This window comes from Schistocerca americana, chromosome 3 (genome assembly GCF_021461395.2).
Source record: "Schistocerca americana isolate TAMUIC-IGC-003095 chromosome 3, iqSchAmer2.1, whole genome shotgun sequence".
NCBI lineage: Eukaryota > Metazoa > Arthropoda > Insecta > Orthoptera > Acrididae > Schistocerca > Schistocerca americana.
In genome coordinates, this window is record NC_060121.1 from 630,054,101 (window position 1) to 630,342,458 (window position 288,358).

Sequence of the window (288,358 nt, forward strand, 5' to 3'; positions counted from 1 at the left end):
TGTGCACGCTGCTGAACAGTGGCTCCAACAGGTTGGTCCAGAATTTTACCATGCAGGTATACAGGTGCTGGTTCCAAGATGGCGTAGGGCAGTTGAGAGGGATGGAAATTATGTGGATAAATGAAAATATTGTTCCTAAAGGATTGTTCCTAAAGGATGTATCTACACACTGTTAAACTTTCAAACATGTAGAATAAAAGAGGGAGTTTAAAAAGATAGTGTGCATTTCTTTTGGAGTGACCCTCGTAGATATACTAAAAACCTTGGTGATCACAACTCCCCTACGTTCACAACTTAAATATATAAAAATCTGTACAATACTGCAATAGAAAAGTTGGAATGTGTTGGCCACACCCCAAAGAGGTTTGGTGATAGCCTTCATCGCTTGCTGAAGGAGAAGTAAGGTGAAGTGCTTGAGGATGGAAAACCACTAGGAGGAAAAAGCAGGCTTACTCTGAAAGAAATTGATTCTCTTCAGCTTTTATGGGAGAGCTGGCAGGAAGAACACAGACAATTTAGAGGCGTGCTGTGTGGGTAGTTTATTTCCATAAACTATCCACTGACCAAAAACCAATGTATAATCTGTGCCTGAAAGACGATTGGTGTAAGAACAACAGAAGAAATGAGATGGACTCATATAAACACTCATTACCAGAACCTGTTATGAATGCAGTTAAGCCCACATTAAAGTTTCTTGCAACATATTTAAGTGATTAACTGTGCAGTTAAAGTAAGTGCGAGAAAAACAATTTCAGATGTGAAATTCTGGTACGTTAATAACCGATGTAACCGCCAGAATTCTAAACGAAAGATTGCAAACGTGCGTGCGTTGTGTCGTACAGGTGCCGAATGCCAGTTTGTAGCATGGATTTCCATGCCTGCTGCACTTGATTAGTCAATACAGGAACGATTGTTGCTGAATGTGGACAACGCTGGAGTTGTCGTACGATGATGACCCATATGTGCTCGGTTGGAGACAGCTCTGGTCATTAAGCAGGCTAAGGAAACATGTCGACACTCTGTAGAGCATGTTATGTTACAACAACGGCATGTTGGCGAGCGAACACCTCCTGGAATGTTGTTCATGAACGGTAGCACAACAGGTCGTATCACCAGATTGACGCACAATTTTGCTGCCAGGGTTCGTGGGATAACCACAAGAGTGCTCCCGCTGTCATACGAAACCACATTCAGACCATGACTCTAGGTGTAGTTCCAGTGTGATTAGCACACAGACAGGTTGGTTGCAGGTCCTCAACAGGCCTCCTCCTAACCAACACTGGCACCGAGGCATAACCAGCTTCCATCAGAAAACACAACAGACCTCCACTCTGCCCTCCAATCAGCTCTCGTTTGACACCACTGAAGTCTCAAACGGCGATGGTTTGGAGTCAGTGGAATGGACACTATAGGGCATTTGGCTCGGAGCTGTCCTTGAAGTTACCAATTTGTGGCAGTTCGTTTTGTTTCTGTGGTGCCAACTTCTACTCGAATTGCTGCTGCAGATGCAGTATGATGCACCATAACCATACACCAAACACGACTGTTTTCCCCCTCGGTAGTGCACATGGCCGTCTGGAGCACGGGCTTCTTGCGACAGTACCTTCCCCTGACTACAGTCGTCAGGGCTACGGTGGCTACACTCCTGCCAAGTCTTTCTGCAATATTTCAGAAGGAACGTCCAGCTTCTCGTAACCTCATTACACGACCTCTTGCAAACTCAACGAGCTGTTGATAATGGCGCCTTCGTTGCTTTAAAGGTGTTCTTGGCTAATATCAACTCAATAAGTCCAGTATCAAAGCTAACTGATGCTCGCGACCGTTACAGCGCGTTTTTAAAGCAAACCTGATTTGCATCTTCATGGTGGCGCTACTAGCGCCACTCTCACGTGATTGGGGCGAAATTTGAGTAGACATCGTCTTTCAGATGCAGATACACCCCTACCAACTTTCGTTTATCCTCTTCTTCGTGATTGAAATTTTTCCCCTTCAGTATACTTGTGTGGACAGCTGTTAGAATAAGTGAAGAAGTTCTAAGTGTGCTTGTTGAAGGACTGTGTTCTGCCAAGTGCATAATGACTTCTGCGTCATTCACCATCTGCTCATTTCCACGTTCAGATGGGATACGACCACTGAACACTGCACCAGCCTCACACGGTTCAGTGAAGACACGAGCAAACACTCTTGACTCTGTTACTCTACGGTTAGGAAATCGGCTACCGTATTCTCTGCAAGAAGCAGCATTTTCATTAGATAGTCCGTATAACATATCGGCCTACCCAGCATTTATAAACATGTGCAGCATGGTTTAAACACTACTATGGAGTTAGGTAACGGATCACAACCATAGTTGAAAAATTCAACTGCGTAAACTCAAGAACAACTTCACGACCAAAACTTCAGAATAAAAGTAAGTCTGTTATTAAACCCACAGCAAATGCATCCCGTCCAATACAAATTCCAAACTTGTCGCACATTACTTACGTAGCACCCCCTGTTCACCACACTCCTCGCAGCCTCACGCCGATTCCCCAAGAGATCCGGAGAGAGAGTGCATCCGCATTGAAATGATCTTACTATACAAACATATATGCCTTCATGGCTATCAAGACCATTTCCGTGTAGATGCACTCCCTCTCTTGAACTCTTGCGGGAATCAGCATGAGGCTGCAAGCAATGAGTATGGTGGACAGGGGCCACTACGTAAGTAGAGTGCGACAAGTTGGAAATTTGAGTTGGACAGCTAGCATGCTCTGATACCTGAAGCAGTTAAGGTGACCGCTCGCCTAATGCGGGAAATCTGTGTTCGAGTACAGGCCCTGCACAAATTTTCACTTGTTGCAGTCGAATTCATTTCAATACCCGATTGCGACAGATGTCAGAATTTCTATTTCATTTCATCATTCTAAAATATTTGCTATTCCTCCTCAAACAATAAAGAAGGTGTCAACATATAGGGGCTGATGTCTCCACTTTCACTGCACTCTCTCCAGCCTCGCGTTAACTGGATCCAATACCGCACTAAGCTGCTGGATGTCATCCGTTAATTTTGTTTCAACGCCTTCTTTGATTATAAAATCTTAAAAACAGTTATGTGAACCATGACAGAGGTGTCGTTAAATTTGATCCAATGTTCGTTTAACAAAGCTCAGCTATAAAAGATTTTTCAGTATACCTTAGGCGAATACACCTCTCATGCTCCTTGCTGCTTCTTTCCACAGCGCACACTGTTCGTGTGACGTAAGACTATCTGCATTGTCAGACCTGTCGCATCTGTAGCCGGTGTCGCTAGTTGGAGGCTCGTGCAGCTGTAGCGGGCGCAGCGAACATGGGGAGCAACATGTGGTGATACGTTGAGCAGCAGTGACGTTACAGCCGGCAACGTGATAATACAAGGGCGTCCAGCAGCCCAACAGCAGTCCTTCCACTTGACAACGGCCAAGATGTACTTATAAGAAATCTCGTGGGGCTTTAGCAACCTGACGCCTCTGGAAGTTGAGAATATTTTATCGAATTTTACCGCCGCGAGACTTCCCATTCCTACGCACAGGACACTGTATAAAAACTAAACTTCGACCCTTTACCCATATGACACAATACACTCTGAGACAAAAAAGAAAAGAAAAACACGCACCACAAAGAAATATTCCGAATGGGATTGAAATGAGTGGATGTGATGTACATGTACGAACAAACAAATGATTAAAATCTCAGAAAAATGTGGATGATTTATTGAAGAGAAGAGCTTCACAAATTGAGCAAGTCAATAACGTGTTGTTCCACCTCTTGCCCTTATGCAAGCAGTTATTTGGCGTGGAGCTGACAGAGTGGTCCTTGTAGTCTTCCTGAGAGATATCGTGCCAAATTCTGTCCAATTGTCGGGCTAGATCGTTAAAATCCCGAGGTGGCTGGTGGGCAGTGCCCATTATGTTTCAAACGTTCTCAATTGGGGAGAGATCTAGCAATCCTGCTGGCCCAGGATAGCTTGCTATGAAGGGCAGCAAAATGGGGTGTAAAATATCGTCGACGTACTGTTGTGCTGTAAGGGTGCAGCGGATGGCAACCAAAGCGGTCCTGCTATAAAATGAAATGGCACGAGAGACCATCACTCCTGTTTGTCAGGCTGTACGGCGGCCGACAGTTAGATTGGTATCCCAGCGCTGTCTGGGGCGTCTCCAGAAATGTCTTCGCTGGTCATCGGGGCTCAATTGGAAGAGGGAGTCATCACTGAAGACAATCCTACTCCAGTCAGTGAGACTCCCGGGCCGAAGACGCGAATGGAGACGTGAGGGAAAGCAGTGGGGTATCAACCTGACTGCCGCGCGCCATATGGCCCGAAAACCAGGAGTGATGTTGGTCCGGAGTGCTATTTCTTTTCGTAGCAGGACTCCTTTGATCGGTCATCCGTGATGCCCTTACGGCACAGCGGTATTTCACCGACACTCTACGCCTCGTTCTGTTGTTCTTCATGGCCAATCCTCGTTGGCTTGTATTTAGCAAGATAATACACGTCTGCATACCACGAGAGCTTCTACTGCTTGCCTTTTTGCGTGTCAAATCCTGCCTTGGCCAGCAATGACACCGGATCTCTCCCCAACTGAAAACTTTTGAGCGTTATGGGCAGAGACCTCCGACCTGCTCGGAAGTTTGACGGTCTAACGCAACCAATGGACAGAATTTGGCACGATATTCCTCAGGAGGACATCGAACAACTCTGTCAATTAATGCCAAGCCAAATAATTGCTTGCATAAGAGCCAGAGATGGACCAACATGTTACTGACTTGTTCAATTTGTGAACCTCTTTCTCTTCTATAAATCATCCAATTTCTCTGAAACTGCGATCATTTACTTGTCCCGACATGTACATCATATCTACCGACTTCCGTCCCATTCGGATTATTTTTTCATGGTGCGCGGTTTTTTGTCTTGGAGTGTACAAACGAGTCCAAATAGAATTTCCAAGTAATACTATATCTGATGAATGAAAATCATTCGTTTGGTCCAGTACTCTACAATTACAATTACGGGATTTCTCTGCTCTCTTCTCTCTCTCTCTCTCTCTCTCTCTCTCTCTCTCTCTCTCTCTCTCTACCCCCTGAAGATTCCTTTGCGGTAATTCTCCTAAACATAGTATCAGCACAACTCTCACTGTTCCATATTTTTACTTCTTTCTGGGAAGGCGAATAGCAGAAGCAGCTGCATATTTTCCCCCTTAACGATTTTTCGTACTGGAGTGTACATTTTATTCTAGGAAAAACTGTTTCATGGTGCTTTTTAATATGCTTCTTACTAATGTGTTGCTTAACTAATTCGAATCCACCTGCAAAAATTTCTTCATTTGACGAACTACTGTAAGCTACACGGCTGCTACTACAATTAAAATGAGATGCCTTTCATTTCCTCGCAAGATAATCTTATCAGCTGCTCGATTGCAAATGACCACATGCAGATTCATTTACGTCAGTTTCGCAACCTGGAGTACTTACATCGAGTGAGAACACACCTCGTTTTCCATTGTCTCTGATAACAGTGGTTCCCACGCGTGCTCAGACGTCGAGACTCGCACGTATATTTGCATTGTCTGATTTTAAATAAGATGACATTTCTCAAGGAAATCGCTATCTTGTTCGATAGGACTGTTTTGATAACACGTGCCCTTCACGTCGTGTTCTATCGGTCACCAATTGCTTAACAGGTCAGATCTAGATCAATCAAGGTTTTCCTTTTCGACTGCAAGGAGATTCTTGGCATAAAGTCATTAATTGTCTACCAAGGACAGCAAAAATTAGTCTCAACGAGAATATTCTCTACCTTTTCCTAGTTTGAATTAGTATTCCAGTTAACACCGCTCTTACAGAAGATGCGACTTTCACCTTTTTCTTCTAATAGTCATTTATTTTGCAAAATATCTGTAAATATCTACTACAGAAACGAAAATCTGCTGTGAAAGGCATAATGTTTCAATGAAAGGCTGATTTAGAAGACCACCAAGTTATTGTTTTTAATAGTATTTCAGCGAGCTAAAGTGGTACTGAAGGTGTTTTACGAGTCTGTTGAACCCCCCTACCAGCGGCCAGCAGTCGAGCGACTACACAGCCGACTAAGGTGATGAGGACTGCAATCAAGTCACTTCATTTTCTGTTTTCTCTACATTTTCAGCGAAGAGACCTGTCGTTACAACGAATCGTATATCTTCGGAATGGAAAACCAACAACAACCACCACCACAACCACCATTGGTGACGTGTAAAACGTAATCATGATGAAACGAAAATTTAAATTGACTGCAAAAAGAAATCGCAACACCAAAAACTAATTGATGTAGAGTAATAAAATTACCAGAATACATTTGTTCAGGTAACATATTTAAAAGATTAACTTTTCAAGATCACAAGTTAATGTAAGCGAATCATAAGTCATTGCAAATGTGAAATGCTGATACATTAATAACAGGTGTAACAGCCAGAGAGTTGAATGCAAGCATGCAGACATGCATGCATTGTGTTGTACAGGTGCTGGGTGTCAGTTTCTTGGATGGAGTTCCTTGTCTGTTCCACTTCGTCGGTTAATGCTGTTTCTGGATGACGCTGGAGTTGTCGTCCGTTGATGTCCCATAGATGCTCGATTGGAGACAGATCTGGTGATCGAGCAGGTCAAGGGAACGTGTCGACACTCTGTGGAGCACGCTGGGTTACAACTGCTCCTAGAATGCTGTTCATGAGTGGCAGCACAACAGGTAGCATCACAGGACTGACGTACAGATCTGCAGTCAGGGAGTGCGGGATAACCACGAGAGTGATACGAAACCGCATTCCAGGACATAATTCCTGGTTTTTGTCCAGTGTGTCTAGCACGCAGACCCTCAACTGGTCTCCTTCTATCCAACAGATAGCCATCACTGGAACCGAAGCAGACTCAGCTTTCATCAGAAAACACAACTGACCTCCACCCTGCCCTCCAATGAGCTCTCGCTTGACACCACTGAAGTCGCAAATGGCGGAGGTTTGGGATCAGTGGAATGCACTCTACAGGGCGTCTGGCTCGGAGCTGTCGTTGAAGTAACTGATCTGTAACAGTTAGTTGGGTCACTGTGATATACTAGAATAAGGAACGAGGAACTCGCTTACAGCTAAGATATCAGCTTATGAACAGCAAGCCCACATGGCTGAGAGACAAACAAGAAGAGGCCATACATCGTGATAACGAGATGCGCCACGATGGAACATCCACCTGCAACAATCTTCTGGAAGCAGTGATGAGACGAGTCTCGGGGAGGACCAAGAAGCATTTCCTGAGATCCTGACAGCGACCTCCCAATCTCTACATCTTGTATGACACAGCAGCACAGCCCCTGATGAATCTTGAGCTGCACCTCAGTGCACTGGGGGCTAACCATCCAGACAAATGAAAAATCCAACTTGTTTCTAATACCAAATACAGTAGTGCAATGTAGTGTGTGTATTGTAGTGCAGTGTAGGGTAATGTTGTAGTAGTGTAGTCCAGAATTATAAATTACATAATATTGATCTACCAATGCTGCATATATAATACACCAGTAACGTGTGCCTTCTGGATTCCGGATAAACAGATATCTGTGCTCCAGATGGCCAAACAGTAATATGTTTTTTTTTTTTAGTTATTATAATCATTACTCTCCCCGATGTTATTCAATCTGTATATTGAGCAGTCAGTGAAGGAAACAAGAGAAAAATGCGGAGTAGGTGTTAAAATCTATGGAGAAGAAATAAAAACATTGAGGTTCGCCGATGACATTGTAATTCAGTCAGAGACAGCAAAGGACTTGGAAGAGCAGTTGAACGGAATGGATAGTGTCTTGAAAGGAGGATGTAAGATGAACATCAACAAAAGCAAAACGAAGACAATGGAATGTAGTGAAATTAAGTCGGGTGATGCTGAGGGAATTAGATTAGGAAATGAGACACTTAAAGTAGTAAACGAGTTTTGCTATTTGGGGAGCAAAATAACTGATGATGCTCGAAGTAGAGAGGATATAAAATTTAGACTGGCAATAGCAAGGAACGCGTTTTTGAAGGAGAGAAATTTGTTAACATCGAGTATAGATTTAAGTGTCAGGAAGTCGTTTCTGAAAGTATTTGTATGGAGTGTAGCCATGTATGGAAGTGAAACATGGACGATAACTAGTTTGGACAAGAAGAGAATAGAAGCTTTCGAAATGTGGTGCTACAGAAGAATGCTGAAGATTAGATGGGTAGATCATATAACTAATGAGGAGGTATTGAATAGGATTGGGGAGAAGAGAAGTTTTTGGCACAACTTGACTAGAAGAAGGGATCGTTTGGTAGAACATGTTCTGAGGCATCAAGGGATCACCAATTTAGTATTAGAGGGCAGCGTGGAGGGTAAAAATCGTAGAGGGAGACCAAGTGATACAGAAGGATGTAGGTTTCAGTAGATACTGGGAGATGAAGGAGCTTGCACAGCATAGAGTAGCATGGAGAGCTGCATCAAACCAGTCTCAGGACTGAAGACCACAACAACAATTATTGCTATTATTGTTATTATTGATGTTGTTTTAATTAGTCGTTCTATGTACACTTTTCCCCTCTTAAATAGCACAGTTATTAGTTATTACTAACACATTTGAAATTATCTTAAAATATTATGTGCTTTATTCATACCAATTCATGTCCATCATTCGGTCTGTTCTTTTATATGATGACAGACTAAAAGAAAATATCAAGTAAATAACTAAATAAATGCCACTGTGGAGCCAGCTTCTGCTCAGATTGCTACTGCAGATGCAGTACGATGCCCCACAGCCCGCATCTCGTGGTCATGCGGTAGCGTTCTCGCTTCCCACGCCCGGGTTCCCGGGTTCGATTCCCGGCGGGGTCAGGGATTTTCTCTGCCTCGTGATGGCTGGGTGTTGTGTGCTGTCCTTAGGTTAGTTAGGTTTAAGTAGTTCTAAGTTCTAGGGGACTGATGACCATAGATGTTAAGTCCCATAGTGCTCAGAGCCATCTGAACCATCTGATGCGCCACAGCCATACGCCGACAACGATGGTCTTCCCTGTCGGTAGTGCCACGTGGCCATCCAGAGCCCACTCTTCTTGCGACCTTAGGTTCTCGTGACCACTGCTGCCAGCAATCATGGACAGTCGCTACATTCTTGCCAAGTCTTCTTTCAGTATCGCTGAAGGAACAGCCTGCTTTTCGTGGCTCTATTACGTGACTTTGTTCACACTCAGTAGGTATTGATAATGGCGTCTTTGTTACCTTAAACGCATTCTTGACTAACATCAACTCACCACGTCCAGTCTCAAAGGTAGCTAACGCTCACAACTGTTATTTCGTGTGTTTAAAGTAAGCCTGATATGCATCCCCACAGTGGCGCTATAAGCTCCATTCTCATGCGACTGGTGGGAAATTTTCATAAACATCATTGAGCCGAGCGTGGCTCGAGTTCGTCCCGTTTATTGTTTGTCATCTTCTCTTACGGTACTGCCACCTCGTTTTCTTTTTCCGTTTACTGGCGTCACTAACTTCCTGCTTTACCTGCCCGCGAGTGGTAGCAGCAGCGCTTATCGGTAAGTGCACTCTCGTACCATCTCTGGAGCAACTGATAGTATTTCCGGGTCGTGGTGTGCCGGGAAGGGAGAGAATCACGCACCAGTTCAGTCGGGACGCAGCAGCAATGAAGTCGGGGATGGAGCACCAGGGGACTGATGTCCTCAGATATTAAGTCCCATAGAGCTCAGTGCCATTTCATGGAGCACCGGTGAGGCATGGACAGCCAGTACTCGCCCGACCGCTGGCGACACACATGCATTGTCTGACGGAAGGAGATTTAAGCGGGGACGACCGTTGGTTCGTGGTTCAGTCGGTCGTTTCATCGGGCGACGTATAACTGGTTCTCTGACCGTTTCTGGGCCCCTTCTATTGGTCATCCCCCCGGACGTGGATCGGTTCCTTGCCTGTGCAGAGATGTCGGAGTGTTCCCTCTGCGTGGTTGGGTCTGTGCCAGTGTCCCGGGTCGTCGTGTGTCCGAGTTGCGGACGGACCAGCAGTGGAGTCAGACGGAGACGGACCAGCAGTGCAGTCGGTCGGTTGGCGCAGAGCAGCGAGGAGGTTCCCGGGGCGCGGGATCGGGCTGGAGCTGCTGGCAGTGTGCACGGGCGGTTGGAGTTGTGAGGCGCTTCTTGAGACGGTTACGGAGTTCGTCGCCCACGGATCTTGGACTCTAATGTTGAGTGCTCACTTAGCCTACTATCAAACCTCAACTGCTATCATTTCTCTTCGTTTAAACCTGGTTGTTGCTTTCTGTGAGATTCCCACGAGCAACAACGTGTGTACATTGAAGTCGGCTAGAATTGCAGCCATTTTCTTGGATGGGGTTAACTTGCTTTAATTCACTCCTTTCTTAGTGAAGTGCAGCAGCGGTATCTTTTGCCTTGTGGCCGTTAATGTTCCGGTTACCTGCCCTGAGCGTTGACGTAGTTTTTGGCGGTGTATTTTCCTCGTCGTGTTGTTGCTGTCCAGCACGGCGTGTAGTTCGACAGCTGAGGTGTGTTGGTAATTTTGGGCGTTTATTCTGACTTGGCTGGGTTGGGCACCAGTATCCAGAACGTTGAAACATTTACGTCTTGTTGTCGTTTTCCTCGTCAGGTGGAGCAGAACTCATTTGGTTGGTTGGTTTGCTGGCTGGCCTTCGGTTGGGTTGCCTTCCGATTAAGAGGTTGTCGGTCTGGCTGACTTTCTCACCTGAACGTGCGTTAATGTTACCTTCCCAGGCCGAACCTTGGAATCTTCTGAGCCCCGCTCCTTGTGTTTTACATAGTAATTTCCTTTTAGTCTTAAGTACTCTGTGTGACCTTCAGCCGAGTTTTAGCTTATTAAAATTGTAAGTTTTTTTTATCTTTAGGCCTTAAGCCGTGAAATTGTTTTCTCCGTGATGTGTGGACTTCAGCCGAGTTTTAAACTCTCTTAAACTGAAAATTTAAAATTTTGGTCTTTCCTTATGTCATAACATTGTTATTTTGTGGGTATGAGGCCTTCAGCCAAGTTTGTATGAATTGTTTTAAGCTAAGGCCCTCAGCTCTTCTTCTTAGGACTGAAGCTGTAAAATTATTTTGAGATGGTGTGTGGCTTTCAGCCGAGTTTTAATCTCTTTTAAATTAAAATTTCAAAATTTTGGTCTTGCCCTTAGGTCATGAGATTCGTATTCTTTAATATGTGGCCTTCAACCGAGTTTAATCTCTCTGAAATTGATAATTCAAAATTTTGTTTGCCCCTGGGTCATAGGATTGATATTCTTTAGTATATGGCCTTCAGCCGAGTTTTAATCTCTCTTAAATGAAAAATTTATTCTTTAGTATGATGCCTTCAGCCGAGCTTGCATGAAATGTTTTAAGCTAAGGTCCTCAGCCTGTTAAATTGAAAGCCCTTCTTCCTAGGCTTTAAGCAGTTAAATTGTTTGGTTGATAAGCAGCCTTCAACTGGGTTTCAGTCTATTTAGAATTAACACTGAAAATCTTTGTTTTGGCCTTAAGCCGTAACACTGTTCTTGCTTAATGTGTGGCCTTCAGCCTACTTTTATTGAAGTAAAAAGAATTTTTTGCAAGTTGTGAAACTTCCAGAAGAACTGCTGGACCTCAAATCCTTTCTTAGGCCTTGGGCCCTGGATTATCATATGTGGTTTTCAGCCGATTTAAATCAAATCAAAGGAGCTCTATTGTTAAAACCTTGAGAGTTTTTGATTCTTACTTATGTTATTATGTGTTTTAACTAATAAAATTTATATGTTGAGTGTAAGTAACAGCAACTTATTTTGGCCCCTTTTCTGGCGTTAGGAAATTTGCTTATTAATAATAGTGATGCTGTAACTGTTGGTTGGTAATATTTACTGACAAAATGCAACCTAACGCTAGATTGCGTACTTAGGCTATCCTGTGTGGCCGTTTTTTAGTACGACTTTAAAAGAGAGAGAGATTATTAATTGATCACCGATGCGTCGGTTCTCGATTGTGTTCAGGAGACGTACGGATTGATTACGCGAATAATTGACCTTTTGACCCGGATTGCCTTCGCGCAATCAGAATCTTCCATGAAAATACCTAAGGGACCTATTTGAATATAAAAATTAAAATGAAAGCAAATTAGTGGAATTTCGTAAGAAAAAGATTAACAGATCGGAAGTTGAACACGTTAGTGATCTCCCAAATACAATCGAGACACCGCGATAAAGAGCGACCTGTAACAAAGCTCATATACAATTTGAACATCATTTTTGGTTAGTGAAAGGAAAGAGTGAAAAGAAATTTACTGCATCCTAAAATATTAATATATTTTGAACAAATTGGCTTTAAACTTCTACACATTGACAAATACACAATAAATGCATGACTTACATCTGATATTTCTTTTATAAATGGGGCAGTCCAATAATCGCTGCTTTGTCAGTCCGTACCTTCTTAAAATTAAATGTCCTTGCGTGTGCGTAAGTACATTGTATCCACATCCGAGTTACCGAAATGTTTATTCGTCGTTTCACATAGTTTTTACACAAAATAAAAATACAACTTGTAGCATTGCTATGTAGTACGTCTTAACATGTCGGCGACCAAAAGTAAAAGGAATATTTCTTAACAAAAGATAGATTGTTCTTTCTTCTGTTTCGCAGCTTCTTGCTATCAAGCGCTGCGGCAATGATTTTAAATATCTGCGCCGAGCGGGTCATAGTGTTTATTTAGAGTATTTAAACGCTGGACGCGCGTTTTGGAATAGGCGCACATTAATAAAATATATATTTCATCTCTTTACTCTCGCGCTGTGATGCTTAGCATCTTTACGAACTACAGCTCGTTGGCTGTCCTTTTCTTTAATGACAAAGATCTCACATACAAAGTATCTGAAATCCAATAATATTACATTACTTCCCGCGTGAGAAGTGATGATTCCGCGAGGATCATCGCGACTCACGAGTAGTCGTAATATTATTGCTTTCTTGAATCAAGTTAGTATTACTTGCTCAAATTCTTTACAATAGATTTCATATATGACATCAGACAAAAGGGTTGACGTAAAGAATAAGAGGTAAATATATTCGTACGCCTAAAATTGATGGTAACTTGTTCCTAGGGTAATTACATGACAATTGAGCCGTACTTGTACTAATGCATTATACAAGGTAATAGAAGTTCAAATTTACGGTAAGAGACAATGAAATCAGGATAAAGATACACATACATAGATACATTATACATGGCATAATACATAATAAAAATAACGAAGAAATAAATTATTTGACTTCGCAGGAAGTCTGGGTGCAGTGTGCACTCTTGGAAAAATATATTACAAAGAATTAACATTCTTGTTTTACAAAGACATATTACAGGAAAATGTTTTGACCTTGGTTTCGACGAAGATTTCTTGTAGTAATAAATGGTAGCACTGCACTTGAGTGAGGGAAATTGATTGCACTTTCACTGTGGAGGTTGAAGTGGTTGTTTGGATGTGACGGTGCGTTGGAAATACGTCGTGGATCAGGAACTGGAAGACTGGTTCTGCAATGTGTTGAGCCGTTTAGTGGGGGTCTCTATTTCACTTGACATATGTTCGAGCTTCCGTTCATGTTCTCGTACATGAAAAATACAGAGAAAATCTGTATTAGAATGTGCTTACTTACTAATAACTTAGTCTAAAAGAATATTGGTAAGGATAACAATTGTTTGTGTACATAAGGTTTCATTCTCTTAGGAGAACTTAGTTCTCGTATTTATTTATTTTTCTGGTTTTATTTGGGTCGACACGTTTGCGTCATTACTTGGCCTGGTCTATAAATTCGGTAGCAATTTTCAAAGTCGAGTTTAAGACTTTTCAGATTAGTGTATTGGTGATTTTATAAGGTATATACGTGCTTGACTCATGGGTTTATCAGATTTTATATTGAAAGTGTTTCAAACACATTTGGCGCCCGCGCTCGTTGTGCAAAGGAATGTGGATTGTTGAGCGCGCAGCGTACTCTGTGTTACGTCCGTTTGTCCTTGTCACGTGATAGTAACTTGACGGCTTCACAACGCTAGCGGCAGTGTTCTTCTACGAGAGGCAGAACGTTTGGTATCTACTAGCCGTGTTGTGAGTTTTTACATTTTTTCATCGACTCGGAATTACGGAAGTAGCCAGACGTGGCGACTCCCGCAGTTGTGTCGAAGAATGTGTCAGTGGAAAGGCGCACAGTACCGGTTGCGATAAGTACAACACTTATGCACTTGCACAATTCGGCTTTCTACATAGTGGTTTCGTGGTACAAGTACTTATAACATTACTTCACACGCGGAAGTTCACACGTGTCCATAAAGTTATCACCCTTTCAGTTCACACGTTATTATTATTTCGTGTCCAAATGTATTTGGTTGTCATGTTAAAGTTCACACGCACCACTTTCATACGTGGCCGTTTATTGCTTGTCTATGGTCGGTTAACACGCAGCATATACGTGTCCATAAATTGATGACTGCATTATTACTACAAAGTACAATTGACTTAGGTATGCATAGTATGTCTAAAAATTATTTACAAAGGAATATTAGTCTGTGATTACAAGGCCTGACGAAAAAGCGTGTCTCTTATTCATAGTTTGTGCTTCCAAGGAATTTTGGTTTACACCTTGTTCGAAATCTTGTTATTCTTTTCATTTTACAATAATTACTCTTTTCTCAAGTTCAGCTTATTTTCTCTCTGTTTATTACGTCGTTAATTTGAAGACATAGTGAATGTGGCTTCGTTTACGTGATGAACAGTTCATGTTCAAGTTTCCATTAGGGAAATTGGGAAGCTTGGTGCTCTCTATCGTGGAATTGCACACAACAAATCTTAATTGAATTCACAGTGCGCGGAAAATAAGCATAGCCTGTCAACAACCAATCTGTCACGACCATCCACACGTACAGTCTATACGTATCTACATCTACATCTACATCCATACTCCGCAAGCCACCTGACGGTGTGTGGCGGAGGGTACCTTGAGTACCTCTATCGGTTCTCCCTTCTATTCCAGTCTCGTATTGTTCGTGGAAAGAAGGATTGTCGGTACGCCTCTGTGTTGGCTCTAATCTCTCTGATTTTATCCTCATGGTCTCTTCGCGAGATATACGTAGGAGGGAGCAATATACTGCTTGACTCCTGGGTGAAGGTATGTTCTCGAAACTTCAACAAAAGCCTGTACCGAGCTACTGAGCGTCTCTCCTGCAGAGTCTTCCACTGGAGTTTATCTGTCATCTCCGTAACGCTTTCGCGATGACTAAATGATCCTGTAACGAAGCGCGCTGCTCTCCGTTGGATCTTCTCTATCTCTTCTATCAACCCTATCTGGTACGGATCCCACACTGCTGAGCATTATTCAAGCAGTGGGCGAACAAGCGTACTGTAACCTACTTCCTTTGTTTTCGGATTGCATTTCCTTAGGATTCTTCCAATGAATCTCTGTCTGGCATCTGCTTTACCGACGATCAACTTTATATGATCATTCCATTTTAAATCACTCCTAATGCGTACTCCCAGATAATTTATGGAATTAACTGCTTCCAGTTGCTGACCTGCTATATTGTAGCTAAATGAGATGGGATCTTTCTTTCTATGTATTCGCAGCACATTACACTTGTCTACATTGAGATTCAAATGCCATTCCGTGCACCATGCGTCAATTCGCTGCAGATCCTCCTGCATTTCAGTACAATTTTCCATTGTTACAACCTCACGATATACCACAGCATCATCCGCAAATAGCCTCAGTGGACTTCCAATGTCATCCACAAGGTCATTTATGTATATTGTGAATAGCAACGGTCCTACGACACTCTTCTGCGGCACACCTGAAATCACTCTTACTTCGGAAGGCTTCTCTCCATTGAGAATGACATGCTGCGTTCTGTTATCTAGGAACTCTTCAATCCAATCACACAGTTGGTCTGATAGTCCATATGCTCTTACTTTGTTCATTAAACGACTGTGGGGAACTCTATCAAACGCCTGGCGGAAGTCAAGAAACACGGCATCTACCTGGGAACCTGTGTCTATGGCGCTCTGAGTCTCGTGGGCGAATAGCGCGAGCTGGGTTTCACACGATCGTCTTTTTCGAAACTCATGCTGATTCCTACAGAGTAGATTTCTAGTTTCCAGAAAAGTCATTATACTCGAATGTAATACGTGTTCCAAAATTCTACAACTGATCGACGTTAGAGATATAGGCCTATAGTTCTGCACATCTGTTCGACGTCCCTTCTTGAAAACGGGGATGACCTGTGCCCTTTTCCAATCCTTTGGAACTCTACGCTCTTCTAGAGGCCTACGGTACACCGCTGCAAGAAGGGGGCAAGTTCCTTCGCGTACTCTGAGTAAAATCGAACTGGTATCCCATCAGGTCCAGCGGCCTTTCCTCTTTTGAACGATTTTAATTGTTTCTCTATCCCTCTGTCGTCTATTTCGATATCTACCATTTTGTCATCTGTGCGACAATCTAGAGAAGGAACTACAGTGCAGTCTTCCTCTGCGAAACAGCTTTGGAAAAAAGACATTTAGTATTTCGGCCTTTAGTCTGTCATTCTCTGTTTCAGTACCATTTTGGTCACAGAGTGTCTGGACATTTTGTTTTGATCCACCTACCGCTTTGACATAAGACCAAAATTTCTTAGGATTTTCTGCCAAGTCAGTACATAGAACTTTACTTTCGAATTCATTGAACGCCTCTCGCATGGCCCTCCTCACATTACATTTCGCTTCGCGTAATTTTTGTTTGTCTGCAAGGCGTTGGCTATGTTTATGTTTGCTGTGAAGTTCCCCTTGCTTCCGCAGCAGTTATCTAACTCGGTTGTTGTACCACGGTGGCTCTTTCCCATCTCTTACGATCTTGCTTGGCACATACTCATCTAACGCATATTGTACGATGGTTTTGAACTTTGTCCACTGATCCTCAACACTATCTCCTTAAAACAAAACTTTTGCGTTGAGCCGTCAGGTACTCTGAAATCTCCTTTTTATCACTTTTGCGAAACAGAACAATCTTCCTACCTTTTTTAATATTTCTATTTACTGAAATCATCGATCCAGTAACCGCTTTATGATCGCTGATTCCCTGTTCTGCGTTAACTGTTTCAAATAGTTCGGGTCTTTTTGTCACCAGAAGGTCTAATATGTTATCGTCACGAGCCGGTTCTCTGTTTAACTGCTCAAGGTAGTTTTCAGACAAAGCACTTTAAAAAATTTCACTGGATTCTTTGTCCCTGCCACCCGTTATGAACGTTTGAGACTCCCAGTCTATATCCGGCAAATTAAAATCTCCACCCAGAACTATAACATGGTGGGGAAATCTAATCGAAATATTTTCCAAATTATCGCTCAGATGCTCAGCCACAGCAGCTGCTGAGCCAGGGGGCCTATAGAGACATCCAATTACCATGTTTGAGCCTGCTTTAACCGTGACCTCCACCCAAATTATTTCACATTTCGGATCTCCGTCGATTTCCTTCGATACCATTGCACTTCTTATCTCTATAAACACGCCTCCCCCTTCACTGTCCAGCCTGTCTCTGCGGTATACATTCCAATCTGAGTTTAGAATTTCATTACTGTTTACATCTTGTTTCAGCCAACTTTCTGTCCCTAGTACTATGTGGGCATTGTGACCGTTTATTAATGAGAGCAGTTCTGGGACCTTTCTATAGACGCTCCTGCACATTAATATTGTTATTCCCTGTTGCATTTTGCCTACTCCTACCTTGCCGCGTCTCAAGAGGCGTCTTGTCGGGCCTAGGGAGGGAATTCTCTAACCTAAAAAACCCACATATGCACTCCACACGAACTTCGCTACCCTTGTAGCCGCTTCCTTCGTGTAGTGCACGCCTGGCCTATTCAGGGGGACCCTACATTTCTCCACCCGATAGCGGAGATCGAGAAATTTGCACCCCAGATCTGATTGCAGAATCGTCTGAGCCTCTGGTTTAAGCCTTCCACTCGGCTCCAAACCAGAGGACCGCGATCGGTTCTGGGAACGATACTACAAATAGTTAGCTCAGATTCCACCCCGCGAGCGAGGCTTTCCGCCTTCACCAACTCCGCCAACCGCCTGTACGCACTGAGGATACCTCTGAACCCAGACGGCAGGAGTCATTGGTGCCGACATGAGCAACAATTTGCAGTCGGGTGCACCCAGTGCTCTCTATCGCCGCCGGCAGGGCCTCCTCCACATCTCGGATGAGACCCCCCGGCAAGCAGACAGAGTGAACACTGGCCTTCTTCCCCGACCTTTCCGCTATTTCCCTAAGGGGCTCCATCATCCTCCTAACGTTGGAGCTCCCAATAACTAATAAACCCCTCCCCCCGTGTGCCTGCTCGGACCTTGCTGAAGGAGCGGTCACATGCCCACTCACACGCAGAGCGGGCGATGCCACACGGCCAGCATCCACATTGACCCTCCGCCTCGTGCGCCGCGAACGCTGCTAAACCCGCCACTCCCCTTGGGGACAGGGTGGCCCAACCGCGCCCGGTACCCGCGAAGATGTCTCGACAGCAGGGACAGTGGGTCAAGCATATAACACCTGGGGATGTACCATGCGACGCACCAGACTCCCCACTGCCGCTACACTCCGAGGCAGCAGCCTGAAGACGGCTGACCGCGGCTGTCAACACGTTCAGCTGTTCGCGAACGGTGGCCAGCTCCTCTTGCGTCCGTACACAGCAGTCACACATCCTATCCATCCTAAGAAATCAATTTACTGTAGAGAGTTAATCAACTTTTAACTAGACTGCTAATTCACTAAAGGCGGCTGATTGTTGACTAAACTGTGGTTGCCAGCCACTTCTTGTAGAAAACAATGAAAATAGCACTACCTGTCTCTGGACTGTATTGAAAACGAACACTACCACTACTGGCACTATGGCTGACTAAAGGGACTCTCTCCGACTGTATTCAAAACAAATACGAAATCTGTGGAACACTATTACTAGCACTCGACAATTAAAGCTTCCTAAAAGCAAAAACACACGGAAGAAGAAGTGACAAGTAGGAAAAATATAGTTAATACTTAAATTAACGTAGCTCGCTGCATAGCAGACGTGACGCAGACGGCAGTTACGACGACACTGCATGCAATCAGTCCGTAAAATTCAGTTCTCTACTGGGTAGGGTAGGGAGGTAAGGATACTGATTAGAGAAAAACACAATTGATTAGAAAAAACACAATAGACTTTTATGCAGTAAAGAGATTTGAAGATACAATGTTAATGACATATGAAATGATGAGCCTAACATAAATTGTGCATTATCACCCTAGTTTTTCATGACAAGTAGTTAGCGTAATGAATTGATACAGTAGTATCAGTATAGTCTGATCCAGCTCCCCAAGCATTTCTCTATGCCTATCTAAAATTACTTATACCATGTATTAGCAGTGAACAGAGACTGTTAGCTATCTTCTGTTCTGAAAAGAAAAAAGAAACAATCGTCGTACCTCGAGGACCTGAAATAGCTGCTTCTGGTACTAAATTAGTTTACTTATAAATGATACTTGTAAGTATTTCAGCTGCACTGTGCCGTAAAATTCTTATGAACGCATACGGTTTTCTCCGTACTGTAATAAAAATAGAGTTGCGCACTTCTTTCATGATACCTGGGTCGTTATTGATTTGTTTGATTCTTATATGTTAAGCTGCTGCCTTTGTCTGCTGCTTTTCACAGGTGGTCTCATAAAAATTGTTGTCAAACACTCCTTATACATAACATTACATTTACCCCATAAGAGTAAGCGACCTTAATCAACTTTTATTTACTAGCTATCATTCTGGTCCGAATGATCATTTTAATTTATTTCATTCAAGAGGAGAGAGCTTTGCTATACTTAAAACTAGTGGTAGCAGGTGGCACTTAGCACGTCCCTACTATATTATTTATTTGTCAGCTCTTTGGCTGTGGCCGTTCATGGCTCAATTAACTTAAAACTAACTTACATCTAAGGCAAATCTTGCTCTCCTACAATAAATGTATTTTATTTCAGGTGCTCACACAAATTACTTCTCTTGTGGAGGCAGGTCGACAAGGTGTTAGTCCTGTGCATTATTCTTATGTACACTTATACCTACATATATATTTTTAGCAGCTCAACTTAGCAGATTTCTTCAGTGGTTGACTCGGTATTTCTTTAAGTCTGCGTGATGAAACAATCCTTTTATTCGTCCAGATAGAGATAGATAGCAACCAATGTGCGGTTTTCTTAGTATAACAAATGGTCCTTCATACAAGTGCTGCCACTAACGATTCTGCTGATGAATCAAAGATGGTTTGAAGTGGGTCTTTAATAGCACTCGTTCATTTATACGATACGATAAGACTTTGCTAATGTGTTTGTCATGCGCCTTATTTCTTAGGATGGCAAGAGTGGTTAAAGATATGACAGCTCGTCTTAACTTGGCGTCTAAGGTTACTTCAGGCTGTTGTAATTTCGGAATGGGGTCTACCCATTCATTTCTTTCTACTCGTTTAGAAACTAGTTCTGATGGTGTGAAACCAATTGATGTGTGAGGTAAATTACTAACAATCTCTTCAAAGGGTGCGACGAAATCAATCCACCGTGTCTGCTGGTTTGGAATATAAGTTCGTATAAAACGACTGAACTCTTTGAATACTCTTCTGTGGGATTACTCTGTGGTCGGTACCGGGATATCAAAATTTGTCTGATGTTGTTGGTTGCAAGAAAATTTCTCCACCGTTTCCCTACAAAAGTTGATGCGTTATCAGATAACATGGCTTCAGGTTTGCCAAAGCGAGGAAAATAGTCCTTCTCAATTCGCCTGATGAGTGAAAGTATATTAGATGACTTCGTTGCATAGAGTCTTACATGTTTGGTAAAAAGATCTAACAATACAACCAGATACTTCACACTCCCTCTTCCCTGAGGAAGTGGACCTGCATAATCCAAACTGACGATTTGGTTTGGTCTTTCTGTACGTATCGGGTTCAAAGGCAAGGCATTTGATAGGTTGAAAGAATTCAAATGGTTCTGAGCACTATGGGACTTAACATCTATGGTCATCAGTCCCCTAGAACTTAGAACTACTTAAACCTAACTAACCTAAGGACAGCACACAACACCCAGCCATCACGAGGCAGAGAAAATCCCTGACCCCGCCGGGAATCGAACCCGGGAACCCGGGCGTGGGAAGCGATAACGCTACCGCACGACCACGAGATGCGGGCATAGGTTGAAAGGTTTTGCCTTTTGACAAATGGAACAATATCTTAGTAGTTGGTGAACCTTCTTGTGAAGATTAGGTACATAGCAATATGCTGAAATCTTGCGTTTACATTTCTCTGGGCCGTAGTGACCCCAGGAAAGGCGAGTGTACCAGATGAAGTGTTCAACATAATCTTTCGGGATACAAACACACTACTTCCTTGTCATAAGAGAAGTTCGATGGAACAAAACTCCATTGTGTACTTTATAAAATTTTGACAACGAGTGATTAGGGTTGTTTTGAAGAAGCTGTTCGATTCCTAGCCAATTGCGACCTGTGTCTTGAAGAGTGTTCATTTGACGGCAGAGACGAAGAAAGTAACTTCGATGCAGAGGATCTTTCATAAGAAGTATTTTGTAATTAGAAATCTGTTCTATTTGCTCAACAGGTTCCGGTAATCCTTCCGGCATACGTGACAATGCATCAGCAACAATGTTATTCTTGCCCTTTACGTAAATAATTTCAAAATCGTATTCTTGTAGAAATAGACACCATCGGGTAAGCCGAGGATGATACAGTTTTCTTCAAGAGAGCGAAAAGTTCAGCGCTTGATGATGTGAGAATACTCTGATTTTTTGTCCATAAATATAGTAATTAAAGCGGCGAAAAGCCCACATAACGGCTAACCCTTTTAATTCGGTTACCGAATATGATCTCTCACATTCGGTTAAGACCCGACTGGCAAAACTGATTATTTTGATTTTCTCCTGGCCACCAGTTTTGTCTATTTGAAATAAACACGCACCTAATCCTTGAAACGACGCATCGCAAGAAATGCAGAAATCTATACTCATGTTTGGATGACTAAAATGTTACTCTTTAAAAGAGTCTCTTTGATTTTGTCAAAGGGTTTTTGATATTCAGAAGTCCACATCCAGTGGACGTTTTTCTTGAGCAAATTTAACAATGCTGGATTGTTCATTAATTGATTAGGAATGAAGCGACGGAAGAATGAAGCTAATCCAACGAAACCTTTTGTTGCCTTTTAGTGCAAGGTACAGAGAAATTTTCTATTGCCTTTAACTTGCTGGGATCAGGAGAGATTCCTTCCGAAGAAATTATATGTCCTAAAAACTTGACTTCTTTCTTGGGGAATTTAGATTTTTATAAATTTGCGGTAAGGCCGAAATCAGAGACTCTTTGGAAGATCTTTTGTAGTAGAGTTAAATGTTCTTCCCAATAAGTCGTTGTTATTAGTAAATCATCAACATAGACGATGATTTGGTCGAGTAACTCTGGACCTAGCAAATATCTGCGCCCAGCGGGTCATAGTGTTTATTTAGAGTATTCAAACGCTGGACGCGCGTTTTGGTATAGGCGCACATTAAAAAAAATTAAAAAAAAATTCATCTCTTTACTCTCGCGCTGTGATGCTCAGCATCTTTACGAACTACAGCTCGTTGGCTGTCCTTTTCTTTAATGACGAATATCTCACATTCAAAGTAGCTGAAATCCAATAATATTACACTTTCCACAAATGTAACCCCACTCGCTCTGTCCCGCTAGTACAGGGATTTCAATCCTCTTTCGGGTGTAGAAACACATCAACCAACTTTCGTTTGTGTCGCACAACTCCTTCTTGGTGATGCGATATTTTTTTCCGTCAGCGTATTTATCGATAGATTCATCAGCATATCGGAAATACGGTGAACGTTATTTAAATGAGATTTGGCCTGGTTTGACTTCACTGCGATACGTGAATAAATGATTATTTGACAGCGACTCCTTATTGTAGTCACCGCGGATGTACCACAGTAATTACCATTATTATAACTGTTCCTTTCAAAAGAAACGTGGTTCGTTGTAGCGATACAAGTGCTTGTGGGAGGATTAGGAAAGAAAGTCTCAAACTCATTACCTGGAGATTTCCAGTCTGCCCGCTCAGCCATTTGGTTGCGCTAACGCAGCTGCTCGACTGCTCACCGCCTCTAATGGTGCTCAACTTTCATAAAACTTTGAACTTTGTTTTTTTCGAAAACGCTTGATAAGCACATCGAAATACCGTAGAGCAGCATTCATTATACTCGAGTAAATGCTACATTCTTGAGAGGTGAGGTTCCGTGCTGAGATTCCCCAGTTAGTGGCAGAATAATCTACAATTTAATTAGCAAGCGTTGAATACTATGTTGAATACTATTCTGGCAGTGATAAAACATAAAATTTCCTTGTTCCTTTTGTCAAACTAGGCTTGTCATTTCCTTTTCTTGGCGGCAACAGTGTCTCATGCCGATTGTAAAGTGACTCTCGGCATGTGGTACTGTTAAGATCTCCTCCGTTCGTGTTGACTAGTTTGTGTGTCAGCTGGTCTGAAATACAGTTTTCGTACTCTGTGTTGATATAGTCATTTTAAGTTTTAACGTGTCATACTTCCTCGTACAGGATTTGCTTAAATGAGTACAAGGCTTTGGATGTGAAACCAAGTCGACCGATTAGAGTTTGTGGTCTGTCCAATAATCTTTAACGTTCGTTGAGCCTTGTCGTGAAAACATTAACCTGATCATGCTATCAGCCGATAACAAACAATAATACGTCATTAATCAGTACATGCATCCATGTAGTGCTGTAGATATACACTGAAGGACCAAAGAACCTGGTACACCTGCCTAACATCGTGTAGGGACCCCGCGAGCACACAGAAGTGCCGCAACACGACGTAGCATGAACTCGACTAATGTCTGAAGTAGTGCTGGAGGTAACTGACACCATGAATCCTGCAGAGCTGTCCATAAATCCGTAAGAGTACGAGAGGGTGGAGATCTCCAGTGTTCATGTCTGTGGAGTTTGGAGGCCAGCGGAAGTGTTTAAACTCAGAAGAATGGTCCTGGAGCTACTCTGTAGAAGTTTTGTTCGTGTGCTGTGTCACATTGCCCTGCTGGAATTTTCCAAGTTCGTGGGAATGCACAATGGACATGAGTGCATGCAGGTGATCACACAGGATGCTTACGTACGTGTCACTTGTCAGAGTCGTATCTAGACGTATCAGGAGCCCAATATCACCCCAACTGCACACGCCTCACATCATTACAGAGCCTCCACGAGCTTGAATGGCCCACTGCTGACGTGCGGGGTCAATGGGTTCATGAGGTTGTCTCCATACTCGTATACGTTCGTCCGCTCGATACAATTTGAAACGAGACTGTTCCGACAAAGCAATATGTCTCCAGTCATCTACAGTCCAATGATCGTGTTGACGGGCACGGGCGAGGCGTAAAGGTTTCATCAAGGACACACGAGAGGGCCTTCGGTCCGAAAGCCCATGTCGACGATGTTTCGTTGAATGGTTCCCACGCTGACACTTGTTGATGGCCGAGCACTGAAATCTGCAACAATTTGCGGAAAGGTTGCACTTCTGTCACGTTGAACGATTCTCTTAAGTCGTCGTTGGTTCCGTTCGTACAGGATCTTTTTCCGGCCGCAGCGATGTTGGAGATTTGATCTTTTACTGGATTCCTGATATTCTCGGTACACTCGTGAAATTGTCGTACGGAAAAGGTCCCACTTCACCGCTACCTCGGAAAAGCTGTGTCTCATCACTCGTGCGCCGACTATAACATCACGTACTCACATCTTCATAACCTGCCATTGTAGCTGCATTAACCCATCTGACAACTGCGCCAGAAACTTGTTGTCTTATACAGGCGTTGCCGACCGCAGCGCCGTATTCTGCCTGTTTAAATATCTCTGTATTTGAATACGCATACCTATACCAGTTTCTTTGACACTTCAGTGTAGAAGCGCCGGTAAGAATATTAAGTGCTAAACCGTAATTCTCCCACTGCGTCAGGCTATCTTCAACCTGTTCCGCAACATCCTTCACAGCCTTGAATGGCTGTACCACTGCAATTCACAAAGCTCAGAAAAATTTTAAAATTCTGTAACTGAGAAATTTTCTGGAAGTAGACGCTATCCCTCTCTAAGTCATACAAAATGGAGCAATACTTCCCCAAGACCAGATATTTCTCTCAGTTATTTACGAAAAACCCAAACAGTACTAACTGACACGAAAATGCCACCTTTTCGCTATTTTATTTTATTGTTTTATGCATCGTTGCAGCTCCGGTAACTACCATGCCATCTGTCTGCTTTCCATCACAGGACAGACCGTCACTAGAATTCTGCTTAACATGCATATTTCTAGTATTCTTTCAGTTATAAAAGATGGTGAATACTATTCCTAGTGGTGCTAGGGGGATGGTTTTAAGGCGGTTTGGTTCCCCTGCACTGATCAAAGCGCTTCACGATTGATATGTTATATTTTGTATCAACTGGACGCCTCAGAGAAATTTGTCTTCATAAAAAGGCTTCAATTGGGCTGCGTGTTCAGAGCTGTACCTTTAATCCTCTACCGTTTTCAACGGAACTGTTCCCGGTTTTTCGTTATGTGTCCCTTTCTCCCGATAAAATTTTAACGGGACGATACATGTCTCGTTTTTCCATAGACTCTTGCTTGTCAATAATTTAACATTTTCATTTAGTTCTCTCTAGATTTTTATTTGTTTTATTCGTCAGTTTTGTATCGTACGTTTCTCATACTTTCTTACTGAGATCTATGTGCAACTTGCATGTTGAAGGGCATGCAGTCGCTAACTGTCACGTTCCAAGTATTAAGTTTTCTCAGCCGTTGAGCCCTAACGAGAGCGGAGAGGGAAAGTACACGTTGGCAGTAGAGGTACGGGTGGAAGACTTTCCACTACGTTCCTCCATGCTGGCAACTCTGGCACGAGTTTCGCATTGATGATTTTATATATTTTATGAGGTAGAAATGACGCAAGGAGGTAACAAGGTTTCGCGAAAGCTCGGTATAGGGACGTTAATGCTCAAATGTCGCGCTTGTCTGTTCAAATGGCTCTGAGCACTATGGGATTTAACATCTGACGTCATCAGCCCCCTAGAACTTAGAACTACTTAAACCTAACTAACCTAAGGACATCACACACATCCACGCCCGTCGCTGGATTCGAACCTGCGACCGTAGCGGTCGCGCGGTTCCATTCTGAAGCGCCTAGAACCGCTCGGCCACATCGGCCGGCCGCTTGTCCGTAGTAATGAATATGAATTAGCTACAATACAGTCTAACTTAATAATAATTGTTACCCACGGCGATAGCAGCAGCCAGATCAGTGAATGTGAAACGTAGAAAACTTGTATGGAACGTGATACTTAACGTTATTTATCGCACCACATAAGCCACCACATCTGTAGCGGAAGGAAAAATCACACAGACGTGATGAAAAAAACGTCAAAAGCAGTGATTGTAGAGCACTTGCCCGCGATAGGCAAAGGTCCCGAGTTTGAGTCTCCGTCCGGCACACAGTTTTAATGTGCCAGGAAGTTTAATAAATCAACTGTTTCCTAACACAAAGAAACCAATTCCACAATTGTTGCTGCATGTGACCCACAAACGGCAAGCGTCTTCAACACATTCGAATTTGGAGCAAAAGTAATTACATTTACAAAAATGTTCGGGTATTTGAAAGTTGAGTGAAGTGTAAAAATAGGCGAATCTTTAGAATTGTGGCAACCACCAACTTCGAACATGTGGTTATAAATGTCCAAATGTGTGTGAATTCCTAAAGGATCAAACTGCTGAGGTCATCGCTCCCTAGACTTACACACTACTTGAACTAACGCTAAGGACAACACACACACCCATGCCTGAGGGAGGACTCGAACCTCCGGCGGGAGGGGCAGATTTGGTTACAGATTTTGAGAAGAAGTGCTTTGATTCAGGACTCGATGATCATTGACTGAGTCTGATATGAACGCCCATTGTGTACGCTCACCTGTACCGGTGTATGTTGTTTATAATAATAAAGTACTTCATTTCTAAGTTTAGTTTTGTGTTGGTGATCTCCTCTGCACAACGATTCGCTGTGGGAATAGGAACTGCCACAGACTCTAGGTCTATACAAAATAGTTACATGTCAAGGAAACTGCCTGTCATAATAAGAACAGAAATTACGCTTCTCATGCGTCTGAAAATAGTTTCCACCCCACACTAGCTTAACATTTTCCCTATGCGATCTGTGACCTTATTAATGAACAGAAGAAAAACCTTGCAGTTCGGCGACTGTTGTTCGTCGTTGCTCCTGATTCTCTGTCTAGAGCGAAGTGCTCGATGTATATCCTTGCTAGAATAGCCTTCTTCGCGAAAGTTGACTGTAGATGTTCAGTCTCATCTTTTAAATAAACAAGCTCACAAATTTTGTGCGGCCTGTCTACGAAGGCTTCTATTACACCTCTTTTTTGTCTGGGGTGGTGGTTTGAATCTTTATGCAGATAACGATCAGTACGTGTGGCCTTTCTGTACACCTTATGGCCCAACGTTTCGTCCTGTCTTTTAATCACAGACACATCTAGGAAGTTCAATTGCCAATTACTCTCCGTCCCCATAGTAGATTGGATTTTCGGATTAATCCTGTTTTAATGTGTCAGGAAGACATCCAAACTCTGCTCCGTGTGTCCATACTACGAACGTGTCATCGACATAGCGATACCATCTGGCTGGACTCTTACTGGCAGTTTGCAATGCCTGTTGTACAAAAGTCTCTGTAAACAAGTTAGCCACAACAGGACTAAGATAGTAGTAGGGAGTTGGGGTTATGAGCGCAGTTTTGATATAAAATTGATATGCAAATTAATTAATTGATCAATTAAGATGGATATTTGTCGGAAATGATTGTTTCTAGTGCAAAGAAGTTGGTGTCCTATGTCAAAAGAATAAGCAGCCAAAGAAATTCAATGCCAAAACTGAAAAACCTCTTACAACAGAGGAGAGAAATGAAAATCCAAACCGATCGTGACATGGCAGCGTATTCCGAACTATGTAAGGCAGTGCGAAGAGAAATGAAAACTGACATACAGAAATTCAGTGAAGACACCTTACGAGCAAGCTTAGAGAACAAGACGAGTTTAAAGTCAGCCAAACGCAAACTCACAATCGGTAAAAAGCAGATTATCGCACTTGATGGAAATGACAGTCGGATCACTGAAACGGAGGAGCTTTTGAAGTTCATCAGAGACTTTTATAGCAATTTGTATAACAAACCAAGGTAAAATTTGAGTGTATCTAAATTAAATGACGTACCTAATGTTCCAGATATACTCCCATCGGAAATTAAGTGTGCTCTAGATAGCATGAAGAAGGGGACGGTGCCGGGTGAGGATGAGTTCCGTGTTGACTTCCTGAAACTGGCAGGAGAGGTAACAATAAATCACCTGGCAAAAGTATTTACTTCCTGCCTGCACTATGCACTATGCAAAGGTTATATTGATACACAAGAAAGGAAGTATCCACAATATCAAAAACTATCGTCCTATCAGCTTGCTCTCAATTTTGAACAAAATTTTCGCAAAGATCCTGTTAAATCGAATTAGTTCCACCCTGGACTCAGCCCAACGTGCGCAACAAGCAGGATTCCGAAGCAATTTTGGCACTATTGACCACATTCTAACCGCTAGTGAAGTGATAAGCAGAGCAAATGAATACCAACTGCCTCTCTGCATTGACTTTGTTGATTTTGAAAAGGCGTTTGCCTCCGTTAGCCATATAGCTGTCCTACAAGCTTTGAGTGAGCAAGGAGTGGGAGCAGCGTACTTTGAAGTGCTCAGCAATATCTATGAAACTTCTTCACCTTATGTTAATATCGGTGAATCAACTCAAGAATTCCGCATCATGAGGGGTGTCAAGCAAGGCGACCCCATCTCTCCAAACCTGTTCTCGGCTGTACTGGAAATGGCTATCTCAAAGCTTAGCTGGGAAGGTAAGGGAATTAGAATTAATGGAAGAAGGCTTACCAACTTGAGATTTGCTGATGATAATGCCTTACTGGCCAACGCCTTCGCAGAGCTCCAAAACTTACATACCTTGTATCGGAATGTCAGTTGGTTGGCTTGAACGTGAACCTTTCTAAAATAAAAGTAATAGCCAACAAATGGGTCACAGCTGGAGATGTGAAAGTCAAGGAGAGTCCATTAGAAGAGGTCAGTGATTATATCTACCTGGGCCAGATTATAAATATGAAGGGAGATGTAACATCAGAAATCTATCGGCGAATCAAGCTTGGCTGGGAGGCATTTGGGAGGAATTCAACAGTATTCAGATCAAAAATGCCAGTAAATCTGAAGAAACCAGTATTTGATCAATACTTACTTCCTGTGATCCTGTGATATGTATGGTTGCGAGACATGGTCACTGAACTCATTTACAAAAGGGAAACTTAGGACAGCACAGAGAACCATGGAAAGATCAATGCTGGGCTATACAAGAAAGGATAGGAAAGGGGCAGATGACATCCGGTCTGTGACGAAGGTTAAGGACATCTTAGTAGGCTCCTTGAAATGGCAGTGGGCTGGCCACGTCGCGAGAAGAAAAGACGGCAGATGGACGAGTGGAGTGGAGTCCGAGAGAGCATCGGAGGCCTAGACGAAGACCACCTAACAGATGGGACAAAGTTATCAGGAAGATCGCTGGTAGCACCTGGCAGAGAACTCTCCAAAACCGTTCCACTTGGAGACGACTGCTGAAAGCCTACCTGAATCCACGACTCGAAGAGGCCACATCATTTAATAATTGAACTGGCTTATGATGATGATGATGATGATGTGGAGAACAGAGGCCACATCATTTAATGATTGAATTGGCTTATGATGATGATGATGATGATGATGATGATGATGATGTGGAGAATAGTGTTGTAGGCGGAGAAAAATAAGTTTCTCCTGCTTTAACATAAACACTTCTGCGTAATACTTATATTGTCATTGTTGGAGTCAAAGATAAGAACCTCAAAGTATTTTACAGCTAGATAATTAAAACTGTATGCAGACAGAGCGTAACTTACAAACTATCCTCGGTCTTGAGAGCCTGCAGACTTACTTGCACACCAGTCAATTTTCGGGTGTTCTTATTACCCCAGTAGACAAATTGCGGAACGTTGTTAAAGACCACACAGCAACTGTTCTGTAAATTATTAGTCAGCTGACACCACATGGACGCAATTGACACAGAGTAAAAGTGGAGCACATTATAAATACTGTTAGTTGGTGGCTAATCACTTAAACAGCTTTGCACTGGGTCGAACACACGATCCATTCTGTAGTTGTATATTGTAGCCTCCAGCCTGATAATTCCACGCTCCTTAGCCAAAGAAGACGTAAAAGTTTCCCGTAGTTGCGTGTCTGGACACTTCGTAAAATCTATAAGATGGTTACCGATAACTTTGTTTACACCTGTACTTGTGATTTGACATATAAATTTGTTGTATACCTTTACTGTACAATTGGAGCTCATCCACGTTAACAGTCTATTCCAGTTGTCTTATCGTTGTCTACAATCAAATTGCTGCTTCCCTGAGGGTCTCCTTCCATGCAGAAGTCGCGGGTTGATCTCCATTTTTTTAAAAAAATTCCGACATAGTCTTGCGTCTGTGTCTAAATCCGAAAGGTAATAATCTTCTACAAGTAGCTGCTGCAATATTTCAGGCAACTCTTCCATTAGGACATCCAATTTAACATCGGCTAATTGTACTTTACATGGTATAGCCACGTGATTTTTATATTTCTTCGAAATGGTTTCCATTGCTTCCTTGCCGATTTTATCCAGTATTCCTCTTGCTGTCACACTGTCGCTTCCATGTTGGAAGAATGGTAGCTTCGCCTTGACACCATGTCTTGCAGTAACGAACTTGGAGAATTTACTACGTAGACAGTAGTTAAATGAACCACACGTCTCCTTGTTTAACATTACAGATCGTCCCTTCTCTAACTGCTTCTGACAGTCCCCTTGATCACAGATTTTAACTACTATAAAATAGTTCTGTAATAGGAATAAGCACATTTAAATTTTTCTTGCTAGGGGGCGTACCATTTTCGGTTTAATTTTTGTTTCCAATGTCAGAAACAAGATTGTCCAGGTTCTCCTGTAGTAACCATAAACCAAAGCGTTCGCCGGTTTGTCTCGTCCTCCTCCCTAATAGCTGAGGCGTGTTAAGCACTTTGGATGAATCCATGTTGACACTTTCAACTGCCGCAGAAGATTGATAGGTTGCGGCAGTCATGCCTCCTTTTATACGCTAAATATCTACCATGGTCACTCGGTCTTCCGGTCATACATTCTACGTTTGATTTGACGGTCAATCCAACTGTAAACTCCTAGCTGGATTGCGTTATTTTGTGTGCAAGGTATCAGTGGGAAGGAGAGAGACTGCCCCACGCGACTCTCAAGACCGAGGAAAGCTTATAAGTTACGCTCTGTCTGCATACAGTTTTAATTATCTAGCTGTAAAAATACTTGTAAGTTCTTAACTTTGACTCCAGCAAAGACAATAGACGTATTACGCAGAAGTGTTGTGTTAAGGCAGGAGAAACTTAGGTTTCTCAGCCTAGAACACTGTTCTCTACAATACCGTCCGATATAGATATTGCCAAATTGGGACTGGTTCCTACGAATAATATTATACCCCAAGTCCTAAGAAAAAGGGCCAATGTATCAAACAGACTTAAACCATTTCCCATTAAAGAACGTACTCCTTTAAACGCATTACTTTATTAAGTGTACGGAAAAGAAAACTGGAAATGGAGGACATCGAAGTGAAGAAAAGGGAACTGTAGTAGATGGAGAAGACAACTGCCATAAAGGAAGAATATAAGCTGCAATTGGAAAAGGAAGAAGCTATTCAAGATGTGCAGGCCAGCTTTACACACGGATTTAAACACACCGTATGGAAAAATCTGGCTACGAAGGGGGAATACAAAATATTGGCATTTACAGTAAACAGCAATGGAAACTGGTCACCTGTTGGAGCACTGGCCGAAATCAGTGGAATTGAGAAAGTTTACTATACACGAAGTATGTGTTTGTTAAGGTCAATTCTCATTTGGATCTTTTTCAAAAGGATGATTATATTCTATCTAAGTGTGGTGAGCTGGATGTTGTCCACCTGCCTACAGAACAGCCATTTACCGAGATTAAAACTGATGGAGTAACTACATTTAATGGACACTCGTTTGCAAAAGTTGTAAACTTGAAGTTCTGTACAGAAATCCCGCAAAACTGTGGAGCAGGAGAGTGGCCGACATACACACAGAAAGACGTGGAACGCTTTAACAGTAGCGTCATGGAAGAGATACAAGGAAAAATTAAAATCCCCGAATGTTCTCGCCTAGAAGAATTGCAGGAAGGAACTGAGCTAATAGTTAAAGCCATAAAGCAAGTACTTTACAGGAAGGAAATTAGATATGTATTAAAATTCGTAATTATACCTTCTCTGTATTTGTCACATTACTGGTCGGAGAAAGAAATAGAGGATTCAGATATGGATTTAAGTTATAAGTTAAAATTAAATTGGACATTATTAAAACTACACCTAACAAAAATAACGAAAGAGTTGCTTTCTGTGTGTGTATATATACATGAAAAAGTTAATAAATACTTTGTACGAGAATATTTACCTTTCTTATTCGCTTACCTACCAAAAATCGTAAGACATTTCCTGAGTACAACGATCTATGTGCCTGTATTTCAGATGTGGAAGTGGGTGGTTGGATGACCTTGAAAAGTAGTTAAAACTAGGTAGTTGAAAGCGTAGCCACCCCCGTTTCTTACCTTAGACTCACTTACCGATTTTACAGATGGCCTGAATTTTCTTGGCCCCCTGCCAGATCTTTTGCTGAGGTGTGACGGTGGCCGTTATGTGCTTCGCGCATTAATATTTTGCTAGCCATCTAATGGCTTATGAGACCTCGATTCGATCTATTAAACGTGCTTGATTCGATCATTCTTTTCCCTACAGCTTACAGACAGCAGATACCAATCAAATTATACATCATCCTCGATTTTCATTTATGTCGACGATATTTGATTCCTAAATATACAGCTTAAATGTGATAATGTTTAGTGCTCCTTGCAGTTATAAGTACGGATAACTACAAGCGAGGTTCATCACGAAAAGGATATTGTCTGACTCGAAATGACGAGGTACATATGACAGGGTCTGCTAATACACAGAAAATTCGTGGAGGATTTCGGTGCATAACTGATGCTGTGTCTATGTGATGCATAGAACTAATTTAATTCTATTTTCATGTTATTTATTTATTTACTTATTGTTTTTTGTTTCAGAAGCTATACCGGACAGCCCAGCTTCACTGTCACCGCCGCTGTCACCGCAGAACCCACCACCACCACCACCACCACCCAGGTAGTACTTACTCCCTGAGGAGTATGAAAAAGCACGTGATGATGGTGATGATGATGACGGTGTAGTACTGCTGTATGAAGTAATGAATATCGAGTAAAAGGACTATATTTTTATATACGAGGGTTGGAACTTTAATAGTGACAGCTATTTATTTACAGCTCGTACAAAATAGATATGCGTTTCAAAGTTTTACTGACCTTCTAAGTAGTCACCAGCATTGTGTATAACCTGTTACCAGCGATGTGGAAGTCGCAGGATACTCTCAGCAGTGCCAGTTGTGTTGAAAGTTCCAGTGGAATGGTCTTTTTGCCCAACGAAATTGTAACAGTTCTGAAGCGAATGCTGTGAAGTGTTTCCTTCAGTTTAGAAATCGAGTTGAACTCACGAGGGCTTAAGTCAGGGGAGTGCAGTAGATGGTATAGCGCTTAGCAAGTCCATCAGTCAAATAAATCAGTAACAATCCTTAGGCTGAGTAAATTCGTTGCTCCTATTTCAGTAGGAGTACAGTGTTATGTTGATGTAATGAATTGTGTCAATCTGGTATAGTACATGAGCATGCTGGTTCCAGTCGAAGTTAGTATACGACGCTTTAGCGCTTTTCAATACATTTTAGATATCCATCAACCCACACACATTGATCATTAACCATGTAATTGACTTTTGTTTGATGAACACCCCTTAACCATCGAATTCGTCTGATCTGAATGCCATTTATACTGTTCTGGTTTGGAGCTACTGTCTGTGTGATGGTAGTTACAGCACTTGACTGACAATATGTTGCACGTTGTGTTCGGTGTCCATATCACGTCATGTCCAGACACTTGTGTTTAACAACATTCGTTTGAGGGGGCCTTGGTGTAACACCAGACAGCACTACCCCATCGCTGTGGAAGATGAGATTAACTGAATAGGTCATCACTTTCAGATGGCTATTGGAACCGCTGCGATGTCATCCACATTTTTGTGAAAGAGAAACATTGCCTTTGTGTTTTATTTCTACCACCCTGTGTTGCGGTAGCTGCATAGTTTATGCCATGAAATGTTCAGCTTTCTGGGAGAGCCAGAGGATCGAAACGTGTTATGTTGGTTTAGCAGCAGCTGACAAGGATCCGTTTTCAGTACAGGTGATGAAACCTTACATCAGTCTGTGGAGGCAACTTCGATCACGAACCACCTGCTCCAATAAACCAATACCTGCATATTTAATTGGATCGCCATGTATAGGCGATGCCCGAAAGCAACTGTATTTGTTTCATGATTCCAAATCACAAAACGGTTCAAATGGGTCTGAGCACTATGGGACTTGACGTCTGAGGTCATCAGTCCCCTAGAACTTACAACAACTTAAACCTAACTAACCTAAGCGGACATCACACACATCCATGCCTGATGCAGGATTCGAACCTGCGACCGTAGAGTTCGCGCGGTTCCAGACTGAAGCGCCTAGAACCGCTCGGCCACAGCGGCCGGCTCCAAATCACAGACTCATTTCTACCCGAAAGCGTAACGCTATCAGCGACTCGTGAGCGTGCCTGTAAACTCAAGACCGCATTTTTGTATGCAGGGTGACGGTAACAAACCCGCTACGATCGTGTTTCTAATAGTGCAGTCCTTACACGAAATGTACGGTGTGGGCTGTAGAATCCCTCTGCAGTCAGCTTCCAATGTCAGTTCTCAATAGCGTTCCCATTTGACCTACCTGATGAGTGTAATCCAACTACTGAAAAAAAGAAAAATTTACTCACCATGCAATATGACTCTCATGATCAGTTTAATTGATTAACCTATCAAACTGATATCATTGGCGTGCCGCCTGGTGGGCAGAGGAGATGGCTAGGGTACCACGGAATGATTCTTGGCATTTCTTTTTCTTTTACTTTTTTTTTAGTTGCGGCGATACCTTTTATTTCAAATTACAAACTCCCACCTACACAGGGCGAGACAGGCTCTCTCGATTTGTTTCGTAAACGCTAGTATGATATAGCATTGCATTGGTAAAAGGGGACCCATCATAGTGTACAAAACAGCAACGTTCTCTTGAATTATAGACTGTTGTTGTGAAACGTAAAATGAATGTGTTTTCTTTCCGAAATGTGAGCCATTAGCGTGAAAGATTGTCTGAAATGTTTGTAATACACACGTGCATGACAGTTTATTTACAAATACTGAAAGCGAGAGACGCTCTCAGGTCGTGTAATTTGTTCAACAAACTGGAAGAAATTGCTTAATATAGATTTTATTTCTTTGGAGTTTAAATTCTCGCTTTTTCTTTACTCCGGTGACTATTTCGAGATAACGAGGACATTCTGCGGTGATCGATAATTTTCGCAGCAAAGTAGTTGAAGTTTTTTTTTTTGTCTCCTGATTTTACACATGGTGGTGGACATGTCACTGCTGATCATTTGTGATCGATGGCGGTGGACTTCATTGGACGTCACAAAAAATGATATGTGACTGTAGTTGGATGCGAAAACTATACCAATTTTGTTCATAAAACTAAAATAAAATGGACTTTGCCTGTTTTCATGGAAAGAGGACATTTATTATTGGCGCGATTCTGTTTCACAAGCAGCTGACTTTTGAAATAGCCATCTGGAGCATTCTCTGGATGGGTGGGGTTATGCTACTTAATTTCCCTTTTGTGTTGTCTAGGACCGCCACCCCAAGGCATGCCGGGCATCACGAGTGGTGCAACGGGGACGGCAGCAGGGGTGCTTCTGCTGTGAGTGGTCGCCGGACACAGCCACTCTCTGTCGAGGGGGCTGTGTGTGGGGGCTCTGTAGCTATATTTTAGATGAACAAGTTGCACTCTATTGTGTTGGCGTCCCTGGAATTTCGTGTTTGTTCCAGAGGGCTCTGGCCTTTCAGAGAAACACTTTCAACAGATTGGAAGAAAGAGATGTTGACATTAAATAAAAGTGTTTACCATCCTGGAACGAGAGGCCTATAGAAGGCCTTGGGGGCCTGTCTAGTCTATGTCAGGTCACCTCCACAGGTGTAACCTGCACATCGAGGAGATGCACATTCAAATACCGGTCCCTCTGCAGTCTTTTAGAACGACGATTTTCCCCAGTACATGTGTTGCATTATGACCCGTTCACTACGAGTGCTGGTTTTTTTCACGACAATTTCGAAGTGTTATTAGAACTGTGACGCATTTTTTCCATCAGTTGTGGTAGTGTGTAAGTAGTGGGACAAAGTATGTATGGCCCCACTCTCCATTGTTGCCAAACTTATTCAAGATGGCGGCTATGATGTCATCCAAGATGGCGGCCTGTAGACCCGGCAACAGTGCATGATGTCATCCAAGATCAAGGCCATGATTCCAGCTGATGACGTGAGTGTAGTTATCCAAGCTGGCGTCTTTTGGCAGAAAAGTGCTGCAGCCCCCTGCCAAGTCCTGGCGGGAAGTTCAAATTCCATCAGGACAATGCACAATGCAACATACCACAGCTACTTCCACTAACCTAAGAAAATGGTGGGGAAAAAAGGGCACTTGGGCTACCTCCACTAACGTAAGTCACCCGACCGCCACCTCTTCCTAGTAATTGGCAGGAAAAGGACTCAGCCTGTGCTGGATAGGATGGACGTAAGTCTTTATTTTGGATGCATTCTTTTTTTAACAATTAGAGACAGTACCTCCATCCAGTGTGTTCGCCACGAGGTCCAGAGTCCAACTGGCCTAGTACACAGTACTGCCAGCAGAGCGCACCGTTGCCCCTCCTGTGATGTAATCCAAGATGGCGGTCTGGAGGGAGAAAAACGGTGGGAAAAGGACTTGGCCCGTTGTGGGTTGCTGGAGAGAGGAAGGAGTGTACTTTATTTATTTTTGGAACAATTTATTTAGGTACCGGTTTGACATAGTATATTTATTACACTGATACAAAACACTCGATATGATGTGCTTGGGGTCACAATATACAGTGTGCAGACCTGCAAACTATTCGTAAATAATGCAATACACTGATGTGCTGACACATAAACGACACCTAAATTATCAAAATAATGCATGTAAAATGCTTGGCAGACACGCTCAGTACTCGTTGACTGTCCAAATAACGCATACCACAGCCTACAGACCTGCTCACAAAATAATGCAACAGGCAAGCAAACAACTCATAAAAGAAAGGCTCCAATGCATGCACACACCGCCCGCCACCCCCTGTCCACTGGACCTCACAGGATGCTACTGCACATGTTCCCAGAAGTCAGGATGCACCAGCAGCCCCTGCGAAGTGATAACACAACTGCCAAGCCATGCACAGGTGCACGTTTGGGTCCCGCAAGCACGAGGTGGCAGCATCCCTTTCATACTTGACAAGTCAGAAAGTCCTGTCGAAATACATGTTCACCTAGGCGCCATTGCTGACACGATGAAGCATAGCTGTGGTGGGGGTCCAGCGCCAAGAGAGATGTTTGCACAGCAGCTAAAAGATTTACAGTGTTATGCTGATGTCATGGGTCGCGCTATAGAGATATGTTTGACTGCAATCATAACGAGACAGCCTATTCGTCACTGAATTTACCCACCAAACTGCTGCTGGTGTGGGAGCACCATCCGCCGTTGTTTTCTGGAGACAAGGCTTTCAGTGCCAAAAAACTATTTTACACAGATCACCATATTGCACCAACAATTAAACCCTGCAAAGTGCCCCTGTATATCATAAAATACGGAAAGACTATTACTCAATTACACTGCTCTCCCACTGAGGAGAGGAGCTCGAATATTAGAATGTGCAACCAGTCTCCAACCCAGCAATATGTCACCACGTACCGTGTCGATGTAGTAAACATAGAATTTGTATCCTGCGTCATACAAAATCGCCCCTTTTACATCATTCGAATATATACTGTGAATACAGACAGCACCATATGTACTCCTTGCAGCAGTAGATATTTCCTGCGAGGTCTGGTAGTCATCCACTCCCAACGAATGACCAGAGCACCCTCAATGGATGGAAGTCACTCTCAGAACTGTTGTGCAAAAATGAGCTCATTTCCCTTCGGCACAAATGCTTTACCGTTTCTGGACATGACCTGCTTGCTTCCTTGCTTTTCTATGCACATCTTCAGACTCTGGGATTACAAGAACACATTATATTTCCACATGGTTTGCCATAAAATTATACAATTTACGCGATACATCTCGATATCAAGCGCACAGCAGTATCCTACCAATTGATCACGCAACACCCCTCTGAAGAAATAGAATGGAAATTATTTCTCTAGAAACCTGAAACTTTAGAGAGGTGGGGCGTGCTGTAAACCACTGAGTAACTAGGAACTTATCTCGTCTGCGAAGACCTTTACGTGAGAACTCGAAAAAAATAGAGGAAACTGATATTTCCACCTGCGAATACCTATTATTTACAAAGTCAGCTAAGGTGTTTCTTATGTCTAGAGAACCAGCAAATGCGTCTTCCACCCATCTTTCACCTGCTAGATGCTAAACGAAAGCGCGAAATGTGCAGAAGCAGTCAACCAAACAATTTACATGGGAGGAAATAACGGTCCAGTGCAAACACATGTCCATATTGAATCTTGTCAGATTTCCACTCGATCACAAAAACCATCCAACACATACTAAGTATTAGTTCGCTATTCGCCCATCTAGAGAACAACACGGTTATGTCAGCTACATTCCTACACTCCAGCAGGCTTCTCCATTTGGACGACTCCTACCGCTAATGGGAAACGTGAATCATTCCCGCCACAGGTCACTGGTGCTGCACGCCAAGTACACATACGAAAGAACACTGACCAAAAATCAACGATGGGTGGACATGTCTTGTAAGTTTTTCTTGAGAGTGCTACTACCATGTCTTAGAAAGAAAGGCATAATCGTCTTACAAACCGCTATATGTTAAAAAAAAGACAACCATATTACCATCAAAAGTGGTCTTGGTTCTACAGGTGTACACAAGTATCCATGTTAAAAGCTATACCGGGGCATTACCTACAAATGATGTTGTTTTTCCAGACAAATATCGTGACGATGATTATAGTTGGTGATTGCGGGAGTGTATATTTTCAGACCAGCAGTGTGGTTACACGTCACCGCCGGTGCACCCTCGTAATAAAATTACCGAATTTTGAAAGTGATTCGGCTATGGAGCGTGGTATGAAACCAGTATTTGCAACTCCCTCATGCCGCCGCCGCTAGATATTTCTCCAGTCTTTGTAATGTGTTCTGTCTCGATGCGATGTCAGAGGTTCTGCGATATATCCACTAAGTTATAGACGACGATTGATTGAGAAGGATCACAACAAGTAGTAGATGTTGTGTTGACTGAGGTCGTAAGCAAAATACACTAGCTTTTCAGCTCTCTAGTGCTACGCTTTCTGTAGAAATGATGTCTATGATTAGGAATCAAGTCTTTCCATTCAACCACGTACCTGCTTTGGACCCTACGGAGAAGTCCTTTAATGCTTACAGCCACTAGTGAATCATATTTCTGGCACTCTCATATCTCGAAACGAGCCAACTTTTTCGAACCTATCAGCTACAATAAAATTTCAACAAGGTTTTAGGTAGCCCCTATGCATCTTGCAACTACCCCTCGACTCTGCGCTACCGTCCCTGCAGCTTTGCACATGTTATCGTTCCAATGTAAGTCGGAACTGAGTAGAAGTTGGAGAAAACTATATCTACCACCTTTTGCAATCTGTGTAGAAACAGGCAAAGCTGAGTTACTGGACAGTACTGTGTTTTGACCATTCGACAGAAACGAAGCCTGCTCCTGCAACACTAGGTAGTATAAAAGACAGTACGGGAACGGGGGGAAGGACGTGGATTTTCCTATTGCATTGTGGTGCTTCTCAAAACTACAAAAATTTACTACAGATCCACATTCCTCAGGCCCCATTCATGTCTATCGCCCCAAAACTCTATCATCATTATTCTGTACCACCCACCTGAGAAAAATTACGAAATATAAAAGTTCCACTAACTTCATCCAATAGAGAACTTGATAAGATTTTTACCACATCTCTCTGCTCCTATATATTGAAAACAAATACCGCTTGCGTGCCAGCATCGAGTACATGTGACAGTCCTATTAAATACACAGGTACTGATCCACTACACAGACCAGTTTAAAGTTTCACCACCTGTACTGTAGGAAGATGACCGTATCTCACAGACTATACTGTAAATCGCAAGAGACGCTCTCTGTAATCTTGTGTCGTTGTTTGAAACATTGTTTTTTTCTGCTGTAACACACTTTGTACACTGCCATACATTTTCTTTTTCTGCTTCGACTTCGAGGTCTGTGTCAGGTTCTAATCCATTGCCTCTTGCAGGAAACTAGACGCCGCACATTGTAAATCATGTTGTTACTGCGGGTACCATAACACGCCACACACCGGATGATTTTAAATAAAAGACAGTTAAACATAAAGAACTCTCTAGAATGCATCATCAGTCTACCATTAAATCGTACCTAGTTACAACTCGATCTCAACCGACCAATCCATCCACTCTATATCATCCCTTAACGCAGAAGCAAGTACGTTTAGAGGCAGATGGTTCTCTGTCTTCCTAAAAAGCATCAAACATAGTAGTCAACTCGTGTGTATCACTGTTATCTCAATAGACATTCAGTATAATGCTGCCTCAACGGAAAAAGGTGACTGTTTCCCTTGCTCCCTTCACTTCCATGTCGATGTTTTCTCGGATTCCTCTTGCTGTCACATGCTTGTTCCCATGTACCAATTGTTCTGCGCCAAGCAGAAGACACGCAAGTACTTCCTCAATTTTCCCACATTTTGGTGCATATTCCAATATATACGTTATTTTCCGCAATTCTATATTTTTTTATGTCTGTTCTACCTATGCAATCATGACATAACCCCTTGTTCTTATGCATAAAGAATGAAGAAGAGCAGACAGAAGAGGTGGACAGTCTTAAATTCCTGGGATTGCAACTTGATAATAAATTCAGTTGGGAGGAGCACACCACAGAACTGTAGAAACGCCTTAACAAATCTGTATTTGCAATTAGAGTTTTAGCAGACATAGGCGACATAAAAATGAAAAAGCTTGCATACTTTGTCTACTTTCATTCCATAATGTCATATGGTATAATATTTTGGGGTTAACTCTTCAAGTCAAACAAAAGTTTTCAAAGTCCAAAAGCGTGTAATACGTATTATTTGTGGAGTAAATTCACGGACGTCCTGTAGAAACCTCTTCAAAGAACTGGGTATACTAACTACTGCCTCTCAGTATATTTACTCCTTAATGAAATTTGTCCTAAATAATATATCTCTTTTTCCAACAAAGAGCTCAGTTCATACATACAATACCAGGAACAAAAATGTTCTGCACAAGGACTTAAAAGCGCTTACTTTAATTCAAAAAGGGGTCCACTACTCAGGAACACTCATCTTCAATAATTTGCCAGCAAACATAAAAAATTTAACGAAACTTCCTGGCAGATTAAAACTGTGTGCCCGACCGAGACTCGAACTCGGGACCTTTGCCTTTCGCGGGCAAGTGCTCTACCATCTTAGCTACCGAAGCACGACTCACGCCCGGTCCTCACAGCTTTACTTCTGCCAGTATCTCGTCTCCTACCTTCCAAACTTTACAGAAGCTCTCCTGCGAACCATACAGAACTAGCACTCCTGAAAGAAAGGATACTGCGGAGACATGGCTTAGCCACAGCCTGGGAGATGTTTTCATAATGAGATTTTCACTCTGCAATGGAGTGTGCGCTGATATGAAACTTCCTGGCAGATTAAAACTGTGTGCCTGACCGAGACTCGAACTCGCGAAAGGCAAAGGTCCCGAGTTCGAGTCTTGGTCGGGCACACAGTTTTAATCTGCCAGGAAGTTTCATATCAGCGCACACTCCGCTGCAGAGTGAAAATCTAATTCTGGTATAAAAAATTTAGTTACAAATAAAGATCAGCTTAAAAGGAGCCTGAAAGACTTACTAGTGGCCAACTCCTTCTACTCCATTGACGAATTTTTAAATAGAATCAAATGATGTGTTGTATATATATTCATACTATTAGTACTGTTATATCAGCTTTTTATAATAAAAAAAAGAAAGACTGACATGTTCCACATCCACGAGGATCTCCTCAGCAGGGATCTATGGAACGAAAAACTATCTAATCTAATCTAACCTGAATGAGCACCTGTGGGTGGCTTGGAAGCTGATGGCCATGTCATCACTTCGCAGGGGCTGCTGGTGCATCCCGAATTCTGGGAGCATGCGTGGTAGCATCTTGTGTGGTCCAGTGGACAGGGGCAGTGGGCGGTGCGTGCACGCATTGGAGCCCTTTTTTTTACGAGTTGTTTGCTTGTGTGTTGCATTATTTTGCGAGCAGATCTGTAGGCTGCGCTATGCATTATTTAGACAGTCTACAAATAGTGAGCGTGTCTGCAGAGCGTTTTACATGCGTTATTTTGATAATTTAGGAGTTGTATATGTGTCTGCATGTCAGTGCACTGCATTATTCGGTTCTTTATGAGTGGTTTACAGCTCTGTATGCTGTGTGCTGCGTTATTTCGGTAATTTACGAGTTGTTTTCGCGTCTGCACATCAGTGTATTGCATTATTTACGAGTAGTTTGCAGGTCTGCAGACTTTATATTGTGACCCCAAGCACATCAGAACGAGTGTTTTGCATCAGTGTAATAAATATACCATGTCAAATCCGCCCCTAAAATAAATAAAGTACACTCCTTCCTCATTCCAGCAACCCAGAACAGGCTGACTCCTTTTCCCGCCTTTTTCTCCCTGAAGACCGCCATCTTGGATTACATCACAGGAGGGGCTATGGCGCTTCTGGTGGCAGTACTGTGTACTAAGTCAGTTGGACTCTGGACCTCACGGCGACCACGTTGGATGGAGGTGCTGCCTCAAATTCTTTAAATAAAGACATATGTCCAGGCTGAGTCCTTGTCCCGACAATTCCTAGAAAGAGGTTGTGGTCGGGTGACTTGGGTTAGTGGAGGTAGCCCAAGTGCCCTTTCTACCCACCATTTTCTTAGGTTAGTGGATGTAGCCATGGTATGTTGCATTGTACTGATGGAATTTGAACATCCAGCCAGGGGAGCATGGCACTTTTCCGCCAAAACACGCCTTCTTGGATAACAGTACTCACGTCATCAGCTGATGTCCCAGCCTTCATCTTGGATGATGTAATGCGCTGTTGCCGAGTCTACAGGCTGCCATCTTGGTTTACGTCATCATCGTCATCTTGAATAAATTTGGCAACAATGGAGAGTGGGGCCATACGTACTTTTTCCCACTACTTCGCTTGTATTGTCTTCGAGTACCTGGGGTGCAGAGTGGTTTTTGAGCAGACATCGGTAGTGAACTCTGATGCCAAACAATTATAAATACTGGCCTCAGCTGTATGCTTACAGGTAATTCACTTATTAAACTCCTCTCTGTCTAACACCCAGAAATTTTGAGTATTCTGCCTTAGCAACAGACATCCGTTCATAGTCTATATTTATCAATGTTATTATAACATTTACTGCACAGAATTGAATAAACTGTGTTTTCTCAAAATTTAGTGAGAGTTATTAAACTCCTCTCTGTCTAACACCCAGAAATTTTGAGTATTCTGCCTTAGCAACAGACATCCGTTCATAGTCTATATTTATCAATGTTATTATAACATTTACTGCACAGAATTGAATAAACTGTGTTTTCTCAAAATTTAGTGAGAGTCCAACAGTCAGTATGGCACATCGGTTGTCACTGCAAGCATAGTAAATGCTATGGTAATTATGGAAGCTGAAAGATGTTTTTTTCGTTGAGAATGTTGTATGACCAGAAAGAACCTGTCACAAGACTCTGATAGTTTTCTTAACCAAACGTTATGAATGTTCATAAATTCAGCCGGGCACAGACATGAAATATCAATTATGGTGTACAACAGTGAATGCACATATTCCGCCACTTTGGAAGTGCAAAGATACCATGATGAAAGTATTCAATTCATCGTGTGTGTAGCCAGTTGTGCACTGCAGTTTTCACCTGTTCGTCACTTCTGAAATGCCTGCCTTCCATTGCTTCTTTGAGTGCACTGAACAGGTGAAAGTCACTAGGAGTGAGGTCTGGTGAATAAGGAAGATGTACCAAACATTCAAATTTAATTCCCTGAATAGTGTTAACTGTCTTGTGAGCTGTATGTCGTCAGGCATTGTCATGCTGTAGCATAACTCGTGAAGTTAGAATCCTCACAGTTTATTCCTGATTGGAGGGCAAAGTTGATTTTTCAGCATGTCTGAATAAGAAGTACTGGCTACCATCACTCCCCTATCCATGTAATGCTTAAAGCAGAAGAGAATGAGCATGAATCTTCCAGCAGATGGTTGAGTGTGGAATTTTTCTGGTTTCAGTGATGAGCTATGGTGCCATTTCTTTTTAACTTTCCGTTACTATTTGGTGATAGTGGACCCAAGTCTCAGTGTCTGTAACAGTTTTTCTGAGAAATGCTTCACTTTCGACCCAAAATTGGTGCAAAAATTTTTCATAGGCATCAATGTGATGGTCATTCAGTTCAGCAGGCAACTGACATGGCACCCATCTTGCAGACACCTTATTCAAGTGCAGTACATGGTGAACAATATTCTGCACTGAACCAATACTAATCTTCAAACTTGTGGCTCTTTCATTCAGAATTACATGTCTGTTCTCCTTTACATGCTCCATCACTAACGCAGTGTTCTTGTCCATCACTATGGATGAGCTCCACTGGTCTTGAGGCATCCTCCACAGAAGTTATATCACTTATAAACTTCCTACACCACTCATACACTTGCTGCAATGACAAACACGAATCACTGCACTCTGCTGTATTCTGCGATGAATTTCAATAGGCTTGACACGTTCGCTTCACAAATAATGCATCACAGTTCACTTCTCAATGGTGTTGCATGTTGACAGTAGTGGAACCATCTTCTTGTGGATGCTGTTACATTCTGCTGCATCACAGCATCACTATGCCACCCGTTGGTCACTTCTGAACCTCAAGGATCACTAATGCCACCTACAACTTCATCACACAACTTTTCAAAATTTTATGAAAATTTTAAGGTTTTCATTAGAATCGCCTTCATATGAACAGAATATTAATTAGAACAAACCACAGAAAAGCTTATACAAACTCACTAAATAGTTGTGTCTAGCTGTACTCTGAACATGAACTGAATCGAGGGCACATGCAATTGCTACAGAAGTAAACTGGATCATCGAAGTTTGAACTGTAACTAACTGAAGTTCTACATCAACAGTCATAGAGTGTACACAGCACCAGAGAGAGAATAATCACAGCACTCCTGATGGCCAGTGCTTGAACTTGTTTGGCAGCTGCAACAAACAAATCAGCTTATGAATAACTTCTCGGAATTCAGCCGGGTAACACTTTTAGTGACTGCCGATATTTCAGTGGGAGAACACTCCACCATTTTCAAGGCAAACTGCAACAGACAGGCGACGTAAAAGCAATTTGCATGTACATAACCTGTCCGTTGCAGTTTGCCTTGAAAATGGTGGGGTGTTCTCCTGTCAAAATATCGGCTGTCGCTGAAAGTGTTACCTGGCTGAATTCCCGGAAGTTGATTGGTTTGTGGGATTGAAGGGACCAGACTGCTAGATTCCTGGAAGTTTTGAAAGTTGTATACGCCAGGAGAAACTCAGGTCTCAAATAAATCAGCTTATGACTTGTCAACAATGTGCGGCAATGTATGCTACTATACCAGAACCCTCAGGGAAAGCAGAGCATCATCCAAGAATCATGCCAGAAAGCATGCAAGTTGTCCAAAACATTTTTAGCATTCTGGTTCATTTTATGCTTCCAGTGGAGATTGCTGTAGTTGAGGTGCAGGCTGCAGCTGGTTATGTTGTGCATGCATTTGTAGTAATTCAGGTAACATGAAGACTGGCTTAACGCTGTTCGTTGAGACAGTACTGTGTTTACCATTAACCCTCGAGTGGGCGCGCCCGTGTATAAAATGCGCCAACCAAAAATAAAATGATTTTGTGCGGTACCATTTTTGTTTCATAATTGCCAACTTATACCTATTGCTTCAGGTAACACAGCGATAAATTGTGTTGTTGTACATCCAAGTTAGCAGCAGTAATATAAAATACAAAGTGAGATAGGCAAGAAAAAATTTATGATCAGTTCAAAAAAATGACCCCAGTTACGAACTAGCATCATAATCCCACATTGAGGCAGTTGCCTATGAGATAATTAGTGATTGAATAAGCATTTGACCGAGATCTGATGCAACTGCACTGCTTAATGCTTTGAATGCATCATTACTGTCTCTTTAACACCTCTCCTTGGCAAAAGAAAATTATAGTGAATATTTATTTCATTATTGTTTAATAAAACAGTAGTTTAGCCCGTATTATGTAAGTTTATTTTCTCCTTGTCTAATAAACTAAGATTAAACTGTGATTTTCATCATACTTACCTTGGCAACATAAGGAAACCTATTCTTTTCATGTGTACAAAGTGTGCCGCGTGCCCACTCGTGTGGTGAAAAATGGCATGCCAGCTCCAGGGTTAAACAAAATTTCTCTCATTCTTTCACCTCTGCCACTGACATGATGAAGGTCATGCAGGAAGGTGTCAGTGCCTGTTTCACTCTATTTGTGCACATCATAACGTGTGCATGACTGTAACTCACAGTTCATGTAGGTATGTGATGCTTTGATGTTCAGTGAGGCTGGATTTGAGTTGAAAATTTCCTCAGGCGAGAAATGAAATCTGCTTGAAATGTTTCATCCACCTTGGCTGCACTTGGATCAGTACACTCGCCAATGAGTCTCAGCGGTTCACAATAAATGAACTCGGCTGGTGAAGAGTCCAGGTTAGGTTTGTAAGTGCTTCACAGACCAAGCAAGTTCAATGGTAAAGCTGTTGTCCAATGTAAATTGTGATACCCGAGTGCAGCTTTTAAGGAATGGTGGCAATGTTCTAACATGCCATTATTTAATGGGTGATAGCTTGTGATCTTGTTATGCACAGAACCGCAGAATTTGCTCAGCTGGACAAACAGCTCAGACTCAAATTGTTGGCTGTGGTCTGTTGTGATACACAGCAGACAATTGAAGCATCAGATCCAGTTTGAAACGAAGGCAGAGGCTAATGTTTCTACTGAAATCCTGTTGACTGGTGTGACTTCAGGTCAGTGGGTAAAGCAGTCAATTGCTGTTAACAGGTACCATTGAGAATTCGATGAAGGCAGTAGTCCTGCTCCACTGATGTGGACATGTACAACTCTTGTTGTTGTGTCAGGGAAATTTCCCACAGGCACATGTACATTGCGAGATACCTTACTATGCTGACGTTGAACATACAGACACGAGTCTGCACTCGACAGCCCTCCTGCATGCCGGGCCATATGAAACCATTAGTAACTGTAGATCTGACAGCAGGGTGGCATAAGTTGTGAAGGCTCTCAAAGTGTGTTTCTATAATGAGGAAGATAGGCACAAATCAGATCTCCCATTCAAGACTTTGTAATAAAGCTTTACATTTCTTTCGGGAATATTGATCAGTTTCAGCTGAAAGCTGGGGGATGCATCTTTCAGAGGATCCTGAAGATCCTGATCTGACTCTTGTGCTTTAGTGAGTTCAGGAAAATCTATTGCATTTGTTACACTGTTTTTGCAGGATAGGCAGTTGGCTACTACGTTATATGTGGTGTACATTAGTGCTGAATTGAGCAATAAATTCCGACTTAGTGTACTGTTGTGGTGAGCATTTGTTATGATTATGTTAAAAGGCACAGACAAATGGTCTGTGTCTGTGCCATCTAATTGTACTGTTGTGGTGAGCATGTATCATTATTCTGTCAGCAGGCATAGATGAGTGGTTTGTAGCCAGTGACCATTGTAAATTCTCTTGCCTGTTTGCAGAAGTATTTAATAGCTTCATACACAGCAAAAGTTTGTGATCATACACATTCTATTGTTGTTGTAACAGAGACAGCTTGTGCAAATAAAATGCAAGTGGTTGCCATGTGATACCTGTATGCTTTTGCAGTGCTGCATCGATTGTGGTTTGGCTTGCTTCCACTACCAGTACAGGAGGTGCTTCTAATGTGGGGGTGTGCCTCTACATCTACATGACTACTCTGCAATTCACATTTAAGTCCTTGGCAGAGGGTTCATCGAACCACAATCATACTATCTCTCTACCATTCCACTCCCGAACAGGGCGCGGGAAAAACAAATGGGTACCTCTTTCACTATGCTTTGTTTAGCTGCCTTAAAAGCAGAGCTCGTATCATCCATCCATTTGATTGATGTTTTATGCTTGCTATTAACACCAGACAATCCTGCAGTAAATGGTTTTTGTAGCTCAGCTGAATTCGGTAGATGACACGGGTAAAAATTCAGTATGCCTAGAAAGTGGTGCAGTTCTTTTGCAATTTCTGACCGTGAAATCCTCATAATTGCTTCTGCCTTTCCAGGGAGTGGTAATGACCCTGCTGGTGATATCAGATGGCCTAAAATATCTTCTCAGGTTGCTAGCATTTAATACAACATTGTATTGGTTCAGGTGTTTAAAGATTTTTTGACCAAGTTTTGTTGGTGTTGCTCTACTGTGGCTGAAAAGACAAGGATGTCATCAAGCTATACATTCCAAAATGAAAAACCTTGTAGCATCAAGTCTACAAATCTCTGTCAAGTCTGTTCAGCATATTGTAAAACAGATCTCATGAAAAGACTCTCAGAGAGGCCAAATGGTGTAATTATAGCCTTCTTCACGTGTCCTTATCAGACACAGGAATATCTGCGTAGACCTTGGCACAGTCTAACTTGCTAAATACGACGTGAAGAAAAAATGCTCCACTTGGAGATTGTCATCCTATTCCTCATCCATATTAGAGGCAAAAGTTTATGTAGAAAAATAAAATTGGTTGCATTTTGAAAACACATACATGAAAATGAGGAGCTTGCAACACTGTCACATTGTGCAGTGCATTAGAACATACAGAGGAATGAGTATCACCTCGCACTACTGTATCGGCAGTTGAGCCCACTAAGTAGACTGCTGGGACATCAAACCCAAATCCACCATGGAGCTATGGCTGGTATTACACTATCAAATCTCTTTGTCAAATATCTTTGTCCAATATCTTTGTCAAAGATATTTGATGGTGTAATAGGTAACTTTGTCAAATGTCGTCCAATATTTGATCAAATCTAGGGCCTCGCTGTAGATTTGATCAAAGAAGTCGTTTGTCTTCTGTTCACTGCAATGTGACATGTTACCACATGGAGCGCTAGCATCGCTGCATTCTGTCATCTGTAGTGTTTTTATAAACATTGCCGGTAAATACAATTGGTGTGTGCCGACAACTACAAAATTAATAGAGATGTATGAAGCTGATGAAGCGCTTTACAACGTGAGGCATGCCGAATACAAAAATAGATTACGAAGATTGAAGACCTGACCCGACCTGACCTGACCTAGTAGATAGGGACAATTTTTTTTTTTTTTTTTTTTTTTCCCAAATTTGTGAAACCTCTCTTGTATCAAGGAATCGGAGTGTTATAGTGACCCTGTCTTCTGCAGATGTAGCAGTTCGTAAGTGAATATTGTGCTTTGTGATATGAGGATACACTTCATTGAGCACATACAGAAATGTATGCTCATCCATTCTTAAGTAATTGGTGTACAACTTGATGTCCTCCACTATAAGCTCACTTAACAAGTTTTGTTGAATGCTTTTATCGTGTCGTTGTAAAACCCACGGTTTCACCCAGGTATGTTTCCTTTTTCTCCCCCGCTTTTCTTCCGCATGTGCACACAGTGCAATTGTGGTACATGCAACTGCTGTGGTTAATAACAAGTTGTTGTTGTCAGCCATCTTGAACTTTGACGAAAAATATGATGACAGTGTAATACCCCTTCTAGCACTACGTCAAAGATCTTTGTCAAATATATTTGATGTAATATTTGATCACATCTTTGATCAAATCTTTGACAAAGAAATTTGATACTGTAATACCGGCCTATGGTTCGAATCGTCAGGTTCCTTTTTTGTTTTCTAGGTTTCTGTTCCCTAGTTCTCATCGTTTATAAGCAAGACATCATTTCATCACATGACAGTAGCTCATCACATGGGAGTGGGATCCATTAAACTACACGCATGTGCCTAACTGACTGCTGCACAACCATAACTGGTCCTGTCAAGTTCATTTAGGGCAGCTTCCCAATGAGCACACAAATGATGAATATGTGCTTTTGGTGCTTGGTGCATCTGATAAACAAATTGCTGCATGGTACTCTCATAGTTGCCATCTTAATAAGAATGTTTTTCACCACCTGGAGCAATGCCTTCAGGAAACCAGTAATCATAATCCACAAATAATGGAAAGAGGTTGTGCAAGGACTACACGTACTTCCACAAACAAAAGACATGATTCTTGAAACCGTTCACCAATCTCCTCAGCAAAGTACCCCTGATATTGTAAGGGAGTTCCAGTTGTTTCAAAGATTGATTGGTGAGGTCTTGCATGATGATGAACACCATTTATATTGTTACACGTTAACACAACACCAGTGGCCAGAAGACCATATTCGATGAGTACAGTTTTGAGAATGGCCTTTGCTCCAAGTGGAAGATCATGAGCATTATATGGGCTTATGAATCTTGCTTCACTCATGAATGTATTTTCAACCTCCGCAACAGTCGTTATTGGTCGGAACACAACCCAACTGTCATCTATGAATGTGTTTTTCAGGCACACTTCAGCATAAACTTGTGGGCTGGAATTGTGTGAGGAGTGATTTTGGGCCCTTACATATTGCTGGACAAGCTGAATGCGCCCTTGTATAGTATGTTTCTTTGCAATACTTTGCTGACACACTAAAAAACATTCCATTTGATGTTTGGTGATATTTATGGTTTCAGCATGATGGTGCACTGACACACTTTGAAATAAATCTGCTCAACTGTTTAAATGAAGTGTCTCTAGGGAAATGAATTGGTCATGGAGGTCCAATGCTCTGGCCTCCACATTCCCTGAACCTGAATTCATTAGATTTTTATTTGTGAGGACATTTAAAGGATCATGATTATATTACTGAATCCATGAATGTACAAGACCTAATAGCTCACTTGCATGCCGCACATCAACAATGGATGCAGGTGTGTTGCATGAGCAAAGTATGATCCAGAGAGTGAAGAAGTGTTTCTAATTGCAGGTGGTTACTTCGAACATCTTCTCTGAAGTGCACATTTCTCGTACATGAATGTACACACTCTTTGAAGATAAGCGTGGACATCAAATGTACATAATGGAATTAGGAATTATTATGCACAGCGTAATGTGCAATCTAGTGTAGCCTACCTATTTTGTTTCTTTTACCTCTCTGGATACAGATGTCACTGTATCCTCTATTATTCTCCACTGGCTTTATTTGGATGAAATTAAGCAGTCGGCTACCTCTGTAAGAAGTTCATGTTATGTCTTAATGTGTAAATAAATATAACAGTAATGGAAAGATATACACAAGATGCCATATTGTGCAAGTGTTAATTGGATACAATTTGATGCTTTTACTGAAAAAAAAAAAGGTTGTCGTGAACATGACTCCAACATTGGTAACGCCACATATCCATTACTCAAGGCATTGCCTAGTCTCACTGAAATAATGGGACAGCTCCAGCACGGCGCAGAGATATGCTACCTGTTATTGGCCATGTTGCATACAGTTACAGCATAGCCAGAGCCTCATTTTTTAAATCGCATTTCTATTAAACCTATTGACAGGACTAGGTTTTGCTAAATGTGAAATTGCATGTCAACCATCAAGTGCGGTATTTTTTTCTTCACACTGTATAGTTGCAATATGTAAAGCATAATTTAATCATTGGCCTATACCTCCTAACTGAAGATTCAAGTAGCATCACCCAGGCAATGTCTCTGGTGAGTTGGGAGAGCAATATGAGGGCCCACGTGGCACCAACAGGAGGGGCAAGTGTATATCACACCAAAAGAATGGTTTGCAGAGATGCTTGTCTACACGATTGTTTCACAGATAAGGTGTTGAACCAGGTGCCTTTGTGGAACTTGATGTCATTCTTGATGAGTTGCCTCCATCTGTTATGTTCTTCGGCAAGCTCCTCCCATTCGTCACAGTCAATATTAAATGTGTTCATATCACACTTGACGCAATTTTTAAAGAACAAAGCGCATCTTCCAGGGGTCTATTGGCATGGGCTGTATCACTAAGCCACATGCATGGGGGATGAGTGGTCCAGACAATGCAAGTGTCCTAGCCTACTCAGGCGACATTCCTTGAGAGAAGCGGTGGTACTCGGTAGATTCCCAGCATTCAGGGCCATCTCATTTGTCACACAGTCCCTCCATGTTATGCCTAGAATGTTCCTTAAGCACAGCGGATGAGAGGCGTTGAGCTTATGTTCTTGTTTGGCATATGAATCCAGATCTCTGCACCATACAAGAGAGTGCTCAGCATGCATGCTTGATAGATGAGCTTCCCAAAAGTGTTCACCACTTTGTCAATTATTCCGTTTGCTTTGTTGTCTAGAGGAGGGTCTTCTGACACTAATGAACCAAGATAGCAGAATTCGTCAACTGCATTCAACAACAAGCCATCTAATTATATGGCAGTTATAGCTATTGATCCTTGTGCCTTTTCCATGTTGACAGGCATGAAGAATCAAATTTGTACACAAGCCTCCGAAAGTTGTCTCGGGTATATGTTGTGAATGCTGCATCATCAGTGAATAAAAGGTTACTTACAAATAAGTCCTCATGATAGCAATTGGATCTGAGTAATGAAATGATGTAAAGTTTCCCATCAGCTGTGGTATGTAGATTGATTTCCAGGTTTGCTTCAACGAAAGCAATTTCAAGAGGTAATGAGAAGAATGTAACCAACAAAATAAGGGCCAGTACATAGTGTTGATGAACTGATCTCTGCACAAGAAAAGGATTTGATGTGCTTCCTCCAAATATCACAGTAACCTCCAGTATCATCGTGAAAAGCCATGATCATCTTCGAGAGTTTTGGAAGACACCTTATCTTAACTAGTAAAGTATACAGTCCCTCCTTGCTGACTATGTCAAATGCCTTTCTTAGGACAATATAAACAATGAACAAAGGGGTCTTAAAATGCTAAATTCTTTTACATAAAACCAGTACAAATTCCTTCTTAACTTTGAATGTCACGGCCAGTAGCCTTGCACCATTGTGCTTACCGATAAATAAATAAAGAACAAAAGTAACTATTATGCACTAAACTTTACAACAAATATTCTTACCTAATGATTCAATAAGGTGGCATGCTGTCATCATTCAAATGAAGGAAATGATGATCTGATGCTTAACTGAAAATACTGATAATTTTAATTTACTATATCTTTTAGACAATTAAAGTTACAGAGTTGATATTTACAACTTTTGTCATTTTAATGATGATGATTGTTAAGATCAACCAAAGTGTTCAGATTTTAGCATTCAGGTCTTTGTTACAAAACTTGTTAATTTCACTTAAACAGTAAATCGTAAACTATTATAGATATGATCAATATTCAAGTTTTATTGGGATCACCATGAAAATTTATGAAGGATGGTAGATTAAAATTACTGTGGCTTCATTCCCTGAATTACTAAGAAATTAAATAATTTTTATAAATGTTTCCCTTTATGAACACTGCTGCATCTCCTTGGCCAGAAACAGCCTCTACTGGGTTTCCCTGTGACATAGGTTCTCGTCTGTCTGACTCACACAGTACAGTGCTTAGGCCTCATTCAGCACAACAGACAGTTTCCCCATCTCATGGTGAACCTGCACTCTTTGTGGCACACAGTCCTGGACAACAGGGTTCGTTTCACAATCCCTGAAGGCTGACTCTTTCGGCCATATATTTAAATGAGAGCAAAATGCTCGTTAACTCACACACTACACCAAAGGGAGAATAATCACAGTGCTCCTTGTGGCAGCATGTGAATTGGTTTCCCGTCTGTGACAAACAAATCTGCTGATGGCTCACTGATGATGTGTTTGCTGCTAAAAACCTTTTAACATGTCAAATTCTGAAAGGTGGTTTTTTCTGGAGCCTGCATCATAACACCTGTAATGATGCTTGTGACCCCACAGCCATTACTGTGATCATGCATAATTTATGATACCCTGATCTCTCATCAGTTCTGAAACACTACCAGACTTGCATTATAATGTACCTTTTAGGAAGAAAATGTGAGAACTATTCACAATGTAACTGGTATCTCTATACTTGAGTTGCATGGGAAGGAACAGAGTGTAATACATAGTGGAACAGTGTCATAATGCATAATTGCTATCTTTTGGTTTTGTTTGTGGACTTTTGCATTTTGATGCCCTGTGAATTGTAGGCCTAACATTTTCCATTTTCCCACAGCTTAGTGGAACGTCTTTTTTTTTTAATTAATTGCTTCTTCCTTTCACCAGTTTTTGTAGTTGATTGGTCAATAATACCTGCAGCTCATTATCAAATACTAAAAATTATATTCCCAGATTATCAGTTTTTAACATGCCTGACTGCTGAACTGAGAAGAGTTATTTTTGGTAATGCAACCCTTGCACAGACAATCCTGTACAACAAAAATTTTTCATGATCTTGTTGATCTGTGCTGAATTGCCTTGTTACCTTATTGATTATCCACATTTCTTAGTGTCACAAGTACACTGAGTGTCAGTATTACAATTTGGTAATGGTGAGATTTCTCTAGTGTTCAGAGTTTATCATTAATGATGGTTGGTTGTACATGTACATCTTTTACTTAATGATGAAGGAGGTAATTATGAACACACAACTGTATCTCAAAGTCATGTTCATATAAAAAGTAATTTAATAAATATGTTCATGAATCATTAAATATGCAAATTAATATAAAAAACAAATACACAGAAACACACAAACTACAAAGACTTTTTATCCATATTGAACAGTTCTTTTCCAGTTACTGGGAATATGTCACATCGCTACAGCAGTGACAGAGCTCATTCGACATTCTGCACATATGCCAAATTATCCATCCCTTGTGCAGTAAGATCATTTGTGCTGTCATCCTCTGGATCGCTGATACAGAAACCAATTGTGAAGTAAATCAAGAGCCCTGGAAAATTACAAAATCACTATCAATAACTAACATTAACAGTTGCTGCACAAAGTATTCAGCTGGAGATTAATTAATTTGCTTGAGGTACAGTGTGTTATAAAAAGTGTCATATACTTTGCAAGGTAGGAGTACTCATTGAAACATAAAAAATAAGTCCAGTAAACATGTGTCAGGAAATGCATACTTTCAAGATAAGTCCAATAAACATGGGACTGGAAATGCAAACTTTCTGTGATAAACATGTTTACAGGAGGTGTTCAATGTGGCATCCATTCATGAAAATGTAGTCCTCTACCATTCAGTGTATGAAATGATGCACACTTTGAACTATACCCAGTTGTTGTTGTACCTGCTGGCACACATTGAAGACATGACCCTGTAATGTCTGCACATCGTTGATTGGCATGGCATAGACAAATTCTTTCAAGTGTCCCTTTAACTAGAAGTCTATGGGATCAAGGTCTGTGGAATGAGCAGATCAAGGTGTGCCCCTTCCCCCCTGACCAATCCAGCAGTCCTGAAATGTCTGCATCAGATGTTCACGCACATTGTGATGAAAGTGTACTGGTGCACCATCATGCATGAATCACATTTTTGTATTCATTGCTGCAATGGCACAGCCTCCAGCAAGATAGGCAGTACATCAATGAGAAACTCCAGATAATGCACCACAGTTATATAGCCCTAGTAATCTATCGTCAAATATGATTGAGAATTGGTGTTGGTGCCCTCTTTTTCTGAATTACTTTGGGATTTACATCTATCCATACATGCTGGTTGTGGAAATTCACAACACCATCTCTTATGAACCCTGCCTCATCGGTAAATAAAATTTTGGATGTGAACAGTGGATCTGCGGCACATTTCTGCAACAGCCATTTACAGAACTGCCTTCTGCCATGATAATTCTGTGACCTTAGGGCCTGAATGCGCTGTAGATGATATGGGTACAGCAATTGTTAATGAAGTACCCCCACAGATAAGAGAGTGAGACACGCCTTCTGATGCTGCTAATCATCGCACACTGGTCCCACAGGTTTCTTCCACTGAACGTAGCACACACTCCTCCATGTCAGCCACATGGATAGTGCAGGGCCTTCTGCTACCCGTTTTCCAAGGTGCAAGGCTACCTGTGTCCCTCACATGCTTGAAAAGTCTGCTGAACAGCTTATCAGAGGGCACTCTGTGCTGTTGATATTTTTCAGCGTATAGGGCACAGGTTTGCAGGCTACATTCATTTGCTAAACCATAGCAGAACATCATATCCACCACTTCACTTGTCGAGTAGTAGACTTCCATTGCTAACAAGTGGTGGAAGAGAGAAAATATAAATATACTGCACCATTTTTATGTACAAATAGCATAATAACCATAAACATGTAAGTGAATCCGCATTGGGAATATGGTAAAACACCATGATATGTACTCAGGGTTGACAGTACAATACAATAAGGCACACAAACATGAGTGAAACTAATGGAGCCTACAACACAACTTGAACTAAACAACTGACTGCAGAGTACTGTGAGTAAGACATCATCATACTCTGCCGACACATTTGATGGAGTGCCAATGCAATGACTGTGCTAATATCTGAAACCAAGCATCGTGCAGCCCTTCCTATACACACTTGTTTATCTTGGACTTATTTTTCTTGTTTTGATGAGTACTACCACCTATCAAAGTATTTGATACTTTTTTCAACACCTTGTGTATTACTGTTAGAAAAAGTTAATTGAGCACACACAGGCAGATAAACTTTCTCTTGCTGTTTACATCTCCATTCTATCTTTATATTTTATTATTGTTATTTAAACAATTGATTGTAGAGATTCTTTGTGATGGTAAAAAAGCAATGCTTAAACTTGTAACTAAAAATAGAGCTAATAACTTGTACCTGAACAAAAAAATGGGTCTGAGCACTATGTGACTTAACTTCTGAGGTCATCAGTCGCTTAGAACTTAGAACTAATTAAACCTAAGGACATCACACACATCCACGCCCAAGGCAGGATTCGAACCTGCAACCATAGCGTACCTGAACACTTAGGCAGGTAATCAGTTAAAACAAACCTGGTGTCTTGCCTGCTATGAATGGACAAGGAACAGTAGGGCACTAGCCTGTTCACATGCGAGTTTTAGTTTAGCCTGGAGAATGATTCTGATTGACTGTTCATCGGGCTTGCCCCTGGGGCAAGTCACAACCCTACCAATATTGTAGCCTCTGGCTGCTGAGGCCTCAGGGTCCATAGAATGTAGTCTTGTGTAGGTGAGTTACATTTGTGTAAGTGTGTATGTTGTCTAATTGTGATGAAGGTCTTTTTGGCCAAAAGCTTATTTATTTGACAGGTTTTTTTGTTGTGCATAGCTGCAATTCAGAATCTCTGTTATATGGTAAGTGCCAATGTATCATTTTCACACTACTGTCATTATTCCATCTTGGATTTTCCATTGTTAGATGTATTAGAAGAACATTTACCACTCATGAACTTTGGAAGGATTGGTAGTTCAGAGCAACTCTCACACATCATGATTCAGAAAACAGCTCTTGAAATCATCTTTTGTAATAAGCAGCACAAACTGCAGCTGACTGGCCACTCAGTGGTGGGAATTCATAAGTGATTGGTTATTACTCTCACACAGACCGAGCGAGGTGGAGCAGTGGTTAGCACACTGGGCTCGCATTCAGGAGGACGATGGTTCAATCCCACGTCCGGCCATCCTGATTTAGGTTTTCTGTGATTTCCCTAAAATTGCTCCAGGCAAATGCCGGGATTGTTCCTCTGTAAGGACACGGCCAACTTCCTTCCCCATCCTTCCCTAATCCGATGAGACCGACGACCTTGCTGTTTGGTCTCTTCCCCCAAAAAACCCACCTCCCCCACTCTCACACAGACTGCTATACACTGGTCGCTGGAGGCCTTTTATATGATTTAGCTACTTTCCTGAATTTCACCACCTATGATGGGTTAGTGGATTTAGAATGAGCAATACATCCAATCCTAGTAGCTATGTCCAAAAGTTACATATAAACAAGAAAAGAGAACATGATTAATGGTAAGGATTAGAAGGGTTACAAACCAAAGCAAAGATCAGTCACATTATTTATGATATACTAGATTATCCAAAATATATTACTGAAAAGAAAAGATTCCAAATAACGTCTACATCCACATGTATTCTCCACAAGCCCCCTTAAGGTGTGTGTCAGATGCTACTTGTGGTGTCACTATCTTTTTCACCTTTCCTTATTCCATCCATAAAAGATATGTGGGAAGAATGACTGTCGATAAACCTCTTTATGTTCTCCAGTTCCTCTAATTTTCTTGTCATCACCATTTTATGAGATGCATATGTGAGGAAGTATATGTGCTCATCTCTTCTTGGTATGTATGCAACAAAATTTCAACTGCAAACCTCACTATGATGCACAAAGCTTCTCTTTGTAGTGTCTGCCACTGAAGCTTGTTGAGCACCTCTGTAATGTTCTTGCATCAAGAAAATGATCTCATGACAAAACATGCCAATTTTCATTGAGTCTTCTCTATCTCTTCTATTAATCCAACTTGGTAAGGGTTCCAGTCAAATTAACAACAGTCAAGAATTGGTTGTACGCTGCTTCTTTCATGATTGAATCTAATTTCCTTCAGATTCTCTCAATGAATATCCGCCTATTATATACTTTTTCTATTTGCTTTATGTCATCATTCCACTTTAGATCCCTTTGAATGGCTATTGATAGCTGTAGTATGGTAGTTACTATATCTAGGAATGTACCATAACAACATAATCAAACAGTACTGAAACTGCTCCCTGTATGCGCACAATATGTCAAACAATGAACACTCCAAGTATGAATATCAACAATGTAGGAAAAGATAGATTGCTACTTATCATAAAGATAACATGCTAAGTTGCAGACTGGCACAACTGGAGCTCTCATTTCTTCTAATTAGAAAATTAAGGGTTTTATCATGCTTGCTTAAGACACATCTCTTGTTACTTTCATTTCCATAGTAAAATTGACACCTAGTATATTAGATATATGTTTCTTTTAATCAATCAAAAATTCACTGCACAAATTACTGATCTGTGAAGATACTCCATATGATGGTTCTCAGTTGACAATTTGGAAGTGTTGAATGACTCCGTCTCTGTCTACTATTTGCAGGATAAAGCATGTGAATAAAGCATACTATTTTTCGTCTTGAAGAGAAGTTTATTTTCCTCCAGAAACAATGTAATGCTTGAGATCAAAGAATGCTCTAGGATCCTGCAAAAGATGGATGTTGATCTGTGATCATGTAAATCCATTATGTTACCAACTTTGTGAACAGGAGTGACCTACACTCTGCTCCGGTGATGTTTGGCTATTTACCACAGAAACAGTTCTTAATAAATAAGAGCTCTATAAATGGCTAACTGCACAGTTCATTCAATGCAAAATCCAACTGAAATTCTATCTGAACATAGTGCATTGTTTGTTTTCAGTAGTCTTTATCATTACAATACCTCTTGATATTGTCAGTGTGCAGTGGTCAACCATTGATATGATAGTATCTTCAAATGGCTCTGAGCACTATGGGACTTAACTACTGTGGTCATCAGTCCCCTAGAACTTAGAACTACTTAGACCTAACTAACCTAAGGACATCACACACATCCATGCCCGAGGAAGGATTCGAACCTGCGACCGTAGCGGTCACGCGGTTCCAGACTGTAGCGCCTATAACCGCACGGTCACATAGTATCTTCATGCATGAGAATTTTTCAATATGAATTTTCTTGTCATCTTTCTCTGTGATGGCCTCATATTCAGGATCATAATGATCTGCAAGAGACTGGATGGTAGGTCTGGACTTAGTCATTGACTTTACATTTCACCAGAACTTCCTAGGATTTGGTGATAGGTATTCTGCAAAGATCTAACTGTAAATGCAATTTTCTGCTAATAGTTCCAAGGTCCATGTTTGCTCTTTGCTATTACTTTGCTTTGTAATATTTATTGAGAGAGTGACTTACGTTATCTTTGACCTGTAGTCTTAGTTGTTCTCCATTTGTAAGATTTGAATGAAATTTCAACATTTTATCCTGTAAGTAGGTTGCTAATAATTGTCTGTCAGTTTGAAAAAAATTTTTACTCACTTTCCTGATGTGACTTTCTGGGATAGGTGTGAGTCAGACGGACAATTATGTTGTGTGTATCACTGGACTGTTTTTTTATGCAGTTACGGTGAGGTGACAGCCGTGTTGTGCAGTGTTAATCTTTTGCTCTACTGGTCTACAACAACTGTTTCTTGTGTCTAGAACTGTTGTCACAACATTAAAGTGGCACTTTGTGATCCATTCAATGCTACTGAGACTTCTGTCATTATCTAAGATCCTTCATTGTACTTGGAGAGTCTACACTACAAAGCAGGGTCCAAGTCACCTCTTTGTGGCATCACTTCATAAATTTCACCAAACATATACTATACACCAACAGCAAAAGTGCAGACATTACTAGAAAATTATAGTGCTAGTGTTCTGATTTTCTTTATCTTCAAATTACATGCCTGCTCAAAGAGGCAATGGTCTTCAGTTATACAGATAGTTCAATTAGTTCCTGGGGAAATGTTGATCGTCAATAACAGTGAGTGCCTACCTTACCTTTTTACATCTCCCTTTCCTCTGCTTATGTTTAATTTTTTATTGGGCATATGAAAGAAATCTACATTTGTAGCACTCACAAGAGTTTGATCAAAGGGGGTTTGATGTTGGAAGTGTGAGTGGTGAATGGATGACCCAGAATATTGGTGAGTGGCAAAACATTACTTTTGGTTGCATAGGAAAAATCTTTGGGAGGGACTCTTTATTTTAGACCATGATGAAAGGTAGTTGAATCCGGGAAAAGAATATTGCTGGAATGTTCAAGTGCTGGCTGGTATTGTGCAATGATGGTGTACAGTGAAACAGAAAGTATTACGGGATTATGGAGAGATATGACATGAGAGATTTGTTGTGAACCACATGGCCCTGTCATGATGGACTCGGCAAGGTTGTTAGCATACTCTGATAAAAGCTTTCTCTTGTTGTATGCTTAGCATCCATCATATCCCTGATGCAGGGTAATGCCTTTTGAATGAGGAAAGTGTGGCTACAGTCAGAGATGAGTGGTGTTGGTGGTTTCTGACATAGACAGAGGGTCTTATAAAGCCATCTGTAAGGAGATGGCTAATGCTGAGAAGAGAAATCTTCTTTTGATGAATGCAGAGTTCCCAGGATCAATAAACAATACAAGGGAGTTGAACTTATTAGTTTTAGGAAGCATTTAAAATATAAACATGTGGTGAATGATGTGGGGGTGGGAAGAGGAAGTGATGGATTCAGGTATAAGGTGTTGGAAGTGATTTAACAGTTTACATGCATGCAGATAAAGCAGGATGTTTGTTAGACAACTACTATGGTAAGATTTGCAAGTACAGTAATCTAGCATTTTTCAAATACTCTCCGTCAGATAATCCCCATTGTGTACCATTGCAGTAATGAACCTAATTAATTGGCACAATGGTTATCACATACACGTATTTGGGAAGAGCAGGGTTCAAATCCCCATAGGACCATCAAGATGTAAATTTCTGCTTTTTTCCCTCACTGATTAAGACAAATGCTGGGATGGTTCCTCATAAAAGAATACGGAAGTTTTTATTCCCCATCCTTTTCCCATTGAAACTTGTGTTCCGTTTATAAAGGTCTCTCATTATCAATAGGATGTTGAACTCACTTCTTTCTTCACAGTACAGAGCATTTTCCACACGAACAATTATTAGTTTGAGAATGGTTTTAACCCTTGAGCAGGCTCACTGTTTTTCATAACATGAGCGGACACATGGCGCACATCGTACATGTGGAGAATGGCTGTCTTTATGTTACCAAATGAGCAAAATCATGGTTTAATCTTAGTTCAATTAAATAATGATACAATAAACTGACATAATATGAGTTGAAGTACTGTTTAATTAAACAATAATGAAATAAACTTTCATTATTTCATTCCATTCTGACAGACATGTTACATCACTGTAATGACCCTCTCAAACCATTAAACAGCACAGTTGCATCAGATCCCAGCCAGCCACTTATTTGATTACTAATTATCTCATAGTATCATTGTGGGATTGTGCTGCTACCTTGTAATCTGAGTTATTTTCCTTGCATGGATCATAATTTTTTCTCTCCTAGCTCACTGTTTATTTTATATTACTGTTGCTCACTTGGATAAATGACAACCCAATTTATTACTGTGTTAGCTGAAGCAATAATGAAGGAATAGGTATGGGCTCACAATCGTGAAACAACAATGGAATGGTGCAAAACAATTTTATTTGTGGTTTGCATACTTTATATGCAGTCATGCCCACTCAAGGATTAAGGCTTTACATGAAAGATATTGAAGCAGATTTGCTGTTGCTGTGGAGGGATTTTGGAAATGACAGAGAGGCAAGATTGGAGTTATCAAACTCTTGGCATGTATACCTGTTGGTGGTGGAATGGGAGTCGCAGAAGGTCACATTTGGGTGATGAGCATTTATTGTCTAACTTTTGTGTGCACTCAGAAGTGTGTATTAGGATAATTTGGAACTGGGGATGGTAAGTTGTGGGATTTGTGGTAAAGGGGGTTATAAGTTACAAAGAAAAGTTTTCCACTGGAAGTAGTGACTGATGCACAACAGATACTTGACAAGTCAACTCTCTCTCTCTCTCTCTCTCTCTCTCTCTCTCTCTCTCTCTCTCTCTAGCGGAAAGACTTACCTTAGGGGGAAAAAAGGACAGGTATACACTCGCACACACGCACATATCGGGAATGGGATTACCTTGCACTTAAATGTGACTGCGTCAGCTTTCAGACAACACCACATACAAAGTTTGCCAAGGTAACCCCATTCCCGATGTCCAGGCGGAGCTTCAAGGAATCCTCAGAAACTTAGGCCCCCTGCAAAACCTTTCACCTGACTCCATCAACCTCCTGACCCCACTGACACCCCGCACCCCTACCTTCTACCTTCTTCCTAAAATCCACAAACCCAATCATCCCGGCCGCCCCATTGTAGCTGGTTACCAAGCCCCCACAGAGCGTATCTCTGCCTACGTAGATCAACACCTTCAACCCATTACATGCAGTCTCCCATCCTTCATCAAGGACACCAACCACTTCCTTGAACGCCTGGAATCCTTACCCAATCTGTTACCCCCGGAAACCATCCTTGTAACCATTGATGCCACGTCCTTATACACAAATATTCCGCACGTCCAGGGCCTCGCTGCGATGGAGCATTTCCTTTCACGCCGATCACCTGCCACCCTACCTAAAACCTCTTTCCTCATCACCTTAGCCAGCTTCATCCTGACCCACAACTTCTTCACTTTTGAGGGCCAGACATACCAACAATTAAAGGGAACAGCCATGGGCACCAGGATGGCCCCCTCGTACGCCAACCTATTCATGGGTCGCTTAGAGGAAGCCTTCTTGGTTACCCAAGTCTGCCAACCCAAAGTTTGGTACAGATTTATTGATGACATCTTCATGATCTGGACTCACAGTGAAGAAGAACTCCAGAATTTCCTCTCCAACCTCAACTCCTTTGGTTCCATCAGTTTCACCTGGTCCTACTTCAAATCCCATGCTACTTTCCTTGACGTTGACCTCCACCTGTCCAATGGCCAACTTCACACGTCCGTCCACATCAAATCCACCAACAAGCAACAGTACCTCCATTATGACAGCTGCCACCCATTCCACATCAAACGGTCCCTTCCCTACAGCCTAGGTCTTCGTGGCAAACGAATCTGCTCCAGTCCGGAATCCCTGAATCATTACACCAACAACCTGAAAACAGCTTTCGCATCCCGCAACTACCCTCCCGACCTGGTACAAAACCAAATAACCAGAGCCACTTCCTCGTCCCCTCAAACCCAGAATCCCCCACAGAAGAACCACAAAAGTGCCCCACTTGTGACAGGATACTTTCCAGGACTGGACCAGACTCTGAATGTGGCTCTCCAGCAGGGATACGACTTCCTCAAATCCTGCCCTGAAATGAGATCCATCCTTCATGAAATCCTCCCCACTCCGCCAAGAGTGTCTTTCCGCCGTCCACCTAACCTTCGTAACCTGTTAGTTCATCCCTACGAAATCCCCAAACCACCTTCCCTACCCTCTGGCTCCTATCCTTGTAACCGCCCCCGATGCAAAACCTGTCCCATGCACCCTCCCACCACCACCTACTCCAGTCCTGTAACCCGGAAGGTGTACACGATCAGAGGCAGAGCCACGTGTGAAAGCACCCACGTGATTTACCAACTGACCTGCCTACACTGTGATGCATTCTATGTGGGAATGACCAGCAACAAACTGTCCATTCGCATGAATGGACACAGGCAGACAGTGTTTGTTGGTAATGAGGATCACCCTGTGGCTAAACATGCCTTGGTGCACAGCCAGCACATCTTGGCACAGTGTTACACCGTCCGGGTTATCTGGATACTTCCCACCAACACCAACCTATCCGAACTCCGGAGATGGGAACTTGCTCTTCAGTATATCCTCTCTTCTCGTCATCCACCAGGCCTCAATCTCCGCTAATTTCAAGTTGCCGCCACTCATACCTCACCTGTCTTTCAACAACTTCTTTGCCTCTACACTTCTACCTCGACTGACATCTCTGCCCAAACTCTTTGTCTTTAAATATGTCTGCTTGTGTCTGTATGTGTGGATGGATATGTGCGTGTGTGCGAGTGTATACCTGTCCTTTTTTCCCCCTAAGGTAAGTCTTTCCGCTCCCGGGATTGGAATGACTCCTTACCCTCTCCCTTAAAACCCACATCCTTTCGTCTTTCCCTCTCCTTCCCTCTTTCCTGATGAGGCAACAGTTTGTTGCGAAAGCTTGAATTTTGTGTGTATGTTTGTGTTTGTTTGTGTGTCTATCGACCTGCCAGCGCTTTTGTTCGGTAAGTCACCTCATCTTATATATATATATATATATATATATATATATATATATATATATATATATCATTCTTTCAGTCATATAATTAAATGTTTCCCAGAGACATTTTAAGTCAAAGCAGAAGAAATGAATTAAAATTTGTACTGGAGCCAGGACTCAAACCCAGGTCTTTCTGCATGTTACGCAGAAATGCTAACAATTACACCACCACAGCACAATGGTCAACATTGCTGCACAAACTACCCAAGTTGAGTGCCCTCCCCAACACAAACTTCAATTCATTATCTTCTGCTTATTTTCCCTTACATTGTCACTACTGCCATGGCTCTCCAACATTGGAATAGCACCCCAGCATTGAATGTAATGGGAAACTCCTGTACCATAGGTGTTCTTATAGATTTTATAATTAAATGTTTCCCTGATACATTTAAGCCTCTTCATTATCTACAATAATGGTCAAAGCAGAAGAAATGAATTACACTACTGGCCATTAAAATTGCTACACCAAGAAGAAATGCAGATGATAAACGGGTATTTATTGGACAAATATATTTTACGAGAACTGACATGTGATTATATTTTCATGTAATTTGGGTGCCTAGATCCTGAGAAATCAGTACCCAGAACCAACAACTCAAGGCGTAATAATGGCCTTGATACCCCTGGGTATTGAGTCAAACAGAGCATGGATGGTGTGTACAGGTACAGCTGTCCATCCAGCTTCAACAGGATACCACAGTTCATCAAGAGTAGTGACTGGCGTATTGTGATGAGCCAGTTGCTCGGCCACCGTTGACCAGGTGTTTTCAGTTGGTAAGAGATCTGGAGAATGTGCTGGCCAGGGCAGTAGTTGAACATTTTCTATATCCAGAAAGGCCCGTAGAGGACCTGCAAAATTTGGTCATGCATTATCCTGCTGAAATGTATGGTTTTGCAGGGAACGAATGAAGGGTAGAGTCACGGGTCGTAACACATCTGAAATGTAACGTCCATTGTTCAAAGTGCCGTCAATGTGAACAAGAGGTGACCAAGACGTGTAACCAATGGCACCCCATACCATCATGCCGGGTGATATGCCAGTATACATATACATGCTTCCAATGTACGTTCACCATGATGTCACCAAACACGGATGCAACCATCATGATACTGTAAACAGAATCTGGATTCATTTGAAAAAATGACGTTTTGCCATTAGTGCACCCAGGTTCGTCGTTGAGTACACCACTGCAGGCGCTCCTGTCTGTGTTGCACCGTCATGGTTAACCGCAGCCATGGTCTCCGAGCTGATAGTCCATGCTGCTGCAAACATCGTCGAACTGTTCGTGCACATGGTTGTTGTCTTGCAAACGTCCCCATCTGTTGACTCAGGAATTGAGACGTGGCTGCACGATCCGTTACAGCCATGTGGATAAGATGCCTGTCATCTCGACTGCTAGTGATACGAGACCGTTGGGATCCAGCACAGTGTTCTGTATTACCCTCCTGAACCCACCGATTCCATATTCTGCTAACAGTCATTGGATCTTGACCAATGCGAGCAGCAATTCTGTGATACGATAAACCACAATCGCGATAGGCTTCAATCCGACCTTTATCAAAGTAGGAAATGTGATGGTACGCATTTCTCCTCCTTGCACGAGGCATCACAACAACGTTTCACCAGGCAACGCCGGTCAACTGCTGTTTGTGTATGAGAAATCGGTTGAAAACTTTTCTCATGTCAGCATGTTGTAGGTGATGCCACCGGCGCCAACCCTGTGTGAATTCTCTGAAAAGCTAATCATTTTCATATCACAGCATCTTCTTCCTGTGGGTTAAATTTCGTGTCTGTAGCTCGTCGTCTTCTTGGTGTAGCAATTTTAATGGCCAGTAGTGTAAAATTTGTGCTGCAGCTGGGACTCGAACCCGGGTCTTCTTGCTTGCTAGTTCAGTCTCTGAACATCCCTCCCATACTCATATCATACTTTCATGTTTCTCATTATGCGTATCTACAACCTCTCATTTTCACTCTCTTACCCTTCTTGCTTTCACTCTTTTGTCCCTCCTGCTCCTACCAATATATTGTGATTGTTTTTTGATGTCTTCCCACTTGACTTCTCTTTCCACAATCCCCCTGCTCCTCATCCATTTTCCATTTCCTACCGCTCCTCACCCTATCCCACCCATATCTGGCATCCACTCATTCCCTTTCTCTGATTCCTCCGCCATTTCCTACCTTCTCCTTCATTCTCCTGTTCATCTACATCTACATCTACATGACTACTGTGCAATTCACATTTAAGTGCTTGGCAGAGGGTTCATCGAACCACAATCATACTATCTCTCTACCATTCCCCTTCCGAACAGCGCGCGGGGAAAAACGAACACCTAAACCTTTCTGTTCGAGCTCTGATTTCTCTTATTTTATTTTGAAGATCATTCCTACCTATGTAGGTTGGGCTCAACAAAATATTTTCGCATTCGGAAGAGAAAGTTGGTGACTGAAATTTCGTAAATAGATCTCGCCGCGACGAAAAATGTCTTTGCTGTAATGACATCCATCCCAATTCGCGTATTATATCTGCCACACTCTCTGCCCTATTACTTGATAATACAAAACGAGCTGCCCTTTTTTGCACCCTTTCGATGTCCTCTGTCAATCCCACCTGGTAAGGATCCCACACCGCGCAGCAATATTCTAACAGAGGACGAACGAGTGTAGTGTAAGCTGTCTCTTTAGTGGACTTGTTGCATCTTCTAAGTGTCCTGCCAATGAAACGCAACCTTTGGCTCACCTTCCCCACAATATTATCTATGTGGTCTTTCCAACTGAAGTTGTTTGTAATTTTAACACCCAGGTACTTAGTTGAATTGACAGCCTTGAGAATTGTACTATTTATCGAGTAATCGAATTCCAACGGATTTCTTTTGGAACTCATGTGGATCACCTCACACTTTTCGTTATTTAGCGTCAACTGCCACCTGCCACACCATACAGCAATCTTTTCTAAATCGGTTTGCAACTGATACTGGTCTTCGGATGACCTTACTAGACGGTAAATTACATCATCATCTGCGAACAACCTAAGAGAACTGCTCAGATTGTCGCCCAGGTCATTTATATAGATCAGGAACAGCAGAGGTCCCAGGACACTTCCCTGGGAAACACCTGATATCACTTCAGTTTTACTCGATGATTTGCCGTCTATTACTACGAACTGCGACCTTCCTGACAGGAAATCAGGAATCCAGTCGCACAACTGAGACGTTACCCCATAGGCCCGCAGCTTGTTTAGAAGTCGCTTGTGAGGAACAGTGTCAAAAGCTTTCTGGAAATCTAGAAATATGGAATCAACTTGAGATCCCCTGTCGATAGCGGCCATTACTTCATGTGAATAAAGAGCTAGCTGTGTTGCACAAGAACGACTTTTTCTGAAACCATGCTGATTACGTATCAATAGATCGTTCCCTTCGAGGTGATTCATAATGTTGGAATACAGTATATGCTCCAAAACCGTACTGCAAACCGACGTCAATGATATAGGTCTGTAGTTAGATGGATTACTCCTACTAACCTTCTTAAACACTGGTGTGACCTGCGGAATTTTCCAATCTGTAGGTACAGATCTATCGGCGAGCGAGCGGTTGTATTTGATTGCTAGGTAGGGAGCTATTGTATCAGCGTAATCTGAAAGGAACCTAATCGGTATACAATCTGGACCTGAAGACTTGCCCGTATCAAGCGATTTGAGTTGCTTCGCAACCCCTAACGTATCTACTTCTAAGAAACTCATGCTACCAGCTGTTCATGTTTCAAATTCTGGAATATTCCATTCGTCTTCCCTGGTGAAGGAATTTCAGAAAACTGCGTTCAATAACTCCGCTTTAGCGGCACAGTCGTCGGTAACAGTACCATCGGCACTGCGCAGCGAAGGTATTGACTGCGTCTTGCCACTTGTGTACTTTACATACGACCAGAATTTCTTCAGATTTACTACCAAATTTTGAGGCAATGTTTCGTTGTGGAACCTATTAAAGGCATCTTGCATTGAAGTTCGTGCCAAATTTCGCGCATCTGTAAATTTTAGCCGGTCTTTGGAATTTTGCATTCTTCTGAACTTCGCATGCTTTTTCTGTTGCCTCTGCAACAGCGTTCGGACCTGTTTTGTGTACCTTGGGGGATCAGTTCCATCTCTTACCAATTTATGAGGTATGAATCTCTCAATTGCTGTTGCTACTGTATCTTTGAATTTGAGCCACATCTCGTCTACATTTGCATAGTCAGTTCGGAAGGAATGGAGATTGTCTCTTAGGAAGGCTTCTAGTGACACTTTATCCGCTTTTTTAAATAAAATTATTTTGCGTTTGTTTCTGGTGGATTTGGAAGAAATGGTATTGAGCCTAGCTACAATGACCTTGTGATCACTAATCCCTGTATCAGTCATGATGCTCTCTATCAGCTCTGGATTGTTTGTGGCTAAGAGGTCAAGTGTGTTTTTGCAACCATTTACAGTTCACGTGGGTTCGTGTACTAACTGCTCGAAATAATTTTCGGAGAAAGCATTTAGGACAATCTCGGAAGATGTTTTCTGCCTACCACTGGTTTTGAACAAGTATTTTTGCCAACATATCGAGGGGAGGTTGAAGTCACCACCAACTATAACCATATGAGTGGGGTATTTATTTCGTACGAGACTCAAATTTTCTCTAAACTGTTCAGCAGCTATATCATCAGAGTCTGGGGGTTGGTAGAAGGAGCCAATTATTAACTTAGTTTGGCTGTTAAGTATAACCTCCACCCATACCAATTCGCACGGAGTATCTACTTCGACTTCACTACAAGATAAACCACTACTGACAGACACAAACACTCCACCACCAATTCTGCCTAATCTATCTTTCCTGAACACCGTCTGAGACTTCGTAAAAATTTCTGCAGAACTTATTTCAGGCTTTAGCCAGCTTTCTGTACTTATAACGATTTCAGTTTCTGTGCTTTCTATTAGCACTTGAAGCTTAGGGACTTTCCCAGCACAACTACAACAATTTACAACTACAATTCCAACTGTTCCTTGATCCAAGCACGTCCTCTATTTGCCATGCACCCTTTGAGGTTGCAGCCCACCCCGTACTTTCCCGAGGCCTTCTAACCTAAAAAACCGCCCAGTCCACGCCACACAGCCTCCGCTACCTGTGTAGCCACCAGCTGAGTGTAGTGAACTCCTGACCTATTCAGCGGAACCCGAAACCCCACCACCCTATGGCGCAAGTCAAGGAATCTGCAGCCAACATGGTCGCAAAACCGTCTGAGCCTCTGATTCAGACCCTCCACCCAGCTCTGCACCAAAGGTCCGCAGTCAGTTCTGTCAACGATGCTGCAGATGGTGAGCTCTGCCTTCATCTCGTAAGCAAGACTGGCAGCCTTCACCAAATCAGATAGCCGCTGGAATCCAGAGAGAATTTCCTCAGATCCAAACAGACACACGTCATTAGTGCCGACATGTGCCACCACCTGCAGCTGGCAGCACCCTGTGCTCTTCATGGCATCCAGAAGGATCCTTTCCACATCAGGAATGACTCCATCTGGAATGCATACGGTGTGCACACTGGATTTCTTCCCCTCCTTAGCCGCCATATCCCTAAGGGACCCCATTACGCGCCTAACATTGGAGCTCCCAACTACCAATAAGCCCACCCTCTGTGATTGCCCGGACCTTGAAGGCTGAGAATCATCCTCTGAAACAGAGCAGGCAGCTACATCTGGCTCAGCCAGAGACAGTGCCTGAAACCTGTTTGCCAGACGCACCGGGGAGGCTTTCTGATCAGTCTCCGGGGACGTCTTTCGCTGCCTGCCACGCCTTCGAACGACCTCCCAATCAACCACAGGGGAGGGGTCAGCCCCACTGCGGGCAGCAACGGGGGCAACCACAGCGGTAGACCAATCTGGGGACAGACGGGACGAGGTTGACATCCCCGTGATACCCAAGTCCGGCTCCCCACAGTGGTGCCCATTGGCAACAGCCTCAAGCTGCGTGACCGAAGTCAGCGCCGCTTGTATCTGTGAGCGAAGGGATGCCAACTCAGCCCTCATCTGAACACAGCAATCACAGTCCCTGTCCATTCTAATCGATGTTGAACAACAGTTACTGAAACACGAGTCCGTGCCTAGATAATGCAAGGGAAACACGCAAAGAATGTATTAACTAACCTGTACAAATGCCTAACGACTGCGCTACAATCTGCCTGAATTTATGATTAAGTAGCTAAAACTCGAAATTACACCTGTTATACGAAACTCACATGCAATTTAAGTAAGAATCTACGAAGTAAACACTAAAGCGTGATGCTACAACTCTCAAATACTATAATACGCCCTACCATCCTTCACCATTCTCCAACATTTTCTCATGTTTTATGTATCCCCTTTCTATATTGTATTGCTCTTGTATGTATGGAAGTGAAACATGGACGATAAATAGTTTAGACAGGAAGAGAATAGAAGCTTTCGCAATGTGGTGCTATAGAAGAATGCTGGTCAGATGGGTAGACCACATAACTAATGAGGAGGTGTTGAATAGAATTGGGGAGAAGAGAAATTTGTGGCACGACTTGGCTAGAAGAAGGGATTGGTTGGCAAAGGCATGTTCTGAGGCACCAAGGGATCACCAATTTAGTATTGGAGGGCAGTGTGGAGGGTAAAAATCGTAGAGGGAGACCAAGAGATGAATACACTAAGCAGATTCAGAAGGATGTAGGTTGCAGTAGGTACTGGGAGATGAAGAAGCTTGCACAGGATAGAGTAGGATGGAGAGCTGCATCAAATCAGTCTCTAGACAGAAAACGACGACAACAACAACAACAACAACAACACTGTTATTGTATTTTTCTCACCCTTCCAGATTGTTTTTAATGAGTATAATATTTGCATTTTCTGCCATATCATTCTTAAAATTGCTCTTCCTCTGAAAAACTCTTTTCAGCTTTTAGATCACCTGTACACCAATTGTCCTATCATTTATCTTGATTTGCACCCACAATTGGTGAGTAATTATTTTTGTTGATGATAATGGAACACTACCATGCACTGGAATTTTGTGTTATCAGCAAAGAAGCTTACTTGTATAATGACTGATTCCTGTGAAGTACTAAATGACACTAAAAAGGTGAAAATTCTATTTGGAAAACAACAACATTCACAGGCAAGAGTTACTGACACAAATTTATTTTAATTATATTAGAATCCATATATATCCTATTGTGACCAGCAATTGTCCCACATAGACCATGGAGAAAATAACAGCAATTGATTATGGAATCCATTATTTTATTACAGCAGACATGATTTTTTAAAAAATCAAAAAATGTACTTGACAATAAGTCCAGAAGTAACAGTTAAACCATAGAAAACAAATCACCCTGTCAATAACAATAACTACAGGAAAGTGTGTAATTTATTTCGCAGGAGATCCATTTATAATTCCACACAATAGCACAGAGTGTGACTTCTCTGGGCATAACGTAAAATCATGCATTGCAAAAATATATTGGCGCCATCTCTGGGCTTATAGTATAACCATGTGGAATAAACCACCACTGATTTGGTAGGTACTGTTTTCACCCACTTAAGGGCTACCATACTTCACTACACAATAGATTTACATTGTCTGAAACTTTCACTCTATTTATTATACTTTGCTACACAATATATTTAACATTGATTGAAACTGTCACACTGTTGATTTATAAGCCAAAAGATCTATTCCATTGCTTAATATATTAATGACATTTGTGTTATTGCCACAGTGTGGTGCACATCAGTAATATATATTGTGTCCATGAGTTGTTTGGCTTTTCATGCTGCTACAGTACACCTTTTATGGATGCTCTTTTAACTTATTATACTACTTTCATATTTTTAATTGTTTCTAAGGACTTAGTGTCAAAAAATTATACTAAGTGCAGTTATGTCATTCCTTAGCTTGGTTTGTGACTTATATTAGCCCAATGAGGGCACACAATTCGATATAATCACGTCCTTACTTAAACCCAGTAGAACATATTTTCATCTTTTTTTTTCTGTCTTTCCTTTAGCTGCTTTAAATTCTTGGAGGTATGTACTGCCTATGCAACCAATTGAAGGCAGTTTGTTTGTTGCCATATGTGTTTTGCTTCATTTATTTGGGAAGTACCATCAGTCACCTGTAATACATGTTTCCTTTTTTGCATACAATGAACTTATTATGTGATAGATATAATATGCTGTTATATTACATTTTTCCATGTCTTTCTCACGTTTCTTTAGGTTAAAATCGACTTTTGTAGCACAAAGTTTGTAATGTGAACTTATTATTCGGTGTTACTTATAATTTCCAGTGCTGTTAACTTGTCTGTGGTCCTGGAGATGTATTCATTATTTTCCATACTCCAGCTGGCCGATTTCTGGCATTCTTTCACCCACACTTGTCACATCGCTTATATCACTTGCACTTTCCATTTTGTGATCAACATATGTGTGTTTTTGGTGTGCCAACTGTTGTGTGTTTGTCTTTCTTTTGTTTGTATTGCGGTTTGATTTTTTTCCCATTTGTTGTTGTTGTTGTTGTTGGTGTGTGTGTGTGTGTGTGTGTGTGTGTGTGTGTGTGTGTGTGCGTGTGCCACATAATACATTTATTGTATGTAAAAAAGGAAACATGTATTACAGGCCGTGTGTGTGTGTGTGTGTGTGTGTGTGTGTGTGTGTGTGTGTGTGTGTGTGTGTGTGTGCGTGTGCCACATAATACATTTATTGTATGTAAAAAAGGAAACATGTATTACAGGCCACTGAAGATGCTTCCCAAATAAATCAAGTGAAACGCGCATGGCAACAAACAAACTGCCTTCAAACTGCCTTCAATTGGTTAACCGGTTGCATAGATGGTACATGCCTCCAAGAATTAACGTATTTTGTTTCTCATAACTCTAATATATTCCTTTATTTTACTTATTTGTTAATTTTTTATGCACCACTGACTAGTGCAATACCATTCGACACTGTAATGCTGTTTTATTCCACATGATTTTACTATACAGCCAGAGGTGGCAGCAATGTATTTTTATAATGTATGATTTCAGGTTATGCCCAAGAGGGAGACCATGTTTTATTGTACTATTTTGATTTCTTTATTTTACTTATTCATTCATTTTTTATGTGCCAGTGACTAGCTTCATACCTTTTGACATTTTAGACCCTTGTACACTCTACATAAACCAATAATGCTTACTAAGTGACACTTTAGACTAATGTCACCTATTGTTACATAGCATGTAACTATATAGTGCTTATGTCTGAACTCTCAATATATTGTTAAAAATATCTTACTTTTGTTCCTGATTCTCTTGTTTTGTAATTCTTTGCACCAAAGAAAACTATGTAATAGTTGAAATCTAAATCTGCTATAATGAAACAACAGATTTAGTGATTCACTGCTATTCTTTTCTCCTTTGTTGTACTGTTTTGGTCCACAGATTATCATCAGGTATTCTGTACACCAATGGTATACAGAATAGAAAACTATACCTTGGGTAAAACTAGTGGGTGAGACAAGTTCGTAAGCTCAGAGAGGGACATCAAATGATACTGCATGTGACCCCCAGCTCCCGCCCCCTTGGGTGGGGCAGGGGGCAACTTTTAAATCTTAAGTGGAAACACCCATTTTTTATTGCAGATTCGGATTCTCCATAAAAAAAGTAATCAAGTTTTGTCTGAAACATTTTTAAACCATTGACAGGTGGCACTGAAATTGAGAAAAATTAAAATTGGGGAAGAACTTCGATTTATGTAGAACGATCTGAGAAGGACGTATCAAATCAATACAAAATGCACACCAATTCTTTCATTACGCCAAATTAAGCAATTTTTTTACAAAATGTATCCTACCCTCCACAGTTTTTAATGGAGGGAGGCATTACTCACCCGACTGTGGCACTACCGTGGCCAAACTGCGAACTACGGCTCAGTATAAAGGTCAGTGTAATGCGATCAGACGTCACGTCACTTTCAGATTGTGAACCGTAAACATCAAATGACAAAAGTAAATTATTCTTTAGTGAAACATGGCTCACTAACCTCCTACAGAAATTGTTAATATGATGTTAATTTCAGGTGAGTGCCATAACAATTACACTGCAGCCGCACAATTGTATGTGGATCGTTTCCCTAACAGATGATGTCCAAGCAAAAACATTATTCGAAATTGCACTCAACGAGCTCGAAATGGATACATGCACTGTCCACCTCATCATTGCAAATACAATGAAAATGATGCTCATGCCCTTACCATTCTCACCTGTGTTCAACTGGATCCCAAAATTATTAGTCATGCAATTCAGAGAGAAATTGGAATACCGAAATCAACTGTTTTGAGGATTTTGAAGGCACATAAATATCATGCGTATCATATCACACTGACTCAGGCATTAACGATGAAAGATATGCAAATACGCATGCATTTCTGCCAATGGGTCTTGGAAATGATAAGAGGTGACAATGATTTTTTTTAGATGTGTTATGTTCACCAATGAGGTCACATTCAAAAACATTGTCATGATTGTCATTATTGGTCCCCTGTCAATCCACACTGGCACAGACCTGTTGACAATCAACACAAATGGTCGTTAATAGTCTGGTGTGGAATTTTAAACGGTTACTTGATAGGACCATATTTTTTGACCGAAATGTTACTGGGGAATCTTATTTACAACTTCTCCATGATGATTTGTTGGAGATAATGGAAGTTACTGATTTAGAAACTAGGCAACAAATGTGGTTCCAACAGGATGGAGCAGCTCCCCATTATGCTAAAAATGTGCGGAACATTTTAAATTTGCAGTACCCTGGTCGGTGGATAGGACACAGCGGACCAATTCAGTGGCCTCCACATTCGCCAGACCTAACATCTCCTAATTTTTTCTTGTGGGGTTACTTAAAAAATATTGTTTATGAAAGACAGCCCACAACCAGAAACAATATGGAGCAACACATTCAAAGAGCATTTGCAGCCATACCACGGGATGTGCTGCTCAAAACTGTGGACAACTTTTGCAGATGATTGACTTTATGCATTGAAGCAAATGGGGATAATTTTGAACAATTTCTTCGTGGATAATGTCATTAATTAAGCACCCCATATTGTGAGAGGCAAGGGGACTCACATTAATGAAGCACTCCAACATGTGAGAGGCAAGAGGACTCCCACTAATGAAGCACACCATGGGAACATCATTCTACTACGTCCATGTCGTTGGTCCTGAGTGATGCCAAAAGTAGGATACAGTACAATTTGTACAAAAATAGCTTAATTTGCTGTAACGAAAGAATTGGTGCACATTTTTTATTGCTTTGATGCGGCTTTCTCGGATAATTCTAAATAAATCAGAGTTCTTCCCCAATTTTACTTTTTTCTCAAATTCAGCACCATCTGTCAATGGTTTAAAAAAATGTTTCAGACAAAACTTGATTACTTTTTTATGGAGAATCCGAATGTGCAATAAAAAAAAATGGGTGTTTCCATTTAAGAAGGGGGTGGGGGCTGGAGGTCACGTGTAGTATCATTTGATGTCCCCCTTTGAGCTTACGAACTTGTCTTACCCACTATTTTTACCTGATGTATAGTTTTCAAAATAATCTCATCCAAAACTTCAGATGGACCACCATGTACATGAGCCTTATTATGATCTATGGACTGAAACTCATATACAACAAAGAAATTTTTATCAGCAGCTCTTTGCAGTCTATTATGACATATTCAAATATTTGTGAGCTATAGAGCACTACCTTCTTAAAACAAATTGTATATTTACCTATGATGATCCACACACCAAATCGGATCCACGTGAACACATCCAACATCATCATTAAATAAGTGTTGACAAAAATACATGTTGCAGGCAGAATGGGTATAAATGGTACCTGAAATAAAAATTTCTGTGTTACTCTTCCTAGAGTTATCATCAAGATACTCTACACATGCGTGCATCAAGTTTACACCATAAGCAATGAAAGTATACTGAAATTTTAATATTAGTTTGTTTATATGTATCCTGTAGTCATTTTCAATAAAATAGGGAGTGGGGGATGGGGCAGTCTGGAAGAGTGTGTTGTTAAGACAAATATATTTTACTCAGTAAATATTAGGAGTAATAAAAAATAACATATACGCATCTTGTGCTGTGATGGACACATCACTGTTTTGCGGCTGCCAGCTGCACAACTTTCATTTTTGCAGTGCCCGCCCCAAGCACAAGCATCACACGGCATGCAACTGCTGTACACTGCGGAGCAGCAAGGTACTTGTTGGCAGAAAGACTTTTGGTGCTGATCTGATACAGGCAAATGCAAGTGTAATGATTGCTGCTGACATAAGGAATGGTTCAAGCTCCATTAAAACCTGGTAGTTTTACTGGGTATGTCAGGGTCCTTCTACACGGCGTGTCAACAGGGATCTGAGGCAACTGACAGCAATTCAACAGGAATTTGGAGAAGACTACCTTTCCTTGAGAACCAGGTGCTGGAACAACCTCCATGTTTCTAAATGTAATTATTTAAATTCACATTGTCAAAAATTTTTAATAATTGGGAGAGAATCCCTTGTGTTGCTGTGCTTGTTCTATTGGTAATGGCGCCTGGGCAGTTAAATTTAAATTTATTCTTGTAAATGAACTTAAACTAAACTTTTTTCGTTTAAGGCACTGCAACTGAGAATTAATGTGTGTTTTTTTGGTTTTAATAAAAGTTGTTAGAAACAACCCACATAATAAACCAACCATTCCACTCTCCCTATCCTCTGGTACACACTGGTAGCAGAGTATGGTTATGTCTGTTTGTGTGGCTTACCGTTAATTAGTAAATTATTCTCAGTAGATGATTTAGAACATATCAACTGGTCGAGATTTGCTCATTCCAGAATGGGTGACATAAAGGTGCCTGGAATCAGTGACTTGAGGAATTAAGAATCTCAATTTGAAATTAGAATTAGGGGGCGTGAGCCCCTTGGGAGTGTAGCTGACCGAGTGGGGATGTTGGAGGAAGTATTGCAACACCCTTTTCTCATAGCTCTGATGCATCCTAATGTGTAGAGTGAGGCCGTAGCCATCATCAAATCAATTTAGATGAAACGCATTAGTTGTATCTTGTTTTGAAGTAGAGGAATCCTCCTGTGCACAAGTACAGTGCCTGAAGGCTCAAATAACAAATTATTTGATTAGATTGCATGATCTGGATTGCATCAAAGGGATTGAAAAGGTGTGTAAATGGATAGATAAGTGATAGGAACAAGCCTCTGTCCTCTTGGAACATACTGAGGAAATGTCTGCTCTGAATCTTGATGAGAAATTGAAGTGAAGTGTTTGGAAACTACTGGAGGGGGAACTGAACACAGAACTGAGACTGGTAGGGGACTTGTTGACAGCCAAGGGGACATACTGGATTGAGACTGCATTGATTTTTTCGCTAATTTACCTAATCCTTTACTTGGATTGTTACAATAGAGTAGAAAACTGTCAGTTGATACTTCAATGTAGAGTAAGTACCTGTTGTGGTTCCTAGTGGTTTTAAGCACAAGGTGAAAATTGTGACTTGAAAGGAAAACAGTTTTATATGTTGCTATATCCAAAGTGTACAGGTTGGTAGGTTGGTTGGTTGGTAGGTTGGTAGGTTGGTTGGTTCATTGGTTGGTTGGTTGGTTGGCTTAAAAGAGGGGGGAAGGGAGGAAACTGCTAGGTAATTGGTCCCTTGTTCTGAATAAAACAATGCCACAAGGGTGGGAATAAAAAAAGCACAACTGACAACACGAAACGGAGAGAAAGGAAAAACCACAAGGATGATGGAAGGGCAACAAACACTTAAACGAACAAAATGGGACAAGAAAACCATAGAAAAGCAAGAAACGGGTAGAAGAGATTAAAATGACAAAACAGATTACCATGGCTGGCTGACCATGAGAGAATAAAAGGGAGTCACCAGCCAATCTGCAACACATTAAAACCTCCACCCTAAAAGCAATAGGCTAGAGGACACAGAGGGATGAAGGACATGCACTAAAACTTAGATTGAATGACAAAACCCACACTCACAAATAAAACGTAAAACTGAAAAAGCCGATGAGGTGTTGTCAGATAAAATTAGCAGCAACAAGTCTGGTAACCGAAGATTTCATCAGTGGGTAGTCAAAGTGGGACAGTGCATCAGAATACGGACCACTGACAACCGGGTACTGCATCAACACTGAGGCGGGTCTCCACAGCGCAGGAGGTAGCCTCAGGTTGCTCAAATGTGACCAATGCAGAGCCAGCAGAGAACCACAGAGCCCCTGCGAGATGCTCGCATGGTGGACTGCCACACATTCATAGTTTTCTTAATGGCACACAGTTTGTTGTGCGTACTGAGACTATGCCATTCCATCTCCCAAAGCCGAAAAACCTGGTGGCATTAAAATGAACGCAGTTCAGTTATTGGAATGCCTATCTCCATAAGCAGTTTCTGTGGGTCCTGTTTGGCTAGCCTGTCAGCAAGTTCATTGCCTGGGATTCCGACATGTCCTGGGGTTCCCATTGAATGACTGGACCATTCCAAGGCATAGATGGACTCCTGGATGGTCACTACCAAAGGATGACGAGGGTAGCACTGGTCGATAGCTTGTAGACTGCTCAAGGAGTCAGTACACAGAAGAAATGACTCCACAGGGCATGAATGGATGTGCTCAAGAGCACAAGATATAGCCACCAGCTCTGCAGTGAAAAAACTGCAGCCGTTAGGCAAGGAGTGCTGTTCAATATGTCCTCCATGGACATACGTGAAGCTGACATGACCATCAGCCATCGAGCCATCAGTGTAAACCACTTCATGGCCTGGGTACATGTCAAGAGTGTAAACCACTTCATGGCCTCGGTACAGGTCAAGAATTGAGAGGAAGTGACAGTGGAGAGCCGCGGGATGAACTGAGTCCTTTGGGCCATGTGAAAAGTCCAGGCGAAGCCGTGGCCTAGGTGTACGCCATATAGGTGTATGTGAGTCGACCTCGAGTGTAGGTGATAAAGGCAAGGACTCCATTTCAGATAGAAGGGATCAGACACAAACTGCAATTGAAAGCCCTGACCTGGGCCGCCAATGTGGGAGATGAACCACAGTGGGCAGGAAAAGGAGACTGTAATTCAGATGTGCAGGAGAACTATGAACATGTGCAACGTAACTGGCAAGAAGTTGCACATGCCTGACCTGCAATGGAGGGACTCCAGCCTCTGCCAGGACGCTGGTCACCGGACTCGTCCTAAAAGCTCCCGTCGCTAGGTGAATGCACTGGGTCAAGAAAACGCAATGCTGAGGGCGCCACCAAACCATAAACCAGACTCCCATAGTCAAGGCAGGGTTGAACAGGCCTATGTAGAACTGCAGCAGCGTAGAGCGATTTGCACCCCAATTGGTGTTGCTCAGGCAGCGGAGGGCATTGAGGTGCTGCCAGCACTTCCACTTAACCTGAAGAAGGTGAGGAAGCCAAGTCAATTTGGCATAGAAAACCAGTCGTAAGAATCGATATGTCTTCACTACAGTGAGGGGATCATCAGTAAGGTAAAGTTCTGGTTCCGGATGAAGTGCATAACACATGACTTTGTGGCCAAAAGCTGTGGCCTAGAGCCCATGACTGCACCTTGTGGTTGTCTCCCTATAGGCACTCATCAACACCAGTACTGGTGGAGTAGTACGAAACACAGAAGTCATCTGCATACAGAGAGTGTGAGACAGACAGCCCTACAGGTGCTGCTAGACTGTTAATGGCCAATGGCAACTGAAAATAGATATACACTCAATACAGAGCCCTGTGGAACTCCATTCTCCTGAATGTGTGTGTGTGTGTTGGGGGGGGGGGGGGGGAATTTTGGCAGGCACCAACGTGAACATGGAAAGTACGAAGTGACAGGAAATTCTGGATAAAAATCATCCTCCAGTGGAATTGCAGAGGTTTTTTCCATCACCTGGCTGAGCTAATCCAACTGTTAAGCTTTACACCTGTCCTCTGCATTGCCCTCCAGTAAACCTGGTTACCGGCAATGCGAACCCCTGCCCTCCATGGCTATAGGGGATGTTACAAGAAATGCAGAAAGCTGGTGTAAAGCTTAACAGTTGGCATAGCTCAGCCAGGTGGTGGAAAAAACCTCTGCAATTCCACTGGAGGATGACATTACCGTGAGGCTGGGAAGGCATGAAGTGTGCAAGGAGGCAGGTTATGCCTCAGGGTCACCTGCTGCCACCGATTGAGTATTTGTAGCCATTTCTATGGTGGATGAGGCATCAGTGAGATCCAGTCCCGCAGGGGATGTTAAGATATCCACCACTTCCTGAGATGAATAATGCTCAGGATTGGGCAGAAGATGCTGTCTGAATTAAGACTCTTCCGTTTCACATCTTTGACAGTTCTGTCACTTCTCCAAACTTATCCTCAAAGTGTTCAATGAAAAACTGAGGCTTCAGAGGTAGAAAGGAGTCCCCATCAGTTCTGCTACAGACTAAAAACCGAGGCAAATGTGGTTCTATACATTCTGTAGCCCTATGTTCCTCCCATGGTGTAGCAGGGGATGGAAACAATTTAGGGTCATACCTGTCAACGTTGTATTCGATCTTGCCCTTCTTAGAGACTGCTGGTGCCGTACGGTCACCAGCAAGAGATGACTTAGTCTGCTTCATTGTGGGTCATCCACCCTGATGCCACCCATTCTGATCAGGGGCTCTCCCCACAGGTGCCACCCAGCCAGAGGAAAGGCCAACTGTCATGATGGCCATTGCCGGGAGTCCTTATGTCTCAGGAAGACAGGCATCTACTCCTTCGCATACATGGGGAGTTTACAGCTCAGGCAGCAGCAGTGCGATCCCTGTGCCGTCAGGGGGCTACCACCAAATGGGTACATGACGGCCTCACCACAACAGACTGACTATTGTGCTGGATATTGGGTGCAGAAAAATCCAATATTGTCATGGGGGCAAAAGAGGACAGGAGACAATGGAAGAAGATGACATACCCTGGAAAGTGTCCTCGCTCAAATAGTTGAATAGCAGATGGAGATGCAAAGCCATGACAAAAGATTCAGGCGATCGAATTTGAGGGCACTATGGGTAACTCATGCACCACGTAAGGCATCTTTCCCCATATGGCCCACACTTCTGTAGAATTTTGAAAGTGGCTGGTCAAACCATAGAATTGGACCTGAACTCATAGGGCTGAAAAGTGTGAGATTCCTTTTAGTAGCCTCTTACGGCAGGCAGGAATACCTCGGGCCTATTCTGACCCCCAGACCTGCAGGGGAGAAGTGTACAGGGCATTTAATGGATTATGTTAATAAACTAGGGTTGTGCATTATAGTCTTAGTGGATTACAAGAGTATTGGTGTATGCAATTGATATCCCCGCAGGCACTACAGGAATTAGTGCAAAGGCACTAATGGCAGATACAACAAATTGGAGAGCCCTTAGCTTGACTGTGTGGCATATCAGGCACACAGCAAAGGCAATCAATGGTACTGGTGTAAGTATAAGTTTGGAGGATAGGTCTAGCTTGCTGTGTGTAACAAGACCACAATCATTCATAGTTTTATGAGTTGTCTCTTGGCTGGTGCACAGTGTATATTATGCAGATATGAAGCAAGCAACAGACACCAAGATACAGGATTCAAAGGTGTATAACAAAGGCACAAAAGGACACCTCACAGATTATAGGATGCTATATATGTGTTTTCGATGTGGATGTCCTGACCATTTTAAACAAGATTGTCAGGGGATCCAGTAAAAGAACAATGAGAATACTGACTGACTAGAGATTAAGAATAGGGGCAAGGTTAGGCTGAATAGTGTGTAATAGAATAGTGGCTTCACCTGTTGCTCCTGTTCTGCTTATTTACATTAGTAAGAATGGAGAACTGGTTTGTGCCCTACTTGATTAGTGAGGAGTGGTATCACTAGTGCCAAGCACTGTGCCAGTTCCCCCACTGGGTACTGAAGTTTTTAACTGTAGGATGGCCCTGGTAAACTGAAATTCAGCATTTAGGTGAGGATCTATGGTTTCATTTGGAAATTTAAGGTGAAGGTAGTTCGTCAATTAACTGTACCTATCATTCTTTGTTCTAACTTTATCTAACACATGGCTTTATTGTTAATTGGAAAGAATGAGGATTTTCATTATATTTTACTAGGGACTGAATCTATAAATTTTATGACAATCCTTGTGAAGCACTGGCACAGGTTGACATGGCCAGAGAAGCACAGGAACAAGAGATGGATGATTTTAATCATCTACCTTCCAAGTAGGATGCACTGCTGCAGTGTGTACATGTGGAATATCCAAATGTGCTCACCAATGTTCTGGGAATTGCTAAATTCAGCAAGTGAAAGATTAAACTTCCTGACAATATTCCTGTCAGGCACCCACTATACACGATTTCTGCACTAAGGATGAATGAGCTCAGGTCGGCTACAGATGAACCACTTAAGGATGGAATCAATAGACCTTCCTGCTCTCCATATTTCATACCCATATTTTTTGTTCCTAAAAGAGATGGGGGAATTTGGCCTGTCATAGATTACTATGCCTTGACCAAAAAGATAATTTTGCTGTCCATTTCACTGCCCAATCTACATTCATGTTTCTCCTGATTTTATAAGGCTAAATTCTTCACTCCACTGGATCTCAACCTAGCCCATTATCAGATTCCATTGTCTCAAGACTCCAAGCCAGTCATAGCCTTCACCGTGATTGGAATCTCTATAAGAGTAACTGTGTTCCATTTAGGCTTTCGAATGGAGCAGCACGGCTGACCATCTCCTTGATGGTATCTTTTCAGGTATTAAATTTAATCTTTTTTATTTGCTGGTATGGGGGGGGGGGGGGGGCATAAAGTTAAGCCTTCTAAGATAAAAACTGCTTAATCATAGATGTCATTTTTGGCACATGTGGTTTCTCCCCAGGATATGATCAGAGCTGCAGTGAGGCTATTCGCAATTGTCCACTATCTAAGAGTCCCAAAGGGATGGCAAGATGCATCAGCATTGTTAATCTTTTTTGAAAGTTCACACTGAACTTCATCCACGTGGCAGGTGTGTTGAACGAATTAAGAAAGAAAGCAAATCTGAATGAGGTTCTTTGCAACAAGCTGCCTTGATGATGTTAGCAACAGCTCCCATGTTGGCTGCTCCAGATCTTTCCAAGAAATTTGTAGTTCAGTTGTATGCTATTCAACTTACAAACTGGTAACCAGTCTCTTAACTGGGGGCTGGGAAGGCCAAGGCCACTAAATGGGCAATTCAACTATCTGCCTTCAAGTATCATATACACATATGCACACATGTTGTTGCTGACAGCCTTAGTCATATTTTGTGGAAGTGGGTAGTGATCTATCTAGTGAGTGTACCTTGCAAGGAATCAGTTAGTGGGCTGCGGAGTTCATCGGCATCTCTTAGAGTTGTTTAGGGACATTATGGAATGCAAGGCATCTAACATCAGGTTAAAGGAAATTGAGGAAAAGATAAAGGGAGGAGAAAGGAAGCCCTATCATTTAAATGAAAATATTTTGTGCTGTCCCGCAGGGACAAAATAGTTTTACCCCTTAAGCTAGTACCCTTAGTATATAAAAATTACCACAAGTGTTTTACCCCCTGAATTAGTACCCTTATTATGTAAATATTACCACGAGTTGCCAGTTGGTGGCCATTTAGGAAAATTTCAAACCTGGATGAAGATTCACAAAAATTTAATTTGTCAGATCATGGACAAAGAAATTAATGAGTGGGTAGAGTCCTGCGTGGTCTGTGCAATGGGCAAGCCGACGATGAGTGCAAGGCAGGGACTGTTACCTTCTGGAATGATGACATCATCTATGGAAGGGCTATACGTAGATCATTGAGAACAGGTTCATACTGGTCTGTGTCAACACTTTCACTCACTTTTGCTAGTTATTTCTGACCTGTGATATGTACACATAAGGCATTGTTAACAGTTTACAGACCTTGTTCGGTTCCTTCAGACAATGTCAATATTTAGTCTCTGATAATACCATAGCATTCACACTGAGAATATTTCCACATTTCTGTTTCAGAAGGGGGATTGCACATACCATTACAGTGCTATACTATCCTTAACCTTTCATTTTCAATATTGGTCATCTGCAATTTGTGTTCCACTCTCATAGTGAACCACTATCAAGATCATTCTAGGGGTGACATGTTGCTTCATTGGTTGGTTTTTTCCTTCAGTACAGCAGTACATGAATCCCACAGACAGATCCCCTCTAGTCATAATGTTTGCATATAAGCCCAATTCACTACCAATAAATGTGTCATCAGATAACTGTTACCTACAAAAATTGATGTAGAACAGGTCTGAGACAATTGGAAGAGTGTGAGAGCTAATCTGTAGCATAGTCATGACAGAAAAGCCTGGATGTAGAACCAGGGAGATGTCCTACTCACCTCAAGGCGGATGGCAGGATTTGGGTACAGAACTTCCAGGCAGTCAGTAAAGTGAAACATAAAATAATGGAGAAATTGTTACCCAGGTTTACAGGGCTGGCACAAATCCTCCCGGTTGTGATTCCAGTCCCTTGCTAGACAAAAACCCACAAAGTAAAAGAATATTCCATGTTTACTTATCCCAAATTAAATACTTTATTAATGGTAGAAGACTCCAACAAGTAATTTGCATTCATTTAAGCACATATATAAAAAAGGGAATTTTTTATAAGCTATTTTTAAAATTAGGGTGCCCAATTGAACTAGTGTAGTTACAGAAAAGTATGATTGGCTCCACATGTATATTATTTATGTATCCTGCTTCGAAAACTAGGAGCAGCCAGCCATATCACTTGAGAAGAAAACCCCACAACACCTAACAAAATTGCTTTGCACATTGTTAAAACATCCAAAGGGGGTAAACCACAGAGAGGCAACAATATGGATTAAATGTGAACTTAGAAAAGCTAAAAGCAACCGCCAGTGTTGACACCAAATATTCATGCAACATCAGCCCCGCAGAGATCTCAGTGGCAATAAAGGACACAAAACCAGGTAAAGCCCCTGGCTCAGATGACATCCTCCCAGAGTTTCTTATCAAGTCTGGCAAATATTCAAAAATATGGCTAGCAAAGTTCTTCACATCACTAATGCAGACAGGAAACATACCCCAAGAACTTAAACGTGCCAAGATAATCACCCCCTAAAGCCAGGCAAACTGGGAAATCTTCTGAAAAACTATCAGCCCATAGTACTGCTTAGCATGGTGTACAAACTTCTGGAACAATTACTACATAACAGGATCAGTCAGACAATACTCACAGCCATCCCAGCAGAACAGGCCAGCTTTCGTCCCAACCGAAGCTGTGCAGACCAAGTCCTGGCCCTTATAACACATGTGAAGTGGGATTCCAAAAGAAATTAAAAACATCTGTGGCCTTCATTGACTTTTCAGCAGCCTATGATACCGTCTGGAGACAAGGCCTACCCTATAAACTGCTGAAAATAATTCACTGTCAAAAAGTGACAAACCTTATTGGTAACAGAGGATTCCAGGTCATCATGGGAAACAAAGTCAGCAGCCCGATATTCCTTCAAATTGGCTTACCTCAAGGCTCGGTATCAGACCCATTGCTTTTCAGCCTATACATTGCTGACATGCCGGAAACAGCTTGTAGGAAATTTGGCTACACTGATGACAGGGCCATTGCAACAAGGCACAACAATTTTGATTCAATGGAAGAAACCCTGACATCTGATCTGTCTGTCCTGGCAGCATACTTCCATAAATGGAAGCTTAGGCCTAATGCCATGAAGACAGAAGTAACTTGCTTCCATCTCAATAACAGACAAGCCGACAGAGCTCTGGAAGTATACTTTGACAACACATGCCTCAACCACAACAAGGAGCCAAAGTACCTAAGGGTCACGTTAGACAGAACCTTGTCATTTAAATCACACCTTATAAAAGCAGGTGCCAAGGTGAGAACAAGAAACAGCCTCATCCATAAACTCTGCGGAACCACCTGGAGATCAATGGCAACTACTTTGAGGACGTCTGTGCTGAGCCTGGAATACTCTGTGGTGGAGTACTGTGCACCAGTGTGGCTAAACAGTAGCCATGTGAACAAAATCGATGTTGAACTTAACAACACCATGCGCATTATTTCAGGAGCCATTAGGTCTACACCTAACATATGGCTACCTGTCCTGAGTCATATACCACCCCCAAAAATATGACGAGGAGCAGCCTTGGTCATTGAATACGAGATCAAGAAAAACCCTGAACTACCAGTACACATCAATATACGTGATCTGAGTATCAAGAGGCTTCATTCAAGACATCCTTCTCTTGCTCTCAAGAGCCTCACTGGGGCTGACATCAACTCTTGGAGAAGAGAATGGCTCCAAAATGCTCTAAAAACTTGCCACCTAATGCCTTGCACTACTAAGGCAGTTCCTGGGTTGGATCAGCCCCACAAGATCTGGTCAACTCTGAACCGACTAAGAACTGGGCAAGGAAGATGTGCTGACTCACTCTTCAAATGGGGACTGCTGTCTTCACCAGTGTGTGACTGCGGTGTGCCTAAGCAGACCATCCAACACATCAGAACTGAATGCAGTGCCACAGTGTGCAGTGGGGAGTGGGGACATTGAAGAATTCCTCATGGCATCCCAAAAACCCATTGAACTTATACAAGGACTAGATGTTTGTCTGTGAATATATGTAATGTATAATAATGTGATCCAATACTGAAATGTACTTAAATGCCATATGCTAAATAAATAAATATGTATATTGAAGAAAAGGTCTGTATTATTTTCAGTATGTCTACAAGCACTATTGTGGCAAGTGCAATAGTCAATGACCAGTACCCGATACTGAATGAGTTGTTTTCACAAGCAGTTTAGAAGGTGCCTCTGTGTTCAGCGTCATAGACTGTGCTAAGGCTTTTGCACAAATTACAACGGCAGAGGCAGACAAGTACAAAACCACTATCATGACACCTTCCAGGATATTTGAACACAATGTTGAGCCTTTTATGTGATGATGATGATGTTTGGTTTGTAGGGCGCTCAACGGCGCGGTTATCAGCGCCCGTACAATTTCCCAACCTTTGCTCAGCCCAATTTCGCCACTTTCCTGGATGATGATGAAATGATGAGGACAACACAAACACCCAGTCATCTCGAGGCAGGTGAAAATTCCTGACCCCGCCGGGAATCGAACCCGGGACCCCGTGCTCGGGAAGCGAGAACGCAACCGCGAGACCACGAGCGGCGGACTTGAGCCTTTTAGTCTTCATAATACTGCTCAGAGGTGGCAGCATTTTATGGATGAGATTATACATGGTTCAACTCACATTTTTTGCTATGTTAGTTTTTCTGATAATATGAGTGACCACAATTCCCATTCGAAAGCAGTTTTCTCTTGTCTTGATGCAAATGGCATCAAAATTAACAAGGACAAATGTGTATCTGCAGAGGACAAAGTACAATTCTTGGGTTACCTTATATTAAGAGATGATATTTCTCCTACTCCTCAGAGGGTCTCAGACATTTTGCAGGTGCCTCTTCCCATCACATTCAGAGAGTTACACAGGTTTGTAGGTACGGTCAATTACAACCACCGACACATACTAAAGTTTGCAGAAATTATAGAACCTATCAATTACCTGCTAAGGGCAAATACACTTTCGGTGTCAGAAAAATCCCCTGGATGGGTTCAGCCAAGGAGGATTTCAAGTCCATGAAACTGTCTTTAGGGAAGGCTGTCTTATTGGTCCACTCCATTTCTAGTGCACAGATGGCTCTTTTTGTTGATGCCAGCCAGCAGGCCATGGGGGCAGTACTCTAGCAATTAGTATCAGGAATGTGGCAGCCAATGACTTTCTTTCCAAAAGATCTGTCTACACAGCAAAATAACTGGAGTGCATATGACAGAGAGCTCCTTGCTATATATCTCTCTATCAAACTTTTCCAACAATACCAGGAAGGTATGGAGTTCAAAATTTACACAGACCACAAACCCTTAACTTCACTTTTTCAGCGAGTGTCTGAATTGAACTCCCAACATCAAATCTGTTATGCAGAATTTATTGCTCAGTACTCTACTCATGTCAACCACATCTCTGGGACCAACAACAATATCATGGATTGCTTATTACACAATTGTGCATCTTTGACATGTATTGATTGGACAGCTATCATAAAAGATCAAGATTCTGATGCATTTTTACAACAGTGTCTGCCCAATTCTGCATCGACTAGTCTGAAACTTGAATGGATGCCAGTAAAGGGTTCCCAATTCCATCCATCGTGTGGCACTTCTCAGAATGTTTTGCACCCGTTTTTACGTTACGTTGGTGATGCACCATCTTTGATATTTGTACGCCTTGCCACATTCTGCCATCAATGCTTCTGTTAAGTTTGTGGCCTCAAAAGATGTGCATCCAGGAATGTGGAAATATTGTCAGTTTTCGGCACATAATTGCATGCCATGTAGAAAAACAAAATTAGTCACCTCACAACCTCTCCTGTGGTCGTATTCCTGACCACTACAGGTCATTTGGCCCACATTCATGTTGACGTGGTAGGACCCCTTCCTTGCACAGAGGAGTTTTGTTATGCTGTCACTTTAATTGACAGGCTTACAAGGTGACTGGAGGCATGCCCAGTGTCTTACATTTCCGCTTGCACCACTGCCCAAGCTATCATCTCCACATGGTTTGCTTGGTTCAGTATTTCTACATCAATTACATGTGACAGAGGGTGTCCATTTGATTTCCAATTATTTAATGAATTGCTATGAATGACAGGTTTCAACCTCCTGCAAACTATGAGCTACCATCCCTGTAGGAATGGGATGGTAGAACCTATGCACTATACTCTGAAGGGTGCCTTCGCATAGCACAGTGGGACATGGACAGACGCCTTGCCTATGGTTTTTTTGGGACTAAATAGCATGTTAAAGGCGGATATCAGGTGTTCTTCAATGCAAGTAGTCTATGGCAAAGCAGTGAAGGTGCCCAGTGAATTTTTTGCTTCATCCCCCTTGCGTGACTGGGGGACAGGCGAGTGTGGCCAATTTATGTGTCAGCTGCAGATTTCAATGCTCTTACTATGCACTCCTCCCCCATTGCAGGTCAGTTCTCAACCATCCTTTTTCCCCAAAGACCTCTTCACTTTCCCTCAGGTATGGATTATGAACAACACCATCAGGCCCCCATTGGCTCCTATTTATTTAAGACCATTCACTGAGATTTTCTGAACACCAAGACCTTCATAGCTGATAAAAATGGAACACATTTCACAGTCTCAGTTGACCATCTGAAACCAGCATTTACCAATTTACCACAGTCCCCTCCCCCTCCCCCCCCCCCCCCCATGCCTCCTTCCCACCCAGTGTATGGATGCTCCAGCCAATCCTCCTCAGCCTCTTGTGCTGGATATCCCTTCCTCTTCAGCCCCTCACACCTGTTCTGGCAAGATATATCAAATGCATCTATTGTGAGGTCGGGGGCACTCCAGGTTTCCAAAGTAACAGTGTCTTGTTTGCATGAGCATAGTTCTCCAAAATGGGGGGGGGGGGGGGGGGGGGCCTAACATGACGAGTGCAATAGTCAGTAACTAAGAAGTCAAACATTATATTGTGTGTTATATCTTTTGTTTGGTTGTCTTTTGTCTCTTCATGGTACCACTGTCTAGCTGTGAAAATATGCCTGTGTTGTGTTCTTTTGTTGGGAAGTAAATTGTGGTAAATAAAGAAGGATTCATTAAAGTGCATACTGTGTACACTTGTCCCCTATACTACCATTCAGTTTAATTTTTAATTGGAGACAAAGATATGTTAAAAGAAAGGAGGACTTCCATCAGGTTGTTTTAACTGTAGTTCCTCATGAAGCAGCAGCACTCATAGTGTCTCTTTGAGTTCCCTAACCAGGAAGCTCCTATCGCTTGAAGACAATTTGGGGCATCAGTGTAGCAGATCATTACCAGGCCATGCCCGAGTGCCAGTGGCTGTTGTGAGTGACAGTGACAGTTTTCCAGTGTCCATGGAACCACAACTATTATCTGGTTTGGAGATAGAGGGTGGGCTTCTCTTAATCTGGCAAACAGGTGCCAGTCTGGCCTGGGTAGGTGGCCTGCCAAGGCGATAGTGTCTCCCACAGAATCACTGGCATTTCCTGGAAGCTTTTTAGAACAAACTTCTGAAAGTGTCAGCATGCAACAGGACTTTACAGTTGTACTCTGAGTGTTAGCAAGAAATGGCCAATTGCAGTGTCTACTTTCTGCTCTGAAGGCTGATTGGCCGCAATGTTGGCATGTGAAAATAATGTTGTGGAAATGTGGGCAATCCCAAAATTGATTAGTTGGTCTGTAACAGTGATAGAGTGCAGGAAGGGAGTTGAGCCCTCTGGTGGAGGTGTAGTTTGGAACTTCATTGACAAGAAGCAGTAAGGTTGCTTCTCTAGATGTGGAAAGTTCAGAAGTGCATTCCTTTTGTGCATAAAGGAAATGTCTCAATCTATTGCTGTTTTTCAAGGTGAGTGTACATGGACTGTTAACTAAATGGCAGCCTAACAGAGCATGGAGCAATGGGCTAGCTGAAGACACTGTCTGTGGACGAAGTGGACTTCGCAAGGGTTATCAGGAGAGAATAAACGGTGTTTCACTTATATCGAAATTTGAAGTGTGGAGTTCTCACATATGCCCTCATCCTCTTTGACTTTAGACTGTGTTCTTATGTTGTTTACAGAGATAGTAGAAACCTGTTGAAGATGGTGAAGAGACTGCCTGCAATGTTTGTTGTCCAACACAGTGGTCGAAATTGGTAGTCTTTTGAGAGTAATAAAATTGCTGCATGGTATGGAGTAGTGGTATAGTGGCAGTGACTAATTTAACCATGAGCTGCAAGTCTAAGTGAGGCTGGCACAACGTATTGGGCTTAATATCATAGGTGTAGCAGGGCCTAGAAATTATCCAGGTCTACCAACAAACATTTGAGGGCAAGTATAAGGAGAAATACATTGTGTAAGTTATCTTGTGCACTGGATAGTCAGAAGAGTTTGTGGACTCTTGCTTCATTTGCAACATGACTTCACCAGACCCTACAGACCTTCTAAGATGATGGATGAAGAGGCATGTTCATCAGGAGGAGGAGGAGTGGGGGAGGGGGGAGGGGAAGGGAGAGAGTGTTGTGCCATGCAGTGATGGATATGGGGTTGTTCCCCGGTTGACAGCTGTACAACTCTAAATTTTGCAGCATATGCACCAAGCACCACCTGGGCATCAGAGAGTGTGTGACCACCACATCCTTTGTAGGACTGACATGCTTACTGACAGAATGACTGTTGATGCCGAGTTGATTATTGCACAGACAAGTGATCACGATTGCTGCTGACAGAAAACAATGGAAGTCTTACCAGCTGTGGTGGAGTCTTTCTACATGGCACATCAACAGAGATCCTTAGGCAACTGTCTGCAATCAATGAGGAGTTTCAGGAAGACTACATTTTCTTGTCAACCAGGTTTGTACACATAATCATTTAAAATCATGTTGTTAAAATTTTTTAAAAATTGGGGGATAACCCTTCGTGTTATAGTTCTTGTTAAAGTGGCTGTTGTGCCTGGGCACTTTAATTCAATTTAATATTTGTAAACATACTTAAATGAAATTGTTTTTATTTAAGGTACTGTGCCTGAGGATTATTGTGGTTTTTGTTTTAGTAAAAGTTCCTAAGAGCAACCCACACATTAAACCAGCCCTTCCACTCTCCCTGCAATCTGGCACACACTTTAGTGTGGCTTTTTTTTATTATGTATTTTTGCCCAGTGTACAGCTTCAGGATAACATATAATTACTCATACTGGGAATACTGTAATCCTTTTCAAATGAGTGCTGAATGACAGTTTGAAATTTGGCTTGTAGCCTTTCTGAAGCTCTCAGTTAACACCATTGAACATATTAATGGCACTTTCATTATGACTCAGAAAGACCAGTTGCAGTATTCCTTAAACACCTGACTTTAGTCAACATCCATTACTGCAAGTCCCAATGGTGTTGCTGCATTAGTAACACTGGTTCACGTCAGATAACCAAAATTAAGCACTGGCAGGCATGGCTAGCAGTTGGATGGGTCACCGTCCAGGTCTGTTGATCACTGTTTTGCAAGTGGGGTGTACGCAGCCTGGTGAGGCCAACTGAAGAACTAATTGACTGAGGAGCAGTGGTTCCAGTCACAAAAACATGCAGTGGCTGGGACAGCAATGTGCTGATCACATGCCCCTCCATATCCACATCCAATTACACCTATCAGCTGAGGATGAAATGGCGGCCAGTTGGTACATTTTCTCTGTACAACAAAAATACTACAGAAAAGAAGTATCTATCAATCATTGCTTACTCTGTGGTTCATAATGGGGGACCCACTTATCGTCAACTGTCATTTTGTGACAAAGGAAATCTTTTCCTTCCTTATTAGATTGCCTTATATGTTGTTATGATATTTCCAAACTTTTTTTTTAGTCTGTAAGTTGATACTGAGCATGGCTAACATTCTACTCTTGTGTAATATCGCCAATTCTGGTAAGTCATCAAGACTCTTTTTCTCTGATGTCATGATGTTCCTGCAGATTGTTCCGTTCATAAAGTTTACAGTCATTAAGCTAGCTATCATAAAACTGCAGCTGTGTTCTGCAAATATTCTTCACTGCTTTATTCCTTTCAGAGTACAGTAGATGAACCCCCCACATCCTCCTTTCTTTCTGGGGCACTAATATAAAAGGATGTGAAATCACTTCGAATGGAGCTGTTTGCCATTAACTTACAAGAACAACAGCGAGATTAAGGCATGTCATTGCTGAGTCAGTGCTGAGAATGTATGGAGCCTTACTTACAGACATGCCTTAATAGGAATGACTAATTCACTTTGTACAAACTTTTAGTGGTGTATAGGCTTTAAACTTTATAACTCTTATATTTATCTTTCTCTCTGTTAGAGTTAGCCTCCAGGCACTCCTCTCAGCCAGAATCAAGTTTGTTCCTGACACTGATCAACAGACTGATTCTTATGGAAAAAATCCTACCAGGCATACAACACCATGTACACAATTTAGGGGGGTTCAGTGGTTAAAGTGTCAGACAGCAGTTTCAAACTTTATAGCCACTCATAATGTCTCCAGCATTAGCACACAAAATCACAAAATGTTAGGTACAGACATATGCCTTTGACCACAGCAGGTCTAATGCCCGAAAAACAAAATCCACCAAACACAAAAATACCAGTCATGCCTCCATTTTTTGAACAACCAAGATATCAAGCTTATCTACATCTATGTATACATCTATGTGTACATCTATACTCCACAAGCCATGTTACGGTGGATAGTGGAGGGTATTTTGTGTACCACTGTCACTTGCCCCTTTCACTGTTCCAGTGATGAATGGTTTGTAGGAAGAACAATTGTTGATAAGCATCTACATAAGCTCTAATGTTTGTAATACATTTTTGGTCTTTTTTCAAGATATACATATGGGATAGCAATATACTGGTTGACTCTTCTAGGAATGTTCACTCTAAGAACTTTAACAATAAAGCACACCACTACTTCCTACTGGTGGGCACAAAATTTGGGCTAACTACAGTTAATAATCCTAACGGTGTTTGTATATTGTATTAGCAGTGGGAAGTACAGGCCCCTAAATTGTGTACATGGTTTTGTGTGCCTGGAAGGATTTTTTTCCATAGGAATCAGTCTGTTGACCAGTATCAGGAACAAACTTTGTTCTGGCTGAGAGGAGTGCCTGGAGGCTAACTCTAACATGTGGCCATATCATTTATGTCACCATACACTGATTTAATTCAAAATCAGAGTACACAAAAAAATAGCCCACTACATCTACCCATAGGGGAAAAAACCTAATAATTTAGATGGAACAAGTATATATAGGCAGTAACTGAAATTAAATAAATAAGAAATGTTGAAATAACACTGATATTAGAAACTGGAGGCTATTCATTTTAACCCTAAAAGCACATGCAAATGTAAAAATGTTAACTCTCAGAAACGTTACAGGTAATTTGGTATCATATGAGGGCAATTCGTAAAGTAACCTCTATTTATTTAAAAAAAAAAATATGAATGACATTACAGAATTTGATTTACAATACTGTGAAAGTGCACACTCTAAGTTATTTTGCTACATAGTTCCCAGCCACACTGACACATCTGTCAAAGCATTCAACAATATTTGAAATTCAGTAACCATTGAATTCTGTCACCAGGAGGTTTTGTGCAGAAGAGTATGAGTAAGCTGATCCAAGATGGTGAATCTGCATTTCTCTCTACCCTTTCGTTGGCCAAACGAATCAGATCTGCAATCATGTTAGTCGATCAACCAGTTTTCTCTTCATCAAGGACACTGGTTCACCCATTTTTTAACATAAAGCACCACTGTCATACAGCAACTTCACTCATTACATTTGTGCCATAAACTTCACAGTGTTCATGATGGACTTCATGAGCTTTATAGTTTTTGCCACAACCCTTCTGTACAAAGTCTTCAGTCATGGGTGGTAGAGTTGTCTGATTGCAGAATATCAGAGCTTATCAAACACTATGACATATGTCTCAGTATGGCTGGAAACTATATGTAAAAGTAAATTAGTGTATGTACTTTGATAGTATTGTCAAACAAATTCTGTAACTTGTACATTTTTGTCAGTCACTCCACGCAACTCATGATTTTGTATCATTAATAGCCTGCATCATTTTGATGGTAAAAATGATGGAATTTTATATCTTAGTTTTTCTGCTATTTAATGTATCAGCAAAAAAATCAATGAATCACTCAGAAATTTATTTATTTATATACATGAAGATGGTATCTGTCCTTTTGGACATGTCCGAAAGAACAGATACCATTGGTGACCATGCAGTTCATTAGAGTGAAATTACAAAGAAATGAATACCCCTAGCTGCATACAGGTGTTGATATAAGTCAAAGGGGACAGTTGAAAATGTGTGCCCTGACTGGGACTCAAACCCGGGCCTGCTTACATGGCACACGCTTATCCATCTGAGCCACTGAGGACACAGAGGATAGTGCGACTGCAGGGACTTATCTCTGGCGTGCCTCCTATGAGACCCACATTCCCGACTTATTGTCCCACACTATATTCATAGTGCCCCTGCCCATTATACTCATTACTTGCAGCTTTTTGCCAATTCCCATAAGAGTTCGGGCATTGTTTGTGCATCCACACAGAAGAAGATGGGAACATGGTCAAATGGCCAGTGAGCCTTATATAAAATGGCTCAGATGGATAGAGCATCTGCCATGTAAGCAGGAGATCCCGAGTTCGGGTCCCAGTCGGGCACACATTTTCAACTGTCCCCATTGACTCATATCAATGCCTGTATGCAGCTAGGGGTATTCATTTCATTGTAATTTATTTATTTATTGCTATGAAGAAAAGCTGCATAATCTTTTTGGTTGATTAGTACTGTACAAAATGCCTTTCATTACATTTACTTTGTATGTCATGAGATTTAGTAGATATGTCTCATAGTTTACACAGTATTGATGTGGAGGACTGTATGTACTCACTTATGTTTTATACCACTACTTTCCATTAGTACTGCAAATTTGACTTGAGTTGCTGACACATCTAGTAAGTACCAAAATCCTTTTCATTATACAAAATTATATCTTTTCTTGCAAAACTAGAGTTCTCAACCACTACTTTCTCTCACAGTCTTTAAAAGTGAGTTCCTTTAACGGTGTTTACCATTTCATTAATTTTTTTATGTACCTTAAAATTTAATTTCTTCTCCGACACAGGTTGTCGTCCAATGGAAATCAGCATACAGACCATACACAGTAAAACAATAACAAGACCTGATATTGCCAATGGGTCAGCTGCTTCAATAGAAGAACCTGCTTGTATTACAAGTTGTGAAGTCAGGATGCATAAGATGACTGAAAGAGAAAGAAAATGATAACATTTTTAGGAATACTTGTGTCATATTTGTAATCTTAGTAAACACCTTGAATAAATAAGTATGTATCTTACAATACAACACAATTTCATATGCAACAATTTTTGTTGACAGTTTTGTTGGTCTTTTCAATTTGTCAATGTTAAGTATTTGTTTTCCAGTAGCTACAATATTCGATTGTTTATTTCTGGTTTCTTCATCTGAATCTGCGTTTTGTTTCTCACCAGCAACCTCATCCATTTGTAGATGCTCTCCAGTTTCTCCTGTATACCTTAGAACATAAAAAAAAACAGAAAAAATAAGAAATTCTTGAATTTAATGAATCACATATCTACATAGTCATTACACAATACCTTAATGTTGTTGCCATATTATTATGAATTACAATTATTTCTGAAAATTGCTTTGTATCTGACAAGAAATTCCTGCTACATGTATTAGGTAATACAGATGAAATACAAACTGCTATTTAAGCTCTATGATTTTTAATACATTTAAGCAAAAATAATCACTTTTTGAAAATATAATTGGATAGATAACAAATCTACTCACCAAGCAGTGCAGAAGAAAACACAACAGTTAAGGAAATGTACAAGCTTTTGGAGCCTTGGCGCCTTCTCCTGGCAGAACGGTTGAATGGGAAGGAAGAGAAATGAAGTAAAAGGACTGGTAAGGTTTAGGGAATGGGGAGAGTTATGGAAACCCCACTCAGAACCCTGTCTCAAAGGAGACTTACCAGACAGAGGAGGAGCTACTGGCTCAAAAAGCTTGCACATTTCCTCAACTTTTGTTTGTGTTTTCTTCTGTCAATACTATTGTTTAGTTTGTGTGACACGAATTTGATTACATGATTTTATTGGAACAGACTGCCGTAGAAAAGTTGTAATGGAAATTTCTGTTTAAAATGAGTGTGAAATAAATGTAATAGAGAAGTAAGTTTTGTATATCATAAATAGAACAGTTTTCCATAATTTATCTTTTATTATTATTATTATTATTTGACACATATTACCAAAGAATTTTACAGTCATGTAATGTTTTAGCACAGTCTGCAAAGCATTACACTTGTTCAAATTTATATTCCTGTTACCACCTAATTGATGATTTCCATGCGACATTACCTATTAAAACAAACAATGGAAAACCCATGATGCCCCCCCCCCACCCCCCACCCCCCCACGCACACACAAGTGCAACTTGAACACACATCTGCAGTCTCAGAGAGCTGAAACTACACTGAGAGCAGCAGCACCAGCGCATGATGGAAGTGGCGACTTCTCCCCCATTTACTTCACCTGGTCCTACTCAACCCAACAACACACCTATCTAGATGTTGACCACCTCAGAGATGGCTACATCACTACCTCCGTTCATATCAAACCTACTTACCACCAGCAATACCTCCACTTCAATAGCTGCCACCCATTCCATACCAAGAAGTCCCCTCCATACAGCCTAACCACCTGTGGTAGTCACATCTGCAGTGACGAGCAGTCCTCCTCTAAATATACTGAGGGTCTGACTGAAGCCTTCACTGACCATAATTATCCTCCCATCCTTGTACAAAAACAAATCTCCCATGCCTTATCTTTCCAGTCTCCCACCATCTCCCAAAGTCCCACAGTCTGGCCACAGAGGAGCATTCCCCTCGTAACTCAGTGCCATCTGGGACTGGAGCAACTGAATTACTTTCTCCGCCAGGGTTTCAATTACCTCACGTTGTGCCCTGAAATGAGAAATGTCCCACCCACTATCCTTCCCACCCCTCCTACCGTGGTATTCTGCCGTCCATCGAAGCTACACAATATACTCACCCATCCTTACACAACCCCTGCTCCCAATCCCTTACCTCATGGCTCATACCCCTGTAATAGACCTAGATGCAAGACCTGTCCCATACATCCTCCTACCGCCACCTACTCCAGTCACTAACATCACCTATCCCATGAAAGGCAGGGCTACCTGTGAAACCAGCCGTGTGATTTACAAGCTAAGCTGCAAGCACTGTGCTGCATTCTATGTAGGCATGACAACCAACAAGCTGTCTGTCCACATGAACGGCCACCGACAAACTGTGGCCAAAAAACAAGTGGACCACCCTGTAGCTGAACATGCTGCCAAACACGATACCCCTCATCTCAATGACTGCTTCACAGCCTGTGCCATATGGGTCCTTCCCACCAACACCAGCTTTTCTGAATTGCGCAGGTTGGAACTTTCCCTGCAATACATCCTACGTTCCCATAACCCTCCTGGCCTGAACCTTTGTTAGTCACTGTCCTCACCCAACCAGCCCCCTCCCTGTTCCCATTCCAGCATTAGACAGCCGTCATTTCACCACCACACCCAGTCTTTTAATTCATTTTTATTTTTATTTCTCTCCTTTCCGCTACTTACCCCCTCCCCCCTCAGGACCTTCTCTCCTGCACTCTGTCTAAACTGCAACACTTCACTGTCCGCCACTCCCACCATACTATCCCTCCCCCTCCCCGCCCCAGCCTCCTCCTTACCCCCACCCAGTCGCCACTTCCATCATGCACTGGTGCTGCTGCTCGCAGTGTAGTTTCAGCTCTCTGAAACTGCAGACGTGTGTGCAAGTTGCACTTGCGTGAGTGTGTGTGTGCATGTCTACTGCTGACAAAGGTTTTAATTGCCAAAAGCTATGATTGCGTGAATCTTTTTATGGTGCCTATTGTGACTCAGCACCTCTGCTATATGGTGAGTAGCAACTTTCCTTCTCTCGTATTATTACTAATGAAAATGTCTTTTTAAAATAAGAGTGAAACAAATGCACATAAAGAACTACTTTTAAAGGGCAGCAACAGAATCGTTTCCATGAGTTACTCTTAATTTCTCTATTATTGGGTTTTTGATAGTTGAAGGCCACTGAATTTGGAGTCTTGTAAAGAATTACAGTTTTACAAATTTATGTTCTAGTTATCACCTAACTGGTAGTATTGAATAACATTACTTTTTATGATAGTAAAGTTACTGTGGTGCAGGCTTTGATAGTAATGTTTTGTTTGGGAAACACAATCAGTTACTTGTTATTTATTTTGTCTGTGGTTTACTGCTACAACAAATTCACATCTTTTTAAAAGATAAGATGTTGTTCTAGGAATCAAAGCTTCATTTTAACAGTATTCTGGCATGTAACAGCCCAAGACAAAGTCACGAACTCATTTCTGAAAGCATGCCATTTGCTGCGACACGCTGCCCACATAGGAGCCATAGCACACCTGCCTAGTTGATGAACAATGAGGTTATCATAACCAAGGATGCTTTGATGTACAGCACACATAACATCTATGGTGGTCACTCACACCCACTCTAGTGTATATAAATACTGACCGTCTGATCAGGCTAGGTATCAAATCAGTGAGTCATTGAGATAGTGTCTGCAGTAGGGTGGGCTTCAGTCTTGAGGCCACTGCCAGTCAACTGTCATCCTGAACAGACCACCAGCTTCAGAGTTCAGTCACAGTATTGATGGAATGAGGTTGAACTGAAGCCGTCCCAGCCATAAAGTCACTCGACACCCCCACTGTAACATGCTGCTTGTGGCATATCTTGCCTACCTACTTCCACCAGAGAACCTCTGCACTCCAACTAGTGGTGTTAGAAGGACTGGTGAAGACTGCAATGGTGGTCTGACGTCCATATCAATGAAGAGCAACACTGGCAGCAGCAGTTCAGCAGTGGTTTTCTACAGGAGGACAAGTAAATGCCAACTTTAAATTTTTGTATGGGCCTGTGTGGTTATTTATTTCCATCTTGGACGGTTGGAATTGAAAAGGAGGAAAACTCCCTCTGGGTTGTACAATGAGAAATTTAACAGTACAGCTCAATGAAAAGTGGAATCCATGGAAAGTTTTGATAACCAGACTAGGAAGCTGAATATTAATACTTATGAGCTAATAGATGACAACACTATCAACAAGGCTATTCTTAAAGAGGCGCAGCAGAGGGCACTAGATGCATACTTGTGGGGTTGCCAGGTGAAATTTCTCATAAAGATAGAATTTCCAAAGACCTGAAATGAAGCTGTGGTGACTGGATTTCCTTAGCAGAGATAGATGCTGTGATCTACCTAGGGAAAATAAGTTAATCTTTAATGAAGGGATCATATGCTATCAATGTGGTCAACCTGGTCTCATTCAGTAAAATTGTAGAAAAGCTCGGTGTGGTAAGTGAAAGTGAACTGGACACCCATATGGGTTGTTGTTGTTGTTGTTATTGTTGTGGTCTTCAGTACAGAGACTGGTTTGATGCAGCTCTCCATGCTACTCTATCCTGTGCAAGCTTCTTCATCTCCCAGTACCTACTGCAACCTACATCCTTTTGAATCTGCTTAGTGTATTCATCTCTTGGTCTCCCTCTACGATTTTTACTCTCCACACTGCCCTCCAATACTAAACTGGTGATCCCTTGATGCCTCAGAACATGTCCTACCAACCGATCCCTTCTTCTAGTCAAGTTGTGCCACAAACTTCTCTTCTCCCCAATCCTATTCAATACTTCCTCATTAGTTATGTGATCTACCCATCCAATCTTCAGCATTCTTCTGTAGCACCACATTTCAAAAGCTTCTATTCTCTTCTTGTCCAAACTAATTATTGCCCATGTTTCACTTCCATGCATGGCTATACACCATACAAATAGTTTCAGAAACGTCTTCCTGACACTTAAATCTATACTCGATGTTAACAAATTTCTCTTCCTCAGAAATACTTTCCTTGCCATTGCCAGTATACATTTTATATCCTCTCTACTTCAACCATCATCAGTTATTTTGCTCCCCAAATAGCAAAACTCCTTTACTACTTAACGTGCCAGCATCACCCGACTTAATTTGACTACATTCCATTATCCTCGTTCTGCTTTTGTTGATGTTCATCTTATATCCTCCTTTCAAGACCCTGTCCATTCCATTCAACTGCTCTTCCAAGTCCTTTGCTGTCTCTGACAGAATTACAATGTCATCGGCGAACCTCAAAGTTTTTATTTCTTCTCCATGGATTTTAATACCTACTCCAAATTTTTCTTTCGTTTCCTTCACTGCTTGCTCAATATACAGATTGAATAACATCAGGGAGAGGCTACAACCCTGTCTCACTCCCTTCCCAACCACTGCTTTCCTTTCATGCTCCTTGACTCTCATAACTGCCGTCTGGTTTCTGTACAAATTGTAAATAGCTTTTCGCTCCCTGTATTTTACCCCTGCCGCCCCTTGCCTCACATGTTCCGATATTTCTACGGAATCCAAACTGATCTTCCCCGAGGTCGGCTTCTACTAGTTTTTCCATTCGCCTGTAAAGAATTCGCATTAGTATTTTGCAGCCGTGACGTATTAAACTGATAGTTCGGTAATTTTCACATCTGTCAACAACTGCTTTCTTTGGAATTGGAATTATTATATTCTTCTTGAAGTCTGAGGGAATTTCGCCTGTCTCATACATTTTGCTCACCAGGTGGTAGAGTTTTGTCAGGACTGGCTCTCCCAAGGCAGTCAGTAGTTCTAATGGAATGTTATCTACTCCCGGGGCTTTGTTTCGACTCAGGTCTTTCAGTGACCTGTCAAACTCTTCACGCAGTATCATATCTCCCACTTCATCCTCATCTACATCCTCTTCCATTTCCAAAATTTTGTCCTCATGTACATCGCCCTTGTATAGACCCTCTATATACTCCTTCCACCTTTCTGCTTTCCCTTCTTTGCTTAGAACTGGGTTTCCATCTGAGCTCTTGATATTCATACAAGTGACTCTCTTTTCTCCAAAGGTCTCTTCAATTTTCCTGTAGGCAGTATCTATCTTACCCCTAGTGAGATAAGCCTCTACATCCTTACATTTGTCCTCTAGCCATCCCTGCTTAGCCATTTTGCACTTCCTGTCGATCTCATTTTTGAGACCTTTTGTATTCCTTTTTGCCTGCTTCATTTACTGCATTTTTATATTTTCTCCTTTCATCAATTAAATTCAATATTTCTTCTGTTACCCAAGGATTTCTACCAGCCCTCGTCTTTTTACCTACTTGATCCTCTACTGCCTTCACTACTTCATCCCTCAAAGCTACCCATTCTTCTTCTACTGTATTTCTTTCCCCCATTCTTGACAATTGTTCCCTTATGCTCTCCTTGAAACTCTCTACAACCTCTGGTTCTTTCAGTTTATCCAGGTCCCATCTCCTTAAATTCCCACATTTTTGCAGTTTCTTCAGTTTTAATATACAGTTCATAAACAATAGATTGTGGTCAGAGTCTACATCTGCCCCTGAAAATGTCTTACAATTTAAAACCTGGTTCCTAAATATCTGTCTTAGCATTATATAATCTATCTGAAACCTGTCAGTATCTCCAGGCTTCTTCCATGTATAAAGTCTTCTGTTATGATTCTTGAACCAAGTGTTAGCTACGATTAAGTTATGCTCTGTGCAAAACTGTACCAGGCAGCTTCCTCTTTCGTTTCTTACCCCCAATCCATATTCACCTACTACGTTTCCTTCTCTCCCTTTTCCTACTGACAAATTCCAGTCATCCATGGCTATTAAATTTTCGTCTCCCTTCACTGTCTGAATAATTTCTTTTATTTAATCATACATTTCTTCAATATCTTCGTCATCTGTGGAGCTAGTTGGCATATAAACTTCTATTACTGTGGTAGGCGTGGGCTTCATATCTATCTTGGCCACAATAATGCATTCACTACGCTGTTTGTAGTAGCTTACCTGCATTCCTATTTTCCTATTCATTATTAAACCTACTCCTGCATTACCCCTATTTGATTTTGTGTTTATAACCCTGTATTCACCTGACCAGAAGTCTTGTTCCTCCTGCCACTGAACTTCACTAATTACCACTATATCTAACGTTAACCTATCCATTTCCCTTTTTAAATTTTCTAACCTACCTGCCCGATTAAGGGATCTGACATTCCACGCTGTGATCCGTAGAATGTCAGTTTTCTTTCTCCTGATAATGACATCCTCCTGGTTAGTCCCTGCCCAGAGATCCGAATGGGGGACTATTTTACTTCCGGAATATTTTACCCAAGAGGACAGCATCATCATTTAACCCTACAGTAAAGCTGCATGCCCTCGGGAAAAATTACGGGTGTAGTTTGCCCTTGCTTTCAGCCGTTTGCAGTACCAGCACAGCAAGGTCGTTTTGGTTAGTGTTACGAGGCCAGATCAGTCAATCATCCAGACTGTTGCCCCTGCAACTACTGGAAAGGCTGCTGCCCCCCTTCAGGAACCACACGTTTGTCTGGCCTCTCAACAGATACCCCTCCGTTGTGGTTGCACACCTACGGTTCGGCTATCGGTATTGCTGAGGCACGCAAGCCTCCCCACCAACGGCAAGGTCCATGGTTCATGGGGGGGGGGGGTCAGAATGGGTATGTCAGCAAATTTTTCCACAGGCACAAGGAAGACGGTCATAGGTGTTAAAGGAGAAAAGAAACAGTGTGGCCACTGTGCAGCATTCACAATAAATTTGATCTCAGAATACCCATGTACTGAATCACTGGCAGACTAGTATTTGACTGGCTATATAGGAGGAAGGGTGTGTAAATTCTTACTGGATACTGGATCACAGGTATCCATAGCAAACCAGGCTATACTTAGTAAGTAGCATTGGTGGATGTGGTACTCTTTCACTTGGTTTTCCATGGATGAACTACTGAGTAGAAGACTTCCAAGACTTGTGTGGATGGTTTCTGTTGAGGGGGCAATAACTACAATGTCATATTTAGACTGGATTTCCCAAGTAAGCATCTTGCATAAGTTGATCTGGAATGGTGCATAGCAGAGCTGGATGAGACATCATTGTGTTTTAGTTTTATTGCTGTATTAACTGAAATGCCACAAGGCACATGCCTACAACAAGGGATGTCACCTGAACTGTATGCACAGTTACTTAGACTTTACTTGCAGGGTAAAATACCAAAAGGCATAGGGAGGATGGTCTGGGTAGATATAGGAACATATTTTCCAGTTAATACATTGTCTGTGGTTGACCCTTGGCAGAAAACAAGGAACTGGACAGGGCACTGTGTTTTGTGTGTCATAGTTTATCATAAGTACCAGAAGTTGACAGAATTCAGGTATTGCCCATCAACGTAGCTAATTTTGAATCAATGAATGTGGGGCTATGAAGAAGTCCACTGAGAGCCAATCTGGATGTGTTGAAGGAAGAATAGTTAGGTTGTGATTTAAATATAAAATGCTCTAAGTCAGGATAGCGTACCAATTTAGCCTCAGTGTGGGGCAAAGTGTCATATTTGCAAGGAACGAGGAGGAAAAGGAAAAGCTGTCAGTGTAATATGCAGAGATTTTCAACTCTTCCAGAATATTGTCAACTACACTGATAACACAGCAAAGTATTACCACACTGTAAATGAATCATCTGTTTACAGGAAACCATAATGGTTTCCATATTACCTCCATCCACTGATAAATCGACAGTTTGACAGTTTGGGATAACAGAAGAGAGTACCAGCTGAGGGGGAGGGAGCACAAATAGTAATTGTACTGAAAAATAGCTCAGATGGGAGTAAAACCTTTAGATACTGTTATGACTGTTGGTATTTAAATAACTGTACAGGCAAGGATGCAGTACTAATGCCAAACTTCACAAACTCTGAGTAGCCTGGAGCATTTCATTATTTTATGTGATTTTGCAAAGTGTGTACCATCATTTGGAGATACTAGCAAAGGAGATATAAGGCTGCACTTAGGGTTCCATCATCATTACCAGTACTTCTGGAGGCCACTCAGATTGAAGCATGTACTGGTGACATTCGAACACCTGTAAGATGGAATATTATGAGGTCTGAAACAGAAACAGTGTAAGGTGTACTCACATGACATAGTAATTTATAAGGTCATCCTAGACCGCATGGTACATGTACAGCACATTTGTAGCTGACCGTTAGCAGCACAACTGACATTTTGGAAAAGTGTCATTTCATACCGAACAATGTTCACAATTTGTGACACATTATCAGCCAGAATGGTGTGTGAACAGACGCCAGGTTGTACCTGCCATTGGAGCTTTCCTAGTCTTACTAGATTTTTCTGATTATTACAGGAGGTTTGTGTAAGTAGCAAGACTTCTTACACCTGTGTGCAATTAAGAGACCTATTTAACTCTAGTCATGACCTTCCTTTCTTGGATTATCAGAAGCAATTCATACTATCTTGTGATGCCTGCAGTCACACCTTATTATGTTTATTAACCCTTAACTTATGAGGAATGCTCTCTCAGACCGCGAGAAAGTTTTGAACTCAATCTCCCAGGTCATTTGTGGCAGAATGCTTCTATATTGTTTGTACCCTCCTTGAAGTGCCAATCCTATAATGTTTTATTGTCAGTTCCATTATCGCCATCTTTGTCCTTGCTGACACAGGTTATTGGTAGGTGTTAGGGTCTCCTAGACCATGCCTCGTGAAGTATGTACCTGTTTTCTTCAGTGTGGTGCAGTACAAAATGTGTTCACAAGAATGTTTCAGTTTGATGAAATTTTTATTTGGTGGATGAAGGAAGGTGTCAGTAATATAGGTCATGAAATAGACAAAAAAGATAATGATTTTAAAATATCCAGTGATCACAGTCCTACTACCAAACAAGAGCATCATTCAGAGAAAGAACTTCAGGACAATTGTGATGGGGATCTGTCTGTTTCTCCAATTAAATATTTAAAGTGTTCTGAGTGATGATGATAAAAATGTAGATCCCAATACTGAATGTCAATTTTTCAGACTTTCTTTTTGCATCTATTGAGTGGAATTTTTAAGTGCAAATTTAAATGCTGAAATTTAATTTTATGCGGAAATTCAGTTGCTACAGAAGTAGTATAATTTTTCAGAATGCAACATTCAGTTCTCTAATACCAATTTACATGTACTATTAAAAAACTGTCTCAAAAGTATGTGATTTTGTGTCATGAATAATAAAATGCTGCAGACTTCATTTAGTGCAATAAAAGAAACAAGGATAATTTAAACAACAATTAATAATTGTAGAAATGTTATATAGCACAAAATTAAAAAATTGAAATGATTTGTGCCTTAAATCTTGGTTTAAACATAGTGGTCCCAGAGATGCTAACTCTGGTTTCCCTTCAAAATGAATAAATCTTTCACCTTTTACAGCTGTCACTTCCTCATACTAGAAGTTACAGAAACTTCACCTTGTGAGTTGGTTGTTAACGCTCCAGCAGGGGCACATTTTTTTTGTTGCACGAGCAGTCGCATGGTGCATTTTATGTGCCACTATCACTGCTCAGATCTATAGTTATTTTCATATGCTCTCATGCTAGTATTTATATTAATTAGTTTATTGTTTTTAAGGGTAGATATAGTATCCCTAAAAATGATATCAATAATAATGAAATAACAGATTTTACTGTGCAATTAATACAAATAATTTATTATGGGCACAGTGGAAAATACTAAGAAATAATGTTACATATCTAGCCAAGAAATGTCTCTACACTGTTGCTCACATATGGTGGGAATGAATGTTTTGTTATTTATTTGGTTGTTAATTTTTATATACATCTAAACACACAAATTACATAGTTCCAAAAAATCTATATTGTGCTGTGAGCATTGAAAATTAATATTTTTGTAATGAATGCCTACAGAAACCATATTATAACAGCTTACAGACAGGCCATGTTCACTACTTGGCAATTTAAGAGATGTCAAGATTCAAACCACTAGTCATCTGTCTACTGGTGTAACTTGACACTTTTCACATGTGTTACTAACACTCGTATGCTTCCTGCAAACAAAACTATTACAAGAATCACACTTTATTGTTGTGTTAATATTCTTGTTCCTTCCACAGATAACACAGCATCCCTGTTTCTTAGCTGAATGCTTCTTAACTTGCTCAGATGTTGTCTGGTACCTTTCAAGGAACAGCAATATGTCCTTGGGAATGCTCTGAATCTTGGCTATTAGATGTGGTTTCATGAAGTCATAAGCCAGGTTGTTCAGAAATACTCTTCTTGCAACCTTTTGATTTTGTCCATTTTAGTTAAAAAGATCTGGTCGTAGGTACCAGCAATGTCCATCAGAGCGAAAAAGATTTCTAAAGGCCACATTCTTGTTATACGGGCCACAAAATATGTGCCACACATCTGGTTGACTGTATCAACACCACTGTTACTGGCACTGTAATCTAACAGAATCTCCGGCTTTCAACACTCTTCATCGATAGTACTTGAATCGTGCACAGTTAACAACAACAATACTGCCTTGTTCTTCTTTGGTACATATGAAACCAACATCTAACGGTTTTTATGTCCAAAGAGGGATGAACCAGGTACTCAATTTTTCTTGGGCAGGAATTCCAAGGGAATATCTTGTTTATTCTTTCTGACTGTCCCGATACACGTAAGCCTTTTACCTAATAGCAACATAGCCAAGGGGCAACTTGTGGGCCAATTGTCCATAGTTATATTCCTGTTGGATCCCTCTGTATGACTCACGACTCTGTGAACTACTACTGATACTGTATTTGAGACTGCATAAGGTCCTTCAGGCTGCTTTCCACAGTACAACTCAAGGTTGCTTGTAAAAAATGTTTTCCCATCACAAAGTGCAAATATCTCAATGCCATATTTGGCAGGTTTGTTGGGGATATATTGCACAAATCCACAACAACCACAGAAAGCTTGAAGTTTCTCATAAATGGTTATAAACTCACCAATGCTGTACATACTTTTGCAGTTGGTTTCAAACTCAAACTCATCCAGAATAGAACATACTGTAGCCAACTTGTCAGATCTTCTCCTCTCTTCTCTTGTGGTTTTATCATCGTAACAAATACAACGCAACAAGAATAGAAACTGCTTGTAGCTCATCACAGCTCTACCAATTTCGATTCCTGATCCATCAGTATTCCCCAGCAATTACATTCATGTGGTTAGCTTTCTTCATTCTGAAGAGAGAAAGTAACCCAAAGAGTGCTAGTATTTCATTTCTCTTCATTTTTTTTTGTATCTTTCTCTCTGATAATCAGAAAATTCTGGTTTGAGCTGAATATATTTGTTTGTATATTTCACAATAGTATCATAGAGGGAAACATTCCACGTGGGAAAAATATATCTAAAAACAAAGATGATGATACTTACCAAACAAAGGCACTGGCAGGTCGATAGACACACAAACAAACACAAGCATACACACAAAATTCAAGCTTTCGCAACAAATGGTTCCTTCATCAGGAAAGAGGGAAGGAGAGGGAAAGACGAAAGGATGTGGGTTTTAAGGGAGAGGGTAAGGAGTCATTCCAATACCGGGAGTGGAAAGACTTACCTTAGGGGGAAAAAAGGACAGGTATACACTCGCACACACACACATATCCATCCGCACATACACAGACACTTGTTAATTAACTTGAAGAATCCAGAAATCTCAGTTGTTACATCCTTGGCAGTAGCCATGGGTCCAGAAAAAATGTTTACAATGCTTTTCCTTCTTACTTTGCTTGTGGCAGAGCTAGTACTTTTCCATTTAGGAGTTTTGTCTCTTCCCACAAACAAATCACCTATAGAACCTGATTAACAATTATTGTCGTCATTTTCGTCTGACTCATATTCTCATTCACTTTCAGTGCCATGGTCACTACGAGTACTTCCTCATCAGCATCATTGTCTGATATAGTGTCTACATATTTTGTAAAATCTGGATCTTCATTCAAGAGCCATTTGAGTTCCTCATTAGTTAAATGCTTTCTTACCCTAAAATAAAAGTTTATAATGAACACGGGCCATAGGAACATTGTAAGTAAAATGTTATGCTATGTTCACAGATGTAAAAAAAATAAAACAATGGAAAATCCAGGAAGGGATGTAACAGTATTATGAGAAGGAAAGTTGCTACTCATCATATAGTGGAGATGCCCAGTCGCAGATAGGCACAACAAAAAGACTCGCACAATTCCAACAACAACACCCCCCCCCCCCCTTACACACACACACAAGAGACAACTGCTGTCTCAGCAACTGAAATCGGCTGCAGCACATGATGGGAGTGGCGACTGGGTGGGGGTAAGGAGGAGGCAGGGGTGGGGATGGGGAGGGATAGTATGGTGGAGGTGGCAGACAGTGAAGTGCTGCAGGTTAGATGAAGGGCTGCGGAGAGGTGGGGAGGGGGCCAGGATGTGGAGGTGGAATGACAACTATGTAGTTACTGTGCTCACTCATCTAGCCCCTTCCCTGCTCCCATTCCAGCACTACACAGCCATCATTCCACCACCACTCCCAGTCTTCTTATTTCTCTCCTATTATGCTACTCCCCCCCCCACCCCCTCCCCACCTCTCCCCAGCCCTCTGTCTAATCTGCAGCACTTCACTGTTTGCCACCCTCACCATACTCTCTCTCCCACTCCCTACCCCAGCCTCCTCCTTACCCACCCAGTCGCCACTCCCATCATGCACAGGTGCTGCTGCTCGCAGTGTGGCTTCAGTTGCCTGAGACTGCAGTGGTGTACATAAGTTGCCTTTGCGTGTGTGTGTGTGTGTGTGTGTGTGTGTGTGGGGGGTGGGGGGGGGGGGGGGGCTATTGTTGACGAAGGCCTTAATGGCCGTGGCCGAAAGCTTTAATTGCGAGAGTCTTTTTGTTGTGCCTGTCTGTGGGTCAGCATCTCCGCTATATGGTGAGTAGCAACTTTCCTTCTGGTAATATTGATGTAAAAACATACTTACATGACCAGTTGTGCAATGCACTGAGTGTGCCAGAAGTGACAGGGTTACACTAATTCTCCATTTAACAAACTCCTCTGCACCAACAATTACTGCACTGCACATAACAGTTGTCAGAACAATAATGAAGGAATACGTTGAGTTTCAGAGGTCTCCATTGTTGCCAACACATTGGATACACCAGTTATATAAATTTGGCACACACTGCGTGCCGGGGTGCCTGCTTGAGGGTTAAGTCAAGAAACAGACACGCCAGAGCAACCAATAGTCTAAACTTCTAGGAAACTGAGTAAGGCAGAAAAAAACTGTCCACAGAAAAGGAGGTGCTTGGCCTGATTTATAGTATCTCATATTCCCATTGCTGCTTATATGGTAGGCATTTCAAAGTTATAACACACCATGCAGCATTAAAATGGCTTATGGGCCTTAAAGATCCAATAAGCTGCTTGCCCCACTGAACTTCACTTCTTAGTGATTTTGATTTTGAAGTATTAGACTACTGAAGGAAAATGCACAGTAAAGCTGATGGACTGAGACAAAGTATGCATCATAGAACACGTTGGCATTTCTGCAGACAATTGGACTTGCAGTAGGACTTGGAGCAATACATGACAAACAGTGTATCCTGTACAAAAAGAGCTGAGCTTCATCATCAGTGAATTTCATTGCAGATGTGATCAGATGCCAACAAACTGTTCAAAATGACTGGTATGATTATTCTTAGATCTTTTCACAGACATTGGCTGGTTGTGTTTTAACCATAATTGCTCTCTTTCTGTGTAATTTATCAGTAATTGCTATGCCGAATCAGCAAGTGGAGAAGGTAACTAAGGCACTACTTGATTGTGAAGTTTGGGATGTTAGAGACCATGGTAACTGATCAGGGTACTAATTTTATGTCCAAGCTAATGAAACAATTGTATCAACTTTAATGGATTCAGAAGTTGTGAACAAGTGCATTACATTTGCAAGTGTATAGGAGGATATAACAGGTACACAGAACGAAAGGGGAAAACTTTAAGTTATTAGGTAAATAGCCACCATAGTGATTGTGACACAACTATTGTATGTTCTTGCAAAGTTACATTAAAGTACAGACCATCACTGTGTGAGGTTGTTTATGGGCATAAGATGCCTTCCCCTTTCGATTAGTGTAAACCATCCCCTAGAGAGGGTGTTAGCTGTATGTAATTTTGCTAAAAGATAGAGGATTATATGGTGCCAAGCTCGTTATGTTTAGAAAGGGCTTTATCATGCACAGATAATTTTAAGCCAAGGGCAACCACTGTTAAAATACTTACACACATCTTACAGAACTTTCAAGTAGTAAAATCCAGATGTTAAGATGCGTAAACCTGATGAGCATATAGCTGAATAAAAGCTTGTTAATCCACTATAGCTGTATTTATTGAAATCCTTATAGACTTGCACTTCTGATTTCACAACATTTTTAGTTATATCATCTGGTGCATCTATTGCAGTTACATGTAGCACTATGGTTGATGACTGACAATGTGTAATGGTCAATGCCAACCAGCAATATCCTCAGCAGTTATGAAAATTGAAACAAGCATGAAAACCTTTGGTGTGTGTCATATACTGATCGGAATCCCTTAAAACCAACTGTTGAATATCAAATGTGCAGCTGCCCTGTGCAAACAAGAGCAGTACCGTTGTAGCTTGTAAATGTTTCATCCACATCACATGAATGGCCTGACTGCCGACCCTGTTGCAAGATTTAATTACACCTCCATAATTAATGAAAACAGTTGCAATGGCTGTACCAAAATATCAGTAGGCAGATCATGTCAAACTAGTGGCCTCTCATGTGGGCACAGCATTGTATACCAGCCATGAAAACTGAGTGGATTCATCAGATGATTAAAATGATCTCTCTGGTCAATGTAAAGTTATAACTTCCGATTTGTACACTTCTGGTGCACGTGGGCTGCTTCTGCCAATTTAAGGGTACCCCAGAAACCCTTCCTCATTTGCCGGGGCTTTCTTGAAAGAAAAATGGGGGAGGGGGGGGGGGGCAGGAGTGATAGAGCAGAAAGGTATGACCCAGTGGAATAAATGAATTACCACTATGATTATTTCAGTCTAACTACATACCCTAAAATCATGAGGTGGCCCATTATACAAGGGTTGAATGAAAAGTAATGTCTCCACCTTTGTTAATTTGGTTTGGATAAAATGCAGAAAAAATTCTTAGAATGCAATCTTTAATTACCAATATTCACTTTTCCACATAATCACCAGACAGTTGGATACATTTCTGCCAACAATGAACAAGTTTCTTGAAGCCGTCACAGAAGAAGTCAACTATCTGTTTCCACAACCACAGTCTCACAGGTCTCTCAACATTTTCATCAGAAGCATAATGATGTCCCTGCAGATCATCTTTCATTAATGGGAACAGATGGAAGTCAGACTGTGCTAAATCTGGACTGCATGGAAGATTTCATACGGTGGAGAGATTCAGTCTCTGAAGTTCTGCTGTGGTGTCACGTGAAGTGTGTGGTTTGGCATTGTCATGCTGCAGGAAAACATTTCCCTTTTCCTTTTAGACCCTTGTTAGCCATCTTTTCAAAGTTCCCAGCATTGTAATGTAATGCTTTGAATTTATTGTTGTTCCACAATAAAGGAAATCAACATGGATAACACCATCTGCATCCCAGGACACACATCCCAGAACACTGTGGCCATGATTTTTCCAGCTGAGGGCTGCATCTTGAATTTCTTTTTCTGGGTCATGTCTTTGTGTCAATATTCCACAGACTGATGTTTCATCTTTGGGTCGTAATGGTGTACCCACATTTCATCTCCTGTCACAATTGAATGGAGCCTTCATTATCATAATGCAAGAGGTGTTCCTGGCAAATTTCAAGTCTGCGCACTTTCATTTCAAGTGTCAGCATCCAGGGTACCCATCTTGCACAGATCTTCCAGTAGCCAAGCAATACAATAATGTGACCCATACATTCTTGTGAAATGCTGATTGTGCTTGCAGTTTCTCTCTGAGTGATTTGAGGATTGTCCTGAATCAATCTGGCAACATTTTCTTGCGAAACTTGGTCGTTACTGTGACAAGTTGTCCAACTCTTGTTTGTGATGCATGTCAGATATTCCCACTTCAACATCTTTAAACTTATTAGCCCAACAACGTACAGTACTGACATCAAAGCACAGTACTGACATCAACACAATCATCAAAACTGCTTTCATTCTCTGATGAATCTCCTTTGCGGTGCCACCTTCTGCTGTCAAGAATTAAATGACTGCACATTGCTTAAATCACATTGACTGACCCTGGAGCTGTAGAGAAGAGGCTACAGAACAAGCCAGTACCTGCCACATACCAATGCTGCCAACTGTTGAAGAGTTACGAAGGTGGAGGCATTACTTTTCAGTCAACCCTCATAATATAAACAATTATGACAGCAGAAACTTAATGCACATAATGCAGGATGTACATAAAGTCTGGGAACACTTTCAATTATTTATTGCACAAGAACTAAACATTGTAAAGATGTCATACATATTGCAGTTTGAAGAGAAACTCTGAAAGGTGTTTTTCTTTTTTTTTTGACAAACATTCCGTATGCGAACCATGAGTGACCTGGCAGACATCAGTCTTGATGGCTTCTAAACATCTGTTGAACAGCTGTAGCACACTTGTATTGTTTTTATCAAACTCCAACACACAGAAAGCTCGCTCTGCACCTGAACTCACAATGTTTGCAACTAGCTTTGACTATCAGCAAATTACGAAACTGTGCTGTGGCGGTATGCATGAAAAAAACTTTCAGGTTTTCTCTTCAAAATGGCATATGTATGACATCTGTAGAATGTTTGGTTCTTGTGCAATAAATAATTGAAAATGTTCCCAGACTGTATGTACAGCCTCTATTTCTGGTAGGAAGCGGCAGTGTTATGCAGCACAATATATTGATTATCTTGTGTATCTGTTGTAGTAACAGTGGTTTGTGTAGAAGTGGTTTTCAATGGATTGCAGGTTTTTGACAGAATGTTGTAACATTACAATGACATTGATGCTCAGTGGCAGATGACATCATAGAGGCTCTTTGAAAAAGTGCAAAGATACTATTTCCATATGCTGGTTATTTTCGTAGGAAATCATTATGCTTATATAGTGTATCCATGTGCCACATGTCTTACAAGAATTTTCCATAGAATTAAAATACAGTAGTTGTAATTTCTCAATAACAGTGGCATTTAGCCATAGAAAATAGTTTTAGAATGCCAGAATATGGGATAATTGTATAAATCTTGTTATTTTGGACGGATGGACTAGTTTGTGTGTCAGAATCTGGCAGAGGCAGCGCAAGTGTTGCTTGGGGTCTTTACCGTTCGGGCAGTGCTGGAGTCTGGAAGTGACCACTTAACTGTAATAAAGCAATACATTTTGAAACACTGACCTTTTATTTAGCCAATCAGCCGCATTAAGTGAACAAATATCATGTAATGCTAGTATTGGCAAGATGCTAAGTGAAATCATCCCTAGAGAGAGCCAATAAGTTAATAGAAGACGATGATATTTTTCATAGTGAGCAGGACTGTAGAGCATTACAAAGTGGACTGCCACTGAGGCAGTGTGCATGTAGATTAGCTTGCTTGGGCAAAGAAGTGCAACAGACCTCTTGCCAGAGAGCACCTGTTTTGATTTTGAGAAAAGAGTGCTGGAGAGTGTGTAATATCGTTTGTGTAGGATAACCCAGCAGGCAGTGCTGCAGCAATACCTGGTGCACAGAGGGTATGTATCCATGGATACAGTTGAAGGAAGCTTGTGGTGCACAGGAACCTTTGCAATTGCTTGAAATATATATGTTGTCAAACTAGGAGCCATGGAAGTGACAATGTATTGCTGAATAGTAAAGAACCTTGGGTATGTAAAATGGGTCTCTGGATTGTACTTATTCTTTTTGTTACAGCACTTGGAGGCTATGGAATTCTATTTGTTAGTGGATACACAACGGATAGAAACAACTCAGATTTTGCAAAGGGCTATAGTGATATTGACTTAACAATTGTTACTGTATTGAGAGCATATGCAGGTAAAATTATCTTTCATTTAAAGTGCAGAGTTTCAGTGCTATGTAATCCACTCCTATCTAGTAGCATGGGGAGCTATGAAAAAGTTTGTAAAGATGAAGATGCATGACATACTCCTAGTTGCACCTGCCACTAGTTACTTTACACCTCAGAATTGCTATGGTGTTGGGGCAAGTGAGACATAGTATGTCCTACAAAACTGAACTCAACTTGTTCTGCATGAAGAAACCTGTGTTGAGTGTTCTTGGGAAGTGATTAGGAGTAAAATAAAAAACTTGCAGAGGGTAGACTGACATTGGTTATTCTCAGTGGCAGACCTGGTAATTGTCACCCACACATGCTATAACCAGAGACGGTTAACACACAGTGGTTAGAGCTACAAGGACAAGACCTAATAATCAATGGCACTCATTGTGACATATTTTGTCTCACTTTTCAGCAACCTGCCACCATTTCCAGAACTGGAAACTTAAAATATGACCTATTGATTACTCTACCTACCTGACCATCCTTTCAAAATACTTCCTAGAGAAAATGTGTCTTTTGTGAATGCTATCCTGGACTCAGCACTTTTGCCTACCTGAGCGAAATGCTAGACGTCCAGAATGGTTGGATTTTGATGGAACAAACATTTGGGTGTATATGGTAGTACCACAATAGACATCAGCCCACACTTGTTGCACGTGGAACCTCCTCATCAGTCACACTCATAATTTTGTTAATAATAAGCAATATTTCTACCTCGAGCATTGAGATGCAGATCCAATCCCCACCAGCCTTCCACCTACAGACCTATGCAAATAGTGCTGGAAACCATGTAAAAGCAGTGTAGCTGTTGTAGAGCTGTGAATGAAATCCTGCAAATAGAGTGAGCCAAAGACTAGATAAAATGTGATTGAAATGAACAGTGAAAAATCAAAAGTTTTAAGTCCAACTACAGAAATATGCCTTGCTGCCTGCCTAGAGGCCACAAAATTAGAGCCAATCTTGGCACAGCCTCCACAACTTGCTGTTGAGCCAGCACTGTTGGTCGCCGGGTAACGCACATGTTACAAGGTCTCTTAACTGCCTTTCTGAGCCAAACATAGTGATAGCTGGCTATATCAACTCTACACAACATGCACTGTAGTCTGTGGATTATATGTCCACCCCCCCCCCCTCCACACCCCCCACACCATTATGACATGATGACATGGGACAAGTGTACCATTATAAATTGTTAAGATGTAAATAAAGTTTTCACTGTCATCAAATTTCTTGTGATTTACTCTGCCCACCAACCTCCAACAAAGAATTCCCACACCCCACAGGTAATTTCAACATAATGTACTGAGTCAACACTTGTTGTTGTTGTTGTGGTCTTCAGTACAGAGACTGGTTTGATGCAGCTCTCCATGCTACTCTATCCTGTGCAAGCTTCTTCATCTCCCAGTAACTACTGCAACCTTCATCCTTCTGAATCTGTTTAGTGTATTCATCTCTTGGTCTCCCTCTACAATTTTTACCCTCCATGCTGCCCTCCAATACTAAATTGGTGATCCCTTGATGCCTCAGAATATGCCCTACCAACCTATCTCTTCTCCTAGTCAAGTTGTGCCACAAATTTCTCTTTTCTCCAATTCTATTCAATACCTCCTCATTAGTTATGTGATTTACCCATCTAATCTTCAGCATTCTTCTGTAGCACCACATTTTGAAAGCTTCTATTCTCTTCTTGTCTAAACTATTTATCATACATGTTTCACTTCCATACATGGCTACACTCCATACAAATACTTTCAGAAATGACTTCCTGACACTTAAATCTATACTCGATGTTAACAAATTTCTCTTCTTCAAAAACGCTTTCATTGCCATTGCCAGTCTACATTTTATATTCTCTCTACTTCGACCATCATTAGTTATTGTGCTCCCCAAATAGCAAAACTCATTTACTACTTTAAGCATCTCATTTCCTAATCTAATTCACGCAGCAACACCCGATTTAATTCGACTACATTCCATTATCCTCGTTTTGCTTTTGTTGATGTTCATCTTATATCCTCCTTTCAAGACACTGTCCATTCTGTTCAGCTGCTCTTCCATGTCCTTTGCTGTCTCTGACAGAATTACAATGTCATCGGCAAACCTCAAATTTTTTATTTCTTCTCCATGGATTTTAATTCCTACTCCAAATTTTTCCTTTGTTTCCTTTACTGCTTGCTCCATATACAGATTAAATAACATTGGGGATAGGCTACAACCCTGTCTCACTCCCTTCCAAACCACTGCTTCCATTTCATACCCCTCGACTCTTATAACTGCCATCTGGTTTCTGTACAAATTGTAAATAGCCTTTTGCTCCCTCTATTTTACCTCTGCCACCTTCAGAATTTGAAAGAGAGTATTCCAGTCAACATTGACAAAAGCTTTCTCTAAGTCTACAAATGCTAGATATGTAGTTTTGCCTTTCCTTAATCTATTTTCTAAGATAAGTCGTAGGGTCAATACTGCCTCACGTGTTCCAACATTTCTACGGAATCCAAACTGATCATCCCCGAGGTCGGCTTCTATCAGTTTTTCCAATCGCTTGTAAAGAATTCGTGTTAGTATTTTGCAGCCTTGGCTTATTAAACTGATAGTTTGGTAATTTTCACATCTGTCAACACCTGCTTTCTTTGGGATTGGAATTATTATATTCTTCTTGAAGTCTGAATCAACACTTACATACATAAAAATATGTGTATATATATTGTGTATGTTCCACATCTCCTCCTTAGCCCCTGTATTGATTTCAACCGTACTTTGTACTTATATTACTTATATTCTGAAAAAGAAATATTGTGCCTGTAAGCACCACATTTCATTGTGGTGGAGGTGGGAGTGATAACAGGGGGACATAGGAGATGGACAGAGAGAGTGGGAAAGAGTAGATGTACCGATGAGACGAGATGGGGGTGAGGGTCATAACAGGATGGTGGCATAGGAGATGGACAGTGAGAGTAAGAATGTGTGTGTGTGTGTGAGAGAGAGAGAGAGAGTGAGAGAGAGAGAGAGAGAGAGAGAGAGAGAGAGAGAGAGAGAGAGAGAGAGGGGGGGGGGAGATAGGCAGAGAAGGGGGCAGCAGATGATGGACAGGGGGGGAGGAGACATAGGAAGCAGGTAGAAGATAGAGGGGGGGGGGGGGGGGAGTGGGTGGATGGAAAAGGAAGTGAGAGTGAGGAGGGTGGTAAAAGAGGGACAGGGTGTGAGATGGAAGAGGGTGAGGCAGGTGGAAGTGGGGAGGGATGTAGAGAGACAGGTGGAAGTGGGAAGGGATGTAGGGAGACAAGTGGAAGTGGGAAGAGATGTAGGGAGGTAAATAAAATAGGTATAGATTGCGATGAGGCAATATTTTTGTCAATATGTTTTAAGATCAAAGATCATACCAAATAGCTGAATACTACAGATAAATTTAACAATCTCTCTGGAGCTGTACGTGTAAAACAGCAAAGAGTGAAACACATATACATGTGCAGGTAAAAGGCAGTGGTGGAAGGAGATTCTGAGCCAGAATTGGTGAGTAGGGGCAAAAGTAATGCGGCCTTGAAGCCAGGTGGACCTCCTCGTCAGGAGCCAGCTGAAGAATGGCATCAAGGAACATAGAATCAGCATAGGAATCATCATAGGCATCAGTATTTGCAACTAAGGCTGTGGAGTTTGGCCACCCAAGCCTGACAAGGCTGATTGGTCTTTTAATGGCTCTGAGCACTGTGGGACTAAACTTCTGAGGTCATCAGTCCCAGTCTTTTAATGATATCAACAGAACTCACATGAGCCACAGTACCATGCATGTGTTTATGGTGATAATTAGACAACAACTTACACATTTTGTTGAACAAAAGTGACACTGGTTCCTGGAATGGGACTAACTGGCACAGCAACTGGTAAATCCAAAGGGAAATCTAAGAAAGAAACAAAGCTTTACAAATGTTAGCATCAATGACACCAAAAGCAAAGAAGTGTTGCTGATGCTGTTTCACATAACCTTCTCAGTCTTCAGCCACATCATCTAGATGGGTAAGGGTAGCAGGTACGCCACTGGCATGCATAGTCAACATGGCCATCAAATTCATGGTAGCAACTGGAGCCTGTTACTGTTTAAGGAGAGACATGAACACTGCCTCCATTACATGAGAACTGAGCAAACAACCTAATAAAATGAGCACGTGGATGTGAACACCACGGTCATCACCAGTCATGCCATAATGCAAGACACAAGTAATAGTGCAGCCATAAAGAACAAGAGTTGATTAATCCACATGCAAGTACACACACACACACACACACACACACACACACACACACACACACACACACACACACACACACACAGGAACAGTAGAACACATCTGTGGATGAGAGCCTGCTGTGTTATCCTTGTACAAGGAAGAGCTATGGTAGACAGCACAGTGAGTGCTGTGCCATGTGCGAAAGTTGTAGGTAGCTTCTTGGGGCTGGCCTGTGCAGAGGCTGATGGTGGTTTGAATGTAGCATGCTGGTGGACATGTCTGCAGCCCCTTGTTCAAGTATTATGTGCGGTTATAGCATGATCCATTTAGGGGCAACTTACAGTTCTCAGCCCCATAGTGCAATTCCAGGAAGTCACAGCCTAACTTGTCACAGAAGCTTCTAAATCTCTGGGTGGACCTTCACAATCAACTCAGAACCAGGGCGCCATGATCACTTTGATTGGCAATGCTGCAAATCGTGAGATTTGTTGAAATTCTGTGAGCAAGCCTGGTTTTCTAAACCCTCTCTGCCAGTCATTGTAACAACCCAAGTACTACTTCGAGCATAGGTGACAAGCATAACTTGTTCCAAAATGTGCCATAATCTCCAGTTCCCTTGCTCCCATTTCTCTAAGAGATACCATTATATGCTAATTTTCAAAATGCCAATGAATAATAGGCCGTACCCTTTTTCATTTGCCACCTCTTGACACAGGACACAGCAGGTTTAACTGGCTAAGTTTCAGTGGAAGAAGCACCTCAAAGTTATTGGTTGAGTAGAGGGGGGGGGCAGGAGAAAGGGGGGGGGGTTGGTATACCTCCCTGAGTTTGACCCGCTCACTGTCTCCTGCGTACAGGGTCACCAACACACAACTCACAGTCAGGTGGATGAATAGTGATAGATCCCATACTTCTTGTAGAAGAGACAAGATCCACAGTAAAACATAACACTTGAGGTACCTTTGGTGTCTCTTGGGATCTCTTCCAATACATGCTTTGACAGCGTTCCAAGCATATGATATTAGTCAGGGTGATTTCCAGCTGTTTATGAATGCCAGCTAACTAACCCAGTGTTCAAGAACAGCCTTCACAGTGGGGCCCTGTCTGCTAATGAGGCAAATATGTTTCAGTTAAACAAATAATTTAAATAGTTTAAGTATTTACCTTAAAAGAAGCACACATGCAGCGACCATAGAATATGCTGTCAGTGTTCCTATTGACAGCATGCTAACAAGCTGATCCACATTGAAGATGAGCGCCATAACAGCTGAAATAAAATTAGAACATTTTTATATTTAATAAAGAAAATTAGACTGCTAAAGCAAATCAAATATGCTGGCACTAATCTGAGGAAAAAAAACCTTTAGTATCATTTCATGCAACCATCTTCTGATGGGTATTGGGATAGCAGCCATTACATTGTACGCAATAATGATAATACATGCAGATGAAGGTACTGCCATTACTGTATATAAGTGTTCTGGACTCTGTGGGTTCTTCAACAAACTGAAGCCTTTATCTTTCTCAAAGGCCTATAATAAATAATTTGGCCATGTAGGGTAGCCGTGCAGTCAGGGGCACCTTGTCATAGTTCGTGCAGCTCCCTCTGTTGGAGGTTCGAGTCCTCCCTTGGGCTTGGGTGTGTGTGTGTTGTCCTTAGCGTAAGTTAGTTTCAAGTCAGATTAAGTAGTGTGTAAGCCTAGAGACTGATGACCTCAGCAGTTTGGTCCCATAGGAACTTACCACAAACTAAATAATTTGCCTGAGCATTATGATCAAGTAGCAGCAATTAAGCATTCCAGTCAGTCAGATTTTGCCAAGATGGGAAAAGTACAGTTTCATATACTTTTAATTGCTCACATGGGATCAGTATTCAGAAATAATTCACTGGAAAAATAACCTGAAAAACTTTCCTAAGAGTACACTGTAGACAATAAATTTAATTATTTATTTAAAAATACTGTTACAACAAAGAATTTCAGTATTCCTTTGGGACCAGAAACAATTACAGTGAAAGCTGAGAAGGGTGTTAACATCTGGGACTGAGTATCTTTTTTCAGGAAAAGAGAGCTTTATTCAATGCAGAGCGTGGGTTCCAGTCATGACAAATTTGGTGTTCTAGAAACAACATTGTAAAACTCATTTTTTCTGCAAAATGCAATGAAGTGCACTATATACAAAAATTCTATGATCAAATCAAAGGTGGTTTGGAATATTGCACAGTGTGAAATGATGAAACTCTCTAGGGCATGTGATATTCAGCTTGTTGATGGTAACTGCTGCAGTTCTGTCTGGTGAAGCAGAAAACCCTTGTGACTGTCTCAGCAAAAAGACATCACAGGAGGGGTGACACAAGAAACTCAGTAGTGACTGTTCTTGTGCAAAAAGGAGTATTCTACACTAACACTGCAGACATTGCTGCTCAGGTCATCTGAAAGGCGAAGTTGCTACGTCACTATGGCACAGTCAGGGCTGTGAAGTTGCTGACACAATGGAAAAGCTGGGGCAATGATGTCATGGTTGGCCAATGATCATGTCTTTTGCTTTGATCTTGTTATAATGTAGAGGGTACAACTGCTGCCATTTCAAAAACAACAGTGTACCACACTTGTATACACTGAGGTGACAAAAGTCATGGGATAGTGATATGCACATATACAAATGGTGGTAGTATTCTGTACACCAGGTAGAAAAGGTCAGTGTGTTGGTGGAACTTTCATTTGTACTCAGATGCCTGATGTGAAAAGGTTTCCAACACAATTACAGCCACACAGTGGGAATTAGCAGACTTTGAATGAAGAATGGTAGTTGGAGCTAGATGCATGGGACATTCCACTTCAGAAATTGTTAGAAAATTCAATATGCTGAGATCAATTGTGTCAAGAGTGTGGTGGGTAAGCTAAATTTCAGACATCACCACTCACCATGGGCAACACAGTGGCTGAAGGCCTTCGCTTAACAACCGAAAGCAGTAGTGTTTGATAGAGCTTAGAGTTGTCAGTGCAGTGCCAATAGAGAAGCAACACTGCATGAAACAGCCATAGAAATCAATGTGGGATGTCAACAAACATATCCATTAGGATTGTGCATTGAAATTTGGCATTAATGGCCTATGTCAGTAGACAACCAATGAGAGTGCCATTGCTAACAACACTTCATCACCTGCAGCACCTCTCCTAAGCTTGTGACCATATTGGATGGAGACTAGATGATTAGAAAACTGTGTCCTGGTCAGACGAGTCCCAATTTCAGTTGGTAAGGGCTGATGGTAGGGTTCAAGTATGGTGCAAACCCCGCAAAACCATAGATACAAGATGTCAGCAAAGGACTGTGCAAGTTGGTGGTGGCTCCATACTGGTGTAGGCTTTGTATAAATGGTGTGGGCTGAGTACTTAGGTCCAACTGAACCAATCATTGGCTGGAAAGGTTATGGTCAGCTACTTGAAGACCATTTGCAGTCATTCGTGAACTTCAAGTTCCCAAACAACGATGGACATTTTATGGATGACACTGTACCATATCAGCAAGGTGTAATTGTTCACAAATGGTTTGAAGAATATTCTGGACCATTTGAGTGAATGATTTGTCCACCCAACATGAATCCCATCAAACATGTAAGGGACATAATTGAAAGGTCAGTCACACAAAATCCTGCACCAGCAACACTTGTGCAATTATGGATGCCTGCAGATGTAGTATGGCTCAGAATTTCTGCAGAGGACTTCCAACAACCTGTTGAGCCCATGTCATGATGAGCTGCTGCACTACAGTGAGCAAAAGGAGGTCCACATGAAATTAGGAGGTATCTGATGACTTCTGTCAATTCTATGTATATACTGTTAGTTCTAGACAAGCATCATGCAGTCACCACCAGGAGATAGCTATGAGAGGTCTACACTAGTTCATGCTTTGAAATGGTTCAGCAAACAGCTGCCTGAAAATTCTGCCTCCATTAGCTGTGGACCTGCTGTCCATGTTGCTGGATAATTTTGAAAAGCTGTTGGCATCTGGCTCCAGAGATCCAAAGTTCATGTCAGAGCTGTCTAGCTGCTTCTGTCCAACACTGCCCATGTAGACAAATGCTGTACCTGTTCATCATTACTTGTATGGGCACATTCCCCCATTGTGAGCAGGCATGACCACACTGGGGACAGCACTGACCTGTATATTCCTACCAGATGTCTCAGCTGTCTGTGCTGGCTGGCAGAGTCTGCTCTGGCATGGTGTGCTGAGTCAACTCTGGCTTTGGAGTGTTGAGCATTACTCCTCACCAGGCTGACACCCACCATCCTAGTGACTGACAGGAGAGACTGCTTGTTTACCTCAACATGCTTTGCCAACTGAGTTCTGCCTGCAGCTAGGGAGGTATTGTCTACCTTCCATTACGGTGTGACTGTTGCAGTTCGTTATGGAGCAAAAATAATACTTAATATTGATGTCTTGGGTTTTGGGTGTTCTGCTGGATATCAGCATCGTACCTGCACAATATTTTGGTAACATAGCTTGTAACCTTCATCAAGTGTGACCTGAGACTGCTCCTTGATTGGACCTGATCCAGTATTTATGTCTGTGGCCTTCCCCCTCCACCAGCAGTTACTGGGATGCCCTCTGTGGTCCGCACCCACTCACTGTAATCTTCTGGAACATTACCATTCTGTTTTCCATCCACTGTGGTTCTGGGTGTTCCATCTTTGATCTGGTGCATTTGGAATTCTATATGAAGGACTAGGCATTCTCTTTGCACTACACTTCTGCTCGATATGATCTGCTAGAGCATTGCCATTACATTTTTGTTCTGCTGTGGTTCTGCATGTTCCCTCTGTCATCTGCACCCATCGTTTTCCATCTGCTCTGGTTCTGGATGTTCTATCTGTGGTCTTCACCTGTTGGACCTCCTCCTGGATGTTCCATCTTTGGTCTGCTGCACCTGCAACTCTGTCTGGTGATCATTTTCCATATCCATGTCTTCTGTTGTTCTATTTGTGGAGTGCTGCTGCCATCCCCATTACTCCTTTAACAATTCCAGAGCAGGATCCCAGGCTCTACTTAGCTGGTAGCCCATGTCACAGTTCATGAGATTGTGTCACTTTTATCTCAACCGATTCCCTTATAACACTGTCCCAAAATCTGGGTGTCTATGATAGAATCTTGGCTTCCTCATAATTCATGGCATGATCTAGTTCTAGTGTTCAGCAATGTCTGACTTCATCACCTGTCTTAATTGGGTGTGTGTCTGATTTTCTTTGCACCTGATATCCACTGTTCTTGTCGTCTGTCCAATGTAGGACATGCCACATTGATAAGGTATATTATAAATCCCCGGTTTCCGTAACCACAGTTTGTCTTTAACTCTCCCCACCAGTCCCCAAATCTTGCTGGATAAATAGGAAACACACTTGATATTGTGTTTACAGAGTATCCTACTGATTCTGGTAGAAACAGAATCAGCATAGGGCAGATACACCACCTTCTTTGCTTCATCTTGCTCTGCTTCAGGAACCTGTGCTGTTGTGGCTGGTTGGAGTGCCTTCTCAATTTGTTTGGTCATGTATCCATTTTTGAAGAACACAGTTTTAAGATGCCATATTTCTGTTGGTAGACTCTTTTGGTCTGATAGGGCATGGGCTCTGTGGAACAATGTCTTAGGAGCCCCGTTCTTCTGCACAGGATGGTGATAGCTGCTGGCTTGCAGATATAAATCGGTGTGTGTGGGTTTTCGATACACATTGTGGCCAATTGATCCATCTGCTTTCCTTTTTGTTTTTACTAGTACATCCAGAAATGACAGCTGGCCATTCTTCTCCAGTTCTGTGGTGGCCTTGATATTTGGGTGGCACGAGTTAAGATGTTCAAGGAACTCATTGAGCCTGTCCGTTTCATGAGGCCAGATCATGAAGGTGTCATCCACATACCTGAAGATGCATATGGGTTTGTATCTGGCTGTTTCTAATGCCCTCTCTTCAAATCTCTCCATAAACATGTTGCCAACCACAGGAGACAGTGGCTGACCATAGCTACACTTTCAGTTTGCTCATAATATTAGTTCCCATACAGGAAATACATGGATGTCAGTGTATGCCCAAACAGATCCAAAAGAGCATCGTTGAAATTTCTCCACAATCAGTTCTAGTGAATCTTTCAATGGGATCCTAGTGAACAGTGATACATCATCAAAACTAACCAGGATATCTGAGTCTGTGATGTGTAGTTACTTGAGGCATTGCAGGAAGTCGTCTTGGTGAACCCATTTCCCTGCATATGGTGGCAGCAGATTTTTCAAGTATCTGGCTGCTGCATATGTAAGGTGCCCCAATATTACTGACACTTGGGCATAGGGGAATGCCCTCCTTGTGTATTTTAGGTAGACCAAATAGTCTATGTGGCACTGGTGCTTTTGCCTGTAGTTGTCTGATGATCTTATCAGGCATCCCTGTTTCCTTCAGGAGAGCCTGGTCTTCTTGTCCACCTTGTCAGTGAGGTCACACTCCAAAGTTCTGTATGCAGGGTCCCTCAGAAGTAGGCATACTTTCTCACCATAATCCACCCATTGCAAAATGACTGTAGTCTGCTGGCAGTACTACAATACTGTTGTCTTCCTGGGGACTCTTTGAGTGCAAGCCTCTCCTCAGCTGTGATATTCAATTTAGGAGGCCTGGCATCGGTGACCACCTTGCAAGCATCTCGGCAGATTTCCTCTGCCACATTAGGTGGAAGTGAAGCTGCAACTTGCTCTAATGCACTTATGAAACCTGAAATGGGCACATTTCTAGGGATCATTGCAAAGTTGAGACCCTTATGATTTAACTGTGTGCCACTTAGATTTGTCACAGTGTGAGTCTCCTCTGTCTGCTGTGCTTTCTTGCACATGTGGTCAAACATTGCAGATTGGCAAGATGAGGCATTCTTTCTGGCAGTAGTTTCCTGTACGTAGCCAACCTATCATCCACATCATTGACTGCCACTGTTCATATGGTGTCCCTTATTTTTGCCATGGAAGGATGTCCTAAGACCTTCATATCTGATAATAGTAAGCAATTTGTGTTGCAGGTATTTTAAGACTTTTGCATTTGCAATGGTATTCAGCATCTGACTACTACCCTATCTCACCCAGCTTCTAACTCACAGGTGGAGCACTTCATGTGTACATTCAAGCCCCAGATGAATAAGTCACATTGTTGAGTTTTATGGCTACATACCAGGTGATGTTGGTCAACAGGTGCTCTCTAGCAGAACATTTGCATTGGCGCCAGCCATGGAATTTCCTGGACTTGTAGCACTCTGAGTTGCATGCCACAGGGCACTGTTGCCTGCTTTGTTTTCCTAATGGATTTGCTCTTTAGGCCCAATCCTTCATGTGGTGGCTGGGATGGCTGCCAGGTTTTATGGTGGGTCACTAAGGTCAGCAGTTTGGGTGGATGTTGGTATGAGACTCTGACTCACAATGTCAGTCAGTTGTAACCAGGCCCTATTAGTGTGTCATCACTGTGGCCTTCAGAACAGCTGAGTGGCAAGGTTGATCATGACATTGTTCCTCGAGTATGCTACCATTTGAAACAGTGTGCCTCACTGTTGTCATCCTGTCTGTACCCTCCACCATCCTCCCATCACCTGCAGCCTTGGGCCTCAGTGTGTCTTCACCCACCATAGTGTGTGTTGACATGGTTAAGTATAGCATGCACAGCAAAATGACATTATCCAAAACCAGTGCCAAGACATCTGCTGTGAACCAAGGACCACAGATAACAGCTGTGAACAATGGATGTGGAGATGTGTATGAGTGAACAGATGTGCAGCTGTTGAACAACTCACCATACAGATGAATCAAGGGGCTACCAACAATGTCTCCTCAACAACAGTTCAGTGAACGTTGCTGCATACGGGCCTCTGCAGTAGGTGCCTGGTTCATGTACCCATGCTGACTGCTATTCATCAGCATCATAGGCTGGAATTTGCTCACCAGTACCACACCTGGACATCCACTGGGTGGTGACAGGTGGCCTTTTCAGATGACTCACATTTTATGCTCCATTTGACATATGGCCGTTGGTGTGAAAAGCATGAAATGTTTGAAAACAAACACTTTGCAACAATTGTTGGAAGGGTCCAGGCCAGAAGCATTCCCTGGGTGATCTCATCATCCTGGAAGGCACAATGAATGAACACAAGTACGCATCTGTCCTTGTAAACCATGTCCACCTTTACGCATTGTTCACTTTTTCCTCAGCATGACATTATCTACCAGCAGGGGACTGCAACATGTCACACGACTTTTAATGTACATGTGTGGCTTGAAGAGTGTCAGGAAGAGTTTAGCATCCTCCCCTGACCACAAATTCCCCAGATTTATACGCAGTCAATGATCTGTGGGATTGCATCGAATGGGCTGTTTGACCACAGATCATCAACCAAAGAGCCTAATGCAGCTGGAAGTGCCACTGGAGTCATCATGGCTATACATCCATGTCAGTACCTTCCAGGACCTCATTTAGTCTCTTCTTGCCTGTTTCACAGTGGGCCACACTGTAAAAGGTGGCTATTCAGGCTTTTGACACATGACTAGACAGTGTATAAAACTTAGCATATTTTGTTAATAATCTCTCTTCTATAATACTTTTAATCTAATAAAATCAAAGTGATGGCTTAACTTTTCCTAATTAAAAGTTATATTCTACATTGTGAATTGTGGTTTATTTGTCTCACAACATACATAATCTAAATCATTTGACTCAGGTACAGGAGACACATCAAACTGTGGTAAAACTTCACCATAAACAAAGAACAGCTGATATTAACGAACAGCGCCATAATAATAATACAAATTTGTTACATATACCATGCAATAAAATCTATCTAAATACAAAGATGATGTAACTTACCAAACGAAAGTGTTGGTATGTTAATAGAGACACAAACCAACACAAACACACACACAAAATTCAAGCTTTCGCAACCCACGGTTGCTTCATCAGGAAAGAGGGAAGGAGAGGGAAAGACGAAAGGATGTGGGTTTTAAGGGAGAGGGTAAGGAGTCATTCCAATCCCGGGAGCGGAAAGACTTACCTTAGGGGGAAAAAAGGACAGGTATACACTCGCACACACATACACACATAGATATATTTTTCCCATGTGGAATGTTTCCCTCTATTATACAATAAAATCTAATATTTAATTACTCTTTGCTCAAATTATCATTTCATACTGTATAAATTCTTTTATTGAATAGTAACATTTCTGCCACAGAACCTGCTGTAGCCTCGTTTTTAAAATTTCTGGCTTCATATTAAGTATGTGTGTGCCCATTAACACGTTTTATATTGTCATTGCCATATACTGTGGTGTCTGTGCATATAATTTCAACTTGTGTTGGCTAGCATAAAATTATGTTTATTTCTTGTATTAAATGTATGGTTAAAATGATTCTCCTCAAATAATTTTTGCTGCTGTGTAGGAAAACTAATTTCATAAAAGTGTATAGAGGGAACAGTTAGGTTTTGTAGTTTCTGAAATAATGGGTGACAAGTCTCTGTTTGCTGTGCGGTATGTATGTATTGGACAACTTTCTTTTGCAGTTTCAGTATTTGAGACACACTACTTGAATTTCCCCAGAAAATTATTCCATATCTAATGACAGATTCAAAATAACTATGATAAGCAATTTTTCGTGTACTCAAGTCAGTGGAATTTGTTAGTATTTGCATTGCAAATGCAAAACTGCTTAGTTTATTTGATAGGAACTCAATATATGATTCCAGCTTAAGTTCTTGTCCACATTTAGTCCCCAGAGTTTGATCATGTCAATTTCTTTCATAGGTTGATTGCTATGTTCTATTTTAATTTCCACACATTTTGAATGTTTGGTTTTTAAATGTACCATATAGGTTTTTGCAACCAGCCAAATCAGACTACTGGAAGTGGTTGTTTAGTTACTGAAGTTATTTTCAAAGGGCTCAAATGTTCAACTTGCATAGTGAACTACAACTATGCTGCTTGACAAAAATAAAGTGAAGCACCCAGAAGGGGAGGAGGAAACAACTCCATGGGTCGAGAGGGTATGAGATGTTATTGCAGTGTTTATAAAATCGAGTCAAATTAACAAAGAACTTGGCAGTATGAACCCTCTTATCAGTATGATGTGGCACCTCTTCTACTCTCAGTGCATGCTCTGATTCTGTTGAGAAAGATAAGAAAGCCATTGTATCCCCTCCTGAGGCTAGTTAAGCCACAACTGTTGTAACTTGTCACTGATGTCCTGGATACTGGCACTAGCACAGAGATGATGTCCAAACTGGTCCCACAAATGTTCTATCATGTACAGAACTGGGGATCTTGCTGGCCATGTAAGTTCCTCAACATCACACAGACTTCATAGAGACATGTACAATGTGTGGACAAGCACTGTCCTGTTGAAAAATGCCACCACAGTACTGTCAGATGTGAGGTAACTTGTGTGGATGGAGGATGTCCGTGATGTTCTGTTTTGCTCTTAGAGTTCGCTCAATCACAACCAGCCATGATCTTACCTTAAGCCATAACCAGTATTTTTTCACGTCACAATGCCAGGAATACCATCACTGTGTCTCTGCAAAAGATTGAAAGAATTGGACCTCTCCCCAGGTCACCACCATACTCACCAAAGGTGGTCATCTGGGGTAGTACATAACCACAAAACATCACTAAAAACAATGCAATGCCATTTTTCAGCAGTCCATGCTTCCCACATGCAGTCATTTGTGTTGTGTTAACAGCAGCATGTGCATGGAATGGTAGTTCCCTAGTCTCTGACCAAAGGTGCAGGATGACACAGTATATTGCAGGAAATCCATTTCTTGTTCTTGGATGACAAGTGCAGAGGTGAAGGGGTTACAAGACGGTTGGTGCACAAATGTGGTCAACTGGAATCTTAATGACAAGTATGCCTGTCCTCACATTCTCAAGCAGTCCAGTATTGGGTCACTGTCACATTTACATGCCCCAAAAACAGATATCACACAATTCAACCAGCTAGCTAAATAAATGTCGGCCCCACTGATTCCCCTTTCAAGCTGTCATGTCCTGATAATGCTGACTCTGATGATAACACAGCATTTCTGTGTTCTTCATGTTGATCATTCCAATCTGACACTGTTCACAGTCCTCATACACCATACCAGGTGTGATAATGACACTAAACACAAACAACTCTAATGCACCTGGTGACTTTTCCACCCAACACAGAAGACTGCTGTTCTAATCACTTTCATATACACCTATGGTGTGAGTGTGCACAAAGTTACATTGACATCTGATGAAGTTTTCTGGCTGCTCCTCTTGTTTTGTCAGGCACTGAATCTACTTGTAAATATGATACAGTCAACAAGAAAAAAGTTGAATCAGAGTAAAAATTTCAGTTTTCATACCTGTGATAGTGCCAGCACAAATTGTTCCAATGAAAGGAGTTTTAAATCTATGATGCACCTTTCCCAAAAATGGAAAAAGCAAACGATCTGATGACATAGCATAGATTATCCTTGGAAGTGGGAACATTGCCCCAAGGAAGCTGAAACAGAGGTGACCAACCATCAAAATCATTCTCTTAAAATGCAGTAAGAATTTTATTCTGTCTTGTTTACAGTTTTTAGGAATTGAAATCTTTTTAAAGTGGTCATCCAAGTATCACTCTAAGCAAACCACAAATGTCATCCATAAATTTTAGTAGGGAAAAAACAATTAAATAATTTGTCTGTTTACAAGCTTCTCTAGTCTCAAATGAAGTAAAGTGCATGAACTCTGAAAAAGCAGATATGCATTGTAGCACACATACTTGGGATTATTTAAATTTTGTTGGTTCGGATGGTATCTCCAGTTCCAATAAGAAAGTGAGGTGATGGTTACTTTGGTGGTGGTGGTGGTGGTAATGGTAGTGGTAGTGGTGGTGGTGGTAGTGGTGGTGGTGGTGGGTGGGGGGGGGGGGGGGAGAGGTTACACTAATTCTTCCCATTTTTCTCTTTTTCAGCTTTTGCTCGGTTTCTGAGTTCCCACTGTCAATGCAATATGAAACTTCATTATTCCTTTCTTTATTCCAGTGGCCAAAACTTCTTTTAAGAGTTCCCCTGTCTTCAAGATTCTTCCTGTCTCACTCTCTCTCTTTCATTACCATAATTACCTCCTCATGACAACAGTAATTCAGAGCATTTTCAGTTAACATCTCCTACTGAACCTGTACATAGTTATTGCTGTTTCTTTCATTATTAAATCCAGTTTTTTTTTCTTGAAGCGATTGTTGGTGGTTATTTAAAAATTAACACCACACAAAGTCAGATTGTGCTAATACTCACATTATTTGATACTATTAGTAACATTTACAAACCAGCTGGATGCAATGGTTGACAATTATTGAACCATATTAACTATGGTATGCACACAGTTTACTCATCATGTAAACATCACTACAGATATTCAGATTTAGGTTATGCCTGCCATCATTGGTGATGATATGGCACAGACAAATAGTGAAATTCCTGATGACCTGCTGAAGAATCTGAAAACTGATGCTGTCAATGACCTCCTGAATGGCTGTTTTTAGCTCAGCAATGGTTTTGTGTTATTGTTGTACACCTACTCTTTAATACAGCCCCACAAAAAGGAGTTACATGTGTTCAGAACCACAGAATTTAGTGGCCAATCAAGGCCCATGCCAGTTACCTCTGGGTACCCTAGACCCAGAATGCGGTCCCCAAAGTGCTCCTCCAAGACATCAAAAATCTCCTGCTTCAATGTGGTTGAGCTCCACCTTGAATGACTCACACCTTGTCGAAATCATGGTCACTTTGTGTAATGGGGATGAAATAATCTTCCAAAACTTTTCATGTATCATTTGGTAGTCACTGTGCAATCAAGGAATATTGCTCCAATTATTCTGTGACTGGACATTGCACACAACAGTGTCACCCGTTGAGGGTGAAGAGACTTCTTGATCATGAAATGTGGATTCTCAGTCCCCCAAATGCACCAGTTTTGCTTATTGATGAATCCATCCAAATTAAAGTGGGCTTCGTTGTTAAACCAAACCAGATTAAATTAGATTAGATTAGATTAATACTAGTTCCATGGATCATGAATACGATATTTCGTAATGATGTGGAACGAGTCGAATTTTCCAATACATGACATAATTAGGTTAATTTAACAACATACTTAAGTTAATATAACAACTTTATTTTTTTGTGTTTTTTTGTTTTTCTTTATTTTTTATTTTTATTTTTTTATTTTTTTAATATTTTTTTTTTCTTTTTTTTTCTTAATTTATATCTAAAAATTACTCTATGGAGTAGAAGGAGTTGTCATTCAGAAATTCTTTTAATTTCTTCTTAAATACTTGTTGGTTATCTGTCAGACTTTTGATACTATTTGGTAAGTGACCAAAGACTTAAGTGCCAGTATAATTCACCCCTTTCTGTGCCAAAGTTAGATTTAATCTTGAATAGTGAAGATCATCCTTTCTCCTAGTATTGTAGTTATGCACACTGCTATTACTTTCGAATTGGGTTTGGTTGTTAATAACAAATTTCATGAGAGTATATATACTGAGAAGCTACTGTGAATATCCCTAGATCCTTAAATAAATGTCTGCAGGATGATCTTGGGTGGACAAACACAAATGCATGCACATTCTAATTCCCATCATGCCCCACGACCAACCACACAGTTTGAATGTTCTAACACAAACTGTTCAGAAGTTGGCCACCAACAAACCCTTTAGGCTCCTCTTGTACTGAACTTTATTAGTCGTTAAGCTTTTTGTGACGCTGGCAAGCTATTGAAAATGTGTGTTTCTGAATAAAGGATCCCTTTCAGGACCTAAGTGACTTTAAATGTTTCCAAAGATTATTCTTATTCCTAGTGCTGATTCCATGAAGTGAGCTGTTTGTTTGAAAAAAGAGATGATGTTTAAGGACAAGTTTCATTAAGGAATAAATGTACTGGGAATCAGTAATTAATAACCCTAGTTCTGAAAACAGGCCTCTACAGTATGTTCTTGTGCAAATAACAACTGCTTTATCACCAAGTAATGAAATCAGTGACATTTTGTATTTTACTATATCATAAAATCTTTATGGAAATGTATGAGCTGTAACAAGGTTTGAAAAAGTGGTAACTTTTTCATTTAAAACTGAAATAATCTAATTTTAATAACTGCAAAGGTGAAAAAAATGCAATGAAGTTATTTTTTTCATACCTTGCTCCAAGACCAAATATTGCACCTGCACTTATGATCCATCCTGCCCAGTTCCAACCAACCTTTTGAAATGCATACGATAGTGGGGCACTCATATCCTAAAACAGAAAATATTTTATTAAATGCAGAATACTTACTAAAGACTGTAGTAGAGTTATGTTTTATTAGTCATATCGGTAAAACATTAAACACCTTTATATATTTAATGTTTCCCTTACAGTCACATTAAATTGAGTAAAGCTTGATGACAAGTATCAATCATATGTGCTTAAAAATGTAACAATACTCAACTAGTTATACCTGTAGATAGTAGGGAAGCATGAGGGTAAGCACTGTTGAAACTCCGAAGTAGCAACAAAATACAATTAACAGTGAGAATATAATAGACAAAGGAATGTTTCGCTGCGGATTTATAGCTTCCTCTCCTGAAAGAAGGAGATGTTAATGAAACATATAACTGAATTTTGTTTGCAAAACCTTTAGCACAGCTTTTACTGACCTGTTGTGGCTACAGCATCAAAGCCAACAAAAGCATAAAAACAAGTTGCTGCTCCTTTGATAATTCCAGCAATTCCAAATGGCACAAATCCACCTTCACCACCATTATATTGATCAGGTATGTCATTCTTTTCTATCTGCCAGTTACCTACGTCAGCTTTAAAGAGAATGAAATTTTTTAGTGGATTACACTATAACATTAAGAGCATATTTGTTGATATTTTTAAGTATGAGAAAATATTTATCACTTTATATTTGTAAAATATTCTCATAGTGGTGAATAAAAATTAAGATGTAACAGATTTCTAGACATGCCATTTCTAAGTTAGTCACACACAGGAAAGTAAAGGTATCATTGACAGTGATTATAGGTATGGCAAAAGGAAGGACACAAAAAAAAAATCTGCATAATAAAGCAGGCCTAATTTCTTTTAAGGACGTAATTACAAACTGATCATCACTGAAGATCGTGTATGTGCACCTCCTTGTCACTCATGAAGATTTATCATGGACTCACAAACTGGTGATCTCTAAATCAACCAGAATCATCAACTTGAGCGATCAAATTCTGGAACAGCTCAATCCCTTCACTATCATTAGATTCATATTGTCCTCCCCTTAATTCTATGCCTTTTTTTGTTCAATGTTCATACATACACTGATCAGCCAGAAAATTATGACTACCTACCTAACAGCCGGTATGTCCACCTTTGGCACAGATAACAGTGGCAACACATCATGGCATGGAAGAAGTGAGGCCTCGATACGTCGCTGGAGGGAGTTGGAGTCACATCTGTACAACCAAGTCTCCTAATTGCCTTTAATTCCAGGGAGGAGGCTATGAGCTCTGACACCGCATTCAATCACATCCCAGATGTATTCGATTGGGTTCAGGTCTAGTGAACTGGGGCCCCAGCACATCAATTGGAACTCACCACTGTGTTCCTTGAACCACTCCATCACACACTAGGCTTTGTGACATGGCACATTGTATTGTTGAAAAATGCCACTGCTGTCGGGAAACATGATTGTCATGAAGGGATGTATGTGGCCTGCAATGGGTGTAAATGGTTTGCAACCAGTGTACAATACTCCTTGGCTGTCATGGTGCCTTGCATGAGCTCCACTTGACTCATGATGCCCACATGAATGTTTCCCAGAGCATAACATAGCCACCACCAGCTTGTCTCCATGCCACAGACCGTTGTTAAGGAGCAGTTCCCCTGGAAAACAATGGATTGACAGCCCCCCATCAGCATGATGAAGAAGGTACTAGGATTCATCAGACCATTCAACACTCTGCCACTGTGCCAACATCCAGTGCTGATGGTCCAGTGCCTATTTCAATCATACTTGTGATGTTTTGGTGTTAATATTGGCACATGTATGGGTTGTCAGCTGTGGTGTTCCATCTTTAGGAGTGTTTGGTGTATTGTGTGTTCAGGCACACTTTTACCCTTCCTAGAATTAAAGTCTGAAGGAAGTTCCACCACAGTTCATCACCTGTCCTGTTTTACCATCTGCCCAGCCTCCAACGTCCATCTGTTATGAGCGGTGGCCGCCCAACCCCAAGATGACTGTACATGGTTACACTTCGGTTTTGCCACGTGTTGAAGACACTCACCACAACATTCTTCAAACACCTGACAAGCCATGCAGTTCATGAAATGCTCATGCCAAGCCTCCAGGCCATCATAATCTTCCCTCAGTCAAACTCAGATAGATCGTTCACCTTCCCAATTCTGTAGGCGAACAGCACACTCACTGATACTACGTGTACCATGCATGTGTCTGAGTAGCAGTCATTCCTCACTAGTAGTCATTCCTCACCAGGTGACGTTGCTGTCGCCTGGATGAGTTTATATCAATAGTAGGTCAGTGGTCATAATGTTTGGCTTATCAGTGTATATCCCTGACACATAAAACCTTTAATTCAGTTTTAAAAAGCAGCAGTATGTTCAATTTAACTGTTTACAGTCCTCCTGAAAAATTCATTGCCTGTCTTACAACCTTTACCCTCATGGAAATAGGTTTGTCAATGTGTCACCTGTTCTTGTGGTGCTTAGGACCTTGAAAGTAACCTACAGTCCTTGCGAGCAAACAGATCTGTTAGTCTTAGTTAAACAGCCTGGGAAATAATGCATAATCAATGTAGGAAACAGTAATATTGTAAATTCAACAGTGTGTTGCTAAAAGGAAATTATGAAATAATAAATGACTCAAAAGAAGTGAGTGAAAAAATCATACAAAAATTCAGAGCAGTTGGAAAAAATGATAGATATGACTTGGCACCCAATTTTGCATTTCATGTTTAATGTAATAAACAGTGTCTATCTTTTTTCATCCATAGTATAACAGAGACAAACTTCCTAGCAGTCATCTCAAAACTTCAAGCTAAAATGTCTTGCAGCTGGGTTGACATTTGACCTAAGTTGCTGTAGGAATCCAGAAGAGAATTAATCAAGCTACTGACACACTGATTAAATACCTTCCTCTGCCAATGAGAATTCTGTGATTTCTTGAAAATACCTGAAGTTCTCCCATCATGTAAGACTGGAATACAGACTGTGTAAAAACTGCAGATCAATATTGCTAAATTCAGAACTTTGCAAATTAGTAGAGAAAGTAACATTAAATCAAGTCAAGACATATTTCAGCAGGCATAATATATTCAACAATCTACCGTACTGTTTGAGAAAAGGAAGATCTATTGTAACAGCAGTAGCAAATTTTCTATGTATATGACACATTAAACAAACTAGATAGAGGAGAAATGGTTAACAGGCACTTTCTTGGATATGAGTAAACCTTTTGATATTGAGAATCATGAATTAATGAATAAATTAGAATATGGGATTAGAGGAGTAGACTTAAAAAACTACTTATCTCCTACTTAAAAGCCAGAAAACCAGTTTTAAGTTAACATATTATAGGAATGAACAATTACTAATATCTAAATCAAGCTACAGGATATTTCAATCTGGTGTGCCTCAAAGAAGTACATTAAGACCTTTTCTGTTCCTTGTGCATGTTAATGGAATAATTAAAATGCAACATTGCAACATCTTAAGCTATTCTGATGATGCATTCCTTGTCAGCTGGGGCAGAGATATACAAACTGCTGGCAACAGTAGTGAACTCAATTGCAGTATTCTGTCATCTCATCAAATAATCTATTTGTAATCTAAAAGTAGACAGTGATAATCCTGTTCCTGCTTAGCTATAATCTAAACATAAATTTAACTCCATTACCAGCTCCATTGGCACTTAGCTATACAAATAAACACAAATTTTTGGGTATACTTGTGGATGAACACCAGCTGAGGAAAGAGTTTATAGAACATATGTGTAAGAAAATCAGTACAAATATGTAATCACCAAAATATATTCCAGCCTTCCTAGATCATGATTCCTTAAGAAAAATATATTTCTGATTGACAAATCCTATCTCCAATATTATATTGAGATCTGGGGTGAGTTTCCAGCTTTATATACACACAGGCTCTTTAGACTGCAAAAGATAATGTAAAAAAGACAGGGCCTTGAAAAGAAATTTTCAGAAAATATAAAATACTAACTAGCTACTTGGTGTACATCATGCATGGCAGTCATGTTTGTGAAACCATATCCAGAACATATTGTAATGGACAGTAGATACATAATCACAACATACAGGGAAGGGAAAACTTTCACAGATTTACACGTAATAAAAAGGCTGCAGACTGTAGTCCACAACCAATAGGGACAGTTTTTTAAAGAGACTACCACCTGATTTTAAGATAGTTAATTTAAATGCCTGAAAGAATGAGCTTAAGTACAGTAATTATTATTAGGGAAATGCTGCTCTTCAATAACAGGTTTCAAATTGCTGTATCTCCTTGTAAACTGTTAGTGTATGTAGCTGCATGTTTTTTTAAACAGAAAACTGATAATTTCTGATCTCTGCTATTTATATCAATGCGTGTGTTTATATTTCAGTGATAAGAGAACAACAGTTAACACAAACTTGTATCACAGTGTACCGTATATGTGAACTGCAGCTATGACAATGCCCAAAAACTTATTGTTATAAGGCCAGCAAATAAATAAATAAATTGGTTCAACCCATTCATAATGACACTCTAACGAATGAAGTAGAAGTATCTCCATTATCACACATACCACCCTAGACTACAATCTATTAAATAATTGCTTTGAAAAATATGACAATTCTTCAAATCAAGCTCCAAAATCAGGTTGGCACTACTAAACAATTTGCACACACTTTGCACATTAACCTGTTGCCATAATCCTCACCCAATATATGGCTCAGTTTATCATGACTTTTCTCCCATACCATATTATTTAGAGCTTCACTGTATTCCTCCCCATGCATCTTGCCATTTCTATTTACTTTGGTATGTCTGACTGGTGAACCATACATAGTCAATGGAAGTATCAGATGTGATAAGCTGTATCTGATCTATCAACTGATATATGATCTGTTAGTCTCAGGACGTAAACATGTTTATTACAAAAACTGAAATGTTCAATTAATAAAAGTGTCCAAGGAATTGGCAGAAAGGCTGATGAGAAAACTGAAGACAAGCAACATCTCACAATGACATGTATTTCAGTTCTCAGCAATTTTATAGGCAGAAAAGTTGTGTGATGTGGTACAGTAACAAACAGCCTTAGAATCTTAAAAATGTAGCAGTCATGGAAAACCACTTTCTGGGAGATTCTACTAGCATTTATTATTCAGCTACGATTATTGTCTGCAACACTTGACTTTGGTGCAGTGGTAACAAAAACAAATGGTAATACAATAAACAAAAACCATATCCATTTTTTCGACTGTCGTAAACACTGTGGGCATCCTAATTGCTTTATGAGCAAGTTGTCTGGTCATTAAAACAGCAGAGCACATTCTAATCAGCTTCAGGTGCACAGGTAAACAGATGATCCAACCGGTTCACCCTCACTCCCAGGTGCAATAACATTGTAGATGACTAATATACTCCAATTAAAATAACTTTTTAATTGTAGTGGCAGGGGTCAGTTTTGTTAGCAAGCAGCCAGCCTTGCTAGACAAGTCTTTGCGTGTACTTAAGAAACATGCAACACAGCAAGTGTGCAGCAATCAAGAAAGAACTATGATTGGCTGGTGGCTGACCTACCACAAAACACACTAAACTGTCATTCTGAAAACTGTTTTAAAAGGAGTACAGTTTGTGAGTTAAAATTGAAAAAGAGAACAACTGTGCTCAGAATATTCCTTTTTATCACTGAAGAAAATGTGAATGTATCTCTTAGTATGTGAATTTGGCTTAAAACTGAACATCACTTTTGCTGTGTGCAGTACATAAATTTAAAAAAATATATATAATTTCAGGAAATATGAATTTCTATAGACAGCAGTCTCATGCTATTACAAATACAAGCAGCAGTGTTACATACCTTTCAAGGCACCAGCAACAATTGCAAAAGTTAAAACACCAAGATTAGTTATAGACATTATGCTGGTAATGATCGATGACTCCTTCACACCAAATGCCAGAAGAACTGTGGAGACACATATTTTCTTTACAATACAGACTTTTTTGTGTAATCTTATTTATTAATGTTCATTTCATATCAATCTGCATCAGATCTTCAGAAAAATATATAATCTTAGAACTGACTTAAAATAAGTGAGCCATGTGTTACAAGTTAACCAGAAAGCTTTGACATCTTTGTATGTTGTTATAAATACATGGAATTTGTAGCGAGCACTGAAACATTGCTTCTTAACGCACATTTATTTATAGAATGATAAAAAAGTGAGACTGCAGTTTTCCTTCACAGTGATAAACTTATGTTTCATGTTTAATTGAATTTGGTTGTCAGCATGTTTCGATATATGATAATTTCTCTTTATAAGGTTCTGAAACAAAATGAGATTTTTATTAAAAGTTAAATCAGGGTAAAGCAGCCTGATCACATAAAAATCCATCTATAATCAAGTGATGAATGAGAAAAGCAGTCAATATCTGAGACACGTGCTCTATGTACCAAGCAAAATCAGATACCAATACATTGTGCACAGTGGTGTAACCATTCACTTATAATATACATTTGTAAGCCATTTTTACTCCTCTAATAAATAATAAAGTTAGGAGAATGTAATGAGAAGCATTGGTGATGGACCAGGTGAAGTCATAAGTGGGTGATAAATCTTGTGTTATGTGTCTTGTAATATGTTTTAGAATATAATTATTGCAATGCCACACACTACTTGGAAATACTGGGGAATGTACTATTTGTCTAGGATTGTTTGTGCAGTAACAGCTAGGCAACAATACTGTGGCCATCTTGTAGACCACCAAACTATTTTAAATGACTGAATTATTTAAGGATACACAGGGGAATATATGGCACAATACAAGTATTAGGGAAACTTCAAAATATATTTAAAATATGTTGCAGTTCCATTCATTCTTATTGTTATTTTGAAGAGGTCCAAGTGAAGTATTATTGTATGATTACTGATTTGAAGTTCAATATGTATAATAGTTTCATTTAATGTGGAAAAAGGTATAATATCAAGAGAAGCTGAATTTCAGATTTGCATAAGGAAGAAGTTATTTTAGCATGCAGTCAGATGCAAATATTGAACCCAGTTAATGACAATTTCAATTTAATAATCCATATAAATATTAGGCCCTCGCTGTGGGTAGCCTCACCAGAGCCAAAGAGTTAGATAATTCCATGAGCCCTTAGGTTTAGGAGTGTGTAAACACACAGCAGACAGTTTAAGTACATTCCTGAACACTTCCTCATAGGACTTTCCTATCAGGATAGTAGGGGCAGATGACTGATTTTTGCGAGAATTTTGAGCTGTAGTGGGCAAGCAGTAGGATCAGCAGTAGCGCAACAACTTCTATCCTGTATGTGCAATGCTGAGGGTGAGACTCAGTTCATTCCTCATGAGCTCCATTTTGGCATGTGGTTAAGTCTAGGTGTATTGTGCAGTGCTAGGCATCCAAACAGAGGTCTGACTATGCACTCTGCAAGGCTTTACACACCTACCAGGAGAGAACCTCTAAATCTCATCATTTAGGTCACTGATGTGTGTCACAGGCAGCAGTGAGTGACAGCTTCGCTGACAACCACACGTGAAAGAGATCATCAAGCAGTGTGTTTGGCTGCTGCTGATTGTGGCTGTAGTGTGCACATTGCGGGTGTCCATCAGAAGCATACACAATCTGATCAATGTCTGATCTACACAGCAGCTGCGCTTCAATACGGTTATATTTATGGCACAGTAAAAAGTTAGAAAAATGGAGCAAAGTTGAGTTTAATCAGTGCTAAGCAGAATATGTACAGAGAATTTACATTGGAACTGTGTGACAGAATGGATTCTATTATTTGATAACTTATATGAGAAGAAAGATTCATTTATTTCTAAAGATAGCTCTTTACATGCTAATCATAGTGAATTGAGAGATATTCTTGGAAAATTAGTTGCTATTCACAAAGAATTAACAGCTTGTGACATTCACTTGCTTTATTTCTTCATTTTCAGTCCTTGGTGTTGTTATACCGGCTGAAAAAGGGGGGGAAGGTGGACAGGTCAACACTGAATCTGTAAAAGATGTAGCCAACAGTTGCACAGTTGCATTTCACAGTTCTTTACTTTCATTGTTCACAGCCCCCAAATATTACACAATTATATGGCCAGTTCACTACTGGTAAATGTTGATAAGCCTCATTAATAAGTTGCAGGCAACATCAGCATACTGCTATAATAATTTGCTGTTGAATATCTATGAGCAGTAAAAACTAACCATACAATTCACAGTTCGTGCAGAATAATAATTTCTCAAATAAATTGAACAGACATTGTCATTAATTGTTCTAACACATAAAGCAAGAGTGGAAGTTAAGAGATCCCAGCTTACATTGCAATATGAACATAGTCAAACAAGGAGATTTTAAAAATGGAAACTAGTCTATTGAAAAAAAAAGGATTCACAAAGCTAGACAGGATACTGAAGATAATTGCCAAGGAAACTTGAAAAATAAGGTATCTGTCGATCAAAGAGTAGTAACAAAGCAAGTAGATAATTTAAAGAATATGAGTGGAACATATATTTTTAAAAATTGTGGATCATCAATACAGTGTATAACCATTAAGACATGAACAGATTTGAAGGATGTATTTGCTAAGTATGGAAAAGCAGACTACATAAACTCATAGAAATCTGAAGCAGGGGACTATGGTTATGTTATGATGGCAACTAGCAAGGATGCTGCAACATGTATGTAACATTTACATAAAACTAAGTTATGGGAGAATGATGTTAATGATGCAAACAAAAGAATTAGATCTTAAGGTGTTTAAAAATCTCAAACACTTGGTCAAGAAAATAATAACAAAAGCTGATGAATTAGTGTTACCTAAGTTGGTTACACAGGATCCAGCAGGCAATATACACCATGCTGGTTCCTTAAAATCATTTGAGGAAATATTTTCTAATGCTCGATGGAAGTATAGAGAACTAGGGAAACTTGCTAAGAGAAGAACTTTAAAACACTGGATAAATTTGGAGTAGTGTTTAAGAATAAATTTCTATGTCGTAGTGAGTATACTGGGGTCTGTGATGTCGCCAAGGTTGTATCAAGAATGCTGTAGAAGTTCCACTGTGAAGTCCTTACACATCCTCCGTATAGTGTCAATCTCTCCCCATATGATTTCCATATTTTTGGAGCTCTGAAATAAGACATATGTGGTCACTGATTTGCTTTGGATGAAGAGGTGCATGCCTGGGTACAACCATGGTTCTGTAAGCAACCAAAAACAGTTTTCTATCTTGTCTCTGAAATGGGATACCTTCCCATCCCTATCTGCAATTCCTTCCTCATGTCAAAATCCCCTGAAGAGGTCATTTTAGCTAGAAATTTTTAACTTTCTGGACTTTATACTGTTATGTCTATACTGAGTGCCAGTAGTAAACAGACATTTAAAAATTAGTACAAATGAGTTTATCTCAGATTAAATTTCACATTAATATATTAGCTTATACGTATCAGCAACTAAGGGGAATAAGGCATTTGTTAATTAACCAACTTTGAAGTTTTGCGATATGAACTGTGCAGTCATATTGCACCACATACTCTTGAAAATTTACCTCTTCCCTATTTCTGAAAAGCTATGATGTTTATTCATTATGATCATCTAAAATGATAGCTCTACTTGAGAGCAAACCAAAATACTGTTTGTAGTATTTTATTCAAAGCAACTGGGTTGTAATTAACTAAAATATAATTTATATTATTGTACTTCATATTCTTTGGAATTATGCATGGAACTATGTAAACTTTTCTTAATTATATATCAGAACTCATAAGACAATATACGGCCCATTTCTTGATACATATAAAATTATCTCACTCTCAACAGGTGACTGCATGGTGTGCAATGCCCAGTCACGGTGTGACATTCATTGATGGCATGGTGACTATTGAACAGTACATGAAGGTTTTGGATGATGATTTGATCCCCATTACACAAATTGACCATGATTTTGACAAGATGTGGTTCATGCAAGGCGGAGCTCAACCACATTGAAGCAACAGAGTGTTTGACGTCCTGGAGGAGCACTTTGGAGACCGTGTTCTGGCTCTGGGGTACCCAGAGGCCACTGGCATTGGTCTCAATTGGTCGCCATATTCTGTGGATCTGAATACATACATCTCCTTTTTGTAGGGCTATATTAAAGACAAGGTGTACAGCAATAACACCAAAACCATTGCCAAGCTGAAAACAGTCTTTCATAGGGTCATCGACAGCATCGATGTTCTGATACTTCTGTGGGTCATGCAGAATTTCACTATTCATCTGCGCCACATCATCGCCAATGATGGTAAGCATATCGAACACATCGCAACCTAAATCCAAATATCTGTGGTGATGCTTACATATTGAATAAAGTGTGTGCGTCTGTAGTTTGTAACTAATTTAAGCTTTTTTTCATGTAGTTAAATAATTGTCACCTGGTATTTTTGAAATAATAAACAGTTTACTTCCTTTTTTCCATCTATCTCATTTTCATTTGATTGTCCCTTATAAATAATACTGTAAAGCTAATTGAATGAGACAAGATACAGTGCTGTGCAACCAGACGATGTCACAAGTGGGTAATAAATGTTGTGCTAATGTTTTCATGTCTACAGTTATAATGCTGTCAGGTGCCACCAGCAACCACCACCATCACTTATAGGCAGCGTGTGCAGCAACAAAAATGGGATTGACAGAGTACATCAAAAAAGCTCAAAGAAGGTCAGCACATTTTGTATTATAATGAAATAGGGGGGAAGACTGTCACTGAAATGATACAGGATTTGGGGTGGGCATGCGAAAATATTTTAATGACATCAACCTACATAGGGAGACATGATCAGCACAATAAAAGAAGAGAAATCAGAGCTTGTATGGAAAGATATAGGTGTTCGTTCTTTCTGTACACTATACAAGATTGGAATAATAGAGAATTATGAAGGTGGTATGATGAAACCTCTGCCAGGCACTTAAATGTGATTTGCAGATTATCCAGGTAGATGTAGATGTAGAACAACTATAGAGCTGTTATCAGGGACTAGCTCTGCTGTTTCCCCCCCCCCCCCCCCCCCCCCCCCCCCCCCCCCCCCGTCACAGCAGCTACCTTATATCTTTCAAGGGGTCTCATTGTTACTATGTATGATACTACGGAGATTACTGAACCAATGTCTATTTGGATTTTGAAATGAACATTAAAACACCTGCAGCCATCTCTTTCACATTTATTTACAACCACTTTTTACATTGGTCAAGGAGCATGAAGCTGGTACAATGGAACACTGAAAGTGTTTGCTTAAATAAATTAAATGCAAAAGAGACAACTGCAGGTGTTTTAATTTTCATTTTATAATGAACAGCCAAAGTCCTTGTAACCGCCTATTACAAGAACAGATGTACAAAGATTTGGGCTTTGAGTTACTCCTACCTGTGATCAAGGATAATCCTTTCTGTTATTACTGTCTTGTGGGACACTTTACTTTCTGTGGTGATGCTACAATAAATGTAATTTGTAGGACTAACTATGGAATCATCACTTGCTGTTAACTACCACCCTACTGGGTCACATCTAACAGCTGGATATGGTGGACTTCAATCTTGGTTACACTACATATAGGTATGCTATGATGGGTTGAAACATTGCTACTGACTTGATATCATCCCCCACTGCCATTTCCCAGTTATTGTATTCTGTGCAGTCTCACATTTGGCTCCATTAGCAAGTAAATGTTCAGCATTCTTTTCTATTGTGTGCTACAGTAGCATTGCATAATCTGAGGACTGATGTATACTCTATGTTGCACCAGGCCAGACTACTTTAAAGTAAATTGTTAATGACTGATATATTTAACCACAGACTGGAAAATATATATATCAATATAATAGAGGGAAACATTCCACATGGGAAAAATTATATATAAAAACAAAGATGAGGTGACTTACCGAACGAAAGCGCTGGCAGGTCGATAGACAACAAACAAACACAAACATACACACAAAATTCAAGCTTTCGCAACAAACTGTTGACTCATCAGGAAAGAGGGAAGGAGAGGGAAAGACGGAAGGTATATATATATACACACACACTCCTGGAAATTGAAATAAGAACACCGTGAATTCATTGTCCCAGGAAGGGGAAACTTTATTGACACATTCCTGGGGTCAGATACATCACATGATCACACTGACAGAACCACAGGCACATAGACACAGGCAACAGAGCATGCACAATGTCGGCACTAGTACAGTGTATATCCACCTTTCGCAGCAATGCAGGCTGCTATTCTCCCATGGAGACAATCGTAGAGATGCTGGATGTAGTCCTGTGGAACGGCTTGCCATGCCATTTCCACCTGGCGCCTCAGTTGGACCAGCGTTCGTGCTGGACGTGCAGACCGCGTGAGACGACACTTCATCCAGTCCCAAACATGCTCAATGGGGGACAGATCCGGAGATCTTGCTGGCCAGGGTAGTTGACTTACACCTTCTAGAGCACGTTGGGTGGCACGGGATACATGCGGACGTGCATTGTCCTGTTGGAACAGCAAGTTCCCTTGCCGGTCTAGGAATGGTAGAACGATGGGTTCGATGACGGTTTGGATGTACCGTGCACTATTCAGTGTCCCCTCGATGATCACCAGTGGTGTACGGCCAGTGTAGGAGATTGCTCCCCACACCATGATGCCGGGTGTTGGCCCTGTGTGCCTCGGTCGTATGCAGTCCTGATTGTGGCGCTCACCTGCACGGCGCCAAACACGCATACGACCATCATTGACACCAAGGCAGAAGCGACTCTCATCGCTGAAGACGACACGTCTCCATTCGTCCCTCCATTCACGCCTGTCGCTACACCACTGGAGGCGGGCTGCACGATGTTGGGGCGTGAGCGGAAGACGGCCTAACGGTGCGCGGGACCGTAGCCCAGCTTCATGGAGGCGGTTGCGAATGGTCCTCGCCAATACCCCAGGAGCAACAGTGTCCCTAATTTGCTGGGAAGTGGCGGTGCGGTCCCCTACGGCACTGTGTAGGATCCTACGGTCTTGGCATGCATCCGTGCGTCGCTGCGGTCCGGTCCAAGGTCGACGGGCACGTGCACCTTCCGCCGACCACTGGCGACAACATCGATGTACTGTGGAGACCTCACGCCCCACGTGTTGAGCAATTCGGCGGTATGTCCACCCGGCCTCCCGCATGCCCACTATACGCCCTCGCTCAAAGTCCGTCAACTGCACATACGGTTCACGTCCACGCTGTCGCGGCATGCTACCAGTGTTAAAGACTGCGATGGAGCTCCGTATGCCACGGCAAACTGGCTGACACTGACGGCGGCGGTGCACAAATGCTGCGCAGCTAGCGCCATTCGACGGCCAACGCCGCGGTTCCTGGTGTGTCCGCTGTGCCGTGCGTGTGATCATTGCTTGTACAGCCCTCTCGCAGTGTCCGGAGCAAGTATGGTGGGTCTGACACACCGGTGTCAATGTGTTCTTTTTTCCATTTCCAGGAGTGTGTGTGTGTGTGTGTGTGTGTGTGTGTGTGTGTGTGTGTGTGTGTATATATATATATATATATTATATATATATATATATATATATATATATATATATATATATATATATATATATAAAAAAAAGTGAATTATGAAAATGTCAATACAAATTTAAAATGTAACACCAGTTCTCTTCATTCATATCAGCAGTTTACAGGTATCCAAGTTAAGTATTGTTGTTTGATTGCTGTCTTGAAGTTTAATATGTAGAACAGTTGCATTTAATGCAGAAAAATAATTAGGAGTGTAGCAAAATATCTATTCCTGTAAAGAGCCATAAAGTCTGAGGAGTTGAATTTTAGATTCACATATAGAAGAAATGATTCTAGTATATATTTACTAAGATGGTATCTGTTCTTTCGGACATGTCCGAAAGAACAGATACCATCTTAGTAAATATATAGTTATGGCTCACTGGCCACTTGACCATCTTCTTCTTCTGTGCGAATGCACAAACAGTGCCCGAACTCTTACAGGAATCGGCAACGCGCCACGAGTAATGAGTCTAATGGGCGGGGGCACTACGAATGTAGTGCGGGACAATGCGTTGAGAATGTGGGTTCCGCGGGAGGAGTGCCAGAGAGAAATCCCTGCAGTGGCCCTATCCTCTGTGTCCTCGGTGGCTCAGATGGACAGAGCATCTGCCGTGTAAGCAGGAGATCCCGGGTTCGAGTCCCGGTCAGGGCACACATTTTCATCTGTCCCCGTTGACGTGTGTCAACGCCTGTAAGCAGCTAAGTTCGTTCATTTCATTGTAATTGATTCTAGTATACATCCAGATGCAAATACCAGGCTCAGTTAGTGACAATATCAATTTAGTAATAAATTGTGCTTATTCTGGGGATTTAAATATTAGGCCCCTGTTATCAGTAGTTTCACTTGAGCCAAAGAGATTAATAATTCATTGGCACTCAGGATCAGGAGTGTGAAAATAGACAACAGACAGTTTAAATATAGTCCTGCACACCTCCTGATAGGAGACATGATACAGTGTGTCAGTTTTAGGTGTGCAAAAATAACTAAGCAAAAGTAGGATTGTGATCGGCACTGCATCCCAATACTCAATCAACTTTCTTTTTTAATGATACGATTTAGGAAGCTTTTTTCACTTGCATTGTGAACTGAATATTCCATTGGAGTAAGGTCCAAGGTTGGAGAAACATGGGTAGTGTATCTATTCTGTGGGACCAAACCATAAACGTGTCACCAATGTATTGCACAGAGAAGGAAGTGGCCACTGTTAGAATTAAACAGTGAGCAAGTGCAGTCATTATCAGAGGGTGCATACAGTATATGCGAAAGGAATTGCATATAGTACCCATGAAATTACTATAACCATATCTGAAAATCTCACTGAACCTCTCAGCTTTATACTGGTAGTGGATAGATATATCTACCTGGATGCTAGCAAAGGTACATTAAATGGCAAAATACACCTATCTCAAAGCTTAAACACAAGAAAATGTAACACAATGAGGTATTGTGTTTAAACTCGAGGGTGAAATTCTGATCAATGCAGGGATCTTGGTTCTCGAGAAAGGTATGAACTTTTCACTGACACCTATGTTAGCTGGACTAGAACAGGGAATCAAACTTCCCAGTGAAGCTGTAGAAGAAATTTTAACCTGGGCTTTGTCTAAAAAGTTCAATATTAATTCGTCAGAAAACAAAGCTCTGTGAGATTTGACAACAGAAAATGACATAATTTTACCTGCTGACAAGGGGAACATTACCACCCTTCTCTCATGAACTGAAACAGCAATATAAATGCATTGCTTGATGGCTCTGCACATCACAAGCTAAGAGATGATCCTACTGACGAGGAACAGAGAAAATCTCTAGAGCTCCACCAGATGAGTTCTACTTCAGCAACCTTCATCTTCACCAAGGGCCTGTGCCATATAATGTCTCCTGACAAAACACTTATTATTTGTGATAAAAAAAGAAAAGAATAATTGAACTGGATGATTGTAATTGCATGGACAATGATTGCGTGAACTTTATGTAATAAAGAGAAACCATTATGTGTCATGTTTTATACATGTATAGAATTATGTACCAATTTTTTTTTAAAGGTAATATCTGTGTCGATGAGTACTGAAACCACCACAGATGGTACTTATTAAATATCAAACAAAGATGAACCGAGTATAAATAGTAGTGACCGAGCATTAATGTCTCTCTCATATTTTTGGAGTTACATGAGTAGGAAGAGCCTGTGATGCTATATTGTATGCTTGTGTAGCATTCTTCTGTCAAGATTGAGAGAAGGAGGCCATTAGGCATCGATTTGTAAAGGTGTGTAAGAATTTAATCTGTCTAAATGTTTTGAATAGAGTTACTTAGTGAAAACTTGCATTATGATTTGTAATAAGCTTGCCTAGTATTTTATCCCATCCTTTAAGACACTTTCAGCAATTTAAATATTATTCATGGTGCAGAGCTGCACTACGAATGAATGAGCTGCTGCCGCGGTGCATTCAAACTGCGTTAAATGAAACCAATCATACTGCAAAGAAGCGGACAGGTAATAGTGAACTAAAATTATTTCTTTCAGCTTTTGGAATTGCAGGGCAGAGCAGCAGATTTTATGATGTGTTTTACAAGTGGGCGCAGGCTGTAGATGATATATTGTTAACAGTGCAAAAAGATTATTTACCTTCACGACATAAAAGAAATCTTGCTGTGCATAGTTCTGATCTGGCGAACATTATAGTAAAAATATTTTTTCTTTGATAATAGTCTCATGTTCTTGTGTTAGTCGTGGTACTTATTGGTGTTTTACTGTTAACAAAAATCCACTGCAAAATTTTGATGTTGAACAAACTTTGTGTACTGTAACATCAGTATTGACAACAAAATAATTTTCAGTAACCTTTTCAGTAACTGTAAAGTAAGGAAGGTATGTTGAACTTTATAGCGAGTTACAGTAATGAAACAATGTTCCTTTTATAGAAGGCCAGATCCAGAATAATAAGAACATAATATATTTTGTTTTGTTGAAAATTAATGATCCAAAGACACAGCACAGCATCCCTAAAAAGTATTTCAGGGCTCTTTCCGTAGCAACATATTTTGTCTCATATATTAGTTGTTATGTGAGCAATAACAAAGCAGAGACAGTGAAAGCCAACAGGCTACATTTCACCCAAGACTGTATGACCTACCAGAGATTCACATGGATGGGTCCCCTGTCACCCCACTGCAAGTGCCATTGGAGTGCTTACCACCTTTCTTTTAGTTAATCATCTTACTTCACTGTTGGGACTACTCATAGGTAAATGTGACCATCATTTATGGAATTGAGAGGACTTCATAGGTTACATAAAGATGCTTAAATTACAAAGACTGGATTTTTGGGGTGCTTTGATGTCATATACTTAGTTGCAGAAATGCCTCTATGGGCCTCCTTAGAACTTATTAGCACTAAGTTTGAGAAAAAGGGTCACACTATGAGAATTCTACTGTCTCCCTTAGAGGCCCAACTATTTTATGGAAGACTTTGAGGAAAATACAATATGGTCAGCAAACTCCCAAGCCTTCCTGTTTCTGGCAATATGATGACAAAACATTTGTTGTTTGGCTCCTTGGAGTAGAAACAACACCTATATTTCTCCAGCATTTGAACTTGCCCTACCCATATATTCAGTTCATGGTGCAAGTAGAAAAAGATGATAGCTTGCCATTTTTGGATGACATGGTTAGAATGATGGGATGCAGTGTCTACTGCAAACTTATTCACAAATAATTATATTTGCAGTACAAAAACTATCATCCTGTCAAGTGAGGTAGTGTCTTGTGCTTCCTAGTACATAGAGCACATGTGGTCTCAGATCCAAAAAGCTTTCCATACAAGCTGCAACATCTGAGAACAGTGTACTAATAGAATACTTATTTTGATAAACATAATAGAGGGGAACATTCCACATGGGAAAAATATATCTAAAAACAAAGATGATGTAACTTACCAAACGAAAGCGTTGGTATGTTGATAGAGACACTAGCAAACACGAACACATACACAAAATTCAAGCTTTTGCAACCCATGGTTGCTTCATCAGGAAAGAGGGAAGGAGAGGGAAAGACAAAAGGATATGGGTTTTAAGGGAGAGGGTAAGGAGTCACTCCAACCTCGGGAGCGGAAAGACTTACCTTAGGGGGAAAAAAGGACAGGTATACACTCTCACACACACACATATCCATCCGCACATATACAGACACAAGAGGACATATGTAAAGGCAAAGAGTTTGGGCACAGATGTCAGTCGAGGCGGAAGTACAGAGGCAAAGATGTTGTTGAATGACAGGTGAGGTATGAGTGGCGGCAACTTGAAATTAGCGGAGGTTGAGGCCTGGGGGGTAACGGGAAGAGAGGATATATTGAAGGGCAAGTTCCCATCTCCGGAGTTCTGATAGGTTGGTGTTAGTGGGAAGTATCCAGATAACCCAGACGGTGTAACACTGTGCCAAGATGTGCTGGCCATGCACCAGGGCACGTTTAGTCACCGGGTGATCCTCATTGCCAACAAACACTGTCTGCCTGTGTCCATTCATGCGAATGGACAGTTTGTTGCTGGTCATTCCCACATAGAAAGCTTCACAGTGTAGGCAGGTCAGTTGGTAAATCACGTGGGTGCTTTCACACGTTGCTTTGCCTTTGATCGTGTACACCTTCCAGGTTACAGGACTGGAGTAGGTGGTGGTGGTGGTGGTGGTGGTGGTGGTGGTGGTGGTGGGAGGGTGCATGGGACAGGTTTTACACTGGGGGCGGTTACAAGGGTAGGAGCCAGAGGGCAGGGAAGGTGGTTTGGGGATTTCATGGGGTTGAACCAAGAGGTTACGAAGGTTAGGTGGACGGTGGAAAGACACTCTTGGTGGAGTGGGAAGGATTTCATGAAGGATGGATCTCATTTCAGGGCAGGATTTGAGGAATTCGTATCCCTGCTGGAGAGCCACATTCAGAGTTTGACCAGTCCCGGAAAGTATCCTGTCACAAGTGGGGCACTTTTGGGGTTCCTTTGTGGGAGGTTCTGGGTTCGAGGGGATGAGGAAGTGGCTCTGGTTATTTGCTTCTGTACCAGGTCGGGAGGGTAGTTGCAGGATGCGAAAGCTGTTTTCAGGTTGTTGGTGTTATGGTTCAGGGATTCAGGACTGGAGTAGATTTGTTTTCCATGAAGACCTAGGCTGTAGGGAAGGGACCGTTTGATATGGAATGGGTGGCAGTTGTCATAGTGGAGGTACTGTTGCTTGTTGGTGGGTTTGATGTGGACGGATGTGTGAAGCTGGCCATTGGACAGATGGAGGTCAACATCAAGGAAAGTAGTATGGGACTTGGAGTAGGACCAGGTGAGTGTGATGGAACCAAAGGAGTTGAGGTTGGAGAGGAAATTCTGGAGTTCTTCTTCACTGTGAGTCCAGATCATGAAGATGTCATCAATAAATCTGTACCAAACTTTTGGGTTGGCAGGCCTGGGTAACCAAGAAAGCTTCCTCTAAGCGACCCATGAATAGGTTGGCGTACGAGGGGGCCATCCTTGTACCCATGGCTGTTCCCTTTAATTGTTGGTATGTCTGGCCTTCGAAAGTGAAGAAGTTGTGAGTCAGGATGAAGCTGGCTAGGGTAATGAGGAAAGAGGTTTTAGGTAGGGTGGCAGGTGATCGGCGTGAAAGGAAGTGCTCCATCGCAGTGAGAATTCCGCATGTCCAGGACCTCCTCAATGTAACAATAATATTGTTACATTCCTCTTGGACTCTCCATTCTTTCATTCTGGTATTGTGGTATTCAAAGAGCCTTAGATATCTGTATGACACATACTCTAATCAACAGGGGTGCGAGCTTTCAGTGAAGTACTGCATGGAATCCTTCACTGGTTGCCTTTAAATTGAAACAGGAGAAATAGTAAACTCTGATGCGGTGCATTGTCCATGGTTCACATGCAGAAAAAAGTCTCTATTTGGCTCCCGGCAGAAGGGCACTAAAAAGAGCTCACTTTCATCTAAACATAAGTGCTTTTCTGCACATGCAAGTTTCCTGTTTGTGTCCCCAATGAATTCAGATGCCACTAAGCAATTATCATCCATCACCTATTGGCATTCACACTATCTTTTGAGTATGAGCTCTTTTTCTGACACATATTCACACTTACAACCACACAGACACCAAAACACACACCTCTGTGTCTAGTCAATTGAAATACATCAAATTTCTGAAGAAATAAATAATCTAGAAAGCTTAATGTAATTTATAAAACTCACAGTTTCACTTCCATTTGCCTTTCATCTTCATATAACAGAATTCAAAGAATAACTACATTCACTTCTTGCTATCTGTAAACTGCGTAAAATGTCTAGAGTTCCAGTTATCCTATGATTGCATCACTCTATATGAACTACAAGATAGTAATTTTCATTTTGACTCATTTAAATGTCAAGTTCATTAAGGCATTTTAACTAAATGTGGTCATCAGCATTAAACACACAAACAAAAATCTTACTTGTGAGGAGAAAAGTTATTCCAAATGCCAAAAAATCTGGATAATCAGATAAAAAGTCAACATCAATTGGCATGGCTTGTCTGGAAGCATTTGAAATGGCATTATTTACTAATGAGTCAATGTATCCGGTGAGACCTCTGGCTACACTAGCTGCACCTGTAAAAACGAAAAGGGGAATGATAACATGAAAAACTATTCCAAAAGCTTTTGAAAATATGTCATATTTTGTTTACTGTAATGCAGATGCTGTTGAATACTGGCCTGTGTTTGATACCATTCTGATAATACTATAAAAAATATATACTCTATTGGGCAGCTGATGTCAATATATTTTTAATATTTGTATACTGCACAGCACCACATTTACAAGGCATACTTTAATTGGCAATTTCACTTTCCATATGTTTATACTGTATGGGGTGTATACTACAAGACATTTTTGTCATAGTACTGCACAAAAATTCTGATAAGAGTTCAGACCATAAGCGAAGTGGAAAATGAAATCAAATTAGCTATGTCACAAAACACTGGTTGTCCAGAAACAGTCTTATCAAATGTGCAGAAGAGATAGTAACTATACATTTATATACTGCAAATAGTATATGCCACTGAAGCTCTACCATAGTGCTATCCAGTAAACAATTGTGAACTGTAAACAACACAAAATTTGTTGGAATGTGGATCCAAAAAAATCTAAACTGAGAGGCATATAAGCTTCACCGGAAAAAAAAAAAAAAAAAAAAAAAAAAAAAAAAAAAAAAAAAAAAAAATTGCAATGGTGGGATCACTTTAAGTACACATTTTGCGGCAACTCATCTGCCAGCAGAAGCTGCTTTATTTTCCTAAAACATATTACAGTGACGTGGGTAATGTTACTTCTAAAATCTCATGCAAGCCCCTTTTGAAGAACACGCAAATTCTACCACACTCTTGTTTATACACTGAAGAGCCTAATATCCTATAGGGCCCCAGGGAGCATGCAGAAGTGCCAGGACATGATATGGCATGGACTTGACTAATGTCTGACGTAGTGCTGGAGGAACTGACACCATGAATCCTGCAGGGCTGTCCATAAATGTGCAAGAGTACAACAGAGAGGAGATCTCTTCTGAACAGCATGTTGCAAGGCATCCCAGATATGCTCAATAATGTTCATGTCTGGAGCCACTCTGTAGCAATTCTGGACATGTAGGGTGTCACACTGTCGTGCTGGAATTGCTTGTGTCTGTCAGAATGAACAATGGACATAAATCGATGCATACTATGCTTATAAAATTGTTACAAGGAAACTGTTTACTAAATTATAATTTTATTGAAGCATGAAAAGTCCTGTATATTATATACATTAAACATATCAACAATTATGGAAACGATTATTGCTATTCACTGTAAAGATGACACATTAAGTTGCAGACAGGCACAAGGAAAAAACTGTTACACATTTAGCTTTCAGCCATCATCTTCTGAAAATAAAATACACACACATACACACAAGCAAGCACACCTCCGACTGTCTCAAATCATAAACATATTTTCATTACAAAGTACAGTAAACTCTTGATTATACACAATAATTGGGGCCTTGAATAGCATAGATAGTCAAATTCTATGGATAATCCACAATTAAAGGGCACAGTAAAATATTAGTGTTGTTCAAAAACAAAAATTAATTATAATATCATAATTAAAATTAATTAACTATTGTTTATAATAATAATACTTTAATCATAATATACTGTGTGAAAATACTGAACTTAAAATAATACAGTACAGTCCAATTTCACATTACATTACACTTCACTACTTTGAAAAAAATAGTCTTGGCTTTATTTCTGGCTCAGTAAAGCAGCTTGTCTTTTGCATATCACACTACAAATGTTGTGACTGGTTGGTTCATTGATTTGGGGGAGGGGACCAAAATGCAAGGTCATCATTCCCATCAGATTAGGGAAGGAAATCACATTTGCGTGAAATGATTTAGGGAAATCATGGAAAACCTGAATCAGGATTGCCGTATGTGGATTTGAATGTCGTCCTCCCGAATGCGAGTCCATGACATGTGTCCATGTGGCACAAATCAATTATGGAACCATGTTCAAAATATTATGCAGTCCATCCAGGCCTCATTGTGGTGCAAATAATGGACAGATAAATTATATAATTTTTTTCCTTCGAAACAGCATTGCACCACCTCAATAATTCAAATTTTATGCATCCCCATCTTAGAAATGCAAGCATTTTCTTGCTGTTCCAGGTATTTCATTAACCCTTTGGCCCATTGATGTGCTGGTGCATGACTGATTACTGTTTTTGGAATTAGTGAAATGTTCTTGTCTTTGTCACTGTCATTCACCTCCTTGGGTTTCCTTTGTACTCACTGAACAATAGTACTGTCACTCAACAGCTCATGAGCTGGCTCTGTGCAGTCAACGTCAAACCATTCAAAAATATTTTCCTTGTCATTATTTGCATATCGTGGAGTACTTTTCAAAACACCTGCTAACATTGCTAATGAGCATCTTCATCATCATTAGAATTACTAATTTCATCAATTTTAGGAGTATCGTTTTTTCATGTCTTGGCTATGATTGTTTTATCTTTTCCTTCAATGCTTTATAAATTGTATCTAGTATAGTTATTTGTTTCCAAAGTGTTGGAGGATTGCTGTCCTTATCAATAATTTGTTGTAGCAAACTTCCTCTATAAATTTTATTCATGGCAGCAGTGGCATGTTGATCCATTGGCTGGATTAAGTTATCACATTAGGGGGTAAGTATTATACAAACATCATCCATCCGATTTCAGAACATTGTCATTCAGATGCAATGGTGCATTGTCCAGCAACAATACAGCCCTTGTGAGTAGACCCTACAACATTAAATATCCTTGCACCTGTTGTTGTTGTGGACGTCAGTCCTGAGACTGGTTTGATGCAGCTCTCCATGCTACTCTGTCCTGTGCAAGCTTCTTCATCTCCCAGTACCTACTGCAACCTACATCCTTTTGAATCTGCTTAGTGTATTCATCTCTTGGTCTCCCTCTACGATTTTTACCCTCCATGCTGCCCTCCAATACTAATTTGGTGATCCCTTGATGCCTCAGGACATGTCCTACCAACCGATCCCTTCTTCTAGTCAAGTTGTGCCACAAACTTCTCTTCTCCCCAATCCTATTCAATACCTCCTCATTAGTTATGTGATCTACTCATCTAATCTTCAGCATTCTTCTGTAGCACCACATTTCAAAAGCTTCTATTCTCTTCTTGTCCAAACTAGTTATCGTCCATGTTTCACTTCCATGCATGGCCACACTCCATACAAATACTTTCAGAAATGACTTCCTGACACTTAAATCTATATTCGATGTTAACAAATTTCTCTTCTTCAGAAACGCTTTCCTTGCCATTGCCAGTCTACATTTTATATCCTCTCTACTTCGACCATTGTCAGTTATTTTGCTCGCCAAATAGCAAAACTCCTTTACTACTTTAAGTTTCTCATTTCCTAATCTAATTCCCTCAGCATCACCTGACTTAATCCTTGCACCTGTGGCACAAATAAAATATGGAACCATGTTTGAAATATTAAGCAGACCATCAATGGCCCATTGTTGTGCAACAAATAGACAGGTAAATTATGTATTTCATTTCCTTTGAACCAGCACAAGTTTTTAACTTCACCTATTAAACCAACTTAACTTTATGTGGTCCCATACCATTAACAAGGTTATTCTTTTCTTTCTAGATTTATAACCAGGAGCTCTTTTCTCACATGCACTAATTAAAGCTTTGGATCAATGCATCCAGGTAGATGCAGTATTTCTTGATTCTCAAAAATCATTTGACTCAGTGCCACACCTATGCTTATTATCAAAAGTAAGATCATACTGGGTATCAAGTGAAATTTGTGACTGGATTGAGGACTTTTTGGTAGGGAGGACACAGAATGTTATCTTGGATGGAGAGTTATTTTCAGACGTAGAAGTAACTTTGGGTGTGGCCCAGGGAAATTTGTTGGGACCCTTGCTGTTCATGTTGCATACTAATGGCCTGGGAGACAATGTTAGTAGTAAAATCAGGGTTTTCACAAATGATGCATTTATCTTCAGTGAAGTGAAAGAAGCTGCATAAATATTCATTCAGACCTCGATAAGTTTTAACATGGTGCAGAAATTGGCAACTTGCTTCAAATGTTAAGAAATGGAAAATTTTGCACCTCACAAAATGAAAATATGTAGTATCCTATGACTATAATATCAATGCACTGGTGGAATTGGCCAATTCTACAAATACCTGTATGTTACACTTCATAGGAAAATGAAATGGAATGATAATATAGGTTCAGTCATGGGTAAAGCAGGTGGTAAACTTTGGTTTGTTGGGAGAATACTGGGGAAAGTGCAATCAGTCTATAAAGGAGATTGCTTACAAATCACTTGTGTGACTTGTTCTAGAATATTGGTCAAGTGTGTGGGACCCATACCAAAGAGGACTAACAGAGGATATTGAGAATGTACAGAGAAGGGCAGTGCAAATGGTCACATGTTTGTTTAATCCATGGGAGAGTGTCACAGAAATGCTTAAGTAACTGAACTGGAAGTCTTGCAGATAGACATAAACTATCCCCAGGAAGTCTATTAACAAAGTTTCAAGAAACAGCTGTAAATGATTACTCTAGGAATATACTACAACCCCCTAGATATCAATCACTTAGGGATCTTGAGGATAAGTTTAGAATAATTACTGCATGCACAGAGGCACTCAAATTATCATGCTCCCTTCACTCCATATGTGAATGTAATGTAGATGTAGGTGTGCTACACTCTGTCTCAAAAGCTAAAGTGGTTGATGGTCAGCACTTCCAAAACAGCCGAGTTTTGTTGCATTGTATATTTGCTCCAGCATCAAATTTACCCATGAAATAAACCCCTGGAAATCATAACAAAATTCAAAGGCAACCTTATTATCCCTACTTAACTTTTCTCTTCAGATGGCAATCTCTGGATACCATGACGCTGTTTAAATCTTCTGAACTAGCCAGAAGATGCATTAAAATCTACTTTGTTCCTCAAGGTTTTGAAGAACAACTGGGCCTGTTTGGCAAATATTGGGCCAGATACTTGTATGCCCTCTGCTTGTTTCTGTTGTAACCATTCCAGCATAGCTTCAAGCACTTCAGTGTAAGCACACATTTTCATAATTTTCCAATTTGATTAACCTTTTAAAAGTCAGACTGTTATCAAACTGCATTATTTTGTCTTTGTTTTTCTGAATATCATGGATTATAGTTTCACTCACATAGGAAATCAATGCCAGATTTTGTGTACTAATTCTGCTTTCTTTGAGTTCATGTATTACTGCCAGTTTCTGCTGTATCATTAACAGGACACACATTCACTTTCAGACATTGTTTGGCACTAATGGAAACCAATGGCTATCTTACCTAACAATCAAAGTGCAGCACTTGCAGTGTTCAGGCAGCTCATTGTTTACTACACTCATGTTGCAATGTAAGATGATCACTCACCTGCAACCACTCAGGGTAAAAGAAAACTTTTCAACAGGAAAAAAGTGGGGTAATAGGCCATGGAAAATCTGTGAAGCAGATAATCTCCCACAGATAATTGAGAGTTTACTGTAGTGTCAAACTTGTTGCAATACATGTAAATATTCTGTTAACACAGATGATACAAATTGGAAATGAAATTAGGTAATCTATGATGTTAACATCTCAATCATAACCTTTGAATATGAAGCACATTATCATCGGCAGTTACACACATTATATGCTGACTACCTCTATCATGTAACTAGGTAGTTATGATACCAGCCGAGGTTTTTAGCATGTTCTTAGAAAACAGTGTGTGTAAGACAAATTAAATTAACAAACCTGAGTCACAGACAGGCACAACAAAAAAAACTGCTAACAAGAAAACACACACACCCACACACACACACACACACACACACACACACACACACACACACACACACACACACACACGGGTGGGGGCGAGATAACAGGGTAGGGACAGGGAATGGCAAAGCACTGCCTGTGTGGGCATACAGGTTGAGCTGCAGAAAGTGTAGGGAAGCTAGGTACAGTCAAGTGCTCAGACTGAGGGCCTCAAATGGAGGGAGAGGGGCAGGAAATGAGAGAAGTAAAAAGACTGTGACTGCATAGGTGGAACAGAAGGCTGTGTAGTGCTGAAATGGAAACAGGGAAAGGGATAGGTGGGTACAGGACAATGACTAATGTAGGTTAAGGCCAGAAGGAATACGGGAATGTAGGATGTATTGCAGGGAGAGTTCCCACCTCTGCAGTTCAGAAAAGCTGATGTTGGAAGGAAGGATCCAGATGGCACAGGCTATGAAGCAGTTGTTGAAATGAAAAATGTTTTGGCACGCAGCGTGATCAGCAACTGGGTGGTTCAGCTGTTTCTTGGCCACAATTTGTCAGCGGTCATTAGTGCAGGCTGACAAGTTGTTGGTTGTCATGCCCATGCACAATGCAGCACAGTGGTTGCAGCTTAGCTTATAGATCACATGACTGGTGTCACAGGTAGCCCTGCATTTGTTGGGATAGGGATGCTTGTGACTGGACTGGAATAGGTGGAGGTGGTGGTGGTGGTGGTGGTGGTGGAAGAATGTATGGGAGAGGTCTTGCGTTTAAGTCTATTACAAGGATATGAGCCATGAGCCATGAGCCAAGCCACTGGGAGTAGAGGTTGTGCAAGTATGGACGAGTATATTGTGTAAGTCTGGTATCCAGCTGAATAGCATTGTGGGAGGAGCAGGAAAGACAGTGAGTAGGACATTCCTCATTTCAGGGCATGATGAGAGGTAGTTGAAACACTGACAGAGAGTATGATTCAGTTGCTCCACTCCTGGGTGGTACTGAGACGTGAGAGGTATGCCCTCTGCGTCTGGATGGTGGGATATTGAGTGGTAATGGGTTACTGGAGAGATAAGGCACAAGAGATCTGTTTCTGTATGAGGTTGGGAGGGTAATTATGGTCCGTGAAGTCCTCAGTGTGACCCTTGGTATATTTTGAGAGGGACTGCTTATCACTACAGATGTGACAGCCATGGTGGCTAGGCTGTACGGAAGAGACGTCTTGGTATGCAATGGGCGGCAGCTGTCAAAATGGAGGTACTGTTGGTGGTTGGTGGGTTTGATATGGACAGAGGTACTGATGTAGCCATCTTTGAGCTAGAGGTCAACATCAAGGAAGGTGGCTTTTTGGGTAGAGGAGGACCAGGTGAAGCAGATGGAGGATAAGGTGTTGAGGTTTTTCAGGAATGTGCATAGGCTGTCCTTATCCTCAATCCAGATGACAAAGATGTTATCAATGAATCTGAACCATGTGAGGGGTTTGAGGTTCTGGGTCGTTAGGAAGAATTTCTACAATCTGTTATATTAGGCAGGTTATACTGAACTTTATTGGTAGCTAAACGTTTTATGCCCATAGGAAAGTTGTTGAAAATGAGTTGTTCCTGAACTATGGGGACCTTTCTTGACCTTGGTAATTAACTTTAAATCATTATGAAGATCATTCTTGTTTCTAGTATCGATTCTGAGACTGAACTGTTAATTTGAAAAAGATAAATATTACTTACATCAAATTTTGGTAAGTGATTTCTGTCTATTATCTGTGAATAATTCTACACAAAGCAATATTACTATGTAACAGCCTTATGCAGTTTCTGACATTACCCATCAGATCATTTATAAACATGTATGCACTAATGATCCTCTCTTTGGGAGTGCCCAATGATATTCTTCATATCCAACAACTTATTTCTATTGAGAATGACATATTGAGTTATATTTATTAGGATGTCTTGAGTCTAGACACAAAGCTCACACAGTATTTCAAAAGTTCATGTTTTGTTCATTGGTCAAAAGTGTGGAACTACATCAGTTACTGTTGTAACCATGACAGGGATGGTCGCGGGATTGCAGCTAACGAAAACACGGCGGGACCAAACGGGAGTGGCCTACGAACAAACAAGATGGACAAACGGGAATGGAAGGACAAGCACGATGACAGACAACCAACCAAGACACCAAGATCAACAACAAAGTATTAAGCAATGGGGTCACAAGAAATAACATCTTGAAATCAAAACAATGTCCACTCATATACAGGATGTAGCACACGCAACGTAAACACGATATCTGTAAATGAGATATCAACTGACTCAATGTGAATACCAGACTGCCTCGCTGAGTGAGAGGCAGCCGCCTAAATACGTAACAGAGTATGTCGCTACTGGCCGCTAAGATAAACGTTAGACTCAGGACCAGGAGCGTGTGCAGCCACAGCTTACGGCGCAACTGCTGCAGAGACCTCTAGTGGTCATCGAGTTCCATGCCATGTGGCATGGATTCAAAACCCGTGGCACTCAGTACCAGATCCCTCCCCCCTGAAACTTGGGCATAGGGGCAAAAATGCCCCGGACAGTGCTGCAGTGGTCGGCAGATGGAAGAAGACCCGGACTCGTCAACTGCCGTTGTCGGGGAGGTAGGGACATTCAATGTGTGCATGAGAGCCAACCCAGAGGCCAGGTTGTCAGAGGGAGCCTCTGATCCACCTGGGGGCTGGAGGACTGGCAGCAGACCCACAGGGAGGCAGCAATCGGGGGCAGTGGTGGCGACTTGAGGACCATGTCTGTACCCGAAGGAGGGGTAGTGCAGGAGGAGGCAGCGGTGGGAGTCCCGCAGGGGCACATGGGTGGAGCTGGTTATGATGGCAGTGCTCCACCTCTTTTGATGTCAGCACTGACGTCACATGCTGCCCATGGGTCACGATGACCATGGCAGGTCAGGTGTCCAACCTGCCATGCTCCCATACCACACAGGCCGACATGGCCGCGCGAGGGGCGTAATCCTGAGAGGGCCAGGAGCAGGGGTGGGAGGGTGATGGCATCAGCAAATGGAGCAGGGTCCATGGCTGCTGCCCATGGAGGAGCTCCACTGGACTATTCCGACAATTGGCATGGTGTGATATGTGCTCAAGAACAGGATGAGGGCCAATGTGGTTGGAGATGTTTTGACCGCCTTTGTCAGCTGTGGTTTAAATGTGCGGACAGGCCTCTCTGCTGCACCATTGGAGGAAGGGTGGAAAGGTGGGCTATGGATATGTTTGATACTGATGACCTGACAGAAGTCGTGCAAGGAGGATGGATGCCGTGAATTGGGGGTCATTATCGGAGACCAATGTGTGATGCAGAGCCTCAATGGTGAGAACCTGGGCCAGGGCCATGAGTGTGGCCTCTGTGGTGGTGGATGCGATGCGGACAGCATATGAATATTTGTAGTAGGCATCAATGATAAGTAACCACATGGACCCCAAAAATGTGCCCGCAAAATTGAGGTGGATGTAATGCCAGGGCCGGTGAGGCATAGGCTAGTGTGCAAATGACTGAGGGGGGCTTGCCTGATGACATGCACACATAGTGCACCCATTGGCCACGTGGTCAATATCACCATCGATGCTGGGCCAATACACATTCTGGCAAGCCAAAACTTTCGTGCAGGACATACCCCAGTATCCACGGTGTAACAAACTGAGCACGTGACGTCGAAAATCTGGAGGGATGACCATTCAATGGGCATCCAACTCTGTGGCCAACAGGACATCATCAACCATGGAGAGCCTGTGGGACAGGTGGCACCAGGGGCTGAAGTTGGTCTGCATCCAATGAGTAATATAGGAGGGCCAACCGTGGACCACGTAGTGAAGAACCTGCTGCAAGATAGGGTCTCAGCATATAGCCGTGGCAATGTGAGCAGCCATAAGAAGCAGACCATCCAGTGAATCCTGGTGGGTGGAAACAATGTGAAAGCAGAGGACCTGCTGTTGTTCAAATATAGGATTGGGCCTGCTGGGAGACACGACAAAGCGTTCACATTAGTATGGTGGGCCGTGGGCTTATACTGGATGGCGTAAGTGTAATTCCATGAAAATAACGCCCAGTGCTGGAGACATTGAGCTGTCTGCTCTGGAAGGTGAGTGTGGGGTCCAAACAGAATAACTAAGGGTTTGTGGACTGTCAGGAGGGTGAACTTTGCCCCAAAGAGATAGATGGGATATTTTTGGATGGCGAACACTACTGCCAGGGCCTCCTTTTCAATCCAGGAGTATTTACGTTGTGCTGGGGTTAACGTCTTAAATGCATAAGTGGTGGGCTGCTCTGAGCCATTGGTATTCCAATGTGCAAGGACTGCCGCAGTGCTGTATGCCGACGCATCAGCTGCCACAACCGAGGGATGGTCCAGAGAGAAGGGAGTAAGACGAGGGGCGGACTTCAGCATTCCCTTTGAATGGATAATAGCCTGGTCACAGGCAGAAGTCCTTTCAAAAGTCACCCCTTTGCAACGCAAGTGATTGAGGGGTTGAGCAATGGAGGCAGCTTGGGGTAAGAACTTTAAGTAATAAGTAAGATGAGGAAGGGCCTCAATGGCTGCAACGTTGTGACCCGAAGGGTGAATGCCACCTTTGCTAAGCCAGTGGCCTAAGTATTCCACTTCCAGTTGAAAAAAACAACACTTGGCCACCTGACAGTGTAAACCCACAAATTGCACTGTGTGAAATAAGACACTGAGGTTGTGCAAAGGTACCTGGCGGGAACACCTAGTGACCAAGATGTCATCCAGATAATTCATGCAGGCTGGGATAGGCTGCATAAGCTGCTCCAGGTACCGCTGGAAAATTGCCAGTATTGAAGAGACACCAAATGGAAAGCACTTGTACTTGTATAATCTGAAAGGTCTGTTGATAACCATGATGTTCTGGGAATTGGCATCCAAGGGTAACTGGTGGTTTGCCTCAGCCAGGTACCCTCCCCACGCAAGCTTGGTGAGAAGGTCTTCCTGTTGGGGAATGGGGTAAGTGTCTACTAAGGACTGAGCATTGACAGTAGCGCCAAAGTCCCTACACAGCAAAGGGACCCACTGGATTCTGTACAACCACCAATGGTGTCGCCCAAGCAGTGTATGACACAGGCTCGAGGATGCCAGCAGCCTGGAGCCGATCGAGTTCCAGCTTGACTGCTGGCTGTAAGGCCACCAGAATTGGTCTGGTCTGGAAATGTGAGGCTGCACATCCAGCCAAAGTGTGATGTGCACCTGAAAATGTGAAGCACACCTGAGATCCATCACAAACAATGACGCAAAAGCCAAGCACAGATTGTCCAAGTCGTGAAAAGGAACAGCCGTGGAAATGACCTTAACTTCATCAGAAATTGAAAAGCCAAACAGTTGAAATGCATCCAGGCCAAAAATATTTGAAGCCAACAGATGGTCAACAACAAATAGGGTAAGGAGCTGGAGAACATGTTTGTGTGATGCCTGGATGACGAACTGCCCACAAAGGGGAATGGAACCGTTGCCATAGGCGACCAAACACCGAGAGGGAGGTGACAACGCAGGGGAGTCCAGGCAGGTATATGTTGCAATATTAATCAAGGAGATAGTGGCCCCAGTGTCGACCTGGAAACTGACATCCTCAGAAAAAAGGTGGAGTTTGAGGAATAGCTTCTGTGCTGATGGGTCCTCCAGTGGGACAACTGTCTGCAGAGCATGTACTGTACCCTGAGGCCCATTAGTGACAGGACAGGAGCGAGTCGAGTGAATATGACAAACAGATTGGATGTGGCCCTCCTTCTCACACAGCATGCATGTTTTCCAGTGGTTGAGGCCATAAGCTCGAGAGTGTGTGGTAAAGCACTGTGGGCAAATGAAAGTGGGCCATGCAGCCAGTGACACGGGGCGACCAGAGGCTCTGATGCCATAGAGATGTTGGACAAAGAGGAGTCCTGACAGAGCTGGCCTCTGTTGGCTGGGCCACATCTCTGTCATGAGGGTGGAACCCACAGAGACGCATTGAGTGCCGCCACTTGTGGCCACGGCACGAGACAATTGTTAGCTGCCTGAGAAAATTCAAATGAGTGGACAATGCAGAGAATATCTGCCAATGAGGCATTATTGAGTTTCAACGCTGCAGTGCAGACCTCAGGATCAGGAGCCAACTGAGCCACCACATCTGGATCAGGGAGTCTGCCTACAAAGCCTTACACTGCTGATTGGTGCACGTCAAATTGCATTGACGGCTGAAACCCTGCAAGTCTGTGATCCAGGAACGATATGATTGACCAGGCTGTCTATGGCACTGGTGGAACTCCAGCCGAGAGGCAACCACATGGTAGCACTGTGAATAATAGTTTGTCAGCATCAGGTATATCTGCTGGAAAGAGAGAGCCACAGGATCGGACAAGGGTGGCCACTTGCAGAGAAGAAAGAATGTGTCTGGGGAGGCCCAAGACAAAAACAACGACCACTGCAAGGGGTCATCCATGACTTGAAAAACTGTGAAATGTTGTTTCAGTTCATGTAAGTATGTTTCCCAGTCTTTTTTAGCATCATTAAATGGTAGGAAAGATGGCAGACATGGGAAAGCATTGGGCACCCGAGGACCTGGAAGCTGTTGTGGTAATGCATCCCGGGCATCAACTTTGTTCATTAGCAACTGCATGTCTAACTGAAGTTGCTGCTGCTGCATGAGCTGCTGCTACTGTTCCAGAAGACAGACCAACTGAGTCTCCATGCTAACAACTACTGCCGTTTACCGCATCGCCAAAATGTTGTAAGCGCAACAGCAACAGTCGCGGGGTTGCTGCTACCGAAAATGCAGTGGGACCGAATGGGAGTGGCCCATGAACAAACAAGACAGATGAATGGGAATGGAAGGACAAGCACAATGACAGACAACCAACCAAGACACCGAGATCAACAACAAATTATTAAGCAATGGTGTCACAAGAGATAACCTCACGAAAGCAAAACAACATCCACTTATAAATGGGAAGTAAGCACACGCAATGTAAGCACGACTTCTGTAAGTAAGATATCAACCAACTCAATGCAAATACCAGACTGCCTCGCTGAGTGACAGGCAGCCACCTAAATACATAACAGGTCATCAAGTTCCATGCTGTCTGGCGTGGATTCGAAACCCACAGTGCTTGGTACCAGAAATACCTTACAGACCTTAGAGAATATGGAATCAACAGGACAACCAGATACTTTCCAGAAATGTTAGAAACATCAAAAGTAATAACTATTTACAGAACTGGCAAGAAACATAAAGTGATGAACTATTGGCCTCTCACATTATTCCCTTGTTTGTTCAAAGTATTGGAATGCTTAATGCACAAAAAGTTAATAAAGATTGTAAAAAAGGAGACAGTAACTATATAGGTCTCCACATGGCTTTGGACATCAGAAATCAACCAAGAAAGCTGTCGATGAATGCACACACACACAGTTTTGAAATCTTTATTACAGCATATTTTCCATGCAGTCAGCTTTGTCAGTGGAAATTTTACAATCATATTTTGTGCAGTTGGTGCCCCAGAGCCCATAAATAGATGAAAAATGTCATATTTTAGAACCACGAAGTCTCACTGATAAAATAATTCTTTATGAACTACTAGTTTTGCTCATCTGATGTTTTTCAGGTAGGATATATCATAAAATTCTTTACAACAGCCTGCATGATAAATTTAGTAAGCCCACCAGACATGCAACTGGAAGATGCAGATGTATCAATATGCATAAGTTCTCCCACACCTAGCAAGGGCACCTCCTCTGGGGAAATTGCTGATATCCCAAGCCACACCCATGATATTCTGCAGCAGACCAATATAAGATGATCAGGTGCCCGGCTAGCACTCAGTTTTTCCTTTGATCATTGCTATTATCTGACTCTGTCTCTACGAAATAATCTACGAACACTGCTGCTATTTGCATGAACTGGGTTGGACATATGTTTGGACAGAGACTGCCATGATTTCCAATTTATACGTGACTAGAGAGATGGGCCTTCAGCTGCACACCACTTGTTAGTACGTTTTCATACAGTGCTTCTATTTGTTGAACAAGTTGTTTCGACCATCACAAGATGAATCTCTCTGCTTATATTATAACTGTAACATGCATCCACAATGAAGTAGCTGTGCTTGAATTTATATTAATTTCAATCAGGAATTATTATTGACTGGTTTTGTGGACTAATGGACAATTTAATCTGTTCTTACAAAATGCTAATTTTATCTCCAATAGATGTTGGTTGGGCCTAAAGTGACAGTTACAATAACAACATTCTTCCTGTTGCCAGAATATTTCCAGGCAGACTGTTCTAAATAATTTGATAATACCTCATGATGATCAGATTGGAAAGGTGGGTAAGATAGATTTATTTTATCTACACTTCTTAGAGGCTCTGAAATGTGACCTGCCTTTTATAAATACACTTACACACAAAGACAGTCATTATCAAGTAACTCTTATCACACATCTTGATGCAGATATGAACAAGTACATCATAATCCTTTCCAGTTTGACATTATATGCAGACCCATCAATTTAAAAGAAGGTGAGAAGTATTGTGTTGTCACTAGAGAAGCAGTAACAGCAGAATGGATCAGCAAAGAAAGCTCAGTGACTTTGAATGTGACGAGTCATTTTGGCTGTTACCCGACAAGGAAACTCCCCATCGCACTCCCTTCATATTTAGCAGTAAAAGAGCCCAGGGGACAGCAAGTAAAAAACTGAACACGGATCAAGCATGAAAACAGGAAGAAGGTGTGCTGAAATGTGAAAAAAGGCAAAATAGACAGAATGAACAGTCCAAGAAGGTGAAGTGCAATATAGAGCAGCTGGGAAGACAAATAGCATCATAGTTAAATAGTTATGGTGTTGGAGTGCCAAGTGGATGAGCTGTGTTCAAATCTTCCTTGTGCCATTTTTTCCCCTGCTCGTTGCTTTATTCAAATTTGTGTCTGTGTCATGGCATAATATCTGTTTGAAACAGCAAGATGTAAGGTAGTGACCTATAAAGACAGTTGATTCTGTACAACTACTATATTAGCAGCCAAAAGGAAGTGGCTTTCGAATGGGAACCACAAATGTTTGATGACAAGGTGACATGTCAGTGAAATCTGTCACTGGAAAACACATCTGGTGTGTCATACACATCATTAGAGACAGCATGTGTGTCATATGACAGGAATCTCTTATTAATGCAAATAATTTGTATATGACTGGTTAGTCAGTGAGGTGTGCTGCCTTGCCTAATATGGGTGTTCTTATGAACACAAATGTGAATGTGATCTCTCGAAGAGTTATGATGAAAACATAATAGTTTGTCACATAAGCTGCAACAAACAAATGCAACAGTTTCACAATCACACAATTTCTCTGTACTCTGTCAAAACATATGTTGTTAATGTTTTTGAAGCTGTGTTCCATTTTGGAAATCTTTACTCTTGAATTACTTTGTTGTAACATAATTCACACCTGTTTGTTTGTTATTTTCATTTCTGTGAGATGTCCATGTGATATCTTGCCTGCTCTTAAAAATCATCACATTTACTTGCAACAGTAATGTATTCTTACCACATGATTCATCCTATAGCCAATGTATAGTATGAGAACTGCCAGGACTACTGAAAGAGTACAAACTTTTCGCCATGCGGGTTTAGCCGAGCGGTCTAAGGTGCTGCAGTCATGGTCTGTGCGGCTGGTCCCGGCGGAGGTTCGAGTCCTCCCTCGGGCATGTGCGTGTGTGGGCGTGTGTGTGTGTGTGTGTGTGGATAATTTAGGTTAAGTTGTGTGTAAGCTTAGGGACTGATGACCTTAGCAGTTAAGTCCCATAAGATTTCACACACATTTTTGAACAAACTTTTCAATGACCAGACAGGCAGTTCATAGTGTTATGAAAAATAAGTAAATAAATAAATAAATAAATGGCACAAGGGAGTTTTGAACACACCTCACCCACTTGGTAGTCCAACACCATGACCACTTACTTACCCACGATGGGTTATCGTTTTTCACTGCTCTTTTTTGCGCTTGTTCTTGGACCATTCACTGTTTGTATTTCGATTTCTTTTCACAGTTCAGTACACCTTCTTCCTGTTTTCATGCTTGACTTGTGTTCAGTTTTTCACAGGCTATACACTGGGCTGTCTTACCACTAAATCTGAGTGGGGAGTGGCAATGGGGAGTTTCCCTTGTGAGTAACAGACCTATCAGAGACATTTCAGCCCTTCTAAGGCCATCCAATTCAACTGCTGGTGTCGTGATAGTAAAGAATAAATGTGAAGGAACAACTATAGGTAAACATGAGCACGTAGAACTTATGTTCTGACAGATAGGGACCATTGATCGTTGTGGAGGCTATTTGTACAAAATCTCATAAAATCAGTAGAAGGAATCACCCTGTGGTTCTGAAGTGTTACTAGCAGTCCTGCTAGCTCAGTAACTGTATAGGGGGTTGAAAAGAATGGGGTACAATGGTTGAGCATCTCCTTGCCACACATTTTGATAGTCACTCCTAAGCAGTTTTTGAGACGGTGCAAAGAGCAATGCCCCAGTCAGTGGATGACTTGAAATTAGTGATCTGGAGTGATGATTCATGCCATACACTGTGGCAGTTCAGTGGAAGAGTTTGGGTTTGGTGAATGCCTGGAGAATGTTACTTATCATCATCTGCAGTGCCAACAGTGAAGTATGAATGAGGAGGTGATATTGTATGGTTGTATCAGTTATGGTTAGGGTGTGATCTCCTCATTGCACCTAAAAAAATGCTGAATGTGGAAGTATATGAAGTCATTTTACAGTATTGTGTACCATGTATAGAAGAGGAACGGCTTGGAGGCAATGACTGATTGTTTCAGCATGACAGTGCTCTCTGTGATAAAGCAACATTTGTGAGGTAATTGTTTTGGGACAATAACATTCCTGAAATAGACTAGCCTGCACAGATTCTCAACCTGAACCTAATGGAACACCTTTAAGCTTAGTTTGAATTTCAAATTCACTCCAGACCTCAGTGTCTAACATTATTGCCTTCTCTGGTTTAGGTTCTTGAGAAATTTCTCCACAAAATATTGAGACAGATCATTGAAAGGGCCCCCCCCCCCCCATGAACCATGGACCTTGCCGTTGGTGGGGAGGCTTGCGTGCCTCAACGATACAGATGGCCCTACCATAGGTGCAACCATAACAGAGGGGGATCTGTTGAGAGGCCAGACAAATGTGTGGTTCCTGAAGAGGAGCAGCAGCCTTTTCAGTAGTTGCAGGGGACAGTCTGGATGATTGACTGACCTGGCCTTGTAACACTATCCAAAATGGCCTTGCTGTGCTGGTACTTGGTACTGTGAATGGCTGAAAGCAAGGGGACACTACAGTTGTAATTTTTCCCGAGGGCATGCAGCTTTACTGTATGATTAAATGATGATGGTGTCCTCTTGGGTGAAATATCCCAGAGGTAAAATAGTCCCCCATTCGGATCTCCAGGCAGAGACTACTCAGGAGGATGTCATTATCAGGAGAAAGAAAACTGGCGTTCTACAGATCGGAGCGTGGAATGTCAGATCCCTTAATCGGGCACGTAGGTTAGAAAATTTAAAAATGGAAATGGATAGGTTAAAGTTAGATATAGTGGGAATTAGTGAAGTTTGGAGGCAGGAGGAACAAGACTTTTGGTCAGGTGAATACAGGGTTATAAATACAAAATCAAATAGGGGTAATGCAGGAGTGGGTTTAATAATCAATAAAAAAAATAGGAGTGTGGGTAAGCTACTACAAACAGCATAGTGAACACATTACTGTGGCCAAGATAGACACAAAGCCCATGCCTACTACAGTAGTACAAGTTTATATGCTAACTAGCTCTGCAGATGATGATGAAATTGATGAAATTTATGATGAGATAAAAGAAATTATTCAGGTAGTGAAGGGAGACAAAAATTTAATAGTCATGGGTGACTGGAATTTGATAGTAGGAAAAGGAAGAGAAGGAAACATAGTAGGTGAATATGGATTGGGGCTAAGAAATGCAAGAGCAAGCTGCCTGGTAGAATTTTGCACAGAGCATTCCTCAATCATAGCTAACACTTGGTTCAAGAATCATGAAATAAGGTTGTATACATGGAAGAACCCTGGAGATACTAGAAGGTTTCAGATAGATTATATAATGGTAAGACAGAGATTTAGGAACCAGGTTTTAAATTGTAAGACATTTTCAGGGGCAGATGTGGACTCTGACCACAATATATTGGTTATGAACTGTAGATTAAAACAGAAGAAACTGCAAAAAGGTGGGAATTTAAGGAAATGGGATCTGGATAAGCTGAAAGAACCAGAGGTTGTACAGAGTTTCAGGGAGAGCATAAGGGAACAATTGACTGGAATGGGGGAGAGAAATACAGTAGAAGAAGATTGGGTAGCTAGAGGAATGAAATAGTGAAGGCAGCAGAGGATCAAGTAGGTAAAAAGACGAGGGCTAGTAGAAATCCTTGGGTAACAGAAGAGATATTGAATTTAATTGATGAAAGGAGAAAATACAAAAATGCAGTAAGTGAAGCAGGCAAAAAGGAATACAAAAGGTCTCAAAAATGAGATCGACAGGAAGTGCAAAATGGCTAAGCAGGGATGGCTAGAGGACAAATGTAAGGATGTAGAGGCTTATCTCATGAGGGGTAAGATAAATACTGCCTGCAGGAAAATTAAAGAGACCTTTGGAGAAAAGAGAGCCACTTGTATGAGTATCAAGGGCTCAGATGGAAACCCAGTTCTAAGCAAAGAAGGGAAAGCAGGAAGGTGGAAGGAGTATATAGAGGGTCTATACAAGGGAGATGTACTTGAGGACAAAATTTTAGAAATGGAAGAGGATGTAGATGAAGATGAAATGGGAGATACCATACTGCATGAAGAGTTTGATAGAGCACTGAAAGACCTGAGTCAAAACAAGGCTGCGGGAGTAGACAAGATTCCATTAGAACTAATGATAGCCTTGGGAGAGCCAGTCCTGACAAAACTCTACTATCTGTTGAGCAAGATGCATGAGACAGGCGAAATACCCTCAGACTTCAAGAAGAATATTATAATTCCAATTCCAAAGAAAGCAGGTGTTGACAGATGTGAAATTTACAGAACCATCAGTTTAATAAGTCACAGCTGCAAAATACTAACATGAATTCTTTACAGACGAATGGAAAAACTGGTAGAAGCTGACCTCGGGGAAGATCAGTTTGGATTCCGTAGAAATGTTGGGACATGTGAGGCAATACTGACGCTACAACTTATCTTTGAAAATAGATTAAGGAAAGGCAAACCTACATTTCTAGCATTTGTAGACTTAGAGAAAGCTTTTGACAATGTTGACTGGAATACTCTCTTTCAAATTCTAATGGTAGCAGGGGTAAAATACAGGGAGCGAAAGACTATTTACAATTTGTACAGAAACCAGATGGCAGTTATAAGAGTCAAAGGGTGTGAAATGCAAGCAGTGGTTGTAGCCTCTCCCCAATGTTATGAGTTGAGCAAGCAGTAAATGAAACAAAGGAAAAATTCAGAATAGGTATTAAAATCCATGGAGAAGAAATAAAAACTCTGAGGTTTGCCGATGACATAATTCTATCAGAGACAGCAAAGGACTTGGAAGAGCAGTTGAACGGAATGGACTGTGTCTTGAAAGGAGAAGATAAGATGAACATCAACAAAAACAAAATGAGGATAATGGAATGTAGTCGAATTAAGTCAGGTGATGCTGAAGGAATTAGATTAGGAAATGAGACACTTAAAGTAGTAAAGGAGTTTTGCTATTTGGGGAGCAAAATAACTGATGACAGTCGAAGTAGAGAGGATATAAAATGTAGACTGGCAATGGCAAGGAAAGTGTTTCTGAAGAAGCGAAATTTGTTAACATCGAGTATAGATTTAAGTGTCAGGAAGTTGTTTCTGAAAGTATTTGCATGGAGTGTAGCCATGTATGGAAGTGAAACATGGATGATAAATAGTTTAGACAAGAAGAGAATAGAAGCTTTCGAAATGTGGTGCAACAGAAGAATGCTGAAGATTAGATGGGTAGATCACATAACTAATGAGGAGGTATTGAATAGAATTGGGGAGAAGAGGAGTTTGTGGCACAACTTGACCAGAAGAAGGGATTGGTTGGTAGGAAATGTTCTGAGGCATCAAGGGATCACCAATTTAGTATTGGAGGGCAGCGTGGAGGGTAAAAATCGTAGAGGGAGACCAAGATATGAATACACTAAGCAGATTCAGAAGGATGTAGGTTGCAGTAGGTACTGGGAGATGAAGAAGCTTGCACAGGATAGAGTAGCATGGAGAGCTGCATCAAACCAGTCTCAGGACTGAAGACCACAACAACAACATCATTGAAAGTACCCTCAGCGCAGTTCAATCCACAATAAAGGTGAAAGGTGGACACAGCCCATATTACTGCCCAAAAACAAGTGTCCAGGTACTTTTGTTTATATGGTATACATCCACATATTATCATAGTAATTTATGACATATAATGGAAAGACCAAGATGGAACAACAACAACATGGAAAGTGTGGATTGGTACTTACTATATAGACACATCGGGTTGAGACAGGCATAATGAAAAAGGCTGCTAAATTGTTAAAGCTTTTTAACAAAGTGCTTCTGCAATAGCAGAAGAAGGGCTTTGTCTGAAAGATTTAATATTTTAGCAATCTTTTTCACTGTGTCTGTCTGTGACTCTACACCTCCTCTTTATTGTTAGTAACAATCTATCCTTCCCATACTGGTGTTATGTATATTGCCAACCTGCAGAGTGAATTACAACTGCACTGACTGACAAAAAAAGTGAAGCACTCAAAAGCGGAACAAAATGAAACTTCATGAGTTGAGAGCATATGTGGCGTTATTGCAGTGATTACAGAACTGAGTTAAATTAACAAAGGAACTTGACAGCATGAGTCCACTGCAGTTAAATAGTATTGCACAAATGTTGGATAGGTCACTCAATGAAGTGTCATCAGTTGGTGAACAAATGAATTTATTATAACACATTACATGTTTACCCATCATCAGATATTCTGAAATGTCCAAATCAGTTCAACGGTCATGGAACTATCCTTGGTATTTAACATAATTTTTGTTGGTCCAAGCACTGAACTCGAGGGCTGTGTCTGAAAGTTCTAAACGATGTTGCATGTGGCCCACATTTAATTTCAAAGTTACATTTATGTTTCATTGAAAGTGAATAGTTAAAACTATGTGAAAACCTTTTGTCTCAAACTTAATAGCACAAAAACACACACTGCAAAATATTCACTTCCACTAACTTTTTTCCCAAATGCAGACACTTTACTTTTCAAACTGTCTTTTCAAGTCACTCTCTGCAAAATTTCAAAAAACTTATTTTAAAAACTGAACAGAGTTTCACAGCAGCAGTTGTATTACTATAACAAAATTAGAATCTGGAACAAAAACAGAAGTTGTTGTAATGGAGGAATATTTAGCACTAAGAATAGTTGCCAACATGCTCCCACATGATTGGAACAATTTATCTCAAATTTAAGGAGCCCCCATACCAAGGTTAGATTTTAACTTCTTTCATCATTGGGGCATTCTAAAAAGTTAAATGAATGGACATGAGTACAGAAACTTGGAAACAAAAGTAAATAACTTATTTTCTTCCTAAAAGCCCAAAAAATGGTGACCAAAATTTGAAAAGGTGACAACATTGGAAAAAGGTGACTGAAGGTGAGGAAAATGACTGATTCATCACACTGCATGATGATCCAGAATGTCTGTCACAAGCGATTGTACCACCAGAGTTCATTCAGTCACTGTCCATCATGACTTGAAATCATACAGATGGTTGCCACACTATGATTCCAGAATTAATACTTCTTTGCCTCTCCAAAACATTGGAAGAATAGGACCTCTTCCATGGTCACCATCATACTCACAGACAATGGTCATCCAAATTAGGGCAGAACTGTAATTCATGGAAACACAAGCAATGTCACTGACCAGCAATTCATGCTTTCTGGTAATGGCACTCCAAACGTAGTCATTTGTGTTGTGTTGTTACTTGCAACTGGCTACTTCTTGTCCCTGACCAATAGTGTGGGATGACACAGAATGTTGCACAGAGTCCATTACTTGTGCTTGAAATGCGGGCACAGATGTGAAGGAACTACAATGTGCGTCCCTTGTGGTGGTCAGATGCTGTTGACTGGAACTTTGACGACAATTATGCCTGCCCTCATGTTGCTATACAGTTCAATATCAGAGCTCTGTACATTCACATGCCCCACAAATCTGGATATTGCATCAGCTAGTGACATGGGACCTGCAAGGATGTCCCTTTCAAACTCTTCAGTTGTTGATAACACTGTCTCACATGAGTATGCAGCAGCTCCATACCCCTTATAGTGATCATTTGACATCGGATGCTGTTCACAGACGTTATGTACCCTATCTGCCCTGGTAACAGCTTTAAACATGTACAATACTAATTTCTCCGGTCACTGTTCTATCTGTCGCAGCGAATTGCAAGTATGATCATTTACATGTCTACCAATTGGGTGTATGTATACAAAGTGACATTGACATTCAACCACATTTTTTGAGTGCTTCACATTTTTGGTCAGGTAGATACATACAAATTTATCTGTACACAATAAACTCATCTCCTAGTAGTGAGGGCCCTTTACTCACTATTTATGTCAGTCAAATTACTTTGAATGAATTCTGCAACTGAATAATAGTCTTTACAATAGTGCATATGCAGGCTTAAAAATGCCATTATGTTGAGTTCTTTGAAATATTTTTGCATGGAATCCCGTGATACATTTGAATGCTTTTTTGCCATGCTGCAACTATGAGTGAAAGAAGATATTGTAAAGCAGAGCAATATGTTTTTGCTAGTGGGCATTGTATACTGAAAAAGTATGTGACCAAGTTTACCACTTAATCATATGTTATGTTGAACCAATGAGATTCTTTTGTCTGTTACTCAGGTCTTACACTTCAATTCTCTTTTTTGTGTACCATTAGACTAAAAAAAATCCTCTGTTTTCAACTCAGCTAGTTTACTTTACACCAGCAGCAACTATTTTTAACTATCTATATATCTGAGTCTACATATTCTTGAAAGTTCTCACCTGATGTGATCAATGTCAAATCATCAGCCTAGAGGACATATCTCCAGGCCACATATGAGTGTCATTCCAAAGGTAATGCCTCCTATTTTTTTGTGGTGACTTTGGATGTCTGCACTAGATGTCACTGGTGCTAATGTTAGAACCTTCCTCTTTCACTTGCAGGTTGTTCTGTTGTTCTATGGTAGTTGGTGCCAGCAGAGGAGTGTTCCTAATTGGAGGCTGATATGGACACATGTATAAAACAGCAATGTGTGATTGAAATCCTCACTGCTGAATAAATTATACTGATTGGAATCCATCAATGCTTGTTAAAGGTGTTTGGAGATGATACAATAGATATGAGCAATGTGACCTGATGAGTATGGCATTTACAAGATGGTGAAAAGGGTACACATGGCAAGCCACGGCCGGTCAACCCAGCACAGTGTCATCACTTGCAATGAAGAGCATCTTGATCAACTCATCCATGCTGATCAACAGATAATGACCAGAGAATGTTGGCCATAATGACTTGGAAATAAATTTGGAACATCTTGGTTGCAGCAAAGTCTGTACAAGATGGGTCCCAAGAATTCTTACAGAAGAACAAAAAACTCCTCAAAATAAGTATAATACATTTCAAAAAATATGTCTTCTCTTCTTTCTGTTTGGTGATCTTCCACTGCGCTAGGCCAAACACAGCACCACACTAAAGTTTCCTGTGCCTTGTCCAGTTCACTGTTGTCAGTATGCTAAGGGCTGCCACAGATGACATTTGGCAGAGCATCCTACCCCATCAAAAAGTAATGCTCATTAAGCATTTTTTTTAGGACTGGGGAGTTCATCTGGTGGGCATAAATTTCCAGTTCCTCCAGCACATGCAGATAAGAAGTGAGAAGTTCACTTGGACCCGAATCACATTAAATGATATTCATAAGTCAATAAACAAATTAAGTAATTCAAAAACTGAAGATTATTATGGACTCAGTAATTTCATCATTAAATGTACAGCAAAAGAAATTGAAATGCCACTTCTCTCACTGTCAAACAGAGTACTTGATGAAGGAATATTCCCCAACTGTCTTAAGCTCACAGTTATGTTGCCTGTGTATAAAAAAGGTGAACGAAACCTCCCAAATAACTACAGACCCATTTCAATAGTACCAATCATATCCAAGTTAGTAGAAAATTGTGTGCATAAGCAGATATACAGGTATTTTGAAACCAACAAAATTTTAAATGAACAACAGTTTGGCTTCAGGTCACACCTATCAACTGTAAAAGCAGTAGAAGCTTTGGTAAGCATGTTTATGATGGGTATGAAAAAAGGGTATTAATGTCTGGAACACTTATTGAGCTAAGTAAAGCTTTGGACTCGGTGTCACATGACATACTCATCAAAAAGTTAAAATACTATGGCATTGAAGATGACACACACTGACTATTCAGATTTTATCTAAGCAATAGGTTACAACTTGTATATGCAAATAAGCAGAGGTCAGAAATACTCCTTATAGAAAGAGGAATACCCCAAGGCTCTGTTCTTGGACCTTTTCTGTTCATTATCTATGTTAATGACTTCTCAAATTACATACCGTGTAAGAACATACTATATGCTGACAATATGACATTAATAAGTACAGGAGAGAACTTACAGAGTGTACTGGACAAAAATAGAGAAATGATGCAAATGGCTAATTACTGGTGTCAGGCTAACCAACCATGCATAAATTAAACAAAAACAGAAGAAATAATATTTAATCTCAAAGTAACTAAAAATGAAAACAAAACAGTGAAATTACTTGGACTAATCATAGACCAGAAGCTCTCATGGGAAGGACACACCAATTATCTATGTAGTAAACTAGCACGAGTACTTTTCTTATTGTATAAATTAAGAAACAGTGTGAGCAAGCAATTGCTACTCCACTCATACTATGCTTTTTTTCATTCCCAACTGCAATATGGAATATTACTTTGGGGTAACTCCCCAAGGGCTGAATGTATTTTCAGATGGCAGAAGAAGGCAATCAGGTGCATGGAGGGGCTAGCACCCAGAGAGTCCTGCAGAAAATATTTTAAATCTCTTGGCATAATGACAGTGCCAAGCATGTACATATATAACTGTCTAATATATGCCAGAGAAAATCCGAAAAAATTGAACATGAGATGTGATGCGCATGCACACAGTACAAGAAACAGTCACCTGCTGGACTTGCCTTCCACAAGACTTGCTGTAGTCTATAATAACTATAAGTACTTAAGCATAAAATTTTTCAATAAGTTACCATGCTCAGCTTGTATAGTACCACTAAATAAATATAAGAATACATTGCAAATCTGGCTAAAAAAACAATGAATTCTATACAACTGAAGAATTCTTAGAAACTAATCATCAAAATATATGTTTTCCCTAAGTTTTGATATTATATAAGCTAGTTATTTACTGTGATTCTTTTCTTATGTGTTTATTTAATTACTGTATAAAACATTGTTTTACATAATGCTGAAGAAAAGGTCTTTAGTTCCTTTTCTCCCCTTTCTGTAACTATTTGAATATCGTACTGAAACTAAAACCCTCTGTAAACTTTGACGAAGCCAACTGTATGAAAAATACTGAAAGTCTAAAAAAAAAATATTCTATTCTATTCTAAACATTTTTGAGCTCTGTGTAACACCTCCATTTGGGTAAGGGTTTATGTTTGGAATCTTCTCCCAAGCTCTTGGATCAATTTCAACTAAATTTGGCATAGGAACAGCAGGCCTCATGAGTATCAGCATTGCGATGTTTATAACCTCCTAGCTCCAATAGGAGCAAAGATACAGGCAAAAACGTGTTTTTCCAGCCCCTGGCATATAGGCTGTCTTACGCAACAGGCATGTTGTGTGGAAACAGTATCAGCTGCCAAATCAACCTACATTGTAGAGCACCCTACATGTCAGGGGGCAAGAAATGATTTTCCAGGCTGCAACATGTAGGCTGCCCTACATGGCAGGAATTACGTGTTGGAGTAGTATTGGCCTAAGTTATTGACCTTCTTTGCAATGGTGGCCTGTAAGTCAGGGGGCAAATAAATGATTTCCAAGCACTGGTTTGTAGACTGCTCTGCATGACAGGTATGTTGTGGCAGCAGTATTGACCTGCTTTATTGAACTGTACTGCAGGAAATACACATCCTGCTAAGAACATCTCAGGACAGACAGGATGAGATGCATAGAGGAGTGGATGGATGGACAGAGCAAGAGGAACCAAGAAATGGACAGAGAAAGAGGAGCAGGGGGAGATGCACAAGACAGGTTGGAAGGTGTAGAGGGGTATTAGGCAAGTGGGCGGGGAGACAGTGATTGAAAGAGAGAGGAGTTGGAGGATGTGGTCAGAGGGATGGGAGAGGGAGGAGGACAATATGGTCAACGAGGGGATGGAGGAAATGAACAGAGAGAGGTGGCAGGAAGATATAGTCAAAGAGAGGGTGGAGTAAATGAACAGAGAGAGGGAGAGGACAAGATAAGACAGAGAGAGGCAGGAGGAGAAAATAAACATATAAATGTGGGAGGATGGGGTGGACAGACAGACGGAGGAAGAGTCAAACAGACAGAGGGAGGGAGGAGTAGGTGTGTTCAATAAATGTGTCAGATGAATATACATGTGAATCTGCAGGGAAAAGAGTAGTATGAAAATAAAGAGATGCAATCTACAGATTGAAACTGGACAGTTCTGCAGAAATAAGGATTGTGGACACTCCATAATGATGAATTTGTCTAGTTTTGTTATCATATTATGTGTTACAGAGTCAAAGCTTTACTTAATTGGTTAGTCTTCTTTCAGGCCATTACAGATTATAGTTATGAAGCTTTCAAATGCTTTTCTGGTTGATAACTTTGTTCTAAATCCATATTGGTTTTAATTTAGTAACTTACTATTTTCAAAATAGCTGTAAATCAAGAGATGAAAAACAGTAATTATAATTTTGGGCTTAAACAATGCAATGAAAATATTATGTCAGAATATTGTCCAAAGGAAGCTGTAATACTATGGCATTATGAGCTATGAAACAAATGGATCTGTCAATTTCCAGTCAACCCGAAGCAAGTTTTAATACTATGGCATTATGAGCTATGAAACAAATGGATCTGTCAATTTCCAGTCAACCCTGAGCAAAAAGCAAACACAAAGAAACAGAGGTAAAATCACAAATAGTTTTTGATTACTTGTCAGCAAAGTACTAAATCACTTATGAGAGCTGTCAAGGATCAGTGCAGGATTACTTCTTTTCCCCGTTGTGTTGATAATATGATCTAAACTAGCATGTTGACTCACATGAAACAGTTCTGTTTGCCAATGACATAATATCAATAAAAACAGTATCTTGTCAAAGGCTGACATGTTGAGAACCATGGCTGTAGCACAACATAAGGTAAGTACAAAATGAGACCGCAACAGGATGGCAAGCAAATATATAATAGCTACCTGAAGATGGATTTGTAATAAATGCAAAATGGATTGAGTTACGAACTTTTCCAAACTGTACTTGTGATCAGTTGCTGTTTAAATTAAAACCTTTTAATATTAGTAAAAACAGCAGAAAATGAAGATATTCAACATGCCATTAACTGTGTCACAAGCCAGATCAATAAGTGATAAAAAGAAAAAAAGAAAGGCAGCTAATTATAAACAACAGCAAAATAATATCAAATAATTTCCACAGCTCCTAAAACACATTTATGCACTGGCCAGATGTCACTGTTAGTGATCAATCTTTTGTAAATAAAACAGTAGCAAATTTTTAGTGTTTTTATGCAGCAAATCTTTAGTGTTTTGATAAAGAGTGGTTTAAAATGGAACAAAGCCATTTCTTTCTCAGAGTCCTAGCAAGACATGTAAATCAGCAAGCACTAATTAATGCTTATTATTCAATGTGCAAAAAATAAATAAAAAACATGAAACATTGTTTCACATTCTAGGAAAACAGGCCAGCAGCTCAGTGGACTTTCAGAATAAAAAGAAGAGCTATTAGGATTATTTCAGCATTATTCAACTGACTTATACAATGCTTTTGACACAGAACCACACAATTACTTACTAACAGAAGTATTATCAAATGGTTTTTACAAATAACTATAACTTATAAGGTTGCAGTTATACCTGAAAACTTTTGTTCACCCTAGCTGCAGTGTTCCAATCCATAATGGCAAAATTTATGATCATGAGGAGGATCAAACAGACTTTGTGACTGACTTTAAGATTTTTGGGCAGGGAGAATGCAACATGATATCTTAGATGGAGAGTCACTGGTAAACTCAGAAGTAATTTCATTTGTTCCCCAAAAAAGTGTTGTGTGGCTCTCCTAGCTCTGATATCACTACTAATTTAAATACCATTTTCTTCCCTTTCTTTTCAAATTAATTTTTATTTACCAATCACTGATCATTTACATGATATGGTTATCATCAGGCATATACATAATAAGTAAATACATTTATGTAGATACACACTAAGTCTCATGTATACATAACTCAATAAACAACATTAATAGCTGGATAGAGAGATCAAGGGCATACAAATATACGACACAATACACTACTTATACTAATATACCACATCCCATTTAGAGAGAGATAGAGATAGAGAGAGAGATAGAGATAGAAAGAGAGAGAGAGAGAGAGAGAGAGAGAGAGAGAGAGAGAGAGAGAGAGAGAGAGAGAGAATAGTCATTATATTTCATTTAAATAATCTGTAACACTGAAGTAAATTTTTTGAGGAGACATGCTTCAAAGACTTTTTGAAGCTGTAAGTTTCCAATGATTCTTTAACCTCTTTAGGTAATTTATTATATAAATATTAATTGTGACAGTGTTGTTAACAGTTCGAGTGTCCCATGTGGAAAACCAAACGACTTTGTGAATGAGGTAAAACATGGAATATTTCAGCAGCAGTTAAGTAAAAGATCATATGTGAAAGTGCTCAAAAAAAATCTTCCACTGTTAAGCTGTTCTACAGAGACAATATCGACATGTGTTAACAAAAAAGACATAATAAATAGTGCCAAACAAGACTTTGCTTACTGCAAAGGTAGGCAGAAAACAGGTAATCTCAGAACAGCAAGTACCGGTAAAATTGAACTGTATGCTAATAGCCAAGGACAAAATATAGCCACTGAATTTCGGCGTACAAGCAGTCAGAATTTTAATTTTAATTCTACAATAAAACCAGGAGCAAAATTCAGTGCTGCTACGTCAATGAGTCAAGAAAAAATTTCCTCATTGAGCAAAAAGGACTTCATCTTCCTGGAAGGATCAAATGATGTCGCTAGGAATGAAAAAAGCTCTCTCTTAATCTCGCTAAAAGGAAAACTGTATGAGGTGAGAGGAACAAATGTTATTGTTTTTTCAGTGCCACACCATTACGACTTGATAGAATGGTCCTGTGTAAATAAAGAAATTGAAACTGCAAATAAAGAGATGCAAAATATTTGCAAGTGGTTTGAAAATGTAACATTTAGGGAAAAGATATCACACAGCACACAGCTCTCATCTAAATGTACTTGGAAAAAACGTAATAGTAACAAAAATATTAGAACTAGTTAATAAAATCTTAAATGTGCAGTGTGATGATAGAAAAGTCATACCTCTCTTGGACAGGAAGAGTGTTTTACATGGAGACTCAAACGTGAAATCTGCTGTCAGTGAAGCTACACCTCTCCAAGACAAATGTGAAATTTTATTAATGCAAGTGAACACCCCACATGTTAACAATTCACAGAAAGGCACAGCAGTTGTGGAACAACAACCACCAGAAATAAATGAAACAGCAGCAGCACCATCATTATCAGCAGAAGCAACAGCAACAAGAACAGCAGCAGTAGTAGCACAACCAACAACAACTGTGCAGCAACACAGCAGTGCTTAAGGAGGAGACAAAGGAAAAATACATCTGTGTCATTCAGTGATAAATTTTTATGGTTTCAAGCCAAGAAGAAAATAAAAATGTGAAAAACCAGCCTGCTAATTCACAGATAAGTCACAGCAACATCTTATTTTTAAACATTCAGGGTCTTGAAAGTAAAGTTTAAATTCTGGAGGAGTCATTGCCACAGAATAAGTACTCTTTCTTATATCTATCTGAACATTGGCTTAAACCAGAACAAATACAATACCATGTACCAGAAGGTTATAAACATGGAAACAGTTGTTGCAGATCTCAGTACCATAATGGTGTTACTCTTATCTATGTTTAAATGAAATAGAGTTTAGAGCACTAGATCTTAGTAGGGCATGTGTAGAGAAACACTTTGAAATTATTGGGATCATATGTGATATAATGAAACTTATCATAGTATGTATCTACCATTCCCCTGACTCAGATGATAAAACTTTTTTAGATAATTTAGACAGTGTACTCTGCTACATAACGAAGTGGAAACAATATGTAACTGTAATTGGGAGAGACTTTAATTCAAGCTTTGATGTAACATGTAACAAACTCAATGTAAATAAGTTACTGAATATGCTAAGGCAGCACAACTTCCATCACGTAAATTCAGAACCAACAAGACTAAAAGCATGCTTGGATAATGCGTTTTGTCAACTGTGCTCATGATATGTACTCCACCAAGGGAAAGGAATTTGTTTTCTCAGACCACTCCATGCTAACATTAGAGTAAAGACATTTTATAAGAGGGGATGAGAGCAAGGCTGCACAAAAGTTAACAAAATCTAATACCGTAATATTAACAAAACACAATCTCAGAAAACTACACACCAGCTGAGCATAACTAACTGGGGCAAATTATTTCAAAACTGTGATTCCAGTGCCCAAACAGTTTATGAAACATTCTACAATTACTTAATAGGTACTTTAAAAGCCCATCTTGTTCAAAAGAAATATCATAAAACAAGAAAGGGTAAATTGTGGTACACCAAAGAATTGGAGAATCTAAAAAATAAGCTACTGCTGTTGAAGCGCCTTGGCAAAGTAAATAATTCTAATGAAATTAAGGATCTTGAAAAAACCACTAAGTAACTGTATAAGAAAGAGTTACAATTGGTGAAACAAATATACAACACAAATCTCATAAAAAATAGTAAAAACCAATGCAAAACAGCCTGGTCAGTAATTAATAATATTAAAGGTGAAGTCAGAAACTTTGACAAGACAGTCCCAATACCAGCAGATACATTCAACAAAGCCACACTGGATTAGCCGAATGGTCTGAGGCGCTGCAGTCATGGGCTGTGCGGCTGGTCGCGACGGAGGTTTGAGTCCTCCCTCAGGCATGGGTGTGTGTGTGTTTGTCCTTAGGATAATTTAGGTTACACACACACACACACACACACACACACACACACACACACACACACATTTTTCAACAAATACTTTGTAAGCTGTGCTGATGATATCAAAAAGTTGATCAGTAAACACTTTAAAGATGTATGCTGACATGAAGTTCTTAAAATAGTGAAATAAATGAAAAATTCACACAGTACAGATATTTTTTATATGTCAAACAATCTATTGAAAGAAATCATACATTACACTGCAGCACCATTAACATATTCTATAAACCTGTGTCTCATAGAATGGGTTTTTCCTGATCCTCTCAAACTATCTTAGGTGATTCCAGTCTGTAAGAAGGGTATCAAATCAGATCCTGCAAACTACAGACCAATTTCACTAATTCCAGTACTAGGAAAAGTCTTTGAAGGCATATTATATCAGGAGATGTATGAGTACCTAGAACTAAATGGTATGTTAAGTGCATCACAGTTTGGTTACAGAAAAGGAAGGTCAGCTATACATGCCATAGAGCTCTTAGTCAGAGACATTTTAGCAGCATTCAAGCATTCAAGGACCATGCTCACATACAGGTAACCTTAAGTGATCTGAGCAAAGCATTTGACTGTGTTGACCACTCACGTTTGCTCTCTAAACTTGAGTAATATGGAATATGTGATAAAAGTTTAAAAATCATCAAATCATACCTCAATAAAAGGAAACAGGTGGTGAGTTCAGGAAGTCATCTGTCAAACACACTCGAGGTTCAACACAGGGATCTAAATTGGGGCCACTTCTCTTCCTTGTTCACATAAATGACTTACCAGGAAGTATAGATGTAAAGACATATATGTATGCAGATGATACAACTTTTCTATCTGTGAACCATGTATTTGATAACCTTGTAAGTGGTATGAAATTGGCAAAAGAAAATGCAACATCATGGTTTAATGCAAATGGGCTACTATTAAATGAGGAAAAAACCCAGAATATGTGGTTCAGTCTATAAAAGATTACAAAAATAGAAAAACAAAAGGCAAAGTTTTAGTTATCATACTTGACAACAGTCTAACATGGAACTCTCATGTTGATCACATAGTGGTTAGGTTGTCAAGAGTTATATATTTGTTGAAGAAACTGATTTGTTGTGTGACATTTGAGTATGCAAGGACAGCGTACATTGCCTTTTTTCAATCTGTTTTAAGGTATGGGTTAATACTCTGGGGAAACAGCAGAAAAATAAATGAAATTATGGTGATCCAGAAGAAAGCAATCAGAGTAATGGCTAAGGTAGATAATAGGACACATTGTAAACCGTTGTTCATTAAATATAGAATTTTAACAGTTATTAACTTATATCTTCTTGATAGAGTTAACTACATACTTGCTGAACTACCCAATTTAAATGTAACAAATCAAAGGTATGACTACTATACAAGAACCTGTACTTCTTTGCTGTTGCCACAAAATAGATTAGCTAAAACCAACAATAGTCATAAGTATATGGCAATTAAAATATATAACAAATTGCCTAAGAATGCATGAATGAAGCCTGACAAATTATTTAAAGAAAATGTACATAACTTCTTGTTAACTAATCCATTCTATTCATTTGAAGAATTTTTAGAAATGCCCAATATTAACTTAAATATGTAAAAATTTATTTTGTAAAATTAATAGGTTAACTGAACTGACGAATTATATTGCATGTAATAATGCTGAATGACCAATAAAGAAACTGAATCTGAACCCCTGGTATTCAATTCAGATTTGTGTTCTTGCTCTCCATTTTCTTTCTAGATGCAGGCATTCTTTGGTTCATGCATTATGTTCATGCATAGAGCTGTTTGTGGCATACTGATGCACGTTTTTCCTGATGTACACTAACGTTTGGAAAATATATTCACAGTTGACTGTCACAATCCTTAGCTCTTTAAATTATTCCAGGCTGTGATCCGACTTGTTCTTTTTCATTATTATTTGAAGAGCCCTCCTTTGTAATTTTTTCTAAATTTTGTCTGCTTGTGATTTATAAAATTATAAAATATCTAATGACTGAGTAAGATATACATCATAAAAATTACATGAAAAGGTTAGATTGCTATTCAACAGAAAGATGACATGTTGATTGCAGACAGGCACAACAGTCTTTTCATTGTGCATGTCTGCCATTCAACATGTCACCCTTATGGCGAGCAGCAACCTATACTTTTCAGACATTGTTGATATTCCAACATGATGAACTTTCTGTATAGTTAATACACACTGATGCTTGTAGCCTTAGAGAATAGCATGCAGATGAAATTCTTTTTGCTGCCCATGTTCTATGTTACCTCCACTTATTATCTATATTCATCCCTAGAAATTTTGCATTAGTTACACAGCTCACTGAGTCACCATTAGAATTTAATTTAATATTGTTGTTATTTTGGTTTATATGGAAATTTACACTCTTTGTCTTCTTTATGTTAAATGTTGCTTCATTCTCCTCTGACAATTTGTGGACATCATTTAGCACATCATCAGCTTTTCACAGCAGTAGCTCTGGTGTGTTATCTGTGATTATTGTGTTGCTGTCACTGACAAACAGATTTTTGTCTTCCTGGAAAATCATTAACATAGATAAAAAATAAAAATGGGACCAATACACTAGCTTGTGGGAGTCGTATGTTGGTATGCTTGGTCTTTGATAGAGGTTTCTCTATGCAGTTGAAATCTCTATTGGTCTGTGAAATTTCTACTCTATGTACTTTATTCATGAGAGCAACCTTTTACTACTCTTATTATTCCCAGTGCCTATAGTTTGTGGGGCAGTATTTTAAGATCCACTGTGTCAAATACCTTATAAAAAAAAAAAATAAAAAAAAAAATCCTTTTACACAGCTGCCTCAATCCTGGGCCTCCATTACTGTTTTAGTGAATCTTGATATTGCTCCTCTGTACTACTGCCTTGTCTGACTCCAAATTGTGATTTCTTTTTAGCAAATTATATTTATTAAGGTACCCCATAAGTCTCGATTTCATGGCTGTGTCTGTTATCTTTAAAAATGAAGATAATAGAGATACTGGTCTGTATGTAAAATAAAGGAAAGGCAACTGTAACATACAGCAGACTGCTGCTTGGAGCACTGAAAAACACAACAAAAAACAGCATTCACACTAGTTTTTATGCAGTAACTCTTTTTTTAGTGACACACAGTCACACACACATGATCTAAATGCACACTTCTGTGGCCACAGCAAGACTAATTATTGATATTTGTTTACTGAAAGCTGTTGCCTGAGCTGATGGAGGTAATGAGGAGGTAGGGCAGGACACACAGAGGAGGTAGTGGGAAACAGGCAGGACTTTGACAGATAACTCCATAACTGCACAACAAGGTGAAAAGGGTACAGAAGGTACACCAAAGAGAGATGTAGAAAGAAGGAGAGGGGGGAGAACTGAAGGAGAAAAATGGAGAGGGGCACAATGCATGATCTAGCCAGAGAAGGTTTGTGTGGACGGAAGAGAGAAGGGAAAAGGCAAGGGGAGGCAGTGGGAACAGGTTTGCAGAGATTTGGGCCACAGGGACTGCAAGAGTGCAGGATGTTTTGGAGACACCATTCCCACCCAACCCCCTAGTTCAGAGATACTTGTGCTGGAATGGAGCATCCAAATGGCTCACAAGTGAAGTAATTTATGTTATGGTGTGAAACATGCTCAACAACTAGACAGTCAAGTTTGCAGTTTGCTACAGTTTGGCAGTTGTCATTCATACAAGTAGATAGTTGGTTACTTGTCATGCCCTCATAAAATGCTGTATATTAACTGCAGCACAACTGATATATAACATGGCTGCTTTCACACATGGTCATACCTTTTATTGGGTAGGAAATGCCTGGGACTAGTCTGCAGTAGGAAAAAGTGGGAGGGCGTGTGGGACAGGCCAACACAAGGGAATGAGCCATCAGGCACAAGATCGGGAGTGTGATTGAGATAGGGATGGACAAGGATATTCTGTAGGTCGGGTGAGTGGCAGAACACTACTTTGGGCGATGTGTGTAAGATTTTTGGTAGGATATCCCTCATCTCAGGGCACAACGAGAGGTAGTTGAAGCCCTGGTGGAGGTGGTTGAGCTTTTGAAGGGCAGTGTGACAGTGTGTCATCACAGGAGCGCTGGTTAACAGGTTTACTGGCATCAGAGGAGTAGATGTAATGGGACACTTGTTTGTGGATGACCTGTATAGGATATTATCTTTTAGTAAAGGCTCTGGTAAGGTTACCAGTATATTTTGACAATTCCTGCTTTCTACTGCTGATGTTGCATCCACAGTTGCTGAATCTGTAAGGAAGGGATTTTTTGGCATGGAACAGGTGAGAGCTGCCAAAGGGTAGGTACCGTTGGAGGATGGTGTGCTTGATACAGAGCCCTAGGGATTTTTTATTTTTTAACCTGCACACTACATTTCAGACTTCGGCTCTATGGTGGGTAACAACATCATTAAATTTGTTATGTAGCTCCTGGCAAGTGATTTGTATGATTATGGAAAGTTTGGCTGTAGTTTTGTTGCAATGATAAGCTTTGTAAACATATTGGGCAAAGCAGTGACCACAGTGGACAGTAATAAAATACACTCCTGGAAATGGAAAAAAGAACACATTGACACCGGTGTGTCAGACCCACCATACTTGCTCCGGACGCTGCGAGAGAGCTGTACAAGCAATGATCACACGCACGGCACTGCGGACACACCAGGAACCACGGTGTTGGCCGTCGAATGGCGCTAGCTGCGCAGCATTTGTGCACCGCCGCCGTCAGTGTCAGCCAGTTTGCCGTGGCATACGGAGCTCCATCGCAGTCTTTAACACTGGTAGCATGCCGCGACAGCGTGGACGTGAACCGTATGTGCAGTTGACGGACTTTGAGTGAGGGCGTATAGTGGGCATGCGGGAGGCCGGGTGGACGTACCGCCGAATTGCTCTCCACAGTACATCGATGTTGTCGCCAGTGGTCGGCGGAAGGTGCACGTGCCCGTCGACCTGGGATCGGACCGCAGCGATGCACGGATGCACGCCAAGACCGTAGGATCCTACGCAGTGCCGTAGGGGACCGCACCGCCACTTTCCAGCAAATTAGGGACACTGTTGCTCCTGGGGTATCGGCGAGGACCATTCGCAACCGTCTCCATGAAGCTGGGCTACGGTCCCGCACACCGTTAGGCCGTCTTCCGCTCACGCCCCAACATCGTGCAGCCTGCCTCCAGTGGTGTCGCGACAGGCGTGAATGGAGGGACGAATGGAGACATGTCGTCTTCAGCGATGAGAGTCGCTTCTGCCTTGGTGCCAATGATGGTCGTATGCATGTTTGGCGCCGTGCAGGTGAGCGCCACAATCAGGACTGCATACGACCGAGGCACACAGGGCCAACACCCGGCATCATGGTGTGGGGAGCGATCTCTTACACTGGCCGTACACCACTGGTGATCGTCGAGGGGACACTGAATAGTGCATGGTACATCCAAACCGTCATCGAACCCATCGTTCTACCATTCCTAGACCGGCAAGGGAACTTGCTGTTCCAACAGGACAATGCACATCCGCATGTATCCCGTGCCACCCAACGTGCTCTAGAAGGTGTAAGTCAACTACCCTGGCCAGCAAGATCTCCGGATCTGTCCCCCATTGAGCATGTTTGGGACTGGATGAAGCGTCGTCTCACGCGGTCTGCACGTCCAGCACGAATGCTGGTCCAACTGAGGCGCCAGGTGGAAATGGCATGGCAAGCCGTTCCACAGGACTACATCCAGCATCTCTACGATTGTCTCCATGGGAGAATAGCAGCCTGCATTGCTGCGAAAGGTGGATATACACTGTACTAGTGCCGACATTGTGCATGCTCTGTTGCCTGTGTCGATGTGCCTAAGGTTCTGTCAGTGTGATCATGTGATGTATCTGACCCCAGGAATGTGTCAATAAAGTTTCCCCTTCCTGGGACAATTAATTCACGGTGTTCTTATTTCAATTTCCAGGAGTGTATTATATAAAACAGTCTTGATGATCACATTTTGGACAAGTTTTGTTTGTGGGAGGTTAAAATATATAGGATGTACCTTAATGTGTAAGTCTAAAATTATTTTATAAAATACTTGCTTGTCAATGTGTAGTAAAATAATGAACAGTCAATGGCATCACGTAACACATCGATGGACTGGCCTCTATGGGACTTCGTGTACACCAAAAGTGGGCTGCAGGATGCCACTTGTTGCCTGGCAATGTGAGTGACTTTTTGATAGCAATCAAAGGCACTATGCCACTGCTGTACTGTATTCAGATTGGCATTTTATGGTCTTCAAATTCGCATTTTATGGTCTTCATATTAGCACTGTAGAGCACATATGTAGCCAATGTCCAGCATTACCAGTATAAGGACATCACATTGTGTAACCCTACTGACAATTGGTCGCACTTTATAGTGGACTACCTTTGGTGTTGACTGTGCAGTGGCAGTATGCTCTGTGATTTCAAATTGAGCAGATGTGCTTTTTCACCATGTACCATTTGAGTATAATAAGGTGTTATTTCTGTACAATATCATCTTGTATATCTTCTGCACCATATCCTCACCATAAAGAGCTATGATGGAGACCTACAATGACCACAAATTATGCCAAGTGCACATAAACTGGATACTATGCATCAACAATGCAGCCATTGTGGAACCAGTGTGTGTCACAATTTGTGAATTATGCAAATGAGTGCAGTGCCAGAATGTACAGTGTCTCACAACTGACCCTCTGACAAACTGTATTCTTCAAAAGTGACAGTGACACTCACCAGTGCAGTGTGTTGACAACTGCCGATAAAGCAGAACAATGACATCCTATGACTGACTTACTGTGTGACTTCATAGTCACCCCCATTTTGCAAGTGGTCGATTCCAAGCCACTAGTGGGACTGATTGTACCCACATTCACCCACTGTGAATGATGATTCTTCCACATTGCATGAACTAAATTTTGACACAGTGCCAACACAGCCACCCACACAGATGCATAGTCTGCCCACACTATCATCCTTGCCACATACAGAAATGTTATTGAACACTGTTATTAAACATGGGTAATGCGTCGATTTTGACAACAGTGCCACTGTGTGCATCCAGCAGCACCAGTCCTGGCATGATCTACTTCCTGCAGCAAGTGAATTGGCCTGACCACACTTGACCACCACTGACTGTGATGTCATGGCCTCTGCCAAGAACAAGAACCTTCATGCAGCTCAGTCAGAAAAGCACACTACTGGCAGCCTACACTCCCCCTCCCCTCCCCACCTCCCCAGGCTACCACATGGCATCTCTGCCGACACCACTGATAGTGTGGCGAGGCCACACACAACTGCACTGCCAATCACCCTGTGACCACCCAAAAGGGCCCCCACAACGATTACATCAGACTGCGATTATCATTTAAACCATGTCATCTCACATAGGGACAGACCACCACGCACTTCATGAACACAGACAACAATGGGCTCTATATCCTGGATCATCTCTTACAGCAATACTATTAACTCAGTTCCAGCTCTGAGATAAGCTTGGCTTTTCTGACCTTCCCCACTATAGAACATGACAACACCGTTATACAGCTCCATGCAGCAAGCTATTTAGCAAGCCCCATTTACAGCTCTGAACCCTGCAGGGTGAACTGTTCCTCACAGCCAGTTTTCTCTGCCATTTCCAGCTCCTTCTGGATCCATCCAGTGGCACACTGATTCAATCTGACACTAGTTGTGAAGTTGGTGGCACCATCGACCATGCCCTCCCAAAGAGCAACACATCCTTACTACAGCATCTACAATCAACTAGCAGCAGTGCATCCCAATGAATGACCACTGTTATCATCTACTTGACTGCATCAACTCAGTCACTGAAACTCAGCAAAACCAGTTACTTTACTTTGAAGCCCACCAGGAGCCCTAAGCATCCAACAACAGAATGAGACAGTATGACTGGCAATTACAAAACCTTCAACTGACCTCACCTGTTAACAATAATCCTGTCATGCAGATGCAACATGCTTCCCATGCAGCTACAACAGTCTCAGAGGAAGCACTGCAATCTACCCAGCCTTCAAATATCAACAGGTTACTACTGCACCTCCTGTTCAAGTACTCCCTGCTCTTACCCCATGCTCCCAGTCCAACAGAGGCCGCACTGCCTCCCACCAGACAAACCCTGTATGGCAAAGGCCAAGGCTGCAGTCTAAGAACTTCTGAAAGCCAGAATAATAAGATCTTTGGATAGTTCATGGGATCCACCCATTAAACTAGTGCAAAGAAAGAAGGTATTTTACATTTATGTGGTTACTACAGAAAACTTGAAGCACATACCATAATTGATAGCTATCTGATGCCAAATATTCAGGACTTAATTAACTTCCTTGCAGGTTTCTATCTTCTGCTACCTGGACTGCAAACAAGCTTATCACTAGTTACTGATGAGCATGGGAGATGTGCAAAAGATGGCAGTTATTACACCTTTTGGCCTATCTGAGGAACTTTTTATTCCAAGAACACAGCCCAAACATGGCAATGGTATTTGGATGGTATCATATTTAACTAACACTCAGCTACACTTATCTTGATGACAACCTCATTTTTCCCAGGATAATGACATGCACAACTCACTTAAAACAAGTTTTTGATGTACTTACTGTATATGGCATCATAATTAATGATGAAAGAAAACCAACATTGACAAACTGAGGTTACTTTTCTCAGTCACATTGTCAAAGCTGCAGGCATCTGCCCTACAGCACAATGAATCAACTTTTACCAGCACCACCTCTTACAGGCAGACACTATTCAGGCCCACTCACAGAAGCCCTGAAAAGAAAAAGCACTAACATTAAGTTGAAGCTGATGTGGACCACTGACTTGCAGGAAGCCTTTGACCAGCTCAAAAACTGTCTCGCACAGACAATGACCCTGGTACATCAATTTCCCCATGCACAATTAACCATAACAATGCATGCAAGTCATTTCGTGATTGGTTTGGTCTCCCAACAGAAAGTACTAAGTGTACAGCAATCACTCAGATTTGTCTTGCAAAAACTGACTCATTCTCAAAGCAAATGGTCCAACTATGACTGCATACTCCTCACCACCTATGAAGCAATCCATCAGTTTAAGGACATGCAAGGTAGGCATTAATCATCTATACAGAGCACAGACCAGTAGTGGACTCAACCCATAAACCATCAACAGACTTGTGCCCCAGACACTTCCACCACCTGGATTATGTCACACAATTTACAACCAGTATACGTTGCCTGAAAAACATGGACAGTGTCATCACTGATTAGCTTTCATGGATCAGTGCCATCTCCACACATATTGATTATGATAATTTTGTGGAATCACAACAGCAAAACAAACAGCTCCAAAACCAACTCAGTGATACAACTATAGATCTCATAATTGAACATTGCTCAATACCAGGTGCAACAAGACAGATCTCGTATGACATCTCACAAAATCAAACTCATCCCTCAGCAACTCAGCCATGTCAGAAGATCATCTGTGATGAGCTGCACAACTTGTCACAACTTGGCATTTGACAAACACAACAACTTGCTACAATAAGTTTTTATGGCTGAACACCAAGAAAGATTGCAAGGAGTGAACATGCAAGTGCATTTTTTTGGACAGTTTAAAAAACCAAAAGAATGCTTCCAGCATGTGCAGTTTGGATGGATGTGTGTGGTGTGTGTGTGTGTGTGTGTGTGTGTACACGCGCGAGTGTATACCTGTCCTTTTTTCCCCCTAAGGTAAGTCTTTCCGCTCCCGGGACTGGAATGACTCCTTACCCTCTCCCTTAAAACCCACATCCTTTCGTCTTTACCTCTCCTTCCCTCTTTCCTGATGAAGCAACCGTTTGTTGCAAAAGCTCGAATTTTGTGTGTATGTTTGTGTTTGTTTGTGTGTCTATCGACCTGCCAGCACTTTTGTTTGGTAAGTCACATCATCTTTGTTTTTAGATATATTTTTTAATATCAGTATTTTACAGTGGCAGTTTAAGAATTCTATGGATCACTGCTTGATCATGTGAATGAGACTGTTTTATATAATGTTTTCTTTTTGTTGCAATACTGGTGAAATATGCATTTTTGAAATAGGCCAAATTAACACTCCTCTGTTTCTTATTTGGAATTTATTTCTATTTGATTTCTCCTTCCCTATTTCCTTCCTTACAATTTTCCAAATTACTTGCATTTCTTTGTCTGAATATCATATGATAATGTCATTGATTTCAAATTCTTGGTTGTAGAACATTCATGACAAGCTTTACTAGAAAAGGGAGGAAAGTGTGCACCTAAAATTCTGCCCACAGTAATAAAATCTTATTTTAATATTGTTTAAATAATATACAATGGATAGTTATTTTGAATAACTTCATTGCTAAAAGTGGAGAAGTACTGCATATAATTTGTGTATTTATACTACTATTTAATATACAATTGTTCTGTATTTTAATATTTTCAGAAAAATCTTCCAAAGTAAGTCCTTAAATAGGGTCTGGGGACAATGCTGGAGTCAATCAACACATTGTTTAACAGCCTGTCAGTCATTAACAATGTGAGGGGAGGGGAGGGGTGGTGGGAGGGGTGGGGAGTGGGGCGGGGAGGGGAGGGGAGGGGAGGGGAGGGGAGGGGACACACACACTCCTTCACCTGCTCATCTGATGCTGCATCCGCTGGCATCACTCCCTCTGCGGCAGTTCTGGCTGGGCATGCCTGTTTGGGCTCATGGCATAAGCTGGTATGGGTGCCTGCTGTCATTGAGCATCACAGGGGCCAGTGCCTGTGTGATGTCAGCACTCCTGATGGGTGGACATCCTGTTACTTCGACTAGCTGCAGATTTATATGGGAGGGCATTTTCCGGAGCGCCCACTGCCTCCCCCTCCCTGCCACTGCCAATGCCTGTTCCTGTGTTGCAAATGGTCCAGTTCACGGTACAGAGGGGGTTGCTGCGTGGCAGATCACTGACTAGGGTTCCTGCCCCTGCCCCATTCCTAGACTGCCATTGCCAGTGCAGCCCACACTGCCACTGTTGTCTCCTTTGCTGGGTCCTGTGGAGTCGTCACTCTGATACTCCCGCTGAAGCCTCCAGCACCAATTGCTGACCCTGACGAGGACATCACTATGGAGATGCCAGCCCCAGTCCTACTTTTTGGCCGCTCATGAGTGGGGGGACAGTGTGCCAAGCGACCCCCTTATCACTTCCACCCCTACTTGCCAATGCCTGCAGCAGCCATCGTCATCGTGCAATGAAATGGACACCAGTTCAGTCACTGGTATTTTCTGTGACTTGTAATCTCAGTGCCTTGTGAGATTAGTATTTGGTTTTCTTTTTTCTTTTTTTTCACAATAATAGTGCTTCTCAGTACCCTTTTTTTTGTATCCATGTTCTTCTCTGTGCCATGCATTTTTCTGTGACTAGTGTTTTCCGTGAATGTGTGTATGGGGATATCCCATCCCCAAGAAGTGAGGAATGATGTACCTACAGTCATGACATGCACCATTTCAGAGAACATGCATCCATACAGTTCACAGTGTCACTCAGGCCACTGGGTCGGCCTCCTGGTGCACTCTGGTGAGCCACCAATGAAACAGCATTTTTTTAAACAGTTGCAAATGAGTGCTTGACCTATTCTTTACTGTGTATTACTGTTGTCCAGCCAATGCGTTCAGTGCTATGTGCAACCTGTATCTTTCGTCAAAATCAAACAATGGAAAATCAAGGATGGAATGTAACGATATTAGAGAAGGAAAGTTGCTACTCACCATATAGCGGAGATGCTGTCACAATAGGCACAACCCTCCTGGCCTCAAACTTCATTAGTCACTGTCCTCACCCATCCAGCCCCCTCCCTCTTCCATTTCACCACCACACCCAATCTTTTAATTTCCCTCCTTTCCGCTACTTAACCGACCCCCCCCCCCCCCCCCACCTTCTCTCCTGCCCTCCGTCTAAACTGTAGCACTGTCCGCCATCCCCACTATACTATCCCTCCCCCTCCCTACCCCAGTCTCCTCCTTACCCCCCCGTCTCCTCCTTACCGCCCCCCCCTCCCCCCCGTTGCCACCCCCATCATGAACTGGTGCTGCTGCTCGTGGTGTGGTTTTAGTTGTCTGAGACAGCAGACGTGTGTGCAAGTTGTGTGTGTGTGTGTGTGTGTGTGTGTGTGTGTGTGTGTGTGTGTGTGTGTGTGTGTGTGTGTGTGTCTATTGCTGACAAAGGCCTTAATGGCTGAAAGCTATAATTGTGTGAATCTTTCTGTATCTTATGTGTTGTTCCATAAAGTACTATGTTCCATACATCATGTTCCTTCTTGCTATAACAATGAAGTGTTGGTTTCTCTGTTTTTCAGGTTATAGATGATAACATTTTTTTTGATTTCCAGTACCACTAAAAGTAACTGGGATTTTTGTTTCAAAATCCTGAGGACAATATGTGTATAAATAATGATTCTGTTGATGCAATGGTGCATTGGGCACTGTTATGTTGAAGACAGAGCAAATGTAGTGGATAATAGATCAAAATACTTCATTCTGTGGTAATATATAAAATTAAAATTGACCATGTGTCTATGGATGGCAGAAAACAGCAGCTGAGGATGTCAGGTGTTGCACCATTCCTTGCAGTATTGAGTTGGAAATCACTGTCATGAGACACTGTTAAAATTTTAGTAACATAGTCTTTGAAGTCAGAGATGCATTCTTACCAATAACATATTCCAGAATGAGATTCCATCCTATGAGAAAGGCTATAAATTCACCAACAGTAACATAACTGTAAATGTAAGCAGACCCAGCACGAGGCACTCGAGCTGCAAACTCGGCATAACACAAACCTGAAAGAAACAACATTTGAATTTTGTCATCAAACTGATGTGAATTAGTTCATTTACTTAAGTAACTGAGGAAAATGGACTGTATGTCCATGTGTGATCCATATATCCATTTTAATAAAACCACTAAGAGTAAAATTAATATAATTGTAATTTTGATAATAATGACAATGAAGACAAATATGGATCTTAGGAGAGGTAGAACAGCTTTTCTCAGTAATGTGGCACTCCACAGCAGTGGCTGTGAAACTGATAGCTTTTCATGGGAATAGTAAGGTGAATAAGGAGCATGGTGAATCATTAAAATACGGCCATATAACCATATAATGTAGTCAGAGAAATCCTGGGGGGGGGGGGGGGGGGGCAATCAGCATTTTGCTTTTAAAATGCCTAACACTAATTCAATCATCATCCTGGGAAAACCAGAACTCAGTACAAAATAAATTAAAGAAATAAATACATCATTAATATTAGTATTGGTATCATTAGTACTAACCAACTACTGAAATGTGCTATGAGAAACTTAATTCTGTTCTGCAGTTCTTATAATGAAGAAGAACCTTCAGTGATGTGTACTGACTCCTTGAGATGATCATGCAGAAGTTTCCCTCTCCTTCAGAACATGCAACATTCTCTATTCTGATTGGATGGAACATATATTAGCCACTCAGCTTCATAGCTCTTCAGATACAACCCAGTAATATCCCCTCCTTGGTCAATCCCCATTTCTAAATTTACTTTAATCAGTTTCCAAACTAAGAATTTTCCAACAAGTAAATAAACTGAAACTAATCTCCTTTTTATTTCTCTTAAGGAGTGAAGTAAATAATTTGCTTCTATAATCCATAAACTAGCTAATTCACATTAAGCATATCATACAGTGTATGTGACTCATTGCACTATTATGCAGTATGATTCACAAGATCATTCAGCATTAATTAAATACTACTTTCAACATTAATATGACATTCAGTTCAATTGAATTCACACTCACTTAGACAATACAACAAATGAAAATAACTGTCAAACTCCAGAAACAATAACACTGATGAAAACCAAAACATTTTATAGCTTACATTGGTCTGAACAAAATATTGTGTAGTCAACTATTTTGCAACAAAGTGGCAATTGTAAAAACAAAGGAAGTTTTTTTTGTCTGTAGTATATATTTCAGAATAAAATTCAGTTGTCTTTGCACAGATTTTTTTATTTCATTTTACCAGTTTCAACAAATTAATTTGTCACCTTCAGAAGCCTACAAAATTAAGGATATTAAATATCACTAGACCTTGTCATACATACATGTAATGTATAAGAAGTGTATTACAGAAACTTACTTAGTGTTGGTTTAGCAGATGTCAATGTCTTCTTCACAAAATGTACATTTTTGTACATATCAAGGCCTTATACTTCTGTGAAGAAGATAATGATATCATCTAAACCAATAGTAAATAAGTTTCTGTATACACTTCTTATACATTACATAAATGTATGACCAATGTCTAATATCCCTAATTTTATAGGTTTCTGAAGATAACAAATTAATTTTCTGGAATCGTTGAAGCAAAATAAAAATATCCATTCTACCAATAACTGAATTTTATTCCAAAACTATTTCATTGACCCCCACAAAATAGGAAGAAATTATCATTGTAATAAAATAAGAGAAATCAGAGCTTGTACAGACAGATATAAGTGTTTTTTCCCTTGCATACTGTTCAGAAGTGGAACAGTAGAGAAATAGCTAGAAGGTGGTTTGATGAACTCTCTGCTAGGCACTTAATTGTGAATTACAGTGTAATCATGTAGATGTAGGTATAGATGTAGACATAGGAAAAGATCTGTAGGAAGAACTAGAGTAGGAAGACTAGAGTCTATGATCAAGGATGCCCTTGCTGACAGAGGTAGGACAGTGGATGATGTTCTCCATGAGAGGTTGTGTGTGGGCATCATCCTGATATCCAAATATTAAGTAATTAAGCAGTGGATAAATACCACCTACAGTATTCTGTTGTCTCCCTCTCCTCAGCCAGAGAATTTAGCTCAAGTTTGTCAATGGTATTCCCTACAGTGGCTTACATAATGACTGGCAATCAGTAGAGGTATGGCCAGTGACTGAATTCTCCTTTAACAACTCCCTTCTGTATGGTTGTAGGTAATCACAGATCTTCCTCTCAGTCAGTTCCAGTGTTTGTTAGTGCAGTGATGACTGGAATATAATCAGCAGGGTTATGTTCCATCAACAGATCTCACAGAATCGTATTGGCATCTTAGTGTCTGTGTACATTTTTGTACGCTACAGTGATGTCATATTTTGCAAATCACCCTAAGGATTCCCTTAGGGCTGTCAACCAGCATAAAAATGGTGTTCACGACATAATGATTGGCCAAATAAATGCAAGATGTTCTTTTTTCAGTACGTGAGTAATTCCACTCAGATTTGGAGACTACCAGTGCTCTGGAGGTATCAGAAGTCACTCTTTCAGTGCCTTCTTTTATATGGACTACAACTGCACCTATCCCATAACACTGAGCATTAGTGTGTAGTCTCATATCAGCATTCTTGTCAAAACTGCCATTTTGGTGAAGATGTCAGAGCCTTCTTAGGGATACAGTCCTCACTCAAAGAAAATTTGACATCTACTCACAACAGTCTTGTGGTAATTGTGCCTTGCTACTGAAATCGTTCATGAAATATCTCTAATAGGAGCACATGCCAAGGATTGTACTGAGGAGTTTGAAAACCTGTTATGACTCTTATTGTTTCTGGACCAAGACAGATTACATTTCAATTAATTAGTTGTCCCAGGATTCTTATTTCTTGAGGGACAAAAGTGCACTCTCTCAGATTAAAATGACAATCTGCGACAAGGACACACTTCAGCACAGTTGTTAATTTTTAAAGACAAAATGTCATCCAGGCAGCAAATACATATTATCCATATAATATGTCAAAGCAGTTTGTGCATCATGCACTAGAGGTGGCTGAAGCTTAGCGCACACCAAATGGCATAACAATGAAATCTGAGAGACCATCATGTATTATGAAAGCAGTCTTTTACAGTCAGCCTCATATCCCTCCATTTGCCACTAGCCAGTCTGTATCACCATAGATGAGAAATACTTCGCTCTCTTCACACATTTCGAGATGTCATCAATTCATGGCAGTGGATATGCATCCTGTTTGACCATCTTTCTTCTTCACAAGGACTGCAGGGAGAGGCAAGGATGCTCTGATAGTCAAGTGATATTGCCGCACAGCATCTTCTCCATTTATTTTTGAAATATGCATTCTTCAACTTTAGGTACCCTATATGATCACTGACTGACGGAGAAATGATCCACATTCTTGATATGATGTTTCACGTTGGGTCATCTGCTATGCCTTGGCTCCACTCCACCCTTGAATGTGCTTGGAACTTTATACAGAATGGCCAATGTGTGTCAGCATCATTCCTTAATGAAGCTGGACCTACTGATAGCTGGGTAGTAGAATCCTTTGGTAGTTAGTCAATAATGGCAGCATAGTGCGATTCTGCATTAGAGATACTGAGCTGATCTCCTTGTACTAATTTGGCTGTCCCTCTGTATAGATTCTTGCAGCTGTTTATGGTAGTTGATGACCCAGAGCTTCCCATGAGCACTTTTGATGTTTAAAATTGTCACTAACATGACTAGGACTTATTTCATTAATGAAGGTGGATTGTGTGTTTCTTCAATGGTAGACAACCACTGAGAGCCATTATTGTTGCATGAAATTACTGAAGCAATTTTGTCAAACTGAATCTCCAATATTCCAAAGTCATGAATACTTGTGATGCCTTTAACAAGCCCTAGCTAAGGATAGCATTATTACTGCATTCTGGTAAAATGACAAACCTGAAGGGCTGTATTCTGCAATTAACAATTATTCTCAGAACACAGGTCGCCACTGGCTGGACATATTTTTCATTTGCAGCCTTCCTCACACTGGTCTTTGAATCTCAGAACATAGTCTTTTTCAGCTGGAAACAGTAATTATCCAGTATCACAGATAATGATATCCTAGAGCTGACTAGTGCCGTGACTGGCTGGTCAATGATGATGATGATGATGATGATGATGATGATGATGTTATTTCCCAACATCATGGTAACAGTTGTTCATGGAGGATTTCCAAATGCGACTGTCTAACCTACATAGATCGTCATCGTATTGAGTTTTCCTGATTTTGGCTACTGTGCAAGGAGCTGGAACATCTGTATGGTGGTGATGAGCAACAACGTTGCATTGAAGAGCAACCTCGAGCAGGGTACAGCAATGAACATCAATCCGAAGATCAGCTGAATTTATTTGCAGTCGCCTGGTGTGAATACAATTGCTGTGATGTTTGACATTTTGCAGTGTAGTAGTCAATAATGGTAGAGTAGCATGACTCATAAGAGGCACTAAGCTGCAGCTTTATAGTAGCATGCCACGTAACTACAGCAGCCACATGAGAAACATGCTAGCATATTTTCCTCTGTTCTCCAAATGTCAGTTTCTCTCCACAGCAATCAAACTAGTGAGGGAGCAGGCTGTATCCATGTCATGTAGAAGCTTTGATATTGTCTGACAGCTGCAACATAAGTCATGGTTTCCTCAGTGTCAGTCCACATTTTACATAGTCATGCCAACAAATGACGAAACTTTTCTTGAATTAGTGATGCTAGCTCCTCCTGGCTGGGTTCAATATTTAATACTGCTACTTGAAGTCATCTGTTAACTCATCTATTTTATTATAATAAGTGCTGTATTAGCAATGCAAGTTCCTAATGGTGTTCTATGATTTCTATTGGTATGGCATTCGAAAGACTGTTAAATCTCTTTTTCACTGCACCCTTTCCTGGTTTATGGATTCAGTATGGTGGAAAAAAGTGATGATGTTCTCAGTTGTTATGACATCCTTCAAACAGAACATTTGATATTCTTCCTCTGATGTGTCCTCCTTTAAGTGTGAACCTTTCATAGCTACTGTCATACTAAGGTTCACTGTAGTTATACCCAGGAGTAAAGCCAAGTATGAGTTGCATTATTCATAACAAACGGGGAACTGTCAAGGCATTTTAACAACAAAAAGGGAAAGCTGTAAAAAAGACAACAGTAATGTTTTAGGTGTGGCAAGACAACCCACATACCTGGAAGTAGTCTGGGTGGCCAATGCCATTCTGGTAAAATGACAAACCTGAAGGGCTGTATTCTGCAATTAACAATTATTCTCAGAACACAGGTCGCCACTGGCTGGACATATTTTTCATTTGCAGCCTTCCTCACACTGGTCTTTGAATCTCAGAACATAGTCTTTTTCAGCTGGAAACAGTAATTATCCAGTATCACAGATAATGATATCCTAGAGCTGACTAGTGCCGTGACTGGCTGGTCAATGATGATGATGATGATGATGATGATGATGATGATGTTATTTCCCAACATCATGGTAACAGTTGTTCATGGAGGATTTCCAAATGCGACTGTCTAACCTACATAGATCGTCATCGTATTGAGTTTTCCTGATTTTGGCTACTGTGCAAGGAGCTGGAACATCTGTATGGTGGTGATGAGCAACAACGTTGCATTGAAGAGCAACCTCGAGCAGGGTACAGCAATGAACATCAATCCGAAGATCAGCTGAATTTATTTGCAGTCGCCTGGTGTGAATACAATTGCTGTGATGTTTGACATTTTGCAGTGTAGTAGTCAATAATGGTAGAGTAGCATGACTCATAAGAGGCACTAAGCTGCAGCTTTATAGTAGCATGCCACGTAACTACAGCAGCCACATGAGAAACATGCTAGCATATTTTCCTCTGTTCTCCAAATGTCAGTTTCTCTCCACAGCAATCAAACTAGTGAGGGAGCAGGCTGTATCCATGTCATGTAGAAGCTTTGATATTGTCTGACAGCTGCAACATAAGTCATGGTTTCCTCAGTGTCAGTCCACATTTTACATAGTCATGCCAACAAATGACGAAACTTTTCTTGAATTAGTGATGCTAGCTCCTCCTGGCTGGGTTCAATATTTAATACTGCTACTTGAAGTCATCTGTTAACTCATCTATTTTATTATAATAAGTGCTGTATTAGCAATGCAAGTTCCTAATGGTGTTCTATGATTTCTATTGGTATGGCATTCGAAAGACTGTTAAATCTCTTTTTCACTGCACCCTTTCCTGGTTTATGGATTCAGTATGGTGGAAAAAAGTGATGATGTTCTCAGTTGTTATGACATCCTTCAAACAGAACATTTGATATTCTTCCTCTGATGTGTCCTCCTTTAAGTGTGAACCTTTCATAGCTACTGTCATACTAAGGTTCACTGTAGTTATACCCAGGAGTAAAGCCAAGTATGAGTTGCATTATTCATAACAAACGGGGAACTGTCAAGGCATTTTAACAACAAAAAGGGGAAGCTGTAAAAAGACAACAGTAATGTTTTAGGTGTGGCAAGACAACCCACATACCTGGAAGTAGTCTGGGTGGCCAATGCCAGGCAGATGGGCAGCTGTGCTTGATAATGAGCAAAGAACTATAAACCATGAAGACACAAAGATGGCTCTGTGTATGTTTGACAACAGGGTCCGAGATAAGGCTTGGAATTAAAGTTAATAAGCAAAGACCACTTCTGGTTAGAGTAAGAGAGAGCATGGGACAAGAGGGAGAAAGAGAGAGGGCCCTCTGTTGGGGACAGCACTACATCATGAGAAGCGAATACAGGGCTTAGGACACAGTGTGTGACCATATTAAGAGAGTCATCTCTACCCCTCCACCTAGCCTCTGAAGAACCACTGAAGAATAGTGCACAATGACAGCCAATAAGGAGGCAAGTAACCCTCGGCATAATGTCATGGCAAAAGCCAGTGGGGTCAAAGGGGAAAAAGATACAAAACTTGGCAGCAGGATGCTCTGAGAGAGGCTGTCTAGGAGTGAGGAGCGTAGGCAGTAAGTAAGCAGGTGGAGGACTGACGCGAGGTGCTGCAAGAAGAGTTGTGGAGTTAGCATCCGGAGCTGATGATCAGATAGGCAGCAGCTGTGGGAGTCTGAGTTAGTCTTGTGAGTTGCATTCAAAGAGTAGATAGAATGGCAGTTGTCTTATGCTGTCTCTGTATCAGATTTTGCTGCTCATTGGAAACGCCTCAGCCAGAGGAGTTAGGAATTCATTCTGTATATTTTGAATAAACTTCAGATAGTTAAATGTTTCTGGAGAATACTTCCATTATCTCCTAGCCTTTTCTACCTCCTTACCAGAGATTGTACCTTATTAGCTAGGTCAAAGTCTCCCTCTCACTACAGCCAACCAGTTAATCTGTGGTTATGAAACCATGTTGCTCACACTTTGAACACGACACTGTGTACCACAGCACCAAAAATCTTTTGATTATATGATCATCTTGTCACCAAACTGAGTTCTATACTTCATTCATTCTGCAGCTATGTAGACTTGCTGTTGGTTGTCACCAAGCACTTTCTTAATTTCTGCCTGACATTTGTCACATCTCTTGAGATCTTTCTCATTGTTCTCAAATTAAAGGGCTGCTCCAGACAAGTGAAAGCAGATATTTGCAAACAGACATAATTTTTTCCTTTGTTTTACTCTACTGGCCCATTAAAATTTCAACACCATGAATGCATGAAGTGTACTACGAGGTTTGGAACATAAATATTGGCAACTATTTATTCACAATCTATACAAACGAGTTACATGTTTGCTCCTGTAACTGTCCTTCAAAGTAGTCATCAGCGTTGTGTAGAACCCATTGCCAGCAATGTGGAAGCTGTAGTATACCATTAGCTGAGCCTGTTCTGTTGATGGTGCGAATGGAGCGGTCTACTGCCTGTCGAATTTCTGCAACAGTTCTGAAGCGAATGCCACAAAGTGGTTCCTTCATCTTCGGAATCAAATCAAAATCACAAGGATGTATGTAAGTCCAGGGAGTATGGTGGATGGTATAGTACTTCCCAGTCCCATTGAGAGAACAGAGCAGCCACAGATTGCACTGTATGCGCCCACACTTTGTCATGCAAAATGATGGGTGAGTTGTGCAGAAAGTGTCACCACTTCTTTCGCAAAGCTGGTCACAGATGATGCTCCAAAAATGAACGATAATACTGTGCATTGATGGTCTGCCATGGAGGAATGTAATGTGTTAGGATAACACCATCACAGTCGTACACGAGATTCACCATAATTTTCACCGTACTAGGGTTCTGATGCACTTTTGACTTCCACGGTGACCCATAATGACACCATTCATTGGATTGGCATTTCAGTTTTGCCTCATATGATGTGGCCTGCGTCTCATCCAGTATTATGATATGGTGTAAGAAAGCCCCTCCTTCATGCTCATAGCGCTCCAAGTTCATCTGAGCAGCATCGTAATGCACCCATCTCTGCATTTCTGTCAAGTCATGCAGAACCCATCATGATGCAATTTTTTGCATGTCCAGACATTCCTTCAGGATGTGAAGCACAGTCATATGCACTAATCCGGTTTTGTGGGTGAGCTCACAAATCGTATGGCGTTGATCACTGTCCACTAACGCGGCAACAGCACGCACGTCTTCTTCAGAGATGCTAGGATGACCTGCCCGATGCATGTCTGCCTCAGTTTGCTGATCTTCATTGAAGGCTTTTACTCAAAATGCCACTGTTCTGTATGAAAATGCCACTGTTCTGTATGGCAATGCCAATTCCCTGCACACCTCTTTAAGACCTTGATGACACTGTCATGCTGTATTACCTCTGGCACATTTAATCTTGATCCAACTCCGTTGTTCCTGTTTTTAAAACACAATGACACCATTGCATTAGACTGCTCACTCACAAGTGACTGTGTTTCCCTCCATTTTGCACATGCCAGTGACATGGGACGGGCAAGTCCATTTGCTCGGAGGCAAGGTAGGTATGTCAACAATGTGTGCTATCAGTGACAATAGTACATTCCATTGCATAGTGTCTCCACAGCAGTATTGCCACTATTTAAGTTCCAACCTATGTACTTGCTTTGATATGCAAAGGGTTAGCACTTCACTGTAACAGTACAAAGGAAGTATGAATAATGGCATCTGTATATAACAAATGATAATATGCAGTGTGTTTCTCATTCAGAAATAAATTTGAATGTTGTTTGTTCGTGCGATGATTATGTTATTAAACATGTAAGAAGGAGAAACATTTATCAGCACATCCAGAAATTTGACAGGGGTTTATCATTCTACAATACTGCTGCTCACTTTGGTCAGAATCCCATGACTTTCATGTGAATAGGGAATCAAAGAGTTCAGGATGGCCATATTCAATGCTGTGATGGATCTCAATGGCCCAACATGGCTAATACCTGAGAAGACAGATATATTGTTCACTCAATCATGCAGGCTTGCACAGCCACATCATACACCTCAGTAAATGGGCTTATTTGCAGCCAGACAAGTACCCACTTTGATATCTACCTATGTTTATTTCTTGGTATAAAATTTGAGCCACTTCTCAGTAGTATCTCAAATCCACAAGTCCCTTGGATACACCTTCCTTTTTGTAGTCACTCCATTCAGGTTTGCAGTTTTGTAAGTATATTGGAACTGCAGTTGTGAAAAAGCAAGCTAGGATATTTTTACTTCCCCTCTTTTCTTGCCATCTGCCTCCTTAAAATTCATTTTTTCATATTTTCGTAAAAGAAAAAGGCTGGCCATCAGTTTTAAAGAATATAACACCAGATCTAATTTTGTGCTTAGTTTTATGTATGTAATTGATTTTCTAATTTATTTTGACTATTACTAGTTAGTATCTTTCATTATAGGGCGAAATCAGTGATTGTTTCATAACTTAAATTCTACTGTTGACTTATAAACAAATATAAATTCTACAATAATTATAAACATTTGGAAGATGAAACATTAGCTTTCTTTAAGTATTTATTTGGCTCTATTCGAAAGCATGCTAGCAAAGTCAGCCCTCAATTAATTCCAAAGTAATTAACAGTTTTGTCAAAGTATTGTTTGTGTAACTATATTTGTTACTTTCATGATTTAAACTAATAATATGTATTAATGCTTGTAGTAGAGGAAACTGTTAAAAAGAACCAATTTTTCAATGTATTCAGTTAACTTAATGAGTTATGTTTTAACTGTGATTTCTGTTAATTAAACATCAAACAATGTGTAGTTTCAGTGACTATTATTGTGAGGACATAAAAGGGCCCAATTTCTGGTCTCAAGACAGGCAGTCCACGACTAAGTTTTAGACGAGGAACCTGTATTGGTTAGATCAACAACAATGCACCCATGAAATAAGTGTATCACAGTTAGGCCATATGTTGAAACAATGACAGTGTCTGTTCCATACATACCTTTTTTTCTTCAAGAACTGTGAACTATGTGGTTAGGTTTTTACTGCTCGTTGATTTTCTATAGTAAACAATTGTAGCAATACGTGGATGTTTTCCTGCCAACAATTAATGAGGCTTATTGAAAGTTAAACAATAGTGCACTGGCCGTATTAAATGTGTATATGGGGAGTTGTGAAAAGCGAAAGCAAACAACTGTAAAATGCAAATGTGCACCTGTTGGCTACATCACTTACAGTAGTCTGACTTCCACCCGGCATTTTTCAGCCAGTACAGCAACGCAGTACTTTGGCACCAAGGACATCAAATGAAGAGATAAAGCAGGCACATGTCACAAAGGGATTTGAAACGGCTGAATAAGAAACAAAAAATTAACATTATGTTTCTTTACTATAATCAGTGTGCCACCATAATATTGCTCAGAAATTAATATTCACAGCGTAATCTGAACCTGTCAATCAAACCACCACCTGTTGCTCCAATCACTCTGCTAGTAACTGCCAAACCTCCCTGAAAAATGCCCAGTGGGTCAACTTCTCTTACTGTGGTGGTTTTAAACATAATTATTATTGTCATCAATCAAGTGCAACATCAGAACTACAAAGTGTTCTTAGGACCAAAATAATTGTAAAATTTCAAAATATACTGAAGACCAATTTCCAATACAATTCAGTGGATCAAAATAGAATTCAGGGACCTTCACAAATTTCCAGTTTTGTTTGCAAGAAATCACCTTTATAATATATTGTGTGAATGATGCTAACATGGGGATAGCATGGCTAAAACCACACAAAAATGGAACACTCTTTGTATGTGAAACTTGTATCAAATGATTGCTAGAACATCATTAGTATAATGTAATTTGGAACTGGAACCCAAGTGCAAAATTTGAATTGCACAATAAAGCTGATAAAGTAAATTCAAAAGCATTGTTTGATATGCCACAGACAGTAAGTACGTCCTGACAAAGATTTTAAGGGATGGGAAAGACACACCATGGTTTAACGGCCATATTAGAAAGTTGCCACACAATCAAAGGGAGTTTCATCACACAACTACAACAAGTCAAAACCTAGCTCACAAGCAAAAGTTGAATGAAGCAAAAGTTGAATGAAGCAAAAATGAGTTTGCAGAGACCAATGAGAGAAGCATTCAATGACACTGAAAGTAAAATTTTGTCAACTGATCTAACTGAAAACCCTAAGAAGTTTTGTTCCAACATAAAATCAATAAGTGAGTTGAATTCCTCTATTCATTAACTCATACAGGCATGTGAATGGAAGATAACAGAGAGAAGGCTGAAATACTGAATCTGGTCTTCCAAAATTGTTTCACCTCAGAAGATCATAATACACTTTCAGTCATTGTACAAGCATCAAAATGGCAGATATTGGCAAATGACTACAATCAGTTAGTAGAGGAAAATTATCCGGACCAGATGAGGTATCTGTAGGATCCTGCGGAGATCCTGTGAAAGCACTTGCTGTCCTTCCAGAAACCGTTTATCGTAGGTTGCTGGAGCAACCAAGAGGACCTTTCGACAGGAAAAAAGTGCAAGTAATTCCCATTTTCAAGAAGGGTCATAGGATGTATGCACATAATTATACGTCTGTATCACTGCCATCAATTTGTTATAGAACTGTGGACCACGTTTTATGCTCATGTATGAGGACTGTTCAAAAAATTCCAGAACTTTGTTCACAAAATTTTTCTATGCTTACCTTTTATTTATTTTACTTATTGTACATGGTCTCCTTTGAAATACTTTCCTCCACAATTGAGACACTGCTCCCAATGTCATTTCCACTTCCAGAAGAAGTCTTGGTACACTTCTTGCTGGATCTCATCTATCACTGCAAATCTTTGTCCTTTCATTGGGGTTTTCAACATTGGAAATAAAAAGAAGTCTGCAGGGGCCAGGTCTTGAGAGTATGGAGGATTTTATTTTTTGTGCAATAGTCACACACTAATGTGGATGAATCTGCTAGTGTGTTGTCTCATGATACAAGAGGTTTGAATTGTCTCACCACATTTCAAACCATTTCCTTCTCACATTTTCTCACACGCATTTCAACACATCCTGATCATACCTTGAATTAACTGTCTGTCCTTGCATCACCAATTCATGATGAACTAATCCTTCAAAGTCACAGGAAACTATCAGCAGAGCTAGTCCCTGATAACAGCTCTATAGTTGTTCTACATCTACATCTACATGGGTACTCTGCAAATCACATTTAAGTGCCTAGCAAAGGGTTCATCGAACCACCTTCACAATTCTCTATTATTCCAATCTTGTATAGCGTGCAGAAAGAATGAACACCTATATCTTTTTGTAAAAGCTCTGATTTCCCTTATTTTATGATGGTGATCATTCCTCCCTATGTAGGTCAGTGTCAACAAAATATTTTCGCATTTGGAGGAGAAAGTTGGTGATTGTAATTTCGTGAGAAGATTCTGTCACAACGAAAAATGCCTTTCTTTTAATGATGTGCGGCCCATATCCTGTATCATTTCTGTGACACTCTCTCCCATGTTTCGTGGTAATACAAAGCATACTGACCTCCTTTGAACTTTATTGATGTACTCTGTCAGTCCTATCTGGTAAGGATCCCACACTGCACAGCAGTATTCTAAAAGAGGGTGGACAAGCGTAGTGTAGGCAGTTGCCTTAGTAGGTCTGTTACATTTTTTAAGAGTCCTGCTAATAATACGCAGTCTTTGGTTAACCTTCCCCACAACATTTTCTGTGTGTTCCTTCCAATTTAAGTTGTTTGTAATTGTAATAACTATATATTTAGTTGAATTTACAGCTTTTAGATTAGACTGATTTATTGTGAATCGAAGTTTAATGAGTTCCTTTTAGCACTCATGTGGATGACCTCACACTTTATGCTATTTAGGGTCAACTGCCACTTTTTGCACCATTCTGATATTTCTTCTGAATCATTTTGCAGTTTGTTTTGATCTTCTGATAACTTTATTAGTCAATAAATGACTGCATCATCTGAAACCAACCAAAGACAGCTGCTCAGATCGTCTCCCAAATCATTTATATAGATAAGGAACAGCAAAGGGCCTATAACACTACTTTGTGGAACGCCAGAAATCACTTCTGTTTTACTCAATGACTTTCCGTCAATTACTATGAACTGTGACCTTTCTGACAGGAAATCACAAACCCAGTCACATAACTGAGACATTATTCCATAAGCACACAATTTAACTATGAGCCGCTCATGTGGTACGGTGTCAAAAGTCTTCTGGAAATCCAGAAATATGGAATCGATCTGAAATCCCTTGTCAATAGCACTCAACACTTCATGTGAATAAAGAGCTAGTTGTGTTTCACAGGAACGATGTTTTCTAAACCCATGTTGACTGTGTGTCAATAGATCATTTTCTTCAAGGTAATTCATAATGTTCGAACACAATATATGTTCTAAAATTCTGCTGCATATCAACGTTAATGATATGGGCCTGTAATTTAGTGGATTACTCCTACTACCTTTCTTGAATATTGGTGTGACCTGTGCAACTTCCCAGTCTTTGGGTATGGATCTTTTGTTGAGTGAATGGTTGTATATTAGTGTTAAGTATGGAGCTAATGCATCAACATACTCCAGAAGGAACCTAATTGGTATACAGTCTGGACCAGAAGACTTACTTTTATTACGTGATTTAAGTTGCTTCACTACTCTGAGGATATTTACTTCTACGTTACTCATGTTGGCAGGTGTTCTCGATTCGAATTCTGGAATATTTACTTCATCTTCTACTCTGCTTTGGCAGCACTGTCTTCAATAGTACCTCCATTGCTATCATGCAGAGAAGGCACTGATTGTTTCTTGCTGCTAACATACTTCACATACGACCAGAATCTCTTTGGATTTTCTGTCATATTTCGAGACAAAGTTTCACTGTGGAAACTGTTATAAGCATCTCACATTGAAGTCCATGCTAAATTTCAAGCTTCTGTAAAAGATCACCAATCATGGGGATTTTGTGTCTGTTTAAATTTGGCATGTTGGTTTTGTTGTTTCTGCAACAGTGTTCTAACCCATTTTGTGTACCAAGGAGGATCAGCTCCATCGTTTGTTAATTTAATTGGTATAAATCTCTTAACTGCTGCTGATACTATTTCTTTGAATTTAAGCCACATCTGGTCTGCACTTATATTATTAATTTGTAATGAGTGGAGATTGTCTCTCAGGAAGGCGTCAAGTGAATTTTTATCTGATTTTTTGAATAGGTATATTTTAAACTTATTTTTCGAGGATTTGGGGATTACGATATTCAATCTCGCTATGATAACCCTGTGTTCACTAATCCCTGAGTTGGTTTTGATGCTCGTTATTAACTCAGGATTATTTGTTGCTAAGAGGTCAAGTGTGTTTTCACAATCATTTACTATTCGTGTAGGCTCATGAACTAACTGCTCAAAATAATTTGCAGAGAATGCGTTTAGCACAATTTTGGATGATATTTTATGCATACCTCCAGAATTAAACATGTATTTTCGCCAACATATCCAGGGTAAATTAATGTCATCACCAACTAATATCGTATGAGTCAGGTATGTGTTTGAAATCAAACTCAAGGTTTCTTTGAACCTTACAGCAACTGTATCATCTGAATTAGGTGGTCAGTAAAAGGATCCAATTAATATTTTATTCCAGTTGCCAACAATGACCTCTGCCTATACTAACTCACAGGAAGTATCTACTTCAATTTCAATTTCGCGACAAGTTAAACTACTACTAACAACAACAAACACTCCACCGCCAACCGTGTTTAGCCTATCCTTTCCGAACACCACTAGGTTCTTCGTAAAAATTTCTGCTGAACTTATATCTGGCTTTAGTCAGCTTTCAGCGCCAGCTTTGACATTTGACCTAACCTACTATGAATTTTTTTGTCTTTGAGAACCTTTCCCTGACCTATTGTTAAGAGTGAACCTTGGTCTAAACATCATAGCCGTTGACCCATACCTCATCACCAGATATGATTCTTTTAAGGTACGTCATGTTGTCATTTGCGTGATCTGAAAGCTCTTCACAGATTTCAAGGCAAACGTCTTTATTGTCTTGACTCATGAGCCATGGGATGAACTTGGCAGCAATGCAATGCATTCCAAGATGCAGCCTTCAGTTGGCACACACAATTTCATTAACATTCCTGACATAAGCGTTGTCGGTAAATGGCGAAGGGCGTACTGAACAAGGGTCACCTTTAACTTCCATCCAGCCATTTTTAAACCATGTGAACCATTTGTAACACTGAGTATGGCTTAAGCACTGATCACTGTAGGCTTCTTGCATCAATTGGTGTGTCCCTGTAAAGGTTTTCTTGGGTTTTGTGCAAAGTTTAATGCAGATACATCCCTTCTATAACTCCACCATCTTTAAATTTGCAAACTGTGCAACACAATGTTCTGCTCAATACAGCACTGAACAATAACTAACAGACATACAACAATGAAACTTCCAGCTGTTACACATTAAACACAGGCATGTGCAGGGATGCCAATTGCATTTCGCTCCAACACACCATTGGTGCAAAATTACAAATATTCCAGAATTTTTTGAACAGACCTCATATTATGATGTATTATGGAAAACAAAAATCTCCTCCATAAAAATCAAGATAGATTCAGCAAATGGAGATCTTTTGGGACTCAGTTTGCTCTGTTCTTCTATGAGATGCACAGCTCTGTAGACATCAGCACTCAGATCAATGCCTTGTTCCTACAGTCCTGCACTGCCATTTAGTTAAAGGAAAAAAAAAAAAACAAAAACAAAAAAAAGAAAACAGGAATTTACTCAGTATTGGACCAAATTTGTGTCTGCATTGAAGACTTCCTTACAGACAGAACTCAACACGAAACTGATAGATGTAAAGGTCATTTCATGAGTACCCCAAAGAAGTTCCAATAGGACTGCTACTGTTCATAAAATATAAATGATCTAATCAATTATCCTAGAGGTGGTTTGCAGATGATGCATTTAGATAGCAACAGCAGAAGACTGTGGTACACTGCAGGACTGATGGATGGTGCAGTGATTGTCAGTTAATTATGAATGTAAATAAAAGTAAGATGTTGTGGATACGTAGAAAAATAGCATTTCTGTACAATTACATTACTGATGACAAATTTCTGGAGACAGTAACTACCATAAAATTTCTAGAAATAACTATCTGGAGTGACCTTAAGTGGAATTACCACATAAAACAAATAGTGGGAAAATAAGATGTCAGGCAGAGATTTGTGGAAAGAATCTTAAATAAATGTAACTCATCCATAAAGGAAGTGGCTTAGAAATCACTTGTTCAACTGAAACTGACTCTTGAACATTGTTCATCAGTCCAACACCTTTGCATTACAGGTTGGGGGGGGGGGGGGGGGGGACGGACCGGACGGACCGGACGGACCGGACGGACCGGACGGACCGGAGGGAGGGAGGGAGGGAAGGAGGGAGGGAGAGCAGTGTGTTCCATCATGGGATCATGTCGTTAGCACAAGAGTATTACAGAGATGTTCAACAAACTCGTGTCAGAGGCCACAAGAGTGGCAGGGTGCATTGAAATTAGGAGAGAAGACATTCTGGTAAGCTGGGCAATGTATTTCTTCATTCCACATATGTCTTGTAGAATGACCATAATAAGAAAATTTGAGAAATTAGAGCTAATATGGAGATCTATGGACAATCATTCTTCCCAAGCACCATTTGGCAATGGAACATGGTAGCAGGGATGGGAAAGGATAAATACCCTCTGCCACACACTGTCTGTTAGCTTGTGGGATATATATGTAGATGTCAATAAGCAAGAAGGCTGAAATGAAAATAAATGGATAATTTGAAGCAATTTATACTGTAGTCAAAATTGTCTCCTATGTTACAAATATGGCTATGAAAGAATTTAGGTCATGATGGACAAAGTACCTCTTGTCTGGAGCCATTAAATATAAATCAGAAGCTTATAATCTGTGTCAGACTGACAAAAAGAGCAGATTATTCAACAGAATTATAGCACCACAAAGACTGTGCAACAATGTCTCGGGGAGCACGCACCTTTACAGCTTCCCTTGACATAGCAACAGAAAGAGGTGCACTAACAGTAGTGTTGAGATTAGATTAGATTCAGTTTTCATCTCACAGACCCAAAAAATGAGATGATTCGTATTGGTGTGGAACATGTCAGGAAGTATACCATAAAAATCATAAAACATTTGAATATAATGCTTACTACCCTGATCATTTGTCAAGAGATTGTTAAACTAGGTGAGTACAATACAGTAAATTGGAACAGCTAATATTTGCAGAATTAATATGCTGTCAGAATGAAACACTGTTATGCACTATTAATAAATTTATCATACACAAATTACATAATCTTGACTATTTTGTCAAAGTGCTGTCAAAATTGAAATCTAACAGACATTTTTACTTAAGCTGCCCTAACAGTCTCTGTTAAGATTTTCATCTATGGAGTAGAAGGAGTTGCCTATCAAACATCTTTCTAACTCTGTTTAAATTGTGCTCTATCTGAAACCAAGTTTTTAATTGTTGCTGACAATTTATTGAAAATGTGTGTTCCTAAATTTTGGATCCCTTTTTGGACCAAAGTAAGTGATTTTAGGCCTTATGTTGATTGTTCTTATTGCTAGTATTGATACTATGTACTGAGCTATTGGTTGGAAATAGAGATGTAATACTTGCAACAAATTTCATTAAGGAATAAATATACTGAGAAGCAGTGGTTAGACTAAAAAGTTCCTTAAAAGAGGATTCTGCATGATGTTCTTGAATTTACACCACAAATTATTCTTATTACATGCTTAAAACTTTTGCTCGGTTTGATGAGTTACCTCAGAATATGATCACGTATGACATAATAGAATGAAAGTAGGCAAATTATGCAAAGTTTTTTTTGTATTTATATCTCCTACATCTGATATCATTCTCACTGAAAATACAGACTTGTTTAGGTGCTTCAGCAGTTCTGTGGTTTGCTCTTCCCAACTGAATTTATTATCGTGTTGTAATCCCAGAAATTTAACATTGTCCACCTCTTCTATTTGCATGTTTTCATATGTTATACACATGCTGGAAGGAAATCTCTTACAGTTTCTGAACTGCATTTAGTGGGTCTTTTCAATGTTTAATGACAGTGAATTAGCTTTAAACTATTTATTAATATCAGTGAAAATTTGATTAGCAGCCATTTCTAAATCTATACTTGCAATAATTGCAATGTTTGAATCATCTGCAAACGAAACAAACTTAGCATCTGGCAATGCAACAGACAAGAGGTCATTAATGTACACAAGAAAAATCAATGGACCCAAGATGGAACCTTCAGGAATACCACTTGTAATTAAATCTCAGTCTGATGAAGACTGACTGCTTACTGCATAGGCATTTTGCAATGACACACTTTGTTTCCTGTTAGTTAGATAAGACTCAAACCATTTTGCAGCACTACCAGTGATGCTGTAATATTCTAATTTACTGAAGAGAATGGTGTGGTTCACACAGTCAAAGGCTTTTGACAGGTCACAGAAAATGCCAGTAGCCTCTAATTTATTACCTAATGAATCAAGTACATTCTCATTACAAGCGTAAATAGATTTCTCTAGATCAGAACCCTTAAGAAATCCAAACTGTGACTTGGACAATATATTATTTTTACTCAGATGCTTATGGAGATGCCTGAACACAACCTTTTCAAATATTTTTGAGAAAGCCATCACAAGTGAAATTGTCAATAGATTTATTGTATCTCTTTATCCCCCTTCTCGTAAAGAGACTTAACTTCAGCATATTTTAGCCAGTCTGGAAATGTTCCTCTGATAAAGAGATTGATTACACAAATAACTTAAGATAGAACTCAGCTTGGCCAATGACAGCAGTTGATCTGTGTGTCGAGCCTCTGAGGAGCACAAATGATGTTGGCCTGCATTCATCATTGTCTTACAGGCCAAGAACCTGTCATGGTGGTATGAGGTGCCACTGGATATGCAAAGGGCAACCATCATCTGATCATGGTTTTTAAGGGAGATGACCAGCATCTGACCATAATTTTAAGGGAGATTTAGTTGCAATAAATTTCAGCTACAAGGCTACATTCCATTTTCTTGGAATGGCTGACAATGGAGATATAAATACTTTATTATATAATATGGTATCATACTTGGGTAATGCCATAAACTAAGAGAAAGGTTTTAGATGGTGAAAGCATGTAATAAGACTCATTTGTGGTGTACATTTAAGAACAACATGCCAAATCTATTCAAAGTACTACTAACTACTGCTTCTCAGAATATTCATTCATTAATGAAGTTTGTTGTAAGTAATATGTACCTTTTTCAGTCCAGTAGCTCAGTACACAATAACAACACTTGGAATAAGCAACAATGTACATAAAGATTTGGAATTACTTACCTTGGTCCAGAAAGGAGGTCCAATATTCAGGAATACATATCTTCCATAAGTTGCCAAGAGCCATTAAGAGCCTAGTTTCAGACAAAGCACAATTCAAATGGAGTTTGAAAGACTTTTTGGTGGCAACTCCTACTCCACAAATAAATTATTTGACAGTATCAATTATTTTACAAAACTTTTTGAGATCTGTTTGTCTAGAAGTTTGAACTACTAATAGTAATTCATCAATTAATATTTGTAAAAGTCATCACTGACAAAATATGCAGTATATGGGGAGCTAGGAAGATTTAAAAAATTGCTGTAATACTGGAGATCCCAGGAAATACAGGAGAGGTGATCCCACAAAATAATCATCTCTGGTTTTCATAGTTGGTCATCTGAACAGAAAGTACTATCTCTATGACATGTTAAGGCTGGTAGCTATGCCACATCTTCCGTGTCTCCATAACATTATCTTTCAACATACTAAATGACTGCATGTTGCCTGTGCTATCCTGACCTACCTCAAAAAATAGAGTGTTTAACTGCTGCACTGACCTGGAAATTCTCTTGATCTATCTACTGAAAACATTCAGTCCTGAGTTGCTAAACATCTCTCATGCCACCACTCACTATGCACTACGACTGGTGAACTTTGGGTTCACCTTGAAGTGTGGAAACCATATACCTTATCTGTCATCCACGTTCAGTTTCACTCAGTGCTCAAACTGGTTAGAGCTATTATTACTCCTGCCAGAGGTGGCAGCTCTGTCTTTCAAGTATATGCCTTGTATTCCCACAAATCACATACAAATTCTATCATACATACATCCTATTATGGTGAGTACACACATTAAGTAAAATTTTGTTTTTGCAACCTTTTATGGTGTTGTAAATTTAATGGTCAACCATGTATTTAGTGACACAGTTGAAACCTTCTATCCATTTTGTCAGATTCTGGCCAGCATCTCCTGAAAACACTGCTGGATGCATGATGTGCTTCTAACTCATGAATGCTTTTGTATCCATTGGTACCTTGACAATTCAAACTGGGATTGTATTGTTTGTACTTTGATTCCTGACCATGATTACAAATTTTGTCATCCTTATTGGAGCTATGGCTCAAATACACAAGATCTTCACTATCTTTGGTCACATAGAATTGGGAATCAACTTATCAGTTTGAAGGCAGGGTAACACTTCAAACTGAAGCTATATTTATTGGACACATGTGAAAGTAGATGTGGAGATGAACTCTGTGTATCAGAAGAGAATACACCGATTTATACATATAAAAGCTGTTCTATCCGCTTTTAATCATGGAACTTACTGAGATGGGATGGCTTGCATCCCTCAGTGATACAGATAGTTGTTCAATAGATGCAACCACATCAGAGAGGTATCTGTGGACAGGACAGGAGAACCACTGTTTCCTGAAGTATGCCAGCAGGCTTTCCGGTAGTTCCAGTGGCAACATACTGGACGATTGACTGATCTAGCCTTGAAACAATAGCCAAATGGCCTTTTTATTTTGGTACTGTGAACAGTTGAAAACAAGAGTAAACCACAAACAAAATTTTACTGAATGGACTGTAGCTTACTGTATGGTTTGATGATGGCATCCTCTTGCATAAAATATTCCAAGGGTAAAATAGCCCCCCCCCCCCCTCCCCCTCAGATATCCAGGGGGAGACTACTCAGAAGGTTGTCATTATCCGGAAAAACAAAACTGGGAGACTATTCATCAGAGATGGAATATAAAATTCCTTAACCAGGTACTTGCATCGATTGAAGTTAGATATTATGAGAAATAGTGAAGTGTGCTTACAGGAAAACCAGGACTTCTGGTCAGGTAAGTACAAGGCTATAGATACATAGGGGTAATGCAGGACTGGGTCTAACAATGATTGAAATAGGAGTAGACAAGCATAGTGAACACGTTTTTGTAGCCAAGATAGACAAGAAACCTACACCCAACACAGTAGTACAAGCCTATAAGTTTACTAGCTATGCAGATTAGGAAGAGATTCATAAAACAGATCATGAGATAAAAGAAATTTGTTAGATAATTGTAGGAGCCAAAAATTTAATTGTGATAGCAGGTTTGACAGCACGAAAAGCAGAAGAGCAAAAAGTAGGAGAGCATTGATTGGGAAAAGGCAGCGTAAGGGGAAGCTTCCTGGTGCAGTTTTTCTCAGAGCATAATTTAATTAACACAAACATTTGATTTAAGAATCAAGAAAGAATGTTCTATATGCAGAAGACAGTTGGAGACACTGTAAGGTTTCACATAGATTGTGTAATGGTAGGACAGAGATTTTGTAATGAGATTTTAATGGGAAGAGGTAGACTCCAGCCCTAATTTGTTGGTTATGAACAGTAGATTAAATCTGAAGAAACTACAGAAAGGTAGGAAATCAAGGAGATGGGACCTGGTAAGTTGCAAGGAGCTGCGGTATTTGAGAGTTTGAAAGGAAACATTACACATTGACTGACTGAAACAGTGGTAAGGAACACAATAAAAGACTAATAGGTAACCTTGAGAGATGAAACAGTGGACACTGCATAGAATCAAATGGGTAAAAGGACAAGGTGCAATAGAAATCTCTGCATAACTACAAGACATTTAATTTAAACCATGGAAGGTGCAGGATGCAATGAAAACAATATGCACATAGAGAAGGTGTTGAGTTACAGACAGCAGTAATATGAATATTAAGAGCTCATGTGACAAGGCAGTACCAATTGAAGGGAATACTGAAATACAGAATGAACAAACAGAAGCATTTCACTAGGGAAAATAATTAAAGACAACATTAAAGGAAGGGAAGGGGAAGTAAAATGAAGATCAGATGGGAGATATAATGCTGCAAGAAAATTTGCTGAAACATTGAAAGAACAAAGTGGAAACTAGGACCTTGGAGTAGATGACATTTCTTCAGAATTAAGATCCTTTGAAATGCCAGTCATGATTAAATTATTCCACCTGTGTGTGGGGTACATGAGACAGGTAGAATATCCACATACTTCAAGAAGAACATAGTATTAATAATATGGGAAAAGACAGATTGCTACTTACCTTAAAAAGACGTGTCAAGCTACAGACAAGCACAATTAAAAGGCATTTACATAAAGTTTTTGGTCATGACCTTTATCATGGTCATGACCATTCACACACACAAGCAAGCACACCTCATGCACACAAGACCATCATCTCAAGCATCTCAGGCCGGAATGCAACTATCACGCGGGATGCAAGCAGCAATCTGAGGGGGCAGGGAAGGGAGAGCGATAGTAGTGTACAGCTGGAGAAAGAGACAAACCCTGCCTGGTAGTGTGTGCAGGGACAAAGTCTTGTGCCAACAGGCACACAATCAGGAGATTGTGGGGCAGGGAGTTGGGGAAAAACTTAACTTTGTGTTCTGCCTTATGGCAGGTCTTGCCATGGGGGAAGCCTCATCAGAGAGGTCCACCACATGAGCATCTAGGGAAGTGATTCCAGTGGTTGTTTTCCATTGCCTTCCACTGGTGATGATGAAATGATAATGAGGACAACACAACACCCAGTCCCTGAGTGGAGAAAATCTCCGAGCCCACCGAGAATCGAACCCAGGCCCCTTAGCGTGACAGACTGCTGCGCTGACCACTCAGCTATTGGGGTGGACGGTGGGGAAAAAAGGAACAAAAAAGGAGAGGACAGTGAAAGACGGGCAAATGCTTTGGTATGAGACTGTAAATACACAGGGTGGAAGACGAGAATGGGAAGGAGATGATAGGACAATGCTCATGGATACTATTGGGTTAATGGTGTGGGGATAGTACGTTACCATAGGTTGAGGCGAGGATAATTATGGGAGTGGAGAATGTGTTGTAAGCCTCTGCGCAGCTTAGAAAAGCTGGTGGTGGAGGGAACAATCCAGATAGCTCAGGTAGTAAAGCAGCCATGGAAATCAAGTGAGTTACATTCAGATGCATTTTTGGTGGTTGGAAGGTTGAATGTGGACAGAGGTGTGGATGGAGCCATCAGAGAGGAGGAGGTCAACATCTCCTACATCACATCTTTGGAACTGATTTCCTTGCTCCCCAGCACGTGGAAGTGCATTCCAGACACCACCTACAAGTTATTAAACCTGCTGACATACTACTGCTGACTCCAGACACCACTATCCAACCCCTATCATACTCACAGTGTTCCTCCTCGTCCACCCCTGATAGCAGCTAAACCCGCCCAAGCTGACCTTTTCAGCTTTCCACATCCCCCAAAACTCCCTACCAATTCTTCACCGAATCCAGAGCCAAAGCCAAAACCCTCAGCTCCTAAAGTGATGCTTTGTCACCCACACAAACTCCACAACATCACAGTTCATCCCTATGCCACTCCCAATCTGAATCCCTTGCCACAAGGATCATATTCCTGTGGGAGACTCAGGTGCACAACCTGCCAATCCACCCACCCAGGACTTTCTATTCCATCCTATCACAGGTTTATCCTGCCCATCAGGGGCTGGGCCACCTGTGAAAGAAGCCATGTCATTTACCAACTCTGCTGCAATTATTGCACAGTATTTCATATTGGTATGACTACCAACCAGCTGTCCACCAGGATGAATGGCCACCACCAAACTGTGGTCAAGAGCAAAGTAGATATCCTGTGGCACAACATGCATCTGAATGTAACTCACCTGATTTCCATGGCTGCTTTATTACCTGAGCTATATGGTTTCTTCCCCCCACCACCAGCTTTTCTGAACTGTGCAGAGCGACGTTATTCTTACAAGACATTCTCCACTCCCGTAGTTATCTCGGCTTCAGCCTACGGTAACAAATTATCCCCACACCCTCCACCCAATAACATCCACCTGCTTTGTCCAATCATCTCCTCTCCATTCTCATCTTTGGCCATGTTTATTTGCAGTCCTATGCCAATGCATCCGCCCACCTTTCCCCGTCCTCCTCTTTTTTGCTCATTTTTTCCCCATCCCCTTGCCCCACAATCTCCTGATGCTATGCCTGTTGGCACAAGACTGTCACTGCACACACTACCAGGCATTGTTTGTCTCTCTCCCCATCTGTACATTATGATCCCTTCCTCTTTCCTAACCCTGCTGCTTGCATCCAACATGATAGTTGCATTCCACTCTGAGATCCTGGATTTGGTGGTTGTGAGTGTATGAGGTGTGCTTGCTTGTGTGTTAAATGGCGTGTGTCTCTCTTTTACTGATGAAGGTTGTGGCCAAAAGCTTTATGTACACTATGTGATCAAAAGTATCCGGACACCTGGCTGAGAATGACTTACATTTTTGTGGTGCCCTCCATTGGTAATGCTGGAACTGTCGGTGGTCTCTGTCAGTCAACAGACGAGGTCGTCCTGTACACTTTTGTGCTGTACGTGTCCCTAGGGATGTTTAGGAGTGTGGAAATCTCACATACAGATGTATGACACAAGTGACTCCCAATCACCTGACCACATTTGAAGTCCGTGAGTTCCATGGACAGCCCCATTCTGCTCTCTCATGATGTCTAATGACTACTGAGGTCACTGATATGGAGTACCTGGCAGTAGGTGGCAACACAATGCACCTGATATGAAAAAATATATCTTTTGGGTGTGTCCAGATACTTTTGATCACATAGTGTAAATGTCTTAATTGTGCCTGTCTACAACTTCACATGTCTTCTCTACGGTAAGTAGCAATCTGTTTTTTTCTGACATTGTTGATTTTCCTACCTGTAGTTTCCATTGTTTGTGAACAAAAAATGGAGAAACTGGTAGAAATCCACCACAGAGAGAACAATTAGGTATATGGAGAAACAGTGCTGTTCTCGCAAAGAACTTGGAAGGGCAAATGAGTTCTGTGAACAGTGTATTGAAAAGATATTATAAGACAAACAGCAACAAAAATAAAACAAAAGATAGATGAGCTTTGCTATCTGGGTAGCAAAATTACTGTTGGTAGCTAAAGTAGAGAGGATATAAAATGCTGACTGGAATTACAATAAAAATATTTCTGAAAGAGAGACATTTGTTAACAATTAACATAAATTTAAATGTTAGGTAGTCTTTTCTGAATGTATTTGTCTGAAGTGTAGCCTTGTACAGAGGTGAAATATGGTCTGTGGACAGTTAATACCATATAAGAACAGAAGAATTTGTAGATCAGATAACCAATGAGGAGGTACTGGATCTAATTGGGGAAACAGAAATTTAGGGAAAAAATTTATGAGAAGAAAGGATTGGGTGATAGGAACATCTTGAGACGTCAAGGAACTGTCTTTCTGTAATGGAGGTAAGTAAGTGCAGAAGAGCTGGCTGGGGCTGGGCTGTTTTGAGGGAAGAGACCAAACTGCGAGATCATCGGTCTCATCGGTTTAGGGAAGGACGGGGAAGGAAGTCGACCGTGCCCTTTCAAAGGAACCATCTCGGCATTTGCCTGGAGCGATTTAGGGAAATCACGGAAAACCTAAATCAGGATGGCCGGACGCGGGATTGAACCGTCGTCCTCCCAAATGCGAGTCCAGTGTGCTAACCACTGCGCCACCTCGCTCGGTAAGTGCAGAAGAGAGGGGGTTGGAGAAGGGAAGGTCCGAGCAGGGGGCCTCAAATACAATAAACAGTTTCAGATGTATGTATGTTCAAGTAGTTATGTAGTGATCAAGAGACTTTAGCAGGATAGACTACTGTGGAGAGCCGAATGAAACCAGTGGTAGGACTGAAGACCACAACAACAAAAAACAAAGTAGACTGTTCTGGTAAATTCCAATAGATTTCAGAAACAAATAAGCCATAACCTTCCAGTAATCATAAGCGAATTGCTACACCATAGAAAATGGCATACAGAACATGGCAAAAATAAATGTCTTAGCCAGACTGTTGGAAGGGTTTTCATGGAAATTAGTACTATCAATATAAATCAGTCACAAAGCTGGAAAAATAGAAATTGATACAGATAGACTATTAAAAGTTTCAGCAAGCCTGGTCAATTGATACAGGACAGGAACTGCTTACTAAAAAAATGTTTTGTCTCAACATACATTATCTTTGAGGTTGCAACTTGCACACACTTTTTTTTTCTGTCATGAATCTTGCAGTGAAATGAAATGTGTAGTTAGGGCCTCCTGTCGGGTGTCGGGTACACCGGTCGCATGGTGCAAGTCCTTTGAGTTGACGCCACTTCGGGACTGGCGCATCAGTGTGGATGATTTGATGGTGATGGTGATGATGATGATGATGCTGATGAGATGATGATGATGATGATGATGATATGATGATGATGATGATGATGATGATGATAACGATGACAATGATGACACGACACCCAGTCCCTGAGGGGAGAAAATCTCCGACCCAGCCGGGACATGAATCTGGACCCCTTTGCACGGTATTCGTTCGCGCTGACCACTCACCTATTGGGGCGGACAGGAATCTTGCAGTAACAGATGATGAGTGGCACTGACTGGCTAGGAAATTTGGAACTTTGTGTGTCATGAGGCTGAATGCACAAAGAACTGGTGGTGCAATAAGTGCCACAGAAGTGCTCACTGATGTAAGTGTACTGTAAGAATACTATATAGAGTTGATAAATGTACATCTTGCAGAAGCCTGTTCGGGAATTGTGGCATTATTACACATACGTGGCAATACCTTTATACTCTAATGGTATTTTTGGATTGTAGCAAGCATGAATTTAGACTGACCTGTGAAATTCAAAACAGAAAAGTAGAGTGAAAAATAATTATCATATAAACTGTATGCACTTGTCTGGGATTCAAAAGGAAGGGCTATATCCTGGTGTAAAAGTCTTTAACAAGCTTATGGCCCTTTTCAGGCAGGAAAATATAAATCACCAAATATCAAAAGCTAAATTAAAGATTACCTTATTAGCCATTCCTTTTATAATTTATTGAAATATTTGTATTCGAGGGTACAAATCTGGCTAACAATAACATTAATATTTAACTTGTTTTTAAGTTTTCAGATATATAGACAACTGATGGCACCCTGCACAAGGTTATACACTTGCTTAGTTTTATGTGCCCGTCAAGTAAAAACAGCAGCTGAATTTGTACAGGAGAAAAAGAAGTGGCATTTTTTCCAGAGTAGCTACTTTTCTCCTAAGTTATACAGGAATAAAGTAATTCCTATATTTATCAATTTGTGTGGATTAGAGCTAGTTGGAACAGGTTTTTGGTATATTTTAGAAAAGCAGTATACTGTGGCTGCTGCTATCAGTTAATCTATAATTTGACTTGTTACATATTACTAAAGGCTCTCCTTCATGATGGTATTTATGGAACACAATATGTAAGTGCATGAATGATGGGCTTCCTGATATGGTCTTCATTTTGTACCACACAGGGTAATAAGAATATGTTGAAAAATACTACAGAGCCAGCATTTATTATGCTCTATAGTTTTCAAAGCTTTCTAGATCAAAAGTCCGTTGTAAGAAATTCATTACAATTTAACATCTGTTGTTTCAGAAAAACTATGGATTTTGTGAGTTCTTGACAAGGAACCTGTAGCAACTTAATAGCTTAGTATACAGAAACAGTTTATGATAGCTGCTTGTGTGTTATAATGCATCTTTCTAGTAAGTCCACATCAGTTAAGGTTCTTGTTAATCCTTAGTTCTATGGAATAAAATAAAATAAGTTATAGATTAATTCTGACTAGACTGTAGGTGTTAGGATCCATTCGTAAAACTATGGAATCAATTTTTAGCACAAGGATAAAAGTTCTTAAATTACCTGCAAACATTGATGCAATAGCTGCAATGAGAAATGAGATTATTATTCCTGGACCAGCTTCAGTCCTTGACACAGATCCAGATATGACATATACACCAAGTCCAAGTGTGCTGCCAACACCCAGTGCAATCAGATCAAAAAGTGAAAGCACTCTTGCTAGACTACTCTTAGAAACATCAGTATCATCAAATTGTTTTTTTCTAGACATTTTCTGTACCAAAGAACCAAACATCTTGCAACCTGTCAGAGGAAAGTAAATTGTACATTTTAACTTTAACTAATATATAATTCACATGAATATAGCTATTTGTACAATAATTCTTTTTCTTGACACATTGAAATCTTTTCAAGGATTACTAATATTTTCCTATGACATATAAAAATTACAGAGCCAGAATACACTCATTTTTAATTATTTCTAGTGGTGTACAAGTTACTGGAAAAGCTCATTTAGTCCTTTTATTACTACAAGGAATATGGTAAAGGACTAGTGAGTGTAGGATGTAGTTGTGGCACAAGATAATGTTCCATTAGGAGGTGTGTAATTTTGTTGCAACCCAACGCAATTTTGATTTATGTAAAATGAAATGACAAATTTTAACATACTTCCCCACGCAAATGTTCAATCCAATAATTACATAATGCTAGAGGAATATTGCATCTACACTACAAAGGACATGATTTGAGAACTATTGAACTTGCCTTGTAATATAAATGTATTTACACTTTGATGACAGTTATAAGTAACATTAAAAATGAACAGATATTCATTGTATAAGATACGAAAATATTTGCACATAACTGTTCTATCCTTTTCTAAGGCTCAGTGATCCACTAAGAAAGCTTTTATAAAGGTGAATCACAGGCTCGTTTCAGAAAATTGATAATCATCAAGTTCTAAAATAAAATCATTTTTCAAAATCCATTGCCTCTATAAATTACACAAATATTTGCTTTCTGGAAATATAAAGTTTTCAATTTTATTTAATGTCAGCTGACTTAGTTTGGGGGATTGATGAAACAATATGAAAAAAAATTAAGCACATTATATGTGCAGAAGATCTTACACAGTATCATATTGAAAACCAGATTGCCTTACATAGAATGTAATGTTCGAAAATTAGCTTCAAATGACTGGCAGCGTCATTTACCTAATAACAACATCAAATTTCTGCTGTCCATAATTTAATACGGGCTTCAGATGCCCAAGTCATATATATAATCTGTAGCACTTTTACACAAGCACATTGTTGATTCCTCTCCACATACACTAGTGGCAAATGAAGTTAGATCATCTCTGAAGACAAAATATACAACGATATTTGCGTGGGGGACTAATGGAAGGTGAAGATTGTTTTTTTTTTTTTTTTTTGGCATTCCATGGATCATAACTGCAATAGTTCTTAATTACATGGAATGAGTCTAGTTTTACACGACTGTCTTAAGACATGTAATTATTAGTATTAGTATTCACAGGGCATTGCTATGGGTGAAGTAAAATCCTTATATTGAGCTTGAAAACATTGAGTTTATAATAACTACATTTGATTTGGTGAAAGAGTAGATGTTTTATCAAATATTGTACTGGGTCTGTAAATGTACACTCCTGGAAATTGAAATAAGAACACCGTGAATTCATTGTCCCAGGAAGGGGAAACTTTATTGACACATTCCTGGGGTCAGATACATCACATGATCACACTGACAGAACCACAGGCACATAGACACAGGCAACAGAGCATGCACAATGTCGGCACTAGTACAGTGTATATCCACCTTTAGCAGCAATGCAGGCTGCTATTCTCCCGTGGAGACGATCGTAGAGATGCTGGATGTAGTCCTGTGGAACGGCTTGCCATGCCATTTCCACCTGGCGCCTCAGTTGGACCAGCGTTCGTGCTGGACGCGCGTGAGACGACGCTTCATCCAGTCCCAAACATGCTCAATGGGGGACAGATCCGGAGATCTTGCTGGCCAGCGTAGTTGACTTACACCTTCTAGAGCACGTTGGGTGGCACGGGATACATGTGTGCCTCGGTCATATGCAGTCCTGATTGTGGCGCTCACCTGCACGGCGCCAAACACGCATACGACCATCATTGGCACCAAGGCAGAAGCGACTCTCATCGCTGAAGACGACACGTCTCCATTCGTCCCTCCATTCACGCCTGTCGCGACACCACTGGAGGCGGGCTGCACGATGTTAGGGCTTGAGCGGAAGACGGCCTAACGGTGTGCGGGACCGTAGCCCAGCTTCATGGAGACGGTTGCGAATGGTCCTCGCCAATACCCCAGGAGCAACAGTGTCCCTAATTTGCTGGGAAGTGGCGGTGCGGTCCCCTGCGGCACTCCGTAGGATCCTACGGTCTTGGCGTGCATCCATGCGTCGCTGCGGTCCGGTCCCAGGTCGACGGGCACGTGCACCTTCCGCCGACCACTGGCGACAACATTGATGTACTGTGGAGACCTCACGCCCCACGTGTTGAGCAATTCAGCGGTACGTCCACCCGGCCTCCCGCATGCCCACTATACGCCCTCGCTCAAAGTCCGTCAACTGCACATACGGTTCACGTCCACGCTGTCGCGGCATGCTACCAGTGTTAAAGACTGCGATGGAGCTCCGTATGCCACGGCAAACTGGCTGACACTGACGGTGGCGGTGCACAAATGCTGCGCAGCTAGCGCCATTCGACGGCCAACACTGCGGTTCCTGGTGTGTCCGCTGTGCCGTGCGTGTGATCATTGCTTGTACAGCCCTCTCGCAGTGTCCGGAGCAAGTATGGTGGGTCTGACACACCGGTGTCAATGTGTTCTTTTTTCCATTTCCAGGAGTGTATACATGTCAGGATTGTTGTATCATGTGCTGTCATAACATGCTGCATCAGTCCACGTCTGGAAGTTGACAACAACCAATGTGACTGTGTAACCAATATGTGGCTGGCTCTAGACACACCCTCTTCTGCCCCTGTCACCACAGAGTCAGCTTAAAGGACACTGCACCAACCTTGAGTTTAGTCTGTCTGTCAGTTCACTTCTGCCTGTGTAGTTGCCTGTTGTTATTGTGAATACTGAACCAGCATATCTCAAGGACTTGCTTTACATTGTGCTCTGCACTTGCTGCTGTTCAAGTGCAGTAAATGAAGTTCATTCAACATTAAGTGCTCATCTCATTATTTTGCTCCCTGGCTTGGAACCTACCCACTCCTTGGTATCCACCACTGGGAAGACCAAACAAGGATAGCAGTCACATGCTTAAGTCTACTGTACGAGGTGCGACAATAAAGTAATGAGACTGATGTGGAAAAAAAAATGTTGCTCACTGTTTTAGTCAAGTTTAGTGCTGTCACCTTCAAAGTAGTTCCCTTCTGATTCCACACACCTTTTCCAACGCTTCTGCCATTGATGGGAACATTTCTGGAACTCGTCTTCTGTAATATCTTCCAAGACCCTCGTCACAGCTTTTTGGACATCTTGTATTGTTTGAAAATGATGTCCCTTGACCGCTGTTTTGACTCTTGGAAATAGAAAAAAGTTGCACGGAGCGATATCTGGTGAATAAGGTGGCTGTGGTAGTACTGAAATTTGTTTTGAGGTTAAAAATTGCTGTACTGACAGAGCATACGGGATGGCGCATTATCGTGATGCAGAATCCAATTATCAGCAATCCAAGATATTCAGTTACTATTAGATGAACTGTTTCTTGATTGATGTTCAGTTCTTCTGTAATCATTTTCATGGATAATCTTCGATCAGATCATATGAGTTCACGCTCCCTGGCCAAGTTGACATCTGTCTGCGAGATTGATGGTGTCCCACTGCGGTCTTCATCTTCAACATTCATTCTGCCTTCACTAAACATTTTATTCCAATGAAAAACTTAAGCTCTTGACATAACCTGCTCTCCGAAAGCCTTTTGAAACTTACTGTAAGTTGTTGTTGTGTTTTCACCCAATTTAACACAAAAAGAAATGGCATACCATTGTGCAATATTATGCGGTTCCATTCCTGTGACGAGAGACACAAACACGTGTTAACTTATTACAGCACAACTCACAACTGAGCAGTTGCATCGATGTGCCTCTTGGTCTCGAAGCAGCTTATAGACCAAAGTCAAAGATATTGTGCCTACACAAGCCTGCAGGGTTGCCACATCTTGCAAAGAAAATCAGTCTCATTACTTTATTGTCGTAACTCTTATTTCATTGACATCTTATTATGGTAATGCAGATGGGTAATATGTCCTTCCAAAGAATTGGCCAACACTTTGGAGGTTAGGTTACATCTGTGTATCAATTTTAGGGTCATTGGTTTGAGGAAATTTCACATTTTCATTGTCCTGGTTCCAGGCTGTAGTGGCATACTGATGTACTCCTGCACCATGAAATCAGGTGAGCAATTGTTGCTGAGGTGAGAAAGATTGAAGTTTAATGAGTTGTTAGCAATGAGGTCATTAGAGATGGCATACAAGTTTAGAATCCTATTCCTCCCAAATGCAAGTCTAGTGTAAGCCCCTGCAACATTCCCACAGTGAGATCTGCATTACAAACTGGGGCTAGTGTTGCATTCAATGTGTTATCTAGGTCCACTAGGAAAATTTATTGGTGTTTGCAATACTTCCTCCCACACTTAATCCCATTGCAGCTCACTTTGATGATGTAGTGCAAGAGGTAAGTGCTAGTATGAATGGCACAAAAAGTTGTATTTACTAATGAAGAAGATATTCTGCAATGGTATTATTTGAGACTGTAGTAAAACAAGCAGCATGGCTATTACTAAAACATACCTATAAGAAAATTCATGGTCAACTCCAGGCAGCATGTGTTGAGAGCCATAGCCTACAGACACTGTGTGCCTATTGCATTTGTTGAGAGAACTGCACACAGTTGCAGAATATAATTGATGCACTGTCCAGACCAGTTTGCAGCTGTTCTTACAGTTTCACACTCCAAGATGCTACTCGACTTCTCTTACCAACATGACCATCTCACTAATCTCGATTCTTGATGCACAAGATGTTTTGGAACAGGATGTGGTTTGGTCATCACCACCATCACCACTTGATCAGTTGTGGAAAGAGGTAAAAGTAACACCAGACTTCAGCTCTCAAGATAATATCCATCTCTTAAAAAGCTATTTAAATTTCTGTTCAAGACAAAGTGTTCATTTGTATTAAGACTATTAGTTTTGGTTAACACTAATATTTGTTTTAAACAGGTTTGAATTTTTTCACTGAAGGATACTGATAGTAATAAAAATGGCTAAATAATTAGTATGAACTACTACATAAAAACAGCAGCTAAGTAGAGTAAAAAGTAAATCAGTGGCTTTTTTCAAAGTAGCTAATTTGTTACTAATATACATGTTATCCTCATTTGTAATGAATGAAGAAATAATCACATAATTAAAAATGTGAGTAGATTAGGACGAATTTAAATGATTGTTAATATCATTTACACAACTAATGGTGGCTGCTTCTGCCTTTTAATGTGTAACTTGAATTGTTCAGCATTCCTGAACGATCTCTTTCATGATGGAATTTACGGAACACAAGGGATGTATTAATAAAATTTTATTTTACGCCTCTAGTTCCATAGGACTAAACTGAGGAGCAAATTTCCATGGTCATGGAATGTGTCAATACATCAAATAATACCAGAAGATTAATAACACATAAAATAAAATGTACTCTGATAATACACAGATAAAAAGCTGTGCATATATATTAGCATAATCACCAATTTAATACATGAATTAGCTTCTTTTTCCTTTCAGTAACTCATGACAGAATAGGAGCAAACCATGAGGAAATTCTAAGGTTCAGTCTTGAAAATTCGAAAATCACTGATAACATTTTTTTAATTCTTATTGTAGCTTCTCGAAAATGCACCGGCAGAATAGCGCACAATTTTCTGCACAAGAGTCAAGGAAATGTAATCCCAATGCGAACTGGATTTCTTTCTAGCTTTAACTGAGCAAAAACTTACAATTCTATGAAATAGGCTCATATTGTTAATAACAAACAACATCAAATAAAATAAATATTGAGATGCCAATGTCAGAGCCAATGTCAGAACCAATGTCAGATTTCTGAGACTCTTGAACAGGGATCAACAAGAGATTTGCAAACTTACACCACATATTGCTCAAACTGCCCATTTCTGAGCCAAAAATACCCTTTGTCAAATGTGAAGAATTACCCCAGAATATAATGCTATACGTCATAAGCAAATGGAAATAAGACAAAGTAGACTAATTTTCATGCTGGACTATCACTTATTGCAAATACTGTTCTAATGGTAAACATAGCTGCATTTAGTGGGTGAACAAGATCCTGAACATGGGCTTTCCATGACATATTATTACCTATCTGAACACCCAGTAATTTGAATGGTTCACACTCACTAATCCTGTGCCCATCCTGTGTGATCAAAATATCAATTATAATTGCATTGTGTGTTAAAATCTGTAAAAACTGAGTCATAATGTCATTTAGGTTGGTTGTTTCGGGGAAGGAGACCAGACGGCGAAGTCATCGGTCTCATCGGATTAGGGAAGGACGGGGAAGGAAGTCGGCCGTGCCCTTTGAAAGGAACCATCCCGGCATTTGCCTGGAGCGATTTAGGGAAATCACGGAAAACCTAAATCAGGATGGCCGGACGCGGGATTGAACCGTCGTCCTCCCGAATGCGAGTCCAGTGTCTAACCACTGCGCCACCTCGCTCGGTATAATGTCATTTAGCATGAATTTATTTTCTACAAGTGATGAACTTAATGTTTTGAACTGCATTATTTGATACATTTCCTATTTTTCACTTAACAGCCATCACTATCAAGCTAGAGTAATCAGCAAACAGAAATATTAGAAGGCATATCATATTTTATACAAAAACAGCAGAGGTTTCAGGACTGGCCTTCTAGACACAGTCCCATATAACTGTGTGCCAATCAGATGCCCCATCACAGGCATTTCCATTACTGTGGAGAATGGAGAGAGAATTTTGGTGGCTACTACTTACCTTCATGAGGGCCAGCAAATGTGTGTCACTAATTATTAGTTTTCTAAGCTGAGTTTGCCTTTGACTCAATTATGTTGAAAAAACTTGACATTATGGGATCACTGTTCCAGGGTGTTCATTTTTCCATTTTATATTACTTATTATCCTCACAAAACTGGGTGACACACACATGTAATTTCACTTATTATGTTCTTATTTCTTTACCTAAGATGGAAGAATGACTGGTTCTGAAATTTAGTCTGTTTATTGTCTTTCATTTGTGCTTATCTAGTGCAACTCAGTGGCTCTAAGTTCTTTCAACCTTTAGTTGATTTCATTTTGGAGCTTCTTATTTTACTGTGCTGCAAGATATTTGTCATGTATGTCCTGCATTAAATTCTTAAAATGCTTTACCTGTTTGTGGTTTTTAGTATCTCTGTTTCATGGCAGTTTTAACTGGTCTCAGTCATGACATACACTTCATACAACCACTTTACTGTCATCAATGGGTAGTAATGCATTCACTGAGGTAATCAAAACATGTAAGTTTTATCATGGTTGAAGAATGCTAAATACCTTCACAATTCTGGGCATGGGATGTCATGAATGTCTTTGTTACATTCATTTGTCTTGCATTTACATCATCTTGCTGTATGCAGTCTATTCTGCTTTCACTGCATTTAAAGTAATTTACAATGGGCTTTCTGGTCTTAAGTGATTCACTATCATACATATTTGGTGGTGCTATTACACTTTGATTAACTCTCATTATTCCGCATCCAAAAGATTTAAGCAGTTGCTCTTGGAAAAACTGTAGTAGTCTCCTAATAGTTTGTTGTAAGTAATGGCCACAATTAAACAAATCCAAGTGGAGGAAAATAATTATGCCAACTATTATAAGCAGTGAATAAGTACACATGTGCTTTTCATAATTATTTAGAAATATCACTAGGCCACTTACCTGTAGCTAGTAATGACCAGGGTTGAAATAAGTTACAGACTTGATGCCAAACCACAAACTAACAAGACACTGTAAGAAATATGTTTACTAGTTAAATGAATTAGTTTATCTGACCATTTGTTATCTCCGAGTGATAGCTACAGGGTATTAAACATTATCTCTTCCCTTCTTGATGCAACCTGTGTGTTGTAAACTTCTGAAGTAGCACAGATTTTATCAGTAGTAAACTGTTGAAGTGTTTAATACCTTGAGATAGAGATATCATTTAATCTTGGAGCTCATCTATTGAAGTAGCTGTTAATTCATGTGGTCCCTGGTCTGTCTGAAGAGGCATTTATTATTCAGTCAATGTTCAGGTAAGCTTCAGCAAAATTTCGTACCATGAAAATTTCAACTTGAGTACAAGAAAGTTGTGGAATTAATTATTTTTCTCAATACAGCTTAAAGAAAGCAGAGAACAAAAATTCTGCAAATAACCATAGGAGGTTGCATAACACCTGGAATTCATCTATCTGTCACTTATTCATTGTTTGCCATATATATTCATTGGACTGATAATTTGTTTCCCAGTTAGCATTAACATGCAGTGGGGTAAATGCAACTACTGGAACATGTTCATTACTGCAGCAATGAAAGTTTTTGCTATAAACTTCAAGAACCATTTCTGATTATTTAACCATATGAATTTGGATAGATTGCTATTGCTATCATGACATACAAAGTCCTTGAAATGCTGGATTTAGGTTTTTGATTGTCTATATCTTAGTTTTGGCATATCTGGGTACAGCTGAACAACTTACCCGATTCCTTCCCAGTTTAATTATGTACCCTGATGCAAAGGTCTTCAATTACATTCCACTTACCATGAAGCAATAAACTAGTAATAACCATCCATCCAAAAGAAAAGAAGAAGAACAAATTTTATTACCCATTCTGATTATGAATTATTTGATCATCTCGATTCAAGCAATGGAAATTATTGTTATTTGCATTGCAGATAGCAATACCCATCATAAAATTGCATGAGAAATAGTAATGTATTGTAAACATATGTAGGGAAAAAATGAAAACTAAATAAACCTTTCAAAAATACCAATGTGCACGAAGAAAAAAAAAAAGAGTTGTCAGTGCCCTGTAGAAAATAAATGTCAGCTATTTACTATAATCTAGAAGCTGTAGTTCTTTCTCTCTTTACAACAGAAGCAATTTCCCACCTAATTTACCTGATTACATTTATCTGGCTTACAAGCAAATAGTACTATGCAGTACAGTGATACTTTAGTTTCTAAGAGTTGCTTCTCTTTTGTTAAAATTATTTAATAGGATGGATAAAAAATCTACTCACCAAACAGCAGCAGAACACACACATAAAAGACTGTTGTGATTGGCAAGGTTTCGGAGTCAGTGGCTCCTTCTTCAGGCAGATCAGTTGAAGGGTGAAGGGTGAAGGAAGAAGGGTGAGAAGGAAGAAGGGTGAGAAGGAAGAAGGGTGAGAAGGAAGAAGGGTGAGAAGGAAGAAGGGTGAGAAGGAAGAAGGGTGAGAAGGAAGAAGGGTGAGAAGGAAGAAGGGTGAGAAGGAAGAAGGGTGAGAAGGAAGAAGGGTGAGAAGGAAGAAGGGTGAGAAGGAAGAAGGGTGAGAAGGAAGAAGGGTGAGAAGGAAGAAGGGTGAGAAGGAAGAAGGGTGAGAAGGAATAAGGGTGAGAAGGAATAAGGGTGAGAAGGAAGAAGGGTGAGAAGGAAGAAGGGTGAGAAGGAAGAAGGGTGAGAAGGAAGAAGGGTGAGAAGGAAGAAGGGTGAGAAGGAAGAAGGGTGAGAAGGAAGAAGGGTGAGAAGGAAGAAGGGTGAGAAGGAAGAAGGGTGAGAAGGAAGAAGGGTGAGAAGGAAGAAGGGTGAGAAGGAAGAAGGGTGAGAAGGAAGAAGGGTGAGAAGGAAGAAGGGTGAGAAGGAAGAAGGGTGAGAAGGAAGAAGGGTGAGAAGGAAGAAGGGTGAGAAGGAAGAAGGGTGAGAAGGAAGAAGGGTGAGAAGGAAGAAGGGTGAGAAGGAAGAAGGGTGAGAAGGAAGAAGGGTGAGAAGGAAGAAGGGTGAGAAGGAAGAAGGGTGAGAAGGAAGAAGGGTGAGAAGGAAGAAGGGTGAGAAGGAAGAAGGGTGAGAAGGAAGAAGGGTGAGAAGGAAGAAGGGTGAGAAGGAAGAAGGGTGAGAAGGAAGAAGGGTGAGAAGGAAGAAGGGTGAGAAGGAAGAAGGGTGAGAAGGAAGAAGGGTGAGAAGGAAGAAGGGTGAGAAGGAAGAAGGGTGAGAAGGAAGAAGGGTGAGAAGGAAGAAGGGTGAGAAGGAAGAAGGGTGAGAAGGAAGAAGGGTGAGAAGGAAGAAGGGTGAGAAGGAAGAAGGGTGAGAAGGAAGAAGGGTGAGAAGGAAGAAGGGTGAGAAGGAAGAAGGGTGAGAAGGAAGAAGGGTGAGAAGGAAGAAGGGTGAGAAGGAAGAAGGGTGAGAAGGAAGAAGGGTGAGAAGGAAGAAGGGTGAGAAGGAAGAAGGGTGAGAAGGAAGAAGGGTGAGAAGGAAGAAGGGTGAGAAGGAAGAAGGGTGAGAAGGAAGAAGGGTGAGAAGGAAGAAGGGTGAGAAGGAAGAAGGGTGAGAAGGAAGAAGGGTGAAGGAAGAGGACTGGAGAGATATAGGAAAAGGGGTAGACTTTGAGGAAGTCACCAAGAACTGTGGGTCAGGGGAGACTTACCATGCAGGATGAGAAGTAAAGACTCTCTCCTCCTCATCCCATACAGTACGTCTCCCCCAACCCATGGTTCTAGATGACTTCCTCAAAGTCTACCCCTTTTCCTAGATATCTCCAGTCCTTTTCCTTCACCCTTCTTCTTTCCCCTTCAACCCTTCTGCCTGAAGAAGGAGCCACTCTCTCTGAAAGTTTGCCAATGACAACAGCCTTAAGTGTGTTTTCTACCACCGCTTGGTGCGTAGATTTTTTATCTACCCAGTTAAATAAATTCATTAATAATTGATTGTTTTTGTTGTTCTCTTTTGTTAATGTATAGTCTCTAAGGTCCTTCATTGCAATGGCATGTATGGAACATGGCAAATGAATGAAGTTTCTTGCATTAACTGTATAACCTCATCCTCTCCAGTGCACAGTTTAAATTTTAAGGAAACTCTCACAAACAAATTATGAACACAATGGTCAATACTGCATATAATATCTTTTTAATTTTGGCTCATTTTAAGCATAGTAGTCTGGTCGAAACTTTTAAAGAAACATTAATTTCTGCACACTAGATGCAAAATAAATCAGAGGGCATAGAAAGAGAGGTGCTGAATGAAATATATCTGGATGTCAAGAGGGCTGTGTGTGTGTGTGTGTGTGTGTGTGTGTGTGTGTGTGTGTGTGTGTGCAGCCTTCATAGATTATTGTGGTAAAATATCAAAAGATCTCTCAGAAAATTCAAAGAAATTGTGGTCATATGCAAATTTTTCCAGTGGTGCCAAAGTTAGTGCACGTACACTTACAGATAGCACAGGAACTGAAGTTGAGGATAGAAAAGACAAAGCAGTAATTCCGAGTTCTGTTTGGAAGTGTTCCTTGACTAAGGAAGACATGCAAGTATTGCCCCAGTTTACTTCTCACACTACTGCAAAGATCAGTTATATACATATTAATACCAGTGGCATTGCGAAAAATCTGTCAGACTCTTATACATAATTTACTGGCTAGTTAGTTCCCACTTCCACTATAACCATAAATCTCTTGAACAAGCGACTGTGCCCTGTGACTGAAGGGGGAGGGGGTGGGGGGACCACATAGGTCTCACCTGGCTACATGAAGGGCAACAGGAGTTATCCACAAAACCACTGTCCACTATTCTTGACATCCATTTGTTGTTGAATCTTAGAATGTATTCTGAGCTCAACCATAATGAGGTATCTCAAAGGACATCCTGAAGGTCATCGATCAAGAAAATCAAATACATGTGAAATTTATTTACTTCCAAAAAGCATTTGACTCAATACTACACTAACATTTATTAATCAAAGTATAATTATACAAGATATAAAACAAAATTTGTAACTAGGCAGAGATTTTATTGGTAGGCAGGACACAAATGTTGTCTTAGACAGAGAGTCATTGACAAACTTCAGGCATGCCCCAAGAAAGTGTACTGAAACCCTTTTTGTTCACATAATATATTAATGACCTAGCAGACAACATTAATAGCGATTTCAGCCTTCTCACAGATGATGCAGTTATATGTAAAGAAGTGGAAGTTGTTTGGGGGAAAGAGACCAAACTGCGAGGTCATCGGTCTCATCAGATTAGGGAAAAAAGTTGGCCATGGCCTTTCAAAGGAACTATCTTGGCATTTGCCTAGAGCAATTTAGGGAAATCACAGAAAACCTAAATCAGAATGGCCAGACATGGGACTGAACCATCGTTGTCCTGAAATGGGAGTCCAGTGTGCTAACCACTGTGTGTAAAGTAGTACTGTTAGAAAAAGCTGAAGAATTGTTCAATGAGATCTTAAGACTTCAAAGTGGTGTAACACTGGCAACTGTAAAATATATAAAAATGTTAAATTATGCACTTCAAAAAATGAAAAATTTACTATCATCTGGCTACAATAAAAATGATTCACAATTAGAGTAAGTCAGATATGAATTTGGATACAACAGCAGCCCCAACCCAAAAACGGATACTTTTCTTCTAATGGCATTTTATTGGTGCCAAATTTTCATAATTCCTTTTGTCTTTATGCTGGTTGGAACAATTTTCTATTTGCCTGAATGAAGAAATATTCCCTTTAATGTGTGTATGTGTGCTACTAGATGTAAAATATGAAAATGTGGATAAAAATTAATAGAGGTAATAAAATCATAAAATCTACTCATACATTTGCTAAGGCTCTAATATAAAATTCCATTTGAACTCGTGAAAAAAAACACATACACCTAAATTTTCAGTTCTTGTGATGACAGAGGAGAGGTGGAGGGGGAGGGGGGGAGCGAGAGAGAGAGAGAGAGAGAGAGAGAGAGAGAGAGAGAGAGAGAGAGACAGAGACAGAGACAGAGAGAGAGAGAGAGAGACAGAGAGAGAGAGAGAGAGAGAGAGAGAGAGAGAGAGAGAGAGAGAGAGAGGAGGGGGGGGGGGGGGGGGGAGCCCTAGCTTTAAAATGTTGCTTTAGTATCCAAGTTAATTGCACTTTTTGTATTTTTTTTCTTTGTGTTTCATAATAACCAAACAGCCAACAAACCATCAGTAGCAAGGTTTATCTTGCATCTTTTGTATGCTTCCTTGTGAACTTGTGGATACGCAAACAACTGTGTGCATCCTAATCCTCAGTTGGTTTAAGACCACACCAGGTAATTTACAGAAGGCTCATTATATGTGAAAGAAAGACAAATACTGCCCCAGATCAAGAGAAGTTTTTGCATGTTGAACTTAAATTATGCAATTATGCATACTTTAGTATCAACCAAGGGCAGTAATTGGCTAACTATGAATTGTCATACAAGTTTAAAGTTTTGAAAATACAGGCCCGAAATGAAAAGAAATATATAAAGTGTACCAAAACAATAGTAAATAAATAGTGCATCATTGTCCTCCTACAGAATGGTATATGAAGTTTGCTGAAATAAATAAAGACACAATGCACTATACACATCATACTTGCGTTAATGGTTGCTCTTTCAATTCAACAGTTTGTACAAGATGAGATCAATAATAAAATATGATATTAGAATCCCATATTTTTGAATCCTACCAGTCACATAATGTCCCAATATGCATGCTGCTTCATAGTTTCACTCAAAATATTATCCATTACATATGTAATTATCACAATAACCGAAGTTAAATTGAGACTTACTGGAGCTGAAAAACACAAGTAAATGGAACAGGGACACACCTTACAATGTACCTTCACATAATTGTGTGTTTCTATGCTACCACTGCAGCCAGGTAAGTCACTGGTCTTAAATCAATACAATTCCATATGAGGAAATACTTTTTAGTAGTTCTCTACACAGCAGACTTCACCAGATCATGTAAGCATATAATGTAATACCAGTAGCAGTATTTCAGAATTGTGGAAAAGTTATTTTATAAGCCACAAATTTTCTCACTGCCTTGCTCTTGAATGGTCTACTTCCCCATGCACCTCACAGTCTTGGTACTGTGTCCTGTACATGTACCAGCACCACATATTGACTGTCTTCTTCAGAGTGTCTCATCATTTATCTGAGATTTTCTTAGATCCTGAGATAAAATAGTAACACATACTTGTCAATTTAGAGATTCATAATGCCAATGCACTACTGTTGAGGCTCCTCAACAGCATTTCATTTACAAATGTCATATGGCTGTTCCAGGTATGTACAACCTTTTTAGTAGTTTCATTTCGTTCTTTTAATGCTTCTACCATGTAGGTGTTACGGAAAAGACTGAAGTGTCCGTTTACTATAAAGCAGGTAGCAAAATATTTACAAAATGTAGATCATAGGAACAAGGAACTTCAACACACTTTTCTCTCCAATAAAGCAGATCAAAAAAACATTCTCCCATCAGCCACTTACATGATTTTCACAACGAAAGTGAATTACATCCTGAACATTCAGACTCAAATTCTGCCACAAAGGAGCACAACAAGCTCATAAGCATTTGAAATAACGTCAAGTTTATTATCCAACAAAACATATATTTACAAATAAGTAATACTGTTTTAGGGTTTGAATAAAATACATCTTTTTACAGAGTACAAAAACTTGAGACAAATCTACATATAATTTTGTACACATCAATTTCTTCACTGTCTATTATTTTCTTTGAGGCCTATCAGTGAGATATTTTTCTCTTTTTTTTTGTACCTTAAGTATGGCAACTTTTCAATGCCTTTCAATTATATTCAATAAAAGTGGCCGTTGTTTCCCAAATGTTTTTAAAAGTCTTGAAATTAAAGTAGTCACAGTCAATGGATATTCACAAGCAGTTAAAAAAACTCCGATAAAAATGGTACAAATTTAGAGTTTCACATCATAGGAAGCTCTGTTCTTAAAAATTGTTGAAAATGTTGGCGGCTGCGATGCCAATGGTGCTTGCTTTTGGTTTACTTGATATTTACTTTCATGATACTGAACATTTTCAAGTTCCTTGCTTTTTCTATACTTTGCTTCTTCACTTTTACGGATTCCATATCCAAAATAAATTATAAAACCTGCAAACAGTACAAATTAAAATTACGCACAGAAAGAATAATTGAGACATAGAAATTTTAAAATATGTTAGTTGGTAATTGTAATATACAGTAAAAATGATGTCACTGATTTCAGAAAGTCGTCGTCATGGTGTGAGGCACACTTTTAGGTGAATATACAATATGAAATTTTCATAAGTGAAGGCAGGAATAATGATAAAGGAAATGGCAGAGAAGGGAAGCAAGTCTTGCGCCAGTCGATACTAATGCAGGTAGCTAAAGAAGGAATTTTAACAACATTAATGTAACTTATATCATGAACAGAATAGTAGGAAGTGAAAAATTACAAGTCATTATTTTAAAATGCCAAAGCAGTTGTCGGGAGAGGACTAACAGAAAAACAAATTGCTTAAACAGAAACCTTTTTTGAGAGCTGGGATCAATAAAACTTTTTCAAGAAAATGGTCTTTATCACATGTACATTGTATATATTTCACTTGGTAACCAGTTTTAGTCTCATATACGAGACCATCATCAGATCAGTTTTTACTCCCTGTTGACAGCAGAAACCAGTGCCATGGAACAGGCTGCCTGAAGAGGCATCTGTGCTCCTGGTGTCGGGAAGGAATAAAGAATGGTCTGATGCTGGTTTTATATGTGAAATATATACAACTTACTCATGATCTACTCTATTTCATTGAAATAATTTTAACATAATTTTATCGGGTGTTGTGTTTCTCCAAGGACAATGTTCCGAAAACTAGTTGTTTGTGACTGTTCTATCTTCAACAAACTGAAAATTGATTTATTTATATTTTCTGTGAGCACCCCCATCTACATTTATATTTATATTCTAACAACAAAAATAATCAATTTTTGACAATAAAGTGTAATTGGATAGATAAAAGATTTACTCACCAAGTGGCGACACTTGCATAAAAAACGGTTTTATGTATGCAATCTTTCAGAGACAGAGGCCCCTTCTTATGGCAGAAGAATTGAAGGGGAAGAAAGAGAAGTGAAGCAAATGTAGTCGAGTGGTTTAGGGGAATGGGCAGCATTCGGGAAAGTCACCCAGAACCTCAGGTCAGGGGAGACTTTCCCGACGGGATGAGAAGAAAAAACTGTTTCCTTTTCATCCTGTCTGGTAAGTCTCCCCAGATTGTCAACTCAGTACTGGCTTTGTCATCTAAGATTCTTTTAACTGTGCCATATAAACTAAAGAATGATTTAATTTTGGAATCATTGTCACTGGGATTCTCTAAACTTACATGTTAACTATGGAATTTAAAAAACATTGACTAGTTCCACAGGGTTGCCACCTATTACCATTTTTTTCTCTTGCCAGTTGCTTCTTAGTTAATGTATGTTTCTTATTTTTACATAAGACTTTTCAAATCACATGTATTCCTTATTAAATACAGTTTGTGAAAAAACTTTCTGTTGGTCATCTGTGAAGATTAAGTTTATCTTTGGCTCTTTATTATATTTCAGAGCCAAGCATTTCTTTTTCAGTCAAGAATGATGACACATGTGCACAAAAGTTGACTAATGCATATGATAAAGCAATACTTCAAAATATTCAGTATCACACAAAATATGGACAACTTTCCTACACAGAAATAGACATCCAAATTCAGCAAACTAAGCAAACTAAGCAAATAATGTAAGTACATGTCAGAAAATGCTTTGTTTTATTACATATTAGAATTTCCAATCAGATCCAAGATACAAGCAAGTGAGCAGCAGGGAAAAGGTAACTGCCTTTTTTTCCAAAAGTAAATAAAGACAAAAAAATAACAATTTTTACCAATGTCTGTAGGAAAAGACATAGGTGATGACCTTGCATTTGTATTAAATTTATGAAATTGTTTCACAGTTGCTGGATCTTTGGGACATTAGCTACATTATGTGCAAAGATATTAACTACAGGTCAGACATGAAAATCTCTGCTTGACTTTGACTCTAACCCAAATTTTCCTGCTTGTCTTGGTCTGTTGCCTTAACCACTTCAGCTATCCAAGCACACATCCAAGACTGACTCAAACTTCAATATGCCACACTGTCTATGAGCGCATTGCTCACAACTTTACTTGGATTCCCACTGTGCTGGTGTAAGCCGGCACCAGCACACCAGGCGGCAAAGAGATTGCGAATAAAATTGATAGAGGCCAATGACAGACTCGCAGGAAATGTGCCGTGTTAGTGCCCTCTCAGCCGCCAGTATTTAGATCGCCACCATGGACTGGAGGGCCAATCTATCACAGTCTGTTGCACCAAGTGATTTCGAGTATCTCATCAGCCCAGGGGGAGCCGCAGTAGCAGTAGCAGTTAGCTCTGCTACTAGCTCAGAGACAGGCAACAAATAGCAACCGGAACAGTGTACATAGCAGACTTTGTACATCAAAAGCAGTGAGGCCAATGTGGACTACTACAGAGAGCTTGTACCACAATTACTATCTTGAGATAAGCAACTTTTTATTCTGATTAATAAAGAACCTAGTTAATCAATTGTCACCAGACATCATCATCTCCTTGCCTCCCATGGTAAAGCTCTACACAGACAATGAGATGACATAAAACCCGCCATAGGGTTTCAAGGAGACAAATTTATTCACCATTAGTATTATGATCATCATTTTGTCTGTTGAGGCTTGTAATACTTATTTTTAACAATGGCTGAAGATAAAGATATAGGTGACAATCTTGCAGCTGCACTAAATTTATGAAATTTATTTTAAATTGCAGAAATCTAAGCAAAGTTGAAAGCAGTGGAGTGTTATTAAACAGTGCAACATACAGTAGTTTAGCTTTGTCCTGGAAAAATGGTGGGATATCAGAGGCAGTTAATTGAGACAAGCAGGAAACCTGGTTTTGAGACCTAGTATAGCACATATTTTCATGTATTACCAATAGATAACATCTTCATATCTAATGTAGCTAATGTCAGAAAGATTCTGCAGTTGCAAATGTATTTGTGAAAAAGTAAATTTTTGAGGAAACATTTTTTAAATATCATTCCAAAAGACACTATCCAGTCACATTAATGTGATGACCTGTCAAAAGCCTGAATAAGCACCTTTATCAGTGCAGATTGTTGTCAGACATGCAGGAAGATAGACAGTGATGTTCTGGAAGGTACTGACAGGGATGTGGAGCCATGCCAACTACAGTGCCATGGCTAGCTGCAGTTGAGCAGCCATGGTGTAAAAAGCCCATTTGAGGTGGTCCCGAATATTCTCAATTGGGTTTAAATCTGGACAGTTTGGCGGCCATGGGAGTACAGTATACTCACCCTCATGCTTTTCGAACTTGGCACGTACACTGCGAGCTGTGTGAAACTTCGCATTTCCTGCTGGTAGATGCCATCATGCCAAAGGAAAAGAAACTGCATGTAGGAGTGGACATGGTCCCCAAGGATAGATGCATAATTGTGTTGATCTGTTATGACTTCCAGAAAGAGGACCTCAGCGTTGTTCCTCCAGCCTGGACCCTTCTGACACATGTTTCAGAGAGAGAGAGAGAGAGAGAGAGAGAGAGAGAGAGAGAGAGAGAGAGAGAGAGAGAGAGAGAGAGAGAGAGAGAGAGGGGGGGGGGGGGGGGGGGACGCTCTTTCAGATGTTTCATGATGTACATGCAAACAGCCATCTGTCTGATGGAGCATAAAATATGATTCATTTGAAAAGGCCTTCTGTCACCACTCAGTGGATGTCCAGTTGTGGTACCAGCATGAAAATTCCACCCTTTGTCACCGATGAACAGCAGTCAGCATGGGTGCATGAACCCGGCACCTGTTGTGGAGGCTCATATGCAGCAATGTTCAGTGAATGGTCATTGAGGAGATTCTGTTGGTAGTCCCTCAGTTCATCTGTGAGGTCAGTTGCTCAGCAGTTTCATGTCTATTTGCCCATACACATCTCTGCACGTTGCTCACCCCTGTCATCCATGGTCTGTGGTACACTACAATTGCTTTGGCACCAGATTTGGATAGTGCGATTTTGCTATGTATGGTATATTTTAAGCACGGTGGCATGCACACAGTTTACAAACTTAGCCATTTCATAAATACTTCTACCCTTGGCCCAAAAGTCAATGATGAACTTGCTTCACTTCCACTTTACAACAATGACTACACTGTTATCCATGTCCCCCAACAAACTTTTATATTATCCACTGCTAGTTCTGCCATGCACTATGTGAGCAGTTATTGCACATTGATGTTGAACATATGCAGTGGTCACATTAATGTGACTGGATCATGTACTAATTACATCAACAAAATAATTTAACAGTCACACTGCTTTTGCAGGTATTATTCCAATTGTATGTTTGTCTTTCTAAAATTTGCATTTATTTTATCATAGTAGATGGACAGAGTTTCCAAGTTTTTTGAAGTCAATAAATGTAAAGATGGAAGTTAAAAATTTTATTAACCCTTAACTTGTGAGGTGACTCCTATGTTTAAATTGAGATTTAAGGCAAAAATAATCTGATATTTTTAATTTATGCTACATAACATTTATTTTTACAATTATTTAAGTGTTGTTTAAATATTTCTAGTTTATTTTATTGCACTAAACAAAGCCTGCAGCATTTTACTATTTATTGCACAAAAGCACATAATTTTTTGTGGTTCTTTTAAATAGTACACATAAAACTAACTGTTGGAGTACTGAATTTTACATTCTGAAAAATTATACAATCTCTGTAGCAAATAAATTTCCAAATAAAACTGAATTCCAGGGTTTAAATTTGCATACAAAAATTCCATCCGATAGGTACAAAAAGAAAGTCTGTCAAATTGACATTCATCACTGGGAACTACATTTTTCTTATCACCACCCAGAACACATTCGATTTTAACAGACCCTATTCACTGAAGAAACAGACAGATCTCCATCAAAATTTTCCTGAAGTTCTTCCACTGAATGATACCCTTGTTTGGTAGCAGTACTGTGATCATTGGCTAATATAAAAATCATGTTTTTCATTTATTTCTTGATCTATATCACTGACACCTTCCTCCATAGACTGACTAACAATTTCATCACACTCAGGAAGGTTAAAAATAACACATTTGTGGCAACACATTTTGAGCTATACGGTACCGTACTGAAGAAAACAGGTATGTAGTTCACAAGGCGCAGTCTAAGAGACCCCATCGCCTATCAATAGTGTGTGTCAACAATAAACACAGAAGGTGATAATGCAACCAACAACAGAACATTGCAGGCTTGGCAATTTAAGGAGGGTAGGGGGAGTATAGAAGCATTCCACCACAACTGGCCTTGGAGAGCGAGTTCAAAAATTTTTGCGCAGTCAGAGAGACCACAACACTTCGGTTAAGGGTTAATATACACATTCAAAGTGATCTTTTCTGTGTCTTTTCACCTTTAACATTAATTATAAAGAAAGCTACTTTCTTGTTCATTTTGCCCAGAAACACAGTAATGTACTGCAGTATGAACTTTGGTATCTTGCTTGTCCATAAATATTTGGGAAGCAGAAGTGCACAATAGCAACAAACCTTATTGAAATACAGCACATATTATTGGCGACAACAATACAAAATTGGAAATTTTTTTATCACTTTCAGCAATGTCTTTTGCCATTTCTGATACATTAAAATGCCTCATAAATTTTAAGATATCCATTTTCTTTTTCTTACTGGCCATGTTGTTCTTTCCCAAGACAGCAGCTCTCCTCACTTCCTGGCTGCATTTTCTGGGTTTCCATACCCCAACCTCTGCAGGACTTCCATAATAAGTGTCTGACACTAATGGGAATACCTTCTTCTTAGACTTTTAATAAGGCATCACTTGCTGAACAGTTATTTTGAAAGGCATCTTAGATGATAACAGTTTTAGTGTACTTGTGTTCCTTTGCTTCCCAAATACTATTTAGTATCTTGATAATGCCATGTTGTTCCAGCATTTTATAGTATTCAGGCAGTGAAAGAATTTTTTCCATTTTTCAGTAGTCTCTTATCACTTTATTAAACACTCTGTCAAGAGGCATATACCTGTGTTCATGAATAGAGAAATAATGTACCAGCTTATTAAATTTTCTGCTTTCTTCCAATAAGGATATTAGTGAGCATATCATGACCGTGCAGGAATCACAAAATAAATAAATTTCATCAGTTCCATTTTCTGAATGGGGCACCACAAGGTTTCTGAGAAAATCCAACAGAGTAAAGGCTACTTGGTTGCATCCTTTCAGGCCATCTGTTTCAAGCCAAAGATAAAAAGTAATGATTTCCTTTGTCTGTGCTTTAGTTTGAATTATAATGCACAAATTGTACAGCCAAACCCGTGTTGAACAGAATACTTTAACAATGGAGCACTTCAGTATTGGCTTATTCTTTTGTATATCGAAACATACTTTAACCACATTGGGATTTTCCTCCTCCATTACTGCATATAACTTTCCTGCACAAAGTTTATGCAACCTGTAGTTTGTTATTAACTGATTCTTTTTCATCTGTATGGAGAGCAAATATCCTCTTTTGAACATTTTTCTTGAATAGTGGCTCTTTGTACATCTCAGTACATTTTGATACCATCATTTACAGCCCATGTAACTCCCTAATCTTTAGTAGTACTGTGGTTTCCCCCTCTTTCTCTGAACTTCCCTGTTCTGTGAAATTTCTTGGCCAAATCGGAGGACCTGTGTTTGCACATATCTGATACTGCTTGAAATATTGCAGCACATATGTGTACCATTTGAACTTTTTCCTTATGCTGTACTTTCCTGAAACTGTATTCTTCCTTTTTCTTCTTTCCTGCATTTGGGTGGGATGATTACAATGTAATTAAGTAATAATTTACGCTGGTCTGTTTTGTTTGAACTATTTACATGACACTTCCCAGTAATTAAAACTGTGTGGCAGATGGAGACTCAAACTTAGGGCCTTTGTCTTTTGTAAAAGCGCTACTGACATATAAGCAAGTAAAACTCATGACCTATCCTCACAGCTTACTATTCACAGGGCAGTGAAAATTTACGATATCATCGTCAGTGACATCAGCTGCTCTGGATTATTTTCTTCCTAAGGCTTTTGGATTCACTGGTATTCTGTTAACCCATATGATCAGGCAATAACTGGCATTTTCTTGTTCTTGTTGGACTTCTTGGATGCCTTCACTCATGACCTGTACTTACCTACCACCCGGTCAATTTTGTATGTACACCTATAATAAATCAGAAACTGATGGAAGTTTTGCTCTATTAACAAACTATATGATACAAGCTAAATTCTGTCCAGATTTCAATTGGTTTTTGTATAAGTATATTTTGATTTCCAATCAGCAGGTGAAATTTTTCTGGAAATATAATTTTCCATTTATGCATGGATATAGTCTCACACATTGATCTTACACGATGAAAATTTGTTGACAAATAATTAACAGCAAATGCCCTGAAAACAAATTTAATGTGACATAACAGGAAATTACATATTTTTATACTTAACTTTTGTAACAACTGTTAGTAGATATTATTACCAAAAATCTTCACATAATAAAAAATAATCATCATGTCACATTCTGTAAACTAAATCTGATACATAACTTCAAAAATGGAATTTATCTTAATATTATTTTCACTTGTGGATTGTTCTGGAATGTTCACAAACAAATACATGTCTTATATTATTGTTTCTTTGGTGCCCATTGAATCAATATCATTTATTTTGATTTAGCTTTGTATATTTCAGGTCAGACACTTATGTAATGTTTTTAACTTGATTTGAATTAATATCTACAGTAGCTCTTTGGAAATCCATACTGGAGAGAGAGAATAATAATAACTACAATTCTTATGCTTTGATGTTATGTTTTGGATTTCATTAAAGCAGGCATGCGCAGAATGATAAATGAACAATGAATTGAACATAAGATCTATTGAGTCCAAGCTGTGTTATTTAAGGACTGAACCTCATACATCATATTGCACAACATTTCTTTGCCACTTCTCAAAGTTAAGTGAAATCCCCCATGCATATATTTGACACATTATCTCTTTGACTTACAGACACACTGCTGCACAATAATTTTTGGTTTTATGCAGTGTCTATAAGCCTTAAATCTTAAAAACTGAATTAAGGGTGGTGCATAATACATAAGGCTGCTGTTGCAATTATAGATCTTTCGGTGGTGTATTTATAGTTGTTCTATTACAGGAAAGCAATACAAAAGAAAATGTATGTTGATGAAAGTTATATATGCAGTATTCTGCAAAGAATCACAGAATATAGATGTTCAAGGAAGACTGATTTGGAAGCCGCAAAGCAACTTTATGCATGCATGGAACAAGAATAAATGAAAGCAAATAAAAAATATCATCTTTGCACAAGGCTACAGAAGAAATGACAAGCTAAGTATTCAAGAATTATTGAAATTTTTAATATTTTGGAGTATAGTACTTTATAATTGAATGAAAATGACTTTATAATTGAATGAAAATGACTGAAAAAGGAAGAGGAAATGAAGGTAGGTGTGTGTGTGTGTGTGTGTGTGTGTGTGCGCGCATGCACGGTGGGGGGGGGGGGGGGGGGGTTTCAGAAGCAAGCAAAAATATTTTTGTCAGTTCAACTGAAATGGGTAAAGAAACACACTAGAAAGAACTACTGAAATAGGATAAATGGAGAACTGGGCTCAAAGTAGGCAAACAGAATTTTCAGTTAAGATGAATATTGGACACTTCGGCTCAAAACTGGAAAAAATATAGTCTAAATTGGGAGTCCACAATAAAGGCCAACAATGACCAAATTAGCAATAACACATTGTACAGTATCATAGGAATAAATCACTTTAAGTCAGACCTGTTGTTAATGAAGATCCTTTAATTGAAACAGTACCTAACATTTTTGGTGGGGACATGGAACTTCCTTAGAGCCAAATTTACCATCTATAAACTTACATTTGGTAGAAATGTTGGAACAAATTTACAGATAATTTAGAAGAAATGTTATTAGAAGAAAAATTGAACTAAACACACAAACATACATAGAAAAATTCTGCAGGAAAAGCAACAGCTGTAATTTTATATTGACAACCTCAGAAATGACAAAACTTGTATCTAAAACAGACCATTGTGAGAACTATGATGCTAAGAGTGTTCATACCACCTTGCAGTATAAAGTATGGGGAAATGTGTTGGCAGAGTTACTGGCAGAATGTTATGATGCAGGATCACAAACCGTGCACAGGAAAGGAAGCTTAAATGACATTAAATGCAACAAATGACAGAAATAGTAGTGAAACTGCTGATGGAATTAATATTTGCAACTGACACAATCTAAGACAAAACTGGAAAGTAAGAAAGAGATAAAGATGATTCATAACAATAGTGTCTTCAGTGCATCACAAGTACTGTATGTGATATGGGCTAAACCAATCCAGACCTGTGATGCTCTTGCAGTATTTCTTCAAAATTTTCAAATTCCTGTACTGCTTGTCTTCTCGTACTCATCTTTATGTCTTTTTGCAACTATCAGTCTCTCTTTGATTTCTTAGGAGTGTAATAATCATGTTTTAGTTATGTGTGACGAAATAATCTCTCAGCAACTATTAAATAAAGTTAATTGAAAATGTATGTGAGGAACTGAAAGGAAAAATAAGGTTTATTAGGTTTACAACTTGTACTGGAAAACTCCGTATAGAATGAAACATTGTTCGTAGTTTGAAAAATGTTCATTTTTCCTGAATTTTATGCTATTTATATGAACCAAAATTGGAAATGGGAAAATTTTCCATGTTCTTTTTAACCCTAGATTTCGAAAGCTTCATAAAATTCATGAGTTTAACAGGGTATTCTGTACTTATTTCTTATGTAAGACACCACTGGAAATCTAACAATAATAAGTAACTAATGCATAACCTATAAATTATGACTTCCTTTGAATAAAATGGGGAGTAGTAAACTGTATGATGGTTTAGTAGCAATGAACCATCCATACCCCAACCTATTGTTCTAGGACTAAACATTATCTACTTTTGTTCTAAGTTATGCAAACTATGGTATAATGTCTTCACCAACACTTTCAAGGTTTTGGATTACTGATGCTATTTTATGTTGTGCCTTGTTCCCTTGTGGATATTGCCAAGAATGTATTAAGTACTATATCAAGTCATCCCTTTGCAGGATCCATGCTCTTTAATGTCTGACCAAATGTGTGAACTACTTTCAAAATACTACCATAAGCACATCCATGTTATTGCATCCAGAGTTGAGTTTTACTGCTGTAGGAAGCAACCATGTGAAACCTATCAAGCATGGGCATCTGAACTCCACGAGTTAAGTCGTCATCGTTGTCGTCACTTTGTGTCCAATGTGCATAAAGATCTGTCTGCTGATCAGATGGTGAGAGATGCTATTATTTATTTAGATCCATGTCATGAGGTGGAAGAGCATGCCCTCCAATGTGGAAATCCCTCCCTCTCCCACATTTTAGCTATTGCAAAGTTGTTCAAGGTGTTGCAAGTGGCAGATAACCAAATTGAGTCATGGTATGAGGTATCAGCAGTCGAATCCTCTCCTCCACACCAAGCTTCAGACAGTTCACAGGGGGAAGACATGGTCACAGTGGTCCACACACAATCACAGTGTCAAGGCGGCCCTTCATGTGCCCAGCAATAGCCGCACCAACAAAGTAAACAGGCCAGTAAATAGCAATATATTCATTCCACACTCCCATGCAGCCCTTATTGTTTCATTAGCCATGAGTGCCTCAGGCTGCTCAAAATGCTACCTGCCACAATTGCAAGAGAAAAGATCATATTTCTTCCATTTGTAACGCAAAAATTCAGCACAATGATCCTGATGTGGATGTGGATGTAAACATTGTATCGGCTATGTCCATTGTGCCAAAGAGCTTTTCATTGATGTTATGGTTTTTTGTGAAGTTCTGCACGTGCAAGTGGATACAAGAGCTGCGGTAACCTTGTTAAACTCACAAACTCATATGGACTTGGGTTCCCCTCCACTTCTTCCTGCGTCATGAAAGTTCGTAAATTACAATAAACAGAGTATTATTATTCTCAGCCAATTTTCTGCCCCAGTGACCTACAAGTCAGTAGTCTAGTCACTAACATTTCTTGTTGTAGATAACCCACCTATAGAGAATCTTTCTGGGTTAGATGCTTTTAAGTTGTTCAGTTTTATCATTTCAGATTAAGTGAATTTAGTGCCTGAACATGCGCCATATACACACTTAAGACACATTATGATGTGAGTTTTCCTCTCCTGGTTTGGGATGTTCCAACAATGTTCAAGTGCACTTTACCATGAGACCTTCTGCTTGACCTACTTTTTTCCAGGCCCATGCAGCTCCAGTGGCACTGACAGAACAAGTCAAAGATTAATTAGATCATGTCACAGAATCTGTCATTTTTTAGGCTATTGCATCAAGCGAATGGTTTACCACCTTAGTTGCAGGAAAGAAAGCATCAAGCTGGTTATGCCTCTGTGGAAATTTTAAAGTTCCCATAAATGCACAATCTACAGGGCGTTACAAAAAGGTACGGCCAAACTTTCAGGAAACATTCCTCACACACAAAGAAAGAAAATATGTTATGTGGACATGTGTCCAGAAACACTTACTTCCCATGTTAGAGCTCATTTTATTACTTCCCTTCAAATCACATTAATCACGGAATGAAAACACACAGCAACAGAACATACCAGCGTGACTTCAAACACTTTGTTACAGGAAATGTTCAAAATGTCCTCCATTAGCGAGGATACATGCATCCACCCTCTGTCACATGGAATCCCTGATGCGCTGATGCAGCCCTGGAGAATGGCATATTTTATCACAGCCGTACACAATACGAGCACAAAGAGTCTCTACATTTGGTACCGGGGTTGCGAAGACAAGAGCTTTCAAATGCCCCCATAAATGGAAGTCAAGAGGACTGAGGTCAGGAGAGCATGGAGGCCATGGAATTGGTCCACCTCTACCAATCCATTGGTCACCGAATCTATTGTTGAGAAGCATGAGGATGATGAGGATGATATTAGTGTTTAACGTCCCGTCGACAACGAGGTCATTAGAGACGGAGCGCAAGCTCGGGTGAGGGAAGGATGGGGAAGGAAATCGGCCGTGCCCTTTCAAAGGAAACATCCCGGCATTTGCCTGAAGCGATTTAGGGAAGTCACGGAAAACCTAAATCAGGATGGCCGGTGACGGGATTGAACCGTCGTCCTTCCGAATGCGAGTCCAGTGTGCTAACCACTGCGCCACCTCGCTCGGTGTTGAGAAGCATACGAACACTTCGACTGAAATGTGCAGGAGCTCCATCGTGCATGAACCACATGTTGTGTCATACTTGTAAAGGCACATGTTCTATCAGAACAGGTAGAGTATCCCATATGAAATCATGATAATGTGCTCCATTGAGCATAGGTGGAAGAACATGGGGCCCAATCAAGACATCACCAACAATGCCTGCCCAAACATTCACAGAAAATCTGTGTTGATGACGTGATTGCACAATTGTGTGCAGATTCTCGTCAGCCCACACATGTTGATTGTGAAAATTTACAATTTGATCACGTTGGAATGAAGCCTCATCCGTAAAGAGAACATTTGCACTGAAATGAGGATTGACACATTGTTGGATAAACCAATTGCAGAAGTGTACCCGTGGAGGCCAATCAGCTGCTGATAGTGCCTGCACACGCTTACAAACGTACCGCGCCATGGCTATTGCCCCGTGCTAATCCATACATCAAATGGGCATCTGCCAGCTCCGCATTTGTAAACATTGCACTGACTGCAAAACCATGTTCGTGATGAATGCTAACCTGTTGATGCTACGTACTGATGTGCTAGTGTAGAGCAATGAGTTGCATGTCAACACAAGCACTGAAGTCAACATTACCTTCCTTCAATTGGGCCAAGTGGCGGTGAATAGAGGAAGTACAGTACATACTTACGAAACTAAAATGAGCTCTAACATGGAAATTAAGCGTTTCCGGACACGTGTCCACTTAACATCTTTTCAGTATTTGTGTGTGAGGAATGTTTCCTGAAAGTTTGGCCATACCTTTTTGTAACACCCTGTATATTGGAACACTTTGCAGAATTATTAGGTCATCAATATTTCTGAAAAATTTTTGGATGCTTATTTACAACAACTCCCTTTAGTGACAGAGTCACACCATATGTTAGTTGTCAATATCGCTTTTGGACTGTACCAATACTTGCGGTTGCCTTTTGGAGACACCAGCACACCTGCTATTTTTCATTGTTTTTTAGAACAACTTACAGCATCTGTGCCGGATTGGGCAAGCTATTTGCACATTGTTGTTTCCGTTGCCTCCACTGACGAACATTTACAAAATCTCTATACTCTTTTTCTCTGTCCTCCAATCAAGCAGGTTGAAGTGTAATTTAGAAATATATCAATTTTTTTCAACCTCCTACCACGTATCTTGAGTTTGCAACTTCTTGTAAGGCTCTCAAACCCTTGCATCAACACGTTCCTGTTTTTGTATTATTTCCATGCCCAATGTCACTTACAGAACTGCAGTAGCACAGCTGTTACATGTATTTCTCCACAAAGGGACTCAGTTTTACTGGTCACTGGCTTTTGAAACTGTGTTTTCCACTTTTAAGAGCATACTGCAGTCTGCACTCTGGATAACGATGCACCAACCAGGCTTTCACATGGCCCTTGCAATGGACACTTCAGAGCACAGGTTGGGGGTGAGTAATGGCTCACAGATATCTCAACAGCAACAAGCAGCCTATTGCTTATGCTTAAAAAATACTGATTCCTCCTCAAACTTTGAACTCTCAGGTAGAAAAAGAATCTTTGGCCATTGTATACACTGTAAAGAAATTCCACATTTTTCTCTGTGATACCACCTGGTCACTAATCACAAACAATTGGTTTCCTTACTCAGTCCTTTTGCATCATTACCAGATAAAGAAGAACATTGTATTCAACACTGGGCTCTTCCTTTCACATGACAACTATGAGATTCATTTCCACCCTATGAATCAACAGGCAAATGCCAATGCTTTGCCTCACCTGTCGGCTGGTCAGGATCCAGGATTTGATCAGGAGGAATTGCTTTGTTTCCACATTGATGTTGCTGCACAGCAGATGGTTGATGGTTTTCCTACAACTAGCACATGGATTGTGAAGGCCATAGCTTTGGATCCCATTTTGCAGGTAATAACATTTGTATAGCATCGTTGGCAGGATTCACCACCTTCTTGTGCATCCAACCCCCTCTGTAATAACTACATCTTTTGACATTAATTCTCTGTTGTGGATGGTGTTCTGTTTTTAGACATGGATAATGTGGCCCTTCAGGTAGTGATCCCCTCAGTGCTTCAAGAGGAAGTTTTCCATTTATTACATGCAGACCATTAGGGTGTATCACACACAAAAGTATTGACCCATCATCAAGTGTTTTGGCCCAGCTTGGACCGTGACATTACATCTACATCTACATCTACATCTACATCTACATCTACATCTACATCCATACTCCACAAGCCACCTGAAGGTGTGTGGCGGAGGGTACCCTGAGTACCTCTATCAGTTCTCCCTTCTATTCCAGTCTCCTATTGTTTGTGGAAAGAAGGATTGTCAGTATGCTTCTGTGTGGGCTCTAATCTCTCTGATTTTATCCTCATGGTCTCTTCGTGAGATATACAGAGGGAGCAATATACTGCTCGACTCTTCGGTGAAGGTATGTTCTCTAAACTTTAACAAAAGCCCGTACCGAGCTACTGAGCGTCTCTCCTGCAGAGTCTTCCACTAGAGTTTATCTATCATCTCCGTAATGCTTTCGCGATTACTAAATGATCCTGTAATGAAGCGCACTGCTCTCCGTTGGATCTTCTCTCTCTCTTCTATCAACCCTATCTGGTATGGATCCCACACTGCTGAGCAGTATTCAAGCAGTGGGCAAACAAACGTACTGTAACCTACTTCCTTTGTTTTTGGACTGCATTTCCTTAGGATTCTTCCAATGAATCTGTCTGGTGTCTGCTTTACCGACGATCAACTTTATATGATCATTCCATTTTAAATCACTCCTAATGTGTACTCCCAGATAATTTATGGAATTAACTGCTTCCAGTTGCCGACTTGCTATTTTGTAGCTAAGTGATAAAGGATCTATCTTTCTATGTCTTCGCAGCACATTACACTTTTCTACATTGAGATTGAATTGCCATTCCCTGCACCATGCATCAATTCGCTGCAGATCCTCCTGCATTTCAGTACAATTTTCCATTGTTACAACCTCTCGATACAGCACAGCATCATCTGCAAAAGCCTCAGTGAACTTCCGATGTCATCCACAAGGTCGTTTATGTATATTGTGAATAGAAACGGTCCTATGACACTCCCCTGCGGCACACCTGAAATCTGTCTTACTTCGGAAGACTTCTCTCCATTGAGAATGATATGCTGCATTCTGTTATCTAGGAACTCTTCAATCCAATCACACAATTGGTCTGATAGTCCATATGCTCTTACTTTGTTCATTAAATGACTGTGGGGAACTGTATTGAATGCCTTGCAGAAGTCAAGAAACATGGCATCTACCTGTGAACCCATGTCTATGGCCCTCTGAGTCTCATGGACGAATAGCGCGAGCTGGGTTTCACACGACCGTCTTTTTTGAAACCCATGCTGATTCCTACAGAATAGATTTCTAGTCTCCAGAAAAGTCATTATACTCTAACATAACATGTTCCAAAATGCTACAACTGATCGACATTAGAGATATAGGTCTATAGTTCTGCACATCTGTTCGACGTCCCTTCTTGAAAAGGAGAATGACCTGTGCCCTTTTCCAATCCTTTGGAATGCTACACTCTTCTAGAGACCTACGGTACACCACTGCAAGATGGGGGTCAAGTTCCTTCGTGTATTCTGTGTAAAATTGAACTGGTATCCCATCAGGTCCAGTGGCCTTTCCTGTTTGGAACGATTATAATTGTTTCTCTATCCCTCTGTCGTCTATTTCCATATCTACCATTTTGTCATCTGTGTGACAATCTAGAGAAGGAACTACAGTGCAGTCTTCCTCCGTGAAACAGCTTTGGAAAAAGACATTTAGTATTTCGGCCTTTAGTCTGTCATCCTTTGTTTCAGTGCCATTTGGGTCACAGAGTGTCTGGACATTTTGTTTTGATCCACCTATGGCTTTGACATAAGACCAAAATTTCTTAGGATTTTCTGCCAAGTCAGTACATAGAACTTTTCTTTTGAATTCATTGAACGCCTCTCGCATAACCCTCCTCACACTACATTTCACTTCACGTAATTTTTGTTTGTCTTCAAGGCTTTGGCTACGTTTATGTTTGCTGTGAAGTTCCCTTTGCTTCCGCAGCAGTTTTCTAACTCTGTTGTTGCACCACGGTGGCTCTTTTCCATCTCTTACAATCTTGCTTGGCACATACTCATCTAACGCCTATTGTACCCGCCTGGTTGCCCCTGTTCACAGTGTGCAACACACCAAGCAGTTTCCCAGGTGTTGTCCTTTACTTGGCTGATGCTGTCACATGCATGGAACCATAGACATGTGGATTTGACTGGCCCCTTTCTGAATGCCTATTGGCTGTTGGTCATTGATGCATATTCTCATTTTTTGTATGTCATTTATTATGTTTCCACATCCAAAACTGCCACATCACTGCCTTGTCCAAAATGTTTTACTTGAAGGCTTGCCCACAATGTTGGTGTCTGATAATGGTCTACAATTTTCATCGCAAGAGTTTTTGGCATTTTGCAATTCCTACGGTACCCTTCAAATCCTCGCCCTACTGTTCCATCCACAATCTAATACTGAGGCAAAATGGTTAGTGCAAAGGTTCAAAATTCAGATGAAAATGTACGCTGCTGGCTCTTCAGCCAACATTGCCTTAGATCGGTTTCTCTCCTTGTACCATTTCAAGGCATTTGGCAAGAAATGCCTGGCAGAACTACGCTATGGGCACAAGCTGAGGAAACTGCTACATCTCCTGCACCTTCCACCTGTTCACTAAACCCATGCAGCCACTGTACCTGTTCCAGCCAGATGTGGCTGTCTGGGTGCGCAGATTCAGACATTGTCCTAAATGGATTCCACCTGCCATCACCAGATGCCAGGGGCCCGCCACTTGGCGACATGCACACAGACGACAGCCTCTGCTCGAGGCACCATGATAAGCTTCAGCTTCGTGTGGATGACCGGGGGCCCCCTGATGTCACACCATCACCTCCAAGCTCATCCACATGATGTGTCACATTGCCTGGTGCAGCCAGTTCTCCACTCCCACACGGGTGAAGGCATCTGTCCTCGGTGACTGAACCAGCAGTTCTTCTATTGCTTCTTAAACCTCCATCAGGGATTCTGTCACCTGTGCCTGAGCAGCTGCTGAGATGAGTATCATCAGCACTGTGAGCACTGTCACCAGAGCCAATGCCCAAGATCGACATGGAAACAGCCCCGGCATTGCTGGTGTTACTACATGGTTTGACATTGGAAGATGGGTGCAGAATGTGTCTGGACCCAAAACACTTCAGATCATATACTCCTGTTGCAGCACCCCACTTTATCCAGAGCCCAGCAGATGAGGGGACAGCTTGGATGTCTCAAGAATCTGTGATAGTTTATTTAAGGCTAGGTGAGTTATACTCAGCCTCAGTGTTGTACTTGTACTTAATTACAACTGTAATACTACTGTTTGAAATTAATTGATGATAAATAAATTTGTAATTACAGTGATATTGAGGAACGTAAGTGCTTTCTGAAAAGAAATATGAATTTTTATAAGATGTTAATGTCTGACTAAAAATATTTCTCAGTTCATTGTGATTAAGAGTCAGTTGGTGTTTGAAATAACAAAAAATTTAGTGTCTTCATTGATGAAAAATGTTAGAAGGAAATGAAAATGTTAGAGTTTTGCAAGCTATGTCAGCTCAGTTACTGCTGTTGTGTCATAGTGAAAAAAAGGCAGAATGAAGAATGGTGCTTTTCAGACCAGTGCAAATCAAAGCACTTTACCATTTCCATATCTGTGATTTAGTTCAGGTCAGATGCTTGTATACTGTTTTTAACTCAGTTTGAATTATTATCTAGAGAAGCTCTTTGAAAATATGTAACAGAGATGGACACTAATAAAAGCTATAATTTTTAAGTTTTGATGAAATACTTCAGATTTTGTGAAAGCAAGAGTGGGCTTATGGGGAGTGATAACCAAACAACAATTTTTAACAGAAAAACTATTGACTCTAAGCCGTGTAATTTAAGTATCTGAACCTCACACACAGTTTTGCACAATATGACTTTGCTGGTTGACACTGAGGCCTTCTCAGAGGTAAGTGAACTTTTATATGTATAGTTGATATATTATCACTTTGGCTTACAAATACATTGCTGCAAAACAACTTTTGTTTTTATTCAATGACTGTGAGACTTAAACCTTAAAAGCAAATCAAGGATGATGCATCATAAACCACTAATTTTTGATGTTGGTTCTGGCAGCAATTGCTTGCCTACAGTTCTTCTTCTTCTTCTTCTTCTTCTTCTTCTTCTTCTTCTTCCCAAGATTCTGGAATTCCAGAAACTCTCTAGAAGGCAGTTTTTTTTCTGTCATGAAATCAGAAGTGTCAGAGAGAAAGAGAATGGACTATTTATGGATTAATAAATATTTTCTTCATCACATATTAAAGAATAATGGGAAAAGGCAAGAAAAACTAAGATGTACTACAGCTGAAGGAATGGAAAAATTAGGACGATAAAAGTAATCAATAATGTTTCACCACTATTCTTATAGAAGATTTTTTCTTCAACACAAAAATTAATAATGCATAAAATAAAATGAATTTATTAATGACTGACTTACACCTACATGCATCTATTGCCTTACTATATCACCATCAATGTCATTCCTGAAATTAATATCACATTCTCTTTTGAGAAACATAACAATAAAGTATTACTATACATACACACATTACATATTCACTTACCTATAACCAACCACACAGAAAACCTAATCCATGTATTTCTGTCAAGCATCAACATCAAATACAAATTGATGAGCACACTCAGAGCTGGAATCATTGGCACCAATGGAACCTGAAGCAAGATTTCATTTTAAATAAATGGTGCATACATTTATATCCAAGAAACAGACACCGTACTTTCCAGAAAATTTTTCCCATATGATCTTTGGCCCACTGATGGTGCTACATACACACATACACCTATACAGATGCATACATCTATACAGACACACATACATAGGGATTTCAGAAAGTAAGTTATACATGCCACTCCAAGCTTAGATCATTGCAGAATTAGAGCGGAACATTGTCAAAGAGAGTACATGTTCCAAGTTTTCTGAAGAGAGCTTTGTTGTGGGATGAATAACAGCTTCATCACAGCATGGGAATGAAATGGCACAGCAACTGGAAATGTACTGCAAAGTTGAAGTACAGAGGACAGTATGATTCAGATGGCCACAACATTTAAACTGCACACAGCTTCACTGTGAGATTTTGGCAGCATCTGGGCTAATTTGAATGTTGTGTCCAACCATAGTGAACTTTCACTAATAATTTGATCAGGGCCACACAAATGTTGGTGATGCTGATCAGAAAGGAAGGCCATTGACATAAACCACAGGTAGCAATGTTCAGATAATTGCCAAGCTGAAAGAACATTGGGGGAGAGAGATTTTCCAAAGATAAGGACATTCACACAGCAGTTCTTCAATGGCTTTGTGACCAATGAGCAAATTTCTATCATTGAGAAATTTAAGGTCTGGTAAATATGCTGAGCATTGTTTACAGAGACTTTGCAACTATTCTGAAGAACAGTGTCACATAGCTATGTCATTTCAGCTTCCAATAAACGTAACTTGAATTGCCATAACAACTTACTTTTTGAAGTTCTGTTGTATAAGCGCCAACCACATTCATGCCATTAAGAAAAAAAATCTTGCACAATTTTCAAACATATTTCATTTGTGTTTCACATGGGTCTTCATAATCTAATATCAAACTATTAAAAAAAATTATATAATTGGAGCTATGTACTACCTATCGCATTTCTACTGACAGCAGTTCTCAACCATATATATATGAATGACAGAAAGTAGTACTTGCTTTGGTATCAGTTTATGATAGCAGCTTTATATCATGCTGTAAAGCACTATTTGAGCTCATGAGTTTCTCAGTGAAAATTCTTTTTATCCTAATTTCCTGCCAATTTTTAATTTCAGAGCATGCGAGCTGAGGGAATTTAGTACCAAAAGAAGTCACAAATGAATACTAGCAATGGAGATGAAGTATATATGGGAGAGATTGACTGGGGTTCAGAAAAAGAAATTGACAAATTGAATGAGCTTTTGAATATTGCAGCCGAATGTTTATCACATTCTGTATGAATACCTTCATGTGAAACAATATTAAATGCCAACATTGAATGCACTGCATGGACTTCCACAGAGAATGAGCATATATCTGAAGGTACAAAACAGTCTTGTATGACTAGCATACTCGTGATTCACTGAAAGTGAATGTGCTGTATATTAGCACCCAAAAATTTTGTTGATATCCTAACATTTTTACACCACATTGTGAACCAAAAATAGCCTATTCTTCAGTAACAAAGACTAGCTTACTTCACATCTGCAAAATAAGGACTCAATATTATGTTGGCCTTATTGTTTAATGGTGCAACAACTTTTACTCTGATGCACATTCTACCTTCTTCCTCCAACTGTATTTATAGGTTTCTATTAATTGCACAGATAATTGTCATTGGAGAAATATCATTGTACAAAATATGCACTTTATTGGTGATGTGTAAATAAATTCTGCAAGCCAAGGAATGATACTAGCATGCCTCAGAGTTTTTACAGCTGTGCATGCACTACGATTATCAACATTGCCTGTAAAGAACACACACCTGATGTGAGATAACCCCGACTTCCTTTTCTTCATTAAATGTGTCAGCTAGGTGGCAACAAGTTGTCAGGTGATCAAATTGAAGAAGAAAGGATTGAGAAACACACACACACACACACACACACACACACACACACACACACACACACACACACACACACACACACCATTTTGGTTTATTCATCTCATAACATACATTCGCAATCCATTTAGTTGCATACAGGAGTCAAAAATTTGTAACACAGTTACAATGATTTTTTTTTACTAATAAATAACAGCACTAAAATAAACAACATATATTGATGTTTCTTGGGATAAGTAACACATTGTGTCCAGCTCAAATTCCCAGTTTATCCTGCATGAATTCATTAACAGAGTAATAAGATTTCAGTGTCAGTGCCTCATTTAGCTTTCTTTTAAGTGGACCTAAATACATCTATATTAAAGTGTTCCCTTTTAATTTGCTATCAGTTTTCACTCCCATGTACTCAGGTTCCTAGGTTCACAGTTTGAGGTGCTGGCTGGGGAGCATAAAATTTTCTTTGTTGCTTCCATCATGTGAACGAACAAAATGGTTTTCCTTAAATAATTCAGTCTGGAGTACAGGAAGATAATAATCTCATGGCAGAATTAATATTTTAAGTTTTCAAATAATTTAGAACATCACTTTTTATCATTTACAGTGCATATATTTCAAATAATTTCTTCTGTATTTGTAGTATCCACACCACATATGTCAAGTCATCCCAAGGTACAATACCATACTTGATAATCGATTCAAAGTAGCTCAATATGGTACTTTTCATGTGTCCATGTCAGTTTCAGTTGATAATATTTGCATTGCAAATGCAAAGCCACTCAATTTGTTTGCTAGACACTCAATGTGTGCGGCCAGCTCACATTTTTATCCACATTTAAACCTAAGAATTAGACTGAGCCAACTTCTTCTATATCTTGGTTGTTGTGAACAATCTAAATCTACTCACATTTTGACTGGTTTTGAATTGCATTGTGTGAGTCTTAGATATGTTTAGTTTCACCCGATTTAGTTGAAACCAAGTTTGTCATACTGAGGGTACTAATCACAGATTTGGGAATTTTTTTCAAATCTTCAATTTCAACTAACAGAAGTATCATCTGCAAATAGAACTGATGGGGAGCTGATATTTAATGGTAAATCATTAACATAGAAGAGAAATAGGACAGGCCTAATATGGAGTATTATGAAACACCCCGACTTATTTTTTTTCCAGTCTGAATAATAATTTGCCTCATTCAAAGAGAAAACAACTCTTTGATATCTGTCTGATATTAAGCCATTGTAGGGCACTGCTCCTAATGCCATACTTTTCAAGTTTGCAAATAAGCAATGCATGGTTTACAGAATCAAACATCTTTGTGAGATTGCAGAAAATTTCTGCCACCTTATTGCTCTTGTTTAACGATGTACTTATTTTCTCAATGAAACTGTTCACTGCATCTATGATGTCTTTCCCTCATTGAAAACCTAATTGATTGTGCAGAGTAATAGAATTGGAATGAAGGTTTGGATTTGAGCAACAGCAAGGTTTTCAGTATTTTGATATGACTGGGAGAATTCAAATAGGACAATGATTTCCCATGATCTCTCCTGATTTATTTTTGAGGAGTGGTTGGACTTCAGCACATTTCAGTACATCTGAGAAATACCTCTCTTCAAAACACTGATTTAGTTTTTGATTTTCCACATCCTTCACAGAAACTGAAAAAATTTTATAAAGTTTTCACAGCTTTTATTTAGGCCAAAGAAATTTACTTTCTTGTGATAATCTGTTAGACTTTCATCACACTTTGCTTAAGTTATAAAGAATTCACTAAAGCACTCTAGTATTTGAGTTGGACTTACAATTTTTGAAATTTTTTGGTTACAGGCTTTGTCTTATTTTTATGGTTTAAAATTAGCCAATTATGTGTCAACTGTTCTTCTGCCTTGACAACTTTTTAAATATAGTTTCACAGAGTCTAACATATTCAATAAAATCAATAACTACACACACACACACACACACACACACACACACACACACACACACACACACACACAAGAAAAGGATTAACTTTTACAAGCTTTCTGAGCCAGTGGCTCCTCCTCCTCCTGGCAGAAGAGTTGAAGGGGAAGGAAGGGGAGTGAATGAAAATGACTGGAGAGGTTTACACAAAGGGGTACAGTTCAGAAGAGTCGCCCAGAACCCTGGGTCATGGGAGACTTACTGGACGGAGTGAAAAGGAGAAATTGATTGTTGGGGACTGCATTGGATGAGATTAGAAATCCAGAGCGCTTAAAAGTGGTAGACGGAGTTATGTGCAAGACAGAGATATTACTCCTAAAATACAAGGAGGAAATGGGTGGCATCTCTGCAGTTTTGTCTTCTTGATGATGGGTCATAATCTTTTAGTTAACATGTGACAACTGACAAGTAACAAACAGGATATGGCCAAAAGTAGTGCTTGTGTAACTTTTCCAATTGTCCCACTTTTTGCACAGGCTTAACGAGATCTTTACCTAGCTGCCCCTTCCCCCAACTCCCTCCCAGAGTTCCATCTTCATTCTTACTACACAGTATGTGAGAGTGGTGAGCTCATGATGGTTTTCAACAACTGCCATAGGGACCACATCTGGTGGTCATGCATAAATCTTTTCAACTCTTTCTTGGGCCATTTTCTTGATTCACTGGCACCATTTGATGGTACCACTTGTGACAGAATTAACCAAAAGAGCTTTGTACAAGTCTTCTTGAGACTCCTTTCATAAAGTGCAAGATTTTGTCAGCTTCTGCCATATTCAGGTCCGTGATGTGGTGAAGGGCCAAAACATTCTGTATTTCTGACTGTGCCATTCCCCCGTGACAATTTTTCTTGCACTAAGTGGACTTGCTGCTGAGTGCTGCAAAATGCTTTCTCCAATTCAGCCAGGAATCTGTCCCAACTATTGAGCTTCTCGTCATTCTCAGATCATTGCTGGCATGTGTCATCCAACCAGAAGTACATATGTGGAAAACACATCAATTCATCTCACCTATTGTGTTTGGTAACACAATCAAATCCTTTCAACTTTTGTAGGATTCTGACAAGCATCTCTGGAAAATACTGATGGATGCCTGATGCGCAGCTCACTGACATGTTTTGGAATCCATCCATTTCCTCAATATACAGATCTTAGGAACAATATTACATCTGCATTCCGGGTCGTGTCCATGTCGGCAATGGCTTTTACGTTGCATAATTGGAGCATTGATGAAGCAGATGTATTTAAGTACCCACTATCTTCACCAAACAATGTCAAGTGAAACACCACTTAAGTATAAATACGATTGTCAATGAAGTACAACACTTAGCACTGAAAGCACACTTATTATGAACACTGACATACAACCAGGAAAGAACTGATGTCCTGGATGGAGAATGATGCTATACATACAAACATCAAATATTCCAAAATTCTGCTATTTATACAGGTGCCCCATTTGAGAGAGGCCCAACAAACATGTGTAGTAATTCTCTGAAATTGCACCACGTGATTTGTGACATTTGATGTGGCAACATTTCACTCTGCAACACTGTGGCTGGTGCTCAGTGTTTACTGTCAAAAATTGGTAATCTGTCTAAGTGTATGAGTTTCTTGTGAAACAATATTGGATTACTAATTTCATTCAGATATGTCAGTGAGTGTTTGTTGAACCATTTGGTGACCAGCATATACCATCTATATGCATAAAAAAGTTAGTGAACAAGATGGAGAACAGTACAATGGTGTTGAATCTTCACAGCTGGGGACAGTTGCCATTATCATAAGAAAAAGTGACCAACTTGAAAAAGCCATTGTTGACCTCTCCTGCAAAGTCTGTTCAATGTTTATCTCAAGAACATGAAATGTCATGGAGCATGGTTGGTTGGCTGGTTGGTTGGTTTGGGGGATTAAAGGGACCAGACTGCTACGGTCATCGGTCCCTTTGTCCAAGTACTAAAAAACACCCACAGAGAAGAAAAAAAAAAAAAAAAAAAAAAAAAAAGTAACAGAATAGAGCACAGACGACACGGAACAAGAGAAACTGAGACAAAGACCAGACAAAACGAACTAAAAGCACACAGAGTGTGACGGTGGTTGGCCAACCAGAGAAATAAAAAAGGAAAAGCCAACCACTTGAAACACATTAAAAAATCAGTTTAAAACCGGAGGCCAAAGGCCAGTATCAACACAAAACAATAAGATACAAACAGAAACACTCAGATTAAAGAATAAAAACCCCCTGCCCGAATAAAACGTAAAACTAAGTCAGCCATAGCCGAGTCATCTGTTAAAAGGGCAGGGAGCGAGTCAGGCAGTGCGAACGACTGCCTGAGCGCAGCTAAAAACGGACACTCCAATAAAACATGAACCACGGATAAAACGGAGCCGCAGCGACATAGAGGCGCGTCCTCACGGCGCAATAAGTAGCCGTGCGTAAGCCGAGTGTGCCCAATGCGCAGCCGGCAGAGGACAACAGACTCCTTGCGAGAGACCCGCAAGGAGGAGCGCCACACACCGGTAGCCCCCTTGATGGCCCGAAGTTTGTTGCGTGAAGGCAGGGCGCGCCATTCAGTGTCCCAAAGGTCCAGAATTTTGCGGCGTAGGAACGCTCGCAAATCTGTCTCCGGGAGGCCAACGTCCAGAGATGGTGCACTAGTCGCCTCTTTTGCCAGCCGGTCAACATTCTCGTTGCCGGGGATCCCAACATGGCCTGGGGTCCACACGAAGACCGCAGAGCGGCCGCAATGCGCAAGAGTATGCAGGGACTCATGGATAGCCATCACCAGACGGGAACGAGGAAAACACTGGTCGAGTGCTCGTAAACTGCTCAGGGAATCGCTACAGATCACGAAGGACTCACCTGAGCAGGAGCGGATATACTCTAGGGCTCGAAAGATGGCGACTAGCTCTGCAGTGTAAACGCTGCAGCCAGCCGCCAAGGACCATTGTTCGGAATGGTCCCCTAGTGTTAGCGCATACCCGACACGACCAGCAAACCATCGAACTGTCGGTGTAAACAATTCCAGAGCCCTGATACGTGGCAAGGATGGAATAAAAGCGGCGGCGGAAGGCCTCTGGAGGGACCGAGTCCTTCGAGCCCTGTGCCAAGTCGAGCCGAAGGCAAGGGCGAGGAACACACCACGGGGGTGTACGTAGAGGCGCCTGGAAAGGAGGCGGAACAGGGAAAAACCCAAGCCGGCAGAGAAGCTCCTTGACGCGTACGGCAATCGGACAACCCGACCGGGGCCGACGGTCCGGCAGATGGACGACCGACTGTGGGAACAGGACACGGTAATTTGGATGCCCGGGCAAACTAAAAACATGGGCAGCATAAGCAGCCAGTAATTGTTGGCGTCGTACCCGCAGTGGAGGTACACCTACCTCCACTAGTACGCTGTCCACAGGGCTGGTGCGGAAAGCACCAGTGGCAAGGCGTATCCCGCTGTGGAGAATTGGGTCCAGCACTCGTAACGCAGATGGGGATGCTGAGCCATAAGCCAGGCTCCCATAATCCAAACGGGACTGGATTAACGCCTGGTAGAGCCGCAACAGGGTAGAGCGGTCGGCGCCCCAGCGGGTGTGGCTCAAGCATCTCAGAGCGTTTAGATGCCGCCAACACGTCTGTTTAAGCTGCCGGATATGAGGCAGCCAAGTCAACCGGGCATCGAAAACCACCCCCAAAAACCTGTGGGTCTCCACCACAGCAAGGAGTTCGTCGGCAAGATAAAGCCGCGGCTCAGGATGGACTGTGCGGCGCCGGCAGAAATGCATAACGCGGGTCTTGGCTGCCGAAAACTGAAACCCATGCGCTACAGCCCAAGACTGCGCCTTACGGATAGCGCCCTGTAGCTGACGTTCAACAGCTGCAATGCCAGGAGAGCTGTAATAAATGCAGAAGTCGTCAGCATACAGGGAAGCGGAGACAGCATTTCCCACGGCCGCAGCAAGCCCGTTAATGGCTATTAAAAACAGACAGACACTTAAAACAGAGCCCTGTGGCACACCATTCACCTGGACGTGGGAGGAACTATACGAGGCCGCGACTTGCACGCGGAAGGTACGACACGACAGAAAATTGCGGATAAAAATCAGCAGAGGACCCCGAAGACCCCATCCATGAAGCGTAGAAAGAATGTGATGACGCCATGTCGTATCGTACGCCTTTCGCATGTCGAAAAAGACAGCGACCAGGTGCTGACGGCAGGCAAAAGCAGTATGGATGGCCGACTCCAGGCTCACCAGATTGTCTGTGGCGGAGCGGCCTCTACGGAACCCACCCTGAGACGGAGCCAGAAGGCCCCGAGACTCCAGTACCCAATGCAAGCGCCGGCTCACCATCCGTTCAAGCAACTTGCAAAGAACGTTGGTGAGGCTAATGGGACGGTAGCTGTCCACCTCCAGAGGGGTCTTTCCAGGTTTCAAAACGGGGATGACAATGCCTTCCCGCCATTGCGACGGAAACTCCCCCTCAACCCAAAGACGGTTGTAAAGATCGAGAAGGCGCCGCTGGCAGTCCACTGAAAGGTGTTTCAGCATCTGACAGTGGATGCCATCTGGCCCAGGAGCGGTATCAGGGCAAGCAGCTAGGGCACTGCGAAATTCCCACTCACTGAATGGAGCATTGTAAGATTCCGGGTGGTTGGTGCGAAACGAAAGGCTCCGACGTTCCAGCCGCTCTTTAATGGAGCGGAAGGCCTGGGGGTGATTCTCAGAAGCAGAACTCATAGCAAAATGCTCTGCTAAGCGATTTGCAATGACGTCGGGGTCAGTACACACGGCTCCATTCAGTGAGAGCGCAGGGACGCTGGCAGGGGTCCGATAGCCGTAGGCGCGTCGAATCTTGGCCCAGACCTGCGAGGGAGTGACATGGAGGCCAATGGTGGACACATACCGCTCCCAGCACTCCTTCTTGCCTTGGCAGATAAGGAGGCGGGCCCGCGCACGCAGCCGTTTGAAGGCGATAAGGTGCGCTAAGGAGGGATGTCGCTTGTGACGCTGGAGCGCCCGCCGGCGATCTTTAATCGCTTCAGCGATCTCAGGCGACCACCAAGGCACAGCCTTCCGCCGAGGAGACCCAGAAGAACGGGGAATGGCAGATTCAGCGGCAGTAACGATGCCGGTGGTGACCGATTGAACCACCGCATCAATGTCATCAGTAGAGAGAGGCTCAAAAGCGGCAGTGGAGGAGAACAAATCCCAGTCAGCCTTATTCATAGCCCATCTGCTAGGGCGCCCAGAAGAGTGACGCTGTGGTAGTGACAAAAAGAGCGGAAAGTGGTCACTACCACACAGGTCGTCATGCACACTCCATTGGACAGACGGTAAGAGGCTATGGCTACAGATTGAAAGGTCAATGGCGGAGTAGGTGCCATACGCCACACTGAAGTGTGTGAAGGCACCATCATTTAACAGCGAGAGATCGAGCTGCGACAAGAAATGCTCAACGATGGCGTCCCAACCCGTGGCCACTGACCCACCCCACAGAGGGTTATGGGCGTTGAAGTCGCCCAATAGCAAGAAAGGTGGCGGCAATTGGGCGACCAGGGCAGCCAGGACAGGCTGCGAGACATCACCATCCGGTGGAATGTAAAGACTGCAGACGGTAACAGCCTGTGGCGTCCACACGTGGACAGCGACAGCCTCTAAAGGCGTCTGGAGAGGGACAGACTCGCTGTGCAGAGTGTGAAGGACATATATGCAGACGCCACCAGACACCCTTTCATAAGCTGCTCGGTTCTTATAATAACCCCGATAGCCACAGAGGGCGGGGGTTCGCATCGCTGGAAACCAAGTTTCCTGGAGAGCAATGCAGAAGAAAGGGCGAAGGCTGATAAGTTGGCAGAGCTCAGCTAAATGGTGGAAGAAACCGCTGCAGTTCCACTGGAGGATGGTGTTGTCCATGGCTGGGAAAGCCATGACGGGACTGGGAAGGCAGATTACGCCACTGGGTCACCTGCTGCCGCCGATGGAGCATCCGTGCAAATGCCATCCATTGCATCCGAGGGACCGGCAAGAGCGAGGTCCTCAGTGGACGCCAGAATCTCCACCTCGTCCTCAGAGGCAGAGCTTGTAGGAAGCGGTGGGATCGGTGCCACTGCAATACCGTTGGTCTTGGGGACTTTCTTCTTTTTCTGCTTGTCACGCTGTGCCTTCGGCGGTTCAGGCTGCATGGGCTTCACTGGGTCAGTCTCAGGGACAGACGACGACCGCGAGGCCCGACGACCAGGGACTGGCAGTTGTTTCAACCACTTGCGGGCGTCCACTTTTCCACTGGTCGGAACTTGCGAAGGGAGGTCCCCAAGGAATCCCTTCCTGGCGAGAGCAGCCGAAGAAGTCTTACGCTTCTCCGGCTGGGAAGGGGGAGCTGATGTCCCCGATGGTTGGGAGGGTGTTGCTCCTGGAGAAGATGGAGCAGGAGCAACAGGGTGTGAAGTGCCCCCCACAAGCAAGGGGGCCGGTGGAGGCTGACCGATCTTAGAGCCAATTCGTGATGACGGGAGAACCGTCGTTGCAGCAGCGGCGTAGGTTGACAGCATTGCCACAGGATGGAGCCTCTCATATTTCCGTCTAGCCTCGGGGTAGGTCAGCCGGTCCAAGGTCTTATATTCCATTATCTTCCGTTCTTTCTGCAATATCCTGCAGTCCGGTGAGCAGGGGGAATGGTGTTCTCCGCAGTTAACACAGATAGGAGGCGGGGCACATGGAGTATCGGGATGCGAAGGACGTCCACAATCCCGACACGTGATGCTGGAAGTACAGCGAGATGACATGTGCCCGAACTTCCAGCATTTAAAACACCGCATCGGAGGAGGGATATATGGTTTCACATCACAACGGTAAACCATCACCTTAACCTTTTGGGGTAAGACATCACCCTCAAAGGCCAAGATGAAGGCACCGGTGGCGACCTGATTATCCCTCGGACCCCGATGGACGCGCCGGACGAAGAGAACACCTCGTCGTTCGAGGTTGGCGCGTAATTCATCGTCGGACTGCAGAAGAAGATCCCAGTGGAATATAATACCCTGGACCATGTTCAGACTCTTATGCGGCGTGATGCTAACGGAAACATCCCCCAACTTGTCACAATTGAGCAACCTCTGTGACTGGGCAGAGGATGCCGTTTTTATCAACACCGATCCAGACCGCATCTTGGACAAGCCCTCCACCTCACCGAACTTGTCCTCTAAATGCTCTACAAAGAACTGAGGCTTCACGGATAGAAAAGATTCCCCATCAGCTCTGGTACACACAAGATATCTGGGCGAATACGTCTCACTGTCACGCAATGCCTGTCGTTCCTCCCATGGTGTGGTGAGGGAGGGGAACGATTTGGGGTCATAAACGTTACCTTTAAAATGGGCTCTCGAACGCTTAGAGACTGCTGACGGCTGGCCGCCAGCGAGAGATGATGTACCACGCTTCATTGCGGGTCATCCGCCCTGATGCCACCTACTCCGACCAAGGGCCCTCCCCACGGGCGCCACCCAGCCACAGCAAGGGCCACCTGGCAGGATGGCCAGTGCCGGGAGTCCCGATGCCCCAGGGAGATGGGCATCTACTCCTTGGCATACGTGGGGAGTTAACGGCGCAGGCATCAGCAGAGCGATCCCTGTGTTGTCAGGGGGCTACAACCAAGAGGGTACATGGCGGCCCCACCACAACGGACTGGCTACCGTGCTGGATGTTAGGTGACATGTGGTCCATGGGCGTCGCCAGTGCAGAAAATGGCCCTGCACAGTGCTTGGCAGAAAGAGCACGCAGGAGCGCATCCATGCCCAAGCGATGGAGAGCGGGCAGGACTGCAATGCAACGACGAATAAGATGGCGAAAGTCCTCAACACAACATGGACACAATGCACCAAGTAAGGCGCCCTTCCCCAATTGGCTCGCTCTTCGGAAAAATTTTGAGATATGGAGGTCAAACCCGACAGGGGACCATCACATAAGGCCGAAACGTTTGAGACTCCTTTTAGTCGCCTCTTACGACAGGCAGGAATACCGCGGGCCTATTCTAACCCCCGAACCCGCAGGGGGGGTCATGGAGCATGTCACAGAGTTGCAAAGAAAGGTGGCATGTAGCCATACAGGTTTACAGTTGTTCAGGAACTGTATGTCAATCACAAAGACAAACACCTTACATTTTTCCATTTCATCAATTTGTTGCGCAGAGGCCAGGAGTATTGCAGTACACATGGTTCAATGATGAGGTGTAGTTCCACCTCTCTGGCTATGTAAACTCTCAGAATACACATTTGTGGTATAATGAAAATCGACTTCCACTGGTTAAGCAACTCCTGCATTCACAAAAGATTGGCATGTTCTGTGCAGTATCACAGAGTCACACCACTGAACTATTTTTTTTTTTTCCAGTCCATTCTGACAAGCGTAGTTTACATCAAAATGTTTCAGGAATTTGTGAACCAGTTGGATGATGAAGAACTTAAATTGGCTGGTACCAACAGCATGGCACCATGTGACCATGGCTGAGATTGAAACATTCTTCCTCTGCAGAGTCATTTTGAAAAGACTGTGGCCACCAGGGTCACTTGATTTAACAACACCTGACTTTTTCCTATGGGATGGCCTAAAAGGCAAGGTCTACAGCAACAAACCATACAACTTAGACAATTTACAAGAGACCATCATCCATGAAATTCAGGCAGTGAGCCATAGCTTCTGGGAGCAACATTCGAGAATCTGCGGCATCATCTTCAACTGTGTTTACAAGTCAAGGGTGGTCAATTCCAGCATCTTTTGTGATTCACCTTTGTCTCCACATGAACAAGGTACGACATGTTCATTTCATTTCCTGATTTTTATGTGAAGCCTTTAAGTGCAATTTAAGCAAATGTATGTTTGTGGGGCCTCTTTCAAGAGGGACATCAAGTACAAAAATCAAATATTCCAGAATATACAAAAGTAAGATATTTTGAGAACCTCCCAGAAATGATAAATACTAAATAAAAAATACTTGCTGGTGGTCAGCTTTGAACTGATGACCTGCAGCATGCCAGCCAGTGATGCTAACCACTATGCCTCACTGCTAGCATGACAATACATGGCAATTTGTGGTATGGTAATGGCACGTCATTTTCACTTTTAGGTCTATATGAATGCATTTACAGATAATAAGCACTTCTCTCTTCCTTGTAGGATTATTTTACTTAGTGTAGGAAATTGTATCTAAGATCTTATCGTACTAGAAACTATCTTGCATGTGGTGATGGTGGTATTCTGTCGCACAGATTGACATACAAATGCAGCAAGTGCATATTCCATTCTGTAACATCAGATTACAGCTCACCATGTCAAAGTCAGGTACCTGTATGACAGCTGTGCCACAAAAATGTGAACAGATCAGATCTCATTGTCAACCCAAGTTAGCTGTGTCAGGTACCAGTTGACACACATGTGTCAGCTGAGCCACCATACATACTGAAGTTTTTTCTGGATTCCATTTCTACAAGCTGTGGACCATGTGGGCTTCCCACCAACGTGTTTGGAAGTTTGTTTGGCACTTTCCATCCATTTTCACTTTCACTTCAGTGCACCCACGAAATACACAATGCCCTGTGATTGTGAGGAAGGTTCACTTCATTCTGGACATATGTCAGTTGTTCTCCCATGTTCATACTATTTGACAATATGCTCATCACCAAGGAGTATATATCCTCCAGGATCAGTGTTTGAGTGGAACTACAGTGCAACACCATTACCATGATTTCCAGCTAATAGACACCAGAACTGAATTTCATTGTTGTCACTTGCTCATTTCCTCTTTCATGTAGAATAAAGACTTTTTGGTAAACATGTACTTTATCAGTTTCTGTCATCACACCATCACCATAGTCTACATCCTGAATGAAGCACATGGGTATGACAATAAAGATGTCTGACTGCATGACTGACATGTAAGTGATGTACTCATATGTTCCCACTTCACCTGCACCACCTTATTTTGAGTCCAGCCAGTTCATTCATGAGCCATGCCTCATCAAAAAACTATGCTTTATTTTATTTATTTTTATTTCATACTCCACTGATCTGTCTTCAACAGGCTGATAAGAATACAGTGTGTGTCAATTGAGTCTCTTTTTCCATTTTGTATGACAATTTGTGTGATAATTTTTAAACAAATGAATGAGTATCTACATAATAGCACTGCACGACAATGGACAAGACTATATCGAGGTACCTCAGAGCTCAAACGGCATGTAGGAATTGGATTCTGATTTGTGACAACAGTCAATATAACAGGCTTGTCACTGGATCATGCAACATTCCTTTTATGAATGTGGTGCACTTTATACACACTACAGTGTTTCCATTGTCAGTGATATGGTTTGGTGCTTGCATTGCGATGTTGGAAGACAAAATAGATGTGCAGCTGATACAGACTCCACATACACAAAATCTTCACATACTGAGAACAATGACAGTCCTGACCAATTGCAAAGTAATATTTTCTGAATAATTAGTATTTTCTTGAGCAAATGATGGTCCAGTACAAATATATACATAAAAGATGCCTTTTTAGGCCCAAATGTATTCATCTCAAAATGGTTGGATGTCTGTGACAGTGTGGTACCAGATATGTTCCTGTAGACCTGGAATTCTTCACAGGACAGTCAACTGGATGCTCCAAGTATATGCCCATCAATGCAACAACATATTCTGGGGGATTAACCTGTGTCCAGTGGGATACACGAGTGGATAGCAGAACACAGTGAGATCGAAAACATAAAGCCAATGACAAAATGAATAAAGTTGGAAAACTAGCCTTATCCTCTACCAAGAATTTGTATTTACTTTTGGACAAGGTATCAAGTGGTAAAGTAACCATACCCATTTTGAGGGCTAAACATATCTTATTAAGAATTATGAACTATTCATTCTGGTGACTATGTCATTTCTCCACAATGAATACGTTAACACTGTAACAAAGCAAAATTTGCTCTATGCAGGAATCAAACTGAGCCATAACATCACATGGGTGCTTTCCAGTCAGTTGACTATGCCACAGAGCTACAAAGATAGTATACTAAGTAAGATGCATGAAACTCAAACTCATGACATCAGCTGTGTTTCCTTGAGCTACAATGTGTGTTTCTTACACTGATAGTCAAAAAGGTGCTAATCCTTCAGGTACATCCATTATTATGAGCAGTGCTGTAGCACCTCTAATGTGATCAGCTCCTGGGTAAAATGGTGGGTGATTTCACCTCCATCCATTATTTATTTATTTATTTATTTATTTATTTATTTATTTATTTATTTATTTATTTATTTCAATAGAGTGTACCTACCGAACTATCCTCTCCCTCACAGTGTCTTCAATTTGCATAACACATACAGCTAATAGAAAGACATTGTTTAACAGATTATAGTATCACTGTTCTAGAACTTAACATTTGCACTGATTTCTTTGTTGTAACTATGTTAGCTTTGGCAGGGGCTAAATGGGAAAGTCAGTGAAGACCTGTAACTAAAAGATATACAGAAGGAACAGAAAAAATATTGAAAATGATGAAGTCCTAACTCAGTGGCACCATAGTTCTTAGAGTGTGATTTACTGTTTAATATTTTTATGACTAATTACTTATGTGCCACCAACACAATTACAAGGAGATCTGAATTATATCGCAAAAGTCTTGTTTGCCCACTAGACCAATGCTGTAATTTTATGTACTCATTTGGCATATTGTATGAGATGTTCTCTTAAACTATTCTAATAAAAACTGAATCATAAATATTTGAGTAGATACATAAATATGTGATATATGAGACCTTGAATGATAGATCCTTTGTAGACACCGGTTGTCTTGCAATTACTGCCAGGGTAAGCATCATCAGAAAAGCCAAGACAGCTAATAGAATCACTGCCCACATCTCCCCTTGTTGTACAAAGTCTCCAGCATGTATTAATGTTGCACAAAACATTAATGCAATTAAACCTGTAAAGTAGTTAAACATAAGATTTCACCAAACTGAAAAATTATGTGAATTTGTAATTTTGATACATTGCTATGTTCAACATGCAACCACTAACAACTGATATTTCTTCCCCATCTTATTTTTTATTATGACCTGAAGAGAGAAAGTTCAAATGTATACAAATTCTACTTATATACAAAATAAGTTCTGTTATTACCAGTTTCTGGTGTTACCAACCAAATCCCACTAAAAAAATTGTTGCTCTGAGCACAAAAGTGTAAAATGGTTCTATGATTAATGTAAGGAAGAAAAGTATAAATTTAACAACCACAGAAAAAAAACTGCACTGTAAGAAAGTACCAACAGATGTAAATTACAGATAAACACAGTGAAGATATATTCTTAAAAGCCATCACATTAACTTTCTTAAAAGAAGAATTGATACAAAATACTTACTGAAAATTACAACAGCCCACTTAGTTATTGTAGAAGTGAGTTCTGTAGGATATTTTAATAAGGAGAAATTGAAGAGGTGTTTCAGTGACAGCAAAACAGCATTGAACACATTAATCTCCTTCTTAGGCAAATCATGTTCAAATGATGCAGGAGATGGATCTTCATACCTATAACAAGATACAATATTTTGTACACATGTAAACAATCTGTTCATTCTCTCACTGCACTGTGATGAATAGATTAGTCATCAAGTCATGTAACTGACAAGGAAACATCACCAACATGACCTCATAGTTTAAGAAGAAAGAAGCATACTGACAATGTCAGGCCCAGTTATCAATCTTGAGCAAAAATTTTAGCCATAATTCTGCTAGTATACATTTACGACCTTCTGAAAGTACAGGTTTCAAACTTCATATCAACAAAAATAATCTTTTTTAAAAAATATAATATAATTGGATAGATAAAAAAATTATTCACCAAGCAGCAGAAGGGGAATGCGCAAATAAAGGTATTTAAATTTGTTAGCTTTTGGAGCCAGTGGCTCCTCCTCCTGGGAAAAGGGTTAAGGGGAAGGAAGAGATGTGGAGGAAAAGAAGTAGTGAGGTTCAGGAAATAGGAAGTCACTAAGAATCCTGGGTGTGAGGAGACTTAGCAGACAGGATGAGGATGTTGGGGTCTGCACTAGACAAGATTTGAAAACCTGAGAGCTTATAAAGATGGAAGATAGGGCAATACACAATACAGAGATTACTGACAGATCATAGTGCCTGAATTAATAAAAGTGGAAAGCTAAGTGCATAGTATATGGTAGAGGTGGAGATGGGGGAAAAGTAGACATGTCAGAGAATGAAATATTTAGAAAACGAGAGATGTAGGCAACTAAAAGGGAGTGAAGAACATAATTTATTTAGAGGAAGTGGTGAGACCAAAGAAATTACCATAAATTAAGGCCAAGTGGGTGGCAAGAACCAAGGACACGTTGTAATACCAATTCCCATATGGACAGTTCTGAGAAGCTGGTGTCTGGGAAAAGAATCCAGATGGCATGTTGTACAGCATGGTCTGCATGCTGTGTGTTGTCAATATGGAATGAGGAGGCAGAGGGTGTACATTAGCAATACACGACATTGTGTCAGCTTCTATATGCAAAACAGTAATGGCACTCAGCATGTGACAGAGGCCCTGCATGCCTCAGATGAGTGTGTTAGAAAATTTCTGAATTGCAACTAAGCTTGTGTAAATTTTTAGAGAGACATGTCTATGATGTGTCATAGGAAGGATTGTTTCAGCATATCAAAATGGACTTGTTAACAAACATTCCATGTGTGTCCCCATTATGGAACTGTAAAGTGATTACAATTACCTGCATTTCATATTCTCAAATACATATTACGAATTTTGAGTGTTTTACTATTTGCTGCCTAAATGGCACACCATTTAGCAACCAGAGCTTCACTTGAAAAACTAACCACTTTAATGGGATGATCCAGGAATCCTGTCCACTGACATGGATCTGTTTATTTACATAATGCAAACTGGAGGTAGGCTGTACCTTTACTTATCAAGCCAAAGTGAAGTGTTACATGCTACTAGGTGGACGAATCTAAGTTAAGGCTCAGGGCAGTTTCATTTCCTGTTGAGCCACTACTTTTTTGTATTTCAATCACAAATTCTGAATTACAACTATAAATTTGGGGAAAGAGTTAAAAGTTCTTAGCCAGGCAAAGATATGGTGTTGATATCAATAAAATTTTCTTTTCTTTACCTGGATTATGCAGCTTCATACCACAAGTGAAGATTCAGTTTGATCTGCAGTATAGTTTTGTTACCATAGCTTTTAAATTTGTGTTGTGAGTGTTTCATTTACATGGATGTACTAAACACCATGACAGCATAAAATTCTTCATTTTGAATAGTTTATTGTTTATAAAAATTCATCCATAATGTATAGTTCACTATTTGTTAAAATATTAAATTGAAATGTTGCAAAACACAGTACTGAATACATGGTGAGTATACTTTTGCATAACCACTGGTCACATCATGTCAGGTGATGGATTAACAGAATTACCCTGCCTGACAAGGAAACAAGTGAACCACCCAGAAGACACAGTTGGAGGTCAGAGTAGTAACTTGGTACACATACACACCACTGGTGAGTATGTAAGTGATGAGAGGTGAAATTCACCATGACAGGTAGAATGACCACTAGATTGCATTAGTGTTGTTACCCGGCCTGGTGGGCATACAAGCACCATATGCCACTATGCCACATGGAGGCGCATAGGTGCACCGCCCCCCTCCCTACCCCCTACCCCTCCCACCCTCCCCCCACCCTCCCCCCTCCCTCCCCCCTTCCCCCCTCTCGCCATCCTACCATATGGGTTGACACAAGGTGGACTGCAACCCTTCCCACATCCTGAGTACTTCTGACCATATGCCTCAGTATCAGCATGTCATCCCAGTCAGAGCCTCGCAGAGGAAGATGCCATGGACATCTCAAATCTGAGCTGTTCCCCAAGGAAAGAGGACTGAAGTAATGCACGCACATTTGCAGTGTGCTGTCATCTGCAAGAGTGGGCTGCAAAGGAACAATACTGTGAACTTCCAACAGAGCCTGCCATGGGAGAATGTCTATTTAAACCCTGCCCTGCTACACTCATGCTTAGTTACCACATTATTACTGCTTGCATACATTTTGGTTTCCTTGAAGAAAGGTAAAATAATAATTGACAAATACCACACAAAGTTTTTTGGATTAATTTGATGAAGAAAATATATGAAAAGAGGCATAGATTATGACATATCTTTTATTTATTTGCTTATTGATTTTTATCTTACTTCAGGGATGTGCACCTGTCCATAATGGTACTTCGGTTATGGGATTTATTGATTTTTATCTTTCTTCAGGTAAGTGCACCTACCCATAATGATGCTTTGGTTATGTGATACAAAGTAAAAATTAAGAAAAAAGGAATTGCAGAAATTGGCTGAGAGTGGGCATTGATTTAAATCAACAGAGAAGGTTGAAAATTCATGCAGGATTGGGGTTCAAGTCTGGGTCTCTGGCTTACTGAGTAAATGCACTGACCACTGCACCATCTGGACACAGTTGTCATCACAACTGCATTGATTACCCTACACACCTTCATCAGACCCAATTCTCAACCTACACACACACTGTCAATGTAATGCCCCTTGCCCATTATCCTCATTACTCATGACATTTCACCAATTCCATTAAGAGTGTCTAGTGTGCATCCACACTTAAGACATCATTGGCCACCATCACCTTAATTATATTCACTACATATACAGGGTGGAGAAAAATTATGTCACGAAATTTTAACTCTGGCTTGCTGAGCCAGTAGGAACCAAAAATCACTAAGGTTGTGTAGGTCAAGAACGCACAGTTTTTGAACTATGGAAACTTGGCATCATGCACTACAATTTGCTGTGGGATTGCACTGTTACTGGATGCTCTGGACAACGCATGATCACAAATGCTTTGTCTGCCAGAGATTGTGATGTATCCAAGGCAGCCCGCACACTCTGTGGTAGCATGTCAGCTTTTCAATCTGGGGGCGAATCCCCCATGGTCCTGGACATCCATTGTAGTTCCATGATAAGATGTACTGGGAACAAACCCACCAACAACTGCTAGTTCATGTACATGCAGAAAGTCTTTTACAAATTGCATCAGCCCTGGATAGGGCTTTTTTTGTAGCTAGGAGATGGTTTACTTAAAGCAGGTGTTTGAATTGGTGACCCTCTGATGCAACACAAGCTTGGTAACGTCGAACCTTGTTTTGCCAAACTCTTTCAAAGATTCCTAGCATTGCCCTGATGTGATTGGTGGCATGTTGAATGGGATTCATTAATTCCTCTTCGTTTCTTGGTGGTTTGCATCTGAGTGGGTGAACCTGAATCTTGAAGAATCCCCACAGTAAAAAGTCTGATGGCGTGAAGCCTTGTAATCACAGGGCCATGGTCTAAGAGCACCTCTGCCAATTACCCGGTCATCAAAGAGTTCATTTAAATATCCGCACACAGCATGACTTATGTATGGTCGTACCATCATGCTGCAACCACATGCATAGCTGTATGTCCAGGGGAACATCTCAGAGCAGGCTGAGTATAGTTGCTTGCAAAAAGTGAAGGTAATTTGCCCCAGTAAGTTGAGGACAGACAGACTGGCCCTATCAGATGGCCACCCATAATGCCTGCCCAAATGTTGAGCAAAAATTGTTCCTGGTGTCCGTGGACGAACGTGACATGAGGATTTCCCCTTGCCGAGTAATGAACATTTCGAGTGTTGTAAAGGCATCCCGATGGAAGGTACATTCTCGATAAACAATGCAATGGCGGGGAAGTTGGGATCTTGTGCAACATGTTGCAGAAACCACCGGCAAAACCCTAGCTCATGTTTGTAGTCCACAATGGGATTTAGTTCTTGGACAGGGTGGAAACTAAATGGATGCTGGCCATCATCCTTCAAAACCTCCCAGACTAACTAATGAGTGACCCCCATGTCACGTCCAACCACTCGAGTACTAGTCATAGGTGCTTCCTCAATGTGCTCGAGAACATACTCTTCAAGTGCAGCATCCCATTGTGTTTGAGATCTTCCAGCATCACCATGTTAGCTTGCTAATGAGCCAGTTTTGCAAAGTTGCTGGTGAACTGCTGTAAACATTTGAGGGTTTGGGTGGCTGTCAAGTTTCATGCGCCTTACTGTCAGCTAGTCCGTAAAAAAAACATATCTCTATGTTCTTCAATTGAATACTATGCCACCATGCTTGTTTTATGACTAAACTGCAGGTGGTGTGTTTGCTCTGAAGCAAAGGTCACATGTGAATGCCTCTTACACAAGGTAGAGACAAACAGCAAGACCTATTTGACACGTGTGTATGATGTTGGGGCAGCGATGGGTTGAGGGACATTTATATGTGTGAACCGCCAATTATAGCACTGCCTGTCGATCAACAAACAGCAACAGAGCAATCCCATGGCCAATCTGGGTGCATGGCACCAAGTTTCTGCAGTTTGACAACGCACCATTTTTAACCTACACAACATTAGTAATTTTGGTTTCTACTGGCATTAGCGATCCACAGTTAAAATTTAATGACACCATTTTTCTTCACCCTGTTTATATAAAGTACAAATTGTTGGAACATTCACTCCTTTGAGTATATATGGCACCCTATGACTCCCAGTTATTCCAGCAGCCACTATCCAGAAATCTGTGGCTAACAAAAATTTTAGGATCAATGAAGATAACGTATCTTGCAGACCTCCAAGTATCACACTTAAGGGATGAAATATATTCAATGGAAAAATGTTACAGAAAGTGCATGTATGTGAAAGGAGAATATTTTGAAATTGAGGGCATTTTTGATATAAGAAACACCGAGTATTGCAATGCCAGTTCATAAACAGTTTGCCTTACTCTCATAACTATATATAACTCGGAGACTATTGATTTGTAATGAAATACAAGGGAAAGTCAAGTGAAAAACCCACCACATGTTTATCCCACTGGGAGATGAAGCTATCAGTTCCTGTTTTGTAGAACACAGTCCACAACCGAACCCACTCTTGCACTTCTTTGTCCGACTGAAACCAACGTCCACACTTATCTTTCTTCAGGTCGCCAAAGATGTGAAAAACACATGGTGAAAAATCCGGGCTGTATGGAGAATGTTGCAGTGTTTCCAAACCAAATCACTGAAGTATAGCCTTTATATGATTGGCAGTGTGGGGGTGGGTGTTATTGTAGAACGAGTTGATTCCGTCCTACAGCATTCCTGAGTATGTTCACTTTATGGCACATCACAGTTTTTTTGAATGTGTCTTCATATTGCTGCCCATTGATTATGGTTCTACATGAGAGACTCGAGAAGAGGGCACCTGCAGTTGAAGAAGACAGTTATCATGACCTTACCAGAACTTGTGAGAACAGCTTTGGATTCCTTTGGTGAGGCAGATGTGGGATTTTTCCGCTGTTGGCTTTGCCATTTGCCCTTGTGTTGTCTGAATGCTGCTGGATGGAATTATCCTGCTTCATGATAATGTCCACTCCCACACCACTAATTGTACGACAGCTATGCTACAGAAATTTGGTTGGGAAACACCGCAACATCCTCTGCACAGCCAGAGCTCTCACTGTGTGATCTGCTCATCTCTGGCAGTCTGAAGAAAGACATGCGAATGTCGGTTTCAGTTGGATGAGCAAATGCAAAAGTGGATGGGGTTGGGGATCGGTCAGTAGGTAACCCCTTTCCATGAAACAGGAATTGATCATCTCTGCCTCAGTGGAATAAATGTCTTCACACATATGCTGATTACTTTTGAACGGAACCATTCCATAGTCCCATTGTGGCAAACATTCAGTTTTCATTTGACTGAACCTAATAATCTGATGCATGCTTAACTAGCTGCAAAATACATATTGTTTTAGTTGGATCACTACCTAGAGAACTTTTGCGGTACTTACTGTACCTTCCATGTGGAGCAGTACTTAGCAGATGTCAAAAATGTTAAGGGTCATTTCAGGTTAGATGCCATAACACACTATAAAACGTCCTATAACATATTAGTTGAGATGGTTCACACACAGTACTTGCTAAGTACCCTAAATATTGTGCATAGCCAATATTATTGTTCCATACATTAAAGGAAGAAAATTCTTATTGTGGATTTTATTTAATTAGATAAAAATCTACTCACTAAGCTGCGGCAGAAAACACACGTAAAAGACAGTTGTAATTGGCAAGCTTTCGGAGTCAGTGGCTCCTCCTTCAGGCAGAAGGGTTGAAGGGGAAGGAATAGGGGTGAAGGAAAAGGACTGGAGAGGTCTAGGAAAAAGGATAGATTTCGGGAAAGTCACCCAGAACTGCATGTCAGGCGAGACTTAACCATACGCTATGGGAAGAAAGTAATTGACTGTTTTCATTGTTTTATTGTGGATTTTAACAGACTGAATATAATTATGTAATTTACAAGGTTTTATACTAGTAAAAAACAATATGTCCACCTACTTCTCACATCCGAGTTCCAATTTTCACTTGCCCTTCATTCAGTCCTTCGCAACCTACACTTGTATCCATCTACATAAATATAATCTTCAAACCATTGAAATTAAATTTCATAGTAACTGTATTAAAGCTGTTGACTTGTTATTAATTGTTAGTATAATGTGTATATTGTTTGTGTAATATTCCCCTGAAATTTATGATTTATTGGCAGAGTTAGAGGAGCAACAGGTCTGCATTAAATTTTGCATGAAACTCAAGAAAACCTGTAGAGACACACCAAATGCAGGAACCCTATGGTGGTGAGTGCTTAAGCCATACTAAGTGTTATGAATGGTTCACATGGTTTACAAATGGTTGGATGGAAGTTAAAGAGGACCCTCGTTCAGGACACCCTTCGACATCTACCAACAATGCTCATGTCAGGAATGTCAACAAAATTGTGTGCCCCAATCAATGACTGACTGACACAGATTGCAGAAGGATGTAAAATTTCAATTGGATCATGTCATGAAATCCTGACACAGCATCTTTGAGTGCATTGTGTTGCCATCATGTTTGTCCAATGGCTCTTGAGTCAAGACCAGGAAGACCTTCACCCTACAATCTTTGGAAGAGCTTTTGGATCACACAAATGATAAATGCTCCTTCAGAGAATCTTAACTGGTGATGGGACATGGGTCTACAATTACAACATTGAGACCAAGGTCAAATGATAGTGTTGTTTTTTTTTTTTTTTTTTGTAGGGTTTAGTTCATCACGAATTCATGCCACAGGGGCAAAACTGTTAATTTATGGTATTATTGGGACATGTTGCAACACCTGCAAAAAAAAATGTGAGAAGAGAACAGCTTGAAACGTGGCGATATAACTCATGACTCTTGTGTCATGATAAAGCACCCGCATATTCATCCCTGTTGGTGCTGACTATTGCACAAAAAAAGTGGAATCACTGTGTTGCCTCATCCTCTGTACCCTACAGACCTGGTCCCTGAGGACTTTCTTTTATTTCCAAAGCTGAAAACCTCATTGAAAGGACAAAGATTTGGAACAATAGATGAAATAAAAGAAAATTCACAGATGACACAACATGCAATCCAGTTACAGGTATAGCAAGATTGCTTTCAGGAATGGAAATAGCATTGTGAGTGCTGTATCAATTGTGGAGGAGAGTATTTCAGAGAAGACCATGCACAGTAAGTAAAAGGTAAGCGTAGAAAAATTTTGCAAATGGAGTTCAAGAATTTTTTGAACAGACCTCATATGTCAGTTGTGAAAAGTCACGTAACTGATTGGATCCAGTTCTAAATCATAAAAAAGCACTCCAAAGTGATTCGTGGGCTCTTGTAGTGGGGATGACATTTTGTAAAGTGAATTTAATAACACTAATTGAGGGAAACTTAGCAGAATATTGTTTAAGAAATGAAGTAATATATGAAAATATTATACTCTATAAATTTACACTTCTCGGCGGAGAAAACATAGGCACTAAAAAGAAAAATACAAATAACGTGACATACCTGAGAATCAAAACACAGATTGCAACAATAGTGTAGGCAAGAAGAGTTCCAATGGACATCATATCAATAAGATGTTGTAAATCAAAAATAGCTGCCATTATACCTGAAAAAAGGGAAAATAATAATATTTGGAACAGACAAATGTAGGAAATACAGCATAGTCAAGGGAAAACACACTAAACAAGAAGATTACATATTGGATAACAACAGTGACTGCATAGAAGCAATGGAAAAAACAGATGCCTATAAATATCTAGGATACAGACAAAAATTAGGAATAGATCATACAAATATTAAAGAAGAACTAAAAGAAAAATATAGACAAAGACTAACAAAAATACTGAAAACAGAATTGACAGTAAGAAACAAGACAAAAGCTATAAATACTTATGCTATACCAATATTGACCTACTCATTTGGAGTAGTGAAATGGAGTAACACATATCTAGAAGCACTCAATACGCTTACACGATCACAATGCCACAAATATAGAATAAATCACATACATTCAGCAACAGAAAGATTCACTTTAAGCAGAAAGGAAGGAGGAAGGGGATTTATCGACATAAAAAAACCTACATTATGGACAGGTAGACAATTTAAGAAAATTCTTTATAGAATGAGCAGAAACTAGCAAAATACACAAGGCAATCACTCATATAAATACATCGGCTACACCACTGCAATTTCATAACCACTTCTACAACCCTTTAGATCACATAACATCAACAGATACGAAGAAAGTAAATTGGAAAAAGAAAACACTTCATGGCAAGCACCCGTATCATCTAACTCAGCCACACATCGATCAAGACGCATCCAACACATGGCTAAGAAAAGGCAATATATACAGTGAGACAGAAGGATTCATGATTGCAATACAGGATCAAACAATAAACACCAGATATTACAGCAAGCATATTATTAAAGATCCCAATACCACAACAGATAAATGCAGACTTTGCAAACAACAAATAGAAACAGTAGATCACATCACAAGCTAATGTACAATACTAGCAAATACAGAATACACCAGGAGACATGACAATGTAGCAAAAATAATACAACAACAACTTGCCATACAACATAAGCTAGTAAAACAACACGTTCCCACATACAAGTATGCACCACAAAATCTACTGGAGAATGGTGAATACAAATTATACTGGAACAGAACCATTATAACAGATAAAACAACACCACATAACAAACCTGACATCATACTCACCAATAAAAAGAAGAAATTAACACAAATAATCGAAATATCCATACCCAATACAACAAATATACAGAAGAAAACAGGAGAAAAAATTGAAAAATACATCCAACTGGCTGAGGAAGTCAAGGACATGTGGCATCAGGATAAAGTTGACATTATACCAATTATACTATCAACTACAGGAGTCATACCACACAATATCCACCAATATATCAGCGCAATACAGCTGCATCCAAACGTATATATACAACTACAGATTGATTGATACATGTTCAATACCCGAAAGTTCCTAAATGCAATGTAACATATACCATACAGTTAAAAGGAAGTCACGCTTGATCAAGGTCTGTGTCGCTTTCCATTTTTAACCAGACATAATGTCTGAGAAAGGAAAGAAACAATAATAATAATA

General features: G+C 40.7%; 2 protein-coding genes and 1 non-coding gene across 4 annotated transcripts in view; 1 reads left to right on the forward strand and 2 right to left on the reverse strand.

Moving 5' to 3' along the window:
- Positions 1 to 55,303: 55,303 nt before the first annotated feature.
- On the reverse strand, positions 55,304 to 235,692 carry LOC124605820 (high affinity cationic amino acid transporter 1-like). Of its 2 annotated transcripts, XM_047137736.1 has the most exons (14): positions 235,611 to 235,692; positions 227,655 to 227,894; positions 198,998 to 199,126; positions 154,961 to 155,116; positions 140,782 to 140,886; positions 135,344 to 135,499; positions 135,145 to 135,269; positions 134,845 to 134,942; positions 132,026 to 132,165; positions 121,794 to 121,896; positions 97,663 to 97,859; positions 97,402 to 97,568; positions 77,398 to 77,506; positions 55,304 to 55,588 (listed from the first exon to the last, which is right to left on the reverse strand). In XM_047137736.1, the coding sequence occupies exons 2-14, from the start codon at positions 227,884 to 227,886 to the stop codon at positions 55,473 to 55,475; spliced, it is 1,833 nt and encodes a 610-aa protein (XP_046993692.1). In that variant the 5' UTR covers positions 227,887 to 227,894; positions 235,611 to 235,692; the 3' UTR covers positions 55,304 to 55,472. The 2 variants fall into 2 exon arrangements, with proteins under 2 accessions (XP_046993692.1, XP_046993694.1); XM_047137738.1 differs by lacking the exon at positions 140,782 to 140,886.
- Trnat-ugu lies at positions 149,079 to 149,153 on the forward strand. Its single transcript has one exon. It is a non-coding gene; the product is annotated as a tRNA-Thr (tRNA).
- A 6,563-nt stretch (positions 235,693 to 242,255) lies between the features above and the next one.
- The window catches only part of LOC124605717 (cationic amino acid transporter 2-like), a 402,039-nt gene continuing 355,936 nt past the window's right edge, over positions 242,256 to 288,358 (reverse strand). Inside the window, exons 11-15 of the mRNA XM_047137592.1 lie at positions 286,728 to 286,830; positions 278,168 to 278,334; positions 277,565 to 277,731; positions 261,784 to 261,892; positions 242,256 to 242,815 (exon numbers count right to left, since the gene is read on the reverse strand). Coding sequence (XP_046993548.1) covers positions 242,622 to 242,815; positions 261,784 to 261,892; positions 277,565 to 277,731; positions 278,168 to 278,334; positions 286,728 to 286,830 — 740 coding nt within the window. The 3' untranslated portion in view covers positions 242,256 to 242,621. The remainder of the gene's footprint in view (positions 242,816 to 261,783; positions 261,893 to 277,564; positions 277,732 to 278,167; positions 278,335 to 286,727; positions 286,831 to 288,358) is intronic.

Excerpts from the sequence above, each read along its gene's own strand:
- LOC124605820 (XM_047137736.1), bottom strand. The coding sequence starts at position 227,886 with ATGTTTGGTTCTTTGGTACAGAAAATGTCTAGAAAAAAACAATTTGAT. Across the intron at positions 135,270-135,343 it reads TGATGCTGTAGCCACAACAG|GAGAGGAAGCTATAAATCCG; the intron begins GTCAGTAAAAGC and ends TCCTTCTTTCAG. Across the intron at positions 121,897-132,025 it reads TTGTGCTGGCACTATCACAG|CTGTTATGGCGCTCATCTTC; the intron begins GTATGAAAACTG and ends ATTTTATTTCAG.